At 38.7% G+C, this 288,358-nt stretch overlaps 17 protein-coding genes and 3 long non-coding RNA genes across 38 annotated transcripts; 10 read left to right on the top strand and 10 right to left on the bottom strand.

Annotated features, from left to right (window-relative positions):
• Positions 1–2,368: 2,368 nt before the first annotated feature.
• Positions 2,369–85,743, bottom strand: LOC119692182 (homeobox protein invected). Of its 2 annotated transcripts, XM_038111683.2 has the most exons (5): positions 85,441–85,738; positions 56,029–57,224; positions 10,038–10,043; positions 6,358–6,458; positions 2,369–3,494 (listed from the first exon to the last, which is right to left on the bottom strand). In XM_038111683.2, exons 2-5 carry the CDS (start codon positions 57,200–57,202, stop codon positions 3,228–3,230), a joined length of 1,548 nt encoding a protein of 515 aa, XP_037967611.1. In that variant the 5' UTR covers positions 57,203–57,224; positions 85,441–85,738; the 3' UTR covers positions 2,369–3,227. The 2 variants fall into 2 exon arrangements, with proteins under 2 accessions (XP_037967611.1, XP_037967617.1); XM_038111689.2 differs by lacking the exon at positions 10,038–10,043 and having other exon boundaries at positions 85,441–85,743.
• LOC119694613 lies at positions 34,321–35,866 on the top strand. The gene is made up of 2 exons (XR_007267341.1): positions 34,321–34,657; positions 34,907–35,866. It is a non-coding gene; the product is annotated as an uncharacterized LOC119694613 (long non-coding RNA).
• Positions 85,744–99,263: 13,520 nt separating the features above from the next.
• On the top strand, positions 99,264–103,960 carry LOC105387173 (aldo-keto reductase AKR2E4). The gene is made up of 7 exons (XM_048625208.1): positions 99,264–99,317; positions 99,651–99,734; positions 100,583–100,765; positions 101,572–101,688; positions 102,296–102,463; positions 102,921–103,124; positions 103,659–103,960. Exons 1-7 carry the CDS (start codon positions 99,264–99,266, stop codon positions 103,917–103,919), a joined length of 1,071 nt encoding a protein of 356 aa, XP_048481165.1. The 3' UTR covers positions 103,920–103,960.
• Positions 103,961–104,198: 238 nt separating this feature from the next.
• LOC105387175 (aldo-keto reductase AKR2E4) lies at positions 104,199–110,573 on the bottom strand. The gene is made up of 8 exons (XM_048625251.1): positions 110,418–110,573; positions 109,620–109,721; positions 107,388–107,558; positions 106,893–107,003; positions 106,477–106,647; positions 105,842–106,039; positions 104,789–104,897; positions 104,199–104,351 (listed from the first exon to the last, which is right to left on the bottom strand). Exons 1-8 carry the CDS (start codon positions 110,466–110,468, stop codon positions 104,233–104,235), a joined length of 1,032 nt encoding a protein of 343 aa, XP_048481208.1. The 5' UTR covers positions 110,469–110,573; the 3' UTR covers positions 104,199–104,232.
• Positions 110,574–112,608: 2,035 nt separating this feature from the next.
• LOC105387177 (peritrophin-1) lies at positions 112,609–126,904 on the bottom strand. The gene is made up of 5 exons (XM_038111564.2): positions 126,747–126,904; positions 115,814–116,022; positions 115,232–115,376; positions 114,922–114,997; positions 112,609–113,261 (listed from the first exon to the last, which is right to left on the bottom strand). The coding sequence occupies exons 1-5, from the start codon at positions 126,751–126,753 to the stop codon at positions 113,093–113,095; spliced, it is 606 nt and encodes a 201-aa protein (XP_037967492.2). The 5' UTR covers positions 126,754–126,904; the 3' UTR covers positions 112,609–113,092.
• On the top strand, positions 123,121–124,381 carry LOC125489447. Its single transcript, XR_007267013.1, has 2 exons — positions 123,121–123,417; positions 123,858–124,381. It is a non-coding gene; the product is annotated as an uncharacterized LOC125489447 (long non-coding RNA).
• LOC105387176 lies at positions 124,515–125,941 on the top strand. The gene has a single exon (XM_011557867.3). The coding sequence runs from the start codon at positions 124,609–124,611 to the stop codon at positions 125,785–125,787; it is 1,179 nt and encodes a 392-aa protein (XP_011556169.3). The 5' UTR covers positions 124,515–124,608; the 3' UTR covers positions 125,788–125,941.
• A 3,904-nt stretch (positions 126,905–130,808) lies between the features above and the next one.
• Positions 130,809–147,810, bottom strand: LOC105387178 (CTD small phosphatase-like protein 2-B). The gene is made up of 12 exons (XM_048633549.1): positions 147,131–147,810; positions 145,886–146,893; positions 145,171–145,308; positions 144,705–144,848; positions 144,129–144,197; positions 143,525–143,626; positions 142,907–142,999; positions 142,185–142,283; positions 135,962–136,110; positions 135,151–135,256; positions 134,017–134,124; positions 130,809–133,825 (listed from the first exon to the last, which is right to left on the bottom strand). Exons 2-12 carry the CDS (start codon positions 146,867–146,869, stop codon positions 133,760–133,762), a joined length of 2,058 nt encoding a protein of 685 aa, XP_048489506.1. The 5' UTR covers positions 146,870–146,893; positions 147,131–147,810; the 3' UTR covers positions 130,809–133,759.
• A 44-nt stretch (positions 147,811–147,854) lies between these two features.
• On the top strand, positions 147,855–148,684 carry LOC105387179. Its single transcript, XM_011557870.3, has 2 exons — positions 147,855–148,032; positions 148,202–148,684. Exons 1-2 carry the CDS (start codon positions 147,997–147,999, stop codon positions 148,406–148,408), a joined length of 243 nt encoding a protein of 80 aa, XP_011556172.3. The 5' UTR covers positions 147,855–147,996; the 3' UTR covers positions 148,409–148,684.
• Positions 148,685–148,722: 38 nt separating this feature from the next.
• LOC119691933 lies at positions 148,723–219,288 on the bottom strand. The gene is made up of 14 exons (XM_048621626.1): positions 219,156–219,288; positions 212,775–212,906; positions 159,292–159,397; positions 158,248–158,333; positions 156,327–156,502; positions 155,621–155,753; positions 154,422–154,548; positions 153,913–153,980; positions 151,998–152,124; positions 150,864–150,985; positions 150,197–150,394; positions 149,542–149,675; positions 149,139–149,274; positions 148,723–148,869 (listed from the first exon to the last, which is right to left on the bottom strand). The coding sequence occupies exons 2-14, from the start codon at positions 212,842–212,844 to the stop codon at positions 148,760–148,762; spliced, it is 1,593 nt and encodes a 530-aa protein (XP_048477583.1). The 5' UTR covers positions 212,845–212,906; positions 219,156–219,288; the 3' UTR covers positions 148,723–148,759.
• On the top strand, positions 180,557–182,279 carry Nf2 (neuropeptide F 2). Of its 2 annotated transcripts, XM_048621640.1 has the most exons (3): positions 180,557–180,733; positions 181,728–181,913; positions 182,064–182,279. In XM_048621640.1, exons 1-2 carry the CDS (start codon positions 180,567–180,569, stop codon positions 181,849–181,851), a joined length of 291 nt encoding a protein of 96 aa, XP_048477597.1. In that variant the 5' UTR covers positions 180,557–180,566; the 3' UTR covers positions 181,852–181,913; positions 182,064–182,279. The 2 variants fall into 2 exon arrangements, 1 of the variants encoding a protein (XP_048477597.1); XR_007266345.1 differs by lacking the exons at positions 180,557–180,733; positions 182,064–182,279 and adding an exon at positions 180,851–180,924 and having other exon boundaries at positions 181,728–181,863.
• LOC105389906 (beta-1,3-galactosyltransferase 5) lies at positions 184,355–225,988 on the top strand. Of its 14 annotated transcripts, none has more exons than XM_038113329.2 (6): positions 184,355–184,647; positions 190,289–190,397; positions 222,072–222,175; positions 222,792–222,854; positions 224,059–224,376; positions 224,675–225,988. In XM_038113329.2, the coding sequence occupies exons 2-6, from the start codon at positions 190,295–190,297 to the stop codon at positions 224,879–224,881; spliced, it is 795 nt and encodes a 264-aa protein (XP_037969257.2). In that variant the 5' UTR covers positions 184,355–184,647; positions 190,289–190,294; the 3' UTR covers positions 224,882–225,988. The 14 variants fall into 14 exon arrangements, with proteins under 14 accessions (XP_037969257.2, XP_037969251.2, XP_048489591.1 ...); XM_038113323.2 differs by having other exon boundaries at positions 224,047–224,376; XM_048633634.1 differs by having other exon boundaries at positions 222,072–222,184.
• LOC119692512 lies at positions 192,881–194,210 on the bottom strand. Its single transcript, XR_007266350.1, has 2 exons — positions 194,048–194,210; positions 192,881–193,846 (listed from the first exon to the last, which is right to left on the bottom strand). It is a non-coding gene; the product is annotated as an uncharacterized LOC119692512 (long non-coding RNA).
• On the bottom strand, positions 216,206–219,291 carry LOC119692498 (beta-1,3-galactosyltransferase 5). 3 transcript variants are annotated; one of them, XM_038113301.2, is made up of 2 exons: positions 219,155–219,291; positions 216,206–217,907 (listed from the first exon to the last, which is right to left on the bottom strand). In XM_038113301.2, the coding sequence occupies exon 2, from the start codon at positions 217,898–217,900 to the stop codon at positions 216,857–216,859; it is 1,044 nt and encodes a 347-aa protein (XP_037969229.1). In that variant the 5' UTR covers positions 217,901–217,907; positions 219,155–219,291; the 3' UTR covers positions 216,206–216,856. The 3 variants fall into 3 exon arrangements, with proteins under 3 accessions (XP_037969229.1, XP_048489554.1, XP_037969237.1); XM_048633597.1 differs by lacking the exon at positions 219,155–219,291 and adding an exon at positions 218,473–218,663; XM_038113309.2 differs by lacking the exon at positions 219,155–219,291 and adding an exon at positions 218,083–218,224.
• Positions 225,989–229,793: 3,805 nt separating the features above from the next.
• On the top strand, positions 229,794–237,807 carry LOC105381461 (actin-like protein 6A). Its single transcript, XM_048621615.1, has 11 exons — positions 229,794–230,102; positions 230,856–231,007; positions 231,668–231,799; positions 232,132–232,226; positions 232,819–232,936; positions 234,532–234,663; positions 234,979–235,113; positions 235,791–235,806; positions 236,234–236,322; positions 236,874–236,985; positions 237,330–237,807. The coding sequence occupies exons 1-11, from the start codon at positions 229,901–229,903 to the stop codon at positions 237,431–237,433; spliced, it is 1,287 nt and encodes a 428-aa protein (XP_048477572.1). The 5' UTR covers positions 229,794–229,900; the 3' UTR covers positions 237,434–237,807.
• A 633-nt stretch (positions 237,808–238,440) lies between these two features.
• LOC105381418 lies at positions 238,441–242,135 on the bottom strand. The gene is made up of 3 exons (XM_048633546.1): positions 240,102–242,135; positions 239,176–239,279; positions 238,441–238,612 (listed from the first exon to the last, which is right to left on the bottom strand). Exons 1-3 carry the CDS (start codon positions 241,927–241,929, stop codon positions 238,457–238,459), a joined length of 2,088 nt encoding a protein of 695 aa, XP_048489503.1. The 5' UTR covers positions 241,930–242,135; the 3' UTR covers positions 238,441–238,456.
• Positions 242,136–243,492: 1,357 nt separating this feature from the next.
• LOC105389921 lies at positions 243,493–254,308 on the bottom strand. 2 transcript variants are annotated; one of them, XM_048621573.1, is made up of 13 exons: positions 253,888–254,070; positions 253,150–253,224; positions 252,817–252,863; positions 252,178–252,290; positions 251,674–251,716; positions 251,160–251,235; positions 250,563–250,681; positions 250,164–250,219; positions 249,496–249,667; positions 245,656–245,757; positions 245,388–245,421; positions 245,022–245,147; positions 243,493–243,744 (listed from the first exon to the last, which is right to left on the bottom strand). In XM_048621573.1, exons 2-13 carry the CDS (start codon positions 253,211–253,213, stop codon positions 243,719–243,721), a joined length of 978 nt encoding a protein of 325 aa, XP_048477530.1. In that variant the 5' UTR covers positions 253,214–253,224; positions 253,888–254,070; the 3' UTR covers positions 243,493–243,718. The 2 variants fall into 2 exon arrangements, with proteins under 2 accessions (XP_048477530.1, XP_048477525.1); XM_048621568.1 differs by lacking the exon at positions 253,888–254,070 and adding an exon at positions 254,114–254,308 and having other exon boundaries at positions 243,499–243,744.
• Positions 254,309–258,486: 4,178 nt separating this feature from the next.
• On the top strand, positions 258,487–270,677 carry LOC105389922. The gene is made up of 7 exons (XM_048621576.1): positions 258,487–258,618; positions 258,861–258,928; positions 259,281–259,417; positions 260,160–260,246; positions 260,828–260,944; positions 262,977–263,124; positions 270,288–270,677. The coding sequence occupies exons 2-7, from the start codon at positions 258,872–258,874 to the stop codon at positions 270,627–270,629; spliced, it is 888 nt and encodes a 295-aa protein (XP_048477533.1). The 5' UTR covers positions 258,487–258,618; positions 258,861–258,871; the 3' UTR covers positions 270,630–270,677.
• LOC105389910 (differentially expressed in FDCP 8 homolog) lies at positions 266,422–268,898 on the bottom strand. The gene has a single exon (XM_011561113.3). It carries the CDS (start codon positions 268,627–268,629, stop codon positions 267,295–267,297), a length of 1,335 nt encoding a protein of 444 aa, XP_011559415.3. The 5' UTR covers positions 268,630–268,898; the 3' UTR covers positions 266,422–267,294.
• Positions 270,678–270,934: 257 nt separating the features above from the next.
• LOC105389911 lies at positions 270,935–280,360 on the top strand. Its single transcript, XM_048625122.1, has 5 exons — positions 270,935–271,013; positions 271,505–271,645; positions 272,423–272,518; positions 273,031–273,090; positions 280,274–280,360. The coding sequence occupies exons 2-5, from the start codon at positions 271,520–271,522 to the stop codon at positions 280,358–280,360; spliced, it is 369 nt and encodes a 122-aa protein (XP_048481079.1). The 5' UTR covers positions 270,935–271,013; positions 271,505–271,519.
• Positions 280,361–288,358: the final 7,998 nt, after the last annotated feature.

Here is a 288,358-nt window from a genome sequence, read left to right as displayed (position 1 = left end):
GCCAATCACGGAGTTTAACACATTAAATAGCGGGTTCCGTACAATAATGGAACATTTTCTCACCAAGTTTAATTATTAAACGCGTTGGAATGAACGTTAAGTTTCATGCCTTTTAGTTGGACGTCTTGTCGGCAATAACTGTAACTGGATCGAGAACCTTAGATTAACAATACACGAAGAAGATAGTGTGTCTCATACAAAAATAAGGAAAAAACTGTCTGCCTATTGTTTACTGTCAAGCCGTTTTAAGTTCAACCTAATAACGACCGTTGTACTTACCAATGAATGAAGTCATAAAACTTCGAACCGAATTAATTCAAGATAATAGCTCAGTGCTAGAAGTGGGTTGTTATTTAGTTGAGACGGTTCTTTTGACACTCCATCTAGTTCACACACACACACACACACGCACTCATGCCTTGTACTAATGTACTCCCTTGCGGGGTAGGCAGAGGTGCATTGCTGCACCCACTTTTCGGCAGAGTGTTATGTTAGTCCCAATGTAATAGGGGGCGGGCCTATTGCCATTTTACGGGTACATCCAAGACCTGAGAACAAATATCTGTGTTTAAACAAATATCTGCCCCAGCCGGGAATCGAACCCGGGACCATCGGCTCAGTAGTCAGGGTCACTAACCACTACGCCATTCGGTCGTCCATCTAGTTCGTATTAAAATATCGTTGTACATCTGACAGTCGGGTTGCCCACTTACCCGACAACTCTCTCAGCACAAGCTTGCTTGTGTTGGGGTCCACCAACCCGCACTAGGCCACCGTGGTGGACTGGGCCTAAAACCCTTCCTTCACTGGAAGGAGACCTGTTGTGCATCTGAAGTGGTGTCGTAATGGGTCGTGAATTGTGATGATGATGATATTCTGTTATATACCGACGTACGCGTTATTTATAATTTTACCGCACTGTTTAAGTATATTCTTAAGTCTTACAACACCTATGTGATTAACTGCCAGTTTCAATAACTCTATCTACCGATGACTAGTAGTTGCTTTCATACTATTTTGACACATTCAAAGTCTACCGGTAGATAGAGTTATTGAAACTGGTAGTTTAAACGTTTACCAAATAGACACAAAATATATACAGGGTGTTGCAAAAAGGGTATACTAAGCCGAAACCTACGTGTGCAGCATGGTATATGTAAGCCCGAAACTGAAATCAGAATTTCAAAATCCGCGTTTTTTTTTTGTTGTTATTTTCCATAGAAACTATGTTGGTCACGTGACTTTTTAGTATGGAGAATGACTTTTTTTCGCGAATTTTGAAATTCTGATTTCAGTTTCGGGCTTAGATATACCATGCGGCACCTGCAGGTTTCGGCTTAGTATACGCTTTATGCAACACTCTGTAGATACAATTGGCACACAAAAGTTTCCGCATTTTCGATAGGAGGGTTAAAAACCCCCCTTTTAATTCAACCCCTCCAGTGAAGTGACAAGCGAGACGGAGGTGACAATATTATTGGAATAGTTGCGGCGCTGCGAATCTGGTATGCGGGTTCGAGTCCCGACTGGGACCATTTTGGTTGATACTTTTTTTTATTTTATTGGGGGAATATTTTGATTAAAGTTTACACTTGACAGGTTTTTGTGTGGGTGGATGTAATTAGGTACCTTGTTTTTCATATAAGCGGACTCTATCACAATAAAAAATAGATTATGTTTTTATCTAATGATTTACCTAACTGAACAGAAATTATAACAGAAATTACTCTTATTAATAAGGCCGCCATTTGTACCATCTATGTTGTACATTTCCTTGTGTATTTTTTTTGTTTGTGTATGCAATATCTATCTCTCTAACTGATTTTCTGCGCGACTTATAAGGAATGGCTCAAGAGTTATAGATGGGTTTATTACTTATGCACATATAGTATATCTTTGAATTTATTTCAATGAAAATTTCTGTTTCTTTAGTGACTGAATAAGGTTAAAAAAATAGAGTATTTTCTAGTTTCATTATTTTATTTCTTTCTATAAATCGCTACGTTTTAATTCCAAGTTTAATTTTTTTACAATCCTGCGACTAATACTGCTACATTGCACAATAAATAAATTAAATTAATAATTCATATTATATCCTAATCTTAACCTCTTAGTTTTATTTACAGTTCTACTCATTAAAGTTTTCTTACAAGTGGGAACATATTTTTATCCAGTACGTTCATTGACAAAGGAATAAAGAGAGGACATGGCATATCCACGAAAAAAATGCGCCTACCTAAACTTTGGTTTCAATTAAAATGGCGGCTTTTTTCTTGAAAAATGTAAACAAACAAATTGTTTGACAGCTGAAGTACCTTGTGTTTGGATGTCAATAAACATGGCGACCGGTCGCAATGTTGTAATTTTAGGCAAAGACAAAACTACTGTTGTCCTTTTTTACGTAGGATAACACCAATAAGTTAAAAAGAGACGACGATATATTTTTAAGTACCGATTTTTATGCCAGGTCCTCTCTTTATTCCTTTGTCATTGAGTACGTTACAGAATGTTACAAAAGTGGTACCTATAGCAAGCAGAAAGGGGGTGACTGTAATGGGTCGATCGATGATCACTCTGAAAACTTTTCTAATAAGACATAAGACTTAGCTCCAATTTCTCCATAGTCGGTTAGATCGTAACCAGGGAAAGGTTGACCAATTATACGTCATCTCCATATTAAATTCTAGACAGGTGTGTCAAAAGTCAAGCAATAATCCCTGGTTATGCTCTAACCCACTAAGGCGAAATTGGCACTTACACTTTTTGCAATACCCTCTTTACTTACATCTTGAATACGTTTGTGAATAATACTCTATTTTTTACAAATTTTGTTTCGTTTTCGTGATAAAAACGCTAAGTATTTACAGCATAAATATTCTAATAGGAGTCTAATATAGTAGTATTACGTAGATATTTATTACAAGATTAGATAAAACATATTCGTGTGATTCTCATAAGAAGTGAAAATGAAAACAGTAAAACATTATTATTTACAAACCTTACAAATTATTCTTCTAAGCATGACAGTTACTCATGGCTGATGTATTACAAAAGAAACAAAAGTTTCGTAGAAAAAGTCTATTTTTGAAAAAAGAACGTACAACTACACCGTGTGCAAGATATCAGAATAATGTCTTCAAAACACATTCACAAACACTGGCAGTCTACAAAAGTCCTTCAACCTCCTTGCTCTACCGTCACATTTAAAAACACTAGTCTCCCTTCAACTACGGAGGTGCGCCCCTAGCTGCATCCCTCTCTCTTGCCTTCATTTCCAATTCCTCCTCTTCTCTCGTCAACGGTACCGTACTGTGGTTGTACAGTCCTTGTGCCATCAGCTGCAAGGCTAGTGGGTTCCTCTGTCCTGATGCCTTCTTGATCTTGGCTCGCTTGTTCTGGAACCAGATCTTGATCTGCGCCTCGGCCAGGCCCAGCTCCGCGGCCAGCGCCTGGCGCCGCCGCTCCGTCAGGTAGCGGTTCTCCGCGAACTCGTGCTGAGGATGGACAGTTTGAGGTTAGAAAGTTATAAGGTAGATGGGTCTTGGATGGGAAGATAGGATTCGATATCGAATTATCACGGGTTAACGTGGCAATTCGATACTACACAGACATATGGAAAAAGAACAGCGCCAATAGTCACTTTTGGAACAAACAAATTTGCCTTACATTTTGACAGTGACAGTTGAAACGGAGGTTCGAAAATCTTATAATCGCTTCAAGGTTTTATGTTAGAAGAAAAGCTATGCTGCTGAAGGATTGTTGATTCCTAATGTGCCGGTGGTAATTGAGTGTGAATTTATTATGGGGGGGTGTTACACCTTCTTGGAGAAGGAGGGCCTCTATATGATGAACTCCTTCTACAAGAAGAAGCCACAAAGGAAGTGGACGTGGATTAGCCCCGATGGGAAGACTAAAAACGAGATCGACTTCATATTGACGGATAAGAAGCACATATTCAATGATGTCTCAGTGATCAGTAGGGTTAAGACCGGCAGCGATCACCGACTCGTAAGAGGCACTTTGAATATAAACTGCAAAATAGAACGCTCCCGTCTAATGAAGTCCACGCTCCGTCCTACTCCTGCTCAAATCCAGGATCCCGAAAGCTTTCAGTCTGAGCTTTGCGACCGCCTGATATGTTTAGAGAATTGCGTTACAGTTGACGATTTAAACAATAGGTTTGTGGAAACTGTCCGAGAGGTAGGATCGAAATATTTTTCGTCCCGAACCAACCGAGGACCTCAAAAACTCTCAGATTCTCATAAGAGAACGGAGAGAAATGAGGTTGCAGTCTTCAGTTGATATGGTCAAATACAGACGTCTAAACAGACAGATCGCCAAAGCAAGACGTTGCGATATGAGACGCTACAATTGCAAGCGCATTCAAGACGCAATAGAGCAAAACAAGGGCTCCAAAGTCTTTGCTAGAGATCGATCTGTTCGGCAGACTCTGTTGACCCAACTGAAGACCGACACTGGCAACACCGTTTCATCAGTGCCCGAAATTCTGGGAGAAATTGAGAGATTCTACGGACAGTTATACACCACAACACAAAACCCTATTACCAGCGGTGCTCACGACAGCCGAGCGCCACTCACCCGACACTATACCGAAGATATTCCGGACGTCAGTCTAGACGAGATTAGTATAGCTCTCAAACAGCTAAAAAACAACAAAGCTCCGGGAGATGATGGAATAACGACAGAACTTCTGAAAGCCGGCGGTAGACCGATTTTAATAGCACTTCGGAGGCTGTTTAATTCCGTCATACTCGAAGGCACAAGCCCGGAGGCATGGAGCAGAAGTGTAGTGACTTTGTTCTTCAAGAAAGGCAACAAAGCCCTATTGAAGAATTATAGACCCATTGCACTTCTGAGCCATGTGTACAAGCTGTTTTCGAGAGTTATTACGAATCGTCTCGAGCAAAGACTCGACGACTTCCAGCCACCCGAACAAGCCGGGTTCCGAAAAGGCTATAGTACCATAGATCACATACACACGCTTCGGCAGGTTATACAGAAGACCGAGGAGTATAATCTACCTTTATGTCTAGCGTTTGTAGACTATGAGAAAGCCTTTGATTCTATTGAGCTCTGGGCGATGCTTCAATCCCTTCAGCGGTGCCATATAGACTATCGCTATATCGAGGTGTTGAGATGTATGTACAATGCTGCCACAATGTCAGTTCGATTACACGAACATAGCACAAAACCGATCCAGTTGCAAAGGGGCGTGAGACAGGGAGATGTTATTTCTCCGAAACTGTTCACCTGTGCACTGGAAGATGTTTTTAAGCTTGTAGAGTGGAAAAGACTGGGCATTAACGTCAATGGCGAATATATCTCTCATCTACGATTTGCTGATGACATAGTTATTATGGCGGAAACGCTGGAGGAGTTGGGCGAAATGCTCACAGACCTCAATGATGCCTCTAAACAAGTTGGGCTGAAAATGAACATGGACAAGACAAAGGTCATGTCGAACGAACATGTTTCATCATCGCCCGTAACTGTAGGAGGTGTCACCATCGAAGTTGTTGATCAGTATCCCTACCTAGGACAAGTGATCCGATTAGGTAAATCCAACTTCGATAAAGAGGTAGCTCGTAGAATCCAACTCGGATGGGCAGCGTTCGGGAAATTACGACACATCTTCACTGAAAACATACCTCAGTGTCTGAAAACAAAAGTTTTCAATCAGTGCGTGTTGCCAGTGATGACTTACGGAGCCGAGACGTGGTGCTTCACCAAAGGGCTTATCCACAAGCTCAGAGTTGCTCAGCGTGCTATGGAAAGGGCTATGTTAGGCGTGTCCCTGCGAGATAGGATTCGTAATGAAGAAATCCGCAGGAGAACTAAAGTTACCGACATAGCCAAAAGGATTAGCACGCTGAAATGGCAATGGGCTGGCCACGTAGCCCGCAGAGCCGACGACCGCTGGAGTAGAAAGGTTCTGGAGTGGAGACCCCGTGTCGGCAAACGGCGTGTCGGTCGCCCCCCAACCCGTTGGTCTGATGATCTGCGGAAGGTAGCGGGAAGCCGCTGGATGCAGATGGCGGGTGACCGTTTGAGGTGGCGATCGTTAGGAGAGGCCTATGTCCAACAGTGGACTACGGAAGGCTGAGAGAGAGAGAGAGAGAGAGTTACACCATGGGCAATCGACAAGAGGCCAGTCGACATGCTAAAGAAGAAGATGCTGAAATCGGGTTAGGAATCTATATCGACTTGACTAGGTAAACTCTTTTAATATGCACTATCCACCAATTACAGCGCATTCGTCTTGATTGACAATATAATGACATTTATCTATCGTATCGTTTAGATAAAGACGTCATAGTACTACAGACTCAGGTATACCTTTAGCCTGGCCAGCTGTGGCCCGGAGAAGGCTGTCCGGGGTCGCTTCTCGTCGTTCTGCACCTCTCCGGGGGGCTTCTTGGGCCGCCGGGTGCGCGGACCTGCGGACAGGGAGGGGGGTCAGGTATCTCTGCGTTTGTATGTAACTTCTGAGCTGAAAGAGAGCTCGAATTGAACGCGTCATTCTAAACAACTTTTAACCTTTGACTTTTAGAAATTCAAGAAAAAAGTCTGCTCTCAAAGCCACGTGGCAAAAGTTGTTTTGGAACATCCCCTCTTACCCTCCCTCGGCTTACTATACCTTCTACCTTAAGCAAAACACACAAAAATGCAGAAACAAACTTATTGGACCCAATGCCAATAAAAAGCTGGCTTTAAAAAAAGCGTTTTCGTAATTATTCTGAGCATCTACCTATGTCGGAAAGAGCCATATAAGTTTATTTCACTATAATAGGTACAAATCGTTAGTTATTAATGGTATCATTGTAGTAATATTATTTATATACATATATTATTTATATACTTTTTAAAATATAGCAAGAGACTTACGATGACATTTTGATTGCCAGATGCTTATTACTGGGGAATAACGTGAATTTTCCCTTAAAAACCAACAAATGACAGATAAAATATATGCACTTGACAGCTGTCAAAGGGTTCTTGCGATATTTGACAAAGCATAGACAAAACATGCAAACACACACACAAAAACACAAAACAACAAAACAAAAAATCATCTTCTCAGTCGCCGATACTTCCGCTGCAAGCAAACGATGCAATATCTTAACCAATTCATACGTGTTCAAATATAGAACACCGGTTCTAATTTTAAAATTGGTCAAAATATGGCACCGGCCGCCTGGCGGTGCTGCCGCTGTCACACGCCGGTGCTGGTTGGAAAGAGGTTATAAGAAATTAAAAACAAAATTATTGCATGCCAGTGTAGTGAAACTAATTATCTGGGCGACCATAGACAAATATATTTTTTATAATAAGGGTATTAGATTATGATAACGGATTAGATGAATTAGTATCACAACACAGTTGTTATTAATTTAGTACCTGCATGCCTTCTTTGAGTTCAAAGTTTGATCTTTGAAAAATATATATACCTATGTAGATTTTTCCCGCTATACATTATTTATAAATATTGATCGATAAAAATGTAAATGTATCCGGAAAGAAATGATATACAAAACGAGACACAAATTAAATTTTATTTCGAATTAAATCCTCGATTTCGTTACATTTAAACATTTTAATAGATCCGTAAACGAAATTGACCCAGACAGTAATGGCCATTGAAATTAAAAATGGCTGGTTAATTAATAAATTAGGATCATTTTTTCGACTTCAAAATTGTTAATTAAAGTTATCCGTTACGTTCTTATGTAAATTTGAATGCAGCCGTTTTGGAGTTATTTGAAATAAGAACGCGGGGATACCGGTGCGCGGTGGCACGTCATCTGTCAAACTGAGTCGTTCGGTTTTTTTTAAATTTATTCCGACTACGTGAACTGTGAAGCTATTACTATGATACTACCATAGGTATTTGTAATTAGGCCTAATTTGGTATCATAATTATCAACAAAATAGATGTGTTTGTAGGTAGGTACCTACTTAAGTACATATTTTTATTACCAATAAAAAAAGTTTTTTATTTTATACATAATTTACAAAAAATTATGCTTCTATTCTATTTCTATTTCTCTGTGGGGGTGTAAGTACCTGCACCTGGCTCTCTCGAGTGGAACCTTTGTGCATATCCCCAAGGTCTAAACTGCCTTCCTAAGCTTGGACCATTTCCCACCACGCTGGTCCACTGCGGGTTGGTGGGTTCACATATCTAGATGTGCTAGATCTAGATATGCAGGTTTCCTCACGATGTTTTCCTTCACCGTAAGAGCGATGGTATACATTGTACTTAAGTTAAAAGAACTCATTGGTACATGTCAGCGCCGGGATTCGAACCCGCATCTCTTGATTGAGAAGCGGGCGCTCACCCGACTGAGCTACCACCGCTCTAAAAAAAAAAAAATATGCTTATACATAGTATAAAATACTATCAAAAAAAATTAAAACTGTGCTTTAAAAAATTAAAAAAAACATTTTAACCTAAGTCGTCACTCGTGTAAGTTACACTACTATCGACAAACTCGATTCATTGAAGCGTGAAAAGCATTTGATACTCTAGCCCGGCGGTCGCGCCTACTCCGTGGAGCCACAGTCATACTGGAGCTATTCTATTGCGATTCTACATTTTAAGAGGTAAAAAAATTTGATAAGTAATGAAATTTTCTTTGCATTAAAATAAAATACTTAGTAGGTACCTAAACTATGTATATTTTTTTTATTTTTAATAATCTGTTTTTTATTTATTAGTTTTACGGCTGATTTATCTGTCAGGTCAGATTTCTAAATGTTATCTGAGGAATAAAGTTGTCGCTGCCACTGTCTAATACAAACGTTCAGAGGCGACAGCATCAGACCTATTCCACAGATAACTTTTATCTACCTAACTATTGAAAAATCAGCCCTAACCCTTAAAAGGTTAATTTCTATTTCATACTGTAAAGGTTTTATAAAAATGGGTACCTGTATTTGGAATAAGCCTCCGTTTTTTCTGATTGTGATGGTATTTAACTATGTTTATGATCGATGGTTCCACTCGACGGGTCAGTGACATTGGATCACAGGTTTTTTTACTCCAAAATAGTTGAGTAAGATGACAAGATTATTCTCAACTAATTTGATTTAAGTGTGAAATTGAATTTTAAGCAAAAAACATGGTGCAAGCTACTGCATTTTTTTAAAGGGGTTAGTTTTTGTTAGTTACAAAATGCGGATAAAAACACACAGAAAAAATATAAAAATAACACCAAAAATATTGTTAAGTAATTATGATTCATAAAGTTAAGGAATAGCATTCAAGTCATACAATTTTTAACCCTTTAATACCTACTACATAGTGAAGGTATGTCATAACGACCAAATTAAAGATCAAAATTCCGAAAATTATGAGACATAATCACAATCCAGTACGTTCAATGAAACATAGTTTAAAACACTGAAATAAATTAAAACCGCAAACACACACACTGTATATGTCTTCTTTTTTCCCGTCTGGGTTAAAAAAGTAGCTTTAACAAACAGGATCTCAAATTGAAATACCTCTCATATTAAATCATATTATAACAAATGCCCGCTCTTAAACTCATTCTTGGAACCTTGTCGCGGTAACTTCACGCATGGTTATTTAGACATTTGTTGCGGCTGTCAAATCGATCTTAAAGTGATAGAGTTCTTGGGCAGGCTCATGTCATATCATGTCCAGAACTGATTGTATGTTGTGACTTCTTAACGTTTTTTGTACAACAATTATTTGAGTACAATATTAATAAAAATATACCTACGTTACTAGTCAAGACGACTATTCTTTAAAGCAAGCAAAAACTCTTGCTTTATGATAGCATCAAATTTGGGTGTTTTGAAGTATGTCAAACTATTTGCATAAAGTCAGGTTTTTTACAACCTTGTATACATGACATGTCACCCGACATATTTTTTACCATTCATTGTTAAAAAGTATTTATAAATAAGATAAATATATATTATATGTTTAAAAGTATATATTAAATATTGTTTCTCACGTATTCCCCGTGAGCTGGTCCCGTACTTACTTCGTCCTAGAACAAAAGAAAAAATACACGTTAATATAATACTAGTAAAATTGAAACATATGTGAAATAATAAAGAATAATAAAGAATTTTGTTACTTTTATTTTATTTTTACACAACAGTGTACCACCTAGCGCATAACAAATTACTTTGGTTATATCTGCCTACCGAAGTCCACGACACAGGCTTAGCCTAGTGTGGCTGTGGACTTCACTGAAAATTCCATGCGAAATACCTAATGTCATCATTTAGTATGGATGGACGACTTGTACCTACCATCTTTTATTATACAGTGAGAAACATTCCTCACTGTATAATATTTGTCTATGCTTACATGGTGTGTAAATAAACTATTTTTGATTTTTTGATTTTTGTTTTTTTTTATTTTGATAATAAAGAACTACCTAAATTGCTATTTACGTGGAAAATAACTGAAAAATTCAAGTTTTAAATTTTTTTAAAAAAATATTCGCATAGACAGAAAAGGATTGCAAATACCTATAAATTTTGTCCGTTTAAATTTGATACAACGAATGACGACATCACAATCTATTTATTGAACTGTGTAGGCTACTTTTAATCCCAGAATGGTACCTTTTTATCCTAGAATTTATAATATGTACCTACCTATAGTATTTAATCTCTATAATATTTTATGTATGTTTCGTATTGTATATTATTATGTATGTGTATATTTTTTTATTATTATTAAGTTTAAATAAACGTGGAACGGTACTAGGTCACGGTACCTATATAGAAAATGTTTATAGCATAAAGCCCACCCGTTGCAAATTATGTTTATATTTTGTGCAATAAATGATTAAATAATAATAATAAATAGGTACTTAATTCCGCCGGCAAAATGCCCCGAAGCAATCGGACATAAAATAATTATCAGCTAACCATAATTATTATCACGAATGCATATTAAACCCATTCGGTTTAAAACTAAGTACAACAACTCTTTTGCTATCATTAGATTCGCATGGCGAAAAAAAACGCTGATGATAAAATAATTGCCTCTTTACGACCGCTTTATGTCCGATGGGCTACTGCAGAAATCAATTTTGATTCTTCTGATAAGCTATTTTGTATTAAGTGCAATGGCAGTATGTAATAACCTAGTCGATTTTCATTTGTTTTTTTAAATGTTTTTGTTCAGTTATCAAGTAGTATTTACTACTATTTACGTATTTACATAGATGTCACTATTCCGCAAACTACATCGCGGTATTAAGTTTTCTTTCATGTCAATAACCTTTCTAATATACCAATAAACATTGCTTCTACTACCAGCGATCCGAACATAAGGCTACCAAGCCTTTTCATGGTCCCTCGAGCCGGATCCAGGTGGATGTGGTCACTGACCACACCACCCTAGTAGAGCCACTTTTTGATCAGGCGCTAGAAATCAGAGACGCATCGTCTGAAGGCGTCAACCGGGCGATCCGAGGATCGTTCCGGTAGGGATGGCTGCATCAGCAGTCGAGCTCCGGTGTGCCCAGTGATGGGTGCTAGCAGTGGCGCTGCGAGCTGCGCCACCGCGCCTATCACTTAGCGGCACCAGGACACCACATCAAGGCGCGCTTCGGGTCAACTTAACCGGAGTCAGCGGCCCCAGCAGCAGCAGCGGTCTAGTGCACCCGGTGACAGGATGCCAGCGGTGACACTCAGTAAATCACTTACAAAAATAAAGATTCAAGCAGTGAAAGGATGTACAGAAATCAATTTTGATTCCTGTGATAAGCTATTTTGTACTAAATGCAATGTAGTAAACTATTAGATTTTCATTTGTTTTTTTTTATTTATTTTTTAAATAACCTAAAAAAATAAGGATGCAAGCTGTGAATCCTTTGACATTATATCTATCTATCTATTAGAGCATTAATTTGTATCGTAGTTCTTTGCTTGTCGAAAGTTATAGTGCTATGGTTTGTCATCCTGATGAAAGGTTAGGCAAAGCATTCTATTGTTATGTTATAAAATTGAGTTGTAAGTTATGTTGATACAAAATAAATGAAAGGCAGATTAGCTTGATGCTAAGGGTGCTCACACAGGTTACAAACAGTTAGATAACCTTTTCAGAAGTTTCTTCTTCCTATCTAAATCGCTTTTTATCACAACAAAATTGCCATTTCCGTTTCCCAAGCTTCTCCAGTTGTTCGATCGATCGATATCTCTTGAGATTAATTTGAAGAGTAGAGCTACGTGACGTCAGAGACCACCCGTACTGTTCTTATACTAATTAAGACATTAATACAGTAATTACAAGATGCTATCATCGGCGGGCTGTGGCTGTTCTTTTTTTGAAATATATTTTTTATTATTTATTTGCTTCTTAATTCGTCCGTTGAGAGTTTGATTAGTTAATCTTTGGGGGTTATGGGACCTCCTTGGTTTCCGGAACTCAGTGGAGGGAAGGGGTCTATGTTGTCTGTGAATTTTTTTTTTGTTCATAAACTGGCATCAATCGTTGACAGAGTAAAAATATGTAGAACGAAATGGAAAATACAGGTATTTTACTTTTTATACTTTTGGTTTTTTAAATCAATCTATTTTGAACACATTGAACATATCAGATGTGTTCACACAGATTTTGTAATTAAATAATTTGTTTTTTTTATATGATATGGACCTATGGATCATGTACCTATTATAGGCTTTGCAGGATACAAGAGATAACCATAAACTATAAAGCTGAAAACCAAATAAAGCACAGACATCTGCGATTTTCCCAGAGGAACTCTAAAATCAGTCATCCAACGCGCCACCAACGTCGTTCTTTTAATGAAGACATTTGCCTCCAATAACCTGCTATTATACTATCAGGCCAGATAAAACACCTAAACACCCAATGACAAGCCAATCACTGACTTAATCCACATGACATAGAGTTTAAAGTCACATGTACAAGTCTGCGGATGATAAAACTTACATCTGGTGGTGTACAAAGAAATGTGAAGCTTGTTTTTAGAGCGTTACGGTTTGTTTTGTAATGCCGGATTGGATTCGCGAAAGTCATCTGTTTATTTTGAATGAATTTCGGTTGGAAATTTGAAAAATGTTCTAATTATTGCGCGTTTTGTGTGACTCAGGAGGTTGGATTAGGAGCTCGGGATCTCAGAATAATCTCAAAATTTCGGAAGAAACATATGACCACTTTCATCCAACAAAATCTTCTAACCTATTTTTGGTGCAAGGATTTTTTTACATTTATTATGTAGTTAAGGATTTTGGTATAGTTTTCTAGGGTTTAGGTACAAGGTGCTAAACTTTGTTCATACTCTTTTATTGAAACAATTATTTGAACTGGTTGAGTTCAGTTCAAAATATTTAATTTTTATTCGTACGAATTCTAAAAATAATTAATAATAAAATATGTATGGGGGGAATAACTTAATATCCATGATAATTAAATATAAGTATATAGTAGACAGTTATCGATAACATTTTCAAGCATTGTTCATCCATTAGAATACAAGATTTATTTTACTTAACGACCGATTATGAAAAGCCATTTCATTCCATTCTGGCGTTATCTCTGCAATCTAGAATGCAAATGGCCCGGTTAATGAACAATAAAAACTACAAAATCATAGTCCAAATGCGAATTGACGATCATGTGAAAAAACAAAATGGCGACAGAACATGTTACTTCGCGATAATATAGCTATTAACGTCAAATGAAACGGAATTTACTGCCTTATGTGTCACGAGACATTCGCATAACTACGTTATAATTAAAAAAGTAAAATTAATTTAAATAAAATAGGTATTTCGAAGAAAGAAATGGTTAATTTGGAGGTTTGAATACCATATACCTAGCACATGAATACAATATAGAATACACTTACTGCCGGTTTCTATAACTCTATCTATCCATAACTAGCAGTTACTTTCATACGATTTTGACATAATCAAAAGTTACAATCTGTCAAAATCGTATGAAAGTAACTACCAGTTATAGATAGATAGAGTTATAGAAACTGGCAGTTAATCACCGTATTAAATATTATGATAATAATAATAAAAAACATCCATATGAACATAATATATTTTTGTTAATATATTTATAAACAAACAATAAATTCTTTTTGACATCTACGGTTAACCCTTAATTGGTTAGTTTAACTATACATATAGTACAAATACTAATGCAATCCTCACTGACTAGGCTCACGGCAATACGACTGCCAAACAGGGTCACTCTATTTATTAGACTTACAATAAGTACCGTTGACTCTGAGAGAGCGCAGCGCTAACCTCGACTTTATCTCGTCGCATTAAAAGTACCGATCGCATGACAGGTTTCATAGTCGTCGGTTTTTTGCAAAACTAGAGCGGTGGTGGCGTAATGGATAAGGCCTCGTCCTCTCAATCGAGAGGCCGTGGGTTCAAATCCTGGCCTGTACCAATGAATTCAATTGTGTTTTCAGTTAAGGAGCTTAAGTACAATAATACCACGTGCTCTTACGGTGATGGAAAACATCGTGAGGAAACTATGTATCCTAAGTGCATTGTACTTATTCCAAAACGGCGTTATGGTTCGCAACCTATCACGTGAGTACAAATGTGCTGCGAAATGTGGGTGGCTCGCTTGTGAGCCACCTCTGCCTACCCCTTCGGGGATTACAGTCGTGAGTGCATATACATATACAATAGAGTAACCCTTTACCGAGCGCGCGATTGAAAATTGCAAATTAATATGACTTTAATAGCTGACTGGATGGATGCGGCCCGCGGGTAGCCAGTAAGTAATTATAATTATTACTGTTTTTTATTGATTTTTAATGCTTTTTTATTGATTTTTAATGCAGCATAATTACTAATAGTTGAGGACTTGCGTCGTTGAGGGTCCGCGAAGGTATGTTTGTTATAGGGAATGATACGAGAATTTCTTACGGTGGTTTTGCTAAGGATTTTTTACTTGAAATTGGTAGAAACTTCATCAATACGTAGGTAATGTTAATTATAATTATAATTAGTTATGTATTTGGTAAACAATATATTATGTAATAAGTAAGAAGACATAAATAATAATTTGTAAAAAAAAATATTGCGCAATGTTAATTTACAACAATATTTGGTCGTTTTGCAACTAGCATACGTGTACCGAAAGGGTTAATAATAAATATATCTAGGTACTTACAATTATGACTTTATTGACAAACACACAACATAAATTACTCTATAAAGTAAGAGTAATCACAATAGGCGGCGTTATCGCTAAAAGCGATCTCTTCCAGACAACCTCACAGTTATACCTTATCGTCCTTTTTTCACATTCACATTAGAATATCATTGCATTCGTTGGATTTAACTTAGATGCCACTGTAGACCACATCTCAACAAGCCTTAAATTTGTTTAACTGACCACAGATAAGATAAACACGAGACGAAATGCCAAAGAGCGATATTAACCAATGGGATGTGGGCCCGTAGGTTTTTAATCTGGAGGACATGCTATGGTTTAACCCCCTTATTCATAAAAAAGTTACTGGACGCTTTAGCTATAGAACTGTTTTGTCACTCTCTGACAGATAACAATTTGTTCTTTGACAGAGAGTGACAAAACTGTTCAGTAGCTAAAGCGTCCAGTAACTTAACTTTTTTTTGAATAACGGGGTAAGAATATACCTTTAATGTAGTATCAAAGATTGAACCAGGTTTAAGGCGAGTTTAAAGGTAAGCGTCCACCAATCGATATCGTACGTATTACGCACCAAACGGATTGTCATAAATGTAAGGAGAAACGGCATCGGCAATGCTGATGAAGTGGACGCATTTGTCCGATTTTCTATACAAATAATACTAAATCCGATGCGTCCGTTGCGTACGATGCCTAAACGTGGACGATTAAAACCTTTAATAGGAACATTTTAATAGACAATTCTAAACTCTACCAACGGACTCATAATAATATAAAAGCTACCGACGACGCACTAAAAAAAATATCCCTCCATAATGATTAAGCCGTTTGCGATAAAAAAGAAAGAATGTTTATCACAAATATTTGGGTCCCAATTACTTAATACGATATTTCGTTTAATTTAATTAAGAATAACGACTCGAATTTGCATACACGTTGCTGTGAGTATTCGGGGAATGTATGGGAAAAGTGACTGACAGACAAAACATTTGGAATTGTTTTATAATTATGTATTAATTTATCAGTATTATTTTTGTTAACTTTACCTTCTACTTCTTCTTACTCTTCGCGAATATTTTATATAGGTAGGGGGGTTTATTGATCAGTGATATTGCCGTTTGCATGTGAATGTATCCGTCAAAAAGCCACTAATCATAATGTTCAATTAAAACTCTTCAATAGGATGCATTTAAACTATATTATTATTATAGCTGTCAAATATGGCCAAAATTTTGGCTCTACTTTTAGGATATTTGCTCTGACTATCAAATCATTGCCCGTAATCGTCCACTTCTGGACACAGGTCTCTTTCATCACCACAGGCCTCGCCTTTCCTCATCCAGTTACTACCAGCCACCGGCTATCGTACCACCATACACCACCGACACATTAGCAAGCAGCGTTGTTGCTCGCTTGTCAAAAATCTGTCGGATACAAGTTACCTCAGATTTGACAATCGAGCGACGCTGTTTAAGAATTGTTAATTGATAATGTTCGGTGGTGGTAGCCCCACAGGCCTCGGCCTTCCTCTTCCAGTCACCGGCTACCCGATCCTAGGTCATAGGGGCGTCCCACACTACTCCTTACAGATTAAAATTAGATTCGCGTATACGCGTATAGTACAGGTCTTATAAGCGTACATTGCGGCTGCTACAGGCCCGGTATAGGCGCCTAATTCGACCTAACAAACACAGCAGTTGGGTGGTCGGCCACCCAGTGCGACTGGCGGCACAGGGAAACATGTGGAGTAGGCGTAACTTGCGTTAGGTTTAAAATATAATAATATCTATAATATCTTTATTAAGTAAAACACATTACACAGTTACTAATAACTAAACTATACTAAGGCTAAAGTAGATGTCTCATAAAAGTTATTGTTTAGCCTCCACTGCCGAACTAGTTAAAAACCTGTAGGTATTTCAGCAAGTAGCGCCTCACCCACCAAAAATGACAAGGTTAGGTTTAAAATACTTATAGGTACCCTCAAAATCATAGACCGTATTGTAAAGGAGAATGGCCGTTTCCCTATGGCGCCATGACCCGCCAGAGCAGCCATTGATGAAACATATACTGATGTGAAGCCAATGGCTACAGTATATTCTGCTGTAAACTTTATTATTATGAGGCATGGAAGAACGAAGATATAGGTGCTAAAAGATCAAGTATTTGTACTGTACTAGATGTTTTCCTCAAACAAAGTATTTTTTTTTAAAGAAGTTAAAAATATTTTCCCCTCCTTTAGAACACCTTTATCACTGAATAAAAATAGGTTTGGTTTGTGGCTGCAAAGCGGGTCTGATGTGGCCATCTCTTTTACAACAATATTAAAATTGACTTTGAAACTATACGAGTTTCAACTCTTTATAGGTACGTTAGTCAAAAAGTTGAAATTCGTATATCACGATGTCAATTTTAAACGTAATTTTAAAGTATCAAAAAGCTCTATGAACTCGGAGGTTAAAATATACAGGATGTAATTTTATTACTGACGTTCCCGTTTCCCTGCTCAATGTATCCGATATAGAGGAACTTTACCAAGTTGGTTAGCTCTTAAGAGTTGATCGAAAAAACATAAGTACTAGGTGCAGATTAAAGAAAGGTAAACGTTTTGTATCAATCCTAATCCTAACTAATATTATAAATGCGAAAGTAACTGTGTCTGTCTGTCTGTCTGTCTGTCTGTCTGTTACTCTTTCACGCCAAAACTACTGAACCGATTTGAATGAAATTTGGTATACATACTGTCTAGACCCTGGGAAAGAACATAGGCTACTTTTTATCCCGGAATTACCACGGGAAAACTTTTTAAGGCGAAGCGAAGCGCGCGGGAACAGCTATCATGTATAAACAGGTTATTTTGTTTTTATTTGTTGCAGAAATATTTTATACGCGTTTGGTAATATGACAGTTGTTATGTAACAGTAATCCTAACTAATATTATAAATGCGAAAGTAACTGTGTCTGTCTGTCTGTCTGTCTGTCTGTCTGTCTGTCTGTCTGTTACTCTTTCACGCCAAAACTACAGAACGGATTTGAATGAAATTTGGTATACATACGGTCTAGACCCTGGGAAAGAACATAGGCTACTTTTTATCCCGGAATTCCCACGGGAAAACCTTTTTAAGGCGAAGCGAAGCGCGCGGGAACAGCTAGTGTTATATAAACAAATTAAGCTTTTTGTTTTTTGTACAGTAGGATGTATTGATTTGGCATTGCATGCTTAAAAGGTGATTCCAACAACTTTGTTTAATAGATTTACCTTTTGTTACCAATAAAGATATTTTGTATTTTTTTGTATTTGTTTTAATAATAACTACTGATGTTAAAGTTTGTTAGTATGGATTGATGTTTGTTACTCTTTCACAGGATAAAGCCTAAATAATTTTTAAGAAATTCAGTATGTATTAAGTTGATGCTGGATTAACACATAATTCGACTGTAGCAATTAACAATGTCGTAACTGACTTTTGGCCATTTTTCAGTTTATTGCACTAGAAGGTCATAATATCAATAAGGAAGGTGTTAGGAAAGTTTCAGCTCTTAATTATGAATATTTCCCGATTTTTCTTGTGGAAAAAAGTCGGATCTGTTCATGGCGACCGCTTAACACTGTCGGTAAGTATGTTGCGACACTGTTCCCGGGGCGGGCGAGCGGGGCGGCCGGTCGTATCTACCACTTCCCGCCATGTTAGCGGGAGGAGCCCAAGCTGCGTTATACAATTTTATTATGTGGTCTTTAAGATCAAATAATTTATAAAAATAATGAAACTATAATGTCTTGCTCTAAATAATGGTAGACTTAGTGTATCAAGGAACGGGTAAAGATCTCAAGACAATGTATGACAGAATTTGAAGATTTGTGTACAAACATGTTCCATTAAAACGGATACAATTAAACAAATATATATTTTTATAGCATCTCACATTAACATGCTTGCTTAATACAATGTATTTTTTTTAACAATTAATATTTTATTAAATTTTCGTATGGAAGTTGTATAAACAGTACTGAACAGGTAACATTGTAGCAAACGGCACATCCAACAGTATTAACTGCGCATTATTTTAATTTTGAGTCGGATGTACCACATCCCACATTGTTACTTGCTTGCGTTTCAAGTACTACTGTTGTATATGGTATTACCGACTTTATTATTTGTTCTTCTTTCCCTTGTGATTGTCGGATATGGAAGAACCGACCTTGTTATTTGTACATAATGTAAAACTATTGAGTTGGATGTGGTACAATGTACCATTATTTTCTGTTAACGTTGTAAAATCTCGACCGGCTCTCTATAAAAGTTAGAGCCCAGCCTCACTAGAACCTCATTGACCGCGTTACCAGCAACATGTCCAAGCTGTAAGTATTGAAATGTATGGTACCTAACTCACTTGGCGACGGTGTGGCATCGTCGCTAATACCATACATTTCAATATACCTACTGCTTGGATACGTAGTTGCTGATGTGACCATGGCCTAGTAAGGAAGGTCTCTTACTGAAAATTTATTAAGGGCAGATTTTTCAAATACAGTTAAAAGCTCTGGTATCTGCAAAAATAGTTTACTTTAATTTAACACTCACATCTTTAGAAATCCCATACATACTCGTAATATTCCAGAGTAGGTAATTCTGTATGGTAAACTGAAAAAAATGATAATTTGCGTAGGTATGTCCCTTAGACTTTTTTAGTTGGACTGAAGGAGCACGTGGTTCATGATTTCAGGAGCATTTCTTTTACATTCTGTATGTTTATAGGTACCGATATTTTATTATTTATTTGTTGTTTTTTGGATAACAACCGTCAGTAAAATTCCTATTGGATTTGAAGATTTCTCTGCCTCTTACTGTACAGGTGCAACTTGTATTGTATTGTATTGTATACGAGTATGCTAGATCTTTAGTGATAACAATAATAAATGACATCAGCGTAGGGAACAACATTCTCATGAACATCCAAACGAGCTTTTTGAGACACTTTCTGACTCCTCATTACAGAGTTCCAGGCTCCAATAAATTTATCTGATTTCCCACTTTCACTTTCAATAACCCCCTTACATCTCTCGTTAACAGGATACCCAAACAATACAAACTCATTCTATCGTGATCTTACACTCAGTCACCGTTTCATCTCTCTCAAACATCATTACTTTCGCCTTTCATTCCCTTCATTTTTAAACATCATACCGGAAAGTTACTTATTTTTGCAGCTGTTCTACCGACGATGATAGTAAGACTTAATTGTCAGCGTACAGCATGCACTTAAGAAGTAACTTTTCGATTCGCAATCCTCTTTATCATCTTTTATATCCCTTACATAACTTTCTTTAAATAAATGAAACACCCAAGGCGAAGCACACATTAAGCAGGCCTTAACACCCCTGTGGATGCTAAACCAGTCAGTGTAGGCTCTATTTATCCTAACGCAAGCCAAAGTCCCTAAAGGGATCCCAGTGGTCGCGTCAATAGGCTGTCCACTCCATAAACGGACATTGTGTCCCACAAATCATTCCTCCTTACTATAAAAGCATTTCCTAAATCTAAGAAGGCACAGAACTCTGTTAAGCCAGGACCTATCTGTGACATTATACGTAGTGATAAGATCGTAATCCACAAATCCCATTCCCTTTCTTCAAATACCATGCCAACACATACAAGATTTTTTATTTTCTGTCTCCCTATATACCCTTTCAATCAATATTTTTGCATACAGAATCAACGATACTTAAGAGGCTGATGCCACGGTGAATGTTGCGGACCTGGAGAGAGCTTTTGCCTTTATGCAAAGGAACTATGACCGCTCCGTTCCAGTTACCTGGCACTGTACCGCAACACCAGCACTCATTGAGGAGTTGGTAAATCTCAGTTGCAGCCTCTCCCAATGAGCGCCACAACACTCGGTTCTCGGACTTCCTCCTCCAACCGGCTACCCGCCTACGGTCCAGCGGGCAGGAGGGCGTCCCACCCTGCGTCTGTCTGTTCGTGGTCTCCACTCGAGAACTCGTCTACCCCAACTGTTATCGATTCTTCGGCAGATATGACCAGCCCACTGCCACTTCAGCTTGCATATTTTGACAGCTATGTCGGTAACCGTAGTCCTCTGACGGATACTGCAACATACGTCTTCACTGGCAGGACTCATTGGCTGAAGACTTTTGTCTTCAGGCTCTGAGGAATGGCCGAGGAGAATATGTGACGAAGTTTCACGAATTTCCCGTTCTTAGCATGCCTTAAGAAACTGCGACATTCAGTTTTGTGTCTAGAACTATAAGCAGATTATTGTTGCATTATTATAATTGATAACTAAAATTTATCTTAAAAAATAGAAACAAAATAATGGAAAACTACAATTTTCATGGAAAAATTTATTCAGGAAAGCATAAATCCGACATCGTAAAGAATATAAAGTCCACTTAAAATAGCAGGATTTCCCACTTCCGACAAAATTTTGAGTACTAAGTTCAGTGAACATTGTTGAATCTCCCACTACCAACAAAATTTATAATACCAAGTCCAGTTAACATTGTTGGATCTAACTCTTCCGACAAAGTTAATCTGGGATTTGACGGTTAATAATGTCACATGTGCCTTTTTTCACCTTTCCTATCAAAAATACTAACTTTTTATCTTACTACCTTGTAGCACATTTAAAACTAAGTCACCATGCCGAATTTGGTTAAGATAGATAGAGTAATGTAAATTTTAGAACTATTTTAGTCATATTTAAAACTTAAAACGGCTCTACTGAAAAGTAGCGGTTTTTCACGACATTGTTAATTGCTACAGTCGAATTATGTTACCATCGCAAAATTCCCACAGATTATTTTTTAAAGCATACAGAAAAATCTAGTAGGTAAATTGATAATTTCGTCTACTCCACAGTTTTCTGTCGCTGTGCAGCGCGTGCATGTCACCAAACATTTCAAACTTGACTCAACACTAGTATATCTTTAAAAACGCCACCGCCCACTCAAAAACCGTCCTAACCTCGACCTCACACCGCTTATTTTCCAAAAACCGCCACATCTGCTTTGCATTCGTAAACGCAACAATTGAAATTAGACTTTAATTACTTGTTGCTAGATCGTAAATTCATTTGTTGACTCAATCAAAGGGTTAAATGAAGAATTTGATAAGTTGGGTGTGTCCGTTGGATTAGTGACCTAAAGTCTTCGAGTTTAAGGTTAGTTTTGGTGAATAATTTAGTGTTCTATTTAGGGATTATGGCTGTGTGAAGTAATTGAGTTGTCTTCCTTTGGACTTGTTGTTTTTTGTCCGTCTGTCTGTCTGACCGGGACATACGTAGTTTTATAGTTTTTTTTTAATAGTCAGTCAATAATTATGCATTTACCCAGCTACTTATGACTCTTCAACCTTTTGAAGTAGTTTTTAATACTTACATGTACTTAATGTTGGTTTTGTATAAGTGAATGGTTACTGGTAAATGGTTATTGGTTTTTACTATCAATAATAATTAGGGGGTTTTATCTGGATGGATATGATAGGCAATTTCTATAGCTGTTTAAATAACTAGGTTAGTATCCAATATGTTTTTTTTTACCTTTGGTTGGACAATGTAGAAAGTTGCGTATAAAAAAAAACAGAAGCATAAAAACGCAGTAATAAGTATTTTCTTTATTTAAAACACCCCAAAAATTTGCGTTTTATGCAGAAATAACATTATCAACTTCCGCTCTAAATTCTAGGTTTTTTGGTGCTAGAATTACTTACTTAGAATTAGCACGAATAATATAGTGGGTATTTTCACTTTTTGATAATCGTGTTGCAAAATCCGAAAGAGTAACTTTTGTACTACGAGAATTGATATTTTTGGAAAAAACCTGACTCCCATAGTAAATAAAAGCCACCAGAACATAGGTTGGCTTTTTTAAAATCCAAATTAATCATTTTTATTCGTCATAAAATGAATGAGTACCTACATTTTTTTAAGAAAGTCAGCTACAATCTTTGTATTTTAACACCCTTTATCTAAGTTACTTTATCCCCTCATGTATAAATCGAACCAATATTATTTTAGATTAAAAACCGGAAGCGGATATTGTGTGAATAAAAAAATTAAGTAGTTCAACCATTGAAACATCAACCGTAGATGACAAATAACAACTTTTTTGTTTGCAATTTCAGTACGTGATTATCCAATGGGACATAAGATTATCTTTGACAGGAAATGTCAAGCACATACTTACATCGGACAATTATATTTGCGTATATTGTGAATTACAAAATTTAGAAACGAATTAAAGCTTGAAAATAAATAAAAAAATGCTAAACTACATGTTAAATTGCAAAAAATACCAAACGCAAATAAGTACCTAGGTACTTTCTTTTATGGAATTGCAAAAAAAAGAGTTTAATTTAATTATTACAGTGTCTTCAGTCTTCAAGTCTAGCTATGTGAGGGTTAGTACTCTAAAGTTCAATACATCCAAAAATTCGAAAATGTCTAAATGAACCCGTAAAAAACGAAACATTCCAACCTCCTTACACATACAGATTAAAACATTAAAAACTCCAACTAAACCTCAAAAGAATGACCCACAAACCATTACAGCATTATCCCGATGTCACACAAAAATATTATTATGCAACTCCAAAAAGGACTTAACACTTTTAACTACCAACCCAATAAAACAAAGTTATAATCCGTACAATTTAAAATGGTATAATCCCTTCGCTACTCGTAAGCGATCCTTTTGAGTCACTATGCCACCCAGAGAGATGGCAGATCGCTATCTTTTTCACTCCCCCGAGAAGACAATATCTTGCGTCCTTGTCCTTCGTTGTTTTTTTTTTCGAACATCCATTGAAGTTTGCTGTCAAAATAAGGATTATAAAAGAGTTTGGATCGCAGCATGTAATAGTGGTTAATCGGATTAAGGTTGCGTATTGTTGCATTTATTGAATTAGAAAGAGGTTTTTTTTATTCATTTTGCGTGATGTTTGCGCAATATGGATTGGTTACTTGTAATTTATGGAGCTATTTTTATGCTTAGAAAAGTAATTGTTATGTACTCAATCGATTTTTTTAAGTTAAAATTAAAACCCTTAGCAACAGAATAAAAAAACCCACGAACTTTTTACATCCAACCACTTTCGCTCGAAATTTCCGGGAAAACACCCAAAAATGTATTCTTTGTAGTACGAAACCTTATGAGCCTTATGACTATTGCATAACACGTTTTGAGAGGAATTAAAAAAAGTACAGTCAACAACAAAAAGTCGTCCAGTGAGTGATGACTTAATTTTTGGGACCTCCACCGAGCAACCGGACACTGGGTACAGACAGCAGCAGAAGTGCTTATCCATGATTAGAAATTTACCCTAAAATTCATAGACTGTACTGTAAATTGGTTAAAATTTACTTTGAAACAGGCGAGTTTCGACTCTTTGCGCCAGGCGAAAAGTTAAAATTCCTATATGACAATGTCAATTTTAAAGTGCCAAAAAGCTCTATAAATTTGGAGGTTAGCATATTTTGTTCCGAAATATCATTGGAATAGAGTGTGATTGTAGTGGTTAGTGACCCTAACTGGCTGTGCTGAAGGTCCCGGGCTCGATTCCAGCAGATATTTGTTTTCGTGTCTTGGGTGTTATTTATCAGCTGAAATCGTTGTCTAATAAACTAATAAATCCCCATGTTGCATAAATAGTTCGGTTATTGTTGTAATAAGCCCTTAATTTTTTTGCATAATACTTTCTTGACTATCCTTTTTGTAAAATGACCTATGGTCTGGAAATAAAGATAATTTTTTTATTTTTAATACTACTTATTTGTATTGTATAAGGTACCTATATGCTGCCAAAAGAATTTAATCGTCGTCGGCACAATGTCCAATAAGTTTTGAAGCACATCTCTTGCTGACTGTACTTTCGATATTTGATATGGCCGTGATATATGAGATTTCTCGATGCGCGACCACAATATCTCAAAAGAACACATTTGATATTTTGATGATATATTTTTTTGCTTCTCCTGTTATATTGATGGCAGCAGTCTTTTGAAATATTAACTAGATAATGATAAATCTACTGTCTGTACTATAATTTTTTTCTGTCTTAAAATAGTGGGCAAAGTTTTTGAATAAAATATGTCCTTAATTTAGTTTTTGGGCCGTTAGGTTTTCTGTTACAAATTAATTAAGAAATATTATTAAAACTGGTATTTTAATTAAGTGTAGGTTCACACTAGGCGACACGCAATAGCGACACGCAATAGCGACTAGACAAAGTAAATTTTCATACATTTTAATGACAACAAGACACACTCACGAGCAATGAAAAAGTTCCTAGAAGACTATAATCCACTGCTGGACGAAGGCCTCTCCAATAGCACACCGCTGGATGCAATCTACAGCTTTCCGCATTCAATCATTGCCACCTTTCGCAAGTTGTCACCCCATCTAGCCGGAGGGCGTCCCATAGGTAGTGACCTATGCCACTACAGTGGAGAGTTCCGGTGACATATGGAACGGCAATGGCAGATGGAACTTTTTCATCACTCGTGACGTGAGTGTATTGTACTGCCTCTGTGGTCTAGTGGTAGAAGCTTCGCTTCATGGCCCAGAGGTCGTGGGTTCGATTCCCGGGTGGGACCATCAATTTGTGTTACTAAATTGTGGTTCTAGGTTTGGTTAGGACATAGAAGGCCGATCACCTGATGTCCGAAACAGTGAAACGATCCATGCTGTCGGATGGGCATGTAAAGCAATCGGTCCTGCGCCTAGCTCTCTCCAGTCGTGTCGGTCAATCCGTCCCATTGGGCTATGAGAGTGATGGAACAGAGAGTGCTCCTGTGTACTGCGCACACACTTGGGTTGGACACTATAATCTACTACTCCTGCGTAGATGGCTGATCTCAAATGAGATTGGCCGCCGTAGTCGAAATTCGGCTAGGAGAACATTATTATTATTATTAGGTATTGTGGCAAATATTTGAGATAACGTCCACCCGCACTAGGACAGCGTGGTGGACTAGGCCTACCTTCCTTCATGGGATGTGGACCCGTACTCCAGTAGTGGAGACGTGATGGGTTGTGATGAATTTTAATAAAACTCTCTTTCTACTCATATGCCTTTCTATACGACTTACATAATACCACTAATATACATACATAATTATTATCAAACAAAACCCTTTTAGTGGATTCCATCAAATACATTTACACAAAAACCAAATCAAACATCATTAAAATACCTCGTCTATTATACAGCACCGGTCGGTGGACATCAAAGGTCGCGCGTCCGCCATCTTGACAGTAATTTGACAGCTGTCAAAATAGCGTTTAGTGCCGCCATGATGGATCGTTGCGATTGTTCCGTACGTTTAGAATGTTGAATTTGGCTCCAATATTATTAGTTATTGGTTTATTACCGTAGATGATTTTTTTAAAGGACTCGAACTAATGAAATGTAAAACCTTAGCATTGTAATAAGTAGGTACCAACTATGAATCGTTATTAATAACTGCAAGTGTACAACATGTACCTACTTGGATTTTCTAGTTATACTAAACGGAGAAGGTTATCATGATTTAAAAAACAAGAATTTTTCCCTTAGCTGGCTATTACCAAGCGATTCAACAAAATAACCTAATAAAAAATAAATATAGATGTCATTTTATAAACCTAAATCCTACCTACCTCTTCAAAAAGTTAAAAATCGCGGACCACACGCAGTTTTATGGTGTATTTATATACAAAAAAAACCTAAAACGACTTCGGCCAATCAATTAACATCAAAATTCACACAATAAACAACAAACTTGGACATCATTAAAACGAGCGGAAACAAAATTTGAGCTAAACAGATCTCGACGAAGTGTAAATTAGCCGAAAAATATAATATTGCTATCTTTTACCGTGTAGATTGGCGGTAGAGCGGCCATGCTAACTTTGCAACAAACTCTCTAAATCGATGAACAAGAATTATCACGCAGTCGGCACGCTTAATACAACGAGATAGAGCCGAGGTTCGCACAGCGCTCCGAAGCTTAGCCAACCACGACTCTATGTCGTCATATTAAGCGTGCTGATTGGCTGATAATTCTCGTTCGTTCATGTAGAGTGACCCCCCAGTCTCGCGTCGTAACGTTTCCGTTAAACGTTCCGTCGCGCATAAAAACGTCGGCACACGCATCCACTTCCACCAATCACCAATTAAACGTCACTAAAATTAGAACTCATCAACTCTCGCGCTCAGAATAATAAGTTCCAGCTCTACACTGCAATCATTAGTCTGTGGTCGACAGGAATTTGACAGATGCGCGCTCGCGCCAAATATTCTGTCTCAATGACAGCTCGCATGATTTACGCGGCAAACGTGAGCGCTAAAATAAATACGTGTTGGATTAAAAGAGGTAAATTAATATTAATAAAATTTTATTTTTAATCAGACCACACAAGGTGACAGGACGTGGATGAAAAGTTTACAGTTTGTTTTCGCTTTGATTCCATGTAATAACACTCGGGGTTATTTGTTCTAGCTGTGAGTGTAGTTATAGCACATGCCAGTCGTGAGAAATAAGATGTGTATGCATCATAGTGGCTTTTTAAATAGTTTTATAGTCATAAGCGATGAAAAAGTTTCATTTAAAAAACACTAAATGAACTTAAATTTAATTTAAAAAGATTTAAGTTTTTAGTTGCTAATAATTATTATTCGGATGCGCTATTAGTTAAATGTACTTACTTCGATTAAATTGATTCATATGTTTTTTATTTTCTCTTTTTATTTAAAAATATTAAAGTAACAATGCTTAAGTAATAATGAATTAAGTCAAATATAAAAATTTCCAATAAATCGTTAGGTGGGATATTTTACCGTGCCAATTTGACTCCAACGACACACACTTATTAAGAACTATAAATTGAAAAAGACCAATTTTAAAGTCTTAACTTTACACCTGAGTGAGAAAGCACGTGGGATGGACTTAAAGGCTTATGGCTACAATTTTATAGGTTCTCCAGTAGCTACAGAGTGTTCAAGAAGAGCTTTCGGGATATATATTTTTTTTTTTATCTTTATTTATTAAAGAGACTTAGGTCACTTACAATAAACTGTGACCATGTCAGTCTCATCGAGACATACACTATTTAAAGTACAAATATGTTGCTGTATACTGGAGTTTTTTTTCACGCGGAGAATTCGCAGTATTATTAATTTTATTCTTATAAAAACACAAGCTTTTGCCCTAAAGGATTTTTCGAGGAAATTCTGCAATAAGCATTCCTATTAAAAAACCGTATCAAAATCCGCTGTTTGAAACATACATATACATGGTATAGACAGATCTGCCGTCATTTTTTTTTTATACACGCACTCACGCCTTGTACTATTTACTCCCTTGCGGGGTAGGCAGAGGTGCATTGCTGCACCCACTTTTCGCCACAGTGTTATGTTAGTCCCAATGTAATAGGGGGCGGGCCTATTGCCATTTTACGGGCACATCCAAGACCCGAGAGCAAATATCTGTGTTTAAACAAATAACTGCCCCAGCCGGGAATCGAACCCGGGACCATCAGCTCAGTAGTCAGGGTCACTAACCACTACGCCGTCATAATAGAAAAAATCCCATGAAATAAATAAAGTAAATACCTACATTCATTTGACACAGAATCAAAATACCTTAACATACTTTAAGTGCGTTCCATAGTCACTAGAACAGCCTGTAGAATGCAATACAAGTGTAGATTGACAACTATATTGCGTCGCCCTGTGTGGTATGAATGTATGAAGTATGAAGCTATTCGCTGCCCACACTCAGTGGTCGCACTCTAGCTTAATAAAAACTTACGAACGACACATCTGTCGTAAAATTAAGACTCTAAGGGCCTTACCACAAAAACTTAGACAGTGTTTAGCAGATATTTAGAGCTGTCAAACGCCTACAAAATCTGCCAAATTTCGTTTTAAACACTCGTTAAACAGTGTTTAAAGTTTTTTGTAGTAGCACAGCTAGTGCCAATTTCCCCATAGTCGGTTAGAGCATAACCAGGTATTAGTAGTTGACTTTTGACACATCTGTCAAGATTTTTATATGGAGATGAAGTATAATTGATGAACCAATCCCTGTCCGTTAGATAACCGACTATGGAGAAATTGGGGCTTAATGCGACGAGATAAAGTCGTGGTTAGCGCAGCAGCCGGAACTAAACTTATTTTTTTAAAGCGATAAGCGTTAAATTTAACGATACAGTGCAACGTGGTCTTAGATTAATAATGTTAACGAGATGGAGCGTCAGTGCAAAAAACGTCACGTAAAATGACATCCCACTTTTTTTTAATAGTAATTAATATTTTTATTTATTTAATTATATGTTATTAATAATCAATACACATAAAAATCACATTGTTACCAACACATTTTATGGATTTAATAATCTGAAAATAAATTGATTTATTATTATTACAAAAAAACTTCTACCATTGAGCTTTTATTTTGAATTAGCTTTTATCTATTTGCTTTTATGTAGATATATTTAAAGATTAATTTTTCATTTTGAATATTGCTGAGGCTGCGTTCGAGCGTGCTGAGAGCGGTGGTAGCTCAGTCGGGTAAGCGCCCGCTTCTCAAGCAAGAGATGCGGGTTCGAATCCCGGCGCTGACATGTACCAATGAGTTCTTTTAACTTAAGTACAATGTATACCATCGCTCTTACGGTGAAGGAAAACATCGTGAGGATACCTGCATATCTAGATTTAGCACATCTAGATATGTGAACCCACCAACCCGCAGTGGACCAGCGTGGTGGGAAATGGTCCAAGCTTAGGAAGGCAGTTTAGACCTTGGGGATATGCACAAAGGTTCCACTCGAGAGAGCCAGGTGCAGGTACTTACACCCCCACAGAGAATAGAATAGAATAGAATAGAATTGCTTTTATGTAGACCCTGAGAAAGAACATAGGCTATTTTTTATCCCGGAATTCCCATGGGAAAACTTTTTAGGCGAAGCGAAGCTTACGGGAACAGCTAGTATGCTATATTTTACAAAGTATAACTTAGTCGGCGATACATAAATGGCAAATTCATAGGTACTAGAACGCAGCCTCTATTCTATTCTATTCTATTCTATTCTCTGTGGGGGTGTAAGTACCTGCACCTGGCTCTCTCGAGTGGAACCTTTGTGCATATCCCCAAGGTCTAAACTGCCTTCCTAAGCTTGGACCCTTTTCCACCACGCTGGTCCACTGCGGGTTGGTGGGTTCACATATCTAGATTTGCTTTATCTAGATATGCAGGTTTCCTCACGATGTTTTCCTTCACCGTAAGAGCGATGGTATACATTGTACTTAAGTTAAAAGAACTCATTGGTACATGTCAGCGCCGGGATTCGAACCCGCATCTCTTGCTTGAGAAGCGGGCGCTTACCCGACTGAGCTACCACCGCTCTCAGCACGCTCGAACGCAGCCTCAGCAATATTCAAAATGAAAAATTAATCTTTAAACCCAAGCAAGCTCGAATCGAACACTATAAAACTTAACGCCGAGGCCGGCTTATCGCTTAGAACGATGTCTTCCAGTGAACGCACTTTGCAAAGATCATTATACTGGACGGACATACTGACAAATTAATTCTGCGCAAGAGTTGACCCTTAGGGGTGGCACAAATCAAAATTATTATTGTAATGTTTTTTTGTTAATGGTGATGGTGCATTGTTTCGGATTTTTAAAAGACATTTTATTAGTATGTTATTGTAGATGTAGCAAAATTATCCAGGATGGTATACATATATTTTAGTTTGAAAGTATAAATATTTGTGTTCTTACTGTGATCTCTGTATACGTAGTACTTAGATAAACCTTTTATTTTAGTTAACGTCAAAATTGTTAATTTTATATAGATTTTTATTTAAGGTTGTCATAGATATTTTACGAAAATTGTGTACACTTTTAATAGGCTTTTACAAAAAAAATATAATTTTAAAAAATGATTTATTAATGTTATTTATTTAAGCTGCTGGTGTTCCATTTTTGAATAAATAAATATATTAAGATGAGTCAGTATATGAAAATATAATACATACAGGGATCTGTGGGGTTACCTACACCGAACTGTTATACAATTGTTATACAACAGCTAGGCACCGTACCACCATCGACACATTAGCAATTAACAATCATGAAACAGCATCGCTCGCTTGTCAAATCTTAGGTAACTTGTATGGGTCTGACAGATGTTTGGCATGCTTATAGATTTTTAATTGCTAATGTGTCGATGGTAGTACGGTACCTAGCTGTTGTATAACAATTATAACTTCTACCTTGCAACCTGTACTGTAATTTGTCTTTTTTCTTCTTATATGTAGTGTCGGTGACAAACACAGGATGACTAAACTAACTCAAGTCTTCATATATATCACCGTTGTAAAAGGATAGTATATTTACTGATTTAAATTCATTAATTAATTTATTTCTTTCTTTCTATCTATCTAGTGGCAAGGCGGCAACCCTAGCGTACAGTCTGGGTGGCCCGCTCGTCTGCGTGAAACAAAACCAACAAACCGAGGTGCGAGCGAGACGGGGCGCGCGTGACGTCACCACGGGCCTCTCTTTCACTCCACAGTGGATCTGCCGTTGCTAATGTTTCAGGAGGTTCACTCTCTAATTTCATTGGATTAAGTACTAGCTGTTCCCGCGCGCTTCGCTTCGCCTTAAAAACTTTTTCCGTGGGAATTCCGGGATAAAAAGTAGCCTATGTTCTTTCCCAGGGTCTAGACCGTATGTATACCAAATTTCATTCGAATCCGTTCAGTAGTTTTGGCGTGAAAGAGTAACAGACAGACAGACAGACACAGTTACTTTCGCATTTATAATATTAGTTAGGATGTACACTCACGAGCAATGAAAAGGTTCCACTGAGAAAAACACCAAATTACCTACTCCTAAACGGAAAAAGCTAGCTTTGTGAAGCCTTCACCATTATTGAAGTACATTTAACAGAGAATCAGGATATAAATAAGTACTGAAATAAAAACAATCATGTTTTGTTCAAACTTTAAATGAAATGTTTGAAAAAATTGGGGTCGTTTGGTGGTGGCTTTTTGTGAGTGGAACTATTTCATTGCCCGTGAGTGTATTTGGAAGTAGAAAAAAGTTTTCTCTTTTTTTATGGAATTGCTATACATACAGTGCTCCAAAATTGATAATGCGCATAGAAATCTTTGACAGATCGGTTGTTTTCGATTATGTGACACATGATATTGAGTCCTATTTCTTTCGAACAAGGTGCAAAATGCAAGTGTTATTTTTAAGGCTCTTACGATTTAATGATTCAGGTGTGAAGATCTGCATGTGTACTTCCTTCAAAATACTGGAGGGTCACTCTCTAAATCGACGACGAAAAAACGAACGAGAATTAAAATAATAAATAATAATAAATAAATATGTGGGGACATCTCACACACGGACATCCGACCCCAAGCTAGGCAGAACCTGTGTTATGGGTGTCGGACAGCTGATACATCTACACAAATACATAGATAGATAGATACTAAATATAAATATCAACACCCACGACCCGAGTACAAATATCTGTCTTTAAACAAATATCTGCCCCAGCCGGGAATCGAACCCGGGACCTTCGGCTCAGTAGTCAGGGTCACTAACCACTACGCCATTCGGTCGTCATTACAGTCAAACTATAAATAAAACTGACAATTGTCATGCAATCAGCACGCGACAACGAGATAGTAGCTATAAGCACGACTCTATCTCGTTGTATTAAGAGGAGACTATACCTTCGCGATTCTAGCGAAATAGATAAATACCTAAATAGGAAAATATTTGTTATCACTTGTGCTCTCATGCCCCGGGCACGGGTGCGATAGGGATGCACTGCAGCTCGCGACTAACAATAGGTACTTTTCTTAATGAAATTCTGGTTTCGGGAGAAAACGTTTTACACTAACTAAATATTAACCAATCTCTTAGTTTTTGGTGTCAATCGCTTCAGCATAATATATTCTAGGTTTATAGGTTTCGCTTTTTTTAAAATAAATGCATTGTTATTGTTCAACAAACGGCTTGATTTAACACACGAAAATTACGTTATTTGAGGTGCCTATAAGTTTGAATCTATAGAAAATTTTGAAAAAAGAAAAATCTGTAAACCTAGTTATACACTGAAAAAAATAATTTTTAGCAAAGTACCAATTTAGCTTGGTAAAAAATTATTCAGCTGCATTCAATCAAGACATATTTAAATTATGCAATTAAGCTTAGCTAATATTGTACAAGCAAGTATTGCTAAATATTCTTGGCTATTATTAACAAAGTACTCGTCTATTTCTAAATTACCAACTCGACTAAAAATTACCAAAACCATATTCGGTTGAAACTAAACAAGTTACATATTTATTACATAGTAAGTAAGTTATTTAATTTTAGTCATAATCATAGTTGGCTATAGTTTACACCGAGCTTGGTTAAAAATAGACAAGCTTACATTATTGTTTCATAATAAGTAAGTTATTTAATTTTGGATATAATCATAGTTGGCTAAAATTTTCAGTTACGAGTTTGGTTAAAAATAGACAAGCTTACATTATTATTTAATGATAAGAAGTAATTTATTTAATTTTAGACATCAACGTAGTTAAAATTAAATAACTCACTATGATGCATGTAACCGTGCCACCTATATATTGGTAAATAAGCACAGCTCATTAATTAACAATTGAGTGGGCGAATACTATTTATATCAATACAATAAGTTGGAGGTTAGAAGGGAGTTGGCAATAGCAATATATGTTTTTAAATTGTTGCGTGGTAGGGTCCATAACCCTGGAGTTTTGAGCCAGGTTGGTCTGTGCGCAGTGGACGGGCACGCGCGGCGCCGACGCCGGCCGCGGCTGCTGGCGGTGCCGGCGGCGCGCACCAACCTGCTGCAGGAGGCGCCGCTCACGCGCGCCCTACGCGTGCTAAACGACACCGCGGATATTGTCGATATATTCACCGTTTCCCTGAATGAGTTCACAAAAGTAACATTGGCTGTATTATGTAATTAGTTAAGTTTTTTATAGTTTATAGTTGTTTGTTTCACTGCACTACTGCATTAGAATAGTTCTGTAATAGTGGTGTAAGTATTTTGTAATAATAAATAATAAATAAATATCCGAGTAACTTGATAAAAAATAAACAAGGAATCGGCTACATAGCCTGAGATTTCGGCCATTTCTCCCAAATCATAGTCGCGTGACGGACGTGTCTGTTGAAGCTCCTCCCGAGGCGGAGGTCTTCACCTCTATCTCCAAGCTTTCGTTTACCAGACGGACTAATAAGAAAGATGAAGAAGACAAACTGTTAAGGCTTCACAATTACGCTTAGGCCTTGGACAGCTGTAGAACAAAGGTGTGAAGAGACCACAGAGACAAGGATAATTGCTTCAAAAGAGTTATCCACAGCTCAATACTTCAATGAATATGCTGCTCTTAAAAACCGAAAGGATATGTCCTGGTGAGTTCAGTTTATTTTTATTTTTTGTCTGCTTTAGTTTAAGTACTTTTGAATACGTCTATCTATTCTACCCCTACCCTACCCGACTCGTATAAAAATTCTAATACCTATGTTTTCTCATTCTTACCTATGTTTTTTACGGAATTTTGTTAAGCATCATAGGCAGTATCTATAGTTTAAATGATACCTATGTGATAACCAATATACAAGGGATATAAACTAAATAATAGCTAATAATCTATATTTCAGGTTCAGAGGAGACATCAAACATAGCATGTTTGCTGTTCATACCACCGTCCACCACCCTTAAGGCTGAAGAACGCAGCAAAAAAGATTTGACGTCCTTCAAAAGCAGAGACCACGGCCAGTATTATTCTTCATGTCAGAAGTTACTCCGATATCTGTACTATGGTAACAAGTAAGCTAACAAAATTTCTATAATATGGGCTCACTGTCACCTTTTATAATTATTGTCGGTGAATCCATTGATGCATGGATGTTTAAATTGTATTCTTAAGTTACTTCTCATCAAGCAAAATATTGTCTAATATTACTTTAATGTGTAAATTACATTAGGTACGATATATTCCTGATATGACCTACGCATCAAAGATATCGATGATCATAGATATTGACAATTTTTTAACTAAAAATCATTTCCAATTACTGAAATACTTAAAATGGCCTTGGGTTAAGACACATTTTATTTTGTCTAGTAAGTGTTTTGGGTGTGATTCTTTGACGGTTTGTAATGAAGCTCAACCAGAACATTTTATAATAGAAAACGAACAATATGTAAAGAATTTATTGCACTTTAATTTTTTTTGGTGTAAAAACTGTTTAGAGTGTAGCATTTATGATCATTTTCCCGATGATGAATGTGAATTATGTTTGATTTAGATCTATTTAAAAGTTTATATGACGGTATTATTGGGTTGTATAAAAGTTAGGTCATTACATACCTATTATCTTAGCTTATTCTATATTTATTATCTTATGTTCTGGCTAATCAACTAAAAGTATAAATTTATGTAAAGTAACTTGCTAACATTACAATAACTGTCATTTGTTTTTTTATGTAAACAATTTATTAACAAACACAGTTTCTTGATATTGTGTACTAGTTTTAAGATTAATTCTTATAACAGAGTAGTTTGTTACCTGAAATGACTGTATGGTGTACTGAATAAAGCTAATTTCGTATGTACATAATTTTCTTTCATTTTTTTTCTTAGGCGGGTTTACTGGGTAACCATAGCTAAAATACTTTGTTGCAAGTACCATTTTAAACGACCACATATCTAACTACATATTTTCAGTATGAGCTGACCTTGTATAATGGCTTTACGTAAAGTCATAGTTCAGCATACTGAAAATATATAGCATAATAGATATGTGTCGTTTAAAATGGTACTTGCAACAAAGTATTTTAGCTATGGTTACCCAGTAAACCCGCCTAAGAATACAAAGTAACTTGGCTAAATATACCAATCTTAATTGACTAGAAAGAACATAGTGTATTAGATTGGAAGTACCCAGTAACTTGGCTACGTATACCAATATGAATTGAGTAGAAATAACCAAGTAGATTAGCTATCCCTACCCAATAAATTGATTATCATTATCAAGCTTCTTGTCTAGTTTTACGAAGCGACATATTTGAGCCTACTAAATTACTTTGCTAAACACAACAAAGCCCGTTGGTTGTGGCGACAGTTGTGTTCATTTCTTCAACCAAGTTAGTTGTTGCAGTTACAGATTGAATTGATTTGTAATACTAAGAAGCTTGAGTATTTTTAACAAAGTAACTCGATTTACTATAGAAAATAGGTTTGTTAAGTTTACTAAGAGAATAGATTAGAAGAAACCAATCTTGTATACGTATTTTTGAGCAACTTACTGGGTTAACATTACCAACATACGTTAACAAAGTTGACTTGTATAATTTTAGCAACAAACTTTGCAGGCTCCCTCCGAAGCAAGTTACTCGGTTGTAAATAGCAGCGGCTTGTTTATTTATAGCTGTTAATTTTTTTCAGTGTACCTTGTATGAATAACATACTAAAAAATCATGGAGATTGGATAATATTTAGAGGTAGTAAAACGTTTTCTCTTTTTGTATGGACGAGCAAGTGCTATACTCTACTCTTAAGCATGCGGATTGCACGACAGCGACAGCTCTCGTTCGTTCGTTTTTCGTAAGTATAAAGTAACCCTCCAAGTACTGTTGTGGCGAAAGTTAAAGGTGTTAATTGGTAGCGGGCGACATGACGTTGCAGCCAGCGACTTTGCGAAAAGTCGTATTATCCTTATCCTTATCCTTACTATATATTAATATTATATTATATATTATATAATATTATAAATGCGAAAGTAACTGTGTCTGTCTGTCTGTTACTCTTTCACGCCAAAACTACTGAACGGATTTGAATGAAATTTGGTATACATACGGTCTAGACCCTGGGAAAGAACATAGGCTACTTTTTATCCCAGAATTCCCACGGGAAAACTTTTTAAGGCGAAGCGAAGCGCGCGGGAACAGCTAGTACATAATAAACCATAACGAAAAAGGGGGGTGTTATAAATTTAACGTGTCTGTGTATCTGTATGACTGTGTGTCTGTGTATCTTTGTGTGTGTATATGTATCTGTCTGTGGTACCGTAGCTCCCAGACGGCAGAATCGACTTTATAGTTTGACTGTCATGTATTTTCTTGCTTATGTTGTGTAGCTAGTTAGTAGTAGATAGTAATACACTTGAAAGAAAGAAAGAAAGAAAAACTTTATTTGGCTTAGACAGCAATATTAATTTACAAAGAAAGATGCAAGGAAATATATATATACTTGCATGCATACATTATAGGTTTATATAATGATAAGAGCGTACCGCCAACAAACTGTTACTTTGGCGAAACAAAATAGTCGTAAGTTTTTATATGAATAAATAAGTTAAAAAAAAATCCACCTGAACAACACAGATACACAGAAACGTAAAACTCATTACACCCCTCTTCAAAAAAAACACCTAACTACGAATTGAAAATTAACCTACTCCATTCCTATATTAAACTCCCCCATCTTATTCCCCTAACCAGAAATCTTACGCACTTGTAAACATTCAGTTAATAACCGGAGACGCCCTTCTTATCTCCACGCGCAGGCGATAGGCCCGCGGGGGCTGTTGCCGAATAGCACCCTTAGAGTAACAATATACGGACGAGATGGAGTGTGCGTGCAAAGAAACATCTCGACATTACACACATTACCACTGAGCTCTTATTTTGAATAGGTGATATAATATAGATTTTTATACGTGCATTGGTCATTTTATTTTATTTTTACTTTTACATTTTCGTGGAGAACAGCCTATTTGTTAATAACGAAATATTACTTATGTAGGTACACATAACAACTTGATGCCATATAACTATGGTTTTCATTAGGTTGAACTTAAAACGGTTTGACAGTAAACAAAATGCGGACAGTGTTTTGCTTTGTTTATGTAGGTACTAGCTGTTCCCGCGCGCTTCGCTTCGCCTTAAAAAGTTTTCCCGTGGGAATTCCGGGATAAAAAGTAGCCTATGTTCTTTCCCAGAGTCTAGACCGTACATATACCAAATTTCATTCAAAACCGTTCAGTAGTTTTGACGTGAAAGAGTAACAGACAGACAGACAGGCACACAGACAGACAGACACAGTTACTTTCGCATTTATAATATTAGTTAGGATGTCATCACCATGACTTTGTATAATGCACCATCTTGTTCGTATATTGTTAATCTGAGTCACGCGCAGGCGATAGTCCCTTGCGGAGGCTATTGCCGAATTGTAGCAACACGTGTCGTATCTACCCTATCCTGTACAGTAGGGGAACCGGGAAATGATTTTCCTAGTTAAATAAATAAATATGTGGGGACATCTCACACACGGCCATCCGACCCCAAGCTAGGCAGAACCTGTGTTATGGGTGTCGGACAGCTGATATAATATCTACACAAATACATAGATAGATAGATACTAAATATAAATATAAATATTAACACCCAAGACCCGAGTACAAATATTTGCCTTTAAACAAATATCTGCCCCAGCCGGGAATCGAACCCGGGACCTTCGGCATAGCAGTCAGGGCCACTAACCACTACGCCATTCGACCGTCGAGATAGTAGGTTATGTACACTTGAGACTCTTGAGAGCAATGAAAAAGGTCCAGTGACAATAGCACCAAATTATACTAATACTAGTGTTAGAAGGAATTATTCACAACAGCTTTGTGGCCGGACTCTTATCTCGAGGAATAACACAGAATAGAAGAAAGTTGTCTATGACAATGTATTGTCTATGGACGGAGCGTTTTTCTGACGTTTACCGGCATCTTGTTCTCAAGTATAAATTGCGCATGGCTTCATGATTTTAATTTAACCGAATCCTAAAACTATTAACATAGTAAGTAAGTAACTATTTTAACGTTTAAAACTAGCTTAATGACGCCGTCTGCAATATTGAGATACTAGCTGTTCCCGCGAGCTTCGCTTCGGCTTAAAAAGTTTTCCCGTGGGAATTCCAGGATAAAAAGTAGCCTATATTCTTTCTGAGGGTCTAGACTATCTGTATACCAAATTTCATTCAAATCCGTTCAGTAGTTTTGGCGTGAAAGAGTAAAAGACAGACAGACAGTTACTTTCGCATTTATAATATTAGTTAGGATTAGGATTACCGACTAAAACCGCAAAATTATTATTTAGATAATTATTTGGTGTCGGCATTTTGTAAGTGGGAATTTTTCAGTGCTCGTGACCTCGTGAGTGAAATAAGGAGCGTCCATAAGGGTTCGACGACCGAATGGCGTAGTGGTTAGTGACCCTGACTACTGAGCCGAAGGTCCCGGGTTCGATTCCCGGCTGGGGCAAATATTTGTTTAAACACAGATATTTGTACTCGGGTCTTGGGTGTTGATATTTATATTTAGTATCTATCTATCTATGTATTTGTGTAGATATATCAGCTGTCCGACACCCATAACACAGGTTCTGCCTAGCTTGGGGTCGGATGGCCGTGTGTGAGTTGTCCCCAAAAAAATAAAAAAATAAGGGTACATTTACATCGCATATGACTCAGTGGTTCATACTTCGTGACCCGCACTGTACCGTTTTAAGAGAAGGGTCTAGGAGGGTGGCGGGTTTATCTTAACACATGTTTCTGTGATTACCGTGAAGTGGTAAACAGATTATTGTTGTTTGTTTTATTCAATTCACTCATTAATTATGCAATAAGTAATATATTTTCTTTTTAATACTTGAATTTCTTAAAGTACAACAATGACTTTGAGCCACTTTAACCTTAATGTACCTATTGTACCGATACTATGTTAACTGTTAACTGTGAATTACTCAAAATTCTTAAGTTTTTTGATATATTTTTTTAAATACTATTTAATTTTTAAGTTAAGTACAAATTTTAAGTTCTTAAAAGTTTTAATATTTTTGTTTTATGTTTTAGATGTTTAAATTTTATGTTTTCAAGTTTCTCAGCTTACATTTTTGATTTATTTTAAGTATGGTGTCAATAAAGACTTTTTAATTTTTTTTTTAATTTTTTATTATTACAGGTACTTACGAAATATGTCTTATGAACTTGCAATATTAGGTGCCTATCGTAGCCTCGTCGTGACGAGCAATAATAATATCGCGCGCAAACCAACTGTCAAAACTGACAGGCCGCCATCTTGCCTCCGCACAACGACGAGTTACTCAGTCAATAAGTTCTCCGATAATTACTGGAGTAATCAGTCAAGTAACCCCTTCTTAACCTTAAGAAAATGCCTTTCCTTAATGACCAGGGCATCCATTTTGCACGTAATTATTCCGAGGCGTCGGAGGAACGTCTTCACATGTTGTCTATGGTCGTTTTAGTTTGCCTAATGGTTCTGTTTTACTTCCTCAGACGTGCCAGGAATGGACTAAGTTGATTAACTGTAATTATGCTTAAATGTTTTGCTCTCTCTTTTTGCTTTACTTTTTAAGTAGGCTAAGTAGGACTTACCTACTAAGCTATACATGGTGTTGCAAAAAGGATATACTAAACCGAATCCAGCATGTGCACTTGTGCAGCATGTTATATCTAAGCCCGAAACTGAAATCAGAATTTCAAAATTCGCGGCCTAGTAAGTATACCCTTTTTGCAACACCATGTATAAGTCAGAATCAAGTAAGAAAAAATAATTACTTAAACTAATTAATGTAGTTAAGTATGGCCCGCTTATTATTGTTGTAAAGTAGCGATTCCTAATTAGAGTTAGGAAATAAAAAGCAGCAAACTTAAATATGTATATTATCAAACAATAAAACCTCAATATACAGGTAAAGCTCAAGTAAAGCTTTGATCAAAGAGAAGATAAACCGTGGTTTTATTTTTTAATAAGGCCGCGTGCGAGACTATGGAATGTAATCATACAGCCATGCTTGGAACATGTAATTTTTACCGTAAACATCCACCATTTTAATGATCAATAGAGCAATATAAGGCGCTACATTCAAATACAATGTAAATTGTTACTGAATAAATACAATACAATACAATACATTGAAAGCTAGAGAGGTCTTAGACATTTCATGACATTTTATAAACTTTCTTACTGATAAATACTGAAATATTGTGGTTTACATTCTAAACAACTTCAGTTCTATACGACTTTTGGAAATTACTGAAAAAATAGTCACTTACTCTAGAGACTTCTCATGTTTAAAGGTATCTACAAGTAGCAAGAGGGAACAAACAACTAAAGAACGAGAGCTGTCAAGCAATCGGTTTGTTTGACACAACGACATAGAGTCGTGGTTAGCAAGCTTCAAAAGTGTTCGTTAATTATTATTATTATTATTCATAAACACTCACACCTTGTACTGAGGTACTCCCTTGCGGGGTAGGCAGGGGTGCATTGCTGCACCCACTTTTCGCCAGTGTTATAGTCCCAATGTAATAGGGGGCGGGCCTATTGCCATATTACGGGCACATCCAAAACCCGAGAACAAATATCTGTGTTTAAACCAATATCTGCCCCGGCCGAGAATCGAACCCGGGACCTTCGCCACAAGAGTCAGCGTTGCTAACCGCTGCGCCATCCGGTCGTCAAAAAAGTTTTCGTTTTGTTTCCTAAGCTAGACTGGCCCCTTAGCTGGGCTGAAATAAGCAGTTACGCCGCCGTTATTAACGCGTTCAGAAGTTGCCAATTAAAATAGTTGCGAAGTTAGTTGTTTAAAGGAGGGCGTGAGGTAGGTACTGTTGGGGTCACCCTATAGCTGACGAAGTGCTGTGCTAGCCACGGCTCTGTCTCGTTGCATTAGGGCGCCTTCAAATTAGTCCCTAATTGTCGGAGAGGAAATCTATGATTGAACGATTCGTGTGTCTGTAAAGTGCAAACGTAAACGGTTCTAAGCTCACTTAAAATCTTTTAAAACAAAGAGTAGTTTGTAAAAAAAATACGTTCATCAGAAACAGCAGCAACTTGGCAAACATTGTCTCGTTATCAGCAGTAGGTAGGTAGGACTGGTCCACCGATTTAAAGTCGCTCAGCGTGCTATGGAGAGTGCTATGCTTGGGGTTTCTCTGATCGATCGTATCAGAAATGAGGTTATCCGTCAGAGGACTAAGGTTACCGACATCGCTGTCATAGGCTGGGCTGGTCATATCTGTCGAAGAACCGATAACCGTTGGGGTAGACGAGTTCTCGAGTGGAGACCACGAACAGGCAAACGCAGCGTAGGACGCCCTCCTGCACGCTGGACTGACGACCTTAGGCGGGTGGCGGGTAGTGGTTGGATGAGGAAGGCCGAGGACCGAGTGTTGTGGCGCTCCTTGGGATGGGCGTATGTCCAGCAGTGGATGATTATTGGCTGATGATGATCAGTTGGTAATCATCCACCGTAGAACACAGGTCTCTACCAAGCAGCACCACAATCTGTCCTCGGCCTTCCTCATCCAACCAATATCACCTATCCAAAAGAGCGGTGTCATTTTAAAGCGGCAGCGCTGCAAAATTCCAAATTTCGAATTTGGAATCGGTTGTAAGTTGTAATTTTAAAATTAGAACGTTCCACCGCCCTCCCCCGCCGCGGCGCGTGACGTGTGACTGACATTTAATTGGAAAACTTAGCGCGGGCAGAATTGAAATTTCACGCGGGAAAGCCGTTCCTCGGAATAAGGAGTCGGAGAGCCAAGAGTAGGTTTTTCTTAACCAATCGAACAGTGAATAAAGATTCAAATTTGTATGGGCTAACTCGGCTAACTAACTAAAGCGTGTGATTTATGTGGGTGTACAAATAAAGAATATTCTATCTATATCTATCTATCTAAAGTTTCTTTGAGCAATTCTGTTTGTTTCAGAGTCTGGCCATTACATTATTATTTGTTATTCCAAAGTACGGTTCCTAATTAAAAGGAAAAACTTATAAATTATAATATCGACTTTCATTATTCTGAAATAGGGTTAAATATAAAACGCATTATTTACTGTCAGTTGCACACCTGAGCACGTAAAGTTAAGTAAAACTAGAGTATGGTAAGCAGGGCCGTGATTGGCTGAATTATCGTTGAGTAGAATTTAAGTTCATGCTTAGGTACATTTACACAAGTGAGAAACTGGGTAATTCTAAATAGATTTTTTGTCGGTACTTTTGATTATATAGTTGGTTGTGTAGTTGTGTAATTGACCGTGTCTAAACGACCTATCGGCAAACATCAATAACACTTATGAATAAAAATATGGCTGTAAAAAACCGTAAAGCCACTTTAACACCTTAGCTTAGCTTAACTAGGTACATGGTGCCTGCCATATAAGTGGTTGCTTAGTTAGGTACCTAGGTAACTCTGTAGGTAATTGTGAAAAATCTATGTTGCGATAAGGTAAATTGAGCGGTGGTAGCTCAGTCGGGTGAGCGCCCGCTTCTCACGCCAGAGATGCGGGTTCGAATCCCGGCGCTGACATGTACCAATGAGTTCTTTTCTGAATTTAAGTACAATGTATACCATCGCTCTTACGGTGAAGGAAAACATCGTGAGGAAACCTGCATATCTAGATTTTTAGCACATCTAGATATGTGAACCCACCAACCCGCAGTGGACCAGCGTGGTGGGAAAATGGTCCAAGCTTAGGAAGGCAGTTTAGACCTTGGGGATATGCACAAAGGTTCCATTCGAGAGAGCCAGGTGCAGGTACTTTACACCCCCACACAGAATAGAATAGAATAGAATAGAAGGTAAATAAATACTATCTTTAAGACAAACAAAACATTTTATGTCACGCATAAAATGTTTGGACTGGCTAAATAGATTTTCAGTAGTAGGGTGAAATTTTATGTGGTAACAGTGATACTAAGTATAATGGGTATACAGAATGTTGCAAAAATCGGAAATAGGTATACATTATAATAGTTAGGAAAACAAGAATTTGCTATTCCAAAGAACCTTTATTACCTAATCACGTGACTTTTAACTATTATATTGATTTACTTATAGAGAATAATTTTTTTTCGACACACTAGGTGTTACAAATTATCTGTGAAATGTTTCATATAAGTTTTCGCTAACTAGAGGAGCCACTTTATAAACGGAAAAATGTAAGTACATTCATATAAATTGTTGTACTCTATCAAACCCCCTTGAGAGGACTTTTAATTCCCCGATAGTACATAGTACATGGGCGGCTGAATGGTGTAGTGGTTGCTATGCCGAAGGTCCCGGGTTCGATTCCCGGCTGGGGCAGATATTTGTTTAAAGACAGTTATTTGTACTCGGGTCTTGGGTGTCGATATTTATATTTAGTATGTATCTATCTATGTATTTGTGTAGATATATCAGCTGTCCGACACCCATAACACAGGTTCTGCCTAGCTTGGTGTCGGATGGCCGTGTGTGAGAAGTCCCCACATTATTATTATTTATTTTATTTACATACTATACAGGGCCTCTAGTACCGGTTTTGCAATTTACGTACTTAAACGAAAAAAGTTTTGGTTTTCTTCTGTCACCTGACATTATCTGTCAAAAGTTTCATGATAGTTCCTGCTAGAGGCGCCCCTTTATATGCGTGAAAACGGAAACTTTTATAGTTTTCGACAATCTATCAAACCTGACGGTCTAGAACTTACAGGTTTGATAATAATAGGAGAAGGTAACCAAAACTTTATTCGTTTACGTAAATTGCAAAACCCGTACTAGAGGCCAGGTATATTAGGTATATAGCATACATAAATATAAATACACATCAACGCCACATAACGGGCAATTATTTCGCATATTTAGCTAACAATATTAATGCGCACTGTCACACATAATAGACTTATTATCTCTCCCAATAAATTACAATTCAAGATGGCGTCTCCCTTTGATCTAGCCGCGGCTGCGCAAACGCATGTATTCATTAGCGTAATTATACGTGATTAGCGATTGTAACTCGTTTATATCGGGTTTGTAGAAGATTTTTGTATAGGCGATAATTGTTTTGAAGCGTCCGTAGTCGAGCTGGCTTCGGTGATCGTAACTGCATTGCGATTCTGTAAAATCAGACATCTCACTTCGATCTTCATTCTCCCTTCACCTTTCACTTCACTTTCGAACAGTTATGATTATGATTATATGTCATCTCATACATTATTTGTCAAAATCTCGAAATTCGAAGTGTCTACGGAAATTACAGAATGCCAATTCGAAAATTCACTCTGGATTCAGAATCGAGTTTTGACAATTAGCTTTATAGAATCGCAATGCTGATCACTGAGGTTAAGCAACTGGCACGGTCAGCCATTGGATGGGTGACTGATTTCAAGTGATTCTTTTCTGGACGCTTCCGTGCTTCGGACGGCACGTTAAGCCGTGGGTCCCGGTTGCTTCTTCGGCAGCAGTCGTTAAGCCTAGTCGGGCAGCTTGAAAATATCTGACAGTCGGTTTGCCCGCTTACCAGTGAGCATATGTATGTATGTATACGATAATTGTTTCCTCGTTTCGTAATCCGAAGATGTGCGATGTAGCTATGCTGCAGACATGTGAAAGGGACGCTACAAAACTCAAACCAACTTACCAAACCCAAAAGTTTTCTGGTAGAGATTGCTATAAGCAATAATTCCGCCTTTTGTACTGTACTTATTTTTAAGTTCTATTTTGTATTGTTTCTGAATTTGGTGCAAATAAAGAGGATTGTAATATTGTAATACCCTGATTACACATTACACCTACTGAGTAGAGTGTCGAGACTTGAGGGTTACTTTATACTAACGGAAAACGAACGATCGACCTCTTCAACAGCACTCCGAAACTTAGTTTTTCGTAATATAGAGTGCCCCCTGCATATTTTAACTACCCCCGTAACCCTCAACGGCCCATAGCACGCATACAAAATCCTTTCCTTTCATACAATTAAAAATAACATAATTATATAAGACTAGCCAGAATCCTTAAAAAAATTTCCCGTGGGAATTCCGGGATAAAAAGTAGCCTATGTTCTTTCTCAGGGTCTAGACCATATGTATACCAAATTTCATTCAAATCCGTTTAGTAGTTTTGCCGTGAAAGAGTAACAGACAGACAGACAAACAGACAGACACAGTTACTTTCGCATTTATAATATTAGTTAGGATGAATCGACCAGAGAGAGATCCAGTGTCCAGCTACGTTGACAAATGACTATAATTTGGTTAATCAAAGGTCTCGTTAGTAATAAACGAATTTCTTTCAAGATTTTCACAATAGATGGCGGAGCACGTTTGTTTGGGTAACTAATTTAATTTTATAGCTGAGTAAATCGTAAAATACTTATATACATTCAGATTTTATTGCTAAGAAAGAAATGGATTTGGTTTTATAGTCTAATGTTTAAAACCTATTTATACCTATTCTGCTTTCTACGAGTAGTAGGAAGTTACTTTCTGTGCGACGATCGGTAGAAATGCGTATCGTTAAAAACGTAACACAACAACTACCAACATAATTATTATTTCATTTAATAGATTTTTCTCATTGACTTATATATTACTAGCGTAAGGACAGGCCCAGCCGTTCTAGAAAATGACACCCTCGCGTTGGCCCTAAAATCTCATAAATCTGTCATAATTTGTATGAATTAGGGCCAGCGAGCGGGTGCCATTTTCTTATGACAAAACGTTCTGACGGGCGTATCCTTCCTTTTGAAATCATTGATTTTTCTACATAATGGCGAGCAGTGGAAAAGTTCCACTTACAATATCGATTCCAAATTACCCCAATTTTTAAAACAAAATAATTTATTATATAATGAAAATATAACGTTTTTGTTAATATGTATACTTCAATATTAGAAAGAATGACCTCTTCTGGCACAGGTGCTTATGTACTTAAAAGAAGGGGTCAAGCTTAGTTTACTCAAAATTTTTTTGCCAAATGAATAAACGTTTTTGTATTTTTGTACTTTGTATATTGCAGACGCTTACATAAAGCTATTATTTTAGTTTAAGGGTAATTTGGGGGCATATTGTCACTGGTGCTTCTTCATTGTTCTCGAGTGTATTTATCAGAATCCTATGAGGTATAGTTATACATATACAGGGTGTTGCAAAATTGGTATACTAAACCGAAACCTACATGTGCAGCATGTTATATCTAAACCCGAAACTGAAATAAGAATTTGGAAATTCGCGAAAAAAAATTTTTTTTTTCCATAGTAAAAGTCACGTGACCAACAAAGTTTCTATGGAAAATGATATTTTTTTTTTCGCGAATTTTCAAATTCTGATTTCAGTTTCGGGCTTAGATATAACATATCATATTTCATATTTATTCATTTCAAAACAATATACATTGTGTAGAAAAATTCTTATAACTAAAATCATTAACAGGCATAAACACATTGAAAAATAATACACAGGCATAAACACATTTCGAAATAATTAATTAACAATAATAAATGTATTACAATAAAATTCGTCAAATACAATAAAATCAATTATATTATAAATGTCCTTTAGATACAATAAGATTAATTTGTAATTTGTAACTTAAGATCTAGATAAGTATTCATCAATGGAATAGTAACATTTCTTCAACAAAAATGACTTAAGTTTGTTTTTAAAAATAGTTTTGTTATCTATTAACTTTAGCTCTACTGGCAGTTTGTTGTACAGCACAATTGACTGATACCTCGATGTGTGCTTTGCTATTTCCAAAATTGGGACAGGATGAACATTTTTTATTTCCTTTCTTCTCGATGCATTTCGGGCAAGTTTATTGTTCACATCTTCAAATTTATGAAGATTTTTGGCTAAGTCGGTAAGCAAGACGAATATATAAAGACATGGAACGGTGAGTATGTCGAGAGCGACAAAATGTTCTCTGCATGATTCCCATTGAGGTATTCTTACTATAGTACGAATAGCTCTCTTCTGGCAAACAAAAGCCTTATGCGAATTATAGTCGTAACTATTACCCCATAACTTTATGCTATAACGAAGTCTAGATTCAACCAGTGCGAAATATACAGTTCTCAATTGTTTAATAGTTATCTCGTCACGCAGACTTCTAAGAGCAAAACACGCAGAGCTGATGGTACATTCTATAGAGTTAAGCTCAAGCTTCCAATTTAGTAGACTATCAATATGTATACCTAGGAATTTTACTTCACTTACAGTCACTACCTTGTTTCCATCAACTGAAACGTCCAACGTTTCATTGTTCCGTACTGTAGATTTGAATAGCATGACATTTGTCTTACTTGTGTTTAGTTTTAAATTGTTACAAGTAAACCAAGAATTGAAGGCAGATAATGCTGTATTTACTTGTACTTGAAGATCATTCAAAGTATTTGATGATAAAATTGCATTAGTGTCGTCCGCATATATTACTAATTTAATGTCTGGAATAAGATTTATGATAAAATTTATAAGGTCATCTGTGAATAAAATAAATAAAATCGGACCCAAAATAGACCCTTGGGGAACACCCCTAGTTATCTTAACCATCTTTGAACGGAAAGATTTCTCTACACCATCAACGTTTTCTTTAATTTCTACAAATTGGATTCTGTTGTGCAAATAGCTTCTTAGTAAGAGCAAGATGTTAGCCCGGACTCCATAATATTCTAATTTATTTAATAATATATCATGATCAACGGTATCAAAAGCTGAGCTGAGGTCTAAAAATAGCCCAGCTACTTTCTTACGATCATTGAGATTCTGAACCACATCATCTATTAATTGATCAGCAGCATCAGTTGTGCCTATACCCTTAGTATAACCAAACTGACAACGACTCAAAACATCATTGCTGTTAAGGTGTAAAAGCAACCTGCTTTTAATAATTTTTTCAAATATTTTAGACACAATAGTTAGTAGAGAAATTGGTCGGTACTTTTTTGGGTCAGTCCTGTCACCCTTTTTGAAGGTAGGTATTATTTTTGCTATTTTTAATTGTTCAGGAAATAGGCCGATTTCTACACAATTATTTAAAAACGTTGCAAGGGGCAAAGCCAATATATCAAGGTTTTCCTTAATTATTTCAATTGGGATTTCATCATACCCACTAGATTTTTTATTAGGCATCTTCTGTACTAGTTTCGTAATTTCAATGTCGTTCACGTCTCTAAAAATAATGTCGTGTTCTATTCTTTTAGTATTACTACCCAAAAGATCAGATGCCACCTTTGTGTCAGAATTTACGAGGTCTTTGCCATGATCAAAATTTTCTGAGAAAACGTTAACAATCTTTAATGGGTCAGCAGTAATCAGATTATTTGTCTTTAATTTGAGCTTCTGTTTAATTTTCAGGACACCTTTGTTTCTATGACGATTTATCACTGACCAGATTGCCTTTGAAGAGTTAGATGATTTTTCTATTTCATGCTGTACCGCGTTTCTCTTAAGATTACGAATAACTCTTCGAAAAATTCTTACGTAGGATGTTTTATATTTGAGGATAGTAGCATTACAATTCGAAGCACTACAAGTACTTAAGAACCGTTTCATCTTACTAGCAATTCGAACCCCTTTAGTTGCCCATTTGAGTCTTGTATCACGTTTAATATTTACTTTTTTTGTAACTAGTTTGAAACAATTTTGAAATGTCTCACTCAGTTTACTAAGAAACACATTGATACTCATATCATTCCAGTTAAGCTGCATCAGTTGTTCTCGAAAAGCTTGTTTAGATTTTTGATTAAAAATCCTTTGTTCTCTATACATAACTTGTTCATTACCATTTTTTCCTTTGCTCTTCTCCATTTGTACCGTGCAGAATATACCCGCATGTCCATCGGCTAGATTATTATGATCAACGTCAATTTTAATTATGTTCTCATCCGGTAAATTAGTTAAAAAGTTATCAATACAGGATTGACTTTCATTTCTAATATACGTGACTGCATCAATCAGGGGTCTAAAATTATAAGATGTCAATAAAGCCAAAAATTCTTGTTTGTATTGATTATTTAGTAATAGATTCACATTAAAGTCACCAACTATGATAGTCTTTTTGTTGAAGAAGTAGTCTAACAATTTCTCTAATTTAACAATAAATTTACCAAATAACTTATCACTAGGTATACGATAAAAGCAGCATGTACATAAATCAGTTTGAGTATCTCTTGTCCCACAGACTTCGAAAATATCTGTTTCAAAGAGACTCTTACAAAACAGTATATCCTCGCACTGTCTACCAGTAACTGATAGTATTAATGTCCCCCCTCTAGATTTATTATCTCTGTAACAATAAGAGCTCATCAAATAATTAGACAAGTTAAAAAGAGGTAGAGTATTACAACTCAAAAAGTGTTCACTAAAACCAAACATGCTGCACATGTAGGTTTCGGCTTAGTATACCCTTTTTGCAACACCCTGTATAGTTGCCTATTCAACGCCCGATTTAATAATACATACTAAATACCACTGCACGCATACATTTGCATTAAAATCTAATAAAGACATGAGTACCGAGTCAACGCATGCCTGTTGCATGAATAAATCGAACATATACATCGAATAGTAACCGATCAGTCGATACCATAGAGTCATAGAGTCTCAATCTTTGCAAAAGAAACAAGAATAACGGTGAAGGAATAAATACATCGTGAGGATACCTGCACATCTTGATTTTAAAAATCTAGATGTGTACCCTATGCTATGATGAGCTTTTTACAATATTTGTACGTACTCATTTAAAAACGGCGATACGGCTCTCGAAGTCTCGACCTATCACGTGAGTACAAGTGTACGGCGAAAAGCGGATGACACGCACTCACGCCTTGTACTAATGTACTCCCTTGCGGGGTAGGCAGAGGTGCATTGCTGCACCCACTTTTCGCCAGAGTGTTATGTTAGCCCCAATGTAATAGGGGGCGGGCCTATTGCCATTTTACGGGCACATCCAAGACCCGAGAACAAATATCTGTGTTTAAACAAATATCTGCCCCAGCCGGGAATCGAACCCGGGACCATCGGCTCAGTAGTCAGGGTCACTAACCACTACGCCATTCGGTCGTCGTGAGTACAAATGTACGGCGAAAAGCGGATGACTCGCGTGCGAATCATCTCTCACTACCCCTTCGGGGATTACAGTAGTGAGTACTACGTATGTAACAAGAATGACCTCCTTAGTAACTCCTTACTAGACCTACCTAGAGCTGGTTGAGCTGAATAAGGGGGATTTGACGACCGAATGGCGTAGTGGTTAGTGACCCTGACTACTGAGCCGAAGGTCCCGGGTTCGATTCCCGGCTGGGGCAGATATTTGTTTAAAAACAGATATTTGTACTCGGGTCTTGGGTGTTGATATTTATATTTAGTATCTATCTATCTATGTATTTGTGTAGATATATCAGCTGTCCGACACCCATAACACAGGTTCTGCCTAGCTTGGGGTCGGATGGCCATGTGTGAGATGTCCCCACATATTTATTTATTTATTTATATGTACAAAGATTCCACTCGAGAGAGCCACGTGTACAGGAACTTCACCCGTTCAGAATAGAATAGAATGGACATACTTTACTCTCTCCTTTCAGATAACTATACCACTTTTGCACCACCATGTATAGGATTTCCCGAAAATTACTATAGGTAGGCATACTAAACGGACGACCGAATGGCGTAGTGGTTAGTGACCCTGACTACTGAGCCGATGGTCCCGGGTTCGATTCCCGGCTGGGGCAGATATTTGTTTAAACACAGATATTTGTTCTCGGGTCTTGGATGTGCCCGTAAAATGGCAATAGGCCCGCCCCCTATTACATTGGGACTAACATAACACTCTGGCGAAAAGTGGGTGCAGCAATGCACCTCTGCCTACCCCGCAAGGGAGTACATTAGTACAAGGCGTGAGTGCGTGTGTTTTTTTTTACTAAACGTGCTTTTTCACCAGAGATGTGCAATGCTACGTTGCTATGGATGCGTTTGATACCCACCAATCATTGGTGTATCACATACAAAAACAAAGCAAAAACTCTCGGCATTTACTGTCAAACCGTTTAAGTTCAATCTAATGACAACCATTCTTATTCTTATTCTTATTCTCTGTGGGGGTGTAAGTACCTGCACCTGGCTCTCTCGAATGGAACCTTTGTGCATATCCCCAAGGTCTAAACTGCCTTCCTAAGCTTGGATCATTTCCCCACCACGCTGGTCCACTGCGGGTTGGTGGGTTCACATATCTAGATGTGCTAGATCTAGATATGCAGGTTTCCTCACGATGTTTTACTTCACCGTAAGAGCGATGGTTTACATTGTACTTAAGTTAAAAGAACTCATTGGTACATGTCAGCGCCGGGATCGGACCCGCATCTCTGGCGTGAGAAGCGGGCGCTTACCCGACTGAGCTACCACCGCTCCTGACAACCATTGTACATACCAATGAATAAAATCACAAATCTAACTGAATTAATTCAAAATAAGAGCTCAGTGGCAGAAGTGTGGAGTTATTTGTCGAGACGTTTCTTTTGCACTGACACTCCATCTAGTGTAGCGTTATTTATGTTCTAGACATAAATACCTACCTAATATAAATTTAATTTAGTAAGACAGTAGTAGTTACGTACCTAAATAAAACATTTATTTAGTTACATATTCGATATGTACTAACTTATCGATACTTACTATCGACGTTTCGATAAACGCTTAAAATCGACACTAACTACAACACTGGCCCTTTTGTTTTGGAACCTGCCTAGATGCGTATCCCCTCTCGATCCTCCGGCTCGCCTGCCCCGCCATCAGCGGTCGGCGGCCAGCGCTCCTTCCATTCCACCTCAGACCGCGGGACGCCGAGTGCGTGTCTCTCTAACCAGCGCGCATTTTCACTTTGCTCCGCTCTGAACGGACGTCTTATCGCTGCATAATATATAATAACTTATATTAGTTATTCATTCTTAAAGTCTAAATTCAGTGTGTGAATCTTCCCCACTTTCGGGTGAGTTGTGAACAGATTTGTCTAGCTTTCTTACGTATTAAATTGTGTTTTAAATGTGTTAATTTCATAGATTTGTATAACTTAGCTTCCATTTTATTTTATTCGCTGCTTACGCCTTACGCTTAGCTAACGTAACTACTTACTAACTGCGCACTTATAGCAGCCAAGATGGCGGACATGCAATTACGCATTATCATCTAGACTATTTTAGACATTCCATCATCATCAGCTTTTATATTTCTTTTATTTTAATTACGCTAGCTTGCCTAAATGCATTAACGTAGTTTTATTCCAAATTATGCTGCAGCTAGTGTACCGCTTTCGGCCTTTCTTAATAATTTCTACTTTTTCTTTAATTAATGTTAGGTATTCCGTTCTGGTTTTCACTGCCGCCTCAATCAAGTTAGATTAGGTGCTCTTCTGTAGGTTTTGATGACGGTATGTGGAACCTAGATGGTAACTGTGTACTGATGCGTTGGATTTCTATCTATTCCAGGGTCCACGGTACGATTTACCGACTGCACGGAACTTCTACCTACTTCTACGGCTCGCCCTCTACGTGCTGGTTCGGCAACCCCCTACCTTCGTGTTGCTGACCACGCCGCGCAGCCGAGCTACACGCCACGCGCACGCAACGGCCACGTGACCTGCCTGCCTACCTACCTGGCCACTGGAGAAGAGGACTTCCACGCCGGTCGCGTTATCGGGATTCCACGCCGATACTCTTCGACTCAGGGGAGTCCCTATCCGTGCCAACTGAAAACTGACTGATCGTGTAGTGTAGGCCTAACCCACGTTGACCTTTAAATAAATTTGTGTCAAGCTGAACCCTGGCTTTCTCATTTCTACCTCTCCGTTAGCTAGCCATTTTTCATAAGCGCGACACTAGTTCGTATTAAAAAAAAAAACACGCACTCACGCCTTGTACTAATGTACTCCCTTGCGGGGTAGGCAGAGGTGCATTGCTGCACCCACTTTTCGCCAGAGTGTTATGTTAGTCCCAATGTAATAGGGGGCGGGCCTATTGCCATTTTACGGGCACATCCAAGACCCGAGATCAAATATCTGTGTTTAAACAAATATCTGCCCCAGCCGGGAGTCGAACCCGGGACCATCGTTTCGTATTAAAATATAGTTGATTTTTCAGCAACACTAAGCTACAGGATGTCCTCCTAACATGACATTGTAATTCGAAACCTCACATGTGAAAAAAAACAGTGCTACATATTTTTTTCTAAATAAATAATTGGCAAGTGTGAATAACACACGTACATTCGTACATAACATCTTATATTATATCTCTTGTACCTAATTAAAATATAATTGCCGTATAATTATAAGTAATTACCTACCACAGATTTTCAATGATACCAGCGCGATAATTATATACCAAGGCGCTGACAGCCAGGGGAACTAAATCTGTATTTATTATTAAGTTTTTTTACTGTTAACTACTAATTATATTAAAATAATGGGGTGTGAAAAATTTCAGCTATTTGACTTTTTAAGCCAATTACCGAATTTTTTTATTTAAAAAAAATTACAAAATTACACCCAAAATGGGCGGTAGCACAGATAATTAGGGAGGTAAATATAAATAAAATATAATGTTGACTTTGCCTACCAATTAAAACGAAATATTTCAAAAATCTTTGGTAACCTAATTACTAGCTAGCAGTCTAACTGTAATGCTTGGCTTCTCTTTGCACCAATCAGAACTCTGTGGGGTTACCACCACCGAACACTGGCATTTACCAATCCTTAAGCAGCGTCGCTCGTTTGTAAAATCTGACGTAACTTGTATGGATCTGACAGATGTTTGAAAGGCAAGCAATGCTGTTTATGGATTGTTAATTGCTAATATGTCAGTGGTGGTAGATACAATTGAAGGTTTTCTCTGGAACTCTACGACCAATGAGGTGGAAAATTTCCATTTATAAATTCAAACACCATAGACTATGCGTTGTAGCAACAACCGATAGGAATTTAAAAATGGAATAGAAAAAAAAACACAAGTCAGCGCCCTCACAAGTGAAGTGTGTAAAATGCGCCCTCAGTCAATAAAAATACTTAACCGTACAGAACTAATGACGTGGAATAAAATTTGTTTTATCTTTGTTTTGCACACCCTACACCCTGTCGACTACCAAATGACCAATAGACTCTAATCCCACAGACTAACGTCTATTTCCCAATGACAACATCGTATCTGGAATTGGTAGTCGCGAAAAATCGCTGAGCAATTTTGAACTTAACGGCCTTGGATTTTATATCTTGAATTTAAATTTTCTCTGCTGTAGAAAAATCTGTTCAGTGACGTAGGTGTTTAAGAGTATATTCGGGTGTCGAGTGATTTTTTCGATAAGGTTTTTTCTTAATTCAATCCATCCATATGTCAAATTGTTTCTCTCAGGGAGCATACGGTTTGTGAATTAAATAAAAGTAATGGTCGAAGCGGTTTTATCTGTGTGTTGTGTGTTGTGTGGTGGGAAAGGGTGTGTTTGGAAATGATAAAACCTCTATTTACACATTCATTTGAATAAAATTGTGAACATTGTAGTGGCTTTGAATAATTTATCTAGAAGTTTTGGTTGAGGGTTCTGCCATTAATTTTATAGATATTAATGAGAGTAAGTATGTATAACATTTTCTTTATTATGTATATAATTTGGATTTTGGGTCACAAATTTTAGGTAGGTTGTAGTCTTGTAGTAGGTACGATAGCGTAAATATTGAATAAATAATTAATAACCAATAAAAACATTAATAAAAGCTCCAATTTATGGGTTAATAACTAGATATTGCATATCATACTATTAGTCACATACACAAGTACCTACACACAACATTAACATCATAGACAACGACTTACAAAAAAATATTATTCTAAGGCCGCTGCCCTCTTTTTTGTAAATCCTTGATCATAGAACACTGGCTGGAAAGAAAATAACTTACCAGAACTAGGTCGGTCGCTGTAGCGGGTGCAGTAGACCCAGGCTGGCCACACCATGGGGCCATCGCCACTGGTACTGCTGGTGGTACTGCCTTGGTTACTGGCCCCTTCATCCACCTTCGACAAGTCTATAGCACCCCCCTTCACATCCGGCACCCGCGCCTCGGAACAAGGAACTTCTTTCGCGACCTCCTTTGGACAACTCTTCGGCGCTTCCGTTCGGTTTTTGAAATTCTTCCGCTTCGTCAAAGGATCCGTTATTCGACGCCCGAAATCCGCTTTTAGGATGTTGTCTATGCTGAATTTTAGACAGCTTTGGTTGAGGATGTTTAAGTGGGACTCGTTTTCTGGGGATTTCGGCTGGTAGCGGCGGTTTTCGTCCAAGTTTCGGTTGTTGCGTAATTCTTGGGTCTTCGGGTTGCGCAAAAAGTTCAACTGCCCGAATGGGTTCGAAGGAGGTGGACTTAAGTTTAAATTCGGATTAGGGATCGGGATTCTGCTCGGTAACAGACCTCCTTTCACATCCTGGCCGAGGAGAGGGTTTTGAAATAACAAATGAGGTTGGTTTAAGAACATAAGCGGGTTAGGTGAGATCGGGTTGGGGCGTAATAATAATGGCTGGTTCATGTTAATGTTCTGACTTAGCTGTGAGATTGCGTTCAAATGAGTTTGTATATGTTTGAACGAGGTGAGGTTGTTAGGAGGAGTTCCAGGGCTGGCTGGCAAGGATTTCGCGCTTTCAGACGGCGAATTATAAGAAAGTTGCGCTTCGTTGCCAACAGACAAGACAGTATCATCGCTACAGCATGACACGTCATCGTCTACACTGATTTCCGCTCTGACAGATTCTGAATTTGAATTGTGATCTTCGTTGTCAAACCGTGGACTATTCAGACTGTCTTGGGAGTTTCTGGGCGATGATTGGTCGAAATTCGGAGTGCTTTGGAGAAGCTTGTCCGTTGAAAAGACATTGTCTGGGCTATTGCTGTCCCTTTCTTTCTTGAGGACGTTGTGTATGGAGAAAGAGGAGGTGAGAGGTCTTTCCTCGGTCTTTTCGTCTTCTTGGTAGTCGGGTGTGGTGGTGTCTCGCGTGTTGGGGGAATATGGCTCTTCGTCGCTCTGCTCTAAGGTCTTGATTGGCTGCACGTGGTGCACCGTGGTGGAGACCGCCGCCATCTTGAATTTTCTTCTACGCCATCTGTGTGAAAGAAAATTTTGTTTAAGTAATTTTGTTTGAAGACATGATCTAGTATTAACATAAAAATATATTATCATGGTTTAATCATGTTTATCTTAGAACGGTTTTTGTAGCATAATTATAAGCCGTTTGATAGCCTCTTGAAAACGTGAACTTTTTTTGCAGGAAACTATGTTTAGCAAAGTCACTGGATATGAAACAGTCATCTTAACTGACTTCAGAACTATTGCGTAAAACTTTATATTTTTTTTTTTTGAAAACCACACCAAAATCACCCTGTAGCAGCTGACAATCCCAATTTTGCAACACTCTGTATAGTTGAGTGTGATTCCGTTACTTGAAACTAACCGCAGCCGCGACCGCAGAATACAAGATCAATCGGTTTTCATTTTAAAGGTGATATAAGTTTGTACACATTGCGTGTACTTATCTCTGTCTGTTATAGCGGCTCTACGGGATAGAATGACACTTCTGACGAAGAAATACACCTAAGTCTAAGTACCTAACTATATTTTTTAAATCACTATATATAAATAACCTATTATACTGATTACATTCTTTAGAATGACTCCTTTATTAACTATTCTTCAGTTTACATCACTTACTTAGCTTTTTTTAACACTCTGTATATCAGTTCATATACTTCATATATACAGGGTGTAACATTTAAATCGGTCAGTATACCTAAGCCTAAAACTAAGATTATAGGACCAACATTATCCTCCTTTGGATTCTTTCAAGATGAAAAAAAACACACACTCACGCCTTGTACCAATGTACTCCCTTGCAGGGTAGGCAGAGGCTTTCAAGATGATACCGACGAAAAGAGGGGTGTTATATGTTGTAACGTATCTGTGTGTATCTGTCTGTGTAACTGCTCAACTGATTTTCGTTTCGTTTTTTTAGGGTGATCGGCCATGTTACCCCGAGTTTTCTTAAGCATATTTTGTCAAAATCAGCCTTTCAAAAATTTTGAGTGTTGAGTATCGGGTGTTTTAAACGTAGTCAGGTTAGCTTTTAGTCAATTCTTTTATCTCAGATAACAAATTGATAAGGGCAAATGACAAATTTTGAAAGATTTGTAGGATTTTTTTTCAGATTACCAGATGATATTAAACTTGACATTGAATTTTTTGGACTTATCAATTCAGAATCACTTTAAATATTGTTTAAGCTTCAAATCGCAACACCCTGTACAATTGTTTATTACAGTCCAGTACAATATAAGTATATCAGTTAAACTGAATCGTATCGTAATAAGTACGCGGCTGTACGCCGACTACCGGCGCCGCGGCGGGGCAGGTGCTCTACTTTGATGTAGGGTCAAACTGTGCTACCACAAAAAAATTTAAACACTGTTTAACAAGTGTTTAAAACGAAATTGGACAGATTTTGTAGGCGTTTGACAGCTATAAACATCCGTTAAATACTGTCTAAGTTTTTGTGGTAACACCCAAAGGGTTTATTCAAAATGAACGTAGAAATTACAAAGTCTGTACCTAGGTATATCAAATTATTTATAAAATTAAAATATATTAATTATTCAATTCAAAATTTAAAATGTTTTATTTGGTACGATAAATTAAAACTTTAAATACTTAAAAGTAAATAAATAATATTATTAATACAAAAGCTTTAATTAGTCGTAGAAAAAAAATTAATGCATGTCATAGGTTTTGCAGACTTCTCTACGGAACGGAGTATGCCTCAGTTTTTTTTTAAATAAATTATTTCACTACAGCGCTAGACTTGGAATAGTCATATTGGACGGTCTGGGATACATTGTATGCGCTGGACATGGGTAAGTATATAATAAGTATATATATATGTATGTCACTCGAGGATACTCCTTTCGTGCACCTCTTTTTCATAACTGAAATATAGGTAAGCACAAGCACGTAAAAAATACACATCTTTAAGCCTGCGGGAATCGTTTTCCGTCGCTACAGGGAGGTGAAACAGGCTATTAAATCCCCTGTTAACTAGTGCTAGAGTTTAAGTTAGTTTTCTTTTTATTATAATTAATTATGTTATTTATTACTTTTGTGTATTGTTTATAATATGGGCCACTGATGCCTGAAATAAAGGATTATTAGTATTATTATTATTAATATACGTTAGTAAACTATTCAAAATTGCATCATTAACTCCAAAACTCAATTGCCAAGTAGAGCATCTCTCCGCGCGCGTCGCCGCAGACCACACACGTCGACCAAGCAGGTATTTCGCTTAATACGCTTGCTAACTTGCATACTAAACTGTACAACGGAATTTAAACCTTATCGTGTTGTGTTAAGACCTGTTATCGTTCACGCGGCGGGTCCGAAGCGAATTAGCTGAGCAGAGAGAGCTGTCGTTATCGACTTTATGTGTTGAACGGTAAGCGTTATAATAGCTTAACTAATGTGTTTTAAATATGTTGGAAGGAATTTGGACCTTATGTTGAGAGGGATAAGGTGCAGATTGCATTGTGTAAAGACAGTGGTGGAGTATCACGAAATGCGATTTTAAGGTGTTAGTTAAAGATTTTAGAATTCCCGGCCGAGACTCGAACTCGGGCGGTGTCTTTGGGAAAATTGCTCTTTTGTTTTCGAAATTTCAAATCTTCAGTTATTGAAATGGTTTGCGATTATTCCAATTTAGAAAATAATTTTAGTTTGTAGCGATTTTTCTAACCGTTACAGTTGAAGAAGCTGCAGTCTGTTTTTTAATCTCAGATACCAATAGAACGATACGTCACTTAATCGCGGGACAAACGACTGTTGATGAACCGTTCAGAATAGCTGTCCATTTAGTATATTAATAATAACATGTGGGCACATCTCACAAACGGGCATCCGACCCCAAGCTAGGCAGAGCCTGTGTTATGGGTATCGGACATCTGATATATCTACACAAATACATAGATAGATACATATTAAATATAAATATCAACACCCAACAAATATCTGTCTTTAAACAAATATCTTCGACCTTCGGCATAGCAGTCAGGGCCACTAACCACTACGCCATTCGACCGTCATTTAGTACCTATCTGAGATTAAAAAACAGACTTTAGAAAATAATTTTCGTTTGTATTCTTCTATCCTACATAGCTGTTAAAATCTGCAAAATGTAGTGGCATCGAGTTGTTCAGAATGACCAACTGAGACTTTTTTAATCACCCTGTATATAGCATAAGTACCTAGTATATTAACTGATTACGACTGATACAAATATTTGGCCATTTCCCGTGACTAATAAGTGTTTAATTTAAATATTAAATCCAATTTAAATGTTAATTCTATAGATCGCTATGGCAATATACGAGTAGGTTCGTTAATTAGTGCCACGGCTCGTGTTATGGTTTATTTATACTTTTCCTTTTTTGAATGCATCCTAACTAATATTATAAATGCGAAAGTAACTGTGTCTGTCTGTCTGTCTGTATGTTACTCTTTCAAGCCAAAACTACTGAATGGATTTGAATGAAATTTGGTATACATATGGTCAAGACCCTGAGAAAGAACAATAGGCTACTTTTTATCCCGGAATTCCCACGGGAAAACTTTTTAAGGCGAAGCGAAGCTCGCGGGAACAGCTCGTTATATTATAATGCCTCAGTTTAAATAGCCTAATAGGATGACAAATGTGAAATCTATTGTTGTATATCCTACAATAATAGATTTCACATTTAATAAATAAGGTAATTACACTCACAAGCAATAAATTGGAAGAAATTCACAAAAAAAACATATAAACCACAAAAAAAGGTTTTTGCGCACTTTAATATAAAAAAGAAATTTTAAATAAAATAAAATTGCTAAACTACAGAGTGTCCCACGGTGATGCCACATAAAGGTATATTATGCTTAATAAATTAATTAATTCATTTTAATGAAATTCTATTCTATTCTCTGTGGGGGTAACAGTACCTGCACCTGGCTCTCTCGAATGGAACCTTTGTGCATATCCCCAAGGTCTAAACTGCCTTCCTAAGCTTGGACCATTTCCCACCACGCTGGTCCACTGCGGGTTGGTGGGTTCACATATCTAGATGTGCTAAATCTAGATATGCAGGTTTCCTCACGATGTTTTCCTTCACCGTAAGAGCGATGGTATACATTGTACTTAAGTTAAAAGAACTCATTGGTACATGTCAGCGCCGGGATCGAACCCGCATCTCTTGCGTGAGAAGCGGGCGCTTACCCGACTGAGCTACCACCGCTCAAGCATTATATTCAACAAGCTGCATTATATTCCATAATAATATTCATTTATTTCAATTAGCCATTAATTAACAAATGACAACAAACGATACTTTATGTGTGTAAGCGATGACAGTTCAATTTACTAGCACGTAGTTTTTTGCTGACCTTATCTAGTATCTACAGGTGTCTCTGAACTACTTTGAATTGGCACACAAAAATACCTATATCTACCTACTCATGGCAAAATTCAAACAAATTCTTGGAGAGCCAATTTTTATTTTTGAGAACTTTCAAAAGTCTCTTTTTTTGCTTACTGTATTTTTTACACATAGCTTGTATGTACATATGTATAGATAAACTTTCTTTAACTCATATTGTTTCCATCTATGAGTCTTACCACTTTATTCATAAAAAAGTTATAGGACGTTTTAGCTATTGAACTGTTTTGTCCCCTTTCTGTCAAAGAACAAATTTGTTCTCTGTCAGAGAGTGACAGAACAGTTCAATAGCTAAAACACCCATAACTTGTTTGTGAATAATAAAGGGGGTTAGAAATTAGAATCAATCTTTCGCGGGGTGGACGTTGATCTCATTTGTTGACTATACCTAGACCTCTACTAGACACTTCACCTTACTAGTAAAGTAACTACATAATTCTAAGCTAGTTCCATTTGACGTGTTAATGTATTTAAAATACATTTAACGGTCTTTAAAAGGTACTAGGATACCGAGATTGCCTAGGCTAGTATTCTAGGCATTCGCTTAAGTAGTCTGGGCCTGTTCCGGTATAACGTTATTTAGTTGTTGGTTTGAGATGTTTAGATTACGTAGGTTTTTTTTTGTGACGACCGAATGGCGTAGTGGTTAGTGACCCTGACTACTGAGCCGATGGTCCCGGGTTCGATTCCCGGCTGGGGCAGATATTTGTTTAAACACATTATATTTGTTCTCAGGTCTTGGATGTGCCCGTAAAATGGCAATAGGCCCGCCCCCTATTACATTGGGACTAACATAACACTCTGGCGAAAAGTGGGTGCAGCAATGCATCTCTGCCTACCCCGCAAGGGAGTACATTAGTACAAGGCGTGAGTGCGTGTGTGTGCGTGTGTGTTTTTTGTGACACAAAAAAAATTGACTAAAGTCTAGACGCGTCAAATATAATACGAATACGAATAGTTACGTCAAATAGGTAGTATAGGTGCCAATTTCTCCATTCTCGGTTAGAGAATTGACTTGTATAATCTAGCGTAAGGACAGGCCCAACCGCTCTTGAAAATGACACCCTCGCGTTGGCCCTAAAATCACTTAAATCTGTCATCATTTGTGATGAATTAGGGCCAGCGCGCGGGTGTCATTTTCTTTTGACAAAAAGTACTGAAGTGCGTATCCTTCCTTTTGAAATCATTGGGTCTAACCCAGCATAACCAGGGAGTAATGGTCAACTTTTGACACATCTGTCATGAATTTTATATGGAGATGACGTTTAATTTATAAATCAATCCCTGTCGTTTAGTTAGCCGACAATGGAGAAATTGGCACTAAACACAACAGCCAAATGACGCATATTTTTGATAAAAACTTGTAAGTATAAATGAAAATTATTTATAAATATTTTTTTGGGTAGATTATTACATAATTATGGTAAGTATGTAAGAAGTAGAACTAAGGCTATGATACTTTTTTAATATGAAAAAATTAACCCTTTAAAAATAAAAATTCTAAGTATTCCAATATATACTGTATATAAAGCCACCAAAAGTGTATAATGCACACACTCACTCACACAAGCCAAACAGAATAACAAATGTACTCTGTGGAATAACATTATATTAGAAATAATATTTTATCTGTAACTAACGCCATCTACCAAGTTTTTACGAAACTTTATGAAACTTTAAACTCGATCAATCGATAGCTAATTACTAGAATGTGAATTCTAGATAAAGATCAACACCTTTCATAAGGAATGGTCGTCCAATGCGTTAATAGACCCGTTACGTGCCATGCCCATACTAGGTCAGCCTAGGGTATCTAGACTACCTAGAGGCCTGCTATATTAAGTACTAGCTGTTCCCGCGCGCTTCGCTTCGCCTTAAAAAAAATCCCGTGGGAAATTCGGGATAAAAAGTAGCCTATGTTCTTTCCCAGGGTCTAGACCGTATGTATACCAAATTTCATTCAAATCCGTTCAGTAGTTTTGGCGTGAAAGAGTAACAGACAGACAGACAGACACAGTTACTTTCGCATTTATAATATTAGTTAGGATGTATGTTATGTGTAGATGTAGATACATCTCTAGATATTAAGGAACATAGCTTTATTGGGCGTACTACTTAATTTGCGTCATTATTAATTTGTTTATACACTCACGGGCAATGAAAAAGTTCCATTGAGAAAATCACCAAAAAACTTCTAAACGGAAAAAGCTAACTTAATGACGCCTTTTACAATGTTTAAGTACATTTAACGGCGCATCAGAATATTACCAACTGAAAACGTAATATATTGTAAAAAAAACCTATCCAAATGTTTAAAAAAATTGGGGCCATTTGGTGCACATTTTGTAACTGTTTCTTTGCACGTGAGTGTAATATGTGACCAGGAGGGACCGTTAAGTCAAAACGAAGTAACATTTACAAAGTAATTAGTAACAAAATCTTTACTTTTTGAATCCGAAAATGGTTGTCACAACAAGTTATAGTGCCACAAACTTATCTGTTCCGGTGACAGCTCAAATAAATCTCTAATATTTCTTAACTCTATAAGATTGTAAGTTTGCTCGTATTGTTATTTCGCTCTTGCGGTGTTAATAAACCCATCTAATGTTTTAAAATATACAATTCATTAGTAAGTAATGAGATATGGATCAATTTAGTTCGCTGTCACCGGAACAGATAATAAGTTTGTGGCACTATAGCGATAAGTACGCAGGTAGAACATAGAGCTCTCTGGGTACCTAGAGGTACCTAGGCCTAGTCTGTTCTATATCAGTATCATCTCTAGATATTTAGGAACTGGATAGATTTATATTATAGGTGGGTTTATTGCTTATATTTGGTGGTGCTAACCCACGTCAATGGATTGATAAGAGTGCCATTTGAGTAACAAATAAACTTATCACAAGAAGAATGCTACTCAGAGAAGTCAGGTATCTCTGCGCCAGACTGTACAAATATAATATTATCATCCCTCCAACATTTATACGGAAGGAAGGCCCCAATTTAACAATTATACTCGTATTACAATTATATTTTGCTTTCAAATTACGCAAGCAATGATATTAATAGGTAAACATAAACAATTATTTATATTTTATACTAGCTGTTCCCGCGCGCTTCGCTTCGCATTAAAAAGTTTTCCCGTGGGCATTCCGGGATAAAAAGAAGCATATGTTCTTTCCCAAGGTCTACACCATATGTATACCAGATTGCATTTAAATCCGTTCTGTAGTTTTGGCGTGAAAGAGTAACAGACAGACAGACACAGTTACTTTCGCATTTATAATATTATTATACAGGGTGTTGCAAAATTGGTATACTAAGCCGAAACCTACAGGTGTGTGAAGTTAGCAGCCTAAAGTTAGCAGCCTTTGAATAGCCGACCAAATTAAGATGGTCACTTCAGTCATTGCATACTTTATCAATTAAAACACGTATAAAGCCCCAAAACATTGGAATAACATTGCTAGGTATTCATATAAACACTATAATATGTTCTAAAATAAATAAATACTAAAAAATACGACGTTTACTTACCGTCGCCCTTGTTGGTTAATGGATATTTTATATGGGGGAACCAAGATGCCATAGACCTGCCAGCATCTCACCTGGTTTCTTATGTGTGTTGACTCATAAGAAAACACTGACAGAAGTTTCATCAACATTGAAACGGTATAGCAGGTGTCCAGGAGCCACTTTCTGACAGATTTTGGGTGAAAAATTTACAATATTTCACGAATATTCAAGTTTTCAGGTAGAACCTGAAGGAATTCAGCTGCAAATGATAGTTAATATGAAAGGTATTATTAATACCTAGAAACGGTTTTCAGCAATTTCAGAGTAAATGACTTTTGGTGAATATTCAAGAAGAAGATCAGAAAATAAAAGTTAGCAGCCCAAGGTTAACATTTTGTATGGGGGCACAAAGATGCCATAGACCTGCCAGCATCTCACCTGGTTTATTATGTGTGCTGACTCATTATGAAACACTGACAGAAGTTTCATCAACATTGAAACGGTATAGCAGGTGTCCAGGAGCCACTTTCTGACAGATTTTGGGTAAAAATTGACAATATTTCACGAATATTCAAGTTTGCAGATGGAACCTGAAAGAAATGAGCAGCAAATAATAGTTCATATGAAAGGTATTATTAATACCTAGAAACGGTTTTCAGCAATTTCAGATTAAATGACTTTTGGTGAATATTCAAGGTAAAGATCAGAAAATAAAAGTTAGCAGCCCAAGATTACCATTTTGTATGGGGGCACCAAGATGCCATAGACCTGCCAGAATGTCACCTGGTTTATTATGTGTGTTGACTCATTATAAAACACTGACAGAAGTTTCATCAACATTGAAACGGTAAAGCAGGTGTTCAGGAGCCGATTTCTGACAGATTTTGGGTAAAAAATCACAATATTTCACGAATAATCAAGTTTGCAGGTGGAACCTGAAGGAACTCAGCTGCAAATGATAGTTCATATGAAAGGTATTATTAATACCTAGAAACGGTTTTCAGCAATTTCAGAGTAAATGACTTTTGGTGAATATTCAAGGGGAAGATCAGAAAATAAAAGTTAGCAGCCCAAGATTACCATTTTGTATGGGGGCACCAAGATGCCATAGACCTGCCAGAATCTCACCTAGTTTATTATGTGTGTTAACTCATTATAAAACACTGACAGAAGTTTCATCAACATTGAAACGGTATAGAAGGTGTCCAGGAGCCACTTTCTGACAGATTTTGGGTAAAAAATCACAATATTTCACGAATAATTAAGTTTGCAGGTGGAACCTGAAGGAAATCAGCTGCAAATGATAATTCATATGAAAGTTATTATTTATACCTAGAAACGGTTTTCAGCAATTTCAGATTAAATGACTTTTGGTGAATATTCAAGGGGAAGATCAGAAAATAAAAGTTAGCAGCCCAAGATTACCATTTTGTATGGGGGCACCAAGATGCCATAGACCTGCCAGAATCTCACCTGGTTTATTATGTGTGTTGACTCATTATAAAACACTGACAGAAGTTTCATCAACATTGAAACGGTATAGCAGGTGTTCAGGAGCCGATTTCTGACAGATTTTGGGTAAAAAATCACAATATTTCACGAATAATCAAGTTTGCAGGTGGAACCTGAAGGAATTCAGCTGCAAATGATAGTTCATATGAAAGGTATTATTAATACCTAGAAACGGTTTTCAGCAATTTCAGAGTAAATGACTTTTGGTGAATATTCAAGGGGAAGATCAGAAAATAAAAGTTAGCAGCCCAAGATTACCATTTTGTATGGGGGCACCAAGATGCCATAGACCTGCCAGCATCTCACCTAGTTTATTATGTGTGTTAACTCATTATAAAACACTGACAGAAGTTTCATCAACATTGAAACGGTATAGCAGGTGTCCAGGAGCCACTTTCTGACAGATTTTGGGTAAAAATTGACAATATTTCACGAAAATTCAAGTTTGCAGGTGGAACCTGAAGGAAATCAGCTGCAAATGATAGTTCATATGTAAGGTATTATTAAAACCTAGAAACGGATTTCAGCAATTTCAGATTAAATGACTTTTGGTGAATATTCAAGGGGAAGATCAGAAAATAAAAGTTAGCAGCCCAAGATTACCATTTTGTATGGGGGCACCAAGATGCCATAGACCTGCCAGCATCGAACCTGGTTTATTATGTGTGTTGACTCATTATAAAACACTGACAGAAGTTTCATCAACATTGAAACGGTATAGAAGGTGTCCAGGAGCCACTTTCTGACAGATTTTGGGTAAAAATTGTAAATATTTCACGAATATTCAAGTTTGCAGGTGGAACCTGAAGGAATTCAGCTGCAAATGATAGTTCATATGAAAGGTATTATTAATACCTAGAAACCGTTTTCAGCAATTTCAGATTAAATGACTTTTGGTGAATATTCAAGGGGAAGATCAGAAAATAAAAGTTAGCAGCCCAAGATTACCATTTTGTATGGGGGCACCAAGATGCCATAGACCTGCCAGCATCTCACCTGGTTTATTATGTGTGTTGACTCATAAGAAAACACTGACAGAAGTTTCATCAACATTGAAACGGTATAGCAGGTGTCCAGGAGCCACTTTCTGACAGATTTTGGGTGAAAAATTTACAATATTTCACGAATATTCAAGTTTTCAGGTAGAACCTGAAGGAATTCAGCTGCAAATGATAGTTAATATGAAAGGTATTATTAATACCTAGAAACGGTTTTCAGCAATTTCAGAGTAAATGACTTTTGGTGAATATTCAAGAAGAAGATCAGAAAATAAAAGTTAGCAGCCCAAGGTTAACATTTTGTATGGGGGCACAAAGATGCCATAGACCTGCCAGCATCTCACCTGGTTTATTATGTGTGCTGACTCATTATGAAACACTGACAGAAGTTTCATCAACATTGAAACGGTATAGCAGGTGTCCAGGAGCCACTTTCTGACAGATTTTGGGTAAAAATTGACAATATTTCACGAATATTCAAGTTTTCAGATGGAACCTGAAAGAAATGAGCAGCAAATAATAGTTCATATGAAAGGTATTATTAATACCTAGAAACGGTTTTCAGCAATTTCAGATTAAATGACTTTTGGTGAATATTCAAGGGGAAGATCAGAAAATAAAAGTTAGCAGCCCAAGATTACCATTTTGTATGGGGGCACCAAGATGCCAAAGACCTGCCAGAATGTCACCTGGTTTATTATGTGTGTTGACTCATTATAAAACACTGACAGAAGTTTCATCAACATTGAAACGGTAAAGCAGGTGTTCAGGAGCCGATTTCTGACAGATTTTGGGTAAAAAATCACAATATTTCACGAATAATCAAGTTTGCAGGTGGAACCTGAAGGAACTCAGCTGCAAATGATAGTTCATATGAAAGGTATTATTAATACCTAGAAACGGTTTTCAGCAATTTCAGAGTAAATGACTTTTGGTGAATATTCAAGGGGAAGATCAGAAAATAAAAGTTAGCAGCCCAAGATTACCATTTTGTATGGGGGCACCAAGATGCCATAGACCTGCCAGCATCTCACCTGGTTTATTATGTGTGTTGACTCATTATAAAACACTGACAGAAGTTTCATCAACATTGAAACGGTATAGAAGGTGTCCAGGAGCCACTTTCTGACAGATTTTGGGTAAAAATTGTAAATATTTCACGAATATTCAAGTTTGCAGGTGGAACCTGAAGGAATTCAGCTGCAAATGATAGTTCATATGAAAGGTATTATTAATACCTAGAAACCGTTTTCAGCAATTTCAGATTAAATGACTTTTGGTGAATATTCAAGGGGAAGATCAGAAAATAAAAGTTAGCAGCCCAAGATTACCATTTTGTATGGGGGCACCAAGATGCCATAGACCTGCCAGCATCTCACCTGGTTTATTATGTGTGTTGACTCATAAGAAAACACTGACAGAAGTTTCATCAACATTGAAACGGTATAGCAGGTGTCCAGGAGCCACTTTCTGACAGATTTTGGGTGAAAAATTTACAATATTTCACGAATATTCAAGTTTTCAGGTAGAACCTGAAGGAATTCAGCTGCAAATGATAGTTAATATGAAAGGTATTATTAATACCTAGAAACGGTTTTCAGCAATTTCAGAGTAAATGACTTTTGGTGAATATTCAAGAAGAAGATCAGAAAATAAAAGTTAGCAGCCCAAGGTTAACATTTTGTATGGGGGCACAAAGATGCCATAGACCTGCCAGCATCTCACCTGGTTTATTATGTGTGCTGACTCATTATGAAACACTGACAGAAGTTTCATCAACATTGAAACGGTATAGCAGGTGTCCAGGAGCCACTTTCTGACAGATTTTGGGTAAAAATTGACAATATTTCACGAATATTCAAGTTTTCAGATGGAACCTGAAGGAAATCAGCTGCAAATGATAATTCATATGAAAGTTATTATTTATACCTAGAAACGGTTTTCAGCAATTTCAGATTAAATGACTTTTGGTGAATATTCAAGGGGAAGATCAGAAAATAAAAGTTAGCAGCCCAAGATTACCATTTTGTATGGGGGCACCAAGATGCCATAGACCTGCCAGAATCTCACCTGGTTTATTATGTGTGTTGACTCATTATAAAACACTGACAGAAGTTTCATCAACATTGAAACGGTATAGCAGGTGTTCAGGACCCGATTTCTGACAGATTTTGGGTAAAAAATCACAATATTTCACGAATAATCAAGTTTGCAGGTGGAACCTGAAGGAATTCAGCTGCAAATGATAGTTCATATGAAAGGTATTATTAATACCTAGAAACGGTTTTCAGCAATTTCAGAGTAAATGACTTTTGGTGAATATTCAAGGGGAAGATCAGAAAATAAAAGTTAGCAGCCCAAGATTACCATTTTGTATGGGGGCACCAAGATGCCATAGACCTGCCAGCATCTCACCTAGTTTATTATGTGTGTTAACTCATTATAAAACACTGACAGAAGTTTCATCAACATTGAAACGGTATAGCAGGTGTCCAGGAGCCACTTTCTGACAGATTTTGGGTAAAAATTGACAATATTTCACGAAAATTCAAGTTTGCAGGTGGAACCTGAAGGAAATCAGCTGCAAATGATAGTTCATATGTAAGGTATTATTAAAACCTAGAAACGGATTTCAGCAATTTCAGATTAAATGACTTTTGGTGAATATTCAAGGGGAAGATCAGAAAATAAAAGTTAGCAGCCCAAGATTACCATTTTGTATGGGGGCACCAAGATGCCATAGACCTGCCAGAATCACACCTAGTTTATTATGTGTGTTGACTCATTATAAAACACTGACAGAAGTTTCATCAACATTGAAACGGTATAGCAGGTGTTCAGGAGCCGATTTCTGACAGATTTTGGGTAAAAAATCACAATATTTCACGAATAATCAAGTTTGCAGGTGGAACCTGATGGAATTCAGGTGCAAATGATAGTTCATATGAAAGGTATTATTAATACCTAGAAACGGTTTTCAGCAATTTCAGATTAAATGACTTTTGGTGAATATTCAAGGGGAAGATCAGAAAATAAAAGTTAGCAGCCCAAGATTACCATTTTGTATGGGGGCACCAAGATGCCATAGACCTGCCAGCATCTCACCTAGTTTATTATGTGTGTTGACTCATTATAAAACACTGACAGAAGTTTCATCAACATTGAAACGGTATAGCAGGTGCCCAGGAGCCACTTTCTGACAGATTTTGGGTAAAAATTGACAATATTTCACGAAAATTCAAGTTTGCAGGTGGACCCTGAAGGAAATCAGCTGCAAATGATAGTTAATATGTAAGGTATTATAAATACCTAGAAACGGTTTTCAGCAATTTCAGATTAAATGACTTTTGGTGAATATTCAAGGGGAAGATCAGAAAATAAAAGTTAGCAGCCCAAGATTACCATTTTGTATGGGGGCACCAAGATGCCATAGACCTGCCAGCATCTCACCTGGTTTATTATGTGTGTTGACTCATTATAAAACACTGACAGAAGTTTCATCAACATTGAAACGGTATAGAAGGTGTCCAGGAGCCACTTTCTGACAGATTTTGGGTAAAAATTGTAAATATTTCACGAATATTCAAGTTTGCAGGTGGAACCTGAAGGAATTCAGCTGCAAATGATAGTTCATATGAAAGGTATTATTAATACCTAGAAACCGTTTTCAGCAATTTCAGATTAAATGACTTTTGGTGAATATTCAAGGGGAAGATCAGAAAATAAAAGTTAGCAGCCCAAGATTACCATTTTGTATGGGGGCACCAAGATGCCATAGACCTGCCAGAATCTCACCTGGTTTATTATGTGTGTTGACTCATTATAAAACACTGACAGAAGTTTCATCAACATTGAAACGGTATAGCAGGTGTCCAGGAGCCACTTTCTGACAGATTTTGGGTAAAAATTGACAATATTTCACGAATATTCAAGTTTGCAGATGGAACCTGAAGGAAATCAGCTGCAAATAATAGTTCGTATGAAAGGTATTATTAATACCTAGAAACGGTTTTCAGCAATTACAGATTAAATGACTTTTGGTGAATATTCAAGGGGAAGATCAGAGAATAAAAGTTAGCAGCCCAAGATTAACATTTTGTATGGGGGCACCAAGATGCCATAGACCTGCCAGCATCTCACCTGGTTAATTATGTGTGTTGACTCATAATAAAATAATGACAGAAGTTTCATCAACATTGAAACGGTATAGGAGGAGTCCAGGAGCCACTTTCTGACATTAGTTATCATCAGTTTTTTCGTACTTTCGACAAATAATAATTATTCGTGAAATATTGTGATTTATTACCCAAAATCTGTCAGAAAGTGGCTCCTGGACACCTTCTATACCGTTTCAATGTTGATGAAACTTCTGTCAGTGTTTTATAATGAGTCAACACACATAATTAACCAGGTGAGATGCTGGCAGGTCTATGGCATCTTGGTGCCCCCATACAAAATGGTAATCTTGGGCTGCTAACTTTTATTTTCTGATCTTCCCCTTGAATATTCACCAAAAGTCATTTAATCTGAAATTGCTGAAAACCGTTTCTAGGTATTAATAATACCTTTCATATGAACTATCATTTGCACCTGAATTCTATCAGGTTCCACCTGCAAACTTGATTATTCGTGAAATATTGTGATTTTTTACCCAAAATCTGTCAGAAATCGGCTCCTGAACACCTGCTATACCGTTTCAATGTTGATGAAACTTCTGTCAGTATTTTATAATGAGTCAACACACATAATAAACTAGGTGAGATTCTGGCAGGTCTATGGCATCTTGGTGCCCCCATACAAAATGGTAATCTTGGGCTGCAAACTTTTATTTAATGATCTTCCCCTTGAATATTCACCAAAAGTCATTTAATCTGAAATTGCTGAAAACCGTTTCTAGGTTTTAATAATACCTTACATATGAACTATTATTTGCAGCTGATTTCCTTCAGGTTCCACCTGCAAACTTGAATTTTCGTGAAATATTGTCAATTTTTACCCAAAATCTGTCAGAAAGTGGCTCCTGGACACCTGCTATACCGTTTCAATGTTGATGAAACTTCTGTCAGTGTTTTATAATGAGTCAACACACATAATAAACCAGGTGAGATGCTGGCAGGTCTATGTCATCTTGGTGCCCCCATACAAAATGGTAATCTTGGGCTGCTAACTTTTATTTCTGATCTTCCCTTTGAATATTCACCAAAAGTCATTTAATCTGAAATTGCTGAAAACCGTTTCTAGTTATTAACAATACCTTTCATATGAACTATCATTTGCAGCTGATTTCCTTCAGGTTCCACCTGCAAACTTGATTATTCATGAAAAATATTGTGATTTTTTACCCAAAATCTGTCAGAAATCGGCTCCTGAACACCTGCTATACCGTTTCAATGTTGATGAAACTTCTGTCAGTGTTTTATAATGAGTCAACACACATAATAAACTAGGTGTGATTCTGGCAGGTCTATGGCATCTTGGTGCCCCCATACAAAATGGTAATCTTGGGCTGCTAACTTTTATTTTCTGATCTTCCCCTTGAATATTCACCAAAAGTCATTTACTCTGAAATTGCTGAAAACCGTTTCTAGGTATTAATAATACCTTTCATATGAACTATCATTTGCAGCTGAATTCCTTCAGGTTCCACCTGCAAACTTGATTATTCGTGAAATATTGTGATTTTTTACCCAAAATCTGTCAGAAAGTGGCTCCTGGACACCTGCTATACCGTTTCAATGTTGATGAAACTTCTGTCAGTGTTTTATAATGAGTCAACACACATAATAAACCAGGTGTGATTCTGGCAGGTCTATGGCATCTTGGTGCCCCCATACAAAATGGTAATCTTGGGCTGCTAACTTTTATTTTCTGATCTTCCCCTTGAATATTCACCAAAAGTCATTTAATCTGAAATTGCTGAAAACCGTTTCTAGGTATTAATAATACCTTTCATATGAACTATCATTTGCAGCTGATTTTCTTCAGGTTCCACCTGCAAACTTGATTATTCGTGAAATATTGTGATTTTTTACCCAAAATCTGTCAGAAAGTGGCTCCTGGACACCTGCTATACCGTTTCAATGTTGATGAAACTTCTGTCAGTGTTTTATTTTGCTTTTAGCATTAAGTCCACCCTTTGTACACTTATTTATATATTTGTGCAATAAAGGATTAAATAAATAAATATAATGAGTCAACACACATAATAAACCAGGTGTGATTCTGGCAGGTCTATGGCATCTTGGTGCCCCCATACAAAATGGTAATCTTGGGCTGCTAACTTTTATTTTCTGATCTTCCCCTTGAATATTCACCAAAAGTCATTTAATCTGAAATTGCTGAAAACCGTTTCTAGGTATTAACAATAACTTTCATATGAACTATCATTTGCAGCTGATTTCCTTCAGGTTCCACCTGCAAACTTGATTATTCGTGAAATATTGTGATTTTTTACCCAAAATCTGTCAGAAATCGGCTCCTGAACACCTGCTATACCGTTTCAATGTTTATGAAACTTCTGTCAGTGTTTTATAATGAGTCAACACACATAATAAACCAGGTGAGATGCTGGCAGGTCTATGTCATCTTGGTGCCCCCATACAAAATGGTAATCTTGGGCTGCTAACTTTTATTTTCTGATCTTCCCCTTGAATATTCACCAAAAGTCATTTAATCTGAAATTGCTGAAAACCGTTTCTAGGTTTTAATAATACCTTTCATATGAACTATCATTTGCAGCTGATCTCCTTCAGGTTTCACCTGCAAACTTGATTATTCGTGAAATATTGTGATTTTTTACCCAAAATCTGTCAGAAAGTGGCTCCTGGACACCTGCTATACCGTTTCAATGTTGATGAAACTTCTGTCAGTGTTTTATAATGAGTCAACACACATAATAAACCAGGTGAGATGCTGGCAGGTCTATGGCATCTTGGTGCCCCCATACAAAATGGTAATCTTGGGCTGCTAACTTTTATTTTCTGATCTTCCCCTTGAATATTCACCAAAAGTCATTTAATCTGAAATTGCTGAAAACCGTTTCTAGGTATAAATAATAACTTTCATATGAACTATCATTTGCAGCTGATTTCCTTCAGGTTTCACCTGCAAACTTGATTATTCGTGAAATATTGTGATTTTTTACCCAAAATCTGTCAGAAAGTGGCTCCTGGACACCTGCTATACCGTTTCAATGTTGATGAAACTTCTGTCAGTGTTTTATAATGAGTCAACACACATAATAAACCAGGTGAGATGCTGGCAGGTCTATGGCATCTTGGTGCCCCCATACAAAATATTCATTAACCAACAAGGGCATCAGTAAGTAAACGTCGTATATTTTAGTATTTATTTATTTTAGAACATATTATAGTGTTTATATGAATACCTAGCATTGTTATTCCAATGTTTTTGGGGCTTTTTACGTGTTTTAATTGATAAAGTATGCAATGACTGAAGTGAACATCTTAATTTGGTCGGCTATTCAAAGGCTGCTAACTTTAGGCTGCTAACTTCACGCAGGTGAAACCTACATGTGCAGCATGGTGCACATGTAGGTTTCGGCTTAGTATACCCTTTTTGCAACACCCTGTATAGTAGGTAAGTATACTAACTTTCATACCGGGTTTTGGATGAAAAAAATATCTTTGATACTATCGAGTGCATTGAGTACCCGACTTCGCTTTATACTATAATCCAGTGTTTGTGCCTATACTTTGTTTTCAATGTTCATCATCATCAGCCTATAGCAGTCCACTGCTGGACGTAGGCCTCTCCCAAAGCACGCCACTGGATGCGATCTATAGCTTTCCGCATCCAATCATAACCAGCTACCTCTCGCAAGTCGTCACCCCATCTAGCAGGGCGTCCTACACTACGCTTGCATAATTGTGATCTCTTACAGACAACCTTTAGACCTTTAGATGAAAGTGATTTTACTAATAATAAAATTCGTCTTTATAAAGCACCAAAACACTTTTTCGGTTGACAAACGGACAGACACTCCCTGTGTTGACAACAATAACGGAATTGCTGGAAAATTACTCAATTACACAATTATTTTGTTTGTACAATTATTATTGTAAGTTTTGAGAAATGAAAGAGCAATTTGTGGACAAGTTCCGTTTTGATAAACAATTTCGGATAATTGTTTAATTAAAGTTGAGTTGTATAATGGTCTTGGATTCATCCTGTTTTAATAAATAAAAGCTCAATCATGTTAATACATATTTTATAAAATATTTTAGATTACTTAGGCATGCATTATTTGTGTAGTTATTTTGACTATTTTGGTACCTAGCTATCAATGAACTAACATGACTGTGTATCAACCACGTTTTACTATCAGATTCTATAATATATATATATATATTATAAACTCAACACGGGTTTCCATACTAAAGTGAACAGGACTGAAAACCATCACACTTTTTACCTTTAAATTGCGCTAATTTTGTTAGTTTTTCTGTTGAATTTTGTCCGCCTTCTCTGATTGTTTTGGCCATATCTTGGTGATACCTAAATCGATTTGATATTGAAATATCTCATTTGAAAGCTTATAAGTTGACAATGTTTTTAAGCTGAAGTGCACAAAAAATTGTTATATGAAATTATTTTTTAATATAACTTATTTGTTTTTAGGTTTTGAATATTTTTTTAAAATGTTTATCTATTTTGAGGTATTGTGTCTAATTAAAGTCGAATAATGCACATTTGATTATTTTAATTAGTTTATTAAGATGTTACTAATGCTAAACAAACAAAAAAAGTATTGAAATATGGCTAGTTTTTTTTATTTTCGGTTTTAAACATAAAATTTTGGCAAAAATTTAAAAAAATCTCTAAATATTAAATATTTTAGAAATGGTTAAGTTTCGGATAATGCATTATAGGGTATAATCGACTGGAAATGCCTTCCTCTATCACCTCCTGAAAGGATCAGGTCTACTTACCAATAACCCTGTATATTATAATATAATATATAATATATAGCACTAATCTGTTTTTAATCAGATCCTATTATCGTAATAAATTATACATAAGTACATACATACATAATATGCACTCACGACTGTAATCCCCGAAGGGGTAGTCAGAGCAGGTGGCTCACAAAGCGAGCCACCCACTTTTCGCAGCACATTTGTACTCACATGATAGGTTGCGAACCATATCGCCGTTTTGGGATAAGTAGGTACAATGCACTTATGTGGATTTATAAATTATGCAAAAGCTCAAATACAAAACCCAAGTCTCAACGAACTGACGACTTCACAATTCCACTCGATAATTGAATCGAACATGCGCATCGTAATCGACATAAATATCGATTACTATATCGAGTTACCCGATGTTACTGGCCACTAATTGATCAATCGGTCGATTGTCCAGCGATCTCGTGGGACAGCCGTGTGGCTGTATGCACGGTTGTCGTGGCCTGCTCTTTGGTTAGTTTTAAAAATAGAACGTGTAAAGAAAAGAGGATTTGATAGAACCATAGAGTAAGGAGTTCGAAAAACTTATCGCCACCACTGGCCTCCTATAGCGAATTTGTTTTGACAACGATTTTCAGATTCAAATTGTATTGAATTTGACACTAACTACTTCGTAAATTTTACTTCGTTTTTACTTCGCGATATGTAACGTAAGTAGTATTAATATTTGCTCTATGGCTACCATAATAGAATTCAAGTCAAATAGTGTCATAGGCAGATTCTCGATTTTGCCGTAAAACTTCTGTCTTGGCCGCGTGTTGTAAAACTCTATAAGTACTCTGACTCCTTATTCTAGTGAGTCTGATGACTAGGTAGCTACTTAAGAACCTACCTATTGTTTTTGTCTTAATATACTTACTATCGAGTTCGATAAAACAAAGTGCATTTTAAGAGTCAAAAGCACGAAACACGTATAATTATGTAAGTTAAAGCGTCAAAACTAAAAACCACCAGCATATCTAGTTACACTTGTAATTATTAATTTATTCCACTAGTGGACAGCTTAAGCAGAGAATACAGTTTTCAATAAGTATTATTGCGTTAAGTACAATTAATATGCCACACAGGACTTTAAATAACTGCAATTTTATAACAGTGACGACATTTTGACTTTAAACGCAAGAAGCTTTATAATACGCGTAATTTTCAACAGGATGTGGCTTCGTACAAACTAGGTATATTTTAAGCCTTATTTTAAGGACTCGCGGTTTTTTTTTCTTACCCTGTCGTGTCGTGAGCTGTAAGTGCAAACAGCCAAACCACAATTTATTTTATAACGAGTTATTGTATTATAAATGAAAACTGAATGTGGGGGTAGGTATAACCGCAGGTATATTCTTAGACGACCGAATGGCGTAGTGGTTAGTGACCCTGACTACTGAGCCGATGGTCCCGGGTTCGAATCCCGGCTGGGGCAAATATTTGTTTAAACACAGATATTTGTTCTCGGGTCTTGGATGTGCCCGTAAAATGGCAATAGGCCCGCCCCCTATTACATTGGGACTAACATAACACTCTGGCGAAAAGTGGCTGCAGCAATGCACCTCTGCCTACCCCGCAAGGGAGTACATTAGTACAAGGCGTGAGTGCGTGTGTGTTTTATGATTCTTGTTTCGTTATGGAGACGTTTTGAGTTTTTCGGTTTCAGAGATCCCATCATGAAATTCTGTACATTTTGTCTATCAACTGCTGACACAGTATGAGTCGTATCCGTCGTAATGAACAGATTTCGCAAGAGTATTTGTGCGTAATTCGGAAAATTGTGAACTGTCACAAGAATCATCCTAGCTGAAACGAGGTATAACCCTACATAGACATTTAGTAAAACAAACTATTCCAATGCCCCATTAAACAACTGACGACATAAACACTACAACATTCTAACGATATGACTTTAATTCAACATTGTACACAGAGCAATATAATTTCACCGAACAATCCAACATGGCTGCCTTTCCACTTCAGCGAACTGTCACGCTAAATTAAATAATGTTTTATTTTTTATCAACAGCCATGACCGAATATCATGTTTGGATAAAACGTCGCATGGTTTTTGGACACCATCGTGAAATGGATGTTATTAATTGTTTGTGGATATTATATCGTACGTAAGTAATACAGGGTGTTACAAAAAAAGTATTACTAAGCCGAAACCTACATGTGCAGCATGGTATATCTCATCATTGGCCACGACATCTTGATCAGATGATAGTAAAAAAAACGCGAATTTTGAAATTCTGATTTCAGTTTCGGGCTTAGATATACAAAACAAAGCAAATTACAAAACAGCGAGCATTTGTAAACTGACGACGCCGTATGTAAACGGCGAGATCTTACAAATTGCCTGCGACATAAATATACCATGCTGGCCCTGTAGCACAGCGCGCTATTAAGACGTGACAAGAGTTCTCCGTCTCGCTCGCTCTTGAGGCTGCGCGATGTGAGTGAGCGCGATGCAAAACTCTTGTCACGTCTTAAATGCGCCCCGTACTAGCCCTTCTGCACATGTAGGTTTCGGCTTAGTATACCCTTTTTCCAACATCCTGTATACAGTCTGGGTCAGAGAAACCAGACCTATCTAAATAGTGCGTTTACCCTGATAGGGGGTCAAAAGTTATTCAGAATACTTACATCCTTTCGGCTTAAGTATATTTATAGACGTTTACACCTTCTTGGCACCGTTTAGAATCCGTCTTAGTTTATCCGCCATTATTATCGGAGAAATAAGAATTTAATTAAGGAAATAACAGATTAAGTGCCAATTTCTCCATAGTGGGTTAGAGCATAACCATTGATTATTGCTTGACTTTTGACACATCTGTCAAGAATTTAATATGGAGATGACGTTTAATTGATGAATCAATCCCTGGTTACGATCTAACCGGCTTTGGAGAAATTAGAGCTAAGAATGAAGATTACAAATGTGTCTGTTAATTTTGATGGTACATTTACCAATAGAATTTAAAATTTATATCACAGTGTAGAAAATCTAATAAAAGATCTAATTAATTTTATAGCGCAGTTCCAATCAGCAATTTATTAAACCTGTGAAAACCAAATAAAATTTCACGATTAAGCCTAATTGCAAATTAAAATACGTTTCTTGTATGCTTATTTTTAATTGAGTAATAAAAATGTTGGAGCAGATTAACGGCGCGGCCGCCATTTTCCTTTTTAGCTAAAACTTAATTTTTCTTCCTTTCTCATACATGGAACAAGGTTTTAGGCACTCATAACGTTAGCGCAATAGAGTTTTCCGAAAGCTGGAGTGAAAAAAAACGAACCTTTACTTAAAGGCATATTATTATTAATTGTTATACCTATTTATAATATTATTCGTAAATTCTTTAGTACACTTGACCCTATTTGAACATAAATATTCTTCCACCCAAAGGTTGTCTTGAAAAAATCGCTTTTATTGATAAGACCGCCTTTTGTGTTTGTTGTGTGTGTTTATGTGTTTGTACGTATATAAGCTTTATAAATTCAGTTATTGTACTTGTACAAAAATAAAGAATATTCTATCTATCTATCTATCTAAAGGCATCTGAAACAGGTTAGCTGCACTTTCAATTTGATAAGTAAGTGATCACAAAAATCACTATCTAAAATCAATTTTTAATTTTTTGGAGCAATTTTCACTTTTTGATGCCTTATTCAAGAATTTTCACCTTAGCATTTTGAACAACAAATTATAAAAACTTACCAATTACCTACATATAATATATCCGACAAAGTTATAGAGAACTTCCTACTATTTTCTAAAGTTGGTTAAATAAAGGAACCATCTGTATACGAGCGACTCACCCTTAACCGGAGTTTTTACGCTAATTTTACGGATGAACTGGTTTTGGTAAATTTTAAGTGTGATCTCTCGTTTAAAACGATAAAATTGTGTTTGCTAACGGCATGGAAAGTGGCTAAAGATATTTGCGTTGGTGTAAAGAATTCGATTATACTTGTTAATTGAGAATATAAATATTGACAGACATAAAAGTCATCGATTAAAAAGTTGTAGGTATTTGACAGTTACTTTTAAGTGTTCAGCAGTCGTAAAATTTGTAAAAACGTATCCATAATGTACGTTTATGTAAATTCTACCAAGTATACGTAGTAATAAATCAGAAGTAATTAAATTAAGAATGATTTCAGATCCCTGAAACAGAGGATTTTGGTACTTTTATCCCTGAAATTGCAATTGCGTTGTAATTCTATTCTAAAAGCCACCCCTTCAGAATAGAATAAAAATAATAATCAATAAATGAATTATCTCTCGATTGTAACCTTTGTACATATCCCCCTAATTTCAGCTCAGCTAGCCTAGCTCCCGAGTAAACTGGTGCAGCAAGCTAGGATGTTGCAAAAGCTGAGATAAGCATAAGGGTTTTTGCTATAGTGGTAATGGTAAGTATAGTAGTACCTATAGAAAGCGGAAAGGTGTTGACTGATAAGCCATATTCTGAAATATACTAACTACAGTCTTGTTTAAGATCGTATTTAATCGGTCTGTTATATTTATTAAAGGACAAATCCTTTAAAATCCATAGTCAATCGGTATTTTATTTTTAAAATATATGCAAAAGTAAGTAAATAACTGGCAATGCTTTTTAGCATCTTAGCAAAATCTCACTCTTTATTGTCAGGACTTTATAGTTTGGACTGTAAATTTACTTATGGATGCAATAAAAGTATTGAGTATTGAGTATTGAGTATTGAGTACCTATGTATTTCTATCGCTCAAAGCATAATAAAGTTAAGCTTCCACCTTTCAGCATCGTAACGCAACGAACTTGTATAGAAATTCACATAAGTGCGTACACTTCATCGGCATTGTCAACGCCGTTTCTCCATACATTTATGAACATCTATTTGGTCCGATACGTAGGTACTTAAGATACCGATAGGTGGACGCTTATCTTTTAGCACATTTAAAGAAAGAAAGAAAGAAAGAAAATTTATTTATTTCTAACACCACAGAAACAAAGGTTAAAAAGTAATAAAAAATTAGTAAAAAAATAAGCAGGAATGTTGCTTCTCGGTGCTGAAATGGGTTCTAGTTCAGCTTGATGCTATGGCAGGCATACTAAGCCACACCATTGCACGTCATTCGCGTTACAAAATTCATCAACCTTCAACCATACGATGGCTCTCTATAAAATATAATGGCACGGCATAATAATTACCTTCCTATCTTATTATTATTAAGTGGGTAGAGTCTATCTAGCACCCTCTGTCATTTGTGTGCACTGATTATGGCGGTTGACAGAGTCGGCCATTTTGTAACGCGTTCCTAATTTGAAAATAATTACCTACCGTTGACACGCGCTGGGGCGCGGCGCTGTTTTCATAGAGCAGGGTTTATATTCCTTATACTGAGTATTTTTCTTACAATGTAAGGGAGTTATTCAGATTTAATACTTGCCCTAGAGGTTATTAGATTTGCATAAAAAATATGAAATGGTATATGTATAGTGCCACAAACTTATCTGTTCCGGTGACAGCTCACGTAAATGTGTAATATTTCTTAATTCTATAAGATTTTAAGATTGCCCATAGTAGTAATTCGCCCTTGCGGTATTAATAAACCCATCTAATCCTTAACAATATATATTTCATTAGTAAGTAAAGAGATATGGATCAATTTAGGTCGCTCTCACCGGAACAGATAAGTTTGTGGAACTGTAAGTATATGTACCTATCTTTTGTCGTGTTGGCTAAATGCCTAGATTTATAGAACAAATTTTACTTATTAAAATTAATACTTCCTACATTTCTTGTACATTTACTGATGAGGTTTCCCCCCACATTAGTCAGTTAGGTTAATAATATTGGATCCACCTTTATCCCTCTACAATACGGATTAGATTATTGCATACGTGTAAGCGGAATAAGCATAGAATGTACACATACTATACTCACCTAGACAAGTAGAAACCTATGTATTTAGTTTAGCGACTGTTAAAATTTCGTAGAAACAAATGCGTAAATTTAATTTTATTTTTAAAACAATTTAGAGCTGGCTGGAAACAGCTACCTATTTCCCGCGCATAAAATTTCCCTCGGAAAAAAATAAACAAATCGAAACTTTTTTTTACGGCAGCTTATAAAAGTCAACACATGTTTGTGGCTGTTTGGACCGTGATTTATACTATTTGGATGCGTTTATCTTGTTTATGGACTGTGTTGCCAGCCTGTCACAGTTTCAAGTCTATATTTTTTAAGGAATGAAGATAATAAAACGCTAATTCCGACAGTTGGCGCGGATTTTGTTGCTATTAACTTTTTTTATATACATATTTTAATTAATAGTTTTAATCTTTACATAGGTACATAATATATTATCTGAAATTGTTTGAAGTATTTGTGCTCACTTATAAATAGCGATGATGATAAAGTTTTTGTAGATGCATGGGAATCCAAATGAAAATTTAGCTATATAGTATATACCTAATACTTAATAATATATTGTATTACCGCATGTGCTCAAGTTGCCAAATAGGTACATAGCCTGTATTTACATCACACCAGTAAGTAAATAAAATTAAAAAAAAAACGGTTGTGCCGTTTAGGAGTTACCCGTCCCGTAGATAAACAGACAGATTCTGTCAGATATTGGTACTGAGTCACAGACACGTTAAACGTACAAAACCCCACTTTTTTCCTTTGTTGGTAAAGAACAATAGTCAATATTTGATTCCCCAAAAACACAATAAAGTATCATCACGACGCTTCAGTTTATCCCGACCCAGTCATGGTGATAAATCTTGATATACTCTTGATGGTAGAGATCGATAAATTATAACTAGACGCTGCGCAAGACACGCCTCACGCCATCTACCGAAGCGCTTGAGAACTAAAATTTAATCGATCGAATAAGAATAGATCTTGATATTGATAGATTTAATATTATTATCAGTTAGGTATTTAATACAAGTTAGGATAAATAATATAAATTAAATGATTCCCAGTTATAGCTAAAAACTAATATTTATGTTTTGAGATTGAGAGTCGTAACGTATCTTTCAGGAAAGCTTATCACAACTGTTACAACTTATAAATAAGTACATGTATTATGTATAGTATGTTGCCGCTTTCGGCTTGGTATACTCTTTTTGAAACACCCTGTATAATAATTACCTATGTAATAAATATAAACACTACTAAATTATGAATTATAAATTTTTCTTTTCCCTGAAACAATATTTACACGAACGAAGGAAGTTTTATACGGAAAAATATAAAATTTAATTATAGTCTATTGACGTCAAAAACATAAATAATTTATACAAAAAGAAAGAAACTGTCTACTAATTAATAAGTTATCAATAATTATAATTTATGAAAATACAATTTTGCTGTTTAAACATTATGTCCTTGTCTGCAACTAACAAAAGAAGTACAAATTGTAATATATTGAGCAATTAATAATTTGTTATATTTGTTCAGTTACAGTGAAATCAGTATAAATAATTCTTTTGTGTGTTCCTTTATATTAAATTGCGTAGCCCATTGTACAGACGTTGACACAAGTGTTAAAATAAATAATTATATATTTTCTTAAGCAACAATAGCACCCGATTGTTTTCAACACTTTATGATTAAGTAATTTAATGATTTTACTGATATTTTGTATTAAATGGCGTGTAATCGTAAACAATTAAACGTTTTCAGCTGAAAAAACAACGTTTATGTTGGTATGAAGTAAACCTGGTTAGGTAAATTAAAAGTTGTTGAAAATGTAAAAATATTTTTTTAAACTTTCTTATAGACTACTTAGGGTCGCCATTGATAAAATATTAGTTTTCAGTTGCTTTCAAGGGTGCGCCGGCGTATATACAGGGTGTTGCTAAATTGGTAAACCTAGTAAGCCGAAGGGGTTACCTCAGGGGTCATTCCGAATAACGTTTGATCTATATGTTATGAAAAATCTGCTACTCCATAGAAACTTTATTGGTCAATGTTTTACAAACTATTATATAGGTACTACGTTTTGAAAGGGCTCTTGTCTTTTATTGGAGAAGAACGGAGGAAAGATATTTCTGATGCTGATGAGAAACCCCTAGATTTGACCGTTGTTTTCCCATTTCTAAGACACTGATTACACCTACCGAGTAGAGTGACCGAGACAGTATCCTTGGTTGAGCACTCGGTCAATAGTTACCCGTTCATTGGCCGAGGATACTGTCTCGCCACTCTACTCTGCAGGTGAAATCAGAGTATAAGTTGGGATCGTTTAAATAGCTATAATTTTGCAGCCGGCTTTTTAATGGGAAGAAAATTGTATCATCGTACCGCCGCGGGGCTTCGAAACTGGAAGAAAATACTTCCACAGTGACTCCAGCTTGCAAAAGTGGTTGCAGCAATGCACTTCTGCCTACCCCGCAAGGGAGTACATTAGTACAAGGTGTGAGTGTTTATATTTATTTATTTTATATGACTCCAGCTTTTAATTGAGAATGGTCTCACCTCTGGTAACGAATTGGAATGAAAGACTCTAGGATAATAGAAAAAAAGATATACAAAAAAAAAACAAATCTTGGGTACTTTGGCAGTCCTTCAATATTTCAAAAGTTATTTTTCAAAATACAATAAATATATGGTTGGTGAAAATTAATTCAGATATTTATATTTTTTCTTCATTATAATAATGGTAGTGGTAGGTATCTGACGGTAGGTACTGTGCAAAAAAAGGTGTCCGACGCTTATGCCGGCCGGTTCCTCCGGCATTGCCCGGCGAACGCCGCCAGAATATAATTTATATGGTTAAATATTAATAAAAAATACACTCTTACCACTTCACACGCATCCGAAGAAAAGTCCGAAAAGCTCCTCCATTTCCCGAAATAAACAACGAACAACCAACTACATAGGCGTTACACACCTACGTAGGTACACACTCACACACACTGACACAATTCGGCTGCGTTCCGAATTTTTAAAACGACAATCCACGCGCGTCCCTCGTTGCCTGATAGCAAGGAGGTTTTAGTTTTTTAGTCTTAATTAATAAATAAAAAATTGCGTTTTGTTGACAGAAACGTACGCGGTGCGCGAATGCTGGTAGTGACTGGCGAATGAGGTTGGCCATCCCCCCCACTGGGGAAGGCGTGGTACCGTCCCTTTCTTGGAGGGCGGGGCTTGGCACGACGTTTTTTTCCCTTGCCGCGCCGCCGCCGCTATATTTATAAGCACAGGATTCCCGCTCAATTTTTATTTTTCTTTCTCTGCTCGGCGAGAGTTTATTATAATGTTCTGTCTGTATGTTTGCTGTGTTCGTTTCGTATATATTTAAATAAAAGTGAAGTTGTCATTTCGTCATTGTACAATGTCTGACGTATCACAATTGGCTGTTTGATGCGTGTTGTTGCCTCTGTTAATTGAGTGACTTGTTTTTTTTTTCATATAAATCATTCCAAATATTAAATATCTTGATCTGAATGAATTTTATACAGTGTTTTTGTTATTATTTATCAGTCATCCGATTTTATTCATTAATATGGCACCGGCAAAAATTAAGTACACATTTTTACCAATTAAGTAATGAGACTAAAATATGAAGGTAATTTGATTATGTTTAGTTGTTAGGGGCTGTTTGATTTAGGTCTTTGACTATTTGTTTTTTTTAAACAAGTTGCTTTTCCCTACCTACGTACAAAAGTCACTTCTTAAAAAAGGTTTCTGTAAAAAACAAAAAAGAAACAAGAATTTCACAATAGTTATAGAAAACAATATCTAACAGAATGAGCTTCTGAGTACTCAACCTCTTTTAGCCGACCTATTTTGCAACACCCTGTAGAACTGAGTATAAAAATCTGTTTTTAAAAACATTATATACTTCAACCTATTTGCTTATTTCAGTAATAATTTACTTTTACTTAATATTATTTTTATAATTATGCGTATATTTGAAAACGAATATCTATTTTTAGCAAATTTTAAAGTAATTAAAACATGGGTACCGCTTCAGTCACCTTTTTTCGGCTTAGGTACACATAAGTACTGTGGGCATAGGTAAGCATCTTTTATTTAACACTCTGTATAAATATTTCATATTATTTATTTAATTCTTCAATGCACAAAATAATATTACTTACAATATAAGAGTAGGTACAAAGAGTGGACTTAATGCTCATTAACTTTCTAACAGTCAACTACAAGTTCAAGATGTATACATGTTCTTATACCTAAATAAATAAACATACCTACTTTGCAAAAAGGCACTCTTTATTTTCACGACTTTATAGATGAACTGTAAAGCCGCGTACACACCGGGCCAACGAACGCCCAACGAACGCCAACGGTGATCCCAACGATGGATATTATTCATACATAATACAGGGCAGATTGCAGCAACGAAGGTCAACGAAAAACGTTCGTTGGCGTTCGTTGGCCCGGTGTGTACGCGGCTTAAGAAGATCAGAATACGAAACTTTTCTTGCAGTCATTGTTCGAAGTACTTCGGAGGAAAGAAAAAAACTCACCCTCTTTGTTAGAATTTTTAATTAAACGAATAGTTCCTTGGAGTGCTTCATTCGACGTGAAGATGTAACAATTTGTCCGCCATCTTGTTTTAGTATTACAAAAAATATCTTTCTTTCTTTCTAATGTTTATTGAGCTTTCGTGCCTCGTTCAGTGGCTGAAGCTTGCCAAGTGTAAGGTTACAAGTTACATATAGCTCATTTGCTCCCTTCAGGTTGACTGGTAGAAAATGCTTTTAGCATTAAGTCCACCTGATTGTACATAATTACATTTGTATATTGTGCAATAAAATAATAAAATAAATAAAAATACCCATACTCGAGACGTTATCGTATTTAACTAAATGTAAACAAATCAAAGTGACAGTTAGTCAGGTGTTGAAATGTAAAAGATGAACTTCAAATAGAACTATCATTGTTTTAGTGTCCTCTTTGATTTGGCGGCATTACAATTATTGCAATTTATGACTTTGAGTCTTTCAAGGTGCTCATTCTTATCAAAAGCAAAATGTAGTTCTCTGAATAATTAAATAACTCAATGACAGAATAACTCCACCTTGACAAACCTTTTTTTAGTTTGTTTACATTTAGTTAAATACGTAAATACGTTTCGAGTATAATTGATATAATAGTGACGACCGACTGGTTAGTGACCCTGGCTGCTAAGCCGAGGTTCCCGGATTTAATTCCTGGCAGGCAAAAGACAGATATTTGTACCTACTTGGGATTTGTACAGATATTTTTCTATTCACAACCCATAAGCAGTGTCGCTCGCCTGTCAAATATCTGTCAGATAGGTATATACAAGACAGGTATACGTCAGATTTATTGTTAATTGCTAATTTAAGATGGTGGTAACACAACTGTAAAGCAGATTTTCATCAAAAACCTATTAGCGACTAAGGGTGCTTACATAGAGAGGCGGTTCCCTGTACCTACATGTACCGGTAACCTGATTATGCGACAGCGCTCACTCACGGAGCATTTCCCGGATTTTTTAATGTCATGAGCGCTTTCGCATAATCAGGTTACCGGTACAGGTAGATACAGGGAACCCGTTTCGTTGTAAGCCCACTAACTCGCCCAAGTAACAAAAGCCCGTCAGAACGCGGCACTCGTCTAAAAATATATCTTTAAAACTGTGAGTAATTAAAAACCACCCTCCTTGTACTTTTTTCGCACCTTCCCCCGTCGCCATTTTGTGTTGTGATCACGGTGGATCGGGGGAGCGGAAATGAAAACTATTTCAATTATCGTAATCGTTACTATTAATATTATAATATGCGAAAGTAACTGTGTCTGTCTGTCTGTCTGTCTGTTACTCTTTCACGCCAAAACTTCTGAACGGATTTGAATGAAATTTCGTATACATATGGTCTAGACACTGGGAAAGAAAATAGTCTACTTTTTATCCCGGAATTTCCACGGGAAAACTTTTTAAGGCGAAGTGAAGCGCGCGGGAACAGCTCGTTATATTATAATGATTAAAATCGGTCATAATTAAAGGACTATTTAATAAGCCTTTCTTATGTATAATTTCTCACCTCCGAGGTAGTCTGGGAGAAATTACTCTTAGCAATAAGGCCGCCAATTGTACCGTCTATGTTGTGCATTTCCTGTGGTAATTTCTGTGTTAGTGTGCAATAAAGAATTATCTAACTATCTATCTACAGCTTAAAACAAACACTCACGCCTTGTTATAATGTACTCTCTTGCGGGGTTGGCAGTGGTGCATTGCAGCACCCACTTTTCGCAAGTGTTATGTTAGTCCCAATGTAATAGGGTTCGCGATGCCATTTTACGGGCACATCCAAGACCCGAGAACAAATATCTGTGTTTAAACAAATATCTGCCCCAGCCGGGAATCGAACCCGGGACCTTCGGCTCAGTAGTCAAGGTCGCTAACCACTACGCCATACGGGTCGTCTACCCTTTTTGCAACACCCTGTATAAGAAAACGCGCGAGTAATTGGGAGTCGTAGCGTGGGACGCCCTCTTGTTGGAAGATTACGGGATGGGTCGTGGTCGGATGAAAAATTTATGCAATACAATAATCTTTATTTGCACACCATAAAAAACTTAAATCTGACAAAAATGCACAAATGGCGGTCTTATCGCTAAAAGCGATCTCTTCCAGACAACCGTTGTAACTAAGAAAAGATAAAACATAAAAAGGTACTTTTACTAATTAAGATTTGGTCGGTTGAAATCACTTTATCTACCGACGAGTGGATTCAATCTTCTCATTAGATAAGTACTTATATATGTTTCTTGGATTTAATGTTCTGTTTGTACATAGGTAATTCTTCTTCTTCTTCTTCCTTGCCTTATCCTTATTTAGGGTCGGCTTTGTTGGTCATGTCACGCCATTTTACCCTATCCTCTGTCATATCCTCATTCACTCCACACTCTCTCATATTTTCTTTCACGCAATCAAGCCACGTCTTTCTTGGTCTTCCTCTCTTGCGCCTTCCTTCGGGTCTCATTTCCATAGGTATCGGTCTCCATTTGTACATAGGTAATTAATATAATATATTTTTCAAAATAAGTATGTCTAATCGGTTAGCAATAGTTAGCATAGGTGCAGTCAAACTATGAAGTCCTGACATCAAAGAGTGCGATTTTACTAAGACTTTTTATGGTCATTAGTTATTTACTTACTTTTACATACATTTTAAAAATAAAATACCGATTGATTATGGATTTTTAACGGATTTGTTCTTTAATAAATATAACAGATCGATTAAATATATATCTATCTTATACTTAGATATAACAGATCGATTAAATATTTATATATGTCGGATCATAATATTGTAATGTACAGAGTTTATTAATTATTCCTTTCTTGATTTTTATTTAAGAAGCTTTAGTTTAGTTCTAAATAATCTCTTACTGATTGTGTAACGAAAATAATTATTTACAATGTCTTTTTATAAGATTCCCTAGTTGTTTTTAAGTAAAGTTATTCCATGAAATTGTCATGATACCTGAGGTATCACGACATAACATTTTCCTTGTTTACAATATTAATAATGTTGAGTAATTTAACAGATTCTTCTTTCTAAATAACCTGTGTGATTTTAATTAAAGGAATTTGTAATTTTTACTTACCTTACTTGTGATGTTTTCATAATAATTGCTACTTTGTTTAAATTAAGTGAACACGTGGCGCCCTCAAGCGTCAGCGGACAGAGTTGCACGGAATGAATGCAAGTGGGGGCTCTGCTATAAATAGCCCACACGGCTGCTGGAAAAGGCAGTCTCGTTTCTGACTTGACTCAAGAGCGTTCTGCTTGCATTCTGCTCCCGGCAAAACTGTCGGTCCACTCTTGGTCTTAGTACCTACCTATGCTGACTTGTACCTAGTCAATAAACTTCGTACCACATATCTTAAGTGTCTTGATTTCGATCGAGTGCTTAGCACACTTTTATATTGCCATTTTTGCTTTTGATTATTTCTTTATTGCTGTGTGAATTATTACTACTGACCTTTAAGTTGCTCGATTATTTATAATCGAGCACTTAGCACACTGTTACTCTGCCCGATTTCTTATTGCTTTATTACTGTGTATCTGATGATTGATTATTGTTATTTCTGTGTGTAAATTACTTTATCTCCATTTATTATTGAATAAACTGATGTAACCGATACATAACCCTTTTAATCCCTGAAAATGGATAACCCGCCTCCTGATGACGCCCACGATCCTACATCAGAAGTGGGATCGGTTCGGGCTGAATCGCGGACTGAGGACCTATGGCGTTTAATGTTTGAGCAGCAAACCCGTAATATGAAACAATTAATAGAAGCTATTAAAGGGCCCTCAATTTCATCTGCGATTTCTATGCCTGAATATAACCCTGATATTCCTGATTCTGACGCTCGTGCCTGGAGCAATACTGTTGATCTCATCTTATCAGAGCAACCGCTCCAAGGTGCTCCTCTGATTATTGCCCTCAGTAAAGCCTTGAAAGGGAGTGCATCTTCATGGCTTTCGCAGATCTCATATTCTGGCATGACATGGCCTGATTTTCAAAGTATTTTCCTTTGTCGTTTCGATGTAAAAGAAACTAGTGCAGCCACCATTATCAAACTAACGAACACCCAACCAAAAGATGGAGAAGCTTTAGCAGCCTATGCAAGTCGCTTAGTCTCCTCTTTAATTACCAAGTGGAATGGCCTAACTACTGAACAAATAGCTGTTGCTAGTGTTCTCGCACACGTGTCAAAGTTTGATTCCCGTGTTCATCATCTTGCTCACACCACCGACGTAACTTCTAGGACGAAGTTACAGCAAGAATTAAATGTTTTCACGCAATTAAAGCGAAAATTTTCGTCCACTGAAAATACTGACGCTTCAGAACCGAAACGTTCTAAACTACCTACCCCAGTTTGCCACTACTGTGGAATTGTTGGTCACAAAGCTAACATGTGTCGTAAAAGGGCCGCACAACTAAAATCGACTTCTTCATCCAGCTCATCTACTAAACCTTGGACCAAGCCAACGGATGTCGTCTGCTACCGATGTGGACAGTCTGGACACATCGCACCAAGCTGTCCAAACTCAGCTGGACCAAGCAATGGCACAACTGGACCTGCCGGGACCCGAGGGGCTGGCTCGAGAAGTGGACCTGCAGTAGAGCGCCGAGTCGAATCTTGCGAGGTTCAACCCATCACCGGCGTGATGAAACAATCTAGTGAGTCATTTTCATTTTGTTATGATTCTGGGGCTGAATGTTCTCTCATTAGGGAAAGTAAAACTTACAAACTAAGTGGTAAACGCCAGGCCGCTGTAGTCAATATTTCTGGAATAGGAAATTCGAATGTTTTGTGTAGCGAACAAATATTAAGTGAAGTCGAAATTAACGATTTTCGTTTAGAAGTTTTGTTTCATGTTATACCGGATGAATTTTTGAGACACGACATAATGATAGGACGTGAAATATTAAAACTAGGTTTTAGCATAACAATGACTGAAAACAGTTTAGTTCTATCGAAGGTAAAGGTGGTAGATCAGTGTTCTGTTTCTGAGCCCATAAATTTTAGTAACGTAAATACGGACATTCCAACTGAATACAAACCTGAATTGATAAAAATTCTTCAAGAGTACTCCAAGTCATTTGTGGATGGACTACCTACTACTAGAGTGAATTCAGGTGAACTAAAATTAAGACTCATAGATTCGAATAAGACTGTTCAGCGTCGGCCTTACCGACTTACACCTGAAGAAAGGCAATTAGTTCGATCTAAAATTAATGACATGAAGGATGCTGGTATTATTCAACCAAGCTGTTCTCCTTTTGCAAGCCCGATTTTGCTAGTTAAGAAGAAAGACGGAGCAGATAGGATGTGCGTAGATTACAGAGAGCTAAACAGTAACACTGTACCCGATAAATTCCCCTTGCCAATTATAGCTGATCAAATTGCTAGGCTGTGTGGTGCATACTTCTATACAGTTTTGGATTGCTGTAGTGGCTTCCATCAAATCCCTATTCACCCTGATAGTGTAGAGATGACAGCATTTGTCACACCGGATGGTCAATTTGAGTATTTGGCAATGCCGTTTGGTCTGCGAAATGCACCAAGTGTTTTTCAACGGGCAGTGACAAATGCATTAGGAGAACTAGTGTATTCTTATGTTATTATCTACATAGATGACATAATGATCCCTTCTAAAGACCCCTCTGAAGGATTAGAAAGATTAAAAGAAGTCCTTGAATGTCTATCAAAATCTGGATTTTCTTTGAACTTTGATAAATGTTCCTTTCTAAAACAAAGAGTCGAATACTTAGGATACGAAGTAACAGCCGGTGAAATTCGCCCAAATCCTCGTAAAATAGAAGCTCTAACACATTTGCAACCACCCAAAACCATTCACCAACTTAGGCAGTTTATAGGACTTGCATCGTATTTCAGAAAGTTTGTGCCTAACTTTTCTCAAGTAATGAAGCCCTTGTTTCTACTTACAACAGGAAAGGCAACATTAAAGTGGAAAGATGAGCATGAACAGATTAGGCAAAAGATTATCTCTACTTTAACAGATGCGCCTGTATTGATGATCTATGACCCTGAACATCCTGTCGAATTGCACACCGATGCTAGTGCAGATGGTTACGGTGCTATCCTTTTTCAAAGAGTCGATAATAAACTTTATGTCGTTGAGTACTTTAGTAAAAGGACTACACCAGCAGAAAGCCGATACCATTCATATGAATTGGAAACAATTGCTGTAGTTAACGCGATAAAACACTTTAGGCATTATCTACAAGGGCGAAAATTTACCGTCGTTACTGATTGCAATTCTCTTAAAGCCTCTCGGAACAAAATTGATTTAACCCCTCGCGTGCACAGGTGGTGGGCATACCTTCAGGCGTTTGACTTCGATATTGTCTATAGAGAAGGTAAAAATATGAGCCACGTAGATTTTCTCTCAAGAAATCCGTCCAGTCAAATTGAATCGCCTGTCAATGAACTGACACCAAACCCTGAGCCCCAAGTTACGTTAGCAACTCCAACCAAAAAGGTTGAACAAAAGCGCGTTGATATAACAACTCTGTCCAGTAATTGGCTTTTAGCTGAACAGCAGCGAGATGCTGAAGTATCCTTGCTAATTTCTAAGCTAAATGATAATTCATTATCTGATGAAGTTGCACAAACTTATGAATTAAGATCAGGCGTTTTGTACCGCAAAATTCAACGTAAAGGTAAAACATGTTGTTTGCCTATTGTACCTAGAGCACTTAGGTGGTCAGTTATAAATCACATTCATGAGTCGATTATGCATTTGGGATGGGAAAAGACTCTTGAAAAAGTGTATGAACACTACTGGTTCGAGAATATGTCTAAGTACGTCAGAAAATTTGTTGATAATTGTGTAACATGCAAAGTCTCAAAATCTCATTCTGGTAAAGTTCAAGCCGAGTTACATCCCATACCTAAAGTTAATATACCTTGGCACACTGTGCACGTAGATGTAACAGGAAAACTTAGTGGCAAAAGTGACCGAAAAGAATACATCATAGTACTGATTGATGCTTTCACAAAGTATATCCTGCTATATCATACTCTTCAAATTGATGCAGCTAGTTCTATAAAAGCCCTTAAGTCTAGTGTATCCTTGTTTGGTACCCCTACTCGCATCATTGCCGATCAAGGCCGCTGCTTTGCTAGTAAGAACTTTAAAGAATTTTGTGACTCACATAATATTGCTCTACATTTGATAGCAACAGGGTCATGTAGGGCCAATGGGCAGGTAGAACGTCAGATGCGAACACTGAAGGGTATGCTTACGGCTGTAGAAACAAGTGAGAGGTCTTGGCAAGATGCCATTGGTGATGTTCAATTGGCTCTTAACTGCACCGTTAACCGAGTTACTCAAGCTAGTCCTTTAGAACTTATGATTGGTCGTGTTGCTAGACCCCTTGATTTAATGAATGTTGATGATGAATCTGAAGTTAACTTGTCGCAAGTGAGAGAGCAGGCAGCCTCAGGGATTACTGAAAATGCTAGTTATGATAAGATTAGATTTGATAAATCTAAAGCTAAATTTACAAATTTCTCAGTTGGAGATTATGTGTTAATTGAAAATGAAGAAAGGAATCAAACTAAGCTTGATCCCAAATTTAAAGGACCTTTCAAAGTAATTGAAGTATTAGAGGGCGATCGATACTTGTTGAAGTCTTTAACTGGCAATAGAACTTATAAGTATGCACATGACAGAATTAGAAAGATGCCTGAAAGTTCAGTTCCTGTTGATATTGATGACGATGATGATATAGATGCTGATGATAATAGTGGTGATACTGGTAATAGTAATTTAATCCATGAATCATAAACATACCATAGCTATTTTATTGGTACAACAGGCACCATTGCAAGTCGTAACTGCGATAAACGTAACTATCGATCAGAGCGCGATGAGTGGTGGTGATGTTGTGACCTGTGTCTCTTAAGGAGATTCGTCGGACCACATGGGTGGTTCCGGCTAGAGGACCTTGTCCTTATAATATTCGTTGGATCACAGGGTGATTCCAGCTAGAGGACTATGTCCTAATGTTTTTTTTGTCGGATTACGGGGTAATGCCGGCTAGAGGACTTTGTCCTATTATAATCTTTTTGACTATGGTTGATATGTGTGTTTGTGAAACATGAATTAATTAGATTTTCAATGTTTTGATTTGCTGATATTTTTATGACAACAGCAACTTATTCTGATTCCAATAAAATAAAGGCACGAACTGTATTTTCAGTACTTGGTTGAGATAAAATGGTATTAATTTATTGATGGCCTTCTAATGTTTTTTTTTTTACTCGTTGGTCAGAAAGGCCGAACAGTTATTCCTACTTTTTGTTACAGATCAACACGAGGACGTGTGATTGTCAGTTCTGGCCGTGTCGGATCATAATATTGTAATGTACAGAGTTTATTAATTATTCCTTTCTTGATTTTTATTTAAGAAGCTTTAGTTTAGTTCTAAATAATCTCTTACTGATTGTGTAACGAAAATAATTATTTACAATGTCTTTTTATAAGATTCCCTAGTTGTTTTTAAGTAAAGTTATTCCATGAAATTGTCATGATACCTGAGGTATCACGACATAACATTTTCCTTGTTTACAATATTAATAATGTTGAGTAATTTAACAGATTCTTCTTTCTAAATAACCTGTGTGATTTTAATTAAAGGAATTTGTAATTTTTACTTACCTTACTTGTGATGTTTTCATAATAATTGCTACTTTGTTTAAATTAAGTGAACACGTGGCGCCCTCAAGCGTCAGCGGACAGAGTTGCACGGAATGAATGCAAGTGGGGGCTCTGCTATAAATAGCCCACACGGCTGCTGGAAAAGGCAGTCTCGTTTCTGACTTGACTCAAGAGCGTTCTGCTTGCATTCTGCTCCCGGCAAAACTGTCGGTCCACTCTTGGTCTTAGTACCTACCTATGCTGACTTGTACCTAGTCAATAAACTTCGTACCACATATCTTAAGTGTCTTGATTTCGATCGAGTGCTTAGCACACTTTTATATTGCCATTTTTGCTTTTGATTATTTCTTTATTGCTGTGTGAATTATTACTACTGACCTTTAAGTTGCTCGATTATTTATAATCGAGCACTTAGCACACTGTTACTCTGCCCGATTTCTTATTGCTTTATTACTGTGTATCTGATGATTGATTATTGTTATTTCTGTGTGTAAATTACTTTATCTCCATTTATTATTGAATAAACTGATGTAACCGATACATAACCCTTTTAATCCCTGAAAATGGATAACCTGCCTCCTGATGACGCCCACGATCCTACATATATCTTAAACAATTAGTTTAGATCCATTTCCGTTTTCACGACCGACTTTACCTATAGTTGGACTGTAAGTACAGTTATTGAAACTGGCCACAATGCGATATTTAGGTAGGTACAGGTAGGTACTTACAAAATAATGTAAAGGACATATTATTTATTTATGATATAAATGTGGACCCAGCGCAAATGCTAGCCCATCAATCAATGTATTTAAATATTATAATTTCAATGATTTAACTTAAACCCAATGATTTCAAAAGAAAGTATACGATCGTCAGAATGTTTTGTCATAATAAAATGACACCAGAGCGCTGGCCCCGATTCATACTAATTATGACAGATTTGAGATTTTAGGGCCAAAGCTAGGTGTCATTTTCTAGAGCGATTGGGCCTGTCCTTACGCTAGAAATATAATATATGTATATTATAAGTCAATGCTTTTTAACTTACTAAGCCCACAACCTTCTGAAATACGACTCTAAAAGAGACTGAGCTAGGGACACCCGAAACGTCTTGACTGTAACAATAAACTAATGTTGATACTTGAAACAAGTAATTTAAATATTTTTTTATTCATTTAATTAAATAGTATACTTACCTGGGCATTATTATTATATTATATTATTTTCTCTGGTTATTTTTTTTACAACTGCCACCGAACTAAAAGGTTTTAAAAAATAAGACTTAGCTTTAAACTTTATTTTTCAACCCACTGACAGAAAAAGTGTTGTGTTATAAGTTTAAGTTGTCTGTGTATCTGTGTGTTGGTATATTTTATGTCGGTGGTAGCGAAGCCCCCAAAGGGCTGAACCGATTTAAGTTTATTTTTTTCGGATCATTTAGATAATGTTACCCTGAGCTTTTTAGCCATATTTAAGAAAATCGGCTTAGCCTTTTAAAAGTTATAAATGCATTTTTATTTTTAGTGTCTTCGACAGGGTTTTTAACGTTGGTTAGGTTGTATATAATGCGATTGGGATAGCAACTATTAGCGATATAACAATGACTAAGATCATTTTAACTAAACACAAAAAGCTCAATGACAAACAAAATACAACCCTTGAAAGTTCTTTATAGCTTTTTAAAACATCTAGCAACTCCTACATCATGAAAACAATGAGTTACTTACATAATACCTAATTGTGTTTACATTATCTAGGTAATTGCTTTTCCGTAGATACCTACAAAACAAAGAGTATTTTTAATAACAAAATATTACCTATATTAAAACATAATACATAGGTATGCATACACAAACTCTAAATCGATTTTAATTAAATATGAAAAGTGTTAGCACTGGAACTTATCTATTTGCGGTCTGAGGCGTCTATCCTATCGGTATCGGAACAAACGGATTGTAACAAATGTATGGAGAAACGACGTCGGCAATGCCGATGAAGTGGACGCACAAACAAATGTGAATTTCTATACAAAGAATACTGAATGCGATGCGCCCGTTGCCATGCCGAAAGGTGGACGCTTTACAGCCAACGCAAGAGCAATTTTCACTTAAAACACTACAAATTCTACCAGTATTCAACAGTACATAAGTATATACCGTAACGTGTTAATTACCCACGTTTTTATGTAAATAAAAAGTCCGGTCTCCGATTTCCACAAAGCTATTTAATTAGCGGACTTTATTGTTTATTTATTCAGTGAAAATTGTTTGTTCTGAGTAGTAGAGGTAACGAGCCGTGTGTCCATAGAAGGGAGGTGGTTGCGTGGACTGCTACAGCATATACAGGGTGCAGTTTTATCAGTGTACAGTCAGCAAAAGAGATATTTGTGCCATCTCAGCGGAAACAATTTGATGTTGACTCTTGGGTGAATTTACATAGGTAGATTAATAAATATATTTAATATAGTAATAATAATTTATGTGGGGACATCTCACACACGGCCATTCGACCCCAAGCTACGCAGAAATGAAACAAGCTGTATAAATACATTAGTTAAATCTTCATGTCACATATCACCGTCAGTGGATCAAAAAATCAAATCACATTCATAATCATACTTAAGTAGGTACATTTATTTCCATGAATCTTTTCTTTCAAGGCGCAGTAGGTAGTACCTAAGTACCTATTAGGTACTTATTTACATCATAACAACATAAAAAATTAAAGGTACAATTACCTATATTTTTATGGTTAATTAATAATAGAAAATATATTATAGTTAAATATACTTACTTATTAGAATCCTTAAATGGTAGGATCACCTGCTATTTAGTTCTAGCTCTCATAAATGTGCCTCTGTATGGCCTTAGTAGGTACCATGTAGGTACCTAGAGTAAACTTAGCGTAAAAATAGCGTAAGCGTAGGTTTACCGCAGCGTACCCGTACCTACTTGCTAAATTAGTTGTATGTAAGTAAGTATGTAGGTAGTCTCTGCAACCATAGTGACCATTTATCAGTTTTAATTATGTTCTCAAGTGTGTTCAACATGCAACGACTCAATGTATTAATTTGCTTTAGGAATCGCTTCGCATTCTGATAAGCATCTACACTGCATAAATTGTAATTTTCATTGCTTAAACTGAGAACTGTAGAAATTCATATTTCGAAACTGGTAGCGCCATCTTTTGGTTCATTTCCGAATCATATTTTTAAATATTAATATCAACGCCATCTGTTGTTGAGTAGCAAAAGTAAAATGAATGGTAAAATATCATGATAGTCTGTAGTTTTCACTCTACATGATAGATGGCAGTAATCAGAGAAACCCGAGATTCCTTTATAATCGGTCGGGAACAAAACAAACAAAATGATAGCTGTTATGTAACCAACCTGTTTTCACTACAACATAATGCCAATGTCAATGTCAGTTTGTTATCGTATTTGTAATCGGTCGCACGTTGATACCATGACTAAGGTAAGAAAATATTATTAGTTATTTTGTTGTTGTTACGAGTGTAGGTAGGGAGAGGGACCATATTTTATTTGAACAATTTACCCTTATCTTTGATATTGTGCGTATCAAACGCGTTCAGGTTACGAATTACGATACGGAGATGATAGGTACTGGGAAACGATACAAAATAATGATGACCTACCTACTGATACCTTAGGTTTGGGTTCAATATGGATTCTAGCATAAAAACATGTATCCTCACATTACCGTGGCTTTGCTTATAATAATAACTTTGTGTGTAAAATAAATTTTCTTTCTTTCTTTCCTTTCTCAACCTTTAATCCTACATTTCAGGTGAACATACCAACTTTTAAGTTGAACAATGGAAGGGACATCCCCGCTCTCGGGTACGGAACATGGCTGGGGCTCGATGATAAGGTAATAAGTTAATTATATTAGACCCTTTCTCGCTTCAATCTGACGTAACTTGTATGGATCTGACAGATGTTTTACAGGCGAGCGATGCAGCTTATGGATTAATTGCTAATGTGTTGTTGGTGGTAGGTACTGCTACACAGTAGGTATCTTACTGAGTAAATGTTTTGCGTCCTTAGTTAGGTGTGAAACTGACAGAGGTACGCAACGGACGCATCGTACGCAGCAGATGCATCGCATTCAGTATTCTTTGTATAGAAATTCACACCATGCGCCCACTACAACGCCAATTGTCGACGCCGTTTCTCCAAACATATAAATTTATATCAATCCATTTGGTACGATACGTACAATACCGATAGTTGGCCGCTTACCTTAATTCACCACATCTCTATAAGATAAGATAAGATACACATAAAATACTCTTTATTGAACACAAACAGGAACAGTTTCACACACATAGAACAGTAAATTTATAGCACAATCGGCGACTTGACTAAAAGGAGATTATATTTCCAGACTTTTACCACACATAAATAGGAAATAAAGTTAATAAAGTGGGTAATGTGTGAAGAGAATATATTTATTTATAAATACCGACCTACCTACCTTTATATTTGTTGCAAAAAGGGTATACTAAGACTAAGCTGAAAGGAATCCTACGTTGGCAGCCTTTGATTATATGGTCGAAGTATGCAGCATGTCACAATTCGCGAAAACATATTCATTTTCCATAGAAACTTTGTTGGTCATGTCACTTTTTCAATGGAGGATGTTTTTTGCACACATAGGTTTGGCTTAGTATATTCTTTTTGCAACACCTTATATAAATAATCTATATCAATTTCCAGCTCCAATTCCTCAGCCAAGACGTCCCCAAGATGGTAGAAGCGATGTCCCACGCCATAGACGTGGGCTACCGACACATCGACACTGCGCACTTATACAGGGTGGAGCCAGAAGTGGGGCAGGTGCTCAACAAGAAGATAGAAGAGGGAGTGGCCAGAAGGGAGGACTTCTTTGTTACTACTAAGGTGAATGACATGACTGTTTAAATCACTAAGACGTATGATGGATTCAGCAGTAGCGAAGGTTCCTTACCGTCGTTGTAAATTTTTAAACAGCTTACAAAAAAAATAACCTTCAACACTGCGGTATTGTCACAATGTCATCAAAAATGTACAATGTGACTTGATGAGCATTGCGGCGCATTTCAGCATGCACTGCCAGCTGACACGACGGTGTAGGCTATTTTAACTTAAGATATTGGAAATTATTTTATTATGTAACCAGTAATAAGTATAATACGTGCACGATTCATAAGGATGAAGTGCAATTTATAATAAACAATATGTAAGACTACGCACAATCATTTAAAAAAAAAACAGGGCCTCTCCCTTATGTTCGCGCTTTCACGTACAAAAGAGTTCAACGCACGAGCGCTACGACGCGTAGCGCAAGTTGCTACGAGATTTTTCTATGCCAATTTTTACCAATAGTTGACGAAATAATTCCTTGGTATAACTGTAACAGAATAATTTTTATTATGTAAAGCTTGGATACTTCATAATCTACACTGCTTGATATTAAAATAAAAATAGGGTAGTATTTTAAACATTTGCCCAAAGTGGTAAGTTTGTATTTTTTTAATGGAAACGTGGCAAATTCAGTTTTATGGTAGGTGCGCTAAATTATGGTATTTTTACTTTTTTGAATTCGTAGAACAAAATTAGTTCATTATTACCGATTGAGACCTCTTTCGGCTTACTATAATCATTATATTATACTTACCACTTTTTCTACACCCTGTATGATAATTAAACAATGTTAACATCCTCAGGTGTGGCAGCACAACCACAGCCCAGCAGGCGTGGAGGCGTCAGTGCGCGCGTCGCTGCGGAGAATGAAGCTTGAGTATCTGGACCTTGTGCTCATGCACTGGCCCATGGCTATATCGGTGAGGCCACATACATATATATTTTTATTTACTCTTTATTGTATACAAAAACAAACTGTTCTGTCTTTATGTTGTTTTTCCATTACGGTAAGGCTGCAAACGTGCTTGTGTTGGGGTCCACCACTAGGCCGTACTAGGCCAGCGTGGTGGTCTAGGCCTAAACACTTCCGTCATTGAAAGGAGACCCGGGCCTCAACAGTTAAGACGTGATGGTTCGTGAGGAATGTAAGGTTGCGCTACAATCGTGCGTTGTTTAAGTATTTGTATGGATTTACAAAACAGAGCGACTACCAGAGCGGCACCCTATGATCTAGTTAACGGTGGTATTGTGGCGGTTGGTTTCATTGATGTTTTCCTCATGTACACTGTTCTTTAGGTACTTAACTTTGTTTCCGCATTGTTCTATGGTTATTGTCATCATCATCATCACGACCCATTACGTCCCCATTGCTGGGGCACGGGTCTCCTTCCAATGAAGGAAGGGTTTAGGCCTAGTCCACCACGCTGGCCAAAGCGGGTTGGTGGACATGGTTATGGTTATTGTGATGGTTAAATATAATAAGTACCTAATTAATCTATTATTTTTTACAACACATTACTCCAACAGGAGGACGGAGTGGATGAAAAGATCGACTACGTGGACACGTGGCGCGGGTTCGAGTCCGTGCTGGACCAGGGGCTGGCGAGGGCGATAGGCGTCTCCAACTTCAACGTGCAACAGCTGACGCGGCTCGTAGAGGGCGCTAGGGTGCGGCCCGCTGTGAATCAAGTCGAGGTAAATTGTTTTCTACTCTTTACGAAATACAATTAGGACAATTTACAATACATACACATTATTATTATGCTCAAGACTGTAATCCGGTAGTCAGAGGGGGCCACCAGCTTTTCGTTTTACATTTTTACTCACGTGATAGGTCGCGAGCCGTATCCCCGTTTTTGAATGAGTAGGTACAGTCAGCTGCATAAGTAGCTATACACTTTTGTACCTTGTCAATCTGAAACCGCCTATCCATCCATTGAAATATTGACGGTTCGTCAGTTTGACAAGGTACAAAAGTGTATAACGACTTATGCAGCTGACCGTACATTGCACTAAGGCCACGCTACTCCCCTGCGGGTTGGTGGGTTCACACATCTTTTTCCTTAGACGCTCTATTGATTAAAGATAAACCTGTTTTATTTTTTTTATTTGGGTCTAGTATATTAATAATTTGTTAACCCTTCCCCACCAGCTAAACCTGAACCTCGGGCAAGCTGACCTGGTCTCCTACTGCCAAGGCCAGGGTATAGTGGTGGTGGCCTACTCCCCATTCGGTACCATGGTGCCGTCACGAGCCTATGAAGGCAGTCCTGAGCCAAAGCTGGATAACCCTACGATGGTGGCGATAGGGAAGAAGTATGGGAAGACTGTGACGCAAGTTGCGCTGAGATATTTGGTGAGTTTTTGTGGTAATGCATAGCTACTATAGGCAATTTTTTAACAGATGAGTCCTGAAATTGTTTTACTACGTTGCTATTTGTTGACGTAATTTATTACTGCGTTGCTATTGTTCCTAACAATGGCCCATCTCACTCTGTCAATATCGGAAATGTGTGAATCATTGCAAATAGACTAAATATCACAGCATTGCTGATTAAACAGAGTTGGACTAGAGTTTATCACCGTGGTGTACGTATTACCATAGAATAACTAGTATAGTAGTACTCGTTATTCTATGGTATTACACATCTAGTCAGATTAGAGTCAGTTCCTGGCTATCCACAGTACTGCGATGTAGATAAAGATATTAAAATACCTACAGTTCCCTTCCTATGAAACTCAAGTGATAGTCTGTCTTCTCATACCGAAAATCTTTGGAAAATACCTTCGCTTTAAATCATTTCACGTTTTCAAGTCATCATCTTACGTTTTCATCCACTTCACCATGTTACCACCACCTAGTCACTTACATATCTTACCTTTTCCACAGTTCCAACGCGGCATAGTGTCCATACCAAAGACAAACACCAAATCTCGAGTCGTCGAAAACGCTTCCATCTTCGACTTCGAGTTATCGCCACTAGATGTCGCTGAGCTGGCTAAATTTGACAACGGCTTTAGAACAGTACGGCCTGTGTTTTGGCAAAACTATGAGAATTATCCCTTTGAGAAAATACATCTGGATCCCGTGCCCGCCATACCTGAGTCTTTAAAGAAATGGAAAAATGGGATAAATGGTGATATTGAGTAAGGAGTGGTTTTTGGAGTAATAAAGTGGTTATTTTTGTTATACTTGGGTGTTTTATTCAAAAGTCCTCTACATATAATAGACATTGTTGTAGGTACCTACTTTTTTTTTCCAAGAGTGACATTTAAAATTCTAACGCAAGTATTGCCATCTAGTGATAAGACCGCAGAAGGGTTAGCACGGGGTACAAGACACGCATATCAAGACATGACTCACTCACTGACATGCGCGGCGCGGCCATAGAGCGAGCGCGACGGAGAACTTTTGTCACGTCTTGACGTGCACGTCTTGCGGCCCGTGCTACGCTAACTGATGTTTACTCCTTGACCCCCTCGAAGGGGTTGGGGCCGGGCTTGTCGCTCTGCTCGAAGGGGTAGTAGGGGTGGTCTTGCCAGAAGGTGGGCCACACTAAGCGGTAGTTCTTGTTGAATTTACCTGGGAAAGAGTTGGAAAGGGTAATGGATAGTAAAGAATATTCTACGAAGAAAGGAAAGGCGAATATATTAATTAGGCATGATTAATAAGGACCTGCGTCAACTACAGACAGGCGACAGGATAGCGACTGCGCAGGATAGAGGCCAGTGGCAACTTCTTGTGTCTGAGGTCAAGATACACTTCGGGTCGCTGAGCCAGCGGAGTAAGTATTAAGTATTAATTATCTTAAGGGCTTCTGCTAATACTGTTGCCCTGTCCTGGACAACTTTGCTCGTAAATTACAGTGCTACCAATGTTATTGGATGATTTCTGGTGGATTATTGTATTAGACTTCACTTTTTAGCATCATAATAGGTAGTTTTACTTTCTGTAGACTGGCCACTGAAGAAATTATAAGGTAAGTACAAATAAATATGTGGATTGAAATAGTGACTCACTCAGCGTGTCCATCTCCTCGGGGGTCAATTCGAAGTCGAACACGTCGATGTTCTGTTCTATCTTCTCTTTGCGCACAGACTTCGGGATTGGGACCACGCCGCGTTGTATCTGGAAGAAAGAAAACATATTTTATTGCCTAAGGTGGCCTAAGGGCTGTAAGGGCTCTTTTCAATAGTCAGATAGGTATAAATTTAATGTTATCTGAGGAATAAAATTGTTGCTGTCACTACATATAAACATTCTGACGAAACAGCACCAGAATATTATTCCAGGTTTAGAGGAAATAATTATGTAGCCAAAGATATACAGGGTTGACCTAATTCGTTAAAAAGGTAGGTACCTTACATAGAATAAATAATATACTACATAGGTATTTATCCTTACATAATGTAAGGGACATTCTGAACAACTCTGGTTTACCACTAAGCGAGTAAGTAAGGGTCAATTCAGACGTACCACAACCACACCACAACCACGCGATGTGGTCGGGCGTATATTTTGTATTGACAATGAATAATCCAATTCACACGTGCCACATTTTGCCGTTGTTATCGACCACCTGTGTAATACGACCACATCGCAACCACAACGCAACCACATCGCAACGGCAACGCCGCCACGCGGCGGCGGCACCGCGGCAACTTGTTTTCCGTATTAACTGTACACGAAGACGTGGTTACCACATCGCAATGACAGCGACAACGCAACCACATCGACATTTTGTCGCTGCCACAACGCAACTGCAAAAAGCCGCTGTCACACAATTCACACGTAACCACAGCTTGAACACATTTTGTCGCTGCGACGTGGTGTGGTTGTGGTACGTGTGAATTGACGCTAAAGGGAAAAATCGCGAGCAAACCTGCATTATTTAGATTTAGCCATCTAGATTATGTAAACCCACCTTAGATCAAGCAACGTGGTAGGAAATGGACCAAGTACCTACTTAAAGACCGTGGGCATATAATTATGCACAAAGTTTCCATGCGAGAGAGCCAAGTGCTGACACAAAGACCGTTACAGATAATAGAATAGACCCTAAAAGCACTCACCAAATACCTCAGCACAACTTGAGGCGTAGTCTTCTTGTATTTCCCAGCTATCTTCACTAATGTCTCGTCGCCCACCCGGGGTGGCGGCGGGGCGGGGTTGGAGTCGAATAGAGAGCCGAACGGGGAGTAGGCCATGACCTGGATGTCGTGCTGGCGGGTAAAGTTGAGGAGGGCTTCTTGGGCCAGGTTCAGGTTTACCTGGGGAATTGCATTTTGGAGAAATTAGGTAAAATTTGCCTGAAAAGGGCATATAAGTAAATAGGTATTTTTTTCCACAGGGACAATTGCTTTTTTTCTAGAGTCACCTATGAATATTTACATAATTCTACAAGAGTTACATTATATACTCATGAAAAATATTTACGTAAGTAAGTCTTATCGAGAACCCTTGAATAGAGGGTTACGCTTTATACATTCAGCTACGGAATGATTATTTACTTTAACACTTTATTGTACACAGAAACATAAAATACATAACAATTGAAATACACAGTAAAAGCATACAATGGCGATAGATAAGAGGCTGTCCTTTTGCCACTCTTGCAGCTTAGCTGTATATGTAATTGTTATTGTTCAAGTTGTATTTTCTGCTTGAGCAATAAACAATTTTTCTTTCTTTCTTTCTAAAAACGTACCTCGACTTGCAACACAGCCGGCTTCACCCGACAGTGGTCCAGCAGCCGCTGCATCTGAGTGACGTTGAAGTTGGAGACTCCGATGGACCGCGCCAAGCCCTGGGCATGGGCCTCCTCCATGGCCCGCCAGGTGTCTAGGTAGTCTATGACGTCGTAGGTCTTGAGGTCCGCCTGGGAAAATAAGTGGCTTTTTTATAGGAGCTGTGTCAAAAAGACCTATTCACATGCCCTTTTTCAGGCAATTCGTAACGGAATTTCAGAACAGAAATTGTTTTGGAGCCGATTTTGGGTCAGACAGAGAGGGATATGAAGAGAATGATGATCGGAAGTGAAGAAAGGATATCTCCAATCAGGTTGTAATGCAGCAGATTGTAATGTGTTTTACCTTACAACGACCAATGAAAACCCAACCTCACCTTGAAAGCGATAGGGAAGTGTATCAAGTACAGGTCCACGTAGCTGGTGTTGAGTCGCTGCAGAGACTTCCTCAGCGAGCCGAGCACGTCACGCTGTTCTGGTGTTCCAAGCTGAAATCAAATAATATACGTAGGTATGGGTATGAAAAAAACTTCACTCATGCTCTGAAATTAGGTATAGATAAAAAATTGCATGAAAGTAACTTTTTGTCAATAGGGGAAAATTGGGGAAAAGTCATAACTTTATATGTATGAGAAGCATAATTATGAGAAGACCAAAAGGCAAGCTTCTAAGATACAAAGATTGTATGTGTGTATTGACATTCAAGGACGTTTGTAAATCGGTGTGAAACAAAAAAAATATAAGTAGTTAACTATGTTTTACAATTTACTACATTGAAAGCTTTTGCTTTACGCCTCAAACCCACTATGTATATAAGGGAATCCCTCAAATCTAGTCAGATTTTGATTAACTAAACCGTTCTTCCTCCTTACCTTAGTAACAATAAACACGTCTTCTCTCTTCACCCCTGACTCCTCAATTCCACTGGCCACGAGGTGTTCATTATTGTATAATGATGCAGTGTCTATGAGTCTGTAGCCGGCGTTCAGCGCCCAGGTCACCGCGTTCTCGACCTCGCGTTCTTTAGCCGCTTTCTGGCCTTTCTGAAAGGGAATGAATACACTAGTTCCTGTACGAAATTACTTTTATCTTCTTCTTCTTATATATAAAAATGAATTGCTGTTCGTTAGTCTCGCTAAAACTCGAGAACGGCTGAACCGATTCGGCTAATTTTGTTCTTGAAATATTCGTGGAAGTCCAGGGAAGGTTTAAAAGGTAAGAAAGGTAGTGTAGGGTAGTGTAGGGTAGTGTAGGGTAGTGTAGGGTAGTGTAGGGTAGTGTAGGGTAGTGTAGGGTAGTGTAGGGTAGTGTAGGGTAGTGTAGGGTAGTGTAGGGTAGTGTAGGGTAGTGTAGGGTAGTGTAGGGTAGTGTAGGGTAGTGTAGGGTAGTGTAGGGTAGTGTAGGGTAGTGTACGGTAGTGTAGTGTAGTGTAGGGTAGTGTAGGGTAGTGTAGGGTAGTGTAGGGTAGTGTAGGGTAGTGTAGGGTAGTGTAGGGTAGTGTAGGGTAGTGTAGGGTAGTGTAGGGTAGTGCAGGGTAGTGCAGGGTAGTGTAGGGTAGTGTAGGGTAGTGTAGGGTAGTGTAGGGTAGTGTAGGGTAGTGTAGGGTAGTGCAGGGTAGTGTAGGGTAGTGTAGGCTAGTGTATGGTAGTGTAGGCTAGTGTATGGTAGTGTAGGGTAGTGTAGGGTAGTGTAGGGTAGTGTAGAGTAGTGTAGAGTAGTGCAGGGTAGTGTAGGGTAGGGTAAGAGGCGGTATGAAGTTCGCCGGGTCAGCTAGTAGCAAATAAATTCATATCGTGTCTCAACATCCTCAAAATTTTAAAAAGGCTTAGATAATAAAAATAACGTAAATATTGTATTGTTAAAAGCGTTGTCTATCGTTCATCAAACAAACGTTTTTTTACGGACCCTTGAAAACGTCTTGTATGTTTGTGGTCTGTAGACCACAAACATACAAGACGTTGAAAAAGAGAGTTTGCAAATGGGGGCTAACGCGTGTGAATTTGCCGCTAGGGGCGCTGGTGTTCACTGAGGTCAAGTGACATTTTACTTTTCATATAATTTGTTTGGCGGGCTTCGTGATAAATTATATTTTCATTCATTTCCCTGTTGAAAAGTGATCTCTTTTTGCAAAATTATCGCAAATATGGATTATTTGTCGTTGAAAGCTGAATAATTAAGGAAAAGAGGCGCAAAAATAAGCAGTCTCAAAGAGCAGCTAATTCCGAGGTTAGTTTGTTTACTGTTTACAAACTTATTTTTTACGAAGTGTATGCTTGTTTGCTTAGGTAACAGCTATGTTTTTTCTTTTTACAGACACCAAGACTATGACCGTAACAGTAACTTGGTTGGAAACGTAGAGGACAGCATCATACAACAAAATGATTCAGTGTATACTAACTGTTGAGTGGCCTTCAGAAACTTTGTATAGCAGTGTGAACACTAATAATTAAACTCCAGATCTAGATATTGTCACCAATGAGTACTTTGGAATTTATGTACAATTTATACCATCGCTCTTACGGTTAATTAAAACATCGTGATAAAACCTGCACAGTGGTAGGAAATGGTCCAAGCTTAGGAGTGGAGTTTAGACCTTAAGGCGATATGCACAAAGGCTCCATTCGAGTGAGCCAGGTGCAGGTACTGACACCCCCACAAATAATAGAATACTTAGTATATTATACTACCATTATTTAGTTTCAACTAACAACTCAACCAGCATTCATTGTGTGGATTACTAATGTGTTATATTTTTTGTATAGCAGTGTGTTTAAACGGAAAGGATATATAAAAGTTAAATCAGTGTGTAATTCTTTTATTTTTATTGTATTTATTAAATGCCTAATCCTTATTTACATTATGTTCTTTCTGAAATTGGTTATAATGATTTTCACAAACACGAGATTGTCGGATAATAATTATTTCACAAGCCACTGTTTTAGAACAGTTTTATCACTTGTTAACATAAGTCCTCCTTTTCTTTCCGAACATAACAGATCTACACTAAATTGCGGCATAGTAACTCGATATGATATAATTGAGCTCCTTTTGTGCACCCCCAATCTTTATTCGTAACTACTTACAATTTTAATGTAGTGACTAACCTCATCAAAGCCGAGGAAGGTGCCCAGTCCGAGCGCCGGGATGGAGCGCCCGTCGTTCAGCGGCAGGCGAGGCGCCTTGCCGGCAGTTTGGTCTGCGGCTTGCTGGAATTATCATGTTTTTAATTGTACATGTATGGAGATAAATGAATGTTAAAAAAGAAAGAGCGGTGGTAGCTGAGACGGCAGCGATGTGGGGCGGCGGCGAATCCCCGCGCTGCGCTGACACGTAGCAATGAGTTCTTCGTCGGAATTTAAGTACAATGTAAGTACTTACCTATATACCACCGATCTTACGATGAAGGATAACATCGTGAGGAAACCTGCATATCTAGATTTAGAACATCTAGATATCGCATGTGTGAACAATAAGTGCAGTTTAGACTTTGAGGATATGCACAAAGGTCCCATTCAAGAGAGAAAAGCTAGTACAGGTACTTACACCCCCGGTGGTAGCTCAGTCGGGTAAGCGCCCGCTTCTCACGCCAGAGATGCGGGTTCGAATCCCGGCGCTGACATGTACCAATGAGTTCTTTTCTGAATTTAAGTACAATGTATACCATCGCTCCTACGGTGAAGGAAAACATCGTGAGGAAACCTGCATATCTAGATTTAGCAAATCTAGATATGTGAACCCACCAACCCGCAGTGGACTAGCCTGGTGGGAAATGGTCCAAGCTTAGGAAGGCAGTTTAGACCTTGGGGATATGCACAAAGGTTCCATTCGAGAGAGCCAGGTGCAGGTACTGACACCCCCACAGAGAATAGAATAGAAGAATAGAATGGATGTATAAAACTTACCGCCACAGCCAAAACACTTAATAAAAGACAAAGAAACACGACCCGCGCCATCCTAACTACCGCAATAACTGACTGGCTACCGAATGGACGGTTAACAACAGAAAACAAATAAACGTACAATAAAATCCAATGTGTTTATGGAAAATATTCCTTGTAGGTAAGTGGAGTAGAGGCTAAAGTTAATTTCAAGATAAAGTAATAAAGAGAGAGACCAATCCCAAGGTTAACAACATAGGCAGTCTATTGCGTAATTTCTTGTATGGAAAAAGCTCCTTGTTTTTTATAGGTACAGCCTTTGTTAAATAATCAAATGATACAGCTTACTTAGCACTTATGTGTTACTTATTAGAACGTGTTAACGCTTTGTTACCTACCTACATAAAGCTTATGTCTGTGCTGTGTCATCATAAGCATAAGTCATTTTGTATGTACGTATATTGTCTGATCTATTGTACCTCCAAAATTAATATTATTTGACATACACTAGAGCTGGTCTAGGGTTTGTTAACTTTGTTAACGTGGTGAAAGGATTAGCCAGTCAGATTCAGCTGATTCAAATGGGGCTGATATTCTTAAAGCACAAAAAGATAAAATATTATTAAAAGCTGAATTGGCTTTAGACACTGTTTGTGTATGCAATGGTCCCCATTCTTATAAACATGATAGCAGTAGGTATATAGAAATACATTACTGTCTCTCCTAAAATTTACTAAGTATAAAATCGGTAAGTAAGTACCTACTTCTCTCTCTCTCTCTCTCAGCCTTCCGTAGTCCACTGTTGGACATAGGCCTCTCCTAACGATCGCCACCCCAAACGGTCACCCGCCATCTGCATCCAGCGGCTTCCCGCTACCTTCCGCAGATCATCAGACCAACGGGTTGGGGGGCGACCGACACGCCGTTTGCCGACACGGGGTCTCCACTCCAGAACCTTTCTACTCCAGCGGTCGTCGGCTCTGCGGGCTACGTGGCCAGCCCATTGCCATTTCAGCGTGCTAATCCTTTTGGCTATGTCGGTAACTTTAGTTCTCCTGCGGATTTCTTCATTACGAATCCTATCTCGCAGGGACACGCCTAACATAGCCCTTTCCATAGCACGCTGAGCAACTCTGAGCTTGTGGATAAGCCCTTTGGTGAAGCACCACGTCTCGGCTCCGTAAGTCATCACTGGCAACACGCACTGATTGAAAACTTTTGTTTTCAGACACTGAGGTATGTTTTCAGTGAAGATGTGTCGTAATTTCCCGAACGCTGCCCATCCGAGTTGGATTCTACGAGCTACCTCTTTATCGAAGTTGGATTTACCTAATCGGATCACTTGTCCTAGGTAGGGATACTGATCAACAACTTCGATGGTGACACCTCCTACAGTTACGGGCGATGATGAAACATGTTCGTTCGACATGACCTTTGTCTTGTCCATGTTCATTTTCAGCCCAACTTGTTTAGAGGCATCATTGAGGTCTGTGAGCATTTCGCCCAACTCCTCCAGCGTTTCCGCCATAATAACTATGTCATCAGCAAATCGTAGATGAGAGATATATTCGCCATTGACGTTAATGCCCAGTCTTTTCCACTCTACAAGCTTAAAAACATCTTCCAGTGCACAGGTGAACAGTTTCGGAGAAATAACATCTCCCTGTCTCACGCCCCTTTGCAACTGGATCGGTTTTGTGCTATGTTCGTGTAATCGAACTGACATTGTGGCAGCATTGTACATACATCTCAACACCTCGATATAGCGATAGTCTATATGGCACCGCTGAAGGGATTGAAGCATCGCCCAGAGCTCAATAGAATCAAAGGCTTTCTCATAGTCCACAAACGCTAGACATAAAGGTAGATTATACTCCTCGGTCTTCTGTATAACCTGCCGAAGCGTGCCGAAGTACCTACTTAGACTATTTAAAATTCATTTCATTGACAGAATAAGACGTGCCGACTCGAGTATCAAATTCGGTGTCCCTCAAGGGATAATTTTATGGCCACCACGCTTCTTCAACAATATGGAAAGTCTTTTTGTTTTTAAACACAAGGCTTTCATTTCTTTAAAAAGTTTAGTAAAGCCTTATAAATCTTATAAGCAATGTGCTTCATGACTATATATACCTAACCTACGCCTTGTAACCATAGCTACCCTACACAATAGAGGATGTTAAAAAACAGTAGGTAGGTAAATAATAAAATCAAATAAGTAAATAAACACAGGGTAATTTATTTAAATATGTATTTATAGACACTGTCAACAAAGAACAAGATGGTATGTGAATCTACACTTTTAATATTCATCAAAACTTCGTATTTCATCAGCAAAACTGAATATAAATACAAAACAATTGAGAATAATTCCTAGTGTGATTTCACTTCTTTTATTATCGGCACTTTGCAATTTTATCATACTACCTACCTACTTAATAAGCATTTTATTTTAGGTACTTTTCACATATTTCTGTAGATACGAAATACGTTTAAAGAGATTCGTTGCTTATTTTGCAAATGGCATCTAAATATTGCTCTTTATTGACATGTACGAGATATTTACATTACATTTTGTAGAAATTATAACAATAATTATTTCAGTTTCGCGGCTTCCATAAAACCATAGACAAGACAACCTTTACTTTTTACGACTGAATCGTAATCGACCGTGGCAATGACTCGACTCTTTCAGCCTCTCAGTAAGTGAAGTATTCTCCGTTTAACTCGTCTTCGCTGTCTAGTACACACTTGGCATTGCCTTCGAAGTCGCACTGTTCTGTGGCCTTGTTGAAGAAGAGACCGTCAGTGCAGAAGGATGCTTGCGGCACGCCGTTGGAGCAGCGCCAGTAACGCTGGCAGTCACCGCTGGAAGAAAAAAATATGTTAACGCGTTGGAATAAACACTCTTATGTACCTACTTATAATTATGTTACAGCTGAACACAAAAGTCCAGTACAAATTTAATGTTTATGTTTTGTATTGTATTGTGTATGTTTGTGAATTAGTGTGAATAAATGGTATGAATTTGAATTTGAATTTGAAAAAGAGTAGAGATTAATGTTTTTGGAACTAAACAGATTTAAACCTGGCAATAAAAAAAAACTTGTGATTTGTGGTCTGTTTCTATGGTTTGAATGTCAAACTCGCCCTGTTCCTGTATAAACAAATCGAATTTTGCTTAATTTTGGAGTTTTGTGGATTGTTGAGTTTGTTCACGAAGTGAAAATGAATAAAACCATTCGCAGCGAAGCTAGACAGATGATTTACAGCGTTTACCTACGATGTTTGGCGGAGAATGAGGCTGGAGAAGTATTAGTCAATATATACGATGTTTATGAAAGAGCAGCGTTTTATACTGGTGAGTAGGTACTTAATTTCTAACCATTAACATACATTGCTTATATTTCTTGTAAAAAAGTACTATTTTGATGTAATAGAATGCCTTTCAATGTGTATTTGTTATTCTTATAGAGGTTAGAAAATACTAGTGTCAAACGTTACATGACATCAGGGTCTGGATGCTAATGTTGTCAAAACATCAGGTCTAGATACTTTTTTACTAACCCCCGACTCAAAAAGGGTATCGATAAGTTTTACAGCTGTAGGTGTCTATGTGTGTCGGTCTCTCCGTGTAGAGTACCTATTGTAAAAATATGTGTAAGAATATGTAATGCCGAGTTGCAGCAAGGGACTTTAAGCTAATGTGGACATTAAATCTATGTCTGTCTCTTTCTGTCCGTATGTATACTGTCAAAGCAAGGCAACAATACATTTAATGCCGACATTAACTTAAAGATCCTTTCTGCAACTCAGTGTAAGAGTCGGTATAAATTCTCCAGACATAATAATTTGCAAGTCACTGCTTTTCTGACCAATTAAATAATTTGTTGCAGGAAAATCGGTAAACACAGTTTTAGAAGAATTGCCGGGGCACATTTGAACTTTTTCCTGAGCAAGAAAAAACTGTAATAAAATATCGATGTGTGATACTATCACTTTTCTCCTATAGTAATTACATAATGGGATAACCAACACATGTTTCAGTGCAAAAAAACATTATGAAATACACAATGAAATAAAAGTTACAGTTGATTTGATTTAATGAAATTCATTCAAGACTGCCCCCCTCTCCCCTACTAATTTCTTCTCTTAACATAAACCTCCCCAAAAAGTCGCATTTTATAATTAGTAAATATTTGATACATTTCTCGTTTTGATTTTTTCTGCTAAAGTATCGTGATACTTTTGTCCGTTTTCTATACTATAATAGTGTGGCCACTTTCTTAGATTGCAACGCCCTCAATTATTCTCTACTCTTTTATGTTCCATTGTAAGTATTTCGATTTTTCTTCTAAAGCTGCGTACAGACCGGCCAAAATTACGCCAACGAACGGGTTTTGATGACCTTCGTTGCTGCAATCTGCCCTGTATTATGTATCATAAATATCCATCGTTGGGCGTTCGTTGGGCCAGTCTGTACGCAGCTTAAGAGTATCACAATGTATGTATGTATTTATGTACTTACGCGTATGGCAGCTGCCTGGAGGCTTCTAAAGCGTTGTTGCAGTTCAGAGAGGGAGCAAAAGAAGCAGCCACGGTCTCTGTAATAAAAATAAAATTAGTCATTTTTTAACTAAGGATAGGTAGATACTGGTTGGAACCACTTTAATATTAAAAGTTTTTCTACATAGAGTCCACGTAGTTATAAAAAATAACAAATTATTTTTAGGTAGGTATGCTACCTACTGTATGCCTGGCCAGCACGAAAAATCGTCAGCATAATAACAAAAAGACCATCGCTTTCGCAACCGGTCACTAGATGGCGCTGTACTCACTGCTGACGTGGTGGTAGCGGGTCTCGTCCTCCTCAGCAGACCAGTCGAGGGAGGCCTCCCCCGACCCCTCCTCTCCTGACCCCTCCTCGATGTCGGCGTCAGGGTTGCGCAGCCAGCACTTGGTGGCTGATTCCCAGTTGCATGTCTGTTGTGAGGTTAGGAGAAAGGTTGTTAAATGAAGGTTCATGAAACGGCTAAATTGATTGTGATGGTAGATTGATTGGGAGTAATAACTATAGGACACTCTGGATTACGAAAAACTAGGAAGAAGCTATATCTAGCGTATTATGTTATTCTACCCTTATTATAGAAGCTTTACGAAATAGGTATACTGATACTGATTAAATTATGTGTCCAATAATTGTCCATATAAAATTTAAAAAAAGGTCCAGGTCGCAGTTATCTTGGTGCTATTCCAGCTGCCTAATAAACGCTATGCGATGGGGAAGACGGCTTTTCTACATGCCATACCACATGCCCACAGGCATTATTACTTATTTTTCTTTGATTATTTAACTGTGTTTTTATTTTTAACCTACTTAGGTAAGTACTTAAACTAAATACCTATCCTGGTATCCTCACCTGCAGAACAAAGTCGAAGATGGTGCCCGGGCTGCAAGTGAACAGCACTTGCTGTCCGTGAGCGCAGGTGTAGAACTTGTTGCAGTCGGTCTCGTGGGGCAGGTTCAGGTAGATCTGGCCAGCTGGGTCGCAAGACAGGGTGTTGGGGTCGACGCCCTCTAGGGAGGCCACCGCGGCCGCCACCACGCAGAACAGGGGGATGAGTTTAGCTGGAAAAGAAATGCTTACGTTAGAAAGTAGCACTGAATGTTGTGCTTTAAGTTCCAACTCCGTCCGGGCAACGTTTTTTTTTTAAGTAGCCAATTCAGTGTCCCACTGCTGGGCAAAGACCTCCCCATGTTTATTCCACACGTCTCTGCTGTCGACCACCTGACGCCAATCCGGCAAAAATCTGTCCAGGTCATCCCGCCATCTCCGGTTATAATTTTTGAATTCGCATGACGTGGCCTGCCCAGGCCCACGTCAGCTTAGCGGTCTGTGCACCTACGTCTTTTATGCGAGTGGCGGAGCGCAGTGTGGTATTCCTGACGTGGTCTAACCTGGTCACACCCAGTATACTGCGCTCCACCGCTCGTTGGCAAACCTTCAGCTTGGACTTCTGACCCTGTAGCACAGGGCGCTGTTAAGACGTGACAAGAGTTCTCCGTTGCGCTCGCTCTTGAGGCTGCGCGATGTGAGTGAGCGCGATGCAAAACTCTTGTCACGTCTTAAATGCGCCCCGTACAGCCCGTACTAGCCTTTCTGATGTTCCGTCAAAGACCAAGTCTGAGCGCCGTAGGTTAGGACGGGCAGGATACACATGTCAAGGAGCTTCCGCTTGAGCGATAATGGTAGCTCCCCCTTCATTAAAGATTTCATAGACCAGAAGCTTTTCCAGGCGTTTTCAATCCGTCTTTGGATTTCTTTGTCTTGCCGGTTATGAAATGAAGCTATCTGGCCTAGATAAAGGTACTCCTCGACATACTGTATCTCCTGACCGTCTACCTCAACCCTACGTTTTGCACTGTTACTCATGACTTTAGTCTTCGACCGGTTCATCTTCAGTCCAACCTCAAGGCTCGCCGTGCTAAGGTCTTCTAGCATTGTTTGAAGTATTGGTGCAGAAGTGGCGAACAGGACTATGTCATCAGCGAAGCGAAGGTTTGTGAGCCTTCTGCCACCACTTCTGTTACCTTCGGGCAACGTATAGGAGAAAAGCTCAGAATAATAACTCTTATTTAATCTGACTTTAGAGAAGTACAATGATCCTTACAGTGATAAAAAAATAATAGTAAAAAAATAACACATCTTTTTTTTTTGGCGGGAACGAAAACGTGTCGGACGTATTTAATTTTTCAAAAGTTTAAAATTAAATAATTAGCTCAGGAAACAGTATTTGCATACCTAATTTTGTTATCGTGGTTACTATTGACGATTGTAACATTTATTTGTTATAGTTTTCGATCTTAAGATGAAATATAAGAAAAATGGATAACACTAAACTTCCTTCAAGTTGTAGCGAGAGCGAAGAGATTCAATCGTTTTTTAATGATTGTGAAGGCGATAAAGTTTGTACTTATGAAGATTCTGTGCAAATGGAGTGTCAGATGAGCATCGAGCGCTCAACGGGGAAGCGCCCGAGACCGCCGAGCAACGAAACAGATGGAGATGACAATGATGGCTTCATTACTGTACAAAGGAAACCAAAACGAATATTTCGTACAGCTTCTAAAGGCAGTATCGAGGAGAAGATTTATGAGGTATGTTTGTCATCTAAAAGTTGTTTACCTAAACAAGTAGGGTTGGCCAAATTGTTGAAATCTTTGGGTATACAAAATATTATGAAGATTAACTCCAAAGGTCCGTACAGAGCATTTATAACTTTTGGAAGCAAAGAAGACGCAGAGAAGTTAATAAAGTGTGAAAAATTTATTGAGATGGGCTATAAATGCCAATTTACGAGTGAAGTAAGTTTGGTTTTTGGTGTTATAAGGGAAGTTGACTTAGACATTGATGAAAAAGAGTTATTAAATGAAATATCGTGTGAACAAGAGATTGTATCAGTGCGTAGGCTCAAGAGACTGAATGAGTTACGTGAATGGATTGACAGTGAAACTGTTAGAATTGGTTTTAAGAGTCCAATCGTACCTACGTATGTTTCTGTTTTCGGCGCTTCATTCAAAGTTGATTCATATACTTTTCTAGTAAGTCAATGCTCTGGATGCTGGAAATATGGTCACTCCATAAAGTTTTGCCCTACAAAAAAAATTAAATGTCCAAAGTGCGGCAAAGATCATGTAAACTGTGAAACCACTGACTTTTTCTGCATAAATTGTAAGGGCGCCCATATGGCGCTTGATAAGTGTTGTCCGATGTTTATTAAGGAAAAGAAAATTCGAGACATCATGTGCCATGACAATGTGACTTATAAGAAAGCAGTGGAAATATACCTGTGTACAATGAAGACGTCTAAGGAGTCTGATGTGGTGCAGAACATTGTGGAGAAAGAACTACGTCATAGTAATATCCCACCAAACATTGGTGTCGTAGGTAAGAATGAAGGTCAGAATATCACTTTGAATAATTCATACAGGGATGTACTCGTGTCCAAAGCATACGTCATACATGATAATAATAAAGTAACCGATAGTTGTTCTGATAGTGAGATAGAGATAAATGGTGCAAAAACATGTAAAAAGCCTAATACCAACAAAAATAAGAAGAAACAAAGACAAGGCATAGATGAACTCGCTAACATTATGCAAGAGCACTCTTATGCTGGTAATAGTGGTAATACGGTGCAGGTTGAAGAAAATGAGTATAAAAAGGATCAAAGGCAAAACAAAACAAAGGAAAAACAGTTATGGTTTAGAGAGCTGTTTCAAAGATTGAAGGAAATAATCTTTTCAAAATCCTCAATAGAAGAAAAAATCTTTAGTATGTTAAAAGTAGTAGTTGAAAAAATTAGTAATTTTGTTATGAATATGTTTACTGAGGGTGATTTAATACAACGTATGTTCTCTGGTTTATATAATGGATAAGTCATTAAAAAGTCATGTTATTAATATATTTCAGTGGAATGCACAAAGCCTTAGACCTAAAATTACAGAATTTGAAGCGTTAGTAAATAGAGAAAATATTCATATATGTATTTTAAGTGAAACGTGGTTAGAGCCAGAAAGTAGATTGAATATCAATGGTTATAATGTATATAGGCACGATAGGTTTGATTCATATGGCGGCGTTGCAATTTTAACTCATAAATCGATTAATACTGTATTCAAACGTGTTAGCATTAGAAATTCAGGTATTGAAATTATTCAAGTACAAATTCTTAATTGTAAGCTGTTAAAAAGTATTTACTCCATCTATTGCCCCTCAAGTGTAACTGTGTCATCAGCTGACTGGGATGAATTATTTTCTCTTTCATCTAGTAATTCCATAATTGCTGGTGACTTTAATGGCCACCATGTATGTTGGTCGAATAAATCTGATACCCGAGGGGAGCAGATATTTGATAGTTCTCTGGAGTTCGGCTATGTTTCATTGAATGATGGACGGCCAACTAGGGTCAAGATGGTTAACGGAGTATTACAACAGTCTAGTCCTGATATAACGTTTTGCTCTTCTGACATTGCTATTAATGTGACTTGGAATGTTACTTGTGAGAACTTGGGTAGTGATCATTTGGTTCTTAAATATTCTTTAGGGTATCAAGATAGATTAAATTTTATAGAAAAAAGAAACTTTGCTAAAGCTAATTGGAATGAATATACGGAGTTTCTAAATGTAATATTTTCTGAATCTGTATCATTTGAATGTGTACAGGTCATGTATGATTGGTTTTTAGAGAAGATTAATAGTGCAGCAAACAAATCGATCCCTTTAATTAAAATTTGTACAAATCCTATTCGAAAATTTACCCCTAAGCAATATTGGAATCAAACATTGTCTAAAGCAGTAGCAGAACGTCGATTAGCTCTAAAAACCCTGAGACGTAACCCAACACCAGATAATCTATGTGTATTACAAAGAAAAACTGCGGAAGCTCAGCGTTTGATTAGAAGAGCAAAATCAGATAGTTGGCATACCTTTTGTGATAATATTTGTGAAACTACTAATGTATCTGATATGTGGCGGAAAATGAGATGGATGAAAGGTTATCAGCATGTTAGAAGATGCGTGTCTGAAGAAAAAAAAGAGGAATTGTTACAATCCCTTACGCCTGATTTTGTTATAAATAATACCCCCTGTTTTATCTCTTCAAATGAATTGTTAGAAGGTGAATTCACTATTGTTGAATTGGAGAATAGTCTTAAGCTAAAGTATTCTGCCCCTGGCAATGATAATATTTCCTATTCGATGTTGTCTCATCTTCCATTGAATGCGAAAATATTTCTTTTGAATATATTTAACCGTGTTTTAGTCTCAGGGTATATACCAATTCAGTGGAGGGATATTGTAATAGTTCCCATACCAAAAAATAATGATAATGACCCTAAACTCAGACCTATTTCACTTATATCATGTATTTGTAAGCTATTTCACTCTATGTTAAACAAACGACTGGAATGGTACTTAGAAAGCAATAAATTATTATCTCCTAATACGACGGGATTTAGGAAAGGGCAGTCGTGTTTGGGTACGGGTGCGATACGGGTGCGAGACTTGGTTTGTGCGTAAAGATATTTCCCACAAGCTTCAAGTTTTTATAAACAAGTGCTTGCGACAAATTCTGGGAATATTTTGGCCACGAACCATCAGAAATGAAGACCTTTGGACTCTCACAAACCAGAGACCTACGCATTTAGAGATCCTCGATCGAAAATGGCGCTGGATAGGTCATTCGTTGCGGCAGGAGGACTCTTGCCTCACAAAGCAGGCCCTAGTGTTTGCCCCGCAAGGAAAAAGAAGGATAGGGCGCCCAAGAATAACTTGGATAAGGACATTAGCCCAGGAGATCAAGTCGATCAACATGAGCTGGCCAGAAGTTGTGGCTGCTGCCTCTGATCGTCAGAAGTGGAAAGCTGTAGTTGCGGCCCTATGCTCCACTAGGAGTTAAAGGACTTAAGAAGAAGAAGAAGAAGTCGTGTTTGGACAATTTAGCTCGGTTAGTCACGAACATTCAGGTAGGATTTTCTAAGAATAATGCTACTATAGCTTGCTTTGTAGATATAGATGGAGCTTATAATAATGTTATAATAGAATGCCTTGTAAATATTTTAGACCGGTTAAAAGTTGGAGCCACTATATGTCAATATGTATGGGAGTTTTCTAAAAAAAGATTTTTAAAAATTAAAGTTGATGATGCTAATGCTAATGGATGTACAAGATGGGCAAGCAAAGGCATTGCCCAAGGTGATCCCTTGTCTCCGTTGCTTTTTAATGTTGCTACTATAGACATATGTAGAAATATTCAGAATGTATTTATAAGTCAGTACGCTGATGATTTTGTTTTGTACAGTAATCACAACAAATTAAGCGACAGCATCATTCACATGCAGTTATCAGTAAACACTTTAATACATTTGCTAAGTCAATTAGGATTGGAGTTAGCAGCCGAGAAATCGAAACTGTGTGTTTTCAGTAGAGGAAGAATTCGTCAAAATGTTAGTATTTTTGTAAATAACATTGCATTGGAATCGGTTGATTGTATAAAACACTTAGGAGTTTGGTTGGATAGTTCTCTTCGATGGACAAAACATATTAAAGAAACTTATGAAAAGTCCTGTAAGTTTTTGCAGATATTTAAAGTCTTATCTGGGTCGGGTTGGGGCGTTCATCCCCAACATTTACGTAGATTATATTTATCACTAATTCGGAGTAGGATTGATTACGGAAGTTTTTTATATGATAATAGCGCCAAAACAAATGTGAAGAAATTGGATTTATTACAAAATAGAGCAATGAGAATCGTGGGTGGTTACGTCAGATCTACTCCTGTATATGCCATGGAAAGTGACCTATGCATTCCTCCACTTGTTTTAAGACGGAAATACTTAGCGTTTAAATATATTTTAAAGTCTCGTTCGTTTGAAGGAAATCTTACTGTTAAGTATCTTTCCGAATTGGCTCTGCATTTGCATAATAACTTTTGGTCTAGGAAAAAAAAACCTTTGCTAGCAGATACTTTCATAGGGACTGGTTCAGAAAATATTGCTTCGGCTGTTCCCTTAGAAAATTTCAGCTTAGATACATGGATGTCATCTATAGATATCAAAAAGTTTATTAAACCAAATATAGACTGTATAAGTGAGGCAAAATGTACATATGAAGTTAACCATCTTAAGAATATAGTTTTGCAGGAGTTAAATCTTAAATATGACGGATGGCATTCTGTTTACACTGACGGTTCCAAAGATAGTGCAGGCAGAGGAGCTTCATTTTTCAATCCAAATTCTAAGGTCCAGTGTCTATTTAGAATTAATTCCTGTGTTTCTGTTATGTCAGTTGAACTTTTAGCTATATATGAAGCTGTATTATTCATAGAAAAAAATAATATTTGTAAAATTGTAATATTAACTGATAGTAAAAGTTCACTCCAACATATTATTAGATGTGTTTCAGGGGAAAGAGGTTTGGCAATTGCTTATAAGATTATATCAAAATTAATTAATTTGTGTAAAAGGGGCATTAAAGTTATGTTACAATGGATTCCTTCGCATGTTGGATTACAAGGTAACGAGGAGGCTGACAGGCTTGCTAAGAAAGCAATTAAAGACGGTAATGATGTTGAAGTTGTAGCAAGTTGGTCTGAAGTATTAGCCAAATATCGGCAATTCATACGTGATAATTGGAGAGAATATTTCAACAAGATATCCAAAGAAAAGGGAATTTGGTACCGAAGTATAGTGTGTGAGCCCCCTCGAATACCTTGGTTTAGTTCAAGTCGATTAAACAGACAACAAATTGTGATGGCTCTCCGACTTCGTTCTGGTCATATTCCATTAAATAAATTCGGATTCTTGATGGGAAAAGTTACTTCACCCAAATGTGATGAATGTGGAGTAGAATATGACGTATACCATTTCCTAATGGAATGTGTCCGGAATGCAAGTCGGCGGCAACAGTTAGTTGATAAGTTTAATATTAATAGAATCGATGTTGGAGTTTTCCAAAGTATATTGGCTGAGCCATGGTCAGAAGCAGCCAAATTGCTATATTATTTTAAGTTTCATTCTTAGTTTTTAGTTTATTGTTTTGTGTATGTTAATTAGAGGGTACGATGGGACTGTCATCGTCACCTAGTGACAAAAGTTCCTTAAATAAAATAGATTGAAAAAAAATAAAAAAATAACACATCTCAAGATTTCCGTTTCCCTCATAGACTTAGTATATACTAGCTAGCGTATAGACGAACAAAGCGAGCGAGGGAGAAGAAAATCCCTTACGGAAATTTAGCAAGATAGAAAAGGATAGCGAATCCAATGAAACTGTGACTGGTTTTGAATGACAGAGCGTCACAATTCAGCACGCGGAAAATCAACACCTTAGTATTTTGGATTTTTTGCGTACATCGTGGTTTATTTTCAGTAAATCTAATTGTATTTAACAATGGTAACATCTTCTGCGAGTGATTGTGGCGTTAATCATAGAAATAATCCTGAAAATTGCACATTTCACAGGTAAATACCAAAATCGTCATCACTGCTATGACGCGTATATTTTTGGTTAAAACTTGTCTTTTATCCTGTATTTAATATAAAATAATGCCAATGCTGTTGTTTACTTTCATATTTTGTGTATGTGGAAGTCCATTTGTTAATAATTTACAAGATTTTAGTGGATATATTTTTAATCAATTTATTTTACATGTACGCTAGGGATTGACTCAAATTAATCGATATCATTATCGATATTTTATCTTGAATGTTAGCTATAAAAATAAGTAATAGTGGATATATTTTTCATCAATTTATTTTACATGTACGCTAGGGATTGACTCAAATTAATCGATATCATTATCGATATTTTATCTTGAATGTTAGCTATAAAAATAAGTCAGGGCAAGGCACATCTTTTAACAAATACATAAACTAATTATTTTCTATAATTTGTCCAACAGATTCCCTCTATAGATATTATAATAAGCCGAAAGTAGTTGAAATAAATTGGACGCGTTGGTTGGAATCCAAAGAAGAACTCTACCATTTGCAGCAATTCGACTTAAGAATGAATGTAAACTTCATAATTTAGGAAACGAAACTGTAATGAACCAGTTAAATAAATAAATATGTGGGAACATCTCAGACACGGCCATCCGAGGCAGAGCCTGTAATATGGGTCAGACAGCTGATATATCTAAGATTGTTCTGTTTAAAAGTCAATAAAATAAGGAGCGATGAAAAAAGTGTTTTTATTTTTATTTATGCATTTTTTTACACTATGTCAAAATTATAATCTGGACAACAACAGTCTATGGAACAACTCTCCAAGGGTCGAACATCGAACTTCAATAACTTATCGATGGTCCTCCAAAGTAAAGAAAGGTACATCACTAGCTAATGCACACACTGAAAAATCAAAATTGGTCACGTTTTATCGAGCTGTCAGTTCGTCTATACGCTAGTATATACTAAGTCTATGGTTTCCCTCAACTTGGAATTTTATAAGCCAACCTCAGAATAATAACGGTGGCCTCGCTTCCAACTGTCACCTGTCGGCCACAGACATGAAATTTCATTTCAGTTGTCTTATCAATCAGTGTCATGTCAGTCATACAGACAGAAGCGGCGTTTGCGGTTGCATTGCAGTGCAGTTTGTTTATTGTTTATTTTATTATTTTACAAGCGTTAAAGTGATAAAACTAAGTAAACATGTCTTCGTCGGACTCCGAAGACGATTGTTACGGAAACGTAGCACAGAAGCTTCAGTCACTGAATAACCATTATAAAGAAGACCATATAGAATGCACTAACCTCCTGAACGAATCTTGCGAGCTGGATGAAATCGTGAAAAACAACAAAATACACCCTAAACCACCAAGAAACGATGCTGGGGACACTTCTTCAACCTCTTTAGGCGACGTAAGTCTGGATTTAGGCGAAATTAGTGCACCGGGGCCGCCTAAACGAATGACCCGAGCAAGGGCTAGAAAGTCGGGTACCGATGCCCCAGTTGTAGCAGAAGCGCCTCCAACAAGAGGTAGGAGAGGCAGAGGACGGGCAGCAAGCCGCCCCGCCACCCCCAGGGGCAGGGGGAGGGGCAGGAACTCAAACCCCACTGATGTAACTACTTTAAATGCTACAGTTACCGCGCCCGCACAGCCAAACCCCCCCGCACCTCGTGGCAGGTCCCCGCGCGGCGGCCGCGGGCGGCGCCAAGCCCGTGACCACATCAACAACATGATAAACACGATGTATCCTATCTACAGCATTGGCAACACTCATGAGTATCCCGACCAATCAGAGACGCAGGAACTGTTCACAAGTAAACCAAGAGTTTCAAGCGATGTAGTGCTCATTGAAGATGAGAACGATCTGGATGATAATGAGGAGCTGTCCGTTAAAGTTTACTGGCAAAGCTCAGAGTTCTTCAAATTCACGATACGTAAGTTCCAAAAGTTAACGCAGGTGTTTGAGTACTTCTCTAATAAAGAGAGTGTAAGCTTTGACAAATTATTGTTTACATACAAAGACCGGATCCTGAAGCCTGATGACACACCGGAGTCTATAGATTACAGAATCAGCAAGTTTATTGACGGCGGGATAGTCAATAGTAGTGTAACGAAATTAGTGAAAAACAATTCTCAGGACCATGTCAAAGATGGTATTAAAGTAAAGTTCCAGTGTCAAAATATGAAGAAACCTTTAGAAATGACAATAAGTCTGGATGAGAAGCTATCCTTGCCAATGCTAAAGTGTGCTGAGCATTTAGAAAAGCCATTGGACAAATTGCGGTTCATATTTGACGGTGACAACCTGAGTGCTAAGGACACTCCGAGAGACCTAGACTTTGAAGGTGATGAGTGTATTGATGTGAAAATATTGAGTTGATAACTGACTTTTTTTATTAAAAAGTAAGTATTTTACATTTGTACAAAATCATTCCAGATATTTGTATTTTTGTTATGAATTCTTTTACAATGCCTTATGAGATTGTATGTTATTTATTGTTTAAAATATAAATTGAAATGATTCAAAAAAGATATTTGTAAGATTTTTATATTTCCCTTGCTGCAGTAGGAATCTTAATTAGATTGTTATAGAATACTAACGAGAATTACCTACACATTAATAGCTTTTATTAACTTAATTTTACATGATAAACTGTTAATCACATTTGTAGTGATTACTTTTGTACATGCAGTGTAAAATTAATAAGTGATTATTGTAGTTTTCTATCAAAGATCAATAACCACTGATAACAGAATTAACCTATTGTTGATGACGCCAGTAAAACGGGAAACAGAGCCTTAAGCTTTGATGATCTTAAACACTTTATAATCGGCTTACTGGGATTAAGATAAAAGGCGTTATCCTAGAAGCAATCATGTATTATCTATCCACACTATTATTTACTAATTAATAATGATTAATATACACATGCGTGAGTATGACTGCGACTTTATTAGTTTTTTTACGCATTAAAAACTACCTATATAATATAATATAAATATATTTAATGCTGAATATAGTATAGGCCTCTCTAATGTGGTGTGAGGCGTTTATCATCATCAGCCTATAGCAGTCCACTGCTGGACGTAGACATCTCCCAAATCACTGCTGGATGCGATCTGTAGCTTTCCTCATCCTATCATGACCAAGCCACCTTTCGCAAGGTCGTCACCCTATCTAGCCGGAGGGCGTACCTACACTACGGTGTCCACTCCAGAACACGTTTAGGTACCCCATCGTTTTTCGGTTCTTCGACAGATGTGACAAGCCCACTGCGTCTTAAGCTTACTCGGTGACTTTCGTTTTCTCCCCATCCGTAAAAAACCACCCCAACTCACCAATCATTATGGAACACACGAATAAAAAAAACACAGATGAAGGTTAAAAAAAACAATTGAAGTCACACACGATGTCACACGGAAGGACAGAACTCAGACGAGTCTGATTACAACTGCCTATCACATTAATTATGACTCCTTGCTTTTATAGTCTAATAGAATTGACGGTGGATAAACCCTTTATCTAATCATCAGTTATTGGCTTTCGGTAGAACATTCGTTGTCTTGTGTTGACTCGGTATCATCGGTTCTCTGTTTTGCGTGGTTATAGTAATTTTATGTTCATTCTTCATCTTAATCAGGCAACAAAGGTTCTCTGCTAGATGTGTGCGCCAGAATACTTTGTCCTTTGAGATTTTCAATACCTGCAATCTAAGGTTAGGTACCTAAAGATAGTAGGTAGGTATATAGGTTATAGCTAGGTAGGATTTACCTGTACCTGCATAATTTAGCATGACAAGTGGCCAGCTCATTCTAATTTTAACTAGAGTAGAAGCATACTTGAACTAAAGTGTTGAAGTACCCATGACGTAGTTATGTTACTTAGGAACAGAGAGTGCTCGAGTAGTTACCTGCCTTCTTGTACATTAGATATGTGTAGGTAAGTACTGGCACTCTGAGAACCCAGTGGGAGTTTTTTAAGAGCAGTGTACGACGACATGTCCCTAGGTGGCGACGTGGTGGCGACTCTTGCGACGGCGTAGTCGCACTCCAGAAAGATATTGTACCCTGTGTTAGGGCGCTCACACGACCGATAAATCGGTGTCAGACTTGCAGGAGGCACAAGGGTTTAGACCTGGTTCAGAAGGGGCGAATTCGCCGCGAATCGTTTCGCGCGAATTCATACGCGCGTAGTTGAGGTAAGTACTAGACATCAATACATAGCGTCCACAAGCATCGCGCGAATTAAAAATACGCGCGTAAATCGCGTGCACTACGCCAGACTCTCGACTCACCCGAAATACGCGCGAATCGAGATACTAGGGACATACGGCGATCACAGGATTCGATACTATTTTCAAATCTACACAAACATATGGAAAAAACAAATATCACTTTTGGAACTGACAAATTTGCCTTACATTTTGACAGTGGCAGTTGACGATAGTTGCGTCCAGTTAACGAGCGAACTCTAAAGCGTTTTTCCTTCAACTCCATGTTTCCTACTGAATTCCTCCCCAAATTTCGCGCGTTGATACGCACCTTGTGGACGCAACGGTCGCGCGAGAGTATCGCGGCGTATTCGCCCTTTCTGAACCAGGTCTTAACGTAGGTATGATTACAACAGCACAAAGCGTATGATGCTTCTTAAGCTGCGTACTGACGACGAACGGGTTTCGTTGACCTTCGATGCTGCAATCTGCCCTGTATTATGTATGATGAATATCCATCGTTGGGGCGTTCGTTAGGCCGGTCTGTACGCGGCTTTACAAAAAGGCATATGTACTTGTACATGTGCAGGCATCCTCATATTCCTACAAGTACCTACCTAGGTAGGTAGCAGGAAACAAGAACAGAACAACATGCTCATAAAATCAACTACTTACATCTAACTATTTACCCACGTTTATTAAAGTATGTATTATGATAATTAATATCTGAATCACATACTTAAAGAGAAGTGGTAATTTCTCATACTTAATGAATGATTAGGACTAGATTTGCTGCAAGTATACCTAAATTGCTATTCATGGAAGAATGTTATCAGATAACAATTCCCAATGACTTGTCCATATTACCATAACATCCTCACACTGTACATATACGTTCACCTCTTTAGATACTTCCCTACTCGTTGCCGTTGGTATATCACCAGCTAGTAAGGCGATCCGCTCACTGCACGAGAGTCCAGGCGAGAAGACCAAGGGCGCCTTATCTGTGTTCTATATACGCTCACAGAGGTGCAGGCGAGGTGCGAACTCGACACTGTAAAGGCATAATTCACTACGTCCTAAAGCCGCCTCGACTCTAGCCGCAACATCAGCACTCAAGCAGAAACTTCTAGAAGCACTTTTTTGCGAGGAAAAACATTTCTTTCTAGATTTGCCAAACTTGCACTAGCTGTGGTCTCTAATTGAGAGTAAGTTCTATATGCAAAAAAAAATACTAACGCATAGGTGCAGAAAATTGCTTTGACACAGGCAGAAAGAATGATGAATGCCCACATTAGCTTTAAGTTCCTTTCTGCAACTCTGTATTAAGGTACATGACATACTTAACTACTAGAGCAATAGTAAAACACCGTTTATATCATTTAAATTAGTATTTTAATAGTAAAACATTCGACCCACTATGTACTATTTAAGAATTTGATCGCTACAGAAGTTATTAAATCTTATACATTACAATATTATATATTTTTACTGTTAGAATTAAAATTTTCACTTATCTACTTAGGTATAGAAATACTATGATAAGTGTCTGTGCTACCACAAAAAACTTTAAACGCTGTTTAACAAGTTTTTAAAACGAAATTTGACAGATTTTGTATGCGTTTGACAGCGCTAAACACCTGTTAAATACTGTCCTAAGTTTTTGTGGTAAGGCCCTCTATGTCTAATTATTGTTTTGAAGTAAGACTGTGTTTGTATTACAGAGAAAAACTGATATACATAGTTATTATGGTCCCTTACTTCGTGGCATAATATTCAAATGGCAGTGCCAATATACAGGATGTTGCAAAAAGGGTATAATAAGCGGAAAGGGGGTGGGGGATTGTGGGTTTGGAAATTTAAAATCCAGTAAAAAGTCACGTAACCAACAAAGTTTCTATGGAAAAGGCTTTTTTTCGCGAATTTCCAAAACTCGTAGATCAAACTTGTTCAGAATGACCACCTGAGTCACCCCCTTTCGGCTTAGTATACCCTTTTTGCAACATCCTGTACTTATGTCAGAACTGTAATTTGAAGCTCTGTGAACGGTTCCATAAAAAAACCGCCCTAGACATGTTATCAGTACACTGATTTAGTATTAATGCCGCCCTAGTCAAAAGAAAAATAGTAAATATTGCCACCATAATTTGAACTTTATACCAGGAAGTTAAGGTTGAAATACAATGAAATATACTGTAACTTTTTTCCTAAAACATGGTGGTAAAACAAAATTGAAGCTGTATAATTTTGCATGCACATAATTATGATAAGGACATTAACAGACGGATACTGGTGATAACTAATCGATTGGGGTAGATAGGCTAATCTTTATATACTACTAGTTTACGGTAAATAAGATATGTAAATAATAGTTTTAAATGATTACCATCCGTGTGTGTCGTGACACATTAGATACATGCTTTAGATAAATATACTGCAGGGCCAATCTTTCACGAAATCCCTTGAAATCACTGATAATTTACACCTAACTACAGGTGATCGAAAAAATAAGCTCGTTTGTTTTGGGCCGCTTCTACATGGTGTTGCAAAAAGGATATAATAAAACTTTTTGTATAAAAATGTTAATTATTTTCTGAGACCGGACAGTAACTTTGAGCCCCTAGGTTTTGCAATTTACGAAAACGAAAAAAGTTTAGGTTTTCCTCTGTCATCTTCATACATTATCTGTCAAAAGTTTCATGATAATTTCCGCTAGAGGCCCCACTTTTTTTGCGTAAAAACGTAAACTTTTATAGTTTTCGATCAGCTATCAAACTAAACTAGACGTGCAGAAGTATCTACCGATTTTGCATTTTGTCAAACCCCACCATTTATTCATTCAAACATTGTTCGGTTCGTTATTTTGACACGGTACTAAAGTGTATGGCTACTTACATGTAAAATGGATTTATACAAACACAGTCAACTCCAAAACAATATTATACAACATTAAAATCTAACTTAACACTAAATTCGAAGGAGGAAACTCATAATAGGCGGTGTAATTTTGAGACCATTTAGAAATTATAAAACAAATATTTTTTTTATTAATCTATAAAAGTGCACTGTCCTTAGATAAAATCTGAAGTTTTTTTCGCTATAATAATAATATGTAGTTACTGATATCGATTCTGAAGGCACACATCTTCATTTTAGTGCTGTCATATCATAATTTATTTGTTTATTCGACTCTTTACGTGTTTCTTAAATCTCATTTTCCACTGGCAACATTTATAGTTTGACATCACTAAAATTAAATTGCCTTTAGAATTGACATCATTGTATTATTATGCAATGCTTATAAGTATGTATTTGTATCGAACAGAAAAATACTTACTCCCTTATTCGTAATAAAGTTACTGGACGCTTTAGCTATTGAACTGTTCAGTCACTCTCTGTCAAAGAACAAATTGTTGTCTGTCCGAGAGTGACAGAAAAGTTCAATAGCTAAAGCGAAGCGTCCAGTAAGTTTTTTTTTATGAATAAGGGGGTTATACTTTGTAAAATATAGCGTGAGCCTTATGACAGCTGTCAAATCCGTATATTTTATTTGTCATTTGTTCGCTTTCAATGGAAACCAACTTTATTTACCAGGCATAAGGATCTGCCAATCAGACGTAATAGGGCCCATGCTACTTATTTTACAAAGTAATACCTACGAGATTGCTTTTCATAAAATAATATACACGGTTTTGATTTTTGAATTGTCACATAGTTACTTTTATATCGACAGTCATAAAATATTAGGTACAGTTCAAAGCTTAAAAAATATTCTTAAGAGAAAAATTACTGGGAACTATTTTGGTATAGTTTGTTATAACGATTAATTATTATAATCATAGCAAATCATAGGTATACTTATTTATTACTGGTATCGCTGTATATTTCGTGAATGCTTGTCCAAATTGTTGCTTGTAAGTATCTCAGTTTTTATAGAAAAGACGCCCAGTCGAATACACAATAAACGCATCTACGTGCTATCGTGCGTTCATACACATCACGCCACTTAGGGTCTGTTTCACAATGTCTGGATAATGGATACCTGTGGGATAAAAGACATGCTGTCACTCCCTGTAATTAACTTTTAGACAGTTACAGCATGTCTTTTATCCCACAGGTAGCCGTTAACCAGACAGTATGAAACAGGCCCTTAGCGTGATGCGGGACAGTGTGAAAACCGCCTTATATTCCATTTCACAGGGATACAAACAAAAACTACTTTTATTCGAATGTAATAAGGCTTCTGTCAGATGTCTTTCCCCGTGAAACAAGGTATAGTTTATTTCATCAAACACTTTGTTTCTGTACCGCTAGGTGGCGACACTATCGGTACAATACTAATGATTAATCAGTATGCCCCGACCAGGCTCTAAGTCAGCCGCTGACAAGTTGCCTCCCTATGGCGAACGATTTTATCAGTAAACAACCCAATGTGCATATTTTAAATTCAGTTAATATTACAATGCAAATATTTCAGTATGTTTTTATTTTACATTCGATAATATTTAAAATCTGCCTTAGGGTCGGTCACTGATGAAATTTAACTCTGTATGGTTTGCATACAATAGTGTGAAATGTAGGTATCGGTTGTGAATAAGACAACAGTAAGACTGACTTTGTGTAACATGGACGTGATTTTACATTGAATTATTATTTTAATGGTGTGACATATAGGTAATTGGATTTACGAAAGATGACCAAGATAAAATAAAAACGGTTTTTAAAAATACGGTCAGCTTACGTGCATCGTACTTTAACAAGAGGAGATCTATAGCTTCAGCTCTGCCTACCCGTGCGGTAGGCAGATGTGAGTTTATGCGTGTGAATTATATTTAAATTGCATTCTTTAGAAGGGTGTTTAGTACGTACTTAGCATCTATTGATAATTATATTTAAATTATAATTATGAACATATCAGAAAAATACTTAAAACAAAGAAACTTAGCACCTCCATTACATAAAGTAGACATATTTTTATGATAAAAATATTTTACAAATACTTTTTCGAATATGTCTGCAGTTACAAACGTCACAAGTTTTCAAAACTAAAAAAATCTAACAAATACTTATAGTAAAGTTTTAGAAATAAAAATGTGAACTTATAATTATAATCAAACTCGGATCGAAATAATTGAAGAAATTCAGTCATAGTGTTCCTAATGATTTTTACTAATTCTAGAGAAAGTGGCATTGCTTTTCACTTACGTTTTTGTAAATGGTTGGGTTTTGTTAAAAGTATAAATAAAATGCTACAGAACACAAAATAGACATTCGAATCACAGACATTAAATATTTTTTTCAGAAAATCACAATTCAATAAAAAAATTATAAAAGTAATCATAGTGTTCAAATAAATTTCAAATTTATAAACTTTTAGTCAATAATTTAAATAAAAAGTTCTCGATATAAACCGCAATCTGATTTAATAAACAAAATCTATACTTATTTTTAGATATTTATACCTTACTAGAATATCTTAAACGATAAAAAATTACTTCACTCTAAGATTTATTTATCTACGTTTTGAATAAGTGGAGATTTGAATATAACTTAATACTACAGCGTTCATACAAATTCTGGATTCTTCACAAAAAATGTTTAAATGTTTTTAAATACTTAAATATAAAATAATCATTTTCTTTCACAGACTACACACCAAATGTGCAATATTATTTTGGTAACTCTACCAATGTTAAATAGCTACACATAAAAGTGATAATGTAATAAACCGATTTTGATAGCAGCACAATATTTATAGTAAATGTTACACTGAATAAGTTTACGAAACACTTTCATTACTTATTATTTTACATGTCAAGTACTGGTGAAATACCATATGAAATCGTCATGAATAATTTTAACATGGATATTTTATACATTTAATAAGTAATATAATGCCATAATTATGTTTGACATTAGAAAGTAAATACAATAAGTAAAACTTATCAATAATACATTTAGGTAAAACTTATGAAGTGTTACATAAAACTTATGAAGTGTAACATAAAACTTACCAAGTGTAACATATCTTAATATGAAATTAAAACCTTGCAAGTGACAGTGTTACCGCGGTGTTGTCCCCCGGAGATGGATATACGCCCGGGTGGAGATAGGCCCGGGTGGAGATAGGCCCCGGCGGAGTTAGCCCGGGGGCAGGTAGCTGAACAGCTTGTACTTCTCGCGGATGTGCGGCCGGACGTCGTCTTTCTGTTGAAGAGAATAAGGGCTTTTAGTAATGTTACAAGGAAGAATGTTACACGGTAGAATGTCACAAGTAAGAATGTTACTAGATAGAATGTTACAAGGTACTATATTACAAGGCAGAATGTTACAAGATATAATGTTACACGGTAGAACGTTAGAACAAGTTAGAATGTTATCAGTGCTCGTGTACGTACGGTGGCGAGGTGCTCGAGGAAGGGCAGCAGCTTCAGCAGCTCGTTGTCGCTGCGGTCCACGAACCAGCTGTCGATCGGGATGCCGTTCTCGAGCTGGTAGCCGAACGCCTGCGGACAAATTACCATTTCACTAAACTGTTATGTCGATAAACCGACGGGTAGCTGGTACCTTGAGGGCGTTGGTAGGGCTTGAAAAATATTCCTATCTATAATTTTAAAATAAGCCTACCTATGATGTTTGATTGACTGATGTCTGGTAAATAATTAATAAATTGGTATTCTAGCGCTAGTCTAAGCGTCATCATACTGATGGACTGAAGTGATGCCAGAATTATCGAACCTTTATCTAATATATTCTCTGTAAGGGTGCAAGTACCTACCTGCACCTGGCTCTCTCGAGTGGTCATTTTTGTGCATATCCCCAATGTCTAAATTGCGTTCCTAAGCTTGGACCACTACCCACCACGCTGCCGCTGGTCCAAACTTAGGAAGTAGGTTCTCAATGTAATGTGATCTCACCTGAGGGCTCTTTTCGACGATGACGGTCTTGCGCCATCTATCGGTCGTCGCCGGTACTTTTAGCTACAAGCTGTCTAGTGAACTGTTTAAGGAGGCGCATATAACACATACATCGGTATCCACAGTACAACTGACCTGTGGGCTGTTGTCGACGATGACGGTCTTGCGCAGGTCGCGGCCGAGAATGGACAGGTCTTTGACGTAGTTGCCGTTCACTAGCAGGCAGTGCTCGCGGAATAGCCTGCGGTATGGAGATATGCCTCGCGCAAGAGGTCTATATCCGTAGGAGACTTAGAACTGACGGACACTAGTAACGTGTCCGCTATGCCCAGCTTAACACCATTCGACCAATAACAGCGGTTTCGACATTCATAAATGAGATACTCATTCTTCATTGTTGGAAATTATTATTAAACTTCAATACCGCGATGGAGACTCTCATACTGACTTCTCGCCGTCCCTACATTTTCTGCGTATTCCTCTTCAGCGCCATCTATCGGTCGTCATCGGTACTTCTTTTTACAAACTTCCTAGTTCACTGACCTGTGGGCTGTTTCAGCGCCATCTATCGGTCGCCCTCGGTACTTGTTGCTACAATCTGCATAGTGCACTTACCTGTGGGCTGTTGTCGACGATGACGGTCTTGCGCAGGTCGCGGCCGAGTATGGACAGGTCTTTGACGTAGTTGCCGTTCACTAGCAGGCAGTGCTCGCGGAACAGTCTGTGAAATAAAATAAACGTATTGGTATTTTTAAAAATATTTACCAAAAACATACCATTATAAATGTGTAAATTCAGTTTTTACGGTATTTTCTGGATTATCATCATCTCAATTTTAAACCGCCGGCATTTTCTGTCGATATCCTTTGCAAAATGGTTAGCAATATCACTAAAAATACATTCAAAATTCGTAAAAAAACATTATCAGGGGTTTTTTGTATAAACAAAGTAAAAATCTCACTGTGAGCTGCTGAGGATAGGGTTTTAGTATTTAGTAGTGGTTTTAGTGAATTATTAATGCAGATTTTTATCAGTGACTCTGTGGCAAGGTACCTGTTCTTGATCGAGCAGGCGGTCCGCGTACACGCGCTCGGACGCCGCGAACAGAACCACCTCGCACAGGGACGACACTTTAGCGAGCCAGCCCCGTTAGTATACAGGGTGTTGCTAAAGTGGTAAGATAGATAGACGAAAGCGGGTGACTCTGAGAGTCATTCTGAGCAACTTTAGATGTACCACTTTTGAAAATTCGCGAATTAACGTTTTACTCATTTTGCAACACCCTGTATATAGATAGACACCTGTATTTGACCCACCGGCATAGTAAGTCGAAAGGGGGTGACTCAGAGGGTCATTCTGAGCAACTTTTGGTTTTTTGAAAATTTGCACCCTTTTTCAAACACCCTGTATATAGCCAGATAAGTACCTGTATTTAATCCAGCGGCGCTGTGGGTCCAGCAGGTTAAGCAGACGGTCCGCGTACACGCGCTTGGACGCCGTGAACAGAATCACCTCGTAGAGAGATGACACCTTGGCTAGGAAGTCCGCGAAGTGGGGCCGTGTGCGGACGAATACCTGCGAGAATAAATAATATAAATAGTTACACACAGTGATAGCTACATAATAATAAAATGCATAGCAGTATAACTGGAACTAACAAACACCGTAATCCATCTGCTAATTATTCATACGTAGAAGCTCGACAAAGGTAACTTTGCACAGAAACAAGCGCCAACATGAAAGAAAATAAGTTATTCTTTGTAACTACCGAAAATAACGCTACTATTCATTTGGAGCTAAACTGTGATTCCTTAATTGTAAATTTCGCTCTAGAAGTAAAATAAGGATTTAGGGTGACTTGCACCAAATATTTCAGTGTCAGTGCACCAGCGTCTCGTCTAGATCTAGTCTGTTCATCTCTCGTGGTCCGCAGTGTACTCACGGTGTATCGGCAGTCCTGGAACAGCACGGGGAAGTGGAAGCTGGCGTCGGGCAGCTCCTGCAGCGAGCTAGATCTAGTCTGTTCATCTCTCGTGGTCCGCAGTGTACTCACGGTGTATCGGCAGTCCTGGAACAGCACGGGGAAGTGGAAGCTGGCGTCGGGCAGCTCCTGCAGCGAGCTAGATCTAGTCTGTTTATCTCTCGTGGTCCGCAGTGTACTCACGGTGTATCGGCAGTCCTGGAACAGCACGGGGAAGTGGAAGCTGGCGTCGGGCAGCTCCTGCAGCGAGCTAGATCTAGTCTGTTCATCTCTCGTGGTCCGCAGTGTACTCACGGTGTATCGGCAGTCCTGGAACAGCACGGGGAAGTGGAAGCTGGCGTCGGGCAGCTCCTGCAGCGAGCTAGATCTAGTCTGTTCATCTCTCGTGGTCCGCAGTGTACTCACGGTGTATCGGCAGTCCTGGGGGCCTACTCGGTAACGCGAAAATCGAAATAACGTTCAACGTTCGGGCCATTTTCGCACTCTGTAGGGAGAGTTTTACGCACGAACGAACGAAACAACGAAGTTTCGATTTTCTATACAAAATGGTACTCTGAACTGCAATGTCAAACACGTAATATTGAGTTTGACAGCTCATTTACTGTCAGTTTTACTTCAAATTTCACGTCTACACAAGAGGTAACGTTGAGATATTCGTTTTGCTGTAATTGCTGAAAATAACATAAAGAATGGCTAGGTATTTGCTGATGCAAGAAATTCTTCGGGACGAGAGAAGGAAAAGGCGAGAGGCCCTAAGAAGAAACTTCCGCTTGCACACAATTCCCGACTCAGAATTCGTAAATAACTACCGTCTGAGTCGGGAATTGTCCGAATTGTTCCAAACGCTGTGTGAAGAGATTGTCCCGTTTCTTCCTACAAGGATACGACACCGGGGTATTGATCCCATAATGATGGTAAAACTCAACAAGTATCTTATTTTCATATAACCTTTAACCATAAAAATCAGACGATAAATAACGTAAATATCAGACAATGATAAAACATAAGTAACTGACTAACATAATTTCCGGATTTATTTCAGATTTTGGTAGTATTAAACTTCTATGCAAGGGGTAGTTATCAAGGTGCCGTAGGCCTCAACAGCGATGTACCCATGGCACAGCAAACTGTGTCTAGGTGCATCCATGAGGTCACGGATGCCTTGAATAGAGCTGAGATTTTGAGGAAGTACATTCGCTTCCCACAAAATAGGGAAGAAAGGAATGTCATCAAACAAAAGTAAGACAAAATTTTATTTACAGTTACTTAGACCTACAATTATTGCAAAAAACAATCTATTTAATAGATTTATATTTCAGATTTTCCGATAGATATGGGATACCGGGGGTATGTGGCTGCATAGACTGCACCCACATTAAAATAATAAGGCCTGCTGAGCATGAAGAGCGGTGCTTTAATTTAATAGGAAACATTGGCATTCCATTAACTGCCAAGTGGTACGTATTTTAACTAAAAAAATTCATGACCATTACCCAAGTGATGACTCTCTAAAGAGCACATTTTTTTTTTAGATTTGTGACTCTGATTGCCTTATATTGAGTATTGAAACATCATACACATCATCATACATTGGGCATATGGGCCCAACATCAGATAAAAGCTCTCATGGAAGAACTCTCAATACAGGGAGAGACTACATACCTACTGGGTAAATGTTCCAAATATAAATTTATCCATTCTCAACCTAAAATATCTCAAAGCCCAAAGTGAGGTGATGGATGTATTATGTATGTTGGTAACCCAAAATAATAATGTATTAATAATTTCATAACATGTTCTACAGGTGACTCAGGGTATCATCTCCGGTCATTCATGATGACTCCAGTGGACCATGCAGTAGACGACTCACCTGAAGGGCGCTACAATATAATTCAGAAACGTGCCCGTTCCACTGTAGAGCACACATTTGGTATACTAAAAGGGAGATGGAGGTAGTACCTATTAAGCATACTTAATCCAATTGCATTTATTCATAAATATGAAACATTAAAGCTTCAATCTTCATTTAAAACTTACCTACACAACATGTCTCATTATTATAATACTTACCAATTAAAAGAGTTTAAATAAAGTTTTTTTTCAGATGCTTATTAGCCGCCAGAGAATTAAATTACACTCCTGAGACCGCTGGCAAAATTGCAATTGCATGCAGTGTATTGCACAACATGTGCATACATGCTCGGCTCGACCATCCTGAATTAGCAGAGGACCTCGCAGCTGAGAACGCCCTGCCCATTCCCCAGCAAGCTGCAATTCCACAAGGACGGGCATTGGAGGAAGGAAGAAGAGTATGCAGAGTACTAATACATTTATTAGAGGCATAATATGCCCCCGGCTTTGTATGGATATACAATCCTTACTGTGAGGTTGTAGAAGAGATTACTTTTAGTAATACGGCCGATGATTGTACTATTTCTTTTCTATGTTTGTGAAACTGTTTCTGTTTGTGTGCAATAAAGAGTATTTTATCTTTACCTACCTATATTTTTTTAATTTTCATTGTTTCTGCTATGAATGTGTTTCTATTATATCAATAAAAATATGGTTTTACCGATCCTAAGATACTTACTTTGTGTGGATACATCTATTCATGCTAACACACTTATTTATAAAGAATAAAACAATTTTTCTAAATGAGAGATTTTTATTTTTTGGTTTCAGTCAAATATTGCTACTTATTGCTTAAACACTGATAAAATGCACTGTTTTCGCGCAGCCCCCCAAAGCATTCAGCTTTTGGGCGATTTCCTGCCACAGGCGATTGCTTCGCACTCTCCCATCTACGCTCCTCATACGACCGCGCGCGAGGTCTTGGTGCTCAAATAAGAACTCCAAGAGCTCTTGAGTCGTTGGATCTCTTCTGCGCCCGTTAGGGCGCAGGCTTCGGGTCTTGAGGAGTCCCTCTTTACCCGGGCTTCTGCTCCTGGGTCCGTGGGGCCGCTTGTTCAGTCAGGCGGCGTCTGGTTGGTGTTCAACGTCTCAGTGAGCCGCCGCATCGACTGGTTGCCGACGACAGCAGCTCACGAGGGAAAAGGGCTCTTGAATCTGCTCCGTGCTGCAGTTCCCAGACCCAGCCATGGTAGAAAGAAATTAACTTTGGCGCGTTCAACTTCAACTTAACTTTGTTTTGTGTTTGATTTTTTTATGAGCCTCTTTGACAGAAAGTCACAGACTACCATAGTGAAAAAAGTAGAGTAGAAATATTTTGATTTCATCAAAAAATTTTAATTTAAACGTCTCTGCGTGAAAAATCATTTAAATAAATCAGTTTAATGTACATAAAAACAAACAGCGCATTTTAATTTTACGTAAAAATGATAATATGCAATGTTTTAATAAAACCGGTAATTTACCGATAAGCCACTTGAAAGCCCTACCAATACATTCATTCATTACACTATTTCGTTCATTCACGTAGTACCTCTATGATTTGTCTATGATTTTCGAAGAACGTAGCGCGGCCGAAGTTGGTACAGAGTACCGATATGCCGTCATTAACGTACGGTTTTCGATTTTCGTATTTAACGACGGAACGTGTTAGAGAGTAGCCCTCCTGGAACAGCACGGGGAAGTGGAAGCTGGCGTCGGGCAGCTCCTGCAGCGAGCTAGATCTAGTCTGTTCATCTCGCGTGGTCCGCAGTGTACTCACGGTGTATCGGCAGTCCTGGAACAGCACGGGGAAGTGGAAGCTGGCGTCGGGCAGCTCCTGCAGCGAGCTAGATCTAGTCTGTTCATCTCGCGTGGTCCGCAGTGTACTCACGGTGTATCGGCAGTCCTGGAACAGCACGGGGAAGTGGAAGCTGGCGTCGGGCAGCTCCTGCAGCGAGCTAGATCTAGTCTGTTCATCTCTCGTGGTCCGCAGTGTACTCACGGTGTATCGGCAGTCCTGGAACAGCACGGGGAAGTGGAAGCTGGCGTCGGGCAGCTCCTGCAGCGAGCTAGATCTAGTCTGTTCATCTCTCGTGGTCCGCAGTGTACTCACGGTGTATCGGCAGTCCTGGAACAGCACGGGGAAGTGGAAGCTGGCGTCGGGCAGCTCCTGCAGCGAGCTAGATCTAGTCTGTTCATCTCTCGTGGTCCGCAGTGTACTCACGGTGTATCGGCAGTCCTGGAACAGCACGGGGAAGTGGAAGCTGGCGTCGGGCAGCTCCTGCAGCGAGCTAGATCTAGTCTGTTCATCTCTCGTGGTCCGCAGTGTACTCACGGTGTATCGGCAGTCCTGGAACAGCACGGGGAAGTGGAAGCTGGCGTCGGGCAGCTCCTGCAGCGAGCTAGATCTAGTCTGTTCATCTCTCGTGGTCCGCAGTGTACTCACGGTGTATCGGCAGTCCTGGAACAGCACGGGGAAGTGGAAGCTGGCGTCGGGCAGCTCCTGCAGCGAGCTAGATCTAGTCTGTTCATCTCTCGTGGTCCGCAGTGTACTCACGGTGTATCGGCAGTCCTGGAACAGCACGGGGAAGTGGAAGCTGGCGTCGGGCAGCTCCTGCAGCGAGCTAGATCTAGTCTGTTCATCTCTCGTGGTCCGCAGTGTACTCACGGTGTATCGGCAGTCCTGGAACAGCACGGGGAAGTGGAAGCTGGCGTCGGGCAGCTCCTGCAGCGAGCTAGATCTAGTCTGTTCATCTCTCGTGGTCCGCAGTGTACTCACGGTGTATCGGCAGTCCTGGAACAGCACGGGGAAGTGGAAGCTGGCGTCGGGCAGCTCCTGCAGCGAGCTAGATCTAGTCTGTTCATCTCTCGTGGTCCGCAGTGTACTCACGGTGTATCGGCAGTCCTGGAACAGCACGGGGAAGTGGAAGCTGGCGTCGGGCAGCTCCTGCAGCGAGCTAGATCTAGTCTGTTCATCTCTCGTGGTCCGCAGTGTACTCACGGTGTATCGGCAGTCCTGGAACAGCACGGGGAAGTGGAAGCTGGCGTCGGGCAGCTCCTGCAGCGAGCTAGATCTAGTCTGTTCATCTCTCGTGGTCCGCAGTGTACTCACGGTGTATCGGCAGTCCTGGAACAGCACGGGGAAGTGGAAGCTGGCGTCGGGCAGCTCCTGCAGCGAGCTAGATCTAGTCTGTTCATCTCTCGTGGTCCGCAGTGTACTCACGGTGTATCGGCAGTCCTGGAACAGCACGGGGAAGTGGAAGCTGGCGTCGGGCAGCTCCTGCAGCGAGCTAGATCTAGTCTGTTCATCTCTCGTGGTCCGCAGTGTACTCACGGTGTATCGGCAGTCCTGGAACAGCACGGGGAAGTGGAAGCTGGCGTCGGGCAGCTCCTGCAGCGAGCTAGATCTAGTCTGTTCATCTCTCGTGGTCCGCAGTGTACTCACGGTGTATCGGCAGTCCTGGAACAGCACGGGGAAGTGGAAGCTGGCGTCGGGCAGCTCCTGCAGCGAGCTAGATCTAGTCTGTTCATCTCTCGTGGTCCGCAGTGTACTCACGGTGTATCGGCAGTCCTGGAACAGCACGGGGAAGTGGAAGCTGGCGTCGGGCAGCTCCTGCAGCGAGCTAGATCTAGTCTGTTCATCTCTCGTGGTCCGCAGTGTACTCACGGTGTATCGGCAGTCCTGGAACAGCACGGGGAAGTGGAAGCTGGCGTCGGGCAGCTCCTGCAGCGAGCTAGATCTAGTCTGTTCATCTCTCGTGGTCCGCAGTGTACTCACGGTGTATCGGCAGTCCTGGAACAGCACGGGGAAGTGGAAGCTGGCGTCGGGCAGCTCCTGCAGCGAGCAGTGCACCAGCGTCTCGTCTAGATCTAGCACCTGGCAGAACGAATAGGTAGTGTGAGTACAGTACGATTTACTAAAGTTGTCGGTTTCAGGATCTAGCACCGGGAAGGACAAATAGATAGTGTTAGTACAGGTGGATTCACTAAAGTTGAATAGAAGGAGGTTTTTAGGGCACATTTCTGGTGCAACCAGCGTTATATAGACTATGCTGCAAAGCATTTTTATAGGCGTCGATAAACTAAATTCGCGATTCGCTTAAATACGATGACTGATTGATCCAATAAACGAGATTCCCGACCCGTTCAGATGGATGGATGCTACCTCACCTGTAGCCTTTTCGGTGATGGAATAAACACTATTATCCCATAAATTAATAAGAAATCATTTGTATTGAGCAATGTTTCTCCTTTATTTTGTTCCTTATTTATTTATGTTGTGTCGTGTTGTTAACATCGTAATTTTGTCTATCTGTTTGAATATCTATCTATACATATAAATAAAAATGAATTGATATTCGTTAGTCTGCTTAAAACTCAAGAACGGCTGAATCGATTAGGCTAATTTTGGTAAGGTTTAAAAGGTAGGGTAGGGTATGCTAGGGTAAGAGGCGGTATGAAGTTCGCCGGGCCAACAAGTAGGTAATAAAGTACACTCACGAGGCTGAAGTCCGGGCTGGTACGTGTCTTGAGCGGCAGCGCGGGGTAGCGCGCGCGGAGGGCACCCGTCGCGACCGTCTCTAGTGGCGGCAACTGAGGGACGAATAAGGGATATTTAGTATTGTTTGGTATTGTATATCACTCGCAATGATATTTTAATATGACAAGAGGAAGATACTGCACAGCCCTCCCAAAGTTCAAGCGTGCAATAAAAGCCAAAGAAAAAGATTCTCTTAGACGTTATTGCGCTCATATCTTTCATATGTCTATGCAGCACGATATAATGGTTGTAGTGGGATCCCTGTTCATTTTATTATTTGTGAAATAAATAATAAGTCAAACATAGTGTGGGATGTATCCATATATAAGTTGATTCGTTAACACCCTGCCATGTCTAGCAGTTGTGAGCCTGTTGAATTATGAATGGTTTGTTATAAATTTCATTCAGGTATTAAAATACTGATAATTTATAAAACTCCCAATCGGAAGGTCTCATAATGAGTTTTTGTGAGAATTTTATAAAACATCATTCTGCACTTCGAAAGATATAAACTTATTTTGTTTGCCGTAATTTTCAGCACCAGTAAGCATTTGATTCGGATCGTTTTATTTAGTTACCTGTTTAATGAACAAGTAGGGGTCGAAGGCGTCCACCCACGAGGAGATCTGCTCGCAGTCCGCGCGCGAGCTGCACGACGATATCACGTCTGCTGCCTCCTCCTGAAACATTATAAGAAATATTATAAAGAATAAATTAACACAAATAAACATTTTATAAAGTAATGACAGCTAAAAAGATCCTAGGAGTCATAGATAAGATAGAAAAGTTCATCAATCTTGTGTCCTTGTGTTTATGATGTGCTTATTGATTAAATATTGTTCCACTCTTCTATCTTTCATCTGTGAATTTTAGCGTCAAAATGTTTGAGAAGGGGAAGGGAGTTAACATTAAATTAATCTTATTTTGACTGTGTAATTGCGCATACCTATTCTTTTAACCACACATCTCTTTACGGAAAAAGACCAACAATGGCAGAATTATAGTCTTAGCAGCCCCAGCAGAACCGACTTAGTACCTCTGAACCGGAAACACTTATACAAAAAGCCGGTAGTGGCTGAATAAGGAAGGCTAAGGACAGAGTATTGAGACGCCCTTTGGGTGAGGCCTACGTCCAGCAGTGGACGATTACGGGCAGGTAATGATGTATCTGAATTAACTTACCTCAAGTTCCGTGGGTGTTTGCTCGTCGTGGCAAGCCAGGGATGTCTCGTCAACTATGTCGGTGCCAGTCTGTGAATAAAAACATATTTATTACAATTTATTCGCCAGGTAAATTCATTATTTATATGAGAACATGATATTTGTAAAATGTGATGGTTAAAATTTGAATTATTTAGTTGTGCAAGGCTATGAGGCACAACCTGCTAGGATGTAGGACGCATGCAGTCGACAGCGCTCGCAGGCTGTCTATGGAGATAGGCCTCACTGTGGAGATAGGCCTCACTATGGAGATAGGACTCACTATGGAGATAGGCCTCACTATGGAGATAGGCCTCACTATGGAGATAGGACTCACTATGGAGATAGGCCTCACTGTGGAGATAGGCCTCACTGTGGAGATAGGCCTCACTATGGAGATAGGCCTCACTGTGGAGATAGGCCTCACTGTGTTCGTGGGACTCACCCAGGGGCGGTTGTCGTGCAGGCTCTGCGTGAGGTCGTGCAGGAAGGCGGACGCGGGCGGGCGCAGATAGGCCTCACTATGGAGATAGGCCTCACTGTATTGGTGGGACTCACCCAGGGGCGGTTGTCGTGCAGGCTCTGCGTGAGGTCGTGCAGGAAGGCGGAGGCGGGCGGGCGCGCCGACAGCGCTCGCAGGCTGTCTATGGCCGTGGTCTCGAGGGATGTGGAGGAGATCTCGCATTCCATTGTTACTGCCTCCTGGAGAGAAATAATGAGGTTTTATGTGTATCGTACATAGCAGACAGTTTTGTCATAGCATGTCACCCGCGCTATGATTCAATATTGCAAGCGAAGTCTTGACCTCGCACAGAAAGGTTAAAATCTGGGTATGTTTAAATTAAATACCAAGTTATAATTTTTAGCATAAGTGTAATGTTCCATTACAAATTAATGTTTTTACAGTGCCAAATGCAAATTTTTGCTGCCTTATTAATGCTGCTCTGAGCGGATATCTGTAGAAGCTCTTCGAAGTTGTAAGAACTGAACATTGAATGGTGCTATTTATTGCACTTGGACCAACCTGCACATATTTATCAGCGGCCAGGAACACGGCGCACACGTCTAAGTCATCAGTGGTGGAGGTGGGCTGCGAGGGGTCGGGCTCGCTGCTCTTGCGACGCTTGGCCGTGCGAGAGTCGACGGAGTCCTTGCGGGGAAGCTGGAAGATGAGATTAGATTGAGTTGAGATGGTGATGCGTAAGTTACATACATTTTTGTAAACGGTTTTCTACATTATCTTTTGTATACTGTAGAAAACCGCTTGCTCTTTGTGTAGGGTACACACATTTTTCAATTTAAGCTCATTTAGTATGTACTGTGAAATTTGAAATTATAGATTTGATAAATTTAAAATAACACGAAACTTGAAGAAACTATAGAGTTTCGGTCTGGAGGAACTCAGGGCACTATAATTAATTATGATTTTGCAAAGTACAGGCTAGTGTGGCAGTCAATCTGTACCTCCTTTCAGACTGGTTGATTCTGAAAGCAAGCACACAAAACTCTAATAATAGCATTGTATTGAATGCCTGGGTGTGTTGTTTGTCACTTAAGATTTTATCTATGTATCTGCCTCAAAATCTATAAAGAAAGTCAAAAGATATGCACATAACTTAGTCTCAGGTTTATTTAAGTGCAAATTAAGACTGAATATTATCTGTACCTAGACATCTTAGTAGACTGAATACTAAGACTATGTTTGTTACTAAATAAAGATATGCATTTGTTACACATACCTTCTCCTCTGTTTCTGTGGCAGTCATGACTCTGGCAGCTTTGTCAGCCAAGAAGTCCACATCTGCATCAACCTGAGGCACATCGTTGATCAGCTCGCAGCCCGCGATCGCCATGAACTCGTTCAGACAGTCAGTCGGCAGGCACAAGTCTGACGACTCCACTTGAATGTCCGAGTCAGACTCTTCGCTGGCTTTTGGAGTGTAGTTCAGCTCCACAAATGTTGTAGTGGTGGGCTCATACATGGTGACATCATTGTCATCGGGGTTCCAGTTGCTGAGCCCAGAGTGCTCAGGTGTTGGAACTGTTGCTGCTTTCGGCTTCAGCTTCTTCTTCGGAGATTCATTTGTAGATGTCACGGCTGTCTTTGCAACTTTTGGGGATGGAAGACCTATTTGACGCACTTTACGGATTGGGGAACTGTTCAGAGAAGCTGCCTTGTCAGTTTTGTCTAGGCGCCTCGTTTTGCGAGGTGAGCTCATTCGGTCGGAAGCCATCACTTCCGTCTTGCATCTTTGGTCTCTATTCAGAGAGCTGTGACGCTGCATTGGTTTCGTAGTACGAACATCTTTAGGTTTGCTTTTGGTTGTAGTTGTAGAGACTTTTTCAGTTAGTGACTTACTTTTGTCACTTCTTAGACTAGTGGTTGACGTCACTGGGTCCTTGTTGCTGCTGCGTACAACAGTTTGGAAGATTGGTTTCTTTGTGCTGGTGTCTTTGAGCTGTTTGCCCTTCACTGGAGTCTCGTTCTTCTCCATCCTTTTTACGGTTCTCACTGGTCTCGTCTTCAGATTAGTTTGTGATCTTGTGAGGCACGCGTCAGGAGTTTTGCATAGAACATTCTTCTTCTCGGCCCTCAAAGATTTTTGGTACGTTGGAGTGGTTGATCCCAATCTCTTCACGAGGGAGGTGTTTGCAGCTTTCGGCACTCTTGATACACTCTTTCCCAAGAGGGGTCTCTCCCTCTTCCGGCTTCTTAACCGCATTTCAGGTTGCGATGGAGACTATACCTGCAACACATAATATGAACTCATAAATAAATATAGGTATGTAGCCTAGGAGTGAGTTATCAAAATCAAGTTGGAAGAATTTATCTTAGTTTATGGAACAGAGGAAGAAAAATACTAGCACTAAGTAGTACTAATAAAATATGTAGAATTGGATAGTCTAGCTAGATGATATATGGAACCTAGAAAGTTAGAAAATTATTATAAACTTAAATAGAAAGGTGCTGTTTATGTACTCACATGAAATTATGACCCTGGCCCTGAGTTCATGTATAATGAAAGATGAGTGTGGCAGTTTAGCAAAATAAAACAACACGATTTACTTTATTATTCGCCGGCACAAATCTCTTTGTTCGGACAAACACAAACCGAGTTATTTCAGTCACAAACTAAGAGCGGCGAAGAAATAGTTTGGCGCCTTTTTTACAAACAATTTTTCAGCACTTTCAACCAATATTTTGGGTTTATAATTGTAGAAAAGTAAAGTCTGGTAACCAAATTAATCACCTAAACGATTGTTTTACGCAAACATCCTAAAATAACGCCGAAATACACGACACAAAAATAAAAAAGCGGCACTATTACATTATTGATCTAAACACAGTTATAAAAACGAAAGTTTGATGCGATTCATCTTGCTTTACTAGCTATAACACTGGGTTCAACATTTTAAGCGAGAAAAGGGGGATAAATGTTCACTTTTATGGAAATTACATGTTATTTTCTTTTGAGGAACACAAAAAGCCAAACAAATGTCAAAATGGCGGCGATACTTGATGCATTTTTCGGTTTTTTTCTCGAGATGGCGCTCTTGCATCGCGCATGCGTTCAGAAAGTGCACCGTAGTGATTATTTTATACGTTTTGTTCTACGCAAACACCGTCACACGTTATTTTTCATCTGTGAACTCAAAATTTTGCTCTGTGTTTTTTGTTTTTAAATGTCTGTCTGTCAGTGAATTTATTTACCAACGGCGCCGGCGGTTTTGGTTTGTTTTTGTAATTTGTTTCCGCTTTTGAAGATAAAATAGTAATATTTGAAAACTACAACTAAGTCTCCTATCGTACATCCATAAAAACGAGACAATTTACTAGTATTTAACTACGATGTCGAGCGCCTCAGTTACATCTTCCAAACGAGAGGTAAGTACCTACAGAGATTTTTCAAATTTTCGTCATAAAAATAATTGTATATACTAGACGTCCTACTACTACTTATTCGGATAATTTGCATTTTCTGGTTAGACGCTGGTCTACTGTGCATATACATACTATGCTGTCCATTCACTCAGCAATAATATTATATTCCCAGAAAGAAACAGCAGACCTAGTCCAGGAGTTGGAGTCAGTAAGAGCGATGAACAACGGTCTCCGCTCGTACCTGGAGCATATCCGGACCTTCAAGGAAAACCTACAGGGTGTCCATAAGAACTGCAAGCAACTGAACAAAATCAACTCCCAATGGATAGATGTTTTGAGCCATACACAGACAGATGCGAGCAGTAATCAGAATGTTTGAGTTGTAAATTTAGAATTGTTGTAAAGAAATATACCTTGTGCCTGTCACAAAAGATATAAGTTTACAGATGATGATGCTAGATGACTTAAATGGTTATTTAATTGATAAATACACACAAGCTGCTCTAACTTTTTATTATTACCTACTTATAAACTCACTCCCTTTGGGTGTATGGGCTTGTACACAAAACTGTTATGCGTTGTCGCATTATATGTGACAGTAATTAAGCATTTGTATGGTACAATTTTGTAAAATAATTAAAAACTTGTTCTCTTTTATTGGTCTTTTATTGAATTTAAAATATAACTCAAGAATATTCAGTTGTAGAATATATTTAATTACTCAATAAAGTTAATAAGTTGGTATTGTTGGTATGATGGGGTCCATGATTGGGGATGTTATTAACTGGGCATCTTTATTTTCTTCAATTTGTTTCTTAGTTGTGACTTTCACAGCTTTTTCTGCAATAGTAAAAATAAATAGGTAGGTATGTAACAGGAATTCATCAAGTCCTAAGAAGTTATAGTATTATAACTTACATAATAAATAGATCTTATAATAATTTAATATACCTACACATTGGGCTTACTGCTATTCTGGGGCACATCCAAGCCAAATTTGGGTTTAAAAATAAGGCCTATAACAGACTTAGAAACAAAATACTCATATACCTACATATAAATAAGTACTTACAATGGTGACCAATGAAGATATATTCTATTCTACTTACCAATCATACAGATGGAGTATTGTGGAGTGTCGCAAGGCAGCCCGTAGACCAAACCCACCAAGTGGTCCTGACGATCCAAGTTCAAGCATCCCCCTTCTGCAGGAGTCACGTAATCATCTTCAAGCCACGGCGGCACCTGTTGACGAATAGCGGAACTAAATTGAGCTACGCCATCTGCTGAGTTTTTCTTGCACTAGATAGTATTGTAATGTTAGAAAGCTATTTCGTAGTTTAGCTACTCAACACTAGATGGCAGTGTTATACAACGCCATCTAATGGCAATATTGTGAGCTATTTTAGTGTCTATTTACAGAAATAGATGGCGTTAAAGACACAATAAAAAATAACCTTCGAGTAGGTACGATTATAGTTTCTAATTACACAAATAGATGGCGTTACTTACAAACAAACCATGCTCATGTGTTTTAGAATCGGGAATGAGCTTTCCATTTGTGGGGTTTTGCCAGTAGGATATCGGGTCGCCGTGAACGTCTTTAGTGAGATTTTGCACGCCATTCAGCCAAATGTGGCTAATAGCTGCAATAGAAATTAGCTAGGTACAAGAAACAAAGATTTGTTAAGCTTATTTAAATTTAAAGACTAACTTAAAACTATAAAATGGGACACGTAAAACAATAGACAAAGGAAAATGGTTAGGTTGTCAATAGAAAAAAATCTAACAATAATAAAACATATTATTATTACTTAAGTGCATATGTGTAAAAATATGATATATATCTGTATAAAGCAATTATGATATGATAATCTAGATAATATTAATTAATAATTACAGACTTATAACTATAACTAAATAATAAACACTTATTTGTTAAGTATATTCTACAAGGGTTATGCGATACTTATACGCCGCCAGACGTCCACTGCGAGCTAAACTAAGTTAGTCCGCATAGTTTAACCAGTTTTTCATACATAGTAGGTCTAGGTAAGTAGCAAGTACATACATAGTTGCGGTGAACGCACATGTATGAAAAACTGGCTCAATTAAGCGAACTAACATAGTTTAGCCGACAGTGGACGGCTTTAAGCTTGTTACTCACGCGATTCCTTATTCTCCCCCATAATAAGAAGCAGCTCGATCAGTATCTCGTTATCATCGACCACAGCCAGGGTTCCGTTGATCTTGGCACAGTTGTCTGCCGCTTGCTGCCACGTCAGCGGTTCTCGTACTAGTCTGTAGTAGTAGGTGTCGTCGCTAGGTAGCGCTACGTCTTCACGGCGGCCAGAGGGTAGAGATCCTAGAACATTAACATCATCCCGTTTAGTACCGTAGATAGATTTCGTACCCAGTGGCCGCTATACGGGATCGATACCTTATAATGCGCCGTATTTATAGATCGCGATATAGTGACGTTTATCTACGTCCATTACGAACCCGTTTAGGGGCAGAGCTGCTTCGAGATAATATAGGAGTGCTGTCCTCTGTGAGTCGATATAGTCTCAACTTTTGATCGTCGATTAGATATGCAACATTGATTTATTTTTGGCTTTCTATGGATACCTTCTTGGATAGAGATACACAGCTTATTAAGTACAATAAAGGAAGTCTGGTACAATCTAGTATTTATGAAGTTCAACTTTTGTAGTATATTGTCTGTAATAGTGATTTGTTGTTAATGTCAGAAAGTGGAACAAATAAACGTTTCATCTACCTATCTATCTACAATATTCTATCAATAAACTACAACTCTCAGAAAAACCGCTCACCTTTCCCATCATAGCACACGAAGTCCATCCTCCTATCGCAGCGAGTCTTGAGGAAAGCAGGCGGCGCCGGCGCGTGGAGGTCCAGCTGGAGACAGCCCGATGGACGATCGCGGTTACTGGCTCTGGAGAGAATACAATACGAATCATTCTGAGATAAAAAAAAAAGAAACGGGTTCTTCTTCAAGACACACTTGCTTTGGCATTCCTCATATAATCACTACCAGCAATCCCTATCTGCCTAAACCACATAGTGATATCTGATGCAAAACTAGACTTGACTTGACGTCTTACTTGACCAGGTAAGCAAGGCGTACCAGAAAAGGCTTGTTTACGTTGTTAAGATGTCCTTCTTGTCCGTGGTTCATGTCACCAAGTTGTTCAAGTTTGTTTATATTCCCTAGAATGTAGTAACTTGGCTCCCGCTTCAGGCTTTTCCTTACCTCATAGGCGGCCACTCTCTCTCTACCATTAAACCTAAGGCTGGTCTGACGCGCTGAAATTCAGCGCAGAGCTATCAAAGAAACTTCAAAACGATCGCAGACAATGGTTTTCTTAAACCATAACTAGCCTCTTCTCTTACGCGTTCTAACCAAACCTTTGTCGTTTGTATAATCTGCTAGGTGACTGTATAAAGAGACAGAATGCGTTCTCCTCATCTTTAGGCACTCAACGACCAAGGTTAATAAACTAGCCTTTGGTCGCTGAGTGCCTAAAACGCATTCTCCGTCATCGCTTTTCATTTCCTTACCTCATAGGCGGCCACTCCCCCGCCCCCACATCAAGCTGCGCGGGCGCCGCGTCTACGCGCGTGCCCGCCCCACGCGTTCTCTATACCTCTATACCTGAGGCTGATCTGACGATGAAGCTATCAGAGTAACTTCTAAACAACCTTCAAGTCTCAAGCAGCCTCAAGAGCGAGCGCGAAGGAGAACTTTTGTCACGTCTTAAATGCGCCCCGTATTAGCCCTTCAGATCACAGCACACGAGGGACTGTCAAAAGAAGATGCCTAATTTGATCTCTATCCAAACAATAACCCTAAGCAAACCTCTCTCGTTTGAGTAATCTGCTAGGTTATACTGTATTAATAACTATCACTATTATAAATTCATTTAATTCTAGTTATTATTCCTCACCTCATAGGCGGCCACTCCCCCGCCCCCACGTCCAGCTGCGCGGGCGCCGCGTCCACGCGCGAGCCCGCGTCCGCCCACACCCACACGCCGCCCGCCCCCCGCGCGCCCACCCATGCGTTCTCTATGCCTGTAAGTTTAAAATCAAAATAAAAAATATGTAGGTATTCATAGTAAAAATGTACATAAAAGAAAAGTTTTGGCGACTACCATCATAACTAGGCTCAAATGTAGGCTGTATCAGTAAGTTGTTGTAAAAATTGTATAGAAGGCGAAAGGGTGTCATTCTGAACCACTTTAGTTCAACGAGTTTTAGAAATTTTGCTTCTCCATAGAAAAAAAAACACGTGGACAACCAGCCCCACCAACAAACACCAACCACTACGGAAAGGCATTGTATGGATTTGTTTTTTGTGGCAAATGAGCAAAGCTTTTGCGGATTCTATTGTATTTTACACGATATTTTGTTTTCTTGTCTTACAAATATTCTTAATTGGTGCTGCAGCTTTCAATTCAAGTATCCTATCTATAAACAGAGAATTTTAAGCTGATTGTACCTAGTTTATTTGAAGAGGTCCTAGAAAATACTGCAGGCATTACATTACACTACTACTACAGAAAGGTACACTAGGACACAATATGTTTACGTTAGCGTTTTTTGGAACAGTTTTCCATTATTCTACCTAATTCTTTATATTCCCAGTTTGCATTATACATATAGGTGTTATTTACTGAAACATTAATGTACTTACTTAATCCGCGAATAGTCGCGCGTGGGTCGAAAAGACCCAGCACTCTATTTATACCTCAATAACTTTATTACTTATATTACTAATTGGCGTGCCTAGTACCTTTAAGTTACCATATAGGCTAGCCGCACTCCCCGCCCTGACCAGATTGCCCGCGGCACTTGGACAGGATGGACATTCAAAGTGAGTATGGGTCTTTTCGACCCAAGAGCGACGCTTTGTGTCAGTATTATTTTTTTGATATTTTTTTTATTTTATTATTTTTTCTTTTCAGAAATTTCACGTAACCTTTTAGACGATCATTGTAGATCACACTGCATTTTTATCTATATTTTCTTTTGTTTCGAGAAAATAGAGCCATTTACTTTCGGGTCTAAAAGACCCACATGCGACTGTTTGTGTCACAAAATTTGACGCGAGCACTGGCGGGTTAATCATTACATGATATCATAAATGCTTATAAATAACAATTAGTTGCCTTTAATCAATTTACCTTAGTGACTCCCAAAATTTTATTAGTTTAGTTACATTTATTTTTATTCTCACTGTACCTCTCTTAATTTTCATTCATAATATTATCATGTTTATATTCCCTCGCCAGTGTAAAGGCAAAGGAGCTTTTTAAAGAGCTTTCTAAGTTTTATACGGGCCCCTTGAAATAATTCTAAAGTTTACAAGATTCTCTGATTTGTGTTGTAAATAGACAGTCGTATCTAATTCAGGTCGCATAATTAGAACAGTCATGTTGTTAAAAAACATGTAGGTAAGTATTGTTATGATATTAACCTACACATTTATTTACTTTCAGAATAATATAATATATATCAGATAGTAAAAATAAATTAACGTGCCTGCTACGAGTGCTACGCCGTTTTTGCTACAAAAAAGCGTAGTCTGCTACGACATTTCGTAGCAAACATCAAATACCTGTATAAACGTTTCAGTATTTGGGCAACAGTTTTTAAATTCGTTGTGGTTTCAGACACTGTGATTTAGGGATTAATTTTTTTTTAATTATTATATGAATGTTTGTATTAGACAATGACAGAAACAATTTTATTCTTCAGATAACACTTATCTGACCATTGAAAAATCAGCCCTTAAATAAGCATTTTTGGTAGAGTCTAGTAGTTCTATTCTAAATAATGCAAATACAATATTGTACTTACTCGGCCTCGCTTTCAGCATGGCATGGCCCAGTTTCCTGATACATTTCATGGTATCCACGTTGGCAAGCCTGTTGACAAATGAACTTCATCATCGACTGCCAAACAATGTGGGATTCATAGCCCCATAGCCTATTGTTGTCGTCTAGGGGTCTAGGGGTGGTTTATGGTGTCAAATAAATAAAATACATTTAATTCTATTCTAAAATGAGTCTACCATGATTATGGAAAGCCTTGATCAATGAGTAGAAGAAATGTCGAAAGCACTTCCTCTACAGCGAGTTGCAAAAGGGTATACAAAGCCGAAACCTACGTGTGCAGCATGTTATGTCTAAGACCGAAACTGAAATCAGAATTTAAAAATTGGCCTGTATACACTAATAAAAAGTCAAAGTCAAATGTTTTTATTCATACATACAACATTTTCTTATGAACGTAAATCTTTACAAACTACTCTCCGTTCGGGTAAGGGGCTCTTTCTGTCTTCGGAGAAACACCCCGTATATACTCACTGCATCCTATTCATGACACAATAAGCCGCGGCCTGGTCCCACGTGACGCGCGCCGTGTAGACGTGGTAGCGGCCCGCGCGGCACCTCACCGTGCGGACGTCGGTGACAGGGACTTGGGTCTTCGCTTCTGGAATGTTAGGATTTGGAAGTTGTAGTGTATTTAGTGGGATTTGGCGCTAATCTGTTGGTCACATAATGTTATAAGGCAGGGGAAAAGTTAAATATAAGGCAAATGGAAACTGCGCCAAGATTTTATTGGACGCCCAGAAGGGCTAGCACAGGGCGCATTTAAGACGAGCCAAAAGTTCTTCATCGCGTGCGCTCTTGAGGCTGCGCGATGTGAGTGAGCGCGATGCAAAACTTTTGTCACGTCTTAAATTACATTGTGTCCTATTTTACATTGTTACTTACACATTTTATGGGTTTTACTATCTGAAATAAATAATTATTATACTAAATGCGCCCGGTGCTATGCCCTTCTGGGCGTCCAATAAAATCTTACCTGCAAAATTTACGACATTGGTTCCAGCTGAGCATCGGTGCAATCAGCAGGATGTTTGCCAACCTCTGCTAGGAGACGGCAGTTGAAGAAAAATAACCTTTACAAACCCCTAGTCATGCTCGTGTGTTTTTAAGATAAGAAGACTGTACCTCGTTTGCACAAGAAGGGTCTCTTTAAAGCACATGGAAGGTCGAGAAACACTGGTGTGTCATGGAGCACCCGGCCCAGCGCCGCGCAGTCTATAAGCCTCCTTCAGAGACTCATCAGATATTCCTTATACCTCCCCGAGTGTTTGATTACACCTGTATATACGCACCACCCTAGGCAATCAGCAACTGACGCTCATCTCTCTGACCAATACTTTCACTTTGCTAAGACGCCCTAGTTTAGCTCTTGTGCTTGCATACATCTCAACAAGACTAGTTATAATATACATATAAATTATATATTATACCTCGTTCACACAGGAAGGGTCTCTCCAACGCGCATGGAAGGTCCAAGAACACGGGAGTATCATAGAGTACCCGGCCTAGCGCCGCGCAGTCCACAAGCCTCCTCCAGAGACTTATCAAATCTTCGTCACACCTCCCCGAGTCATTGATATCAACTGTATAAACGCACCACCCTGGGCAAGCAGCAACTGGCGCTAATCTCACTGGCCAATGCTATCAATTCTCCTATTCTAGCTTCTACATACCTCTTTCACACAAGAAGGGTCGCTCCAGAGCACATGGAAGGTCGAGGAAGACTGGTGTGTCGTGGAGCACCCGTCCCAGCGCCGCGCAGTCCGCGCCGCCCTCGGGCACCGGCACCAGGGTGCGGTTCTGCCACTGGAGAAGAGAATTGGACTTTATTCTACGCATATCCATAGGAGGGCATCTTCTTCTGCTTATTTTTGGTATCCTATATGCCAAAAGAGGCAGACACGACAGTTTCCAAACCCTGTCTGTTGACAGCAGTCAGGTTTGCATCGGACCACGTGATTACAACTTCTCGCATATCCGTACCGATAGAGCGGTGCCACGTCTGTTTAGGGCGGCCTCACTTACGTACGTACCTACACTAGCCCTGCGGATTCCATCCGAGAGCCTGAAGGAGGGCATTAGATTGACACACTTCACTTCACACTACGCTTTAGATTGTTAGTCAAATGTCTAAGGTCACTGCTACAATGTCTTGCAAATTTTTCACCTTACACTTAGTTCTATAATATCTATAACAAATTCATAACTAACTAACGTCTAACTATCTGATGGGATCCTTCAGAGAAACTTAATCGGCTGAATCCCATGAATTCAGACACAATTAAAATCTATTGTGTCTCGAACGATATTGCGCTTTCGGGAGCTCACTGGTTAAACTGATCTAGTGCAACTTTCAGCGTGTCATCTGTGTGTACTCACCAGCGGGTAGTGCCCCCCCTTCTCCCCCACCACGTCAGCAGCTGACTTCCGCAGCGCGCTCCCGTCCACCACGTCAGCAGCTGATCTCCTCAGCGCGCCGCCGTCCAGCCAGCGGTAGCCGTGCGGGTCGTCGGGTCCGGACCTGCGCGCGCCCACCCATACTGAGTCTATGTCAGCTGCGGATGAAAAAGGAAGAAAGGGATAAATATTTTATGAGTAGTAAAATGACACAGCTTCCAGCCCCCAGTAACCGTAACACCACCAGCAGGGCGATCACGAAAAACTGAGCTAACGTATAAAATCGCATACGAGTGGGACAACTGTCAATTCTATAGGTAAAAAGTTTTCGAAAGTGCTTTCAAGTTGACAATAGTCGCACTCGCATTCGATTCTATATTGTTCGTGATCGCCCTGCAGAAAATTTTACGTCGCTCGCCTGTCTAACTGTCAGATTTGACAAGCCAGCGACGCTGCTGGATTCTTAATTGAATTTATAATGTTCGGTGGAGGTAACCATACAAAACTGACGACCTTAGACCAGGAAAAGGTGTAGTGGCGCTTTTTGGGAGAGAACTATTACGATGATGTTCATGAAAATTAAATGAGTCTTAACTTTACATCTACCAGCCTGCATTTAGCTATTATCGCTATATTTCATTTCTGTCCCATTACAGAATAATAACTAGTACTTAACTTATAGCGTTACCCCTATGTAAAACTTGTTAAACCCTTGCGTAACTGTTGCTACGTACTTAACTGTATCAGTACGCCGCTACAAATCAGTAATTAAATGGTAATTACCGATAATGTAATCAATAACATCGACCCATGATGTCAGCATGGGAATATGACTTAGAAGCGGCATCCTATATTATGAGCGATAGAAGAGATACCATGCATTATCATAATATTATCTTTATCATAACGAGTGCATTCGGATAGTCTTTGAACGGCACAACCGATTTTTATTAAACATGGCATAGAATAGAATATAATACAATATTTTTTTTATTAGACGTAAAATTTTACAATTATTTGTTCATTGTCATAATATAATATTACTCTACCACCATTTCACAAAGGCCCCGTCAGGAGGACAGAAAAGGCGAAAGAAACTCCTCGAGCATCTTTTCATATCATAACATAGCATAATCTAGAGTGCTGCAACGCTAACTTTGCAACACGGTAAAAATAAGTTTATTTTTCTTTGACTGGCGATGGCGATGGTTTTGTGTGAATGTTCACCATTTTCTAGTTATGTGCTCACTCTTTGCAATTTCCGGTGTGACGTGCGCCTTGCAACGGGCTAACAGTTTGCCTACTGGGAATATAGCCTTATGGATAAGTGGCTTACTTCTTTTGGCTGAATTTTCAAAAGTCAATTCACACGTACCACAACCACACCACGTCGCAGCGACATAATGTGGTCAAGCTGTGGTTACGTTTGAATAGTGTGGCAGCGGCTTTTTGCAGTTGCGTTGTGGTAGCGACAAAATGTCGATGTGGTTGTGTTGTCGCTGTCGTTGCGATGTGGTAACCACGGGGTCGTATGCAATTAATAGGGAGAGGAGGTGGCCGCGGTGCCGCCGCCGCGTGGCGGCGTTGCCGACGCGATGTGGTTGCGATGTGGTCGTATTACACAGGTGGTCGATGACAACGGAAAAATGTGGCACGTGTGAATTGGATTATTCATTTGCAATACAAAATATACGCCCGACCACACGGCGTGGTTGTGGTGTGGTTGTGGCTGCGGTGTGGTTGTGGTACGTCTGAATTGACCCGGAATAATTGATGCTGCCGCGTCTGAATGTTTGTATTAGACAGTGACAGCAACAATTTTATTCGTCAGATAACATTTTTATCTGACTTTTGAAAAATCAGTCCTTAGTGCTTAGTTATTATAAAATAAATAAATACTTACAGTATTGTGACTCCGCTAAAGCCTGGGCCAGGTAGTTGGCTTTGTCCTCTGTATCCAGTATGGCCAGTGTCCCGTTGTGATGTCCACTAAAAACAAAGAAGATTTACTTAGATAAAAAATAACAGCAAGATGGAGTGTCAGGGCAAAAGAAACGTCTCGATAAATAACACTCCACAGAGCTGCTCTGGCTGTCATTATTTTGAACTTAAAACAGTTTCACAGTAAACAAAATGCGGGCAGTTTTTTGCTTCGTATTTGTATTTGACACACCATCTATATTCGTATATTGTTATTCTAAGCACGTTTATCATCATCAGGTCTTAATCGCCCACTGTTGGACACTATCAATGAATCAATCAATCAATCATTTATTCAATTCACAATCACTATAATAAATTGTATCTGAATGTCACTTAAAAATACTTACAGCTAAAAAGTAAATTAAGAAAAATTAAAATTTAAATTGTTGCATGCAGTACATACCTACACTTAATAGTATTGAATAAATAAATAGTAGGTAGTAATAAATTAGAGTAAATGAATAATAACTAATAATAATAATAAAAAAATTAAGGTAAATTACAATTAAAATGCCAAAATCAATCATGCATATTGATATATTCATCTAATGAGTAGAAGCACTTTTCCAACAAGAAGGGCTTAAGCTGGGTACAGACCGGCCCAACGAACGCCCAACGATGGATATTTATCATACATAATACAGGGCAGATTGCAGCAACGAAGGTCAACGAAACCCGTTCGTTTATGTTCGTTTGGCCGGTCTGTACGCAGCTTTAGAGGGCCATTCTCCTTGGGAACCCTTAAAGATGATCCGAAAATTGCGGGAAAAGGGGTAAGTAGTAAACTATAAATTAGGGGTCAAAAGTCAAAACAGTTTTACGTCCCCGAATCTACAAAGTGTTGCAAAAGTGGCATAATAGTAATCCGAAAGGGGGTCATCCTGAATAACTCTTGTTCTACGACTTTTGGAAATTAGCAATACCCTTTTTGCATCACCCTGTATATAGTTTTATTGTCACTCACCGACACATAATTCGAGCGTCCTCCCATCTCAGAGGGAAATTCTGCAAAATGTACTCTCTGCCTTTATACACATACTGCTCATATTTGTCTGAACACGATTTCGGCACTGAAAAAGGAACAATTTTATTATACCTTTGCATATTAAATCATCGTAGGACCGAAGTGAAAAATCTGACCAAGACATAAAAAAATGATGCTCGCTCGAGTGGAACCTTTGTGCATATCCCCAAGGTCTAAACTGCCTTCCTAAGCTTGGACCATTTCCCACCACGCTGGTCCACTGCGGGTTGGTGCGTTCACATATATCTAGATTAATGTGCTAAATCTAGATATTTAGGTTTCCTCACGATTTTTTTCCTTCACCGTAAGAGCGATGGTATACATTGTACTTAAATTCAAAGAACTCATTGGTACATGTCAGCGCCGGGATTTGAACCCGCATCTCTGGCGTGAGAAGTGGGCGCTTACCCGACTGAGCTTCCATCGCTCTATGTGCTCTAGTGGCGTGTCTATAGCTGCGTACACACCGGGCCAACGAACGCCAACGGTTATCCCAACGATGGATATTTATCATACATAATGAAGGGCAGATTGCAGCAACGAAGGCCAACGTAACCCGTTCGTTGGCCTTCGTTGGCCCGGTGTGTACGCAGCTTAACTGATAAGATCTCTTCCTCTGGAGGGTTACTCTATACTGACAAAAAGAGATATCGAACGGAAGATAGAGTCGTAGTGTTACCAGCGCTCCGAAGCTTCGTTTTTCGTCATATAGACTGACCTCCCCGGGGCCGTGAGTTCAAATCCTAGGTCCTAGAGACATCTGTTTTTTATTGCTAGGTATATAAAAATAAATATGTAAGTCGGTAGGTATACTTACATATTTATTTTTCAAAAACTTACGAATATATCCGCTGACCACTGCAACAATTGCAATAAACCGACAGATAAATAAAATAGCACGTATCATAGTTTTAAAATATAATTTAAACGACTTCACCCATTGATATAGAATTAAACTGTGGGCTTTGCCGGTTACAGTGGCTTGTAAAAATAACTTCCATAGTAAATTGTTGAGCCATTCAAAACCCAGTGCCGTGCGACTTACGTATGTATGAATCATGCAACTGTACAGTTGTACACTGGCGTGCATATTACACTCACGGGCAATGATTGAAGTAAAATAGTTCCACTCACAAAATTACGACATCAAATAACCCCAAATTTTTTCAAAGATTTTATTTTAAATTTTAACAAAATATGATAGTTTTTAGTTGGTAATGTCCCTGATGCTCTGTTAAATTTACTTTAATGTTGCAAAAGGCGTTATTAAGCTAGCTTTTCCGTGAGTGTATTAGAACAAGAGCTAGGTTACACTCACGAGCAATGAAAAAGTTCCAGTAACATCAATGGAACGTCAATGGCAGGTGAACGTCAGAAGCAATTCAACTAAGGGCATAAATATTTTGATGAAATTCTAAATTTTATGTTTAGTAAAAAAAAAACCAACCAATTTTTTAAAACATTCTAAACTCACGGGCAATGAAAAAGTTCCATTGTGAAAATCACCAAATTACTTACTTCTAAACGGAAAAAACTAACTTAATGACGTCTTCTGCAATATTTAAGTACATTTTAACAACTAAATACATCAATATTTTCCCCAAATTACCATTTGGGGCCATTTCGTGTCTGCATTTTATAAGTGGAACTGTTTCTTTGCACGTGAGTGTATTTAGAATTTTATCAAAATATATTTTTTATTTGCTTCTGATGCGCTGTTAAATAGTTAGTTTTTTTCCGTTTAGGAGTAATTTGGTGATATGTCACTGGAACTTTTTCATGGCCTCGTGAGTGTATTATATTTAAGACTAGCTGTGCCCGCGAGCTTCACTTCGCCTTAAAAAGTTTTCCCGTGGGAATTCCGGGATAAAAAGTAGCCTATGTTCTTTCCCAGGGTCTATACCATATGAATACCAAATTTCATTCAAATCCGTTCAGTAGTTTTGGCGTGAAAGAGTTACAGACAGACAGACAGACAGACAGACAGACAGACACCGTTACTTTCGCATTTATAATATTATATAGTTAGGATTAGGATTATTGAAGTAAAAGGTTCATATTTTCCGGTCGTTACATCTGTTACAATAAGTTATAAATATCCTGCACGCCACTGTACCAAATGCAAAAACAAATGAATGTTTTCAAAACCTTCCTAAGCATTTGTGTGAACTCTCACATAGTACCTATACCCACTATTATGTGAATGGAATAAAGATTTATGTAATGTGTAGGTGTGTTATAAATGCGGGTTCGAATCCCGGCGCTGACATCTACCAATAAGTCCAATGTACTTTATATCGTCGCTCTTACGGTGAAGGAAAATATCTTGAGGAAACCTGCATGTCCAGATTCAGCACCAGAGATCTACATATGTGAGTAACCCACCAACCCGCAGTGGTGGAAAATGGCCAAGCGTAGGAAGGCAGTTTAGACCTTGGGGATATGCACAAAGGTTCCACTCGAGAGAGCCAGGTGCAAGTACTTACACCCTTACAGAAAAAATTATAGAATTAACCAATCCGGTATACCTAATTGTAAGAGATTCCTTTTTTTTATCATTAAAATCGTAGTGCCTATGTGCTTATTTGAGACGCTAATATTAAACATGGTGGACGCTTTTGTCTGAATTTCTATAGTTACAAAGTATAATGCGATGCGTCCGATGCGACCGATACCGAAAGGTAGACGCTTACCTTTATTTAAACTTTACAAAATAACAGAATTCTCAAAATATAACCGGCACGTGCACAACATCATTTGTTTCAATAAAATAAGATTTGATTTGATATTATATCCCGTAGCCGCCAAATTCAATTTACAACCAAAATAGATACTTAGCTAGGTTATAAATATAAATCTGAAATAATGAAAAATACAGCTTTGTTGTGGAATTACGTTATTAACTATGAAAGGTCACTGAAATGTTAAAAGTGGGACCTCAAAGTTCATACACACTACAAGTGGCCGTTACAAAGCTCAAACACTAGCCTCAGAGTTAAATGAACATCTGTATAATGGGAGATAAACGGGTAAGTTAGGTATTAATTAGGCTATGAATTTCCTATTTTATTAGACTTTTGAAAATAACCAAGGCAGAAGGGCTAGCACGGGGCGCAAGACGCGCACGTCAAAACGTGGCAAAAGTTTTGCATCGCGCCCACTCACATCGCGCGGACTTGAGAGCGAGCGCGACGGAGAACTTTTGTCAAGTGAAGTCACGTCTTGGCGTGTACGTCTTGCGCCCCGTGCCATGCTAGCAGGTTAATGGTAAATACTATAAAAAATACGCACATATCATTAGGCACTCATTTTCGTTATCAGCCCGTAAATTGTTTACTGTTGGACATAGGCCTCTCGTGGTTGACATATCTTTGGCCTCTCCCTAAAGCGCCACAATACTCGGTCCTCGGCCTTCCTCATCCAGCCACTACCGGCTTCTTTTATAATTTATCCGGTTCAGAGGACCGGAGGGTGCCCCACATTAACATACTTACATACTTATATGTATGTACATACATATGCTCACGACTGTAATCGTTAGCCAGAGGTGAATCGACTGTAATCTGTAGTCAGAGGTGACTCGCAAGCGAGCCACCACCTTTTCTCTGTACATTTGTACTCACGTGATAGGTCGCTAGCCGTATCGGCTTTTATGATGAGTACAATGCACTGAAGTCGTCGGGTAAGTGGGAAACCAGACTGACAAATGTTTTCAAGCTGCCCGAAGGCCTCTGACTAGGCTTAACGACTGCTGCCGAAGCAGCGAAGCGCCACACTAATCAGGCAATATATAGGATGGGGAGTTACAGAATGATGGCCTAGAACTGGCAAACGAGGAATGGGCAGACCGCCGGCCCGATGGTCTGATGACATTGTTAAGGTGGCCGGTAGACACTGGACTAGACTCGCACAGGACCGGAAGAGATGGCTTGATAGGGAAGAGGCTTATACCCAACAATGGGCACATTGGCAGATATAGGCTGATAATGATGATGATGATGATACAGGATGTGGTAAAAGTGGTAGAGTAAGGGTTCATACTAAACAACTTTTGTATTACGAATTTCGACTTTCGAATTCTATTCTATTCTATTCTATTCTATTCTATTCTCTGTGGGGGTGTTAGTACCTGCACCTGGCTCTCTCGTGTGGAACCTTTGTGCATATCCCCAAGGTCTAAACTGCCTTCCTAAGCTTGGACCATTTCCCACCACGCTGGTCCACTGCGGGTTGGTGGGTTCACATATCTAGATGTGCTAAATCTAGATATGCAGGTTTCCTCACGATGTTTTCCTTCACCGTAAGAGCGATGGTATACATTGTACTTAAGTTAAAAGAACTCATTGGTACGGGAACACCCAAATATTCCGAAAAACTTTTTTCCGAATTTGATAACCCCGAATATGTAATTTACGAAATATTGCAATACCGATTTTTTTAAATACCGAATTATAATAATCACGAAAATTATAATTTCGAATATTATAATCACGAATATTGTTATTACGATTGTTAAATATACGAATGTTAAAAAATACGATTACTTTAATATACGAAAAATAAAATACCGATTTATTATAATCACGAAAAAGTCAAATCCCGATCGGAAATATGATAATTCGTGATTTTGACAAAAAAACATAAACGTCTTTAAAACTTTAGAACCAAAACCAAAAGATAGGTGCGACGACGAGCAAAGCGAGGAGGAACGTGTTAGGTGCACATAGATATCGAAAAACAAAGCGGAGCGCAGCGAAGCGGAGCGGAGCGTTTCAAATATAGAGCAAAACAATTGCTAGGATTTTTATGGTGTTTAAACTTAAAAACCTTAGGACCTAAACCTAAAGATAGGTGCGACGACGAGCAAAGCGAGGAGGAGCGTGTTAGGTGCACATAGATATCGAAAAACAAAGCGGAGCGCAGCGAAGCGGAGCGGAGCGTTTCAAATTTAGAGCAAAACAATTGCTAGGACTTTTATGGTGTTTAAACTTAAAAACCTTAGGACCTAAACCTAAAAATAGGTGCGACGACGAGCAAAGCGAGGAGGAGCGTGTTAGGTGCACATAGATATCGAAAAACAAAGCGGAGCGCAGCGAAGCGGAGCGGAGCGTTTCACATAATATAGCTTATAAAATATTGTTTTTATACGCATTATGCTGCATTATTCATATAACCATTTCTTGTTAACTAAGAAACATTCGGGAATTTGTATTTTCGGAATATTAAAACTTCGGGATTCGTAATTTTAACAATTCGATATAATAAAAAATCGTACATTTGAAACATCGAAATAATAATATTCGGAAAATTGACTTTCGTCATTTTAATAAATGTGTTGTTTGAAATTTCGTTTATAAACTATTCGTGATTTTCGTTATTCGGAAACTTAAAATTCGGGATTGTGAATTATTCGGAACTATGAAATTCGAAATTTTAAAAATCGTTATTTTCATATTCGTAAAAAAGTAATTCGGAATTATGTAGTGTACCCCATTGGTACATGTCAGCGCCGGGATTCGAACCCGCATCTCTTGCGTGAGAATCGGGCGCTTACCCGACTGAGCTACCACCGCTCCTTCGAATTCTAAAAAACACCAAAAAAGTTTCTAAAATATTTTATTGCGGATTTCCAAAAGTCTTAGAGCAAAAGTTGTAAGTACCTGTATGAAGAATTACTCCCTGATCACTATATCAAATTCAAATTCAAATTCATACCATTTATTCACACTAATTCACAAACATACACAATACAATACAAAACATAAACATTAAATTTGTACTGGACTAACTACCTACATACATGACATGAACACAGTTAATAAATTGGAACATTATTAAAATATAAATACACATAATTATTTTCACAATTGTGTGGGTAGTTGTAAAATAAATTACTGAATTACTGTAACAGGCGGTTTACAGTAGTTGTGGTTAGTGTGAATGGGCCGGGCGACTCAGCGTTGTTGTCACGGAACAGAACTGCCCCGTGACGCTGTTATTCTGTCGCTAGCCCGAACCGGAAAACTTATGTACATTTACATTGTGTATGTGCTATTACTATTCTCACCCATATATTAAACATGCACTAATAATGTTGTTGAAATAGTGTAGCTGTAATGCGAACAAAAGTGCTAAAGTGGGAACACAGAAAAGAACTTACATAACAAGCATTTGGGACATAAACTAAAGGTAAGTAAGAAAAACCATTACTATTTTTATCTTTACAATGCAAAATTTGTGATAAGGCAAAGTTGTTTGTTTTAATAATCCATGCTGTCATATGCACTTATGAGGAATACAAAAATCTAAAAATTCAGGTACCAAATTAAATTGATAATTATAAGTATCAATGTAACTTATCATATAGCATATAGGTACCACTTTTGCAACAACCCGTAGACGTTTGATAATTTATACTGTAGTAGGGAGAGCGAGGTTTCGCAAATCATCTCTGAAATTATAGGTAAGTAAAATTCCTAAGTATTTTAAGTAGGTACATGACTGTATAGTATTACTTACTTTCAAATGACAGTTTTCGATTGTGATTGTAAATCTCTATTCTTCACTAGCTAGCTTCATTGACAAAACTCCATCCTAAACACCCTATTTATTTTCAAAAAGACGCTATACCACCTACGGGGCCTGGGTCACTCCAGATTACGAAAAACTAAGTTTATAAGCGCAGCAGCACTAACCACAACTCTATCTCGTTGCATTAACCCTACCGATTACATGACAGCTCCCGTTCCATACTTTTTGTCACGCTAAAGTAACCTCCCAGAGGGAACATCCATAGGCCCCGCCCACCTGTATCTCCAACCTGCCTCCTATAAAAGCTGCAACAGTGCCGCCGCTGCTCCACACGTATACAAACCTCCAAGAAGAGCAGATATCCAGGAGATTCATTAACGAAGACTTTAAGCCCCTTTGAAGAGTTCGCAGGTGAGTTTTAAGATCGTAAAATTGAGTTTTGATTTCTTTAGTTCAAGTTACGTGCGGGTTATTAAATGGGTTTAGGAATGTTTTTGATGGTGGCTTGTTGGGTGAAATTAATAAAAACATTTTATACTTTAATATTATAATCGTATTCCTGTATGTTAATAAATAAATGTTCTACCGTAGCGTAGGTAGAAGTTTAAATAATGCGAAAGTGTTGATCGTTTATGAAGAACTAAATACATTTTAAAGTAGAACTAAATACATTTTAAAGTAGCTATTGCACTCGTACTTAGAGTTGCCTAAAAAAAATAGTTATTATTTGAACTGCATAACAAATTCATGTAAGTATATACCTACATTCAGTTTTACGTGCAGTAACACCCAATGAGCTTTACCTTGTAATACTTAGCAGGAGATCAAAATGTATGTTTTTTTTTAATTCATATAGTAGTATAAATATGTAGTTTTACAAATTACAACATCCAACTATACAACAACATCCATAGCACCATTTGCCATCATATTATTTTTTTTCTTATCGGTTCGGTGATAAACACAAAATCTAATACATTAGGTACCTACTACAAAGTAACATCTAAAACAACTCAAAATACTCAATAGCCCGCTAGTAAGCGCCCGTTTAATTCTTTTTCTAGACGTTACCAATTCAACGATTCATTCTCTGATTGGTTGATCACGTACAGTCCTACTATAAAGTCGTGAAAACGGAAGTGGATCCTAACTAATTGTTTAAGATCGTATTTAATCGATCTGATATATTTATTAAAGGACAAATCCGTTAAATATCCATAATCAACAGGTATTTTATTTTTAAATTGTATGTAAATGTAAGTAAATAACTGATGATCATAAAAAGTCTTAGCAAAATCGCACTCTTTGATGTCAGGACTTTATAGTTTAACTGTAGGTTTCAACAGTGTCCCCGTTCATGTCCTAAAGAAGAGCCCTTTTTTCCGAATGGATAGTTTTTAGTTGACTTTCGTCTTTTCGTATTCATTTTACGACGAACATAAATACTTACTTATTTAATTTCTTTCAATCTGCTTCTGTAAAAATAAACATGGCGTATTGATTAATGAATCACAACCATATTTTAACCGTTTCAAATTAGCCTCAGCGTATTAGGTTAGGACAGTACGTCTAGTATAAGTTTTGCCATTTTTGAAAACTATAAAAGTTTACGTTTTCTTTTGTCGCTGATAGTTTCCGCTGGAGCCGCCACTTTGGAAAACCTAAACTTTGATAGTTTTCGACAATCTAACAAATCTGTACGTCCAGCCTATGACGTATTCTCTGATGATTGACAGCTGTTCGTTGACATCGCTTGCTGAAACAAATGAAAACTTCCATGAATAAAGATGGCGTTCATTTTTCGGTAAACGGAATGCGTTGATGTGTGACCGGCAACGATAGTTTGATACAAACTAAATGGAGTTTCGGTGCAAAAGAATCTTCTCGATAAATAACACCCCACTGAGCTCTTATTTTTAATTAGTTCGGTTAGAAGATCTGTGACTTTATTTATTGGTACAATGGTTGTCTTTAGGCTGAAATCAAAGTTTTTTTGCTTTGTTTATGTAGGTACGTATCGTAGGTATATTGTTAATTTAAGGTGACTGGACTTAGTAGAGTTGCAATTAATTAATATACACAGGGATGCGAAAGAGTAAACCGAAAGAACAAAATAGTGTATTCACACTAAAGCGTAGTACCGTAGTAGTCTAAAAGCTACGTTTAGTTACAATAACTTTCAGCTCCAGTTTAGTGTACAAGCTTGGACACTTCCTGTTTACTACTAGTTGCATACTCCTTGTTTCTTGTACAGTATACGCTACAAAAGAGACAAATATCCACATATATCCCATAGCATTTCCATATTAAATGTACATATTATTATAAGTAAATGAAGAACGATTTGAAGAACATTGTCGCGGCATAAAGCACTGTTAAACTGCGAAGGGGTTGTCAGAAGTGACTCGCAAGCGAGCCACCCGCTTTTCGCTGTACATTTGTTCTCACCATAGGGTGCGGGCCGTTTTAAACAAGTAGTTTTGGCAATGAGTACAATGCACTTAGGGTACACACATAGAAGATAAAGATAAAGATAAAATACTCTTTAAACAAACAAACAGAAACAGTTTCACAAACATAGAAAAGAAATACATAGTACAATCGGCGGCCTTATAACTAAAAGTAATCTCTAGATGTGCAGGTTTCCTCACGATGTTTTCCTGCACCATAAGTATTTTTTCGTATTTCTAAAGAATTCATCGATACAAGGCAGGATTTGAACACTCGGCCTCAAAAATAAGGTAGAAAATGCTTTTAGCATTAAGTCCACATTTGTATATTGTGCAATAAAAGGATAAATAAATAAGAGGTTATCGTTACGCCACCACCACTGCTCTATATTAGATAGATAGATGGATAGAATATTCTTTATTTGTACACACATAAAATAAACTTACATAACTTAAATACTAACATATATTATGTACAAAAATGGCGGCCTTATCGCTTTTTTCAAGACAACCTTAGGGTGGAAGGATATCATCAAAAGATCATAGAAGGATCATAGATGGGATAATTTAATAGAATAGATCATTTTAATTTTAACCATAGTTCAAATTTATTGTCCTCCCAAGACCCATTACTTAACCCTTCAATCCAGCCGGTAACATTCACTGGTTTTGATGCGTGGTTTAATGAATCATCTTATTAAAAGGGTAAGGGTTAAATCTCATAACATGCTAATAATTTCGTAATTACCACTCGTTTATATTAAAATGCGATTGAGACATTTGAGGTTTTGACATTTTGTGAACACCTTTTATCTTAAGCCCGTCAAAGACTTAGCTATAATATATATTAATATATATATTCTATATATTTTCGCAGTGACCGCACACTCAGCTATAAAATATATTTCTGTGACGTCACCAAGCGATACCGTAATATACATGCGAACACTAGGACGACCATCAGATTCTGAAATATTTCTCAGTGTGTGGTAGCTTGCTATAATATATATTATAGTACGGTATATTAATTTGGGGGCACGCCCACCAAGTCGAGCAAAAAAGCGGCACGGCCGTACCATCCTTTTCTCGAAGCAATTCAGGCCATTTTCGACCCCCTGTAACTTCGTTATATTTATTTAAAAAGTAAATAGAAACCAGAGTAGCTTAGCGACATGTCGATGTTTGCTCCAACCACAATATGTCTTTCGCTACCAATTTGAAGATAAGAGTCTATTTATCAGTATCGTACGTATCGGGCCAAACGGATGTTCATAAATGTATGGAGAAACGGCATCGGCAATGCCTATGAAGTGGACGCACGTGTGTGTGAATTTCTATACAGAGAATACTGAGTCGCGAGCTCAAGTTTCGAACCTTCGTTAACGTTGCGTATCGTTAACTGTCACTGTCAAAATGTAAGGCAAAGTGAGTTCCAAAGGTGACATTAATTAATTAATTAATTTCACCAAACGCTAAACGTATTTAGTAGTCTGTCATACGTCTATAAGTTGTTACAAAATGTATTTAAAATTTGATTTAAATACGTTTAGCGTTTGGTAAAAGTGACCCTTCGTGTAGATTCGAAAATAGTATCGAATCCTATGCTCGCTGCACTGAATGCGATGCGTCCGTTGCGTACGATGCAGAATGCAGAATGGTAGACGCGAGCATTTAAGGGAGCACAGTTTGTCTACTGGGGCGTAAATTCGTTTTTCATACTTACTTACTGCCAGTTTCTATAACTCTATCTATGCTTAACTGGTAGTTACTTTCATACGATTTTGACAGACTGATAATTTTGATTATGTCAAAATCGTATGAAAGTAACCACCACTTAAGGATAGATAGACTTATAGAAACTGGCAGTTAATGAATTTTCTCAAAATTTTCCTCTAACATTCCATCTTGCACCGCATCAGTTACTACTATGACATCTAAGGTGACTTCAAAGCTAATTATAGGGGGTGTTCACATTTAAATCGCATTACTTGTGTCTAAAAGTGTGTCTTGAAGCGTGAAATTACAAGATTAGCGACTCTCGCAATCAGACCTGAGGTGGCGGAACCCAAAAATTAATAATAATATTATACACTTTACTATAGAATATTTACCGAAATCTGTGTTTGACTAAAAAAATTATGCAAGTAGACCCAATACTTAGCACAAAAGGTACCTATGTCCTAAAGTATGTAATTAAATTTTTTATTGAGATTAACGAAACTACGAGAAAAGTACTTGATTATAATTGGTGTTCCAATCATTACTTCAATTTTATTCAGAACAAAAAAACTGTCCTACTTATTTTCCATTCTTTTTAATTACAACATCTTCATCATCAAGGTACATAATTGTAGGGTAACATCAAAATAGTATGATTTCGCAGAAAGGGCTGTTTACAAGAGATTCAAGGGAAATCTGTCAAGCCAAGATTTTTGTATAAAAAGAAAGGAGATTCATTTTTGTTTTTAGGGGACACCCTGTAACCTATAATTAAACTAGGTAGGTTAATTAAAAAAGGTCTCGATAAGAGAGTTGCCGTATAGCGTTACAGATAAGATCTCGTCCTCTCATTTGGGAGGCCGCGGGTTCAAATCCTGATCGTAACCAGGGATTAGTTAATCAATAATACGTCATCTGAAGTCATCTCCATGTTAAATTCTTGACAGATGTGTCAAAAGTCAACAAATATTCCCTGGTTATGCTCTAACCCACTATGGCGAAATTGGAACTAAGTCTATGACATGGTCTATGAGGAGAAAAAAATACATAATTTGTATACCTATGAATTTTAACTAATATTATAAATGCGAAAGTAACTGTGTCTGTCTGTCTGCTACTCTTTCACGCCAAGACTACTGAACGGATTTGAATGAAATTTGGTATACATATGGTCTAGACCCTGAGAAAGAACATAGGCTACTTTTTAACCCGGAATTCTCACGGGAAAACTTTTAAGGCGAAGCGAAGCTCGCGGGAACGGCTATTATTTTATAATAGGCTCTTCAATAAGCTTTCATACTGAACTAGCGCACTCAATATAATAGAGGCGCCTAATTATTTCCAAAAGTGCAGTCGATAAATTAGCTTCAGGAAGGTAACTTCAGCTTACGAAATCAGAGTTTCGGAGCGCAGATACGCTAAACACAACTTTATATCGTTGTGTTAAAGTAAGCGTCCACCTCGGTATCGTACGTATTGGACCAAACGGATTGTCATAAATGTATAGAGAAAAGGCGTCGGCAATGCCAGTGAAGTGGACGCACTTGTGTAAATTTCTACAAAGAATACTGAATGCGATGAGTCCGTTGCGTACGATGCCGAATAGTGGACGATTACCTTTAAACGTACCGAATTGAAATATTTGTACAATAAAGAGTTAAATAAATAAATAAAAAAATACCGATTTTCATTTATCAGCTCTCGTTCTTTCGTATTTTGTGAACCTAGAGTAACCCCCCAGTTAAGTTGTTTGCTATCGGGGAAAATTTCCTAAGCTCATTAGGAAATAGCCATAGTTGAGCGCCACTCAAACCCTCACAGGCCATAGTTGAGCGCCACTCAGACCCTCACAGGCTAATTTCGGTCGAGTGTTTCCAAAGTGCAGCGATTATTTTAGAAAATTTATAATAGCCGCTTCTACGTAGTTGCAATAAACTTGTAATTAATGAAGCTTTGGGTATTATGTACCCGTGTACCGACACTCTATGATTTTATACAGAGTGTTGCAAAAAGGGTATACTCAGCCGAAACCTACATGTGCAGCATGGTTAACTATGGAGAATGTTTTTTTTTTCACGAATTTTGAAATTCTATGATATATGCACATGCTGGTTTCGGCTTAGTATACCCTTTTCGCAACATCCTGTATATGCACTCCAAAAACGTGTAGGTTTAGCACGAGTTAGACACAGTATTACAATGATATTATTTCATTGACAAAAGAATAAAGAGAGGACATGCCATATAAACGAAAAAAATGCGCTTACCTAAACTTTGGTGTCAATTAAAATGGCGGCTTTTATCTTGAAAAATGTAAACAAACAAATTGTTTGACAGCTGAAGTACCTTGTGTTTGGATGTCAATCTTGGTCAATCAACATGGCGACCGATCGCAATGTTGTAATTTTAGGCAAAGACAAAACTACTGTTGTCCTTTTTTACGTACGATAACACCAATAAGTTAAAAAGAGACGACGATATATTTTTAAGTACCGATTTTTATGCCAAGTCCTCTTTATTCTTTTGTCAATGTATTATTTTAATAGGAACTACCTAGATGGATGGTGTGTCAGTGCAAAAGAAACGTCTCGACAAAATAATAACACCCCACTTGTTATTTTGTTACCCAGTTCTTATTTTGTAATTTTTCGGTTACAAGATTTGTGACTTTATTCATTGTTACAATAATGGTTGTCATTAGGTTGTTTTTTGTTTTGTGTACTTAATTATGTGTTTGTGACACACCATTTTATTCGTACATTAAGGGCCTGTTTCACAATGTCTCGATAATGGCTACCTGTCGGTTAAAATACAAGCTGCCACACGCTGTCATTATTTTTTAGACAGTGACAGCATGTCTTTTAACCGATACGTAGCCATTATCCAGACATTGTGAAACAGGCCCTTAATCTAAGACCGTACAAACCTAGATAGTACCTAGCTCTACAGCATCCAAAAATATCCATTATCTAAAAATGGAGAATATCATGAACAATATGAAACACCCCCCGCGTGGATTTTGATAAATGATACCTTTATTATGTTGTGTTTGGAAAATTATGAAATACTGAATCCGCAGTTCAGCTGGTTTAGCTTAGTTAACATCCGATTTATTCGATAAACTATCTAGATATAGGAACTTACACTCGCGAGCAAATGTACTTTATGTAGTATGACTTCTTCTTCTTCTTCTTCCTTGCCTTATCCTTATTTAGGGTCGGCTTTGTTGGTCATGTCACGCCATTTTACCCTATCCTCTGTCATATCCACATTCACTCCACACAGTATGTATATGTATTTAGTAATGTTCCAGCACAAAATTATACTCCTTAAGGGAAAATAGGTACTAGCTGAATGACGCTGTCTGCAATATTGAAGTAATAAGTGCCAATTTCTCCATAGTTGGTTATCTAACCGACAGGGATTGGTTGATCAATTATACGTCATCTCCATATGAAATTGTTGACATATGTGTCAAATTTCAACCACTAATACCTGGTTATGCTCTAACCGACTATGTAGAAATTGGCACAGACTTACATTTAAAAGCGCATCAGAATATTTCAAACACAACACGTAAATATTGCCTGACTTCTATAGAGTAAACCTACTACTTGAAACGTACTTAGTAAAAAAAAACACTAATTTAAAAGACCAAAAGCTAGATAACTATACGGTAATTTCAACTATCAGAGATAAAACAAAATAAGGTCATTTCATACTAAACTTCCTTGTAAAGTAAATCACTGTGTATTTTCGCTTTTCCGATAAGCAGGGTTAGATTGCTCCTAACTGGGCCGCGGCTAGGGATGTACCGCGCTAGTCGATAAGTTAGAAAACTCGATTAAAAATATTTATAAATAATAATAATAATATAATCTTTATTTGCACACCAAAAAGAAAAACACATTACATATCAGACTTAATTTAACAAAATGTACAAATGGCGGTCTTATCGGTAAGAGCGATCTGTTCTATTCTCTAAAGTATGTAGCACAACAGTATAGTAAGCTGGCAAGGCGCACTTTTGTTGTACACTTAGTAAAAAAAGTCACGTGAGCAACAAAATTTCAGAGGGCGTTTCAAAAGTGATTCACAATGCCAAAAGAGGGTGACTCAGGGGGTCAGTCTGAACAACTTTTGTTAATCAACTTTAGAAAAATCGCAAAAATGATGCTCTTCACAGGATACAGGAACTTTGTTGGTCACGTTATATTTTAGATAGATAGATAGATAGAATATTCTTTATTTGTACACACACACAAAATAAACTTACATAACTTAAATACCACATATGTACAAAAATGGCGGTCTTATCGCTTATATTATTATTTTACTATGGACAGAAGTGATTTTTTTACGAATTTTCAATAGTCTTCTGAATGATCTCCCGAGTCACTCCCTTTCGCCTTATACTACTTTTGCAACACAGACACAGAGTAGTATTTTGTACAGGTACAAAATACTACATTCTATCCTGTTCTATTCTGAAGGGAGTGAAGCTTCTGTACGTGGCTCTCTCGAGTCGAAGTTTGTACATATCCCCCTAATTTCAGCCTAGCCAGCCTAGCTCCCGTGTAAATTGGAGCAGCAAGCTCGTGCAACATGTTGCAAAAACTGAGATTTAATCATATATGTTATCTGTGACAAAAAATCGATATAAGTACACTGCCGGGCAATGAAAAAGTTCCACTACACAAAATGCCGACAACAAACAACCCCATATTTTTCAAAGATTTTTTTAATTTAAAATTGGAACAAAATAGTACTTACCGATTTTAGTTGTTAATATCCTGATGCTCTGTTAAATTGTACTTCAATGTTGCAGAAGACGGCATTAAGCTAGCCTTTTCCGTTTAGAAGTAATTTGTTGCTTTTCTCAGTGGAACCTTTTCATTGCCCGTGAGTGTAAAATAAAATATCGATTTCTACTGCTACCCCATCCCTAGCACCTGTTGATGTGGCGATTACGTGAACAATGGAGGTACGGTCAGCAATCAACCGACGAGCTACTTACCATTGAACAATCACGCCAGGGAACGGAAAAAGAGAGCTGTTATAAGTTTGACTTCGGATCTTTCACATGTAAATGAATGAAAAAATCCAAAATTGAAATTCTAGTTTAGCTAATTAAAAAAAAAAAAAAAAAACACGCACTCACGCCTTGTACTAATGTACTCCCTTGCGGGGTAGGCAGAGGTGCATTGCTGCACCCACTTTTCGCCAGAGTGTTATGTTAGTCCCAATGTAATAGGGGGCGGGCCTATTGCCATTTTACGGGCACATCCAAGACCCGAGAACAAATATCTGTGTTTAAACAAATATCTGCCCCGGCCGGGAATCGAACCCGGGACCATCGGCTCAGTAGTCAGGTCACTAACCACTACGCCATTCGGTCGTCTCACTAACCACTACGCCATTCGGTCGTTTAGCTAATTAACTACGTTACTATTATGTATGTATAATATATTTTATATTTAAATGTTATTCATTGTTTTACCTAATAGCTCATTCACAACCCCGAGTTCTAAATACAAGCTCGAAGGAGTTAAAAGCGTAGGTATATTTTTTATCGGGTTTAATTCAGAAGGTAACTTTCTAAATTAGATACTTAGGGCCTGTTTCACAATGTCTAGATAATGGCTACATACCTGTAGGCTGAAAGAGATGCTGTCACTCTCTGTAATTATGATTTAGACAGTGATAGCATAGACAAAATTAATGGTGCAGAAGACAGCATGTATTTTTATCCCACAGGCAGCTATTATCCAGACATTGTGAAACAGGCCCTTTATCTACGTGCACCTACCTGCCTGAAACGGCTGAAACCTGTAGACAGACGGTAACTACGTCACAACCCCCACAATATGATTGTCACGTAAAGTTCTAGTTACGGTGTTGCCAAGCGTAAAAATAATATCCGACGTGGCTTGATTTAGCGTCTTTGAGTTGGCCACACCGCCGCCGCTGCCGCCGCGCCGGAGCTCACAATTTGAACCTATTTAAATTCCAAAATTGAGTCCTGAATACCAAATGTAAGAGTTTATTTATAAACAGCCTTTGCTTGCAGACTGCGTGTCGTTTGGAAATGGTTTCTGGGAATACGAGTACTTGGAAAAATCTGGTCTTCAGTACAGCTATTATAAGATTCGAAACCTTCGTTTACGTTGCGTATCATCAACTGTCACCGTCAAAATGTAAGGCAAATTTAGTTCCAAAAGTGACATTTGATTTTTCCATGTTAGGTGGAATTTCACTAAACGCTAAACGTATTTAGTAGCCTGTCATACATCTGTTAATTAGTACAAAATGTATTTAAAATTTGATTTAAATACTATTTTATATACGTTTAGCGTTTGGTAAAAGTGTCCCTTAGTGTAGTTTTGAAAATAGTATCGAATCCTGTGATCGCACCTCATGTACTAAAAGTACAGGATGCAAAATTTACTGAAACGCGATCTATTGAACAACAAAGAAACACGCCCTCGCCAATATACTTTATTCCAATCTCCCAAACTAACTGTAAAATTACTGTAAGGAATACACACACACACACTCACGCCTTGTACTAATGTACTCCCTTGCGGGGTAGGCAGAGGTGCATTGCTGCACCCACTTTTCGCCAGAGGGTTATGTTAGTCCCAATGTAATAGGGGGCGGGCCTATTGCCTTTTTACATTGTAAGGAATACAGATAGATAAATAGAATATTCTTTCTTTTTACACACACACGAACAAAACTTATATAAGTAAGTACCTACTTAATAATAATAATAATACTTTCTAAAACATCGGAAGATCTAGAAAATTAAAATAACCGCTAACCGCTAGAAAACACTTTTAAAAACGCACACAATTATACAATACAATACTCTTTATTTGCACCAAAATAGAACAGCATACAAAATAAAAACTTAAAAAGAAAAACAGTACAAAAAGGCAGCCTTATAGTTTATAGCAATCTCTACCAGACAACCATATTATACATTTCTTGCCTCACACCTGCCACAACGTAGTTTAGCTGAAGCTTCATGTGAAAAGTTCAGTTAAATTTACATACATAACAAAAACTCTTGCATAGAATTACCATCCGCGATTTAAATGAGAAAAGGCTGTCTTTATAATTATGTATACATGTTTGCAACGTATAAATACACAAAAACCATTGTATGACACGGGGCTCTAAGACTAGATGACTAATTGTACAAGTATTGCCATAATCTCCACGCCTGGCAGGCGATTTGCAGATACTTATTTATTTCACCTTGTACCTCTATATCTATACTATTCTACTTTATCTGTAGATAATGGTGTGAATGTATACCTATATTTTTTTTGTCAACAAAGTTATATCACATACAGTTGTACCAAATAAATTATATAAAAAAGTACCTATAGTTTTACGCTATAAATCTAACTTTAATCATAGAGCGTAGAGTGAGACTCACTATAATAACATAAGATGTTATTTAAAATAACGCACAAGAAAGTTATTATTCTGAGTCTAAAGTAGTTTAAATAAATGATCTACTCATGAATGCGAAAGGAGGAGTATGTTATGAACATGCGGGTTTATTAATGGATATTCATGCCTTGGTGCATTTTCTTCAGGAATTACATGACATAAAGAGAAGAGGTACAGGCTAGTCTTAGATTAACAATATACGAACAAGATTGTTGCTTAAAACTGCCCGCATTTTTTTTACTAACAAATCATTTTAAGATCAATCTAATGACACCATTGCGCATTGTACTTATGAATACGGTCACAAATATTCAAACCGAAGTATATTGTAGAGACGTTTTTTTGCATTTTCACTCCACCTTGGTCGTATATCTAAGAGTTCTATAATCTAAGACGGTTTTTTGTTAATGATTTTCAAATAACCCTTCCCCACCAATCGGCTTCAAATACCATCCTACTATTTTTGAAAAATCTTGAACATCAGCTGTCTACGTCTACTAGGTATACCTACTTACATCGACAGTACCTTGGTACAATTTAACGACGTGCTTAGTTTAATTAAAGATTAGTGAACATGGTAATCACAAATTCGTTCAGGGTCATTAAAGGTATTTAATTGAGGCATCAGATTTAAAGGGTGCGTTTTTATTTATTTACTAGCTGTTGCCCGCGAGCTCCACTCGACGCTCCGCCTTCAAAGGTTTTCTCGTGGGGATTCCGGAATAGGAATATCTAGTATGTTAAGTGCCTATTTCTCCATAGTCGGTTAGAGCATAATCAGGTATTAGTGGTTGACTTTTGACACATCTGTCAAGAATTTTATATGGAGATGACGTATAATTGATAAACCATCCCTGGTCGGTTAGGTAACCGACTATGGAGAAATTGGCACTAAACCTATACCAAATTTCATCAAAATTTCTCCAGCCGTTTCCCGTCAGAGAGTAACCAACACGAGAACCAACAGTAATAGGAAAGACACAGATAGCTTTTACGAAATGTGTCATGGTTTAGAAAATCCGTTTCTTACCGGGTGCCTATATAGTAGTGCCTACGTCATACAAAGAATGATCCCTGCAGTTTCAGGAGGATACGTTCAATTGTTTCAACCATAGACTTAATTGGGTCGATTACACCTAACGAGTACAGTGGTGAGACAGTATCCTCGGCCGATCCTCGACCAATGAACGGCTAGCAAGTGACCGAGTGCGCGGCGAGGACACTGACTCGCCACTGTACTCGTTAGTTGTAATCGAACTATACGTTGATTCTCAATCAGTCATTCAGACCTAAGGATTTTATAAATGTAGATGATGATACTGTAAACATGAAGGGCCTTACCACAAAAACTTAGACAGTATTTAACAGATGTTTAGCGCTGTCAGACGCTTAAAAATCTGTCAAATTTCGTTTTAAACTCTTGTTCTCTTAGTACAGGAAGCTTTTACCGCGAATTCCCTTCGTCTGAAACGTGTTATACAATCCGCTCTGAAACTTCGTTCGTCGGAAGCTAGACATAAGGGTTACTCTATACTGATGAAAACGAGCGAACGAGAGCTGTCGTAGTGCAGTCGGCACGTTACAACGCCATAGAGGCGTCTACCCCAACGGTTATCGGTTCTTCGGCAGATATGACCAGCCCACTGCCACTTCAGCTTGCATATTTTGACAGCTATGTCTGTAACCAAACGCAGCGTGAGACGCCCTCCTGGCCGCTGGACTGACGACCTTAGGCGGGTGGCGGGTAGTGGTTGGATGAGGAAGGCCGAGGACCGAGTGTTGTGGCGCTCCTTGGGAGAGGCATATGTCCAGCAGTGGATGATTATTGGCTGATGATGATGATAGAGGCGTGGCTACCGCAGCAGCGCTCCGAAACTTAGTTTTTCGTCTTATAGAGTGACCCCCTCAGTTATCTAGATGTTTTATAGGTTACGCACAAGTATCTAAACTCTCCGATACTGCTAAACCCTGGCTAAACCACTCTTTAACCAGCTCAAGTGTACCGCAACGGCGGATGAATTAAAAACTGATTCATAGGATTATACTTAATCTAGCGACTTGATAAGCTATGTAATTGTGGCGATAATGTGTAAAATAGATCTAAAATGTGAGTGGCAATGGATTTCTAGTACACAATAGTACACTCACGGGCAAAGAAAAAGTTTCACTCACAAAATTTCGTCACCAAAAGACCCCAATTTTTTCAAAGATTTAACTTAATATTATAACAAAATATTATTGTTTTTAGTTGATAATATCCTGATGTCCTGTTAAATGCACTTTAATGTAGCAGAAGGCGTTATTAAGCTAGCCTTTTCCGTTTAGGAGTAATTTGGTGCTTTCCTCAGTGGAACCTTTTCATTGCCCGTGAGTGTAGATAGATAGACGCCCGGCGGGGTGGTTACTACAGTTTGTGACGTTGATATCTGACTCCCCTGATTTAGGTACAGTAAGGGGCAGGTAAACCTGACCCCCCTCAGAAGCATTGTAAGTATGAGACCGGGGTCAGGTTTCTTTGCACCTGACCGTACGTACACTCACAAGCAATGAGAAGGACATAAAATGCGGATTTCATACCGTGTTTTTCCATTTAAGTAGGTGTAATTTGGTGCTATTGCCACTGGAACTTTATCATTACTTGCCAGTGTATTTGAATAATATAATTTTCCATGTTTGTAGAGATGAGACGAGTTCTCGAGTGGAGACCACGAACAGGCAAACGCAGCGTGGGACGCCCTCCTGCCCGCTGGACTGACGACCTTAGGCGGGTGGCGGGTAGTGGTTGGATGAGGAAGGCCGAGGACCGAGTGTTGTGGCGCTCCTTGGGAGAGGCCTATGTCCAGCAGTGGATGATTATTGGCTGATGATGATGTAGAGATGAGATGCATGAGTTGTGGACTCAAATTACGACGGATTACTTCGAACTTCGACAAGTCATTATTTCGTCAAGAGACACACCTTTAAATTACCACCACCTCGACAGACAATAGTTGGACAGCACACATCTTCAAATTCCCTCTTCATAACCAACCCCTTTCCATTCCAGCAACAATGAGGCTAACCGCCACAGCCCTGGTGATCCTCTCCACCATCCTGCTCATCCGAGCCCAAGCCCTGGGCCCGCGACTGCGGCGCCCCGAGCGTCTTCACAACGCTGAACAACTGAGCAACTATCTGAAGGAACTGCAGGAGTATTATTCGGTGCACGGCCGCGGCAGGTGCGTTTATGCTTTTAACACCATCTATTGGTGAGTATCGGTACTTCTTGGCTGATAGTTGGTATCTTGCTGGTCCGCATGGAGGCGCTGGCTCCGCGGCTACGGCGCCCCGAGCATCTCCACAACGCTGAACAAGTGAGCAACTATCTGAAGGAATTGCAGGAGTATTACTCCGTGCATGGACGTGGCAGGTGGGTTTATGCTTTTAACGCCATCTGTTGGTGAGTATCGGTACTTCTTGGCTTGATAGTGACTTGCTGGTGCGTAGGCGGGACACAACGCCGAGCAACTGTCCAATGTCCAACTATCTGAAGGAACTGCAGGAGTATTATTCCGTGCATGGACGTGGCAGGTTGGCACATCGATGTAGGAGTTGCGCTTTTAACGCCATATCTTGTGAGTGTCGGTATATCTTGGCTAATAGTTGGTGCGCTGGCCTCGCGGCGTATTGAGCATTTAACGCCATCTGTTCGTGATCATTCGTACTTTGTGTCTGTCTTCTGGTAGGTCGCGACAGGTGAGTGGACCTAAAAAAGTGTGCAGGTAGCGGGTCCCAAACTAGGGACTCAAGGGGAGGATCCTCCAACCAAGACGGGTGGTGCGGCAGCTTTCTGCTAGTGAGGAATACGAATACGTTATACGAATAAAGCCAATACTTATTGTTGAATGTTGGTATTTTCTAAAAGCACCACTTTACTTTGTCATCAGCCTCACAAATAAATCATGAAGCCATTACCGGCCACCTGTCTGGTAGTCGGTCGATCTGCTGCTACTTATATGTAATCTGCGGATGCTCTCTCCCCATTGCACAAAGCTAACCACGGCTTCAGTTCCTCGTTTGTCGATTCAAAGAATGACCCTTCTGCACCGTGACGCCATCTAAACATTTGCTACGTCCCCATGTCATGATCAAGTAGAGTCACAACAAAGACACATGGTTTAGTTACTCTACTCCCCGCTAGATGGCGTTAATACATGCTTTCATATTTTTCAGATATGGCAAGCGACAAATGCACATAGCAGACGCATCAGTAATCTTCCGGGAGGTGCCGCTAAACGAACACAATCTAAATGAAGATCCACTGTGGAAGAATTTAGCCAACACCTTAAATAATTAAATGAAACCATTTAGTATGACAAAATATCCTGAAAGAAATAACTAAACAATTGAAATGCAAATTACCCCCCTTATTCATAGAGAAGTTACAAAACGTTTTAACTAATAAACTGTTTTGTCCCTCTCCGACAAAGAACAATTTGTTCTTTGACAGAGAGGGACAAAACAGTTTATTAGTTAAAAAGTATTGTAACTTTTCTATGAATAAGGGGGTAAAAGTCCAAAAAAACAGATAGTTACACCTTTCTTGGTTAGTAATATATACATGTTTCTAGTCATATATTATTGATTCCACATAAATAGAATTATTCAAAATAAATTACCTTTCTGTTTGTCTGGGTCGCACAGGGATCTTTGATAGCTGAAACTTGTCTAGTCAATTTGCTATGCCATAATCATAATAGAAAGCAGTGGGTGTCGCAAAATGTTGTAGCTACATTTCAATACATTGAATTAGTCATAATTTAAGTATCACTAACGATGCATAGATAAATGTTATTATTATTATTACCACTATATTGTATACTAAAATAAACAGTTACAAAAAAGCTAGCGTTATGGGGACTTTTGGGTCGGGCGCGTCCTGGGGTGGTTTATTTAGCTAAGTAAGTTGTGTTTTGTTTGTTTGTTTGTTTTATTTTATTTTTTTTTGTATTTTATTTTTGACGAAGCTAGGGTGGATTTTATGTTTAACGTTTGATATTTTGTATTTTATTTAATAAATGATTTAATAGTTACAAAAAATGGACTTAAAAGTTATGTATACAAAGGCGGGCTTATTGCCAAGAAGCAATTTCTTCCAACCAACCTTTGTTTGGTGGAAAACTAAAGTTTTTAAACTTCTTTAATACAATAAAAAAATCTGTAGGTACTTAAGTTAATTTAAACACAAAACAATGTGGTAACCTAAACTAAAACATACCTATCTAAGATAAAAAAACAAAAAAATGAGCAAACAGTCTAAATAAGCAGCATTATTTTAAAAGAATTCAGAATAGATTATTATTATCTATTTCTGTTTTGGATTTACATACTTAACATTCTTTAAAAAAAACCTATACCTATAGGAATTCATTACCTTCACGTTTTGCGACACCCTGTATGTCCCTAAATATAATCTTTGGCTGGGAAAAAGTTTATATTTAGGTTATTAATTTTAATGTAAACCTTATGGTAAGAATTCTAGTCAGTTAAGTATATATTTATGAGCATACGCGAGTAAGTCAACATGTTATTATAGGCATTAAGATTGTAATTAAAACAAAATGCAGAATGTTTCAATAGAATAAGTTGTTTTATTTATTACTAGCTGTTCCTACGAGCTTCGCTTCGCCCTAAAAATGTTTTCCCGTGGGAATTTCGGGATAAAAAGTAGCCTACTTATGTTCTTTCTCAGGGTAGCTAGACCATATGTATACCAAATTTCATTTAAATTCGTTCAGTAGTTTTGGCGTGAAAGAGTAACAAACAGACAGACAGACAGACACAGTTACTTTCACATTTATAATATTTTAGTTAGGATTAGGATTAAACATTGATAAATTTATATCACTACGGAAAAGTTGGTCATTACAGTAGAGTATATTTTTATTTTTTCATGACACTAAAGGCCTGTTTCACAATGTCTGGATGGGTACGGTGGGTACCTTTGGCATAAAAGACATGCTGCCACTACTGTCTAAAATATATCACACACAGCATGTCTTTTAGTATAATTAAGTATAAGCTGTCATTGTCAAATAAAGTTTTATCTATCTATCTTTTATTCCACAGGTAGCCATTATACATACATTGTGAAAAAGGGCAAGTATAGTGAATGCGATGCGTCTGTTGCGTACGACAGGTGGACGCTTACTTTCAATCAATTGATAGTGATGACTTTTTCAATCGAGGTTTATCAATGCTCGTTCTACAATATGTAGCATATACAGTTTATGCAGTAACCATCCTTGTTACCTGTTACCTACTAACCTATAAATATGGAGCGTAGATTGACCTAATAACTATTAAATTGCCTTACGACACATAAACATAATCAGCAGTAACATTCAAACTCGACCTTAAACTTTAGATATTATCGTCGAATTCCCTATAACCGATTTCCTTCCTAGAATTAATGGTAAAAGTTTGTTAGGCAAAATAGATACTTATGTCTTATAAATAAGGTGTAAAGTAGATTGTGTAAGAGAAGCTTCGCAATCGAAACTAGATGGATTAAAAACAAGATGCGCGCGCAACTACGACTAGAGAAATCTAAAGGTTTTTCAAGCTTCCTATTTCGTCCACGGAATATTTCCCATTAAGAGACATACCAAGTTACTAAAATAAAGTAAAGAAATCTATTTATACGTTAATATATTTCTTTATTATTTATACAGTTTCTATAACTAATCAACCGTTTTAGGTTTTCTACGGTTTTTCTTTCAAGAGTGTAACATTCATGAAAGCTTCTTTAAACATGGAAATCCACAAGGTTGAAAAACCTATTTTCCTACAGAATCTCCGTGTTTTCGTAGCAGTCGGGCCGGGCGATAGGAACCCGTTTTATACGCAATAAATCATTTTCTACCAAAGAGTTTTCGATAATATCCTGTATTTTGTAATAGTTTTCCTGATAACCTTTTTAGCCAGTAGTTTTGTGGCATATTTTAAGAATAATTGTAGGATTTATTGAATAGTGATTTCAGTGTTAGATGTGATTTTACGATTGTGAGTGGCTCTTGATATCGAATCGATCAAATCAAGTACACTACATAGCGTTGCGAATTTTTGATTGAGATTTCTTAACTTTTTTGAGGTAAGTGGGACTTTTGATAAAATAATAGCTTCATTTCAAATTAGTTATTGAGTATTGAGTAAGCATGTGTAATTTATGATTTAGTAAATTTAAACTATAAAATGTAGAATACATAACCATTTGTTGAAATTTTAATATATTAAAAAGAATAGATAAACATGTAAATATTACCAACACAAATTATAATTTCCATAATTTAGTAATTTGCTGTCAGAACGTTATTTTATGGAGTAGTGAAATAATTACTTAGTACTTGCAAATATCAACCTGTAGATTATAAACCCAAGGTTGATCTTAATAAAACCTAGGTATAATTGAAATTGCTGCTTAGTTGGCTAGATTGTGTTAGAAAGATTAAGTAATTTAAAGATCTTACGATTATTATTTTTCTTATTATATTACCTAAGTAACAAAACTTTTATTATAGACGATTTGACATAAATATGCATAGTTACATTAATTACTCATCATTAAATTAATCAATAAAACTTCAACAAATATTTTATTGCTACGAAATTAGTTAATAGATTTAATTTTCCATCTTCTCTTTCGCCCAGTCGTAGGTTGGCTGGAAGAAATTGCTTTTTGGCAATAAGTCCGCCTTTGTATACGTCCTAACTGTTCTTTATATTGTTTTGCTTTTATGTGTACAATAAAGTGTAAAATTAAAAAAATTAATTGTGCTACGCGTGCTACGACCCTTTGCTACGCAGCTGCTACGCCGCGACGTAGCCGGGCCTACTACGAAGTTGCTACGAATGTCGTAGTACATTATTTTACACTAGCTGTTCCCGCGAGCTTCGCCCTAAAAAGTTTTCCCGTTGGAATTCCGCGATAAAAAGTAGCTTTTGTTATTTCTCAGGGTCTAGACCATCTGTATACAAAATTTCATTCAAATCCGATTAGTAGTTTTGGCGGGAAAGAGTAACAGACAGACACAGTTACTTTCGCATTTATAATATTAGTTAGGATTAGGATTTGAAACTTAACTTTGCTTTGGTTTAAAGAATTTCCCGTTTAAATAATAATATGCTTATGCAAATATCTGCCCCGGCCGGGAACCGAACCCGGGATCTTCGGCATAACAGTGAGGGTCACTAACCACCGAACTATTCGGGCATCGTAAGCAAAAGTTTCCACTGAGAAAATCACCAAATTACTCCGAAACGGAAAAGGCTAGCTTAATGACGCCTTCTGCAACATTGAAGTACATTTAATTTAACAGAGCATCAGGATATTACCGACTAAAAACAGAAATGATTTGTTCAAATTTTGAATTCAATGTTTGAAAAAATTTGGGTCCTTTGTTGATGTCGGCATTGAGCCCGTTTCCCCAGACAACAAAATGTGCCATACATTTTCTTTGTTAAATGAATACAAACAAATTTACCTTTCGCTTTTATAAAATTATTATAGTGTACATAGTATAAGTTCAAGGACGTGACTAAAAGCGTATTGTTTTCTCAGCAACAAGATATATTGTTTACCGACGACACGACAAGGTCACTCTGACGGAAAAGGTCGCGAGTCGTGAGCGTTATTAAAAAAAAAAAACACGCACTCACGCCTTGTACTAATGTACTCCCTTGCGGGGTAGGCAGAGGTGCATTGCTGCACCCACTTTTCGCCAGAGTGTTATGTTAGTCCTAATGTAATAGGGGGCGCGCCTATTGCCATTTTACGGGCACATCCAAGACCCGAGAACAAATATCTGTGTTTAAACAACTATCTGCCCCAGCCGGGAATCGAACCCGGGACCATCGGCTCAGTAGTCAGGGTCACTAACCACTACGCCATTCGGTCGTCAATCAAAGGTAAACGTCCACTTATCGGTATCGGAGTGGACGCACAAGCTTGTGTGAATTTCTATACAAAGATTCTATACATATGTTAATGCATGGTTGTGATGAGTAGTTAGCTCTGCTCATATTATACACATTATAACTAATTATAATTATTAAACTATTAAGCTTATAAGTATACCAACTAGTTTTAAGTCTTTTTTTAAAAGATGGCTCAGGAGTTTCTTGTCTCCGTTCTTCTCCTAAGACAGAAAGAGCCCCTTATCCTAACGGAGAGTAGTTTGTAAATATGTATTGACATTCATCAGAAAATTTTATATTTATACGACGAATAAAAACATTTGACTTTAACTTTGACTGTGAATACTGAATATACTAGATAACTACAATCGTTCGGTATAGTCACTGCCTGCGGCCACTACACGGGTTCGTTATCGACGTCGATAAGCTCGTTTAACACAGCGTCGTATTTATGGCGAATCGTCATACACGTTTATCTACGTCGACAATGATCCTGTGAAGCGGCATCTGATTGCATGACAGCTTTTATTCGCAACGGAAAGTTCACTAATTAAATTCCATGCATGCTACACTGTTATTAGTAATCTTACGGAATTCTGACAGTTATCAATTTTAGACAAATCAGAGATCACAAACCTTTTTGGGCTGGGCACTTTTTCAATACGAGTCTGGACATCTGAGACTATAATATATTTTTTTTAGTCCCTGTATCCATTTTATTAAGTGCGGCGCTCCAAATTAAAAGGGGATTTACCTACGGTGAGAAATAATTACCGTACCTACCTAAATATATTACAAACAGTGAAAAATACAATTAAAGATAATCTCAATTATCTTATATAATTATCGCTGTCGTAGAAAATATATCTAAAAACAACTAGTACCTAATTATTTTTGAAACGGTAGCCGCGCCGATGTCAGGGCGATGTTGCGTTCGTATTTGAATAGAGGTAAAAAAAAGAGATGTCGCTCTATAAAATTGTATTGTGTGCACTGACTGGCTTGCGTGACGTCACAGCAAACTGTGAGTCTAAAATGTGCGGTGGAGGTACCAAATTAGCGATACAGGTGAAATTGTGTCAGCGACTCATCGCTGGGAGTAAGACAGCAGAACACGTTTACCCCATCGGTCATCGGTTCTTCGACAGATGTGACCAGCCCATTGCCACTTAAGCTTACTAACTCGGTGAGCTATGTCGGTGACTTTAGTTCTCTGTCAGATTACTTCGTTCCGGATGCGATCTTTCAAGCATAGCTCCAAGCATAGCTCTTTCCATAGCTCGCTGAGTGTACTTCAGTTTGTGAACCAGTCCCACAGTAAATGTCCACGTTTTAGCCCCATAGGTCATAACCGGTAGGACACACTGATCAAAGACTTTCGTCTTGAGACTTTGTGGTATGGGCGACGAGAAGACTTGACGAAGTTTGCCAAATGCTGCCCAGCCCAATTGTATTCTTCTATTGACCTCTGATTGGAAGTTGTTTCTACCCAGCTGCAGAGTCTGTCCAATCCAGTGGCGTGCTTTGGGAGGGAATACGTCCAGCAGTGAACTGCTATAGGTATGACGATGGATGGATGATGATGGATTTGTTTATTAAAATCTCTACCTAATCATCACTATTATCATCATCATCATCAGTATCTTCATCATCAGCATCGCTGACTTTAATTATTAGAGATTCTGTAACTCTGTCGATAAAATCGTCGAGAGTGCACATCTTATCTTCCTCTTTTATTGTGTGGCTGATGCATGCTTGCCATTTCTCAGGAGTAACATTTTTTATACCTTCTAGTAGTAGTTTTTTAACTTCCACCATTTTGTAGGTTGTGTTGTGTCTTGCGACATGCCCCTTCACTTGAGCCCACACCAATTTTTGAAATTGATTAAAAAGGTTTATTATCCCTGAATTTAGTAGGAAGTGATGCCATGCTAAAGAATAAAATAAAGCAATTAAAATTAATTCGATACATGGGTCGTGAGTCGTGATCCTACTTCATATTATAAATGCGAAAGTTTGTAAGTGTATATGTGTATGTATGTATGTATGTATGTGTGTATGTTTGTTATTTCTTCACGTCAAAACGGCTGAACCGATTTTAATGAAATTTGGAATGAAGTTAGCTGACACCCTGGATTAACACATATGTTACTTTTTATCGCGGAATTCCCACGGGAAAACTTATTAAGGCGAAGCGAAGCTCGCGGGAACAGCTATTATATTGAAATATTTGTTATTTTTGTATTAGTTTACTTGAGCAAGTAAATATTTAGATTTATCTTTTTGTATAAAAATATTAAGAAAAAATTATTGCCCAGAAATGGATCGCAATTTTTCATTTTTTCGGTAAAGAACTTTTTTAGTAGCATCACTTATAAAATGTCAGAATTCTTTCCAATTAAAAATCAGAGAGTAGACCAAGATTGCCCGTTATTAAAGCGTCATATTTCGCTAAACATGACACCTTGTTTGCACAGCAACCGGCCACGTCAAAATGATGAAATGGAAGTTTGGCCACTACATGGCCGCTCTTTGACGAGAAAGGACGTTTTAGGATATCGTTTTAAGCGATAAGACTGCCAAACAAAGTAGTAAAAGCGCAGTCTATAGACTAGTTAAATTATTATTATTATTATATGTACTTATTATTTGATAGTTTACTGACTAGATAGGTACTAGTCCATAGACTTTTTGGGAGGTTTTATTAAGATCGACCTTGGATTTATAATAACGATTTCCTTTTTGTTTTTTTAGGATGATTGATAATGTAATCCCGTGTGCTTTTAGCATATAAAGCATATTTTATTAAAATTGTGATAGTCGTTCAAAAGTTAAAGTTAAAGTAGACGACCGAATGGCGTAGTGGTTAGTGACCCAGACTACTGAGCCGATGGTCTCAGGTTCGATTCCCGGCTGGGGCAGATATTTGTTTAAACACAGATATTTGTTCTCAGGTCTTGGATGTGCCCGTAAAATGGCAATAGGCCCGCCCCCTATTAGATTGGCACTAACATAACACTCTGGCGAAAAGTGGGTGCAGCAATGTACCTCTGCCTACCCCGCAAGGGAGTACATTAGTACAAGGCGTGAGTGCGTGTGTGTTGTTCAAAAGTTATGCGACTTTTAGTGATGAATTACGGGGGCTTTAAACTTTGGTTACATTATTAATACACTCACGGGCAATAAGTTCCACTTACAAAATATCGATTACAAAATAAATGACCCCAATGTTTTAAGTATTTAATTTAGAATTTGAACAAAATATTTAAGTTTTTCGTTGCTAATATTCTGATGCACTGTTAAAATGTTCATCAATATTGCAGACAGTGTCTTTAAGCTAGCCTTTTCTGTTCAGGAGTAAGTAATTTGGTAAATAATAAATAAGTAAATAAATATGTGGGACATCTGACCATCCGACCCCAAGCTAGGCAGAACCTGTGTTATGGGTGTAGGACAGCTGATATATCTACACAAATACATAGATAGATACATACTAACCCCCTTATTCATAGAAAAGTTACAATACGTTTTAACTAATAAACTGTTTTGTCCCTCACTTTCAAAGAACAAATTATACTTGGTCGGAGAGGGACAAAACAGTTTATTAGTTAAAACGTTCTGTAACTTCTCTATGAATAAGGGGGTAAATCTAAATACCAACACCCAAGACCCGAGTACAAATATCTGTCTTTAAAAAAATATCTGCCCCAGCCGGGCATCGAACCCGGGACCTTCGGCGTAGCAGTCAGTTATTCTTACCGTAGCTTTTTCATTGCTCCCGAGTGTATTTCACTAATCCCCCCCCTCCTCCTCCCCAGCCGGCCATGGCTCCCGGCAAGTTCGGGCTGTTCAAGACTCGAAGCCGGGACCAGCCCGAGCAGCCCAGCACCGAGAACCTGCTGCAGCACAGCAGTAGTGGAGACACACGTGAGTAGACAGACTAGCCCTAAACACAAGATTTAAGATAAATTGCATTCATTCATTCTTGGCCCTGCCTAGGTAGTTAATAGCCATACGTCCAAGATTCAAGAAGATATTCTTTATTACTTGGCACTAAAGGTAAACAATCTTGGTGATTATTTTTATTTTTATTTAATAACTTTTTTAAAACTACTTAGGTAAGTTTTATTTAATATAAAACATAAAAACCGATGAAATAGATACTAGCAAAAATTAATAATTTTGCAATAAACCCATATATAATTAATTACTAATATTTTAAAAAAAAAACAAACAAAAAGATTGATTACCTCTTATGCTAAGTATACTAGTGGAACTACTAGCATACTCTACTACGGCTAGTTCAGGCTTAAGGCATTTAAAACAAGGGTTTAGGTTGATCGTAAACGATATCATAGTTTTTTCCTTATAAGTATGGAATATGTGTTCGTCAAAATGTATGTAAAATATATAAATAAGCTATGATTTATAGGCAAAAATAAATAAAAAGGAGAGAAGGTCGATTGTTGGCATTACCGCCACTTTGATGCCACTCAGTGAATTGAAGTTTATTTCCGTCAATCGCTTTCATACACAGACTTCAATTATAAGTACTAGTTTCTCCAAGTGTACAGAGCGAGTCAAAAATTAGTCAAAAGGTTGAGCATTTCTCAACTATTGTAACAAAGAATACTGAATGCGATGCGTCCGTTGAGGGTGATGCCGATTGCCAGGTGGACGCTTAATTTAAAGGTGAGGTGGTAGCCATAAATAAATGAATGATCCCTCGGCGTTGTCAGTGTGTCAAATCATCATCATCAGCCAATAATCATCCACTGCTGGACATAGACCTCTCCCAAGGAGCGCCACAACACTCGGTCCTCGGCCTTCCTCATCCAACCACGATTCTTATTATTGTTTTAAGAAAAAAATTCAATGTATGAAAAAATGTTCTTAGTACAGGTACAGGTTAGTACTTACCTAATTGTTTGTTTTGGTTTTAAAGTTTCAAAATATTTGTGTTCATACTGTGATCTCTATACTTAGTACTTAGAAAAACCTTTTATATATTTTATTTAACTTAAAAAATTGTTAATTTTTATATACATTTTTATTTTAAGTTGTCATTGATAATTTAAGAATGTTGTGTACACCTTTAATAGGCTTGTACAACGAAATTATAATTTTAATGTGTGTCTTAAAAATGTTAGTTGTATTTAAGCTGCTGGTGTTCCAGTTGAAATAAATAAATAAATAAACCACTACCAGCTTCCCGCCTAAGGTCATCAGTCTAGCGGGCAGGAGGGCGTTCCACGCTGCGTTTGCCTGTTCGTGGTCTCCACTCGAGAACTCGTCTATCCCAGTCAGTCAGTGTGTCAAATAAACGTTTCTAATTTTTATCTCTCTCCCATTGAATATCTACGATTGGTGAGAAGTTTTCACGTGTTTGTCGTATCGTGCTTGTGTGTGGGAGCCCTTGTTGAAACTGGCAATATGTGTATGTACTAAATAGTTGTAACATGCATCGCATCGACCATGCTTGTGTGACTTTGACCCATTTACCCGTCGCTCTGAAACAACGGACAGTATGTGGCCTTGGCGCCAATACATTCTGAATAAAATATACCTATCTCTCATACTTAGTAGTTGTTATAGGCGATATATAAATATTGCAAAATGATGCCTGTCTATAACAAGTTAGAATATGCTCTGCTGGTAGAACAACACAACCGGACTGATTGGCAGCCGGTACAACATAAAATACAAACTAGACAAATTACTAACACCAAAATTTGATATTTTTCAAGCCAATAACTTCTACGGACGAAGAACAATAAGATATATATATATATTCCTCGATTACTTAATAACCTACCAAATTCCTTAAAAGACAACATGAATAAAAATAACATAAAATATAAATTAAAAGATCACTATCTATCTATCTACACCGCTATTAATTAGTAAATAATATACCTGCCATGTAATATACAGGGTGTGGCGTTAAAAGTGGTCCAAGCTTAAGGGTGTGATACATCATACAATAACCCATCAAATACACAAATTTGTAATTAATGTTACCCATATTATTTGTTTGTTGTTTTTTTTACTAATTCACTATTTGTAACAAAACAAAACATATTTATTAATGTACAAAAACACATAAAAAAATATATGAAATAATTTACATATACATACACAATACAAAACTATGACTTTACGGCAAGAAATCCGAATGCACAACACCACGATAGTCAAATAAAACAGTCAACATGACTTTGACTAACAATCGATCGATAAAATCAGAATTCGCCGCGAGTACTTACTATACTCTTCCACGGAAACATCGTTTAAAAATTGTTTTGATGGTTAGATTATTCGTTGGCGTATTTGTATTATATTGTGTATCGTTTCAGAAGCAGCATACATTGAAGGTGATAAAATAAATCTGGATTAAAAGCCAATATTTAGTGTTTTATTTATTTAATCCCGATACTTTTTACACAGAATGTATATCATTGTATATTGCTCTTTCTGCTTACTAAGCAATTTTTGCAACACCCTAATAGAAACAGAGTTAAACCTTAAGCCTTAATAGTCCAATAAGTACAACAAAGTGTGGTTTATCAATTTCAAATCTGCTTTATCATGGTGTTCAAACTATTTGATAACATAATTCTTACGAAACTGGGCGGATATATCATTTAAATTAAAAAGTTTATCTATTACGTGTAGTGATGGCGGCGGCGGCGCGTATCAGGATACATCGGACTAGATTTGTAATCTGTGTTGTGGACAGTTATTTTCCAAATCAGAAATAGGTACCACGCCGTTTGTCACGGATTAGTGTGTCGCCTGGTGTGATACAGTACTTACTAACAGTGAAAATATACGAGACATCTATTTCAAAACTTATACAGTGAAACTTGGGTAAGTAGAAGTTGCCGGCACTTTGGCACTCAATTATTATTATCTCTGTTAGTAGAAAAAACAAACATCTCTCTTAATTTCCCCCTATAACCATGCTGTAAATTTTTCTGGTGAGACACGCCCTCGTGGTCGACCACAAATGCGATGGACCGACGATATAAGGAAAACATCCGGTAGCAAATGGATAGAGATAGCCCAAGATCGAGATGAGTGGCATAGACTGAAGGAGGCCTACACCTTTGAGGTTGAAAACGGCTAAGAAGAAGTTTTTTCTGAAATACACTGAAAGATAAATAGGTACTTTATTTTTTTTATCAAACATTTATGTTACCTCTGACGGATACTAACTAACGCTTGAATTTCTGTCACCGTTGAATGATGCTGTGCTTTTATTCCCTCTTCATAACCATTTCTCGGTAAAACCAATATATTTAGATTCACCTCCAGACTGAATTACAGAACCTATGTGTCCGACCGAAAAGTGACATCAAGTACGCAAGTACTATCTGAAACAAAATAATCAATAATAATCAAAGCTTCTATGAAATGATAATAGTTCGATAAGCATAATCGGGGATGGCACACAATAATCATGTTATATTGTTATCGTCATCAATTTCAGCAAACTTATTGAACCAGATAACCCAACCTCCCGATACAGTACTTGTGTAGGTAAGTAGTACGTAAAAACTTCTTCTGTTTTATACCTATAGGTAATTGAATTCTTCGCTTCTTCTGTTATTAATTAATCTCATCAACAGTCAACCGTTACTCATAAAGTCGAAAGAAGAAGACAAAGTCGTGTTATTGTTTATGTTTATACTGACTAGTGTGGTGTGTCCTGCAGGTCACCAATGCCGGCTGCCGAGCTGGTGGGGTCGCGGCGCGCGCTGCTGGCGGGGCTGGCCCTGTGCGCCGGCGCCGCGCTGCTGCTGCTCTACGCACCCCGCGCCCTGCGCCCCGCGCCCGCCCCCGCGGCGCCCATCAACCTCACTGCCACCAGCCCCGCGCCCCCCGCGGCAGGCAACCACACCTCCCCCGCTCCAGCCAGCAGAGACTCACGCGTCATCTTCACGCGGGACGTGTACGAGGCGGGCCACTCGCAGCCGCACCCCGAGCGCTGCGCCGCGCGGGGCGCCGGGCTCCGGCTGTTGATTCTAGTGACGTCAGCACCCGACCACGCCGCCGCTAGGGAAGCCGTGCGACTCACGTGGGGACACGCCGCGTTGAGGCGCGACATCGGCTTCGCCTTCGTACTTGGCAGTCTCGACTCACGCCACGAGGCGAAAGCTGATGCTATCAGAGCGGAAGACGAACTGTACGGGGACATAATCATCGGCAACTCGAGGGATTCTTACAGCAACTTGACGCTGAAGACCCTGTCCATGCTGGAGTGGGTGCACACGTACTGCCCCGAGGTGCCGCGGCTGCTGAAGGCCGACGACGACATGTTCATCAACGTCCCGCGACTGCTCCAGTTCATCGACGCGAGGAAGAACGAGACAAGAACAATCTGGGGGCGCGTGTTCGAGCGCTTATCGCCAGAGCGGTCCTTGAGGTCTAAGTACTACTTGTCGCCGCGGCAGTATCCGTCCAACCTGTTCCCGGACTTCACCTCCGGCCCCGCCTACCTCATGACCACCGACGTGGCGGGGGAACTGCTGGAGGCCGCGGGGCAGGAGCCCTACTTGCGGCTAGAGGATGTCTTCGTGACGGGCGTGCTCGCCAGCAAGCTGAAGATCAAGCGGCAGCACGCGGCGGAGTTCTATAATAAGCGGGTGCCGTACCTCCCCTGCAATGTACAGAAAGGAATCTCGATACACATGGTGCGCTACCACGAGCAGTTCGACTTGTGGCGAAAGCTACTCGATGGGACGACCAAGTGCGGAAACACCTAGACACTGCGCTGGACTAGATTTACTGAGGTTTCTTTTAAATTAGTTTAAGCAATAAGGCCGCCATTTTTGTACAAATGTGTTAGTATTTAAGTTATGTAAGTTTATTTAAAGAATATTCTATCTATCTATCTTAAATTATTTGAAAGAGAGGAAAGGGAAATAAAACGCTAATGTTATCAGAGTTGGCGCTGCTGGCGATAAAATCCCTCGATTGTGATTGGTTGGCCTAGTATTAATCCATTATGTTAATTAACCAGTCTTGCCCGATAATGCTGTAATAGACATGTTTCTTCTCAGAAGATAGGACCAACCACCACGAGACATGAGGCTCTAGAGAAGTGGGGGATGTCAACACATGAATGACTTTTGATTAGCTCTGGATCTCTTGATGGAGCAGATGGGCCATTTGTCTAACAAGATTGTATCTAATGTTAAATATGCCGATTGCCATATATACCTACTTACTGCCTTTATTCAACTTAAGACCTTATATTTATTATAATAATTAATAAAATAATAATAATAAAAATAAAAAAACCGACTTCAAAAAACCACTAAAATGTAAGAAATAATTTAAGGTTTACCCAAATTCTACTCGTATGTGACAGTACAAATACTACAAATATACCTAAGCAGGAACTGTTCTTTTTTATGTTGGTGCGGTGACAAAGTAATCTAAAGAAATATGGCACCAACTTCAAAAAAGAACAGTTCCTGCTTAGGTATATTTGTACTGTCACATACGAGTAGAATTTGTGTAAACCTTAAATTATTTCTTACATTTTAGTGGTTTTTTTATTATTATTTTATTTTATAGTTTTTAGTTTATTTGCAATAATTTTCAATCAAAAGTAAGGTGCAAATGATACCAAAAAGTCCTACTAATGAATACGAATCATTCAAGCCTAAACACGAAGTAGTTGCTATATACCGTTGAGGAGTTCCCCTGACTGCCTTCCGTTTCCATCATCAGATCAGCTCAAGGTCACCATCATATTTTTTTGTTATAAGAACTATATGTATTTACGTTCTTAATTTCATTAGAATCGGTTAATATGTGCCCAAAATGGAAATTCATACCCTGTTTTTACCCCTTTACCCACCCTTGGGGGTGAGATAAAATTGTGAAAAAAAATGGGACCACCTGGGAGCTCCACTAAATACAACAAAAAAAGACTTTTCAAAATCGGTTCATAAACGGCGGAGTAATCGGTGAACATACATAAAAATAAAAAAAATAAGATCCCGACGAATTGAGAACCTCCTCCTTTTTTTGAAGTCGGTTAAAAATTAAACAAGAGTTGTAAATAGGAGGATAGTTAGATAACCGTGGATGTGAATAACGGATATTTTCTTATCTCGCTTGGACGAAATGGTGATGTTTTAAATTATATTAAAGCTATTCTAGATTATAACGGTTCTAATAGACGACGTAATGCGTAGAGCCACATGCGAATCGCAGAGAGGTCTGCCATGGACACAGGAACAGCAATTAGAGGACATCGACTTTGCAGACGATCTTTGTCTGCTATCGACTAAACGCTAACACCTGCAGTCCAAAATTGACGACCTCGCCAGAGAAGCAAAAAAGGATGGACTACGCATAAACTGCTCCAAAACTAAAGAGATGCGTCTCAACACGTCGGATGATTGCGCCGTGCATGTAAACGGGGAGGCCGTGGAGAGAGTGAACAAATTCACGTACCTCGGCAGCGTCGTGGACTCACACGGCGGAACCGAGGCCGACATCGACGCCCGCATCAACAAGGCCCGGTCAGCCTTTGCGCAGCTCAAGCCCGTCTGGGACTTCTCCGTCATCGCTCGCCGCACTAAAGTTCGGATTTTCGAGTTAAACGTCAAGTCAGTACTCTTATATGGTTGCGAAACGTGGTTCGTAAGAGATACAAGTGTTTGTCAACAAATGCGTTAGACAGATACTAAAGGTATTCTGGCCGCGAACCATCTCGAATACGGAGTTATGGAGACCGACCAACCAGAGGAGAATTGACTCGGAAATCCGGCTTAAGAAGTGGAGCTGGATTGGCCATACGCTGCGGAGATCCGAAGACAATCCACCCAAAATCGCCCTGACAAAGTGGGCTGCATCTGGCAAGCGAAAGAGGGGACGGCCAAAAACCACGTGGCGTCGCACTGTCAAAAAGAATACCACAATTTGTATATGTCCTACTTTTTTTTTTTTTTATGTAGCCATTTCAGTGTCCCACTGCTGGGCAAAGGCCTCCCCATGTTCACTCCACACGTCTCTATTGTCGACCACCTGACGCCAATCCGGCAAAAATCTGTCTAGGTCGTCCCGCCATCTCCGCCTAGGTCTACCTGGGCGCCTGCGTCCGTCGCTCGGCACCCACTCGGTTATAATTTTTGCCCACCGGTCCGGGTGCATTCGCATGACGTGGCCTGCCCAGGCCCACTTCAGCTTAGCGGTCTGTGCACCTACGTCTTTTATGCGAGTGGCGGAGCGCAGTGTGGTGTTTCTGACGCGGTCTAGCCTGGTCACACCCAGTATGCTACGCTCCATCGCTCGTTGGCAAACCTTCAGCCTAGACTTCTGATGTTCCGTCAAAGACCAAGTCTGAGCGCCGTAGGTTAGGACGGGCAGGATACACGAGTCGAGGAGCTTCCGCTTGAGCGATAATGGTAGCTCTCCCTTCATTAAAGATTTCATAGACCAGAAGCTTTTCCAGGCGTTTTCAATCCGTCTTTCGACTTCTTTGTCTTGCCGGTTATGAAATGAAGCTATCTGGCCTAGATAAAGGTACTCCTCGACATACTGTATCTCCTGACCATCTTTTTTTTTTTTTTTTTTACGAGGGGGAAATCTTCAGAAAGATTCCCGCCGACCTCGGGGGAGGAAGGCGGGATATGTGGGATTTTTACCCACTAAAACCCCCTCGGTGGCCACCATCAGTGCAGGTAGGTGCTCCGGGATCTCCAGGGGAACGCACCGGAGTCACCTCACACCGTGCCGCAGCTCTTCTCCGGGAGACTCAAGGTCTCCCCACTCCTTCGCAGCCTGCGCGGCTGTACATGGCCACATGCATAGCCGCTCTTCCCGGGGCCGCTAATATGCGGCGGCTCGGACCCCCGTCCTCACCGCCCACAACCCCTAACCTCCTTTTAGTCGCCTTCTACGACGGGCAGGAGATACCGTAGCCTTATTCTTTCTCCCGGGCTACAGGGACGCGACGGGCTCACCTGGCCTGAGCCCTTCGCCGTCGCCTCCGAGCTGGATCGGCCCTCTCCCGATCTCGCTCTGCGGCCTCTTTCTGGACCATGACGGTCTCTCTGGACCACGGCCTTCCAACACTCCTTGCCTCGAGTCATGGCTGCCACCACTGAGGGCAGTGACAGATCCGGCCCGATCCTGCTAGCCAGGATCTGCCTTTCAGACTCCCACGCTGGGCACACCGCAAGTGTGTGCTGCGCGGAGTCCAGGCTGCCTTCACAGTGGTGACACGACGGTGCAACCTCACGCCCTATCCGGTGCAGGTACTCACCGAAGCAACCGTGCCCGGTCAGCACCTGCGTCAGACGATACGTGAGGTTGCCCGGCCGTTGCATCCATGCGTCGAAGCACGGAAGTACGGCTGCGACAGCTCGCTGCCGACAACTTCTCGGCTCCTCCAACTGCTCCCGCCAGTGCTCCAGAGTGACCTGGTGCTCGTATCGCCGGACGGCTGATGCCGGCTCCGCATCGGCAACTTCCACATTGTGTAGTCGCTGGTACACTCGAGCGTCCATTTCCGCCAAGATGTCGAGTGGCGGAAAGCGACCCAACAAAGTCGCCGCATCGTACGATATCGTGCGATATCCACGAACAACGCGGATGGCCATGTTACGTTGGACGCTGTTGAGCAGTGCTCGGTTGCGTCGGACACCCGTCAGTCTCTTCGACCAGACAGGTGCTCCGTAGAGGGCCATGGATCGCACGACTCCCGTATAGAGGCGGCGGACTCCTTCGCGAGGACCCCCCAGATTCGGAAGCAGCCCATGCAAAGCACCAGCTACTTTTTGTATCCGGGGGGCTAACCTTTTGAAGTGTTCTTCGAATGACCAGCGACTATCCAGGACTAGGCCGAGGTAGCGCATATTCCGTCCTATGGCGATACGAGCATCACCAACTTGCACCGCTAGGTCAGGTGGTTCCCTGCTCCTAGGCAGTTTGTGGAACCACAGCGCCTCGGTCTTGTGGGGCGCTGTTTTGAGACCCAGCTGGTGGATCTTGCCAATCACTCTGGCCACAGCATCTTCCGCCCTTGGTATAGCCTCCTCGAAGGAGGCCCCGTTAGCAACTACCAGTGTGTCGTCGGCGTAACACACTGTGCTAACACCATCTGGGAGCTCAACTCGCAGGACCGCATCGTATGCCAAGTTCCACAGAAGAGGGCCCAACACCGACCCCTGTGGAACTCCGCAACTGACATCCCTCCGCGAAAACATACCCTCTCTGCCCGGGTACTTGATATACCTGTTCGATAGGTATGACCCGACTATTCGCTGCAGGTAGGAAGGCAATTGGTGGTACACAAGAGCCTCCCTAATGGTTCCCCAAGGGATGGAGTTGAACGCATTAACTATGTCTAGGCTAATAGCCAGCGCAACTCCCCCTTGGTTCACAGCCTGCTCCGACAGTGAACGAACGCGAAGTATCGCATCCACTGTCGATCGCGCAATCCGGAAGCCGTACTGACTATCCGAAAGGTCGGGACCATCCCATCTCAGGTGTGCCTGGATGCGATCGGCGATGACTCGCTCAAAGAGCTTGCCAGCCTCGTCCAGCAGACAGATGGGTCGGTACGCAGAGGGAGAGTCTGCGGGCCTGCCTTCCTTCTTCAGGAGCACCAGCGTGGCCTCCTTCCAGTCAGTGGGGAACTCGCCGTCACTCAGGCAGCGGTTCAGCAGACAGATGAACTGTCTGAATAAACCCGCCCTGAGCGCCAGCACCCACACACGTCCTGGTATGCCATCGGGGCCGGGAGCGGTGTTCCGCGCTCCGAGACGCCTGACTGCTCGTTCCAGCTCCGGATCCTTCACTCCTAACTCGTCAGACCACGTGGTCGGGTCTAACGGGAGAGGGTCTTGTTGACCTTCCTGGGCCCTGGGAAACAGTGTGCTGACCACCGTCTCTACCAGAGCGGGTTCCAGGGTTTCGGTCAACGGAGGGACCCACGGACGCAGCCTGCCCAGTACTGATTTGTACGGTCGGCCCCATGGATCCCTGTTGAGACCCTCCAGGAGCTCCTTCCAGGACCGAGCCTTCGCGTCTGCAATCGCGAAACGAAGCGCGTTTTTGGCTTCCCGATAGGCGTCATAGGCGGTACTCTTTTCGGCCTCCGTTGCCTGGCGTCTTCTCCGTGCTCGGGTGTACTGGCGTCGACTGCGGAGACAAACCGCGTGCAGCTGCGCAATTTCCTCTGACCACCAGTACGCCCCTCTGCGCGTGGATGGCTTGGCCCGAGGCATCGACGCGTCACAGATGGACGTCATCGTTTCCCGGAACCAATTGGCCTCCTCTTCTACGCTGACGCCTTCGGCCGGTCTTCCCGCCCATGACGCTACCGTTGCAGCAGCAACTAGGCTATCCCGGTCCAGCGATTTTAATGCCCAGCGGCGTTGTGCAGTGTCCGTGCGGATGGTATGGCCAGCTGGCCGGAGGTTCACCTCAAACACGACGTGTCGATGGTCCGACAGGGTTACCATCTCCTCAGCCACCCTCCATCCAGACACAAGACGTGCAGCAGGAGGAGTTGCCCATGAAAGATCCACGATCGACTCCCCCTGCCACCGCACGCACGTGGGCACGGACCCCCGGTTTAAGAGCCGTAGGTCGAGCCCAGCAGCCCATTCCAGCACTGAGTCTCCCTTAGCGTCGTCTGCCTCCCCGCCCCAGGCTCTAGAGTGGGCGTTGAAATCGCCCAGGACAAGCACGGGGCGAGGCAAGCATCTGCGAACACACAGCGCTACCGCATCCAGATGAGACTCATACTCTGCACGGGGACTGTTGGGGGACAGGTAACAGCCCACTACCGCCATAGGGCCTAGCTGAACCGCCACAAAGCGCAAGCCCCGCTCGAGGAGAGTGCACGGGGGGTCACCCGATCCACCGCACCAATAAACGGCGACGAATCCTCCGGTATCGCCGAACCATCGGGGGTGATTTGGCACTCGGTAAGGATCCGACGCGACTGCCATGGCAACCGAACGCTCCGCCAGAGTATGCAGGAACAAGTCCTGTGACTCTCGGCAGTGATTCAGGTTGCCTTGCAACAAGTTTATGGCTGCGAATGGGAAACCTCCATTGCCTCCCTCGGGCCCGTGTTGCCCGTTGGAACCGGCAAGCTGGCTGGGACCGGTTCATCGGCTCGGGGATTGGCAGGCAAGGCCTGCGGCTTCTTTTTACGGCCCTTTGGAGGAGTGCACCTCTTGCTGCCCAGCCGGTGGTCTGATGGCCTACCGAGGTCGGCACAAAGAGGGCATTTCGGCCTATCCGCCCTGCACTGGTTTGCGCGATGACCGGTCTCCCCACAAGTGTAGCACCTGTCGCTTCTGTCAACAGAGTTGGGGCACTGGCGGCGGACGTGGCCAGTCTCGAGGCAGCGGTAGCACTGCATTGGTCTGGCCGCCAGGACCTCAACTCTCGCCGATGCCCACCCCACGCGGATGCGCTTCGCTGCTGCCAGCTTGCGCACCGCAGAGAGCGGACACCGGACCCACGCCGAATTCAAACCCGACCGTGCTTGTCGGATCTCGCCCACCTTCCTCTTCCCCCCGGCCCGCTCTCGAGTGTGAACGTGCAATTAGAGTGTCGAATTTATTTTTAAATAATATAAAGTAATATAAAGTAATTCTGTGCAAGTTAAATCAGCTGTAATAATAGGAGCGCATGACACCAGAAGAGGTCTAGTGGCGCAGCGGCGCGTGAGTAACCAAAGTTGATTGACAGCTCACTACGTCCAAGCCACGCCCACCGGTGTACCGGTTAACTGCAGCTCCTACTTCTGTCTGCGCCCCTGGTAGCGGGCGCGAGTTGTTACCGATCTATTTGACGTCATCGCGGTCACGTCATCGGCCCGAGCGATAGCGACGATCTCCTGCATTTGCTGTGATCCTGGTAGCGCAAAGTTTTCTGTCCACACATTGTAATTAACAATGTCAAAATGTCAAAGATCGCCGCCGTCCAAAGCTGCTAAACCGGACAAAACTCAAATTAATTTATCAGAGTCCAGTACATTAAATGTACAACAAAGCTCTGCAACTCAGCGGAATAAACGACAGAGATCCCATAGCACTGATTTTGCAGATGAAATGAGTAATCTGAAGGAGGAACTTCTCACATCCATGAAAACTCTGATGGCTAACCACTCTCTTCGCCTCGATAAGTTGGAAGATCGTATAATATCCATCCAGGAACAAAATAAATCCATTCAAACCACCAACAAAGAGATAGAAAAAGCGATGAATGGTCTGAGTGAAGACATGAAAAATATAGAAACTAAACTCTCTTATCTTGAGCAAGAAAAGAAAAAACTCGAGCTGAGTGTCGCGCAAATCGAGAGCAAATTAGATTACGTAGAGTTTACTTCTCTTAAAACAAGTGTTGAGCTGAGAAACGTCCCCAAAATTCCAGGAGAGAAAAGGGATCAGTTATATAATAGCGTCCTTAAGTTGTGTGACTCACTCGAACTGAGTATTAGAGATATTGACATCCGTGACGTCTACCGATTACCTTCGAAAAAGGAGACAACATCATCCTCAGTTTGCATTGAACTGTGCAACACGCTTAAGAAATCTCAAATTCTGGATGGAATAAAAGTCTACAACAAATCTCACCCACTGACAAACTGAGCTCTCTTAACCTAGGAATGGCAGGTACTAAACAGCCGATATTCGCATCTGAACTCCTATCAGCAAACACTAAGCGCTTATTCTTTTGCGCCCGTGAATTCGCTAAGAAATTTAACTTTGCCTACACTTGGTCGTCGAATGGGCGCGTGTTCTTGCGAAAAGAAGAAGGCAGACCTCATATAATGATAAGGAGTGAAGCGCATTTGGATGAATTAAAGAAGAATGAAACTTTATTAATCAAATGACTAGTATATTTTTGCTCTACCTACCTAATGCATGCTACTAAAAGGTTAATTATTTTATTTAGGTTAATGATTTATTTCTGTATGTTATTGTTACACCCTCAAAAAAATGTATGTTGTTTGAATGATGTCAAAATTAAATTCTGTAAACTATGCTTGCATGCAATCCAACCTCTGATATTTTTAGGTATAAATAATTCTGATATGATCGCTAGGCCTAACAGCTTGTACTTTAGCATTTATTTATTTAGCATCTCTCGTATTGTAATCCTCTCATTTAAAAGCAGTATTAACCGACTGATGACTCACGCTGCAGTTAGCTTCCCACTTATTATTGGGCTACTCTGTCAGTTAAATCTTTCTGTCCCAAAACAGTCATTTACCCCTGTGGTTAATGTTGCTAGAGCATTTGTTAACAAATATACAAATGGATGATAACTTTAATTTTAATTCTAACATATTGGATAGCCTTTCTAACCCAGAGTCATTGATATGTAGTGCTGAGGATTGCCCTAAATATATGTTATCGCAGGAAAATTCACTAACTATTATAACGCAAAATATCAGAAGTGCTTGGTGTAACTTTCACAGTTTTTCCACTCTCCTAACTCGAATTGGCTTACTACCGGATATTATTGTGTTAACGGAATGTTGGTTATCGGTAAATAATTCTGCCCCTCCACTTGACGGTTACTACACCTATATAACTAGCAACTATATTTTACAAAATGATGGTGTCATTGTGTACATCAGAAGTGATATATCTAGTCAAACTTATGAGCCAAAATTCCAAGATGCTAATTGCCTAGTTTCAATCATTGAATCTACTGCAATAGTCTCTATATATCGATCACCTTCTTACAAGTCAATTGAGAATTTCCTAGATTCTCTAAGCTCGCTTCTCGGTTCACTTCTTAGATATAAAAATATTTTATTAGTTGGAGATATTAACATTGATATTACTCCTATGACGACAGACCGGCATGCTGAGGAGTACTTAAACATGACTCATTCTTTAGGTTTCTGGCCTTCTCACACCATCCCTACAAGAGTAAACAGCTGTTTAGATCACGTGCTTGTAAGAAGTAATAATGCCACCACCACTTTAGTGATAAAGAGCTCTATAACTGACCATGATTCAATATTATTTTCACTAAAATCTGACCTCAAAAAATTCAGACCATGTACCACTGTACCCAAAATTATCTTTCCGGCGATAAGCAAAGATCTCTCAAATTTAAATTTTAGTCCAATATTAGAATCTAATGACTGCAACATAGCAACTGACTTCCTGGTCCGGTGTATTTCGGATATAGTCACTAAAAATACTATCTACGTCAAGATACCTAGAAGAAAAGTGGTTTTAAAGCAGTGGATGACACCAGGTCTTCTTCGTTGTGTCAAACATAGAGACAAGTTACACAGTGAAGTTAGGAAGGATCCAGATAATTATCTTTTAAAACTCACCTATTCGCGGTATAGGAATTTTTGCGGGAAATTAATAAAAAAATTAAAAAGGCAGTATGATCGAAATGAACTAGAAAGTGCTAGCAATTTGGGAATCAAAAAAACATGGGAAGCTATTAACAGCATTACTCACCGTAAACCTAAAAAGGATTCTGCCCAGGACATACTGAAATCGGATAGCTCACCGACTGTCGCTGTAAATAAAACAAACTCCTTTTTCGCTAACGTAGGTAAAAATCTGGCAGAGAAAATAGCTAACCTCAATATACCTCGGCGTCATTCTCCACCAGCGGAGCTTCCAAATTCATTTACAATGATTCCAACTGACCAATTTGAAATAAATGCTACTATTGATTCCCTTAAATTACTTGGCTCAGTAGGATGGGATGGCATCTCCTCAAAAGTCATCAAACAGAACAAAGAATACCTAATATCACCTCTCACCCATATCTGCAATCTGGCCCTCACCACAGGTATTTTTCCCACCGCTTTTAAAAAGGCAATTATTATACCTGTATACAAGGCTGGTGACAGAACGCTGATCAATAACTATAGACCGATTTCTATCTTGCCTACGCTATCGAAAATATTGGAACGTCTATTGAACAACCGTCTTGTCTCATACCTCGAGTCAATGTCTATTTTGTCTCCTAATCAGTTCGGCTTCCGAAGTGGCAAATCAACGGCCGATGCAGTGTCGCAGCTGACTAACTTTGTTGCTACAAATTTAGACAAAGGGAAGAAATGCTTAGGAATATTTCTAGACTTGGCAAAAGCTTTCGATACGGTATCGGTTCCGAAGTTATTGTGCAAGCTTGAAAGCGTTGGAGTTCGTGGTGTCCCTCTAGACTTGTTCAGAGACTATCTTACAGACAGGGTTCAAGTTGTTAGGGTGGGAAATTACACTAGCGATCCATTACCTGTTACTTATGGTGTCCCACAGGGTAGCATCCTTGGGCCAACTCTCTTTTTGCTATACATAAATAAGCTGTGTAGCATAGATTTGCTTAAAGGTAAAATCGTTACCTTTGCCGATGACACAGCGCTTTTGTTTCAAGGGGACGACTGGAACGATACCTTTAACTGCGCCCAAACCGGTTTTAACTTAGTAAACAATTGGTTACTCATAAATAGTTTGACGTTAAATGCAGATAAAACCAAGTATATGTCCTTTTCTATTCGCAAACCTCGGAAATCAATTCAGTCCCTCAAAATCCGGGCTCACATCTGCCCTGGCGATGCTTCATCCGCTTCACGGGATTGCAACTGCACTCTACTTGAAAGTGTTGATAAAATAAAGTATTTAGGAGTTGTTATCGACTGTAATCTTACATTTAAGTACCATATTGCCAACCTTACCCTTAGAATAAGAAGACTGATGGCAATTTTTAGCACTTTACGCCATGTAGCTAACCCTTGTCTCCTTAAAATGGTATATTTTACGCTTTGCCAATCAATACTTACGTATTGCATTAATTCTTGGGGAGGTACGTTCAAAACGTACTTGCTACCACTTGAGCGCGCTCAAAGAGCAATACTGAAAGTAAGCTCTTTCAAGCCCATCAGATACCCAACTTCCGACCTATTCAGAGAGTGCGGTGTACTTACGGTGAGGCAGTTATATATCCAGTGTGCTATAATTCGGTACCATTCGTCTACGCATTATTCTCCCTCCTGTGCCACCATCGCGACCCGTCGTTCCCATAACATCTCTAAAACTGAAGGCTTTAAGACTTGTTTCATAAACAGATTAGAGACCTACCTTGGTGGATTTCTTTATAATGTTGCTAACAAACAATATAATATTCATGCTCTTAATAAATTTGAAACCAAGCGAATACTTTTAAACTGGCTCAAACCACTTAATTATGAAGAGACAGAAAAAATATTAATATCACCCCTTCGGGGATAATGTAGTTCCTTCTATAATTTATTTATTTATTTATTTATTTATAAAATATGGAACGCCAGCAGTTTACACAACACAAAATACAAAGATAAATTAATAGGTAACAATTTCGTTGCGAAAACCATTTATAGGCGTACACATCCTTTTTAAAGAAATTATCTTATAAACAACAGAATATTAAAGATGGAAATAAACAATATAACAAACATTAAAATAATTTTTAGCAAAACAAATTGAAGAAAAAATTGAAGAAAAAAATATAACAATTATTTCTGGCATATTTTTTTCTTAAAGATATTAAAGGAGTCGTGAAAGATGTCAATGTTTAATTTATTATTATACATGTTATAAAGATCACATAACCTATTGATTGGAGAGTGGGATCCAACATTCGTGCGAGCTTGGGGTCCACTGAGAAGTTTCTTTATGGGATATCTTGGAAGGTGATATGGGATTGGGAAAGAGATAGATGCAAGAATATCAGGACAGTCTAATAAATTATTTAAAGTTTTATAAAGAAATATTAAGTCATGCGTTTCACGTCTATTTCGTAAAGAAGTCATTTTAAAGAATTTTAGTCGGTGCTCATAAGGAGATCTGTGGGAAATATTACGGGATATAAAGGCAAGATGGCGAGTGAAAGATCTCTGTATGCTTTCGATTCGTTGTGAATGTATTGTGTAGGAGGGGCTCCAAGCAGAAGAAGAGAATTCCAGGTGACTCCGCACTAGGGAATTAAATAATAAGATTTTGGTCTCGGACTTAAATTCTTTGCTATTGCGTTTAATAAATCCAAGCATTTGTGCAGCCTTCTTGATAATATGGTCGATGTGGGATGAAAATTTTAGTTTGGAGTCAATGATTATGCCAAGATCTCGAATTTCAGATACTTCAGTGACTATATCGGTCCCAAGAAGATAATTGTTGTTAAAAGGATTTCGTTTACGAGTAAATTTTATATGAAAGCATTTTTGAGCATTAATAGACATATCATTGGAATGACACCAATTTAAAATATTATTGAGGTCATTTTGAAGAAGAGTACTATCCTGAGAAGATGTGATTGTTCTATAGATTTTAAGATCATCAGCAAAAAGAGATTGATTACTATGTTTAATTTGGTGAGTAAGGTCGTTAATGAAAACTAAAAAAAGAATAGGTCCTAAGTGCGAACCCTGGGGAACCCCTGATTCTGCATAAAAAGTTCTAGACTCGTGTCCATTGACAGAAACAAATTGTTCTCTATTTCCTAAGTAAGAAGTAAACCATTGAAGTAGCCAATCATTAATACCTACAGATGCAAGCTTCTTTATCAGTAATGAATGGTTTACTTTATCGAATGCGCTGGCAAAGTCTATGTATATTGCGTCAATTTGGTGACCAGTATCTACTTTATGGGACAGTTCATTTATATAGGTGACTAAGTTAGACTCGACTGAGCGCCCTTTTCTGAAGCCGTGCTGAGATGTACTTAATATGTTTTCTAATTTTCTAGTAACAATGGGACAAATTATGGATTCAAATAGTTTGGAGAAACATGGAAGAATAGAGATTGGTCTATAGTTAGATACCACTGATAAATCACCTTTCTTATGGATAGGAGTAATTCTAGCTCTCTTCCAAGGATTTGGAAACTGTCCGTCTTGTAATGAGCGATTGAAAATAATAAAGAGAGGGTAGGTTAGATATTTTGCACAGCGATTAACAAAGAGAGGGTGTATGCCATCCGTACCAGCGCTCTGGTAAACGTTTAACTTTCGTATATGTTTATTGATTTCTTTCTCGGTGATGAAAATATGTATGTTATTTGTAATGTGTGAAGAACTATTACTCAGGAGAGGGATATTATTGGCAATATTTTTGTTATATATATTGGAGAAATGAGTTGCGAAAAGATTAGTTATATCATGTGCATTACATGCAGTTTCACTATTTAAATGCATCTCAGCCGGTATTGCTGAGGAACCTTTTCGTTTATCTTTGATAAATCTCCAAAAGGCTTTTGGCTGAGTCTTCATTTCAGATTCAAGTCTATTTTTGTAATCTCTATAGCATGTATTTATAAGTTTGTGACATCTATTACGTAGAATATCGTATTCCAGTTTATCTCTAGGGTTTTTGTATTTATAATATCTAATACGAATCTTGTTTTGCTCAGAGAGAACCCGAATCAGTGTTTTAGTAAACCAAGGAGGATACTTTGACATCTTTCTGCTCCGTTTAGGTACAAATTTGTTGATAATTGAATGTAACGTATCGTTAAGTAATATTACCATAGAATTAACATTATCACAACTTAAAAGTAAGCTATCCCAATCTATAGAACTTAATTCTAAATTAATGCTCTCATAGTCAGCCTTGTAGTAATTAAGGTTAGAACTAACATTAGATTTAAGATATTGCACATCAGTTAAAGGAACTTGTATAAGAAGACTTGGGTGCAAATTATCAACTTTACTTAAATTATCTATAATGAAAATACTGTAACTCAAATTAATTATCTGTGAGGTATAACTGCTATTGCTTATAAATTTAGTCTACTAACTAGATACCTACATACATACATATAAAAATAAATAATCTTAGTGATTATATACATACATTATATTACATTTATAACTTTCAAAATTGTTTTTCAAGATATTATAGTTAGTTAAGTTTGCATGTTATTTTTAAAATGTTCTTGTTTTTGTCAATACTTTTGTCTGTAAAATTGTATACATTCACATGCTCTTACTTAGATTTAATGGAAGAGCTTGTCACCTATATTACAGGCCTTAAACCTAGTTTAGGTGGCAAGGTTTACCATATTTATAATGTTCACTCGATGTATATTTTTACATGTTTTTGGATCAATAAATTATTTATTTATTTTATTATTTATTTATACCTTGATGTCGGCAGCCTGGCACTCTCCCGCATTCGCAATCGCCGCGGCCAACTGAACAGGCGAGATTGCCTCATCCAGATCCATGACGCGCACCTCACCCGTCTTAAAAGGGCGCGCGATATGAACCGGCATGTCGGCTAGGGCCTCCCTCATTTTCGCGGCAAGATCGTCCGCATGCTTCGAGCATTCTGCGCCAGAAACCTCTAGGACGAGGCCACGGCTCGCTTCATGCGGACGGTGCTAATACCGCAGTCACTCAGGCGCACACGCTCCTTCGCTGCTGCCATGACAACAGCGTATGTGACGTCTGCGCCCTCCCGAATTGTGACAGCAATAGCTGCCGATGAGGGAGGCTTCGCCGGAACCACCTTCTTCGTCTGTGCCGGCCGCTGCGATGCAGTGACCGCTGCTTTCGGCTTCTGGGCTTTCCTGCTCACTACGGTGGCCCAGGTGCTTCCTCCCGCTGCCGGAGTAGCAGAGGAGGGCACTGGTTGTGTACGAGCCACCGGAGCTGGGGTCTCCACAACCCCCTTCTTCCTCTTCTTCTTCCTTTTTTTGGCCTTAGGCCTGGGCTGTGTCCCTGGGACTGCCCCCACTGCTGGCCTATTGTGCCCGGCTGACGGTGTCGAGCCGACACGAGGTGGAGTCTTAGGAGCGGAAGCGATGGACGCAACTGCCGTAAGTTTCTTGTCCATCAAACTCCCAATGCGCTCCATCAGGCACCGCTCCCATTCTCCCGAAGGTTCGGGGGAAGGCCTGACAGGCGAAACCGGCGCTGCAACCTGGTCCTGGGTCTGCCGGAGTGTTGCCACCTCCTTGGCCAAGTCCTCCAGCCTCGAACTGAGGGCGGCTACCTGAGAGCGCAGCTCTGCGTTCTCCCGCTCCAGCCTCTCCTCGTTCCGGCCCGACACCGTGCGTTGCACCAGCTCTGTGGTGGCGGCCTGCACCTCGTACGCCTGCGTCTCGCGGCAAGGCGAAGACTGTGGACGAAGGTGCCCTTCAAATTTCTCGACCTGTCGGCAACCCCTTCGACAGTGGACAGCTGAGCTGCAATAAAAGCATTCAGATCAGCTGTCGGTCGTCCCTGCATTTCTGCCAACAGGTCATCCACCTTTGGTAGTGAGGCCTTCGCCCTGGTGTTGGAGGGGGTGAGAGATTGGCCAAGAATCTCATCGTCCTCCCCACTTCCATCCCTAACCGAGCGCCTTAGCACTCGGCGTTTTGAACCCGGCGGGCTGTTATTGGCTCCCGGGTTCCCCCTTTTCCTGGGCCGTTTAGACACGACGTCCGATGATGTCATAGAGATAAATGACACCACCGACGACGTGTCGGACCCGACACTGTCTCTGCGCTGAGACGAGCGCTCAAATGGGCGCGCAAATTCTTTATCACAAATTGAAACTTCAATACCTGACACATTGTCACAAGTAGTTTTTTCTAAATCATAAAGGTGCAAATTGCCCCCCCCAGAATACGAGGGGCAGCCCGAGCCAATTGGCTCGGGGAGGGATTCTCCAGTTACGGGACCCTCCTGGGGTACAATATCATCTATTTTTTGTACCTCCATGATTTAGACCTCCTCCACCTTGGTGTTTGGTCCGCGAGAGTTAAACTCAACCTCGGCTCAATGCCACTAGTACGAGCGTAGTAGTAGCAAAGAACCGAGGCTCCCTATCCGCCACCTGGGACGCGCCACGTAGGGGTTCACCTCCCCTCCCACTTAGACAACTAAGCAGGTCCGTGGATCTCCTGACCATCTACCTCAACCCTACGTTTTGCACTGTTACTCATGACTTTAGTCTTTGACCGGTTCATCTTCAGTCCAACCTCAAGGCTCGCCGTGCTAAGGTCTTCTAGCATTGTTTGAAGTGCTGGTGCAGAAGTGGCGAACAGGACTATGTCATCAGCGAAGCGAAGATTTGTGAGCCTTCTGCCACCAATGTCAATACCCCTGTCCGTCCACAAGACCGCTAGCCCTTTGAATATTTCCTCTAAAGTGGCCGTAAATAATTTAGGAGATAGCGGGTCTCCCTGTTTGACTCCTTTTTCTATTTTAAATGTTGCTCCGGTTTGTTGCAGTTTTATGTCAGCTGTACTATTGTTGTATATTTTTTCTAAAATTTGTATGTACACGGGTTCAATATTTTGGTTGGTAAGAGCTGTAATTATTGAGTTATGATGGAGACTATCAAACGCTTTACTAAAATCTACAAATGCTAAATAAAGGTCCTTGTTGTACTCGTTATATTTTTCAATTATTTGGTTGAGTGAGTGTAAGTGGTCGGTTGTGGAGAAGCCCGGGCGAAAACCTGCCTGCTCAGGTGGTTGGTGAGAGTCCAGCTTGCTTGCGATGCGGTTTTGAATGACTTTTATAAAGACTTTGTATACATGGGACACTAAACTTGTCCTACTTAATATATTATTTAATAACTTAATATAAGGAGAAACAAGATTACCGATTTGAAAATCAATTTGAGCAAACGAGACTTAGATGTTTCAAGATTGTGCCAAAAGAGTTTTAGACGAAACGACCCTTAGACCACATAAGGTTTGGCAAAGGGATGATTCGACCAAAAAAGACAAAAGTTTAGACCATACGAGTTATGCGAAACGAGTTTCGGGCATTAAAGATTAGGCGAGATGAGGGGAACCCTATAAAATAAGAGAAAATATTTGTTGATAAAATTTTCTTGAATCACAACAAATACTTTATATCGAGAAGTCCTAAACCTCTTTTATAGGTTTCTTCTTTTTATTGCCTCTCAGACGCGATGGTCATTTCAGCCAGTGATAAAACCCAAACATAGGAGTAGGTATACTTATGTAGATAGGGTAGATACTTACCTACTATATCTTCCAATATCTACAGTAGATACCACTAAAGGTAAGCGTCCACCTATCGGTATATCCTATCTTAGGTACAACCTTACAAGTGTGTCCACTACATCGGCATTGCCTACGCCGTTTCTCTATACGTTTATGACGATCCGTTTGGTGCGATACGTACGATACCTATACAAACATGGACGCTTACCTCAAACCGTCGTCGCCGCTAACTCAGTCGGCGACGAACAGTTTTCCCCCTTGTGACACAGTATTACAAATACGAGTAGTCCAACTATCAGATGGCAGTTTAGACCATAATACCACATAGTTACTTACACAAAGCTTCAATTCCTACCCAAACGACCTGATCATCTCCCTGTAGCCCCCTGAAGGCCGCCATCTCCATCTCCGCCAGTTCTTCAGGCGTCGTGCGGCTCGTCGACGGTATGGGGGATCCTGGGGTCGCCACTGCGGACAAACATATACTTATTATACTTCATCATCATCATCGCCATCGTACCTCCAGTTTGGAAAAAGGAAAGAAAAAAACTTTATTTGACATTGATAGCAATAATACCGTAAAACGTAAGGGGTGTTAAGGGTTTTTTTCTCTTATTACTTAACATTAGACCGTTAAACATGTAGATATTGTACAATACAAATAGGTAATAAGTAGTGTAACCAGAACATTACTTATATCTTAAGTTTATACATGTATGTATGTAATACAAATACAGTTAGGTAGAGTATTGTATCTAGGTAATATACTTATATGTGTAATTCGCCTAACCACCCATCACACACACACACCACAATCCACGGCTCAGGCAGTCGACAGATCGCACGATTCGCATGCAGAAGCGATCAGTGACCCCTTATCATGAATTTTCATCGTGAACGTGAAGTACAAAACATCGAGTAATTTTGTATGAAAATATGAACAGCGTCCCTGGCGGTCGGTCGGTAGCAGAACTTCTTCTTCTTTCGTGTCAGTGAAATGCGTTTTTTTATATTTGTCCAGACCAAAAAGAAGCAACTTTGATAGCATTCTGGTTGGCCTGGAGTAAGTCTTCCCGTGTGCAGGTGGAAGGGCACAGGGGACAGGAGAGTAAATGCTCCATAGTCGGTAGCAGAACTAAAATATTCATACAAAATTCATCGAGTAATTTTACTTCACGTTCAGGATGAAAATTCATGCTAAGGGGTCAGGGAGGTGCGATCTATCGTCTTGGGGTTCCGCTCATCTCGCATAATCTTTATTGACCAAAACTCATTTCGCATAACTCGTATGGTCTAAACTTTTTTGGCCGAACCATCACTTTGCCAAGACTTATGTGGCATAAGGCTCGTTTCGTCTAAAACTCTTTAGGCACAATCTTTAAACACCTAAGTTTCGTTTGCTCAAATTTATGTTCGTCTATACCTATGTATAATCTTGTTTCTCGTTATGTTATCTTAATAAATAATATATTAAGTATTTAGTAAATGTACAAATTGTGGTATTTTTCTCCTACATCCCGAAAATCACGATATTGTATGATCAAAAAATCGAAAGTTAACGACCAATATAATTATTACAAACCCCATGAGATCGAAACCTAAAAATAGGTGCGACGACGAGCAAAGCGAGGAGGAGCGTGTTAGGTGCACATGTTCATCAAAACCAAAGCGGAGCGCAGCGAAGCGGAGCGGAGCGTTTTCCAAACAGCGGAAACAATACAAGGCACCAGTTTGCGCTATGTAGGGAGACGCTCCGTCAAAGTTAAAGCCAAACGAATATTATTACTTTGTATAAACCTAATAAACCTATGCCATAGCATTATTAGGCTATTCAAGATTTGGCCATACTATTATTAGGCTAAACAATGTTATGCGAAATAACTTTTTACTAAACGAGATTTATGCCATACGATTTTCGGCGTAACGAGACTTTGACCAAACGTTACTATGCAATACGAGATAAGGCAAATAAATCTTATGCCAAAAAAGGTAGAACCATCGTCTTGCTCAGATAATTACCGGTCTACATGGTGTTCTAGGATTGATAGTATGATATGAGCAGTGATAGTATAAATATTATGAGTTATTTATAAATGTTCTTATAAACGTATACTTACAGGTGTAGCGTTAATAGTGGTCCAAGCATAAGGGGGTGATACATATCATACAATAACCAGTGGCGGATTTACCTATAGGCCAAAAAGGCCAGTGCCTAGGGCGGCAGATTTCGAGGGGCGGCAAATTTAGCAAATTTTTTTAAACAGTTTTTTTTATAATTGTACTTGTACAACTGTACATAGTCCATATATAAATAAACGATTAATAAACGCACTGTAATATATTATACTGAGGTATAATTTTGTATTTATGTGACCATAAAATTTAAAATATTCTAATAGCGTTTCAATAAACATAAAATAAAAAAACTCGTAACACAGGATCTTCGGAGCCTAGCACGAGCACCATCTCTCCACAACTTCGTGTACCTAATATTGTTTTATTACCATGAAGATCGGCTCGTATCCGAGTTAGAGAAATGGCAAAAGGCCTACCACACGAGTTAAACGAGAAGTTTTCTTTTACAACTAAAATGAGTGAATTGTTACCATCGACCCTAACGGAAAAAGCCATTACGTTGAAAAAAAATATCCTAATAATTTAGAATCTGATTTAGTTAAGGAATGCCTACACTTTCAATGCCACGTTTCTTCTGAAAGAATTTCTATAAAACCAGATTCTGGATTATTACAAAGTCTATCTTTTTTACTGCAAAAACATAATTTGGAGCATATTTATCAAAACTGATATAGCATTTCGCATGACACTATGCACACCGGTGACAATTTTTCTTGCTTAAAACGGGGTAAATACTATCTAAGACCTACTTTAAGACAAGAAAGGCTTAATTATCTATTTTGTGCATAGTCAGAACTCATGAAAAAGTTTTGATATGACAGTATACTTAATTTATAATTTTGCAAAATTAAAATCGCCGAAGAAAATAAGTAGTGTAAAATTATTTGAACTTATTTTCTGTCACCATTAACTAATTGTTACATATTTTAATAGAAATTGTTTGTATTGTTTTTAAACTGTTAAGTGCAATAAACATATTTAACAAAAACAATGTTTGGTAAGAGTTGTTAGGGTTAGAGAATGAGCTGAGGTTTTAAGTCTTTAAAGCGCTTTAAAGTCGGGTTTTTTTTTGTCTATACAACAGTCTAACCCCCTTATTCATAGAGAAGTTACAGAACGTTTTAACTAATAAACTGTTTTGTCCCTCTCCGACAAAGTACAATTTGTTCTTTGACAGAGAGGGACAAAACAGTTTATTAGTTAAAACGTATTGTAACTTTTCTATGAATAAGGGGGTATATATATAAACCTGTTTTTATATCAAAATTAAACTTTCAGTACATAGCGGGTTGCAAAAATAATCTAGTCAATGACAGAAATATATAATTAAGTTCACGATCATCTAATAACAGGATTTAACTATTGAATTTCAAAAGTCAGTAGGGGCGGCAAAAATTTAATGGCCTACGGGCGGCAAATTTGTAAATCCGCCACTGACAATAACCCATCAAATACCCAAATTTGAAATAATTTTACCCATAGGTCTGTCCGAAAATGATTTTTTAAAATATTTTGCCACATGAGTGACTTTTTCAGATTTGTTTTTTGTTTACTACACCTGACTACATGTGGTAATACATAAATACTACAAATGGAATGTATGTTTTCAGGCAAGAAAATGAAAGCCACTATTACCAGGGTGTGAGAATACTATATTATAGGAAGGTATATAGGTAGTCAAATGTAGAGCGAACGAAAACGAGGAAAAGTAAACGATGTCGTCAATATAGCTTATGATTTTATTATTTACAGGTTTATACCTGTAAATAATATGGGACCAATGGGACCAATGGGACCTATATTATGTTCTTGTATGATTATTCATACACACCTATGAATTGTGCACCTATGAAAGACCCACCCTGTATAAGGTCTTAAATTGAATAATGTACCAAAAGGTACAACCCATATATGGCAATCGGCATATTTAACATTAGATACAATCTTGTTAGACAAATGACCAATCTGCTCCATCAACAGATCCAGAGCTATTCAAAAGTCATTCATGAGTTGATATCCCCCACTTCTTTAGAGCCTCATGTCTTTTTTTGGTTGGTTGGTCCTTTCTTCTGAGAAGAAAAATGTCTATTACAGCATTATCGGGCAAGGCTGGTCACTTAACATAATGGAATAATCCTTGGCCAACTAATCACAATAGAGAGATTTTATCACCAGCAGCGCCAACTCTGATAACATTATAGTTTTATTTCCCTTTCCTCTCTTTCAAATAATTTAAGACTAATTTAAAAGAAACCTCAGTAAATTTAAGTCCAGCGCAGGGTCTAGGTGTCTCCGCACTTCGTCAACCCATCGAGTAGCTTTCGCCACAAGTCGAACTGCTCGTGGTACCGCACCATGTGTATCGAGATTCCTTTCTGTACATTGCAGGTGAGGTACAGCACCTGCTTATTATAGAACTCCGCCGCGTTCTGCCGCTTGATCTTGAGCTTGCTGGCGAGCACGCCCGTCACGAAGACATCCTCTAGCCGCAAGTATGGCTCCTGCCCCGCGGCCTGTAGCAGTTCCCCCGCCACGTCGGTGGTCATGAGGTAGGCGCCACCGGTGGCGTAGTCCGGGAACACGTTGGACGGATACTGCCGCGGCGACAAGTAGTACTTAGACCTCAAGGACCGCTGTGGCGATATGCGCTCGAACACGCGCCCCCAGATTGTTCTTGTCTCGTTCTTCCTCGCGTCGATGAACTGGAGCAGTCGCGGGACGTTGATGAACATGTCGTCGTCGGCCTTCAGCAGCCGCGGCACCTCGGGGCAGTACGTGTGCACCCACTCCAGCATGGACAGGGTCTTCAGCGTCAAGTTGCTGTAAGAATCCCTCGAGTTGCCGATGATTATGTCCCCGTACAGTTCGTCTTCCGCTCTGATAGCATCAGCTTTCGCCTCGTGGCGTGAGTCGAGACTGCCAAGTACGAAGGCGAAGCCGATGTCGCGCCTCAACGCGGCGTGTCCCCACGTGAGTCGCACGGCTTCCCTAGCGGCGGCGTGGTCGGGTGCTGACGTCACTAGAATCAACAGCCGGAGCCCGGCGCCCCGCGCGGCGCAGCGCTCGGCGTGCGGCTGCGAGTGGCCCGCCTCGTACACGTCCCGCGTGAAGATGACGCGTGAGTCTCTGCTGGCTGGAGCGGGGGAGGTGTGGTTGCCTGCCGCGGGGGGCGCGGGGCTGGTGGCAGTGAGGTTGATGGGCGCCGCGGGGGCGGGCGCGGGGCGCAGGGCGCGGGGTGCGTAGAGCAGCAGCAGCGCGGCGCCGGCGCACAGGGCCAGCCCCGCCAGCAGCGCGCGCCGCGACCCCACCAGCTCGGCAGCCGGCATTGGTGACCTGCAGGACACACCACACTCGTCAGTATAAACATAAACAATAACACGACTTTGTCTTCTTCTTTCGACTTTATGAGTAACGGTTGACTGTTGATGAGATTAATTAATAACAGAAGAAGCGAAGAATTCAATTACCTATAGGTATAAAACAGAAGAAGTTTTTACGTACTACTTACCTACACAAGTACTGTATCGGGAGGTTGGGTTATCTGGTTCAATAAGTTTGCTGAAATTGATGACGATAACAATATAACATGATTATTGTGTGCCATCCCCGATTATGCTTATCGAACTATTATCATTTCATAGAAGCTTTGATTATTATTGATTATTTTGTTTCAGATAGTACTTGCGTACTTGATGTCACTTTTCGGTCGGACACATAGGTTCTGTAATTCAGTCTGGAGGTGAATCTAAATATATTGGTTTTACCGAGAAATGGTTATGAAGAGGGAATAAAAGCACAGCATCATTCAACGGTGACAGAAATTCAAGCGTTAGTTAGTATCCGTCATGTATCCGTCAGAGGTAACATAAATGTTTGATAAAAAAAATAAAGTACTTACCTATTTATGTTTCAGTGTATTTCAGAAAAACTTCTTAGCCGTTTTCAACCTCAAAGGTGTAGGCCTCCTTCAGTCTATGCCACTCATCTCGATCTTGGGCTATCTCTATCCATTTGCTACCGGATGTTTTCCTTATATCGTCGGTCCATCGCATTTGTGGTCGACCACGAGGGCGTGTCTCACCAGAAAAACTTACAGCATGGTTATAGGGGGAAATTAAGATAGATGTTTGTTTTAATAAAAATAGCTGCGTTTCAAAGCATGCAATAGAAATGACATGCCAACTTAGTTTGAACGGATTATAATAGGATAAAATTGTTTATGTTTTAATATTTTATTCGCTGTTGTTATTCTGAGAATTTGCCTTTTAACGTACTTTTGTTTATGTTTTGACAGATGTGTTTACATGACATTATGACGGTTTTCTAATCAGCTGATGTGCTGCCGCCATTACAAAATTACTCTCGGATAAGCTCGTTACACGGTCAATTTTGGCGGTATAACATTTTATTCTTGGGATAAGCTACTTATCTTGGTTTCAGGTTTGGTAGAATGCAAAATCTGCTTACTCGCGAGTAACTAGTAGTTTACTCGTGAGTAAAGAGTTACTCGTCGTTGGTCGAATCCGCCCTAAGAGAGATAATAATAATTGAGTGCCAAAGTGTCGGCAACTTCTACTTACCCAAGTTTCACTGTATAAGTTTTGAAATAGATGTCTCGTATATTTTCACTGTTAGTAAGTACTGTATCACACCAGGCGACACACTAATCCGTGACAAACGGCGTGGTACCTATTTCTGATTTGGAAAATAACTGTCCACAACACAGATTACAAATCTAGTCCGATGTATCCTGATACGCGCCGCCGCCGCCGTCACTACGCGTAATAGATAAACTTTTTAATTTAAATGATATATCCGCCCAGTTTCGTAAGAATTATGTTATCAAATAGTTTGAACACCGTGATAAAGCAATTTTGGAATTGATAAACCACACTTTGTTGTACTTATTGGACTATTAAGATCAACAGGCTTAAGATTTACCTACTTCTACTGGGGTGTTGCAAAAATTGTTTAGTAAGCAGTAAGAGCGATATATATGTCGCAGGCATCTGGTTGAATCTCCTTTTTGGTTGAATCACTAGCGAGTTCATTGGCTGGCGCAACTCAACTGCCTGCGACATATACATTCTGTGTAAAAAGTATCGGGATTACATCAATAAAACACAAAATATTGGTTATTATCCAAATATTTTATAACCTTCAAAGTATGCTCCTCCCCTTCGTTGTAGTATTTATGTATTAGCACATTGTAGTCAGGTGTTACACCCTGTATATTACATGGCAGGTATACATATTATTTACTAATTAATAGCGATGTAGGTAGATAGATATAGCTGAACACAAAAGAGTAGAGATTAATGTTTTTGGAACTAAACAGATTTAAACCTGGCAATAAAAAAAAACTTGTGATTTGTGGTCTGTTTCTATGGTTTGAATGTCAAACTCGCCCTGTTCCTGTATAAACAAATCGAATTTTGCTTAATTTTGGAGTTTTGTGGATTGTTGAGTTTGTTCACGAAGTGAAAATGAATAAAACCATTCGCAACGAAGCTAGACAGATGATTTACAGCGTTTACCTACGATGTTTGGCGGAGAATGAGGCTGGAGAAGTAAGTATTAGTCAATATATACGATGTTTATGAAAGAGCAGCGTTTTATACTGGTGAGTAGGTACTTAATTTCTAACCATTAACATATATTGCTTATATTTCTTGTAAAAAGGTACTATTTTGATGTAATAGAATGCCTTTCAATGTGTATTTGTTATTCTTATAGAGGTTAGAAAATACTAGTGTCAAACGTTACATGACATCAGGGTCTGGATGCTAATGTTGTTAAAACATCAGGTCTACATACTTTTTTACTAACCCCCGACTCAAAAAGGGTATCGATAAGTTTTACAGCTGTAGGTGTCTATGTGTGTCGGTCTCTCCGTGTTAGAGTAACTATTGTAAAAATATGTGTAAGAAGAGTCGGTATAAATTCCCCAGACATAATAATTTGCAAGTCACTGCTTTTCTGACCAATTAAAATTTGTTGCAGGAAAATCGGTAAACACAGTTTTAGAAGAATTGCCGAGGCACATTTGAACTTTTTCCTGAGCAAGAAAAAACTGTAATAAAATATCGATGTGTGATACTATCACTTTTCTCGGGTTCCGCTCATCTCGCATAATCTTTATTGACCAAAACTCATTTCGCATAACTTGTATGGTCTAAACTTTTTTGGCCGAACCATCACTTTGCCAAGACTTATGTGGCATAAGGCTCGTTTCGTCTAAAACTCTTTAGGCACAATCTTTAAACACCTAAGTTTCGTTTGCTCAAATTTATGTTCGTCTATACCTATGTATAATCTTGTTTCTCGTAATGTTATCTTAATAAATAATATATTAAGTATGTACCTAGTAAATGTACAAATTGTGGTATTTTTCTCCTACATCCCGAAAATCACGATATTGTATGATCAAAAAATCGAAAGTTAACGACCAAAATAATTATTACAAACCCCATGAGATCGAAACCTAAAAATAGGTGCGACGACGAGCAGAGCGAGGAGGAGCGTGTTAGGTGCACATGTTCATCAAAACCAAAGCGGAGCGCAGCGAAGCGGAGCGGAGCGGAGCGGAGCGTTTTCCAAACAGCGGAAACAATACAAGGCACCAGTTTGCGCTATGTAGGGAGACGCTCCGTCAAAGTTAAAGCCAAACGAATATTATTACTTTGTATAAACCTATGCCATAGCATTATTAGGCTATTCAAGATTTGGCCATACCATTATTAGGCTAAACAATGTTATGCGAAATAACTTTTTACTAAACGAGATTTATGCCATACGATTTTCGGCGTAACGAGACTTTGACCAAACGTTACTATGCAATACGAGATTAGGCAAATAAATCTTATGCCAAAAAAGGTAGAACCCTTTTCTCCTATAGTAATTACATAATGGGATAACCAACACGTGTTTCAGTGCAAAAAAACATTTTGAAATACACAATGAAATAAAAGTTACAGTTGATTTGATTTAATGAAATTCATTCAAGACTGCCCCCCTCTCCCCTACTAATTTCTTCTCTTAACATAAACCTCCCCAAAAAGTGGCATTTTATAATTAATAAATATTTGAAACATTTCTCGTTTTGATTTTTTCTGCTAAAGTATCGTGATACTTTTGTCCGTTTTCAATACTATAATAGTGTGGCCACTTTCTTAGATTGCCACGCCCTCAATTATTCTCTACTCTTTTATGTTCAGCTATAGATAATGATCTTTTAATTTATATTTTATGTTATTTTTATTCATGTTGTCTTTTAAGGAATTTGGTAGGTATTAAGTAATAGAGGAATTATTTATTGTTTAACGGTCTTATGTTAAGTAATAAGAGAAAAAAAACCCTTAACACCCCTTACGTTTTACGGTATTATAATTATATTGCTATCAATGTCAAATAAAGTTTTTTTCTTCCCTTTTTCCAAACTGGAGGTACGATGGCGATGATGATGATGAAGTATAATAAGTATATGTTTGTCCGCAGTGGCGACCCCAGGCTCGCCCATACCGTCGACGAGCCGCACGACGCCTGAAGAACTGGCGGAGATGGAGATGGCGGCCTTCAGGGGGCTACAGGGAGATGATCAGGTCAGTTGGGTGGGAAATAAAGCTTTGTGTGTGTGGTATCGAGTATAAACTGATGGTTGAAGCATTTTAAGGCCGACGGAGTTAGCGGCGTGGTGGCAGTTTGAGGTAACTGTCCATGCTGTTGTATAGGTAGGTATCTTACGTATCGCACCAAGTAGATTTTCATAAATGTATGGAGAAACGGCGTAGACAACTAGACAATGTCGATGAAGTGGACGCACTTGTGTGAATTTCTATGGAAAGAATACTAAATGCGATGCGTCCGTTGCGTACGATGCCGAAAGGTGGAAGCTAAGGTAACTAGTTATTTAGGTACTTACCTACCTTTAATAATGCCGAGACTTCCCCAAATTCTAGTTTAAATTAAACCAAGGGTAAGTAGGATCTACTGTAGTAAGTACTCCTATGTTCTTATTTTGGGTTTTATCACTGGCCGAAACTCAGACCAACTACAAATAGACTCGCAATCGCCGTGTGCACTATTCTGGGCCGAAATGACCATCGCGTCTGAAAGGTAATAAAAACGAGAAAGCTATAAAAGAGGTTCAGGACTACTCGATTTTATTTCTTGTGATTCAAGAAAATTTTCTACAAGATATTTTCTCTTATTTTATAGGATTGCAATCAAAATGCGTTGGCTCTCCGGAGGGCCAGTGGGGACAGCATAGGTGAAACACAGGTAAAATCCTTATTTATTTTATTTTCTTTGGCAGTTTAAGATTAGTGTTAGTGCCTACAGTAAATAGCATGAGAAAAAAAATAAAAGACTTAGAACGTAATGACCTACGATTATAAATGTTAAAAAATTATTAAATATACCAATTGATTAATAATTAAAATTAAAAAATAATAATATTGATTATAGTAACAACTAGTGTAAAAGACCCAAGAGGCTCGCGAAATGTGAAGTTTCAGCGCTCCTGCGCTAATCACGATTCTATCTCGTTGCATTAAACGTACAGTTATGACGCATAAAACGCATTAAACCTCTTATTTACAAATACAAAAATACCATTGACATTGACATATATATTACTAGCGTAAGGACAGGGCCTCCCACTCAAAAAAATGGCACCCGCGCGTTGGCCCTAAAATCGTAATTTTAGGGCCAACGCTCCTCAGTCGACAGTTGTCTGTGGCCGAGAGATGGTCTTGTGAATCTTGTGATAAATATGTAGTTGTGTTGTGAAAGGCTGCAAAAATCATTATACGAAGGTCAAAAAGAAACATCGAATATCGTATCATCGGTAATTACCATTAAATTAAGTAATAAACACATTATAAAGTGATAATTATTTTACTACCAAAGTCTACAATGGCCGCGCGCTGTAACCTTGTGCAGACGTCATTTTTTGTTGACTATCCTCCGAGAACATTTTCTTGTTGCACACACTTACCTTTTGGAGCGTGATTTTTAGTCCATTTGTACGGGACGCTCTACAGGACTACAGCCCAAAACAGTTTTAATTTTAGTAGTTGGATTTGTCTTAAATTATTGATATGGCGCCTGTAAATAATAAAACAATGTCCGGGATGGTAAATTATTAACGCACGTACAAGGTTACGTCGTCAAGATAGTTGCTAGGCACTGACATAGTTCAAACAAATTATGAAAGATGACAGTTATTTTGCTTGTATGAAGAAGGTTTGAGTAAAATGTTCTGAAGGTCCTATCCTTCCTTTTGAAATCATTGACCATTGATATTTATATTCATTTTTTAATACATTGCAAATAAAAGTAGATGGATTTATTATTATTATTATTAAAATTATTACAAAACTAGGCGAACTTAATGCTAATAGCATTCTCCTCCAGATTAGATTTATAGTTGTGAAAACTAACCAATGCCCTCACAAGTCTCTACTCTCAGTTCATTTCCCAGATCAACTACCAGGAGCTGCAGAACGACTCGGCCACCGACGCCACCTCCACATCCACCTTCGCCGAAGACTTCCTCGACGAAACATTACAGCTCGAAGATGACATTCACCCCGCCATGTTGAATTTAGACCTCGACGATGGCGCCTCAACCTCCGCTGATGCAAACTCCTTGCAGTTCGACGAGTTGTCTATGGCTCCCAGTGAAGACCTGTCGATACACTGCAGCGCGTTGAAGAGGCCGAAGAAAAGCAGGTCGAAAGAGGAGCAGCAGATGAGGGATTTCGATATGTGGCAAGCTAGTAACGTTGAAGTTATGGAGGTGAGTTTTTTGCTAAACTACTTAACGATATCGTCACATAGCTGAAATCATACATGTGTAACAAGTATAGGAAGGCCTTTCCCTATCAGTGTGGTACTAAATATTACGCTACGTTAAAGCGACGTTAAACAAATATACTGTCCATAATCCATAGTGTAGTGTTGATCATCTTTCATTCAAGTTCAAAACCACATCATTTACCACAATGCGCAATTCTAAATCCTTACGGATACCTACATTTTAGAAAAGGGAGAGCTCAGCAGCATAAGAGAATAAATATATTTTTTCAAATTTTCAGAACCTCCTCAGCAGAAGATGCCCGCTCGATGAGCAGATCAAATGGGAGGCGATCGCCACATCTCGCGGCCTCTGCACGCTCACCGATATCTGTACATGTAACGACTGCCGACGCGCCAAGTACTTAGCTGAGGTCACTGATGGAGATGGGGGCATGGGGGCTGCGCCTCTGTTCAACGCCATCACCGTTGGATGCTGTGTGCAGTAAACCTGACGTGTATCATTTTGGAGATTTTTAAACGCCTTTGGCTGAAAGGGATTTTTCTCTGCACTACCGGTTAGTGGTCAAGCACGTTTGCAATGTCGCGTGTGAATGGCTGAAGCTGATTTGTCTATTGCAGACTCTGTTTTGAATGTGGTTGGCTGAATATACGACGTCATTAATTATTGAAGTTTTGGTAAAAATGGCCTCTCACAATAGAATTTTGTACGATACAACATACTTAAATTATTTTGGTTTTAGGTATGATATAGGTAGTTTGATTTAGTATACTTACTATATTTAGTTATAAAAATAATACAATAATATACTTACGGATTTTAATACCGAGCTCATTTTTAATATGATTTTTTGATATTACGCAATTTAAAAACACATTTAATATGGTAATTTTTTTCTCTCAGGTTCTGTTTTCCGCTGATTTAAAAACTACCCATAATGTATGAAAATGTCATGAGTTAGTGTTGACATACACTTAAAATTGTGAATTTATACTGTGTATAGCTACATCCCTTTTAAATTTTTCTAGAGCGATAGCGATAATGGACTGATGAATAATGTGAAATTCACTTTTCTACCTACACTTTAACACTATTAATTCTTGTAGTTTTATTACGTACTTATACCTATAAATGTGGTAGACTTTAGGATGTATACCTAGGTACTGATTGTCTAAAGATATACTCAGTTTAATATACTTGTATAGGTAAATCTGTATACTAATTATTACCTATATGCTTCCAAATCCTTTCAGTTTACACAAATATTTTTCAATTCCAATTTTGAAGATTGTTTAAAATGGCTCCATCGTTATGAAAAATAAGTCTTGTTAATCACTGAGAAGGCCATCGTCACCATTATAACTGCATCAGACTACATCAGAGGATGTTACTTAAATTGTACCTACCTAAGATTTAAAAGTCTCGTCAATTTAGATAGTATTTGTAGTTTTGAAAAGGATTGTATCTATTGATGTGAAATCCTGTATCCCCTGTGGGGCAAATGACACAAGTATACGTGTCTATTTTACTACCAATTTACCTGTCTGATCATGCCATCTTTCTTCATTGGCTAAAGAGCATGTCATTAGTAATAGGATGAGTAATATTTAAAAAAAATGTGACTTAAGGTGGAAATAACTTTGAAATTCCGACCAAATATATCGTTTTATCTGTCAGTCAGAATCTTCATCAGCCAATAGAGCTGTCTACATATTGTTATATTTGGCACTGCATGTACTCCCGATGATTTCAAGTGCAGACTGTTGCAAAATAAAGCACATTGCCGAACTTTTGAATTGCATTTAACAGGCGGTTAGTAAAAAAAATACAGAATGGAAAAAGTCGGACATATATTTCACTTGGCAAACTAAAGCCATCATCATCTTCAGGTCCTGGGATCCCTAATCAGGGACATAGGACTAAGTATAGATTTCCACTCTGTCCGGTCCTGTGTCACGCCATCGACTTCGTGCCAACTGCCAGCTCATGCCGAGGACGGCTGCCTCCTGCACGACACTAAAGCCATACATTTTAATGAATAAGACTATTTTTTTCTTTATTTTAATGACCAATTAAAAGATTTGGGTAATGAAAAATGGCCTCTCGAATGATCCATGAAGACTGATTCTATTTCCACTTTTCTGTGTAAATTATTACTCTAATTATCTACCTAATTATTATTTATAAAATGTGTGTTAGTTTTAGTGCTAGCCAACGTCATCTAGTAAGCGAATAGGAATGACGCAGATCCCGAAGGCACAAATCAAGATAATTATACGTACAGTCAGGTGCATAAGTAGCTATACACTTTTGTTCCTTGTCAAACTAGCTACATAACAATCTGTCAATGTTTAAATAGTCAGTTTGTGAGCTTGACGAGGCAAAAAAGTCTACAGCTACTTATGCAGCTGACTGTACATTGTATTTGAACTATTCAAATCTTAGTTCTTTCAAACAATTGCTGTTCTTATGATAATAGGTATAACATATAAATGGAATGGGGAGTAACGCGTGTGAATTTGCCGCTAGGGGCGCTGGTGTCGACTGAGGTTAAGTGACATTTTACTTTTCATATAATTTGTTTGGCGGGCTTCGTGATAAATTATATTTTCGTTCATTTCCCTGTTGAAAAGTGATCTCTTTTCGCGAAATTATCGCAAATATGGATTATTTATCGATGAATGTGCACGCTTTGAAAGCTGAATTAAGGAAAAGAGGCGCATAAATAAGCGGTCTCAAAGAGCAGCTAATTCAGAGGTTAGTTTGTTTACTGTTTACAAACTTATTTTTTACGAAATGTATGCTTGTTTGCTTAGGTAACAGCTATGTTTTTGCTTTTTACAGACACCAAGACTATGACCGTAACAGTAACTTGGTTGTTAACGTAGAGGACAGCATCATACAACAAAATGATTCAGTGTATACTGTTGAGTGGCCTTAAGAAACTTTGTATAGCAGTGTAAACACTAAAAATGAAACTCCAGATCTAGATATTGTCACCAATGAGTAACTACTTTGGAATTTATGTACAGTGTACGGTGGCCTGCGCCTAAAAGTATACAGGCGGAGTTTTTAAAATAGCGATCCCTGATGATGAAGGGACCAGCTACATCTGTTATAAATCCGGGGATGTGTTGTGTGTGATGTGTGTAGCAGTGGTGTTTATGTGGATGTGCTTGAGCAGCATGTGAGCTTGAGATCGCTATTTTAAAATCGCCGCCTGTATACTTTTAGGCGCAGGCCACCGTACATACCATCGCTCTTACGGTGAATGAAAACATCGTGATAAAACCTGCATATCTAGATTTTCGAACCCACCAACCTGCAGAGGACCAGTGTGGTAGGAAATGGTCCAAGCTTAGGAGTGGAGTTTAGACCTTAAGGCGGACATGGACAAAGGCTCCATTCGAGTGAGCCAGGTGCAGGTACTGACACCCCCACAAATAATAGAATACTTAGTATACTATACTACCATTATTAAGTTTCAACTAACAACTCAACCAGCATTCATTGTGTGGATTACTAATGTGTTATATTTTTTGTATAGCAGTGTGTTTAAACGGAGAGGATAAATAAAAGTTAAATCAGTGTGTAATTCTTTTATTTTTAGTGTATTTATTAAATGCCTAATCCTTATTTACATTATGTTCTTTCTGAAATTGGTTATAATGATTTTCACAAACACGAGATTATCGGATAATAATTATTTCACAAGCCACTGTTTTAGAACAGTTTTATCACTTGGTAACATATGTCCTCCTTTTCTTTCCCAATATAACGGATCTGAACAACATTGCGGCATAGTAACTCGATATGATGATAGTTATTTTATAATTAATAAGCTTATAAGATTCAAGATTTAAAAACTTTATTTGGCGCCAATTTGATAAAGTCGCCTTTGATAAATTTGACAGCTATGGTACCTCTTTACCTCAGTCGACAGTGGCGCCAACTGGTGAGCAAAAAAACGGTAGTCCCCATTGTATCCGATTGTAATTTTAAGTAGATACCTTTAGGTACCCAATAGTAAGTACCTACATACCTAAATATTTGTGCCTTCATTATCAGCCTCATAATCATTGTTGTGTACGTTTTTGATTATGTAATACTCATCCAATTTTAACAAAATGCAGAAATAAAAAATATTAATGAGGTTTCATTTGAGTTGTGAAAAAATACGGGTGAATAGAATACAACCAACAGTTAATTCATCGATTTATCTAAAAATAGATATACTTACATACAATACAGGAAGTAGTAATTTTACTCCATTTTGGTGTTAGCACGTTATAATATTCTTATGTATGTAGGTATCTAATATCAATTTTAAAATTTTATACCACTACAGTATACATTTATTTATGAACTTAACTATGTTTGAGCAGCAATTTAGTAACTTCTGCAGTTTCTTATGACATTTTATGGTTCCTATAATAATGAATCTTTTTATAATTAACTATGTACCGTTTTAGGCATTTCGTACGGAAAGTTACACGCACAAGCGTAACTTATTTCTCGTGACACTAACATTTGGTACGTTATGTACCTATATGTATGCCTATGCCTGCCTTTTCATGGATGTCAAAGTTAATATTATGTATTGGATGTACTTGGATGTTATTAGTTAGTGTTGGTGTTATGTAGCAGTAAATAGTCAAAATGTGTCTCTTGTATTGATATTTTATGTAACTACACTCTGGAGAAATAAATCATAAATGTGATTAATCGGAAAACGAATTTTATTTTTTTATTCTACAAATATGCATTAAGCTTTACTAGGTACCATTACCTATAATCCACACGTAGGTAATGCACATGTTTTCATAATACAAAGGGTATTTCTTGTGTGTCTTAGTAGTTAAATGTAAAAAAAAACTGCAAGTAAAATACAAAAGTTATGTCTATAATATAGAAAGACCTAAAATCTACTTTTGCTATACGGTACGCTCTTGCAAAGTAATACCGCTTAGTGGTAAATAATGTATATATAAGTTTTGCTTTGTGATCATCATGCAGTCAACAAATCAACAACCGTACACATGCTACCATCATTCATAGTTTAAGCCTAATGGAAATAAATAGACAAATATACAAATACTGAAAGCGTATAATGTTACGTCCTCTGTTCTATGCATTTTGTCTATGGTGTGATTGTGACGGTATGGTTTAGTTTACACTTTGATATACCTATACAAGAGTTTACACTAGATGTTAATACGATTTAATCGTTAACTAGTCAGATTGTAGTCGAATGGTATTAAGTTAACAATAAATGTTGGTATTATTAAACGAGTATTGAGTAAATAAATGATAATCGTACCTTTATGGTAGAAATCGAACTTACCAATACAAAAACGAAACGCAATCAATTTGACAATCGAACTGTCAAACTTGTCAAACACCCAAAAAACGCAAAGCCAAAACACCGCGCACCGCAAGCGTTTTCACCTCGTTTCTTTGTGTTTTTAACTATTTAACATCTAATTATTGAGTTTAAAACGTTAAAATGAGTGCGCCAAACGGCATGCTGTATGGCGGCGACGAGATAGGCGCTTTAGTGTTCGACCCTGGGCATCACTCGTTGCGTGTTGGTTATGCCCAAGAAGACACTCCGAAGGCCGATATCCCGGCGGTGGTGGGCGTGGGGCCCGCCACACACATCCCTGAGGCTGAGGAGAAGACACAGGATGGGAACGTCACTCAGACCGGTACGTGGTTTTCCAGTTTCCCACCAAAAGTGATGGTGCATTTTTTGGTTAAGACGCCGACGCCGCGTCGTTGTTGTAACACTGTTTTTACCATTACATTGGGTGATAAAAGAACATTGGGCAGTGAAGGCCAGTCATTTACGTCTGCCTAACTTAGTACATTTGCTAATCTGTCCAGGAGATACAATAAGACAAGATTTATTTGTATGGCACACAAATTAATCCGAACAAACATCCCACTTCTTCTGCTTATTGTGATATTGATAAACACTGGAGCTGGTCTAGGGTTTGTGAATAACAAAACCCTCCTGTATACTATAAGTGCCTTAAAGTGGTCACTATTAGGTAAGTATATCTATTCTATTCTGAGTGAGGTTAAGCTCCTGTATCTGGCTTTCTCAAGTGGATCTTTATCCTAACTAATATTATAAATGCGAAAGTAACTGTGTCTGTCTGTCTGTTACTCTTTCACGCCAAAACTACTGAACGGATTTGAATGAAATTTGGTATACATACGGTCTAGACCCTGGGAAAGAACATAGGCTACTTTTTATCCCGGAATTCACACGGGAAAACTTTTTAAGGCAAAGCAAAGCGCGCGGGAACTGCTATGTTGTATATATCCCACTAATTTAACCTCAGCAAACTGGAATAGCAAGCGTGGATGTAGTAAAAGCTGAGGTAGTAGATAGTAGTCACTCGAAGAGGCTCGCGAATGTGAACTCCATACATAATGTTCTCCTTCACTCCCAGGTACGAAGGCGGGCGGCGACATCCGGCACTACATTGATGTGACCGCACTGCACGTACCGCGGCCCAACATGGAGGTCCACTCGTACATGAAGGACGGACAGATCGACAACTGGGACCTGTTCGAGAAGATGCTTGATTATTGTTATGCCAAGGTGTGTATTATTTAAGCTTAGCAAACTAGTATTATAAGTGCCAAAGTCCGAATTTTGATAGGTACTCAAATGTATCTAAAATTTTGACCCATTATTATGGGATGTATATAGACTAGTAAGGCAGCTCATAACCATAGTAACATATTATGTAGGTATATGTAGATACAAGGAGAGAATCAAATAAGCTACCTTTTATGCCAAATTCATACAGCCATTTATACTAAAGCTAACCAGCAGCAATAGCAGCTTTCAAAACAAATATAACCCATAATTTTAACAAAATTATCACTATTGTCATTCAAAACCATCTGACTTTTTGCTGTTATTTATTTATTGAGGGGGGGTGTGGCAGTAGGATTTGTATCTAATTACTTGTATATTTCATTTATTATGTGTGTTAACGTATAGTTATTTGTAATGTGTGTTGTCAACATTAGATTAGTCTTTGTTAGTATTAAGTATTTACTGCATTTGTATGTTTGTACTTGTTTGTTTTATGTGTTATGTTTTGTTGCAATGTTTTATGGACGTAGTCTGAAATATTTTTTTATTCCATTCTATTGTTTCACGGAAACAATCCTTATTTACACATAACATTAAGTTTGTATAAAGCTAGTAAATTGTACAGCTAATAACATATTATGTTTCTCTGTATCGCAGGTGATCCGCTCGCCCTCCGAGCACCACCCAGCCCTGTTCACCGAAGCAGTCTGGGCCTCGCGCGGCACTCGGGAGAAGCTGGCCGAACTGCTGTTCGAGAAGTACAAGGCACCGGCATTCTTCCTCGTCAAGGTATTGTGGTGTCTTCTTGCTTGAGGAGGAGCTTTAAAAGTTGCGATATTAAAAGTGTATATTATAAAAGTTGCGATATTAAAAGTGTATATTATAGCTACTTATGAAGCTGACTGTACAAGGCGCTTTTTACCAAATATATATTTTGGTAGAGGAATCCTAATCAGGCACTAAGCCCAGGGTAGAATGCATCTGAACGAAAGGGTTCTAAAGTTCTGATTGGTCATGTGATGACTGTTTTAATCAGTCATTCATGATTTTCATGCAAGCACAGTTTTTGCTATTACTTAGCACTGAATTAACCTCTAAACATCTCTCTCCTACTCCCTCAGAGCGCGGTACTGGCCGCCTTCGCGAACGGCAAGTCGACGGCGCTGGTGGTGGACGCGGGCGCCGGGCAGACCTCCGCCGTGCCCGTCATTGACGGGTAAGCACTTTCAACTAGCCGCATAGCATTACCCGCGAGCTTCGCTTCACCTTAAAAAGTTTTCCCGTTTGAATTCAGACTTAATTTACTTTAATTCCGCGATAAAAAGTAGCCTATGTGTTAATCCAGGGTGTAGGGTAATTTCATTACAATTGGTTCAGCCTTTTTGACTTGAAGAAGTAACAATCATACACACATACTCAGAAACTTTCGCTTTCTTTATAATATTAGAGGATATGTAGTTAGATAGATAGATACAGTACTCTTAACCCTTTGAATCTCTCGGATCTCCGGGGTCTCTTCGGAAGTCATAAGTGACCTAGGTCGTCTACTGGCTTTCTAGCGTGAGATTAGGTGATATTACGGTTGAATGTCCATTAGTAAAAATTAAAATCCCTTGTTATGCCTTCCCGATGCGTAGGTCATTATTTGCAGTGAATTCGAAACGTTGTACTTACAAACTACCTATCACATTTATAATATTTGTAGGAAGTAGAATTAGCATGGGACAAATCCAAGCCTGCCAGTATAGGGCCCTTTTCGCTGTATATCAGTAAATTAAGTAATGTATTGTGTTCTCTTTATCCCTTAGATACGCACTAACGCACGCGGCGGCGCGGTCCCCAATAGGCGGCGACCACCTCGCGAACGCCGCCAAGCAGCTGCTGAACTCACTGCACATACAGATGCTGCCCATCTACAGTATACAGGTATACACATACACATAAATGATTGAGTATTGAGTACAATACCCGTGTGAGTCAGTCAGTTCAAGTTAGTGTATCGACTTGTCATATATTACAGTCGTCGAAATATAATAGGCCCGTTTGGACAGCTACACAATTTTGCTGTTTACTCTTGATTTAGTTGATGAAATACATAAAAAGACACATAAACTGGCTTATTTTTAACGGCTGAAAGAAAAAATATTTTTTGTAGAATTAAAAGTTACTTATGGTGGGTTGCACCATTTAACTTTAACTATTACAAACGTCAAATCCCTTGACGAGAGAGATCAATCTTCAAGAGATTTGACGTTTGTAATAGTTGAAGTTAAATGGTGCAACGCACCCTTATTGTTTAGACATTTTAAGATTTAGATTTGACAACAGCTGTCATCCCATACATTTTCGAGCTGTCCAAACGGGCCTATTATATTTTGACGACTGTAGGCCGTATCATCATCGCGACCCATCAGATGCCCAGTCCCCACTGCTGGGGCACGGGTCTCTTCTCTTTCCAATGAAAGTAGGGTCCTAGTCCACTAAGTTGGCCTAGTGCTGATTGGTGGACATTAGGCCGTACAGAAAGCTGGAAACTTATAAGCACTTACTTTCTCAGCGCTGGTTCGTGAAAGTAATGAAAGTTTTCAGCTTTCTTTCTGTATACGGCCTAAGCCTAATACTAGCGTCAGTCGCTGACAGGGTGTAGGAAGGAACATTGACATCAAAGAGTAAAGTAATAAAGGTGGATACTTACGAGTAGGGCGAGCGAGATAGTATGAGTTTGTCTACCATTTTGATATTTTTTCTACGTGCGTTTTTATTTTACTTATGTTATGATCATCATGCATATTCATTCATTATTCATTAATTAATAATAATAAACCCTTAACTTATTTGATTAAGATCGGGCATTCAAAAAAATCAGCGAAACGTGGGTGACCACGTCGTGAGCATGTATGTACAGAGATATTATATGGCATTTTGCGATTCGTACTATAGCTGAAACACAACCATACCGCGATGTAGGCACCGGCACACTAACGCCATCTAGGAAATGATTTAGGAAATTCTAAACTGAAATATGTAGTTTCAGTAAGTAAGCAAACTGTTCACCTATTACTAGGCGAACTACAAATTACGTAGTGTGCGCAAAACTAGCAAAGTCTGAACACTCGGTATTCTAACAAAATCGATACGTCGCTATCTCAGTCGACGATTTGCCTACTGGAGACGAAGTCCAATAGTTTATAATATGAGCAGGTGGAAAAACTTGCAAAACTTATCACACCTATTAGCACCCTAGCACAAGTCGACTTTAGAATTTTCATTCTTACCTCTAAAGTCCTGTCTGTTTTCTACGCCTCATGGCAAAGCATGATAATTATGTTCTAACCTACACCATGATACTAATAAATTGGAATAATAATAAATTATTTATTCAGAAAACACTATCATTGGAAAATGTGATTAACAATAATATCTCAAATCTTAATGCTAAAGTTAGCAAAAAATATAATCTGAACCAGGAAACAGTTATACCTATACTGTAAACCCAGTCTAACCCCCATTTCCCCCCACAGAGTAAAGAAGTAATCCGTGAGCGCGAGCGCCCGCGCTACACGCTGAAGTCGCTCCCGGCCGCGCTGACGCTCAGCTGGCGCGAGTACATGCTGAAGAGGCAGTACGAGGACTTCTGCCACTGTATTGCACAGGTAAGTAACTATAATAACTGTTATTGTTGGATAGAGCCTCTAAATAAGGCTTCCTATAGGTCCAAAAACGAAGTATGTAGCTCCAAAAACCTAGTGCCTAGCTGCAAACGTCTAGTATTTAGTTCCAAGGATCTAGGATTTAGCGGCAAATACCTAGTGTCTAGCTGCAAGAACCTAGTGTCTAGATTCACTATCAATCACTTCCATCCTATTTTCCCCAGGGAATAAAACATGTTCGTGCCTCCTTTCAGGCAACTCTCATTTACTGTCAGTGCATAAGTGTTGATAACATAACAATCTATCTTTCTCCCTCAGGTGTCCGAATGTCCGTACGACGAGCGCGTGGCGGCGGCCATGCCGGGCGCGCACTACGAGTTCCCGGGCGGCTACCACCAGGACTTCGGCCCCGAGCGGTTCAAGCTGCCCGACTGCCTGTTCGACCACAGCCAGGGGCCGCAACACTTAGGTATATAATATAAAAACTACAGCATCTAGGTGAAAATAAGAGCTAAATGGCGGCAAATGTAGTGTTTGTGAGCGTAACTAGCTGTTCCTGCAAAACTTCGCCTTAAAAAGTTTTCCCGTGGGAATTCCGGGATACAAAGTAGCCTATGGGTTGATCAAGGGTTTACGCTAACTCCATACCAAATTTCATGGCAATCGGTTCAGCCGTTTTAACGTGAAGAGGTAACAAATTTACACACGTAAAAAAGAGCTAAATAGTGGAGCTTCGCTTTAAAAAGTTTTCCCGTGGGAATTCCGGGATAAAAACTAGAATATGGGTTAATCCAGGGTGTCAGCTAACTCCATTCCAAATTTCGTTGCAATCGGTTCAGCCGTTTTGACGTTAAGAAGTAACAAACATACACACGTATTAGTTAATAGCGCACTACGAGTTCCCGGGCGGCTACCACCAGGACTTTGGCCCCGAGCGGTTCAAGCTGCCCGACTGCCTGTTCGACCACAGCCAGGGGCCGCAACACTTAGGTACTGCTTATACAGGGTGTTGTGACGTGGTATAGTTAACTAAGAGAGGGTGGCTAAGCTCGGCATTCGGATGAACCAAATTAGAAGCGAAATACTACAAAAATGTAGCTTTATTATAGACTATGTTCAACCACAGCCAGGGACCGCAGCATCTAGGTACTTACTATACAGGGTGTTGCGAGGTGGTATACTTGGTCGAAAGCAAATTAGAAGCGAAATACTACAATATAGCAGACTAGCTGTTACCGCGAGCTTCGCTTCGCTGTAAAAAGCTTTCCCGTGGGAATTCCGGGATAAAAAGTAGCCTATGTGTTAATCCAGGGTGTCAGCTAACTCCATACCAAATATCATTGCAATCGGTTCAGCGGTTTTGACGTGAAGAGGTAACAAACATACACACTCACAAACTTTCGCATTTATAATAAAATATTATAGTAGTATTCCAAGCGTCGTAAGACGATAGATGCTATCTTATTTTGTAAAAAATATTTGTTGAAGCTTGGAAAATAAACAATTTATGGCACAAATAAGTAGTGGCTGATTTTATTAATGTACATATCAATAAAACATGTTTTTGTTCCAGTGTGCGCGGCAGCAGGCGCGTGCGACGCGGACGCGCGGCCCGCGCTGTGGGGCAACGTGGTCATCTGCGGGGGCGTGTCCAACACGCAGGTATGTGTAACATCATAATAATGAGTTAATTTGACCTGTCTTTTAATCATTCGATTACAAAGTCGTAACGCAGCGGAAATATTTTTAACAAATAAATCATTTTATAGGTTTTTTTAGACATCTTCATACATACTTCACGTTTTTGTTAGCAAATGCATGCATTCTCAAGATTTTACCCCCGAAGGGGTTGTCAGAGGTAACTTGCAAACGAGACAGCCACTTTTTGCCATATATATTATTCACGTGGAGATTTTTTTATGAGAACAATGCACTTACAGGTATAATCATCACGAATCTAGATGTGCAGATTTCCTCACGATGATTTCCTTCACCGTAAAAACATGTTGATAGAATATGATTAGAGGCACAGGATCGAACACGGTGGGCAGTTCATGCGGTCTGTGGATGGCCAGCAGTGAAACACACCAGAGGCTGACATTATAATAAATGTTTAAGAACGCTTTCCAAGAGCCTGTCTGAAAAAATCCGTTCTATTATTTTTATGTCTTACGGTAGCATGATGTTTACACCCTGTATGTATTATATTACAGGGCTGGATGGAGCGGCTCAGCAAAGAGCTGTCGTCGCGGGCGCCCTCCTCGCACCGGCTCAAGTCGCACGCGCCGCCCTCGCCGCAGGAGAGACGGTTCGCCTCCTGGATAGGTACGTAGCTGCAGCTAACAATATCAACCAGACAACCCTTCCTGGTTTAATTCCACAATTACACCCTTTATAAAAAAACAGCCCTCGCCCACGGTTCACGTAACCACTATTCAATCGCGATACCGTCATGATGCAAACGTGATCAAGGCAATAGTGAAAACGTTATAAGACACGGTCGCGCGTTTACATCGATACATTCGCGATGCTGTAGCGCGTTAGTAGCGATGCTGTCGAGAATCTGCGAAACGCGCGACAGCATCGCTACAAATAGTCACTGTGGGCGAGGGCTCTAAGTATCCAGTTTTTTTGTTTTTCCAACATCCTAACTTTCCCTCTGTTTCCAGGCGGCTCCATTCTGGCTTCCATCGGCTCGTTCCAGCAGATGTGGATCTCGTCTCAGGAGTACGACGAGGGCGGCAAGGGACAGCTCGAGAGGAAGTGCCCGTAACTTGATAGGGACGGATATACATACAGGTGTTGTAGTGGGGGTGACTCGAAATGGTTAGAGATTTTCAGGAGTAAGGTAGGCAGCATGGAAGTAGAAATTAAGACGGAAGGAATCTCGCTAACTAAAAAGTGAGTCACCCAAAGTAAGTCGATTTCATTGTTGCGTCGAGCCTGACACACACATTCACACTCAGAGTAAGTCAGTCCGCCGCCGCGCGCCAATCACGTCGCACCCACACACTCTCATGTCGCCGTCATTGTGGTGCTTCAGTGTTTTAGTCAGCGAGATTCCTTCCGCCTTTTTATCGACTTCCATGGTAGGCAAATATAATTTTTCGATCTTGAAGTGTTGAATGACCATGTATAAATATGTGAGTAGGTAGGTACGTTACAATACAAGTGGATTTTTTTAGCATGTCATTACATGTCCATTCGAGCATTGAAGCTACACTCATTCACCGGCGGCATTGCCACCTTTTTATGTAATTATATGGACCGCTCCTATGTGACCATTTTGAGAAACCCTTTACGTCTACATCTACAGTCTAAAATAATGGAAATTGCTCTAGGTCTCTGGCAAAATATGTGTAGAAATAAAATGTGAATTTTTATGTTGTATGAATGTGTGATCCAATTTCTGTGAGATTTTGTATGATGAATTTAATGACTAATAAATAGTTTTAAGGATATTATATTATTTTTATTTCTTTCACTATCCAAAGTAGGTAATGGACACAAGTATTGTGGAGAGTCTACGTGACAGAGAGCTGACAATGATATAGATTTCTCGATTAAACTTAATATTTTGACAGGCAATCTATCTATTTCGTAGAATACTTACAATAAATACAATTTCAGATAATAAGTTACCAAAAGATTTTCAATAACGACCTAAATAGAAATAAACACAAAATAGATCTCAATACCTTTGGCGATTTAGCTGTAAGTTCATTAGTAGAAGAAGCAACTAGCATTCTTGCATTTAATAAATAAAATAAAACACCCAAACCAACACCACAACCAGTCATATATTCAACGCCACAAGTGCGAGCGAGACAGCTGCCACACTGGCGGGTGCGAGCGGGACGGCTAGTATTCCCTCGTTGCAGTAGTCGGTCTCACAGATGCACACGTGGTAGTGCACGAATAGTGACGACAGGCGACCGAATTTCGTCTCTGCCTGGGAAAGTAAATAATCGATTACTTTTTTTATCTCGCACACGGCCATCCGACCCCAAACTAGGCAGAGCCTGTGATATAGGTATCGGACAGCTGATATATTTACACAAATACATAGATAGATACATATTAAATATAAATACCACCACGCAAGACCCGAGTACAAATATCTGTCTTTAAACAAATATCTGCCCCAGCCGGGAATCGAACCCGGGCATAGCAGTCAGGGCCACTAACCACTGCGCCATCCGATTGGTCAAGTTAGAGTGAGGCCCGTGCGTTGCGTCTCGTCCCAAAGTAGTAGTCATAAAAAATATAACTATAGCAGCGACAACTCCAACGCAACGCACCAAATTTATCTACTGCAGTAGGGTGTTTCAGTATAGGTACTTACAACATTACATTGCAACAGCCAATGATTTTTTGCAATACTAGCGCCACGACATACGAATAATAGCCACGACAGACGATGGAACTATATACTCACTGATTCCCAATACATATCTTTCACCTTAGGATCAAATCCGACTACTTTACTGAATAGCAAAGCAGACATCTACATACCTGCACGGGCGACGTATAGCACCCTTCGTGGATCTCCTCTTCATCCAAAACCTCGACTAGTGCGTTCATGACGGCGTAGAACCGCCACTCCACCACGTCGTTACCTGATGATGATGAGAGAAATGAGGAGACATGTCACATACCTCCTGCCGACTTGACCGTCGACCTTAGGGTGCTTACATAGAGAATCGGGTTCCCTGTACCTATCTGTACCGGTAACCTGATTATGCGAAAGCGCTCATGACATTTAAAAATCCGGGAAATGCTCCGTGAGAGAGCGCTTTCGCATAATCAGGTTACCGGTAGGTACAGGTAGATACAGGGAACCCGATTCTCTATGTAAGCACCCTTAGACGAGTGTTGTGGCGCTCCTTGGGCGAGGCCTATGTCCAGCAGTGGATGTTTATTGATGATGATGATGATCAAACACACGGTCATTTGACCCTAAACTAAGTGGAGTCTGTAAGGGTGCTTTGGTGTAGAAATTACAGCACTTTGTGCAGCGTGCTATGTTGCTATGGATGCGTTAGGTATCCAATAATCATATTCATTGGTCCAAATAGTATGTATTTCACTGGTGGGAACAGATTTCTTTTACATCATCGCAGCATATCACATCTCTGGTGGAAATGCACCTACTCGTATGTAAAGTTGAATGTAACTAAATAAGAGTTTTTTTTACGAAGTAAGTAATGATATATTTTCTTTCGCTGCCATGACCAACCCATTGACACTATGCTACTATGCCTTTATACTTAGGTATACTCTTAGTTCTCTCGAATTACCTCATTTCTGATACAATCCTTCAGACAAACTCCAAGCATATATACCTCTTTTCATTGAACTCTGGGCAATTTTCAATACAAGTGTATTTGGTATTCGATGTAGGTAGGTATAAAATGAATATAATAAATAATAATACTTACCCCCCGGAGCAGCATTAACCCCTGGCACACACCCCCTCCCTACATATATATGGCCGACATCCGTAAACCACTTGTAACACCCGAAGTAAGACGTGCAATAACTGGATGACCCACGGCCGTACCACTGAAAGTCGTCCATAGAAAACTTCTCATGACAAGTCGTGTCTACACCCACAGCGCAAGTATGACACTTCACGTTCCACGTTTTAGGAGACCTAGTTCTGACTTTTCTCGGCCTCGGAGTGGTTGTTGTTGTAGTTGTGGTTGTAGTGGTGGTTGTAGTAGTGGTCGTGGTGCCGAATAATTTGTTCCATTTTTTGTTCCAAATCCATCTTAAGATTCTGAATGGAAGGGTTATTAAGTACCAAATAGTGCGGAGTATGAACATGAAAATCCTCCAGCCGAGATTGATAAGCCAGAGGATTGCGTTGATGACAAACCCGAACAGCCTTCTTTGCGGTATTTCTGACATTTGCATCCTTCTAGCTACGTGTCCGAGCTTTATTCTGTCTTCTTCGCTCATATTCTGAATCAGGCTTACTAGTTCACTGATCTTGTTTCGTTCAGAATCAGTCATGTCGTGCAAACGCCGCACTATGTCTACGAATTTCATTCGTTCACCTTCGCTCATTCCTATGTATCTTCTGGCAACCTCTCCGACCAAGCGAGGGTCTTCAGGATCCAGGTCTTGCAGACCATGGACGATGCTTCCGAATTTAGTACGCTCTTCATCAGACAATCTGCTTAATGCTTCTCCTAAGTCTGATAGTTTATCCCGTTCTGTGTCGGTAAGCTCTTTTAAACTACGTTTTATTTCTCCGTCTAGGCCTTCGAAGATACTATCCTCATCTATGTCTTTTGGAGGCAATGTAGATAGCTCTACTTTTCTAGGTAATTCGCTTGGTTTCGTATAATTTTCATCGATTATGCTGGATTTAAAGTCTAAACTGACCATAGCATTATTTGCTGGGACCGTCATGGTAACGTTTGCGTAAGCAGTAGTTGTGGCGGTAGGATCAGTGTTCTGTGTAAGAACTCTAGGGTGCCAATAAAGGGCCACAGCTTCTGTAGCTATTTTGAAATATTTCGGGACAATAGTTTCAACTCTGTGTTTGTAAGACGGATCGTAATCATTATGTTCGTTACCAATATCGAAAATGTTTGTTGTAAAAGTTTTTGTTGCTTTATCTTTAATACCGGTTGTATATATTATGGTAGATTCCTCGCTTTCGTCGTCTATATTATCATCTTTGGAAAAATAAAATACTGTAGTTGCCATAATAGTTTTCGTAGGAACATCAAACACTTTGGTTCTAAATGTCGAACTTTCTTCTGCATAATCGTCAGGCAACTTTTTAGTTTTCGTTGGAGAGCCAGTGGTTTCAAAAGTTACTTCACTGACTTCAAGTGCGTCTATCTCAACAGTTTTAGATGCTAAAACCTCGGTTATTTTAGTTTTGGTTGGTGCAACAGTTACTTCAAAAGTACTTGATATTTTCGTTACCGTTGGTTTTTCGTGTTCTATAGACTCTTTTGTTATATCTTCTGATTGGTCAGCCACTCGAGACGGTATAGTTATATGAGTTAAGTATTTCAAAGGTCGAGTGGGCCACACGTCATCGTCTTCATCAATATCTGATGCTAATGTCTCTTTTTCACCGGTGGATTTTTCATCAGAAATTGTTGGTTGGTTTTCAGCATTTAAAGATTGGTTTTCCAACATGGAAAGCTCTTTCCTTATACTTTTGAGATATTCATGTTGACTTCTAACTGGCAGACGGGCGTTTATAGAAGTTGTTAAGAGTAAGAAGATGATTTCTGAATACATTTTTAGTTTACTCCAGAATTCGTGGGTCGAAATGTGTTTTCATCTAGAGAATTTAATGTTGGCTTGAGTTAGATAATAATTTAAATGGTTACCTCTTCATTGATACTAAACTAGATACCTAAAAACCTAAGTTTTAAAGATAAACAAACTCAAAAAATAAGCATAAGTAGCAGATGACATTGATGAAATTCTTCTGCAAACATCTGTCTATTATTATACCATGATCTGTGGCAAAAAACTTAGAATAATTGTTGATTAAATATTTGTCGCGCGTTAATTTAACCGCGGCTTATATCGGTAGCGCCATCTACTGTACAAACCAGTAGAACTGTGGCCTGTGGCGTGCAAACGTCCCTAGCGGGTAAGCAAAGATGCATTCCTATCATCAAGTTGTTTCGTTAACATAGTTAAAACTTGGTTAAAACTAATAACTTCCCAAATACTATAATACATTTTGCTGAGTATGGTGGGTTGTCACCACTATATCATGTAAATGACGGATGAATAAAATATACACAACAGTTATAAACAGAATAAATGCTTTATTAACAGCTTACCTTTAGATTTAACTAATATTACTTTACATAATCTTTAGAACAAGATCATCCGTTCATTGGGTTGAAAGTAAAAAAAGTATACAGTATACACGAGTTACTGCCCCTTACACCATTTCTAGATAAAATGTATGTGTGATACTGATAATCATCACAACCCAACACGTCCTGCTGGGGCACGGGTCGCCTTCCAATGAAGGAAGGGTTTTAGTCCTAGTCCACCACACTGGCCTAGTGCGGGTTGGTGGACCCCAACACAAGCAACCTAGCTACTGATAATACGACTGATAAACTTGCTCTCTGTAATTTTTCCATAAACACAGTGAAAGAGGCTCTAAAAATCATAATTTAAAATAATGGGTCTTAAACAAAAACTAAGACAGTATTTAACAGATGTTTAGCGATTTAAAGTTTTTTGTGGTAATACAGAATAAGTTTTAAAATTCATAATTGTATTTGAGGTAATTTTGTAGTAACCTAGTAAGTATAAAAAAACGTAAGGTTCACAGAAATATTTACAAGTCTCTTTATAATTTCCAATCGTATTGACATTTACACAATTTTCATACCTACAATCGTCGAAATATAATAGGCCCGTTTGGACAGCTACACAAATTTGCTATTTACTCTTGATTTACTTTAAGAAATACATAAAAAGACATATAATCTGGCTTATTATTTAACGGCCGAAAGAAAAAAGAACTTTTAAAGCCCCAAAAGTTACTTAATGTTTAGATTTTTTATGATTTAGGTTTGACACCAGCTGTCATCCCATACATTTTGGAGCTGTCCAAACGGGACTATTATATTTCGACGACTGTAAAGACGATTCAGTCGTACGCAATAGTTGTTATCCTAACTGCCTAACTAATATTGTAAATGCGAAAGTAACTGTGTCTGTCTGTCTGTTACTCTTTCACGCCAAAACTACTGAACGCATTTGAATGAAATTTAGCATACAGATACAGTCTAGATCTAGACCCTGAGAAAGAACCTAGGCTACTTTTTATCGCGGAATTCCCACGGAAAAACTTTTTAAGGCGAAGCGAAGTTCGCGGGAACAACTAGTTTCCTATAATGATACCCATATAATTATGTCTAATTGAAGTACTTAATATAAACTAAATAGTCTAAAAAATCATACAGTAATGTAGGCACAATTTTCACAATCAACTCTGCATAAAAGCCCACCCTGTTACACTTGTGTGATGTTGAGAGGTTCCTTGTTCTCTGCTTCACTCCTCCTCCTCGTTTTGTTCCTCTGAAAAATAAATAATAATTTTACAAATAAAAAAAATAAAAAATACACTCACGGGCAATGAAATAGTTCCACTCACAAAATGCCGACACCAAACAAGCCCACTTTATTCAAACATTTTATTTAAAAAATTCACAACATGTTATTGTTTTTAGTTCGTAATTTTTATCGTACGTATCGTATACGTTTTGCTAGTGTCTTGGTCATTAACCGACTTCAAAAACCGGCCAAGTGCGAGTCGGGCTCGCGCACAAAGGGTTCCGTTTACAGTTAAATCAACCTATCTCAAAAACTATAAGAGATACTTTGATCAAACCAAAAATCGTTGAAAGAGTTAATTAGCATGCATCACCTCTATTTTTTTTAGAATTTTATACCCCGTAGTTATAAAAATAGAGGGGGGGGGGACATACTTTTTACGACTTTGAGAGCTGATATCTCAAAAACCGTTCACTTTAAGAAAAATGTTTTTTAGAAAACTTTATATCATTTTAAAAGACCTTTCCATTGATACCCCACACGGGTATGTACATCGAAAAAAAAAATTCATCCCTCAGTTACATGTATGGGGGGCCCCACCCCCAATTCTTTTTTTTACTATTTAGTGTCATATTTTTGTAGCGGTTCATACAACACATATTCCCATCAAATTTCATCACTGTAGTACTTATAGTTTCCGAGTAAATCGGCTGTGACAGACGGACAGACGGACAGACGGACAGACGGACATGACGAAACTATAAGGGTTCCGTTTTTGCCATTTTGGCTACGGAACCCTAAAAAGGAGGGAAGAAGGAGGAGGAGGTTCTCAATTCGTCGGGATCTTTTTTACATAGAATCACTGTCATTTAGCATCACTTTTGAATGTATTGCAAGGTGGTTGTTTTGTGAGTCGGTCGTTTTGCAATTTGGACGAATTGCGACTTGGTAACTTAGAATCATTGTCATTTTACATCTCTTTTTATTGTTATTTAAGTCGGTCGTTTTGCAATTTGGACATTTTGCAATTTTGCCGGTTAGGCGTTTTGCGATTTGGTCATATAGAATCATTGTTATTTTGCGTCTCTTTTATTGTTTTGCAATTCGGTAATTTTGCAATTTGGTCGTTTTGCAATTTAGACGTTTTGCTACTCGATAATTTTGATTCTTTTGATTGTTTTGTAAGATGGTCCTTTTGCAATTTTGACGTTTTGCGACTTGGTGATTTACTGTCATTGTAAATTTGTATCCCTTTTAATGTTTATCGTTTTGCAATATGTTTTTTTTGTCGTTTTGCTCACCTGCTTGCGGCGGCGGGTGCGCCTCGTCGATGTGCGCGCGGAACACGCGGCGCGACGAGGACTCGAACCCGCACGCGCCGCAAACTAGCACGTCTATTAGTAGGGTTGACGCGTCGTCTTCTATCGCTGTGGGGTAGACGGGAGATAAGTTAAACTTTAAAAAAAAAATTATGTAACAGCTTTAATAAGTTGATTTTAATTTCTGTACCACAGAGGTAGACAATTTATATCTCACTTATGTCATTAAAATATATTTTATAAAAATTTCACAAACATATTCAACTGCCCTAACAGATTTTTCTCTGGGAAATACATTCTAAGAAGAAAGTTAATATAGCATAGTTAGTAAGAAGTGTAAATGCTTACTTTTCATATGCATATCCTGGACGTGCCGCATTAGCTGTGAAAATAAAAAAAGATAATTTATCATTAGATTCAATACCAGTGCATACAATTCGGACTATTTACATAAATTTTTTCGCAAATACGTCGCACTAAAATAGTCTTTAGTAATGGTCGATTTGCAATGGAACAAAGACAGAACCTGACGTTTTGCATCTGGCCCTTATGAGAATTAGTCGTTTTGCATTTATTTCTATATATTTTTTGCACTAATATGCACTAATATACTCACTAGATAATGTGAGTTGGCCTTGTATGGGCAGCGTGCGCATTGGGCTGGCGGGGCGCGCGTGCCTCGGGCTAGGCTCGGCTTGGCACAGTTGTGTGCTGTCGACTGGAAGTAAAAAACACATAATATTAGCTGTGGTGTATATTTATTAACGGAATGAAAATAAGAGTTGAATTTCAGAGGTCGGTTAACGCGGATCGCCTTGGATTTTTCTCCCATTGCACTTATAGATTGGCAAGTTGCTTGGCGACCCTCCTTGCGGGGTGAAAGACGCGGAGGGGACGAGGTACCCAAGACGACAGCGGGTAGCGGGAGGGTAGCGGGGAAGGGCAACGCGTGCATTGCATGTCATTGTTACGGCAGTCTCGGCCGCGCAGCCGAGGCGGCCACATGTCTTATATAGTCTGTCATAATTTTAGTGCGACCCACATGAGATCATTGATCCTGAGACCATTAGTCTTAGGATGAGTGTTGAGGCCTTTTTAATATTATCATTATAATTATTATTAGGTATCTATAATTCGTCAACAAAATAACGTTAAAAACAACAAATAGTATAATGTCTCAATATAGGGGCTTCTTGTAGAACAGCGTACCGGATCAGTCATGCTACGCGGCTAAAGGTTGGTACTGCGCAGTCAGATACGAAAAAGTAAACAACAAAGACGAAGAGTCCCCATATGACAGTGCGTCAGTTGTCAGTTCTTGTAACTAGGAAAGCAACCAAAATTTATGTGATTTAATGAAAGTAATTAATGAGCAAAACACAGAGAAAAATTACAAAATTGATGAAATTTTGAAAGAAAATGGTCATATCGTGCTTCGCCTACCCCCATACCACCCGGAATTAAATCCTATTGAACTTGTGTGGCGGTACGTGAAAGGCGAGCTCGCAAGAACGTCGATTGACTCTAACTTAGATAAAGAGATAAAAGACTTAGAGTTGCTTTTCTCTAATTATTCGCCTAAAAAGTGGAGAAATTGTGACGACCATGTCATAAAAAATTAAGACGAATTTTATAAATCTGATAGAGTATTTGACGATGTATGGACAGGTATGTTATTGTTTATTTATAATTTATTTTAAATTAAACATAAATTGGTTTTTGTCTTAGATTTATAATTGAAGTTAATGAAAACGATGATGAAGATGAGGATGACGACGACGATGAACAAGTTCAAACAGAGAGTGAACATGAAAGTGACATGGAAATTGATTTATAAAATAAAACACTTTTACATAAATAAATTCAAATTGGTAGATATTCTGAAGGTAAACATCCAAATTTAATGCTGTCAAACTATAAATTTTAAGCTAAATATGACATTTACGGGAACACTCATAGAATAAAATTTTACTTACGTCAGAAATAGTTACAAGCTATCGCGAGATTAATCCGGGCACACTTTTCTACGTGTGTAGCATGTCGTGCTACCTCGCCCCCGCCACTTCTTTCACCCCGCAAGGAGGGTCGCCAAGTAACTTGCCGCATTATAGTGTGCGGATTGTAGTATTTACATTAGTCGTGTTTCAGAGACTGAAGCGTTTTTATTTTGCTAGGATTGTAGCTCCTCTGGCCTTACTATGGGCTTGTACAGTTCAGTTACGCTATATTAACGTGAATCGAATTAGATTTTCATGGTTTACGCGGATCGGATCTCTCTAGAACGTGTTTACGCGAATCGACACATTTTTTTGCTAGGGTTGTCACTTACCCTATGCTCCGTCAGTTCTCTCACTGCATTACACTTGAAGCTGAACAGCTTGAAGTTGGGCGAGGAGAGCAGCTCGCCGGCCGCGGGTAGATACGCGTAAACACGTTTAAAAACCATCGGTCATTGTGAAGTGTCTGTATATGGATTGCTATAGATAGCGCCGTATTTACGCTATTATCACGCGAATCCTATTGGACTTTGCTTCGTATAGCGCGGGTATTTTTCTCTCTAGAGCGTGTTTACGCGGATCGACGCATTTTTTTGGTAGGGTTACCCACTTACCCTATGCTCCGTTAACTCTCTCACTGCATTACACTTGAAGCTGCACAGCTTGCAGCTGTAGAGGAACAGCTTGAAGTTGGGCGAGGAGAGCAGCTCGCCGGCCGCGGGATGATACGCGTAAACACGTTTAAAAACCATCGGACATCTTAGCGTGTCTGTATGTGGATTACTATACATAGATAGCGTTGTATTTACTCTATTTTCACGCGAATCCTATTGGATTTTGCTTCGTATAGCGCAGGTATTTTAATCTCTAGAACGTGTTTACGCGGATTGAGTCGTTTCTTGCTAGGGTTGTCACTTACCCTATGCTCCGTTAAGTCTCTGACAGCATTGCACTTGCAGCTGTAGAGGAACAGCTTGAAGTTGGGCGAGGAGAGCAGCTCGCCGGCAGGCGGAGATACGCGTAAACACGTTTAAAAACCATCGGTCATTGTAATGCGTCTGTATAATGGATTGCTATAGATAGCGCTTTATTTACGCTATTTTCACACGAATCCTATTGGATCTTCTTTATTTACGCGGATCGTATCGCCAGTATTATGTTCTCTCTAGAACGTGTTTACGCAGATTGACTCATTTTTGGTTAGGGTTGTCACTCACCCTGTGCTCCGTTAACTCTCTGACTGCGTTGCACCTGAAGCTGCACAGCTTGCAGCTGTAGATCAACAGCTTGAAGTTGAGCGAGGAGAGCAGCTCGCCGGCCGCAGGGAGGTAGATACGCGTAAACACGTTTAAAAACGTCCGGTCATTTTAGTGCGTCTGTATATGGATTGCTGTAGCTATATTTCGGGAATTTTCTCTCTAGAACGTGTTTACGCGGATTGAATGTCTTTGTTTGGTAGGGTTGTCACTTACCCTATGCTCCGTTAACTCCCTCACTGCGTTGCACTTGAAGCTGCAGAGCTTGCAGCTGTAGAGGAACAGCTTGAAGTTGGGCGAGGAGAGCAGCTCGCCGACCGCGATACGCGTAAACACGTTTAAAAACCATCGGTCATTGTAATGTGTCTGTATATGGATTGCTATAGATAGCGTCGTATTTACGCTATATTCACCCATATCGTATTGGATTTTCTTAGTACTTAGGGTTGCACCTATTTCGGGGATTTTCTCTCTAGAACGTGTTTACGCGGATCGACGCATTTTTTTTTCCTGGGGTGGTCACTTACCCTATGCTCCGTTAACTCCCTCACTGCATTACACTTGAAGCTGCACAGCTTGCAGCTGTAGAGGAACAGCTTGAAGTTGAGCGAGGAGAGCAGCTCGCCGGCAGGCGGAGATACGCGTAAACACGTTTAAAAACCATCGGTCATTGCAGTGTATCTGTATATGGATTGCTATAGGTGGCGCCGTAATTACGCTAATATTAACGCGAATCTAATAAGAATTCCTTCGTTTACGACGATTTTACCTATTTCGGGAATTTTCTGTCTAGAACGTGATTACGCGGATTGAGTCGTTTCTTGCTAGGGTTGTCACTTACCCTATGCTCCGTCAACTCTCTGACTGCGTTGCACTTGAAGCTGCAGAGCTTGCAGCTGTAGAGGAACAGCTTGAAGTTGGGCGAGGAGAGCAGCTCGCCGGCCGCGGGGAGGGGGGCCGCGCTGCCGCCGCCGCCGCCGCCCCGCGCCCGCCGCAGGCAACGATACGCGTAAACACGTTTAAAAACCATCGGTCATTTTGAAGTGTCTTTATATGGATTGCTATAGATAGCGTCGTATTTACGCTATAATTACCGCGAATCCTATTGGATTTTGTTTATTTACGCGGATCGTATCGAGTATCGTATCGAATATTTTCTGTCTAGAACGTGTTTACGCGTATCGCGGTAGTATAGCCACTTACCCTGTGCTCCGTCAGTTCCCTCACTGCGTTGCACTTGAAGCTGCACAGCTTGCAGCTGTAGAGGAACAGCTTGAAGTTGGGCGAGGAGAGCAGCTCGCCGGCCGCGGGGAGGGGGGCGCGCCGCCGCCGCCCTGCGCCGGTCTGGGGTTTCATTGACTCTCGGAGGAGACGCCTGGAATTTGGTAAGAGTAGTAGTTAGTAACTAGGGGAGGTTGCTTCCTTTTCATGAGTCAGTGACATGAACTTCCGACATGGAAGTCACTCAACCGACTCAACAAACATGGGCCGATGCGATGAAAACATGAGGCTACTGCAGCCCTTTTTCCAACTTCTGCGCATGTTGCATCTGCACTCGGGACAACCTGCTCAAGGCCAACCAGAGGGGTATAGACGTGAAGTGTAACAGTTGCAATCGACACGACAAGATGAGCCAGACATATCGGAAGCGTGTGGAGGCAATAGCAACGTTAATAATAGTTCAACATTCGATTTAACTGCACAGTCTGAAATCGTGTGTATCAGGAATAATAGACTCTAACGCTATCAAGGGATATCATAGTTAGTTTCTTGTTAACGCATATGTTACTACTACTATAAAGATTAATTACAATTACTGTGTTGGATGACAGAAGAAAAGCGAATAGTAGGAAAATTAAAATAATACATACTTGGCCTTATGTAGCGCTTTGGCCCTTTGAAGTAGCTCTACTGCGGTGGACGGTTCCTGTGAACAAACATTAATATAATAATTATAATATTAATATGTGGGGACATTCTATACAGCTACATAGATAGATACACATATTAACACCCATGACCAGAGCAAAAATATGTATCTGTCTTGAAACAAATATCTGCCCCAGCCAGGAAACGAACCCGGGACTTTCGGCATAGCAGTCAGGGTCACTCACCACTACACCATTCGGTCGTCTCGTCACACCTATTTACTTATATTTTTTTCTTTATACTGCAATGCTGCACACTTAACTTTGTCTGAACCCTGTCGTTATGTCATCGTATGAGGTCTCTGGATCTCTAGAGGTGAGAACCTCAGCTAAATGGTGTACCTTTTCAGTGGTGGGCGTGTGGCTCGTTTGACTCGTGTGGCTGGCCTGGCTCAGGTCCGACTGCAGGTACATGACGGGGCCGTCTTCACCTTCCAGCATCACGTACTGGTCTTGCTGATCTGAAATTAAACTTTTTATTGATCTTCATCATCATCATGAGGTCCTGGGATCCCTAATCAGCGACATAGGGCTCGAAGTTTAGATTTCCACCCTGTCCGGTCCTGTGCCACGCCTTCGATTTCGTGCCAGCTCTTTATTGATTTTAGTGAAGCTTTATAGAGAATAATAGTAATAAAACGCATAACGGGAAAAAGTTATCGTTTAACAAAATTTGTCGGCGTAATTTGGAACTGGAAAATGTATCTATTTCCAACATGCCAACATGATCATAGAGATTTACGCAGGCAAACAAGTAGTATTTTTTTGTATTTTGAATTTTACGAATGCTACAGTTTAATAAAACGCCCTCTGCGTTTTTAGATAATATCTCTGAATTCCTACGATCAACGTTTTAAATACGAAGCTATCGCAGTGTTTATTTTCCTCTGATCAAGAAAATAACGATGATATAAAAATTAAGTGATGATGATAACATACCTTCTCCTCCATCGCTGCTCTGTAGCACACACACAGTGTTGGTGTCCGGAGTTATGTATTCGGCTTGATCGTTATCCTGAAAACACACGAAAATTTATATACTTACATAATTACTTATGTAATATATGTATATGTTATGTACCTACAATTAACACAATGACATGTAATATTTACTGTGTTACACATGTTATAAAGTGAGAAATGTGACACGATGGGCCGCAGACAATGGAACACATATGGGTTGCTGAAGCCTGTAAGGTACCTAATACATAATTATAATCACGAGTAATGAAAATGCTTCACTTATAAAATGCCGACACCAAATTGCCCCAATTTTTTTTAATAATTCATTTAAAAACTGATCAAAATATTGACGATTTTAGTTGGTAAATGTACTTTAATATTGTAGACAGACGCCGTCATTAAGCTAGTCTTTTTCATTTAAGAGTAATTTGGTGCTGGTCACTGGAACTTTTTCTTAGCTGGCGAGTGTATAGCCGGATAGGACACTTACTTCTGTGGTGGTCAATCTGTAGCCATCCTCGCCGTCTTCGCATCTGAAACAAACACAAGCACCTCAGTAAAGACGAGTCAAGTTGTATCTACGTATGTAGTTACCTAACTAGAGTCATGTTGTGTGTGTAAAGAGCGGTGGTAGCTCAGTCGGGTAAGCGCCCGCTTCTCACGCCAGAGATGCGGGTTCGAATGCCGGCGCTGACATGTACCAATGAGTTCTTTAAATTAAGTACAATGTATTCCATAACTCTTACGGTGAAGGAAAACATCGTGAGGAAACCTGCATGTCTAGATTTAGCACATACATAGGTATAAATATGTGAACCCACCAACTCACAGTGGTGGGAAATGGTCCAAGCTTAAGAAGGCTTTAGACCTTGGGGATATGCACAAAGGTTCCACTCGAGAGAGCCAGGTGCACCCCACAGAGAATATAATAGAATAGGGTCAAGTTGTATCTATAGTAGTAGTTATTAGGGTCAAGTAGTATCTATGTAGTTACCTGACTAGGGTCAAGTTGAGCAGGTTCAGGTGCATGAGTCCGCGGCCACTCTCGTCCAACACCTGCACGTATTTGGCTCCATCTTCCGTCTCGATTTGCAGCCCTTCTGAGCCCTGCGATGTATTTGAAATTTAGGAGTTATTATTTTAAGTATACCTAAGCGTTTTTAACGAAATATTATACAAAAAAAATGGCAAATAAACGACTATTTCAGCAGTGAAGCATTCTTATTTTACGATTCCCATCGGCTTTGGCTGTAGGTAAGTATGTATAGTATAAGTAAGTACAGTGCTTCCACTACAAATATAAATCTCTTTATTTGGTTTTAACATTAATTTACAGTTTACATACATAATTATATTAGTGTACATTACACAAAGGATATCTTAGTAGGACTTCTATTTAACAATCTCAGCTTAATTTATAATATTAAATTTACCAACATATTAAAATAGGAATTTACTTATGTTAAGTTATAATTAAAAGATAAATAACTCAGCAAACATGCTTCGTCTGGTTAAAAAGTTAAAATAGCCCGCCCCAGGCAGGACGCACCCGACCCAAAGGTTCCCAATATAAATTAACCCTTGCCATACTTAATTTGTTTTTATTTGTATAATAAGTAGAGAAGTTACTCACATCATCATCATTGCCTAATGGGGACATTTCCACTATTTGCAGCTGACCTGAAAGTATAATAGAAGTAAATATACAGGGTGTCCCAAAAATGGTTTTGTAAGCAGAAAGAAAGGCAATCTTTCAAAAAATTTCAAATATAAAAGGAATAATCACCTGTCATCTATATTCATTAAATTAATACAAAAAAATCTTTTCTGGATCTAACATAAATTATCTGTATTTTATCCAATTAAAATTCTTTAATAATAATACTAAGTACCAAGTACCTATTTAATACATCATGACAAAGCCAACTCTAAATAAGGTAAAGGCTAGGAAGAAGATTGTTATTACCATCTCTTAGCTCGGCTGTGAGGGTTTGTTCTGAGGAAGACGGGCTGCTGCCTCCGTGTGACATGGTGGAAGATTCTGGAACAGAACATAGCCTCATCATCATCATCATCATCAGCCTATAGCAGTCCACTGCTAGATGTAGGCCTCTCCCAAAGCACACCACTGGATGCGATCTTTAGCTCTCCGCATCCGATCATAACCAGCCACCTTTCACAAGTCGTCACCCCATCTAGCCGGAGGGCGTCCTCTGAACATAGCCTAAATATATTATATTCTGAGAGGGGAGGAAATCCTGTATGTGGCTCTCTCAAGTTCAACCTTTGTATTACATATCACCTTAAGTTCAGCTCAGCCAGTCCAGCTCCCAAGTAAACTGGAGCAGCAAGCCTGGGTGTTGCATTAGCTGAGATATACTTAATAGCCTAGTGTTAAATTTTTTTTATTATTATAATGGGCTCTTTAACATCCAGTTAATATTATAAATATTTGTAAAGTTCCTAGAAAGATTTGAGTTCTAAGCATTTGTATGAATCATAATCCATTGCATTGTATGATCCCTCAACTTGACATATAGATAGACATGAAAGAAACATGTACAAAGGTTCATTCATCCATTGAGCTATGTGTAGGATCTTCTCCCCCGCTATCCAAGATGATCCAGCACCGCAAGTTACTGTTTATGCCAAAACTTTTAGGTGAAGCAAGGTGGTTGGTGTTAAGTTCAGAGTTATGACCTACCCAAATAAAGGCATTTTTTGTATATTTTTACTAAAGAACAGCAGGAAGCCTGGAATTATTGCACAAATCAGCTGTTATTGATGTTGTGACATTTGATATTGATGAGCTTTTTTGAAAATTATGTCTTTCTCATCTTAATTTCTTGCAACACCGACCATTTTGGATTGGTGTTTCTAGTTTCCATTTTCATTTTTATTTTATTGATATTGCAACAATGAATACTCACGTTTGATGGCAACAATGGATTAAGTAGAAATCACACAGCACGATATATTAAATACCACGAAACGTAAGAATGGTTTCAATATAGTTATCTTGTATTACGCCACGTAAAATAACGCTAACGCCATAATCTTTCTTTGTACGATATTTTTTCTGTCGATTTAGGTACGTGAAGCAAAGAAAGATCGCCATTGTGCCAACATTGCCATATGTAAAAAAAATATCCCTAATTTTTTTATCTAAAGAACAAGAGAATAAAATATGATTAAAATACAAATTATAAAATGCAATTTAAGAAGTTATTTTAAATAAAAAGTGTCTGTAATCAGTAAGATCAATATTTATCTACAACGATATCTAGAAAAAAAATTGGTCTGTAGTGTTAATGTGTGTGCTGTGCTACATTGACGGTGAGATGACGCAAGCGTACAAATGCTTACGTTTAAAGTACAAGTTGTCAAAATGTCACTGTCCTTCTCTTATTTTATAGGAAATGGTTTTTGTCTTGCTCTGCTGGTGGACTAATCGATAGAGTAAAAATGTAGAGCGTGTAATGTTGACAAACATTTGAAACGTTTATAACCTGTCTTACCTTTTATAAATACATAATATAATATGATATTCATTTGTTACAAAACACATTTTTATCTTATTTATCTATTACTATGATATTTAATAGAAAATGTTATAGAAAGCATTGTTTAAAAATAAATTAGCCTTGAAAACTCAAGATTCCCGCGCAAAGCTTACGGAATGTTTTTTTTTATATCTCTTTCACACTCGTTGGAATACCGTAACAAAGTGTTAAATAAGTAAATCTCTTTTAATAGACAAAATAAAAATGTCTTTAAAAAGTTAAAATATGTTTCATAAAATTTAAGACCTTTTTGTTCGAGCTCTAGAATAAAAATATAAATAATTCTTATAGTTGCAGCTATATTTGCTTTTGAAACCGGCGTTCTACATCTCGGTATCGAAATATTTTAAGCAACTTGTATAAAAGGAAATCAAATTCTTAAGACTATGGGAGGTCCATTGCTACTCAGTAAGCCGGTGTTGGCGAGGAGCCGGTCTAATTCCTCACCATCAGATATGTTGAAGCGCAGTAATCATATATGGTAAAATAATGTCAAATATGTCAAGAAAATGATAAAGAGAGGCTCTGCCTCACCATCACTAGAGTAGCTACTTTGACCTTCTTTATGCATCTTACACATACCATAACGTTATTAAATAAAATAATCATTTATTTCTACTTACATAATTATTATTTGAATTACCTTGTAATTTATATTTTTTGAAGTAAGAAAATCTCAGACTCGGCTATCCGACCCCAAACTAGGCAGAGCCTGTAATATATGTATCGGACAGCTGATATATTTACACAGGTCACTAACTACTACACCATTCCGTCGTCTAATACTTACCTGGTAGTTATAAGTAAGTATCAAAGAAGTAAGATCAAATTTAGCATTTATAAGCATACTTCTACGTAGAATTGGGAAATGTAGAGTTGCAAAATTCAATATAAATAATGTCTAGGTACTACACTACTACACCTTGGCTAGTAGGTAAGATAAAACAGTGTGTGTGTCTGCTTCTTCCAAAAAGGAAGTCAAAGCAGCTACTGCGGTGTGTTTGAGAGAAAACCCTCTTTATCATTTTACAGATGATTGACATTATTTTTATTTCCATTTTATATTAACCCATACATGGCGACATAGTAGACGACATATTCAGATGGCGGGATTATAGGCCGGCTTCCCGCCAGAGCCGGTTGCCCGAGTAGCAATGGACTCCCCGACGTTGTAATAGAACGCTGGTCTTATATAGTTACAGGTAACAGAAACTTTAATACCGAGATGCAGGATAGGGATCGTGATTGGTCGTTGTGGGTGACGTCGGATTGCGTGTTCAGTTAGAATGAATTGGCCAACAGAACCACACAGCTCTGCGGTTCTATCAGCGTAACAGCTGGATTCCGTAGTGAAGATTAAATGGGTCATAAGCTTAAGCATAGATTTACTTTTGTATTTCACAGTGTTTAAGTACCTACCTGTGACTCAGGACTTCAACAAACGAACATTCATTGAATTACTTAGATTTTATTCACTATGTTAATAAATTAAAAACTTATTCAAAATAAGGTATAGGTAGTCACCAACATAAATTTATTTAAACCTTTAAACTCCTCCACCCGCAGGTGGCCTGGCAAGGATTGCTCTTAGCGATAAGTCCGCCTCTTGTGTTGTATCCACTGTAAAAATGAATATATTATGTGTGTTTTACATCAGTAAATATAATAAATGGTGTATTTATTACCATCTCTACCTCTCCCACAAATTACCAACAGAACCCACATTGAGCTTTATAACGAAGGTACTTACTACTATAGATATCATTGCATTGCATGAGTCACCGATATAAAACGGGAACCAACACTAACAAACGCGCGTCACGCTCTACGTAGCTCTATGACGTCGAGTTACATCGGACATCGTGCGTCGGTCAATCATGTCTGTCTGTTTTCTACGTTGCTCTACATTTACTGTAGTACTCGTAGGTATCATCGTTTCTTCGCATCTATGATTTAGAATATGGACATAGATTTTCTCTACTAAGGATTACTATAATTTTGTACCTTGGACTTCCACATACAGCTACCGACTCGCGACTGCAGCTAATGCTTGTTTGAAGGGCATATTCTCACGCTAACGTCCCTTGCACCGTCCACGAAATCTAGGGGCAAAAAATATCACTGATCGCTTCATAACGTTGTTAATGAAAGTTTAAGTAGAATTTAAGGCCAAGTTAGAAATTAAGCAAGTGTAAAAAAGACTGTGTTCTGTTTTTGTAAACGGTTTAACTATGTTTTGATAATAATAATAATAAACATTGGTTAGTACACTAATACTAATAACTTCTGCTTCTTATCGGGTAGGCACATGTACACTCCAACGTTGTAGGTATCTAAAGAACTTCCTCTTAAATTATGTTCATTATGAAGAAACCGGCTCCAACCCCTCTCTCTACCGTTGCAAAAGTAGTCTGTAGAGTATCTAAATATAGTGACTGCTATCATTCTATATTCTAGAAATGAAAGCACTTTAGTTAATTAAATAAATGTAATACTAAGTAATATCTTTCTTTCTTTCTTTCTTTCTTATCGAGTTATAAGTATCTGTCTATGTTAATTCAGAAATACTTTTTCACCTCTATAAGGTTAAGGGCCTGTTCCACAATGTCTGGTTAGTGGCTACCTGTCGGATAAAATACATGCTGTCACTCTCTGTCATTATTTTTTAGACAGTGACAGTATGTATTTTATCCGACAGGTAGCCACTAACCAGACATTGTGGAACAGGCCCTTAAAGTGGTTAAATTATAATTATTAATTACTTCAGTATGACCTACTTAATAGAATCAATACAAGATGTTCACTGTTGGAACTTATACTAGGTACTTACCTACTAATTTAATATATTATATATAGGTAAATACTATAGTAAGTACCTGGGTACTATCTTACATCGTTTAGGGTTCAGAGTTTTTATGAATGTAACCTATTTGAGAAACAAGTGATATTTGTTTCTCAAATAGGTCCAGTGCACCCTAGACAGGCCAGCGATTGTCGCTAGTCTGACTGAAAATCCTTTCACCACATTGACTAACCCTAGTCTTGCTCTTGTGTTTGTCACCGACATGATATCAAGACGAATATGACACTGAATTTGTAGTAACCTAAGACCTACATCTCGGTATCAAAGAATCTTATACAGTTTGTATATAAGAAAATCGCAGCTACTTCAAGTCGGGAGTCCAGTACCACGCGGTAAAGTGGTTCAGCGCAGCCACGACACACAAATGCGCAACGCACCATCCAAATTCCAACTCTATTCCATGTTGCATAGTGACCAAACTTCAACATTTGCCATTCTGTCGACTAGAAGAAATTGCTAGACTGTATTGTATTTGGATACCCGCGACACTCGAGAATGACGAATGCTTGAACTTGAGTATGATTGCTTACCGAACCGAAGTGGTAGATTTGACTCCTTTTTTAAACTTTTACTACCTATAGGTAAAGTAAGTACTTTAACAAAAAACTTATGGAGTTTTATAGTATGGTAATAGGTACAGTAACTTACAAAGCATTCCATTTAATAAACTCAATCTTTTAAAACTTCATTATATTTATATATTTTAATTTATATGAAAAGAAAAATATTTTTCGCTTACCGATCTAAATAATATATTTTTTGTATCTGCTGAATACCCCAAATAATGGGAAATTCCTTCAGTATGCGTCAACCCTAAACACTGTGTCGCGCGCATGTCAAAAATTACCCCCGCCCGCCCCCTACGTCACATCCGTCACCCATTCAACTGTCAAATTTTCCTTCTGCTTCCTTCCTGAAAGAAAATAAGAAAAATGTGTTTCAGTAAATTATAATATTTGCTTCTATTTTCTCTCGATACCGATTGAGAAACACCAAATTATTTTTCCAGGTAAGATTACTACCCTTTCAAATATTTTAGAAGATGACTTTTTATGTCGCATGTTTACACAAGATTTTGAAGGTTTTTCTTTCGATTTTCTTCTGTTTTCCGTACTTTAACTTAACAAAATACAAACGAATTCCTTAAATTAATTACTTGTCAAGTGATTTACCCATTGTTTAATGTATTTTGTCTATGTAGGTGACCTACTAACTACTTGTAGGATTGAACCATACAATTTTCTTATTCAGGATTTTACAAAATGAGCTCAGCGAATACAGGTGCAGTGTTTTTTCTTGGAAGTCGCGCTCATTATCAAGTGAGTAAATTTATATAAGTACTTACCAACCTACCTATTATAATAAGTATTACAGTAATAGTACAATAAAAAAGTCAGACCACTTGCCCTAAAAGGATAAGCTAAAACTGTAAAGGGCCTTAGGTATCTGCGAAAGAAGTCTGGATCGACATACCACCTGTTCTGCTTCTATATGTCTGAAGCACTAGTGGGCAGTCAGCAAACAAAGCCATCCAAACTTCTACCAAAATTAAATTTACTACTTACCTATTCTACTGGTAACAATTTAAAGTTCCTCAATTTAAAGTTAGCAAAACTAACTGAGTATCAATTGTTTTATATTAATTTAATCAACAAACTCTCTGAATTTCAGGTCCTAACCCCCCCTTCGTCCCACTCGTACGACCTGGAGAACGGGAACACATCAACGGAGACAATATACCAGACTACCTCCACAGAGAACATTTATAACAACCCGTCTACCCTGGAGTGGCCTAACACCTTGAACAGGTGAATCTTTTACTAGAATAGAATAGAATAAAGTAAATACTTTATTGATTACCACAAAAATCAGACATAAAAATATACTTCTACTTACACTTGAAAAATTCACAATAGGCAGACTTATCGCTGAAAGTGGTATGTCTGAGGCAACCTTAGGCATTATGGAAACAAAGTTAAAAAATTAGAGAGTGCTGTACCTATTGGTACAGGTAGTAAATAGGTATGAAAAAAAGGCTTTAACAAAAAAAAATCTTCCACACAACCTTTGGCCACTACATAAGGGGGTGACTCAAGGTTCATTCAAATACTTAAGTACTTATAAACTTTCAATAACTGTAGTACAATATGGTGTCAATACCTAACAATGAGATTGACGAGCTGAGTCACCCTCTTTCGGCTTACTATAGGTACTTACCACTTCTGCAACACCAGTAATAATAATTATATTTAATATATTTATTACCTACTCACATGGCTTATACTTTATTGCATAAGCAAAAGTTCAAAAAGATGCCCTTTCTTTCTATCATCATGTCATTAAGGTGGAAAGAAATGGAGAAAGAGGCTCCTTGGACATTAAATGTTTTGACTAAGTATCAACAAATATTGGTACTTAAAATTTTTCGTCGATTTAATTTTTATTAAACATTTATTTCCAGATTTATCATCCATGGTAAATTTGTAAAATATGTCAAAAAAGATTTGGCGATTTCATTTAATTTCATTTATACTTCTCAAACTCCAACAGGGAGGTGAAACCCGGCGGCAACTTCCTGTACCATGAGAAGGAGGCCCTGGACATGCCCAAGAAACAGAGCAAGGAGTTCGACTACAGGTATATAGTACAGTCTGATTCACGTGACTTGACCGAAAAAAGCGACACACTTTATTGATGCTGCTTGTGACTTTCTTCCTCATAGCCATTTCCTTATGTAGGGTCTTGCTTGTGACTTTGTGAGACAGAAATACTGAAGATGCACCATTATTAAAGGTTGTCTGGGAAAGATCGCTATAAGCGATAAGACCGCCTTTTGTACCCTAGTTAAGTGGTGTACAAATATAGAGTACTCTATCTATCTATAATTAAAATTAAGGGTTTTAAGTACCAATAATCATAATACGTGCTCTTGTGCAGTGCTGTTAATATGGAGGTTTTACTAGCGTCATCTATACTCGGTTTTTGCCTATGGTTGTTGTCTGTAGTTGAAAACTCCTCATTCATTCATTTACTTACTTACTTATTCCCAATCTCCGCTGGGGAGCAAAGGGCCGAAGTGAAGCGCCGCTATTCTTTACGATCTTGGGCCAGCTCAGAGACATCGGAGAGACATGGCAGCGCTCTGTCAAGAAGGAAATGGGCCAGGCGGAGATGTCTTCATTCATTTATTTATATATTAATTATTATCCCTCCGCCAGTGACGGAGTGAAGCGCCGTCTCAAGAAGTACCGCAAGCAGGACGGCTCCAGCGAGATGATCCTCAACGACAACGACGATGCCGACATCAACCCCGCTGACCTTAACGAGCTGCACTGGTATGTACATGTACCTACAGACAGACCGTAATCGAACCCGGGACCGTTAGGGCAGTAGGTAGTCAGAGTCACTAACCACTACGCTATTCGGTCTAGTGCCAAAAACTACTACTCAAGTACTACTACGCCGTTGAGTCGTCGTCGATATATAGGTTAGACACAATGCTAATCTGTCAGCTGGCTGTCAAAAGCCTTATGAACGTGTCAAATTTTGATTCAAACACCCATTAAACTTTAATTAAGGTTTAATTTGTTTGATAGTAGCACAGTATCTTTGCCTAAGCTATGTCAGAGCTATGTGATGGCTATTTTGATGAAAGTCTCAAGAAGTACCGCAAGCAGGATGGTTCTAGCGAGATGATCCTCAACGCGACGACGATGCCGACATCAACCCGGCCGACCTTAACGAGCTGCACTGGTATGTAGTATAGTAGATTTTCATCATCAATTCTGGTATACAGGAGACAGGCCTTTGCAAAGGTTCTGTGAGGGTTTTGAAGACCATTTCTTATTATAAAACGGTTTTAGTCCAGAGAGACTTCGGAAGACTTAGGTATATATCAGTATAATTAGTCTAAAGCCAGATCTAAACCTGAACTACTTTTACATTAGTTAGTTTACGATTTATAATAAGGGGTTTTAATTTTAATGGGTGCGTATTGCGACGTATAAAAACGAAATGTATAATTTCACATTAATAACGTTCAAAATATATAATGAACGTTACGTATAACAACAACATCTATATTTTCATAAGGTATAAGATTCAATTGGTATAACTTACATTTCATATAATATCAAAATAACTAACACTCAAGAGGACTCATATCAATTCGTATAACATACATTACGTATATCAATTAAAATATATACTATCATTTTGTATAAAGTTCTTCTCATATCGCATAATCTGTGTTTAATTACCCAACGCCGTCAAACCCCCTAGCACCAAAACCTAAAGATAGGTGCGACGACGAGCAAAGCGAGGAGGAGCGTGTTAGGTGCACATGTTCGTCGAAACCAAAGCGGAGCGCAGCGAAGCGGAGCGGAGCGTCTCCCAACATAGCTTCAATAATAATAACGCTGTGAAAAACCCTAATACCAAAACCTAAAGATAGGTGCGACGACGAGCAAAGCGAGGAGGAGCGTGTTAGGTGCACATGTTCGTCGAAACCAAAGCGGAGCGCAGCGAAGCGGAGCGGAGCGTCTCCCAAAATAGCTTTAATAATAATATCGCTGTGAAAAACCCTAGTACCAAAACCAATGATAATATATTTTTTTGTTCATTATACATAATGATATTATATCCGTTGAATAATATATGTTATAAACGTTATATATTATGAACTTTATATGTTTTAATCGATATATCAATTGAAATGATACTTTTTGAACGTTATTCTTTACGAAATTATGTATTTAGTAATTATGTCTTTCGTTTGTTATGCACAGTGATCGGTATACTTAATAAATTTATATCATATGGGCATATACCTTGTGAATGTTATACCATTCGTTTTTATACCTCGTATTACTTACCCAATTTTAATTTACTGCTTTGCTCGTGAGTTTTCATACACTCTCTTAATTTATGTTGAGGTCTCTAATTTACCTAACTGAGCAAGTAATCCCAATGACATCGTTGACCCTACGCCTTCCACACTTAGTTTTTGGTCAGTTTTGGAAATTTACTGACAGATATAGGCAATAAACTATATAATAGAGGGTTACTCTACCTACTACTACCACAACTCTATACCTACTGATGAAAAACTAATAAGGAACCAGAGGCAGTCTTGCAATCGACACTTTTAATACATCGAGATAGAGTTGTGGCTCGCGTAGCAGCGGCAGCGCTCTGAAACTTAGTTTTTCGTCATATAATAATATGTGGGGACATCTCACACACGGCCATGCGACCCCAAATTAGGCAGAGCCTGTAATATGGGTATCGAACAGCTGATATATTTACACATATATTATATGTAGAGTGACACCCCTACTCCATTTTAACCCTCTCCTACCATTGCAGCGACAAACAACCCCCCAAGCACAAGCGCCGCGTGAACATCGCCTACTTACTCTCCATACTGACGCGGCGGCGACGCGACCCCGCGCGCGCGCTCGCGGCGCAGCAGCAGTGCACCATGAGGGACTCCTGCCGCTGCGACGACTGCCAGGTGAGCAACACTATACGCTACAGGAGGTCACTTACTGAAGTCTGTTGTTTAATCTGAGATAGGTGCTAAATTGATAAGGATCACTTAGTTACTAAAGTCTGTTTTTTAATCTCAGATACTAAATTGACAGATTCTAATAGAACGATACGTCACGTTGATGAACCGTTCAGAATCTGTCAATTTAGTAGTTATCTGAGATTAAAAAACAGGCTTTAGATCGACGAACGAACGTTGCTAAACCGTTCTGTATCTATCAATTTAGTATCTGAGATTAAAAAACAGACTTCAGATCGACGAACGAACGAGAATTGTAACTTAATGGGTATAAATAAAGTAACTAAGTACATAAAGCTTGTGAACATGTTGCGCCTGCTCTCCATACTGACGCGGCGGCGACGCGACCCCGCGCGCGCGCTCGCGGCGCAGCAGCAGTGCACCATGAGGGACTCCTGCCGCTGCGACGACTGCCAGGTGAGCAGGACTATACGCTACAGGAGGTCACTTACTGAAGTGAGTTTTTTTATCTGAGATAGATGCTAAATTGACAAGGATCAATTAGTTACTAAAGTCTGTTTTTTTAATCCGAGATAGATGCTAAATTGCCAAGGATCACTTAGTTACTAAAGTCTGTTTTTTAATCCGAGATAGATGCTAAATTGCCAAGGATCACTTAGTTACTAAAGTCTGTTTTTTAATCTGAGATACTAACTAAATGTACAGATTCTGAACGGTTCATCAACAGTCGATTGTCCCGCCAATAGCACGATACGTCACTTAATTGCGGGACAATCGACTTTTGATGAACCATAATTTAGTATCTGAGATTAAAAAACAGACTTTAGTAACTGATCCGCCTGTAGCGCGTGTGTTATGTGACGTATCATTCTATTAATGGAACAATCGACTGTTTAACCGTTCAGAATCTCTCAATTTAGTATCTGAGATTTAAAAACAGACTTCAGACCGACGAACGAACGAGAATTGTAACGTAATGGGTATATAAATAAAGTAAACAAGTACATAAAGCTTGTGAACATGTTGCACCCGCTCTCCATACTGACGCGGCGGCGACGCGACCCCGCGCGCGCGCTCGCGGCGCAGCAGCAGTGCACCATGAGGGACTCCTGCCGCTGCGACGACTGCCAGGTGAGCAACACTATACGCTACAGGGGGTCACTTAGTGAAGTGTGTTTTTTAATCTGAGATAGATGCTAAATTGACAAGGATCACTTAGTTACTAAAGTCTGCTTTTTTATTTCAGATACTAAATGGACAGATTCTGTACCATAGAACGATACGTCACGTAATCGCGGGACTATAGACTGTTGATGAATCGTTCAGAATCTGTCAATTTAGTATCTGAGTTTAAAAAACAGACTTTAGTAACTGATCCTCCTGTAGCGCGTGTGTTAAGTGACGTACTTATCATTCTATTAATGGGACAATCGACTGTTGACGAACCGTTCAGAATCTGTCATTTCAGTATCTGAGATTAAAAAAAAGACTATAGAACGATGGGTATAAATAAAGTAAACAAGTACATAAAGCTTGTGAACATGTTGCGCCTGCTCTCCATACTGACGCGGCGGCGACGCGACCCCGCGCGCGCGCTCGCGGCGCAGCAGCAGTGCACCATGAGGGACTCCTGCCGCTGCGACGACTGCCAGGTGAGCAACACTATACGATACAGGGGGTCACTTACTGAAGTCTGCTTTTTAATCTGAGATAGATGCTAAATTGACAAGGATTTCTTAGTTACTAAAGTCTATTTTTTTATCTCAGATACTAAATGGACAGATTCTGAACGATAGAACGATACGTCACTGATTAAGTGGGACAATCGACTGTTGATGAACCGTTCAGATTCTGCCAATTTAGTATCTGAGATTAAAAAACAGACTTTAGATCGACAAACGAGAATTGTAACGCGATGGGTATAAATAAAGTAAATAAGTTCAGAATATGTAAATTTTGGTATCTGAGATTTAAAAACAGACTTTAGATCGACAAACGAGAATTGTAACGCGATGGGTATAAATAAAGTAAATAAGTTCAGAATCTGTAAATTTTGGTATCTGAGATTAAAAAACATACTTTAGATCGACGAACGAAATATGTAAAACGCAATCGGTATAAATAAAGTAAATAAGTACATAAAGCTTGTGAACATGTTGCGCCTGCTCTCCATACTGACGCGGCGGCGACGCGACCCCGCGCGCGCGCTCGCGGCGCAGCAGCAGTGCACCATGAGGGACTCCTGCCGCTGCGACGACTGCCAGGTGAGCAACACTATACGCTACAGGAGGTCACTTACTGAAGTCTGGTTTTTAATCTATCGTCTCTGTAAATTTAGTATCTCCGATTAAAAAACAGACTTCAGTAACTGACCCCCTGTAGCGTATGCCCGGTTATGCTCTAAACCACTATGGAGAAATTGGCACTTAATATCTGAGATTAAAAAAAAGACTTCAGATCGACGAACGAACGTCAATTGTAACACAATGGGTATAAATAAAGTAAATAAGTACATAAAGCTTGTGAACATGTTGCGCCTGCTCTCCATACTGACGCGGCGGCGACGCGACCCCGCGCGCGCGCTCGCGGCGCAGCAGCAGTGCACCATGAGGGACTCCTGCCGCTGCGACGACTGCCAGGTGAGCAACACTATACGATACAGGGGGTCACTTACTGAAGTCTGTTTTTTTAATCTGAGATAGATGCTAAATTGCCAAGGATCACTTTGTTACTAAAGTCTGTTTTTTAATCTGAGATACTAACTAAATGTACAGATTCTGAACGGTTCGTCAACAGTCGATTGTCCCGCCAATATAACGATACGTTACTTAATCGCGGGACAATCGACTGTTGATGAACCATTCGGAGTCTGTCAATTTAGTATCTGAGATTAAAAAACAGACTTTAGATCGAGGAACAAACAAACGAGAATTGTCACGCAATCGACAAGCTTAATACATCAAGATAGAGTCAGCGGTTAGCGCAGCGCTCCGAAGCTTCGGAAAAAATAAACTGCAGCGGTAACCAAGACTAACAAGGTATACTTATCTCGTTATGCACAATTCACCAACAGTCGATTGTCCCGCCAATAGAACGATACGTCTCTTAATCGCGGCCATCGCGGGTAAATCTACTGTTGGTGAACCGTTCAGAATCTGTCAATTTTGGTATCTGAGATTAAAAAACAGACTTAGATGAACCAACGAACAAGAATAAATTTTTAATTCGACATCATTAATAATTAGGCATAGGAGGCTGTAATATGAAATTAAATATGTTAAGTAATGGAATAATATCACATTTATTTCAAAATATAATGCCAACAACATATTTGCTCATTCCACAATATACAAGCCAGCTGTTTACATGCTCAACATACTATCAAAACCTGTACTTTTAATAATAACAATTATTTAAGAGTTACCTTTGTGTCTATTTTCTAGCTATTGTTGTCAAATCATATAAAAAATAACTATTTACTGGTATGGTCAGCTAGAGTTAAAAAAAGTGAGATTCCAAAACATTTGCTTCTTTCTACTCAATGTTTAAAATTTTCATTATAAATACAGCTTTTGACACATAGCACTTATATTATACATAATTTATTTACATAATTAAATCAATTCTGTCTATTTTATCTTTAAAGCTTTCCTTTTCTTAAATTTCAGGCTATTTATATTGCTATGTTATTCATAAAATATGGTCTATGTAACAGCACCATTAAATGTGATCATTTACAAGACATTGATTAAGCTAAGCTGTTAGAATTCTGGCTAAAGTTTGAAACATACCTAAGCTTTGCTAGTAAATTATGAAAGTTATGTATTGATTAGTTTGTACAGTTGTTAAAAATACTGTTTCCTTTTTAATGAATGTAAATACATTAGAATTGAAATAATAATCCAACTGTGTCCACATTTTTGCAAAACACTTAATATTCAAGAATAATTAAAATTTGTAATGAAACAGTTGTGAAATAAGAATCAATAATGATATAATATGGCAACAAGAACTATAAAGTACCTATAGGATAAAATAAAATAAAATATTAAACATTGGTCAGTATTCAGTATTGAATCAGAAATATTTATGTCAAGTTAATAGATTATTAGGTCAAATTATAAAGCTAATTAAACAATCACAAAATTAACAAAATCATTCAACAAATTTGTCTATGTCATATTCACACTCCACCTGAGTATCAGGTTGGTCTTCGGACGGGGCATTCTGCTTTCTCTCTTGCAAGCGTTGGCACTTTAAACATATCTGGCCTTTCCTGAGCCAACAACCCCTATGGTACATGGAGTTGCATTCGTTACATAGAATAGCCCCGCTGTCAAAAGGATATAAAACCTCATTATTGCCACAGACTTCACACAAATAACCCTTCCCAGAGCACAAAGCACAGCCGGTGATGTGACTGCGGCACACTTCTGTTAATTCCGTCAGCTGCGTCTCCAATGTTCCATCATTGATAGCCTGCAGGTGAGACATACTGTACTTCTTATTCACATCACCCAGTTGAACAAATAATGGGGACAGCAGACTGGTGCCACTACTGCAAGCACAGAGGTACCTCCGCATCCATTCTAGACCCTTCCGCATCTTGTGGACCCATTCCAGCTCGGCTATGAAGTTAAATAACTTGGAGTTTATACTCTCAACGTCAATGTATGGTCGGTCCCAGGATAGAGTCAGCATTTGATATGCTAGCCGCGATATATACCGCTTCTCCCAATCCCAGTTGTGTATCACTCTAGCCGGTATGGCTGACATGTCATTCCAGTGGCATGTGGCACAGAAATACAGCCCAGTGTAGTCACACAATCGAGGCTCATTCCAGGAGTCCTTAAACGTCAAAGCAGTATGACACTCTGCACACTTGTAATCCTGTGCCGCTAATCCTTTCTCGGGACAAATACTCATTTCAAACTGGCCTTTTTCCGTCATGACAACATGAGCGCAGACCCTGCATATGTGGTCTACACACTTGTAATGGCACAAGTAGTCACAGTTATCACAAATGTAAGATCCCTGGACAATGCTCCATATTACTCCACTGCAGTGATCACAGTACTGCTTTCTATTAGCCGGGGCAATCTGCTGCTTGAAGTGATGTCCCTTGATGGAGACGCCAAGCCTCGGCTGTCCATCATTCTCCTTCAAATCTTCCAACCGCAGCCTCAGCTCAACTAAATACCTCACAAGCCATTTCCTTTCATCAGAACACTGGGCACTGCTAAGAATCAACTCTTTGCTTTGTGTTATCGCTTTTTCTAGCTCCTCTCGCGTAGCTGAACTATGGATCTTGAGTTTCTTGTTAGCTATGGACTTTGGTATGCAGTTGGAGTCGTAGCTATCGTCCGCAGAAACACAACCAGATGTGGAAGACGAGGAAGGACTCTTTGACTCGACGTCCACGCTTCTAGGGCTGCAACAGATGAGGCTGTTGCGATATTTGGGCGAGTCATTAGCTAACGCAGCAGCCATGGTTGTTAAAATTCACGTCTCTTGCAATTTCGAGGCCAGACAAAACAATACGTCGAGTTGATATCACAACGATCACAACACATGAGTCAGTTATTGAATGCGGGTTACGTTCACGCACATTAATAGATAAGAGGAGACGTGTGGCGTGATTGTAGAGCAAATAATATAATCTGAGAAGGAAATCCTTTGTTTTGGTGATAATAATTGGGAGTTTTGCTATTTCGACGTCATTTTTGCTTTGACTTTTCTTTGTCGTTTTGTTTTGTGTGGTTGGCAAACCTGCGTTGTTATTGTCACTTTTGTGCGTTTTGTTTATCCAGTCTGCGTTGCCAGTCTTGTTATTTTTGCAAAGTCTCGTGTTACGTGCATTCTTAATATTGATAAATCAATTTATTGTATGTAGGTAGGTATGTACCGTAAAGGTATTTATTTATACACAAATAGTTAGTATTATAAAAATAATTATACTATTGTGGAAATAATCTGAAACTAAACGCGAATTCTAAAATAAGTGATACCAACATAAAAAAAATATATAGAGTTTTATGCGCGAAAAGGCTGAATGACGAAACACAATGGGGAAATTAGGGTGAACACCGGTTCTACCTTTTTTGGCATAAGATTTATTTTCCTAATCTCGTATTGCATAGTAACGTTTGGTCAAAGTCTCGTTACGCCGAAAATCGTATGGCATAAATCTCGTTTAGTAAAAAGTTATTTCGCATAACATTGTTTAGCCTAATAATGGTATGGCCAAATCTTGAATAGCCTAATAATGCTATGGCATAGGTTTATTAGGTTTAATACAAAGTAATAATATTCGTTTGGCTTTAACTTTGACGGAGCGTCTCCCTACATAGCGCAAACTGGTGCCTTGTATTGTTTCCGCTGTTTGGAAAACGCTCCGCTCCGCTTCGCTGCGCTCCGCTTTGGTTTTGATGAACATGTGCACCTAACACGCTCCTCCTCGCTTTGCTCGTCGTCGCACCTATTTTTAGGTTTCGATCTCATGGGGTTTGTAATAATTATATTGGTCGTTAACTTTCGATTTTTTGATCATACAATATCGTGATTTTCGGGATGTAGGAGAAAAATACCACAATTTGTACATTAACTACATACTTAATATATTATTTATTAAGATAACATTACGAGAAACAAGATTATACATAGGTATAGACGAACATAAATTTGAGCAAACGAAACTTAGGTGTTTAAAGATTGTGCCTAAAGAGTTTTAGACGAAACGAGCCTTATGCCACATAAGTCTTGGCAAAGTGATGGTTCGGCCAAAAAAGTTTAGACCATACGAGTTATGCGAAATGAGTTTTGGTCAATAAAGATTATGCGAGATGAGCGGAACCCTGAACACCACTTATTTTATGTTATGCACTTGTGCATAACTCTACAATGCAATGTTTAATTATAATGACTCTTTTTTTACTTAGACACTCATGCTTAAGCAGGCTACGACTGAGCATATTATTATAACTAATACTTCTACCATGTACAGTTTGTACAGTATGGATCAAATAAACCTGACCCCTTCTCTCAGATAGCATTATTACTCAGAGAGGGATCAATTTGTTTTTGCCCAAAACTACCTATAATACCCTCCTAAATACATACCACTTTAACCCCCAATTTCCCCCCAACAGAGCCGCTACTTCGAATGCGACGAAGAAGAAGACTACTCGTACTCGGACAACGAGGACGAGCGACTCAACTACTTCAACTACGACGACGAGCCGTACCAGTACACCTGCCCGCAGTGCCCGCCGCCCTACCAGCAGTACATACAGGTAGAGACAATGAAGACTCAACTACTTCAACTACGACGACGAGCCGTACCAGTACACCTGCCCGCAGTGCCCGCCGCCCTACCAGCAGTACATACAGGTAGAGACAATGAAGACTCAACTACTTCAACTACGACGACGAGCCGTACCAGTACACCTGCCCGCAGTGCCCGCCGCCCTACCAGCAGTACATACAGGTAGAGACAATGAAGACTCAACTACTTCAACTACGACGACGAGCCGTACCAGTACACCTGCCCGCAGTGCCCGCCGCCCTACCAGCAGTACATACAGGTAGAGACAATGAAGACTCAACTACTTCAACTACGACGACGAGCCGTACCAGTACACCTGCCCGCAGTGCCCGCCGCCCTACCAGCAGTACATACAGGTAGAGACAATGAAGACTCAACTACTTCAACTACGACGACGAGCCGTACCAGTACACCTGCCCGCAGTGCCCGCCGCCCTACCAGCAGTACATACAGGTAGAGACAATGAAGACTCAACTACTTCAACTACGACGACGAGCCGTACCAGTACACCTGCCCGCAGTGCCCGCCGCCCTACCAGCAGTACATACAGGTAGTTAACAAAAAGTCAAAAGTCAAAAAAGTTAAATGTTTTTATTCATCGTATAAATATATATTTTTCTGATGAACGTCAGTTTTTACAAACTACTCTCCGTTCAGATAAGGGGTAACGATAGTTATAATAGTTGTAGTACACACAAAGGTCTCTTCATACAAAAGGTATTTTTTATAGAAAGTAACGACATCTAGTAGGTGCAATGATAAAGCTAACAATATGTAAAATCTCCATTACTGTATGTACCTATGTAGTTTTATCTACCTAACTTAATTTGTTTTAACAACGACGCCAGACGGCGTTTTCTTGTGACCCTAATATTATGGCTAGAATATGGCGGAGACTCTAGTCTATTACGCACTATAATATAACCAACCGAACCTAAATAAGTGTAAGACTACATACTCCCGTGGTTTAGTGCTTTAGTCAAAAGCTTTATATTTTACTCGAAGTTTTTACCAACAACAATCCTTTCCCCCTCACTCCAGGACTGCAACGAGTGCATGTACCGCTGTCGCGAATGTTCCCCCGACTACGGTCCCGAGGGGGACAGCTCCATCGTGTGCGGGAGCGCCACCGAGTCGCAGGCTGAGGGCGCTGATGATGATGACGATGATGATGATGAGGAGGTGAGAGGATAATTATTAACTTACTTTTTTTCCATTTACTTTTTTGTTTCTTTTTTTTTGCTTTTATTCATATTTTTCTATCAACAATCTATTAGGTAAGTATGTAGTTATGTAGAGTATAATAATCATAAATAAATAAATAGTTATGTAGAGAGTAATGCAGAGAAATCTGACCCCTCTCAGAAGCATTGTTACTATGAGAGGGGGGTCAGGTTTCTCTGCACATGACCGTACCGCTGCCGCGAGTGTTCTCCCGACTACGGTCCCGAGGGGGACAGCTCCATCGTGTGCGGGAGCGCCACCGAGTCGCAGGCGGAGGGCGCTGATGATGATGACGATGATAATGATGAGGAGGTGAGAAGAGACTTACGAAAACCTTTCTTTACAGTTGAATCTTATTTTTTTCCTTCTTTTGTTTCTTTATTTTCTTTCTTTTCTATCAACAATCTATTATTATGTAATGCTGTCGCGAGTGTTCCCCGACTACGGTGCTGAAGCGGACAGCTCTATCGTGTGCGGGAGCGCCACCGAGTCGCAGGCTGAAGGGGCTGATGATGATGACGATGATAATGATGAGGAGGTACTTACTTGTATATATAATAAGCCGAAAGAGGGTGACTTAGGGGTCATTCTAAACTACTCTACCTATTATACCTACATACGATATTTGTCAATAAAAATTACCAAGTTTACCATTGTACCTAAAGTCAAAATCATCCTTAATTATCTTAAAAATACCCACTATACCCAATCTCAAATTTTCCTCCAACATTGCAGGTGTTCATAACCTCGCCGCCAGTGGAACCTGGTGCTGATGCGCGCTCCACAGAGTTACTGCTGCCTTCCCGCCCGGAGACACCGATACATGAGCAGGTTGATAATAAGTGCTGATAGCTGCTTATTTAAAGAAGTGAATTCCATTAGAACCCGGGCCAGTTAACCTGGCATCTGGGTTCCGAGAATAGATGGCTACTTAACTAGCCTGAGAGTACACAGTTTGACCTCTGGATGTCATGAGAAAGGTGCAAAGAAACCTCGCCTCTCTCATGTAGCATTGTCACTCTGAGAGGTCGGATTTGTTTACCCCAGACTATACGTATATTTATAAATCCACGCATATTAGGTAGTTGCCCGTATGTATTTTATAACTCAAAGCGGCCCGCTGCGACGCCTGCGACCCGTAATAAGCAATAATAGGCAATCTTTCATTTTAAGTACAAACGTAGGTTTAGGTACTTTTCTGCTGCGTTCGGACAGAATTCTGTAGGTACCTCAGCAGCGGTAGACAATATAAGCCCACTGAGACTTGTTACTGTGTACCTCTGAGGTAGAGAATTATGTGCGACCCCTTTAACATTGGTCATAACATTAACTATTCATTACAGATAATACAGATGCCGCTACCACAACCTCGCGTGTCTTCTTCTGTGGACGATGAAGAAGAGGTGAGTTCATCATTTTCTATTACGTTCCTACCTAGACACGACAAGTTGTGCATGTTTTTTTTAATTTATAATCGTGTCAGTGTGCATTTTACCTATGAACAGTAGAGTGCAACGAAACATCGAAACATGTAGTGACATCGGTGACAGTGGCGATTGACGCTATTTTTACTGGCAATACAATCCATTCACCACGGTGATAAACCCACAGACGTTGGACCAAACCCTAGTCTACAGAATGTTACAAAAGTGGTAGACTAAGCCGAAAGGGGGTGACTCTAGGAGTTTTATAAAGTTGTAGAACAAAAGTAGATCATAATGACACCCACATTCACCACATTTCGGCAGTAAACTACTTTTGTAATATCTTAAATGCCTAGCTCTAGATTTGTTATCGACACCGACACTCTACGTACGAAAGCCACACATCCACATCACATCCAGTGGCGTGCTTTGGGTGAGGCCTCCGTCCAAATATTGGGGGTGGTCAGGGTGTATAAATAATACACAACTTATAATTCGTATTTCACTTTGTATTAACCAAGTTATCTCGCCAAGCGTTCCCAACGGAGTGGAAATGTGGCTGTCTTACTTCTAGTTTATAAAGCAACTAAACTTATAAGAGGATGTCCGGCTTAAATAATTAAATGCGAGTCAAGTTGACAAACGTCAAACTAAATCATACTTCCGCTTGAATAAAATTGTGTGAAATACCGGATATCCTTTATAAATTTAAGAAATACATTTAATCAGATTAACAACAAAATCATACTTCCGCTTAAAATTATTTTCCGGAAATCCGGCAAAATAAAAGAAATAGCTATCTAATCAAATTAACAACAATCAAGCTACTTCTGATTTAAATTATTACGGAAATCCGCTAGAATTATACAAAACAATTTATAACAATATTTATGCTTGGCATACAGTGAAATATTTATTAAAATGCTATTTAACAATATTCTTAGCATTTAACTAACTCAATAATTGAAAAATCATATTTATTAAATATCAATTATTATAATATACCTTACAGCTCTGCCATCCTAGTAAAGAGCGAGTCCCTTCGCTTTAATATTTAAGAAAGAAAATTAAGTGACAATTTTAACCCATCTTAGGATAATATAGGGAAAACTTTCAAACATTATAATAAAATATTATTTTTAAATATGTTCCTATAATATTTTTAATTTTAAATCAAAAGACTAAGGATTTAAACAACAAATATAAGTAATAATACTATTAATTAAGATTACTTTAAACAAAAATTATATTTTACATAATAATATGTTCTCTTATTCTTAACATGCTTTACATTTTATGCACAGCAAAAATTATACACACTATACATTTATCTATGAATAGCACATAACAAACACTGTGGCTATTCGCTTTCGCTAGAAACTGTGCTGGGTTCATCAGATTCATAATCTCTGGAGAAGTTAAGCCAAGGATGTATTTTATCAATCGAGACAATTGCCTCATACCTTGTATTTTTACGTGTGAGCGGGGTATCCTCAACCAAGAATCTATCGTTAGGGAGCACTTTCATTATGCGATAAGGTCCTTGATATTTTACAACGAGTTTTTGGGATTTTCCATCATGTGGGACCTGTCTTTCTACGCGTACCAGATCTCCTTCTTTATATTGTCTCGCGGGTTTTCGTTTTTTGTTAAAGTTTAGCCTATCTTTGTTTTGTTGCTCACAAATTTTTGCGCTAGCTTCATCTCTCAAGTCCTGCAACTCATCTACGGGAGTTTGATTGAGGGTATCATTTATTACCGTATTTAATATCCCTTCCGTCCTGCTGGTTATGTTAAACCCAAAAAGTAATTCCGACGGGGATTTTTGTGTGGTTTTGTGCTTGGTGGTATTAATACCGACCTGTATATCGGGTATGTGATCGTCCCAAGATTTGTCGTCACCGCCATGGCCTGATGCTGAGAGTGCATCCAGGATAGTCCTATTGAACCTCTCGACTTGCCCATTGGCTCTAGGAGTGGCAACTGCATTTACGATATGTTTAATGCCAGATGAGGTAATAAAATCTTTGAATACCTTACTTGTGAAGCTGGAGCCCTTGTCTGTGATGAGTCGAGTTGGCACGCCGAAATAACTCACATGTTCTTTCAAGACTCGCACTGTTGTGACTGACTTGGTGTTTTTTACTGGATTTATATTTACAAACTTTGTGAAGCCATCGACTAGGACCAGAAGGTAACAGTTCCCTTTTTTGCTTTTCACAAAAGGTCCCAGGTGGTCTGCATGAACTGTATGAAAGGGAATGCTTACCTTCTCGATGGGATGAAGCTCTCCTTCGCGTTTCCCTCCCGGTGTTTTGTGGTGGGCACACTCTAGACAAGAGGAAACATACTTTTTTATAAAGCGCCGCATTTTGGGGAACCAATAATGTTCCTGGATACGTTGCAGCGTCTTTTCGAATCCGTAATGACCTACGTCATCATGGTTCTTCTTTAAAATCTGCCAACGTACTCCTTTTGGTACCAACCACTTAATGGAGTCCCCAACCACTCGATACACACAGCCATTTTTAAGTTTATAATTTTTGTGTACATCTATAGCCTGACCAGTGCTAGGATCAGACAAAATGTCTCTTACCTTTTTTACTTCATCGTCGGCACTTTGGACCGTCGCAATCCAGTCTCGATTAGTCTGATCTAACTGTTGCACCGGCAAGATGTCTAACACATGCGACTCACTTGATTGGTCGTCGATTGGGTTTCTGCTCAATGCGTCAGCATGGGACATCCGTACACCCGGTCGATACTCGATCGTGCAATCATATTCTTGCAACTGGACCCACCAGCGAGCGATGCGGGGGATTAGATCTCGTTTGGTAAGGGTAGACCTCAGAGCATTGCAATCTGTCAAGATTTTAAATACGATTCCTACAAGATAAACTCTGAACCGGTTTAGTGAAGCGATCACTGCTAAGGTTTCCAATTCGTAAGAATGCATTTTACCTTCGTCGATAGTAGTCTTCCGACTAAAGTAGGATACTGGCTGCATGACACCATCACTGTTGCGCTGCATAAGTATACCGGCTAAACCTACCTTACTGGCGTCTGTGTGCAGTTCTGTATCGGCTTTCGGATCATACAGAGCTAGAACAGGTCTATCGACAAGCATCTCCTTCACTCTTGCAAAAGCTTCGTCCTGAACCGTGCCCCAAGCCCACGTCTTGTCTTTCTTGAGGAGATCTGTCAGTGGGGAAGTAATTGTAGCATACCCTTTGATAAAACGTCTGAAGAATCCCGACAGACCCAAGAACTGACGTAGTTCGTGCTGGTTTCTGGGTGTTGGGAATTTGGATACAGCATCAGTTTTTCGGCTACCTGGACGGATTCCGTTAGAGCTTACCTCAAATCCCAGAAAATCTATAGATTCTAAGAAGAAATTACACTTACTCAGCTTTAGTGTCAGTCCTCCATTTTTGAGAAGCTGCAAAACTTCTTCAAGTCGTTGCATCCCCTCAGAAAAGTCTTTTGATGGTATCAGCACATCATCCATATATATAAGAGCATACTTCACCTTTGCATCATTAAGTATTTTGTTGATGGTTCGCTGGAAAACTGATGGAGCGTTTACAAGGCCAAAGGGCATGCGATTGAATGCGTACTGCCCGTCTGGTGTGACAAAAGCAGTAAAATCACGACTGTCTTCAGCGATAGGGATCTGGTAGTAGCCAGATGCTAAGTCTAGTGAGGTGAACAGAGTGTTACCTGCAAGTAGATCCAGCTGGTCTTCAACTCTAGGTAGAGGGTAGTGTTCCTTTTTGGTCTTCCTGTTCAATGCACGGTAATCTATACATAACCGTTTCTCACCTGTTTTCTTTTGGACCAAAACTATAGGACTTGCGTATGGAGATGAAGACTCTCTGATGATGCCGCCATCCGCCATCTCTTTGACCATATCCCTTACCAGAGATCTTTCAGCATGTGACATGCGGTATGGGCGGTAAACGACTGGTTCGGAGTCCTGCAATTCTATTACCATCTCGGTGACGTTTGTGAAACCAAGATCCTTGAGACCACTACTAAAGCAATCAGAGTATTTTGATAATAATGATCGTAGCTCAGTATTTTCATCCTTTGATAGTTTAACGTTGCAGTGTATCTCATCTGTAATCTTGGAATCATCAAATACTACGCTGCAGGAACTTAGAGTGCTTTCAGGTAAGACGTTGTGTTTCTGCAAAGCTCGCGTTAGTAAAGTGCCTTCTTCAACGCTAATTGATTTAGGTGAGACATTGTAAATCAAAAGCACCCCGCGTCCGTTCCCAATGTTGTACATCCCTGGCAGTAAATAATATTCCGCACCGCTACACCCTCTCATGGAGCCATGGACGCAAGCGCAATAGGTTCCTTGTATATCTGTGGATACTTCAACTGCTCGTAATGTGTTACTTGGAATAGTGATGGTTTTAGCAGCTCTAAGAGGAACTTTAATTTGATTCATCCTTTGAAATATTATTTCATTTGGGGTCTTTGTGATTAGGATATCAGGTCTTTCCGTAAAAGTGTGACCTAGTAAGACTGGGTGAGTCAAGACATAGTCCTCTACTACGTACATATCAATAATTTCCTTTAAGCCCTGAACTTCTACCATAGCTACTGATAAACCAAGCGGGTGCACTAGGTTAGCTCCAATTCCGCGCAGTACAGGTAAATTATCCCTACAAGCAATTTTTAAGCCCATAGACTTAGCGTTACTTGCCCTAATCAATGAACACTGACTTCCTAAATCCACATGACAAGTGACAGGTAAGTCATTTACTTTAATTGTAAATATGTATTTAGAATTAGCATCAGGGGCTTTATCAGTGGTTACTTCAGAAACTTGTTTTTCATTTTTTTCTGTACCCTGAATCTGAGATTTATTTTGTTCGTTATTAGATTTATTTATATTCCTGTAGCAATCGGCTGCCCGATGCCCTAGTTTCTCGCAATTAGTACATTTGATTAGAGTTTTATTACACCTAAAACTAGGGTGTCCAACCTCGCCACAATTAAAACAGCGTATACTGTTGTTGACGCCATTGGGTCTAGTCGCATTCGGCTTGGTGGATAAGAACCTACGTTCGTTGAGTTTTTCAGTACCAGGCTCACGGTTGGGACCAACTTTCACTGTCCTAAAATATTTAAGAACTTGCTCAGGCTCACTAAACTGTGCTGCCTGAGCGCCAACTTTTACGGCGCGGTCTTCAATCCCATACAAAAGGCAATCTACAGCTTGTCTCCCTGATATTTTACAGCGATTGAGCAGATTTGTTTTTGCATAATAATAGTGCTCCAGAGATTCCCCATATTTTACTCTCTTGGCCAACATCTCCGTCAAAAGTTCTGCATAGTCCTCACGGCAAGGAAAAGATTCAATCAACTTTTTTTTCCATTCTGACCATGTAAACATTAAAGTAGGCAGACCTTGATACCATGTCTTTGCGACTCCAGTCAATTTAGGTAATGAATAATGAATTATCTCTTTGTCATCCCAACCATATATCTGGGCACACTCTTCTACTTTAGTTAACCACGTTAGCATGCTTTGTTCTTTAGACATGGGATCAAATTCTGGTATAACATTATTAGAGCCAAAAGCCAGTTTGGGTTTGTCAGAACCTTTGAATCGGTCTAATATACTTAAAAATTTATCTAACATCTCAGACGTTTCAGATGTTTCCGTACGACGTACCTTTGATCTTCTTCTCTTGGCTGGCAATGAGTCATCGGTAGACGATGACGAACGGCTGCGTCTCCTCTTCGAAGACGAACGGCTGCGTCTCCTCTTCGATGGAGAACGGCTGCGTCTCCTCTTCCTCCGAGATTCAGTTTGCATGACCACGTCACTCCTTGGCATCTGTTCCTTTCCATTGTTTTCAAGGGTTCTGCGATGTCTGTCCGTTCCTTCATCAATCCTCCTTATATTTGCTACTGCTCTAGGCCTAGATCTAGGCACACATCGAGTCGAAAGTACCGGACTAATGTCACGGTCACGAGCCTCTATCCTGGACTCTCCTTCATCCTGCACCAGTCCTTCCCCTCGACTAGATGCGCCATCATTTCCGTCACTCAACCCTTTACCTCGGGTTATCCTGTGACCACACCCTTGACCAAGGGTTATCTCATCATTTTCATCCATGATAATGCAGTCTGAAACTTCCATAAAGCTTAGAATTTGCAAAAAGAGACAAACACACTATATAAAATGTAGGCTGCATAATAAAATCATGCGGCAGTAGCGTCGTGACTTGTGGTCGTGACTACCAAAGCCAGTAAGTTAGGACTTCCTATTAGCAATGATTCTGTTTAGATTAGTCTGTTTTTCTCCAATTTTCGAATAAAAGAATGGGGAAACAAAAATGAGAAGAAAAAAAAAACTGAACCTTTTTACACTTATTTCGGACTAAAATAATAAAAATCGTAGGCAAATTAAAATTTTTAATGAGAAATATTATAAAAGAAAGGTCTACTTACGTTTTTCCGGGCTGTGAGCGTGTTAAGATAATTTTATTTAATCTTGTCCGTCGCACTTCTGACCTATTGGGGGTGGTCAGGGTGTATAAATAATACACAACTTATAATTCGTATTTCACTTTGTATTAACCAAGTTATCTCGCCAAGCGTTCCCAACGGAGTGGAAATGTGGCTGTCTTACTTCTAGTTTATAAAGCAACTAAACTTATAAGAGGATGTCCGGCTTAAATAATTAAATGCGAGTCAAGTTGACAAACGTCAAACTAAATCATACTTCCGCTTGAATAAAATTGTGTGAAATACCGGATATCCTTTATAAATTTAAGAAATACATTTAATCAGATTAACAACAAAATCATACTTCCGCTTAAAATTATTTTCCGGAAATCCGGCAAAATAAAAGAAATAGCTATCTAATCAAATTAACAACAATCAAGCTACTTCTGATTTAAATTATTACGGAAATCCGCTAGAATTATACAAAACAATTTATAACAATATTTATGCTTGGCATACAGTGAAATATTTATTAAAATGCTATTTAACAATATTCTTAGCATTTAACTAACTCAATAATTGAAAAATCATATTTATTAAATATCAATTATTATAATATACCTTACACAAAAGTGGACTTCTATTTATGCTGATGACGATGACACTTTTCAAAGGAGACGTATGTTATTTACAGGAGCAAGTGATGCTCGAGCTAGCGGCGGGCGCGCCGCTGCTGCTGGACCACCTCATGCGCACGCCGCTCACCTGCGCCGTCATGTAGACCACCAGCTCAGCATCAGGTCACTACTAGGGAAGTACCAGGACACCACAATGTCACCAGTATGGCACCACCAGGGAGGCACCAGGTTACACCTATTTCAGCACCAGGTCACTAGCAGGGAAGTTCTCACGTCTCATCATCAGCATCTGACAGAACAAGTATGGATTTGATAGATGACTTACGCGGTCAATAGTACTTCATGCTATTTCAGCACCATTTCACTAACTCTCAACATCAGGATCTGACAGAACAAGTATGGATGTAACAAATGACTGTAGCAATCAGCAGTACTTATGGGTATCGTATATTTATGGCTGGTTACTGCCAGTGCACTAGCTTGTCACCAGGTCACCACTTTCATTATTAAAGCAACTAGGTTTCTGTGAAATGTTTCATAGGCTCAAGGACTCAAGAGTGGGTCAAAAGCCAGAATCTGTTCTGCTGGTCCATATATCCACAATCAGCATCAACACTCCTTTTAAGCAGCAATGTATAACACATATTATGCCGATTTGCAGCTTACTAATAGGCCGATTTTATTTATATGCCGTTCACTGTGCCCCGGCATACGATAGCAGCTAGGTGATGCTTTGTGAAATTGAGCGAAGACTCATGAGTCAACGAGCTTTTGTGTTTCCAAACCGTACTAAAATTAGGTATTGATAAAATAAATAGTACAGAGATAAGTGTCCCTCCACGCTTTACTTTCAAAATACCTAAATTTTATAAAATATGAGGTGACTATGAAATGCCGTCGTTTTTGTGTGGCGGTAGTCATCGGTTCATTAGATATTAAGAGTGAATACCTATTGAAGGATTGAAATATAATAATAATTGCATCTAGTCATTAAATAATAGTCAATGCCTAAAATTACTAAGGTACCTACTTACTTATTTATTACAAATTGAATTTTATGTTCGTATTAACGTTATATTACAGCACATTCGCTGTTAGTTTTTACACATACAAATAAACAATGCAAACTATTGCAGTCAACGATTTCAAAAGGAAGGATACGCCCGTCAGAACGTTTTGTCAAAAGAAAATGACACCTGCGCGCTGGCCCTAATTCATACAAATTATGACCGATTTATGAGATTTTAGGGCCAACGTGAGGGTGCCATTTTCTAGAGCGGTTGGGCCTGTCCTTACGCTAGTAATATATAAGTCAATGATTGCAGTAGATTTTACCTAATGTCATACAAACATTGTACAACATCGACCATTTCGGAAGGAATTGTATTTTATTAGGCACATCGTGAATTTAAAATTGATATAACTACTAATAATAGATAGGTGAGTACCTAAACGTTGATAACGGAATGTATATTTTAAAATGTTTTTAGCATTTAACAGTTTGTTAAATCATTAACTATATATTAGTATGTACTTAGTTACTTATAGTGAAAATTCAATAAAATATTAAACTGTAACCTTCAATGATGAATCTGAATTCTTAATATAAATGCTAACTGGCTTCAATCGATAAAATATAAAATTAAAGTTATTAATATGATCTAACTTTAAACATTTTAACAAAACTCATCTTTACAGGGGGAAAATCGTTGAACGATTCAAAGTGTCCATGTATCCGACAAACATAATATTATGTAACAGCTAAACAGCAAAAATACGAAGTTTCAGCTCGTCCACTGATGAAATTTCACCCTGTATGTTAGTGGCTGATAGCACTATAGCTAAACTTGAAATTTCGAAAATTCTGTGTCGCACTAAACGACAATCCGTCCCTCAAACGAGTTGACATACAGGGTATTGCAAAATATGGTAATGTTAACCGAAAACGAGCATACTTACAAAGATTTTTTTTTAAAATAAAGGATTGTCCGCCATAATAGCTAGACACTTAAACAGATGTAAGGCAGGATGAGACTATGAGTGACAATAACCTTATGCAAAGACCTCAAATTTTGAACTACTTTTAATTCTTTCATGGTAATACCTACCTCAAAAGTAGTAGGTAATATCATAACTAGTCACCCCTTTCGGATTGCTATACCATTTCTGCAGCACCCTGTACTAGTTACATTAGTCATTAGAAAAAGGACATTAATTTAAATTGAAATACTGCCAACATTGGTCTGAACATTAGAGTAAGCCTATAATTTGTGCAATATTTTAGAGTTTCTAGAAATAATTAGAAGGTATATCTAGAGTTGACGTGGAATAAAAAAGGCCAAGACACTTACGTGCATAGAAACTTGACCCCTGTTAGTAGCGACATCTGTGACGGTAGTAACGAACTTCTTAAAGGCCTCTACACACCAAAGCCGCTGACCCGGCGGCAGAGGCCGCCGGCTCGACCCGCCGGCCTCATTTTGTACAATCATGCCTCATTTTGTACTATGTTTACCCGCCGGCACTAGGCCGCCAGGCTATGCCGCCGGGTCAGCGGCTTTGGTGTGTAGAGGCCTTAATATCGCAGAGTCAAAAGCAGCTTGATACCTGCCATGCCATATTACTCGCTAAGTTTAATAATAAAATTATGTACCTACGTCTAGCAAGGGTTTGATAGTGAGCATAAAACTACAGTATGTGAAAGTTTACATTTTCTCGCATAAGAAGTGGTGTCAATAAGGGAAATTGTCATCAAACTTTTGACTTATAATTGTATGCAGATGACTGAAGATTTTTTTCGTCTACGCAAACTGCGAAACTCTACTAAAACAACTGTAATAAACTCAAGTGCAATGAAAAAAATTCTCGTGTCCAAATAACTCCTAAACGGAAAACACTAGCTTGATGATTTTTTTATTTAAATGGTATTAAAAAAAATTGTCTAGTGTTTTTTATTATTTATTATTGTTTATTAGTTTAGTGTCGGTATTTTGTATAAGTAATTTAAACTTTTTCATTGCACGCGAGTGTATTTAAATATGTTTATTAATATTTTTTAATCATTCTGCGTCAACTTAGTAGTCGTGTTTCATTTTAGAATAGAATGAGTCGGTGTGTTAAAGTAGTAAAATAAAAAAAAAGTTATAAATATTCATTGAAACGGTTCTAAGTGTTGTAAGATTTGTTAATAAATGTAAGAAGTACACAGCGTGAATTGATCTTTGTAGAGCTTAAGTGATATATTTAGAATAAATCTCATCGTTACTGACTATTTATAGAACGAATTTGCAGTTGACTCTCTTAAACAAACAGAAGGGCTAGTACGGCGGGCATTTAAGACGTGACAAGAGTTTTGCATCGCGCTCACTCACATCGCGCAGACTCAAGAGCGAGTGCGACGGAGAACTCTTGTCACGTCTTAATAGCGCTACAGGGCCAGATGACGCTTGCAAGCCTCTTGTAAAATTTCATTTCGTTATATTAATCCTTGTATCATTAAGTTTTCAAAGAAAATTTGTATGTATACAGAATGAGTTCGGTCATCCCCTTTCGGCTGACAGAACAATTTTATAATAACCTGTTAATTGTTTATTATATCTACCTACTTAACTTGTAGACATGTAGATATTGTTCAAATTGTGATTTTAGTCAGATAATAACGCTTATTTTAACGAAATGGAATTAAGTAGTTAACTATAAGATCGGCTCTATTTTTTGTTAAAAAAGGATAGTTTTTAATAATCGTCTATCGAAAACACATCAGAACTTACCCTAATTAAAATTACGGCACTTACCATATGCACAAACTGACATAACGATGATGTAGTAGGTACAAAATATTGGTTCAAATATAAAAATGAAGTGATATTACAGCGTGACAGAAAATATCTATACTCAATAGAAGAAGTGAAATATTATGTATAATAAATTGCTTTAAATTTAAGAAAGAAGTATCTGTAAATGCTTGCTATACTTACATGTAAGCTACAAAAATATTTATATTTTATTGCCTCTAATCTTAAAAAGAAATAAATGTGAATAAAATAAAAAACGGTGTTTTTGCTAACCTTTTATTTATTGAAAACTGGCAACAATGTTTGTTAATTAATTCTTCTACACATTACAAATGGGTTTTTAGGCGTTTTTGTTTTTGTAAAAAAAACTTAATTTTAATTTACAAAACATAAACACACATAACATAACACAATATAAATTGACCCATATTCATAGACCTTACAAAGGGTTTGATACATACAAGATTTGACTCTTCCTGTCAGATAAAAAGTAAAAATTTACCGTAATGATATTCTAATCTAGACACAGAATAGACTTTCCTTGTTCGCTTCAGCTTTGGGAGTGGTATCCAGTATCTTTAAATTTTTAAATTAGAATTTTATTGAATATCATCGTATAACCCTTGTAAACTGAAAGTAAGATCTATAAATACGCGGGTTTTATGTTTTTAATTAGTTACACTTCTTACATAATTTACCTACTAGGTACAATAGTAAATTTCAGGTGTTCAAGCTATGTATTTTCGGGATGTCGTTGAAAAGCTGATACAATCTTATACCAATTCTGTCAGATAAAATTTTGGAATTGACTTATTTCAATCTTAGGAACATTTAGGGCAAAATCTTGACCCCTATTAGCTAGCGTTGTCATTCTGAGAGAGGTCAAGTTGCTTTGTCCCAGACTGTACATTTACTGTAGCTCAACTGTATTATTATCCAATACATAATAAATTAATTAACATTGAAAGCAATTATTAAAATCAGGTATACGTTATGGAATGCAAACAAATATTAAAAATAGAAAACAAGACACAGATTTAATCTAGGTACGGTCATGTGCAGTGAAACCCGACCCCCCTCTCATAGTAACAATGCTTCTGAGAGGGGTCAGATTTCTCTGTGTACATTTAATTTTAACTTAATAACAAGTAACACAGTTTTGGTAACTATATTTGAGTTTGTGAACATGTTTTTTAGTAACTGAAATAAAACGTGCTTCTTACGAAATTTTCGGGCCGTGTGTGGTGTTTTTTCGTATATCGAACGAAGTTTTTAGCACATTTATTTTAGTTTGGTTGACACTAACTTACCTATCGGATATACTTTTCTAAGGTAACGATTCGTTATTAGGCTAGGTAGCAGATAATATTGATGGTCTAATACGGTGATTCTCATTGTGTGGAAAGGTTCTACTAGTTCAGTGGATAATTGTAGAGTTCTATTAGTATAGCTAGGTGTCACTTCTAATTCATTTTTTCTTAACAATACTAAAATACTGCTATAATAAATACTTTAGTAGAATTTGGCAGAAATAAGCATAACACCCACCTGCAATACGACCACCGAACATTATAAACGATCGTCTATTTATATGTCAAAGTTCTGACTGCGAGATAGAGATAACTGCGAATATGCCGGTGGTGGTACGGTGGCTGTAGTCTACAGGATGTTGCAAAATTGGTATAGGGGAACCCGGGGTAAGATGGGGTCGCGAGGTAAGACGGGGCCCCCCACTTATATGCAAAACTATACATCTTAGGAATCTGAGTAATGAGCCAATAGAAAGGCTTAAATGATTAACCTTTAGTGCGCCAGTGACAGCAGGTGTGAGCGCGTGCGTTTTTTGTGTAAACTCAATTGTTTGTTTTTGCGTAGTGTACATGTTATTTTTGACCGGTAGAAACAATGTCACAACTCAGTAAGTAAAACAGTGGCATTTTTGTTAATTGTGTGTTTTTATTTAAGGTTTGGTACGCTTTGTTTAAATAAGTGCAAAATCACTTTAACATTGAAAGTATTTTTTTATGAATTATTTTCATAAAAAATATAACGTGGGGCAAGACGGGGTATTTTTGGAGGGGCAAGATAGGGTACGGGTCTAGCTTGGTTAAGATTTTTTTTTCTCCAATCCGATATTTGACATTGTAGAAGGACTCTAAAAGGGCTACAGGGAGGTTGGCTAAAAAGACAAAGCACATACTGCCTACTAAGAAGAATAACAACGAAGATGACTGTGTCTACCTCTACTGTGAGGATATCAACAGTCCTACTTTAAATCTACGGAAAACTGGGTCGGATGTCAAAGGTGCAGGCGTTGGGCTAACACTGCAGGTGCTGGTGTTGACGATAAAAACACAGAAGAAGTTTTGTTTGTCTTTTTTGTGTCCCACATAGTATACTTACCCCATCTTACCCCGTACATGGGGCAAGATGGTTTATTTCCCATTTTTTACATTTATTAAAATAAGTCAATTGTAATGATTACTTTTTTGGCAAAAGCTGTGCCAAAGTGTTCGTCATTAAGTTCCTAATGAGCCATAAATAATTGATAACATTGTGGTTATAAATACCTGTTGTTTTTTTTATTTTCCCTTAGCGACCCCGTCTTACCCCGGGTTCCCCTACTAAGCCGAAACGTACGTGTGCAGCATGATATATCTAAGTCCGAAACTGAAATCAGAATTTGGAAATCCGCGAAAAAAAAAATTTTCCATAGTAAAAAGTCACGTGACCAACAAAGTTTCTATGGAAAATGAAAAATTTTTTCGCGAATTTTTCAATTCTGATTTCAGTTTTGGGCTTAGATATAACATGCTGCACATGTAGGTTTCAGCTTAGTATACTCTTTTTGCAACACTCTGTATAATTTAATAATTTATTTATTGAATTCTTTACAGTACAGTTTTAAATACGTGCACAATCAGGTACTTAAATAGTTTGTTAGTTTATTTTAACTTAATTAAAACAACTATGGTTAATGTTAGAATTATTTTTAAAAATGTACATAAGCTGATTAAGGATTAGCTGTCGTCCTAGATAGGTTTACACAAAACCTGTATTAAGGAACAACAGGCCCGACCCCGTGTATCGGGATTTAAAGAAGAATAACAAGGAATTGTACATTATTTTAAAGTTACATTATTGATTTTTATAATTATGTTATTAATATTACATTATTAAATTCAATTCAAATTAATTTAAAAGTAGCGTTAAATTTATAAAATAAAAAAAATAATATAAAAGCATGCAAGGATGTGTTATATGTGTGTGTCTCTCTGTGTGTGTGTGTGTGTGTACGTGTGTGTGAGTTGTGTATATAAGATATAAGTGTATGTGTGTATATTTGTCCACTTGTAACGTTATAAAAAAAAAAAAAAAAACAAAACAAAAAAACAAACATGCTAAGCATAACCAGAGAGGTAGATTTCAACTTCATCGTAAGTCATCTGTAAAAGGTATTTTTTGATTATGGTTTTAGCTTCGTAGCGGCTTAGAGGATGAATTGGGAGAGATGCATTTATTTTATTATACAAAAATGGGCCTAGGTGATAAAAAAATCTATTTGTGAACGCAAAATTTGAAGGTGGTAATATACATATTTTATCTTTGCGGCGTTTCTTTATTTCTGAATATGGTGTGACAGAATGTTGGAGGAGAATTGTGTTTAGGATGAAAATCTTTCTAACTGATAAAACCTGGACATTTTTATATAGTTCGGCGGTGGGGAAGAGAATTGGGCGGAAAGTAGCAATTTTAAGAATAGCTCGTTGGGCTATTTCCAGTGGTTTCAGTATAGTTTTTGCAGCCCCACCCCATACTGTTATGCAATATGAAATAACTGATTCGCATAGTGCAAAGTGAACCACGCGCAATAACATAGGTTTCGCTACATGACGAAGAGTTTTGAATACATAGATCAACTTACGAATTCTAGAAGTAACATGTTCTATGTGAAGTTTAAAATTTAGATATTTATCAACAATTACTCCCAAATACTTGATATTATCTGTTTGCAATATTTTCGGGCAGTTGCAGTGGCTTAGGGTACGATTTTTACATGTGTGTGCTTTAAGAGCTATTGCAGTTTTTGGTTGTGATGTTTGACGAAGGGAAAAAGTTATATATTTAGTTTTAGATGTGTTTATAGTTAAAGAATTATAGACCAGCCAGTCTAGAAGACTATTAAGCCCCTCTTGGGCTACAACTTGAACCATCTCCCATGACTTGGCGGAAAAAGTTACGGCGGTGTCATCAGCAAAAGAGACAATGGTACCTTGGGGAAGATGCAAATTACAGAGATCGTTAATAAATAGAAGGAACAGCGTTGGGCCCAAGATACTCCCTTGT

Source organism: Plutella xylostella, chromosome 2 (assembly GCF_932276165.1).
Source record: "Plutella xylostella chromosome 2, ilPluXylo3.1, whole genome shotgun sequence".
Classification (NCBI taxonomy): Eukaryota; Metazoa; Arthropoda; class Insecta; order Lepidoptera; family Plutellidae; genus Plutella; species Plutella xylostella.
Note: the sequence above shows the minus strand (reverse complement) of the source record. Positions and strands in the feature narration are given on the sequence as shown.

Coding starts and splice junctions, on each gene's coding strand:
- LOC105387173 (XM_048625208.1), top strand. CDS start 99,264: ATGTCAGTTTGTTATCGTATTTGTAATCGGTCGCACGTTGATACCATG. Junction 100,766..101,571: donor ACTTCTTTGTTACTACTAAG/GTGAATGACATG, acceptor TAACATCCTCAG/GTGTGGCAGCACAACCACAG. Junction 103,125..103,658: donor AAGTTGCGCTGAGATATTTG/GTGAGTTTTTGT, acceptor CCTTTTCCACAG/TTCCAACGCGGCATAGTGTC.
- LOC105389921 (XM_048621568.1), bottom strand. CDS start 253,213: ATGTCACACGGAGGCAGCAGCCCGTCTTCCTCAGAACAAACCCTCACA. Junction 251,717..252,177: donor CTCAACTTGACCCTAGTCAG/GTAACTACATAG, acceptor TGTTTGTTTCAG/ATGCGAAGACGGCGAGGATG. Junction 251,236..251,673: donor ACAGATTGACCACCACAGAA/GTAAGTGTCCTA, acceptor GTGTGTTTTCAG/GATAACGATCAAGCCGAATA.
- LOC105387175 (XM_048625251.1), bottom strand. CDS start 110,468: ATGGCGCGGGTCGTGTTTCTTTGTCTTTTATTAAGTGTTTTGGCTGTG. Junction 106,040..106,476: donor CGGCTGTGTTGCAAGTCGAG/GTACGTTTTTAG, acceptor GCAATTCCCCAG/GTAAACCTGAACCTGGCCCA. Junction 104,352..104,788: donor CGAGGAGATGGACACGCTGA/GTGAGTCACTAT, acceptor ACTCTTTCCCAG/GTAAATTCAACAAGAACTAC.
- LOC119692182 (XM_038111683.2), bottom strand. CDS start 57,202: ATGGCGGCGGTCTCCACCACGGTGCACCACGTGCAGCCAATCAAGACC. Junction 3,495..6,357: donor CACAGCTGGCCAGGCTAAAG/GTATACCTGAGT, acceptor GTCCATCCTCAG/CACGAGTTCGCGGAGAACCG.
- LOC105387178 (XM_048633549.1), bottom strand. CDS start 146,869: ATGCGGTTAAGAAGCCGGAAGAGGGAGAGACCCCTCTTGGGAAAGAGT. Junction 136,111..142,184: donor TCCAGGACTGCCGATACACC/GTGAGTACACTG, acceptor TTATTCTCGCAG/GTATTCGTCCGCACACGGCC. Junction 133,826..134,016: donor TCCTCGAGCACCTCGCCACC/GTACGTACACGA, acceptor TCTCTTCAACAG/AAAGACGACGTCCGGCCGCA.
- LOC105389906 (XM_048633610.1), top strand. CDS start 194,195: ATGCCGGCTGCCGAGCTGGTGGGGTCGCGGCGCGCGCTGCTGGCGGGG.
- LOC105389922 (XM_048621576.1), top strand. CDS start 258,872: ATGAGCTCAGCGAATACAGGTGCAGTGTTTTTTCTTGGAAGTCGCGCT. Junction 260,945..262,976: donor GACCTTAACGAGCTGCACTG/GTATGTACATGT, acceptor CTACCATTGCAG/CGACAAACAACCCCCCAAGC. Junction 263,125..270,287: donor GCCGCTGCGACGACTGCCAG/GTGAGCAACACT, acceptor TCCCCCCAACAG/AGCCGCTACTTCGAATGCGA.
- Nf2 (XM_048621640.1), top strand. CDS start 180,567: ATGAGGCTAACCGCCACAGCCCTGGTGATCCTCTCCACCATCCTGCTC. Junction 180,734..181,727: donor TCGGTGCACGGCCGCGGCAG/GTGCGTTTATGC, acceptor CATATTTTTCAG/ATATGGCAAGCGACAAATGC.
- LOC105381461 (XM_048621615.1), top strand. CDS start 229,901: ATGAGTGCGCCAAACGGCATGCTGTATGGCGGCGACGAGATAGGCGCT. Junction 232,937..234,531: donor TGCCCATCTACAGTATACAG/GTATACACATAC, acceptor TTCCCCCCACAG/AGTAAAGAAGTAATCCGTGA. Junction 236,323..236,873: donor GGGGCGTGTCCAACACGCAG/GTATGTGTAACA, acceptor ATTATATTACAG/GGCTGGATGGAGCGGCTCAG.
- LOC119692498 (XM_038113301.2), bottom strand. CDS start 217,900: ATGCCGGCTGCCGAGCTGGTGGGGTCGCGGCGCGCGCTGCTGGCGGGG.
- LOC105387177 (XM_038111564.2), bottom strand. Junction 115,377..115,813: donor TCTTCGACTTTGTTCTGCAG/GTGAGGATACCA, acceptor ACCTCACAACAG/ACATGCAACTGGGAATCAGC. Junction 113,262..114,921: donor TCCAGGCAGCTGCCATACGC/GTAAGTACATAA, acceptor TTTTTCTTCCAG/CGGTGACTGCCAGCGTTACT.
- LOC105387176 (XM_011557867.3), top strand. CDS start 124,609: ATGTCTTCGTCGGACTCCGAAGACGATTGTTACGGAAACGTAGCACAG.
- LOC105387179 (XM_011557870.3), top strand. CDS start 147,997: ATGTCGAGCGCCTCAGTTACATCTTCCAAACGAGAG. Junction 148,033..148,201: donor TTACATCTTCCAAACGAGAG/GTAAGTACCTAC, acceptor TTATATTCCCAG/AAAGAAACAGCAGACCTAGT.
- LOC119691933 (XM_048621626.1), bottom strand. CDS start 212,844: ATGGAGATGGCGGCCTTCAGGGGGCTACAGGGAGATGATCAGGTCGTT. Junction 159,398..212,774: donor GGTAGGAATTGAAGCTTTGT/GTAAGTAACTAT, acceptor TTCCTTTTTCAG/TGCCGAAATCGTGTTCAGAC. Junction 155,754..156,326: donor AGGGGGGGCACTACCCGCTG/GTGAGTACACAC, acceptor TCTCTTCTCCAG/TGGCAGAACCGCACCCTGGT.
- LOC105389911 (XM_048625122.1), top strand. CDS start 271,520: ATGTACCGCTGTCGCGAATGTTCCCCCGACTACGGTCCCGAGGGGGAC. Junction 271,646..272,422: donor ACGATGATGATGATGAGGAG/GTGAGAGGATAA, acceptor CCAACATTGCAG/GTGTTCATAACCTCGCCGCC. Junction 273,091..280,273: donor CTGTGGACGATGAAGAAGAG/GTGAGTTCATCA, acceptor TGTTATTTACAG/GAGCAAGTGATGCTCGAGCT.
- LOC105389910 (XM_011561113.3), bottom strand. CDS start 268,629: ATGGCTGCTGCGTTAGCTAATGACTCGCCCAAATATCGCAACAGCCTC.
- LOC105381418 (XM_048633546.1), bottom strand. CDS start 241,929: ATGTATTCAGAAATCATCTTCTTACTCTTAACAACTTCTATAAACGCC. Junction 239,280..240,101: donor GGTTAATGCTGCTCCGGGGG/GTAAGTATTATT, acceptor CATCATCATCAG/GTAACGACGTGGTGGAGTGG. Junction 238,613..239,175: donor GCTATACGTCGCCCGTGCAG/GTATGTAGATGT, acceptor TTACTTTCCCAG/GCAGAGACGAAATTCGGTCG.